Source organism: Ammospiza nelsoni, chromosome 2 (assembly GCF_027579445.1).
Source record: "Ammospiza nelsoni isolate bAmmNel1 chromosome 2, bAmmNel1.pri, whole genome shotgun sequence".
NCBI classification, from domain to species: Eukaryota; Metazoa; Chordata; class Aves; order Passeriformes; family Passerellidae; genus Ammospiza; species Ammospiza nelsoni.
The window spans coordinates 98,121,668-98,410,025 of record NC_080634.1 but is presented as its reverse complement, the minus strand read 5'-3'; the positions used below and the strand labels follow the sequence as shown (position 1 = coordinate 98,410,025).

General features: G+C 36.6%; 2 protein-coding genes and 1 long non-coding RNA gene across 9 annotated transcripts; 2 read left to right on the top strand and 1 right to left on the bottom strand.

Moving 5' to 3' along the window:
- Positions 1–8,526: 8,526 nt before the first annotated feature.
- LOC132070399 (uncharacterized) lies at positions 8,527–13,456 on the top strand. Its single transcript, XR_009417974.1, has 3 exons — positions 8,527–8,595; positions 9,513–9,636; positions 13,333–13,456. It is a non-coding gene; the product is annotated as an uncharacterized LOC132070399 (long non-coding RNA).
- Positions 13,457–82,466: 69,010 nt separating this feature from the next.
- On the bottom strand, positions 82,467–188,983 carry STS (steroid sulfatase). Of its 7 annotated transcripts, XM_059493571.1 has the most exons (13): positions 188,838–188,980; positions 188,308–188,552; positions 187,791–187,970; positions 177,376–177,643; positions 165,582–165,734; positions 163,732–163,853; positions 160,327–160,449; positions 154,288–154,711; positions 144,509–144,645; positions 122,750–122,887; positions 113,329–113,488; positions 110,622–110,743; positions 82,467–85,775 (listed from the first exon to the last, which is right to left on the bottom strand). In XM_059493571.1, the coding sequence occupies exons 5-13, from the start codon at positions 165,725–165,727 to the stop codon at positions 85,393–85,395; spliced, it is 1,755 nt and encodes a 584-aa protein (XP_059349554.1). In that variant the 5' UTR covers positions 165,728–165,734; positions 177,376–177,643; positions 187,791–187,970; positions 188,308–188,552; positions 188,838–188,980; the 3' UTR covers positions 82,467–85,392. The 7 variants fall into 7 exon arrangements, with proteins under 7 accessions (XP_059349554.1, XP_059349552.1, XP_059349555.1 ...); XM_059493569.1 differs by lacking the exon at positions 177,376–177,643; XM_059493572.1 differs by lacking the exon at positions 177,376–177,643 and having other exon boundaries at positions 187,835–187,970.
- PUDP (pseudouridine 5'-phosphatase) lies at positions 188,703–251,879 on the top strand. The gene is made up of 4 exons (XM_059493576.1): positions 188,703–188,868; positions 212,335–212,553; positions 226,563–226,792; positions 251,286–251,879. The coding sequence occupies exons 1-4, from the start codon at positions 188,793–188,795 to the stop codon at positions 251,460–251,462; spliced, it is 702 nt and encodes a 233-aa protein (XP_059349559.1). The 5' UTR covers positions 188,703–188,792; the 3' UTR covers positions 251,463–251,879.
- Positions 251,880–288,358: the final 36,479 nt, after the last annotated feature.

The window sequence follows — 288,358 nt, the reverse complement described above, 5'->3', positions numbered from 1 at the left end:
CCTGTTTTGCAGTTCAACTACTTGAGAAATGTGAAAGAAATGCTGTCATAGAAGACTTAAGCAAAATTTTTGAGTACCTCAGACCTCTCTTCATCCATCCTTCCCAGTTTGCTGGTCATGCTAACTGGTTGGAGTGCTGCTGGGTAAGATACAAACTTCGTTTGAACCAGCCACTTCCCAGCAAGTCCCAACTCAAATGAGAAAAATCTAATCTTACCTATTATTGTCAGCAAAATGTTGAACATCATCCTGTTATTGAAGTACCAAAGTATGTCAGTATAGCACCAGATTAATACCCTGAGGCTTCCATTCTGTTCTACCTTCATAAAACTGGCTTTATTTTCAATAGAAATAAATGTATTTCAGTTTGACTATTTTACCTCTTTATTAGCAAAAGGGAATTGTATTAAACATTTTCTTTAAACTATTCTATTTCAAAATATAGCTGCTGTATTGTATTTGATAACTGGAGTGAAAAAAAACCCAAAACCCAAACAAAAAAGCCCCACAAACCATTAAGCAGCCATATAAAACAGAAATTGGAAGCTGCTGTGAAATTGTATCTAATGGAACAACTCTCCATGATAGTCACAGAACTATTAGATTGGCACATTTTCTCTTTTGTCTTCTTAAAGGGCTGTGAGCACAGCAAGCAGTCTCAATGTTTGCTCTGAGACATAAATCACTGTGAAAACAACATCTTACTCTGATAAACTGGTTTAGCCACTGATCTTCCTTTGGTGCCTTGCATACTTCTTTGTTTAATTGTATTCTAGTTTCTTTTTTAGATAAATGATATTCAGGTAACGAGATAAAGAGATATTTGTCATTAATCTAGGGCACTGGTGATCTGTGGCAACTAAGTTATTCCTGGAGAAAGAAGGGAGAAAAGCTAGAGATATATGGTGGATCTGGACAGAACATCTAATTTCAAATTGCAGATTTTTGGAGGGGTTTTCTTTTTCCTGATTTTTATACAATCAATGGTAAAATTAATTTTAGAAGATTCCTTATTAGTGTATAACAAATTCTTAGAGGAAAAATTTCATGTGCTCAGCAAACTTGTATGATATTGATCAAAAAAGAAATTGCAACGTGCTTACTTGTTTACTTTTAGAAAACTGTAAGTGATTGGGAATACACATTATGAAGCATCTTCATGATTTATTTCTTCATGTGTTGTCATGTATCCTGCCTTCTGCAATGCTGTACATATCCTCAGGTGAATTCAACATATATAATCCTGGATAAAAAATGAGAGTTGCAGGCATATTACACTGGATGGACAATAAATCAGCTGTATCTGTGTTCATTTTTTAAGCCTGATTGTGATGTGGCTCAAATTCGGAGTTTAACACTTCCTTCCTCATGATAACAATTACATCTCTAGCTCATCATTTTCTGAAGTGACATACATGCCTGTCCTCATTTTCCCTCTGTTTAGAGTCATCTATTACTGTTTGTATTTAAGACAAAGAAGACAAGAACACAGTTCTTTATGACCTAAGAAGCTACAGGTTCTAAATATTTAGAAATGAAAGAAATACAAATAATTGTCTACTTTGATTAAATTATGGGAGATGTTGCACTTTCAATTACCATAGTAGTTAATCACTGGAATAGATTTCCTGGTACTGAAGAAAAATTTATTCTTGACAAAACAGTTAAATCATTGAAACCTTTTCCTTCTTTAACAAAAATTAAATTTATGAGTCTTTAAAAAAATATTTTTTAGTCTTCTAAATTCTTGCTTTACTAGATAGGGGCTTATCTTATATCACCCAATTACTGCTGTCATTCTGGAGGACTGATTATCTAATTTTTCTCTGGACATTTCAATTGTTATGCCTTGACTTATCTTGGATGTGACACAGCTTTCTCCTAATGGTCCTCATGATTAATACATTTGCTGATAAAAGAATGTTGTGAATGTCCTAAAAAAGATCTGCTGTCCATCCAGTTCAGCATCATTTCTGCAGAAAAGCTGTTTGTATTGATCAAAACTAAAGTGAATCATAGATGGTGAATTTGCAGTTCCCAATAAATATCAGATTAGGATTTCAGACACAAGATTTTGTTTGTTTTCAATATTTCTTCTGTTGTGGCTAATTTATAAATTGAGCACACAAGAAAACGTGTCCAAATAAAGGTTTGAGGGTTTTTTAAAATTTTATACATTTTTAACTAAGATGAAACTACACATCCTGTTTTGGCTCCAGCTACTCCATGGCAGAAGTTTATCAGCTCCAGGCCATCACTTGTTTGATTGCCCCTGAGAGTGAATGGTTGAGGATGACCATTGCCTCAGATTTGCCAGCTGATATAATTTGATTGCTCCCTGGCCTACTTCAGGGAAAATAGGCCAAGTTAGTTTAAACATGTGATTGAAAGTTTATGAAGCAGATCAACTAGCAGACTGGCAAGACACGGCATGGGATATGGCAGGATGATGGAAAGTCTGACTAATACCTCTTCAGGGGCACACCAGCACCTGAGGAACTCGTGTGTTTGTGTGGTTAGATGTATCAAGATTTTTTGTTATCTTCCTTGACAGGAAATTTTTATTTGGAGTCTATGTGAAAGAAGATCTCTGGGCTCTCCCTCCCTCTAGCTGCTGATTTCTATGCTTGCATTACAGAGTCTGAAATGGTGAATTACAGTACTCTATATTCACCTACTACTCCTCACAACAGGGAAGGGAAGTTCTCATTTTCCAGGTCCATGAGGGAACACTAGCATTGCCATTTCTTCAGTAATTTTTATATGCTAGGCAAAATGGGCAAATATATCAGTAGTCTTCAGCAGCAGGACCCAAATCTTTTTTCAGCTGGGTAACCATACCCATTTAATCACAGTTCTCTCTTTTAGTTGCTCAGCTGGTAGCAGACCTTTAATAGCAATTTACATTTAATCTCATCACTGATCGATCCCGTTCACCCGGTTAAGACCTCTGTCACAGAACAATGGAGGTATTCTCTAAAATATTGTTCTTGGCTCAATAAGATCAATTAAATATAAATGTCTGTTACTTTTCTGTGTTTCAATGTGCCTGACTGGCTGCTAGCTGTTGAGCTGCCTTAAATTTTATAATACACCATCAGATACTTTTTTTCCTTTTACCTTAAAGTGAAAAATTTGGAAATCAAATGAAGAAATTTTATTCTTTTAGTACTAACACTTGCTGTTATATGGCCTATGTTAATAAGGAACCATTTTGTGTTCTGGGGATTCATGATGGTGTTATTCAAATAGACCTTGATTTTAAACCAATAGAATTTTGAAAGAAGTTTCCTGTTCTTCTTATCTGTCAGAAATAAGTCAACCTGAACAGCAACCACTTTGTTTCCCGTTCTTCTCTAGGCTAGTTGAGAGCTACATATATATATATATATATATATATATATATATATATATGCTTGCATCCTGGAAAAATCAATGCAAAAGGATTAATCTGATTCTAGGGGGTTTTAGGAAATTTAAATGACAAAGTGTTAGCTACTCTTCTTAAGGCACCATTCAGTGCTAGAAACATTTATTTCAATGTAAGGCAACATAGTGTTTTAAGAAACCTGTGGCTATTGCTCTAATCTCTAGTCCATGTAAGACTGAGCTGATCTCAGTCTTCAGTTCTGGGGTTAGCATTTTAAAGCCAGAAGAAACCAAAATTTACCATGACCACACCTGGCTGCCAGTATGGAAAACAGCCCATCAGGTGAAGTGCGACCCCTTCCCATTTCAGTGCACATGGACAGACAGGAACTGTAGAATGACCTATGCAGAGGCCAAGCCTCAGGTTTCAAAGCGACTTTCATCAGAAGAGAAACAATTTTATGGAAAGATGTCTTCAGAATAGTGGATCACATCTGGTTTTTGGATCTTGATTTAAAATATAAGAATGGTTAAATTTACCTAAGTCATAGATTTTGCTTTTTATGTCCCTGCAACCTCACAGCAAAAGTCCACAACTTCTTTGCTTAAGCACTTCTTACCTCTGTAAAAGTATCTTCAGACATGTGAACCTTCATCAATGAGAGCACCCAGGGTTATTTTCAATGCTGTTTGGATGGTTTCTTTTAAAAAGGGCTGCACATAGAGAGCTAATGTGATCAAGAGTCCAGAGAGTCATTGTCTGTTCTCATCCACACTGCTTCTGTAGGACAGGCATCTGTGATCCCCCTCATAGTTGTGAGAAGATCACTGCCAGGCAGCACTTTGAACAAAGATTAGAGGAGATTTAGCTGACTTTTATATTCAGTAGCCCAGTATTCAGATGTAGGACACTGAAATCCAGTTCTATTCACTGCCAATGTGGAAAACCAATTAGCGAGCCAAAGATGAAGGATAAATTCTGGCTCATGTCTCTCCAAACATGCCTGAGCTAGTGTCTCTTCTCTTTCTTCACACTCTGCACATAAATTGTTTCTAATGTTTGCCATAATCACTTTTATTCATCTCACATTTATTGTAAAGAAAGTTTCAGAAAAAAGAAAGATCTCCTGTGTCTTTTTGAGCTGTGTTTTTGTTTACCTAAACATTTGGATCTGAGACAGGATAGCTTAACAATAACACTGACAGGTCTGCATACAGCTGAGTATTGAATTGAACAAATGCTCTTGTTCTTTCACTTTTAATCATTTTGATTCTCCACTTGGGTTTTCTGGTATGGCCACATCAAATACTGTTTCGTAAAACTTGTGAAACCTGGGGTTTGGTGGCTTTCTACAGGGAACACCTGTGATGTAATAATGCAGATGAGACACTCCTTAGAAGGCATCTTGAATAATATCTGAGACTTTTTTGAATGCCAACGCTTCCTACTAACACTAAATTATTTTGAAAATGTTTCATGTAGTGAAAGACATGAATTCTAGACATTTTGATCCTGCTTACAGTATTTTCATCACAAGACTATTTTGCAGAAACAAGAAAAGACCTAAACCTCAACTAGATGCTGCATTTTAGAGAAGCAATTGTTATATGGGAGTGTGGAAGGTTATTCTAGAGGCTGACATTTCGTGCAACTCAAACCTTGTGCTGCTTTTGGGGTTTTTGGCCTTTTGTTTTGTAGTGAGTTTTTTGATTGGTTTTCTTTGGTTGGTTTGGTTCCTTCCTTATTGGGCCACTAAGAGTTACTCTTACTCATTCTGAGCCATTTATTTGCTACTGTAAATATAAATGGACAATTTATGGTGTTAAAATCACATGTTTAAGTCTTCCTTATTCATGAATGTAGCTAAAAGTGCAGAGATGAGGCTCAATTGCTAAAACATATGTTACCTTAATTGTCTGAGCAATACTGGACATATTTGGGACACTGAGAAGGTCTTCCAGCTTGGCAGCCCAATAAATTTTTGAAATACTGATCAATTAGTATTGTACATAAACCCACAAATATGTGCATTTGGTATTGCTAGCTATAATATAGCTAAGCTTTATTCTATTTTAATTTTCAATGTTTTTCGGTATCTAAAATATATTGGTCTAGTAATAATGACAATAAGCATTATTTTATCTAATTTTTTCATCTAATTGTTCTATTTCACAATACTTTAATTTCAGAAAGTCAGAATAAAGACACAAACCAGGACTAACTATGAGCAATTTTCTATTTTAATATGACAGTTCTCTTAAGAATGTTAAATTATTTTACAGTACTGAAACAATACCAAAATGAAAAGTTAAGGGAAATCAGAAATACTCTTAACCATTTAGTATTTTCAGAATAATATACATTAGATACTGTGAGATCTCCTGGATTGGAAGATGCAGATATTTCATTTGTATTCTGCTTAGTGTTTGGCACACTGGGTCAAATGACCTAATGTGAGGTCTGTAAACAATGCTGGAAACCGATAATTCTACCAGACAACCATAACAAGGGAAAATTAATGACACATCTTCACAGGCAGTAAAGGATACATAATCCAGAAAATGTACAAGCCAGGAAACTTATTCTTCCAGGAAGTTTTGTTTTCACATACTTTTGGTGGAAGATAAATTCATGGGCCCTAATGGAATGCATCCATGAGCACTGAGGGAGATAGGAGAAATCATTTTAAGGCCATTGTTCATAACATTTGATCAATCAGGGAGATTTGGAGAAGCACCAGAAGACTTGACAAAAGCAAATGTCACTGCTGTCTTCAAGAAGGGCAAGAAGGAGGACCCAGGGAGCTACAGGCTGGTCACCCTGACTGAGCTCTACAAAGGTGTTGTAGCAGCTAATCTTGAAAATAATTTCCAGGCTCATTAAAGACAAGCAAACCATGAGGAGCACTCAGCATTGCTTCACTGATGGGAAGTCCTGTGTTAGCAACTCGGTAAACTCCTTTGATGAAGTGACTGTCTTGGTGGACATGGTGAAACAGAGGCTGTTGTCTACCTGAACTACAGTAGTGCCTGTGATACTCTCTCCTGTAACAGTTCCACGAAGGAGCTGCTGATGAATGAGCAAAGAGTGAAGTAGATTGAAGACTGGCTGAATTTGTTGTGTCAGATGGAGGAGATGAGCAATACAAGTCTGGTTGGATGCCAGTGACCAGCAGTGAATCTTAGGGGTCAATACTGCATCCTGACCTGTTCATAACAGTAAGGGTGACAGATCAGTGTACCCTCAGCAAATTTGCAGGTGACACCAAACTGGGAGCAGTAGCTGATATCATGGCCAGAGAGGCATGCTGCCATCCAGAGGAACCTGAGCAGTTGGAGAAAGGGGCTCAGAAAACTCAGGAAGTTCTGAGTCTGAGGAGGAACAATCCCAGGCACTGATAGATGCTGGGGGTAGCCCAGATGCAAAGCAGCTCAGGGGAAAATTACCTGGGGGTCCTGGTGGACACCAGGTTGGATATGAATCAGTAATGGACTATTGATGCAAAGAAGGCAAATGAGCCACAAGGATGATTAAGGTGCGGGAGTACTTCACATGTGAAGAAAGGTTGAGAGAGCTGGGGCTCTTCACCTGCAGACAAGAAGGATGAAGGGGGATCTTAACCATATGTATAAATACTTAAAGGGAGGGTACAAAGGAGATGGAGGCAGGCACTGACCGTGGACACAATCTTACCCACAGAAGGTTTCCTATGAACATCGGGATGCATTTTTTTTCTTACTGCAAGGCTGACTGAGAACAGCAGCAATTTACTCAGAGAGGTGGCTGAGTCTCCCTCAGAAATATTCAAAAGTTATGTGGACATGGTTGTGGGCAATGTGCTCCAAGTGGCCACGTTTAAACAATGGGATTGAACCAGATTACCCCCAAAAGTCTCCTCCAGCCTCACCCATTTGGCCATTTTCTGTGAGTCTGTGATTTTTTTTTTTTTGCTTTAGTCATTGATATGTTTGACTTAGTAAAAATGTCCATCCTCATAACTGGATGTGCATGTTAGGCTGAGTAATACGAAGCACTGACTGACAGTTTCACTCTGTGCCCCAATTGTTTATACAAGCTCTTACCTTTTTAAAGTAAACTGAGTAACAAGGATTATGTGTTTCAGACAGAAAATAAAAGTGTCCAAAAGTGAATTAAAATTCAATAACAGAATTTGATCAGGTAATTTTCTTTTAAACCCTCCCATCTGTACAACCAATAATTATACCAACTGGTATAATTATCCAATTGTTGTTCAGTAGATAGCAATCTTATTACTGTAAACAAAATACTGTGTTAACATTAATTGCTTTTTAATGATGCCTTTTGTGCAAAGGCTACAAAGCACCTATTCTAAAATTAACAACTTGGAAAATAATGTTCTGTATACATCAGTTTTACTCACTCTTTCCACCTGGCTGGTGGAGAAATGCAGAGCACATCTATGGCCTTCCAGTTCTCCTCAAACCATTCCAAACACCTTCATCTATTTGCAGATTGCCCCCCTCATATGAGCTAGAAATGTGACATCACATTACTCTGCAAATATGTCTAGTTTATATCTTCTGTATGATTGTAATTTCAGTCATATTTTTCCTGACATTTACTGTTCAAATATCAATAAATCTTACACAGTATTGTCTCTTTGTTGCATCTATAACCCTTGTAATGTTTTTGGTTTGGTTTGGTTTTTAGGGTTTTTTTGACTCATAGCAAAACTAGTTTATCTGTTAGCATGGGCACTGGATGTCCTTCCGAGACAAAAAAAAAATTCCAAACAATAAAAAAAAATATTCAAAACCATCACATAGCTTTCTGTTCTGTGAGTATTTTCTGCAGATTATTCTACTATCATACCATTCTTTGCTTGTACTTTATTTCTCTTTCTCACTTCCCTTAAGCTCCTTCAAATTACCAATGGCAATGATACTCTAAACAGGAAACAATACAGGTAAATAGGTCTAATCTTTTGCTAGCTGCTCATCCACATTGTGCTAACAGCTGCTAATGCCAGAACTCTGCTTCTGCAAAGTGCTTATTCAAGTTGGTAATTTAAAGGCACTTTGCTAGTTTATAGACCATGAATGTTTTGTACTTAAATAAAAATCTGGTTCACTGATCATGTTAGAGATGGTATTTTCTTCTAGAACAGAACACATGTCCCCAGCTCATACTAGCTGAAGATTGTGACAGAACACTTTAGAGAAATCCGTGGAAGGTGAATGCAAGTAAGTGCTTCACATGTCAACAATGCTTCTTTCATCTTATAATTTGCAAATTTTATGGGGATAACAGTTATTTTTAGGTATGCTTGACTGACATAAATTTTAAAACTAGAAATAGCTTTACAGTTGCTTTAAATACTATTCTAAGAAAAGGTTCTTTTTCCTGTTGGTTGCAGCATTTCCAGTTACTCATTTAACCCTTTACATATCCAGATACATGTATAAAAAATCACTGGCTTTCCTTAACTCTTTATTAAAGTCATGTTTTCTTAATCTATTAAATTATGTATTTCAACACAATTGCTCTGGTTTGAACTTCCCTCTCCATTTGTCCCAAATGACTTTAAATACTTAATTGTTTCATTTATACTCTGTCACATGAAAAGGGGAGATTACCTCAACGCTAAGTGTAGGGAGATTTCCTCTACCCTTAGTGTTTGATTTGTATGTCAGTGCCCCAGGAGAGCAGATATCCTGTGCCTGACCAGCCTCTCAGCATCCCATGATGGGGACCCTTCACTGAGCCGTCCTGCTGGTTCAGAGGGTGGCTCGATGGAGGAGAGTGATTTCACCACAGCTGCAGGCTCAGGAGCAGGAGATCTCCCCTGCCTGCCCTGGCTGACAGGTGCTGGGCCATTTCTCAGCTGCAAAGCACCATCGAGCTGCCCTCCCTGCAAGGATTTCAACAGGGCCTGGCCACGGTGTCTCCACTCTGCTCCCCTCTCTGCTCCATCTCCCTGGGCAGGTGAAATGGATGCAGATCACGGGTGTGAGGAATTATCATGGAATAGCCTTTGAGCATGCCAACTGCATGCCATCCAGGTAGCTGCAACTGTATTTTACCGTGTAATTTCTGTGCCATTACAAGTCCTTTTAGGATGCAAATATAACTTTTCAATTTCCTCTAATTTTACCCTCAGCCATCTTTTCAGACACACCTTAACCAGAAGTTCATGAAAACATTGCGCAGATGGAGGTACCTCCAGAAGACTCCTTCACTGAACTGTGAGAGTGTCAATTTAGGAAATTGGGAGTATCATGCAGGTAGGAGTGAATTTTCTGTCTGTGAAGTAGTTCATCAAAGTCTATTTCCAATTAGAGCAGTTTGTCCTCAGAGTGTGAAAATCAAACCCAACACACAGTTAGCACTATGATTATGGTAGTTACCAAGAGTGGGTGAGGGAATGAATATTTCTTTCTCTATAAAGGTATTAGTTGTTTGAATTTTAACATTCCCTAAAGATCAACTTTAACATTAAAAATTTCCCTGAACTTCTTTATTAAATTTAGACAACTGAACTCCTCTAAAGGGTGGGATGAAAAATCAGTCATAAAATACACATTTACCCCCAGGAGGTGTTCAGAGAAGTCATAGAGGGCTTTTACCCTAGTTTTGTGCCAGTACTTCTCCTAATCTCATTCTCTTGTTGACAATTGCAATTTTGACACTTCCAGTGAGCCTGTAAAGGTAATTTTGGCTTTGTTTTGACTTTTTTTTTAATGCTAAAATAAAATAGTAAAAATTCAACATAGTAAATAACATATTTATTTTCTTACTGATATGATTTAAAGAAATAAATCATGGATTAAAAAATGTTATCTATACATATTCATGGAGTGTTTCAATTCCTTCAGTTGCTGTACATCACTGAAAAGATATTTTCTAGAAATTTTCAACCAGTTTTAATTATTTCAATCAGTTTTACTGCTTGTGTTTTCATATATATGTAGATTTAAGGAATTCTGTCAAAGACAGGTGCTGGCAATGCCTTTGAAATTAGGTACTTCAGTATAACTCTACAGTCCACCTCCAAGGCATGGGGAATAAGATCACATGTTTAGTTTATTCATGGTTAGATCGTACCAGTAATGTTGACATTGTGCTGTGTAAAAGGAAAGAGAAATTTTTGAGCCAGACAGGTAACAATTACAGTTATCCCTGGCATGTGCTAAATATGAACTTTTGACCACAAATATGAATTTGAACATTGACTGTGGAGGAAATCATAGTATTGCTTCTAATTCTGAATTATAAGGGAGAATGATAATTAAATCAATAGACAAAACTTCACCTAATGCCTGGTTTGAAGTCAGTTTTATTTAAGAGGATTTAAAAGAAAAGTGCCATATCTTGAGTTTTCTGATTCAACTGCCATAAGATAGTTGGGTCTTTGAAGCATATATCACCACTACAAGGTACTGCTACAAAGAAAATTTTTAAAAATCCCATTTTCTGAAGTAACAGTAAGAAAAGGTAACCAAGACTCCTGGGTCGACCACCACTGCATTTCAATTTGTGAAATTTCACAACACAAGATATGCAGAACACAACCTGGCATTACTTCTCAACTACATATAGTGTATATTCTCTAATTTTAATTCTATGGAACATATTTTCACAGCTGAATACGTTCCTCTTGTATTTAGTTAGGCAAAGCTGTGCTGTGTTGATTCCAGAGAGATATAGCACATTACATTAGACAGCAGCACAATCATGGTAGCTTTTGTTGGCATTGCTTGTCTTTTTCAGTGCAAACAGTAGCCTGTGACTGTTCTATACAATCAGATAAATATTACATTAAACAACAGATTTTTCCTTTGATTATATATATTTTTAGTTTAGTCAATTCTGATCAAAAGAGCTAGGTTTTGTTGGGTTTTGATGTGATCAGCAAAACTGGGTTTTTCCTCACAGCACTCTGATTAAAGGAATTAGCACTATTCAAGATCAATGTAGCACCTAGTCAATAGATGACAAAGTGATAACTGGTGGATGAAAAATGTAATCACTAATAGGAAATCACAGAATGAACATAGAGCCTCAATCCAATGCAGCTCAATGTCTCCATCAGAGATGTGAAGAAAATATAAGCAATTTTCCATCAAGGTTTATAGACTACGAAGGACTGGTGAAGTGACAGATAAAAGCAGGGGGCATTTTTGAACTGAGGCAAACCATTTTTAAGACGTTCACAATCAAAGAGGAAAAATGGGCTCTGTCTGCTACCATTTTTCCTAGAGTCAGATGAAAAGACATAAATATGGAGGGACAAAAGACTATTGAATACCCTGGGAAGAACAATGACCTTGACAAAGATTTAATGTTTCACCATGCTGAAAAACCACCTGACCATGAATCTCCAAAACCATTAAAAAATTCAAGGGCTAAAATTGGAGGTAGACACATTCAAAAGGGAAGAAGGACATATTCTAGCAGTGATTAACCTTTTGAGAAACTTCCCTGGAGAAATGATGGAGGTACCTTCATAAAAGTTTTTGAGCTAAGACTATCTATGTAAAATCTGTACTTATTCATCCAAAAATTATTAGATTCAATGAAGGCATTGCAAGGTGAATTTTTATAGTCAATACTATATAGGTGCTTTAAATAAAAATGCATTAAAGCTCATTTTAACCTTAAGATTGGTGGAAGGAGGAAAAAAGGGACCTACAGTATTATCTGGATTCATAATTTTTGTTGAAGCTACTTTTCAGATAAAAAGCTTAAGACCATGCAGGGTTCCTCCCTTCTCCCCAAAAATACTGCCTCTGTTTTACACGCTACTTGGGAAAATAGTCCAAAAATCAAAATAAAAATGGATGTTATTTTACAGAGCCCTAGTATTTTTCATGTTACTCCTCTAAGAAAATATCTTGTTTTCACTATCATGAAACTCTAAGTGACTGTGCTCAAAAATACTCTAAATAAAGGCACCAGAGCACAGAGTGTACAGAATGAATATGCAGTGAAATTATCAGGTCAGAGAAACTGATACAAGAATGGGGATAATACACAGAAGAGAATGAACTTATAATCAAGGGCAATAATGACAGTAGACTTCGGTATCTGTGCCTCCTCTTATGTGTTTTTTCCCCCATCCTCAGTCAGTGAAGAAGAAACACAGCAAGACGCTCTGGTCTGCATTACAGGAAGCTTTGCTGTACAAATAAATGACTTTTTAAAGTGTAGTTTGTAAACATAGGTCAATGTATGGGGCAGAAAAATAAGGTATTTTATATATTAAAATCAAAAGTAATAGAGAGACATCAACAACCTCCTGTTCCCACTTTTCTAGATTCTTTTCCTGTTTTTTCCCCGTTCTTTTTGATGTAATATATTGCCTCAGTTTAGAAACAACCCATTACTTTACATCACTGCACATTACTTCGTTTTTCTACTTTTTCTCCTTCAACATGACTTTCAGATTTACAGAGAATCCACTTTAGAACCCTGCTTTAATTAGGTATTGGTTAATTAATCCCTAAAGCTCCTATGTAACTAATCCCTCATTAAAAAATCCCTATGAAAAATACGCACACTTTTGTTATGTATATTTTATGCTGGCTTCTCTTCTTTTCCTTGCCACATCTCATTCCACTAGCAAAAGGAAAAAAAGAAAAAGAACTAAGATATCCTGAGTTCAAAAAGCTAAATGATGAATTTTAAAGAAATAGTTCAGAACACTATCGGTGAAACCTTGGCCATGTTGAAACCATTATGTATTTGTTATATATTTACTGGAGCCAGACATTTAAACCAGAATTTCCAAAATATTTCTAGTGTTATCAAATTTGCCACAAACTTTTTACATTCATCTGAGCTATGAATTCTGAGTTATATTTAAATGATAAGATCATCAGATTCATAGTAGGGAAGGCAGCTTTAATATTTGGTATGTATCTCATGTCCTAATTCTCTAGTATTCTGTAAAGTAACTTGATTTATTTATTAATAAACAGGTGAAGAACAACGACAGAACAGATGACACTTCTAATACATGTACAGTGTGTGCATCGCCAGGAGAGGTGTGCATGGAATGTTCTTATATACAATAATGAAACTCACTCTTAATCAAATAATTGGTGTGTGAGGTTGCCTACAATATAAATGCAGCAAACCAAGAGATCTGTCTTGGTATAAAATCTCAGGTACCTAACTGGCTGTGTTTATTGCTGCACTGCAAAAGCAAACTCTGTGCTCCATGGCTGTGTCAGAGCAACAGCTTCAAGAGATCATCTTTCTAAATAAGTACAATATAAAAACATGCCAAGCACATTCTGTACTAGACAAATACATTGCATTTCTACTAAAATTTTGTATTGAGGTATATTTTTTGCATGGCTAAAATTAAAAAAAAAAAGAGACAAGAGCATGACAGCACAGTTTACAAGTTTTTTAGTGAATGACCATGTATGAGTCAGAAATAAAATAAAAGGCAATAAATAAATAAGATGCAAAAACTTTACAGCACGTTACAATTTTAATAGCCTTTTAATTTTAGTCAGTATAACTTCAGGTAGAAGATGAGGTAAGAACACAAGTAGGCAATAGAAAAAAATTCTAGAATGGGCAGCTAAAATTATTTAGTATCTAAACCATTACTTCATGTTTATATGTGATTACTTGCATGACACATACAGAATATTTGCATTATGATATTTCAATTCTGATATACTTAGGAACATCAATATTACATGCATAGCAAGGGACAAAAAGGCATTTCCTGTAGGATGATAGTTAAAATCAGAGCAAACAGAAATGTAATATAAATCCAAATATTCAGAACTTATTGACAATATCATTAATTTCAAACCTATTGCTATTTTTAAAAAGTTGATCCCCCTAAATCTGGAAGGAAAAAAAAGCTTTTAAAAAATCATAGTAAAAAAGGGAGTGGAAAATGAGTTGTCAGAAAGATCTGTAGAGAAATGTTGACAGCAAGAAGAGCTGCAGAAGTCTCAGTAGGGTTTTTCCAGTAAGTAATAAACCTTAGGGAAGAGTGAATAGATGTGTACACTCCAGATTTTTGCTCTTTGCATGCGTGCTTGGAGAGTTCAAAGTCCTTTGTTTTACATAAACTGTTATTTCCTGTAGGAGACCTCACTGTCAAGAGACCGGTTGCTCTTTCCCAGGGGGACAAGAATCACAGAGCTGGAGCTGAGGCAGACCATAGAGCTCTGGCTGCAGGCCCCATCACCAGAATTCCTCTGGCAGATGATGCTCAGGAAACCTGCACAGAAGCCTGAAGGACTAGAGCTTAACCTTCCCTCAGAGGTGGTGACTTGGAGCCTAAGATTGTGAAAGGATCACATTTGCAGCTCCTAAAGAAACATATTAAATACATCTTTCCAAGACAGCTTGCATATGTATGTCAAAATAATATGAGGAATGATACCTTCAGCTGTCCTCACTTAAGAAGTTGGGGTTTTTTAAGAAAAGTGAATAATCAAATGTTCTGAGATCTTTTCCAAGCATCTCATCTCCATGATTTTCCTGTATTCATTAAAGAGTTACAACCAGAATGGCAACTGCTAACTAGGGCTATTTGGTAATTTGAAAAAGTAACCTGAGTATCATCCTTTGAATAAGGACAATAGATTCTTTAGATAATTGCCTATGTAAGGTACATCTGTATTTTGTAAGCACTATTGATGCTGTGCAGTTATTGCACTCCTTTGCTTTGATTTAGTGCTCATCTTGAAACCAGCCAAGTCTATTTCAAGAGACAGTATCTTGTGAACAGTGATCAAAGTGTAAATTTATGCAAATTCAATGCTTCACCTTAATTACCTTGATGGTGCTTGTCAGCAGCCTTTTCCATGCTTTCACTGATTAGCAAGCTATCACAAATAATTATTATTTCATCTGCAATTACAATGATGCAGTTCACTGGCTCGTTGCCCAGCCTCAGTACTGCATCCCGCCCCCCGGGCTGCTCCTCTGGAGTTGTGCCACACTGCACGTCTCAGGAATTAGCATCCCTACTTTATTCAGTCAATCACCTCAACTCCTGAACTTTATGATCCCATAAGGCAGGTTCTCTGTAACATTTTACAAGTAGGATTACTACATAAAATTGCTAAATATAGCCTGGAAAATGTGAGGGCAAGGAAAGGCTGTTTCTCCATGATCATTTTGTACTAGCTCCACTTTCTCTTTAAAACACTCTTTCATTTATCCCATCCCATTTTTTTTTGTCAGCTGAGAAGAAAAAAGAACTTTATCCCAGCCAAAACCAAGACAGAATTTTACTTCAGTTGATCAACTAATGCTATTGCTGACAACTGAAATATGAAATTTAGAGGTTAACAAATTGTTTCCAGGCAGCCCAAGGTTACCACTGTAAAATGGACACTACAGCATGGAAATGTGTTTGGTTCCATCATGTTGGAAGCTTTGAGTCAATCTGAATAGGAGGTGCAAGCAAAGAACAACTCAGGAAGTAAATAAGTACCTGTTTGTTCCTTTTTCCAGCTGACTAATGGAGCAGAAAAACAAACATACCCAAGCCCTGTCCCCATTTCAAACAAACAGTTTATTTTTCATTACACTGGATATGCTTGCATGTATTAAAAAGGGCATGAAGAATGTGGGGAAGTGAATGGCTGGCTGGTTTTCTTTATGAATGCTTGTATATCACGTTAAATAACTAGCTATTGTTAACAAGCAAAAAGAATGCAAATATAAAAGTAAATAAAAGCAATTAAGTGGCAATATATGGTCAAATATGTAATCTCTAAAAGAAGGAATATAAAAGAAAAAGAGACAAAAAATATTTGAAGAGAAGCCTGAAGCAATGTTTCCACACTTAACTGAAAACAGTTTTTATTGACTCTTCAAGGTCAGAAGAAAAACACCGGAAAGATAAATAAACTCTAGCTGCACAAACTCAAACTAAGAGAAGAAATTAAAGGATGACACAGAAAAGTCAGAGTTAATAGAAGCCACCAGTTCTAAAATCATAAATGACAGGTAGCTGTAAAATATAAACCCTATATTCCATAAATGGAAAGATACATTTTTTTAAGCAGTCCACAGAACATGACACAGGAGCTCAAGCAATAACTTGGAATTACTAAAGTTATAATGATTAGACCAAAGGAAAATACTTTAATTAAACCTGTCATAAATTAAAGGAGAAAAATTCCAACTATAACCGGAAATATCTGCAAGGTATTAAAGCACATTGCTTACCACTACACATTTTGTTTATCCCAGAAAAACAAACTCAGATCAGTAGATAGAACCAGCATCAATTTAACATGGAAAATTTACACAGAACACAAAGATAGTAAAAACATGCAGATCTGTCTATTTGGGCTAATCAAGTAGGAACAGGTATTTGCAAGAGACATAGAAAACAGCATCTTGACTGGATTCAAACCAGAACCAGAAAAATAAGCCTGTTGACGGGTCATAATTCTGCTTAATATTTTGCAAAAAACAGCTACGAAACCCAACATCAAGTTAAGAGGTCAGTACATCTGACGAAAATTTCTTTTTTGAAAATATAAAGACAAGCAGGTGTTGCAAATCAGCTGTTCCAGTACAACATAAAGCAAAATAATTCTACTCTCTGGTAACATCTGTGCTCAACTGAGTCTTGTGAACTCAAGTGAGCTATGCAGTGAAATATAAGCATCTACAGGCTAGTGAGTTAAATAACTTTCTACAATACAATGACTGTATATGCCAGACCTGTGGTGGGTATGATGGGAACTTCTAGCTCACATATGGACATCTAGACTTGAATACAGGTGCAGTGCCAGCCAAGAAGTCTGTACTGTCTGGCAGATGCAGCACAAGACCTATGGGGACTAAGGCTTTCTGTTCTGGTATCTACATGCCATGTGGAATACTCTGCATGATCTTAGTAAAACACAGGCTATTTAGGCTTAATACCTATTGGATTAAGTCAAAACCTGTACCAAACCAAATTCTAATGAATATCTGCTGCTCCCACAGTCAAATTTGGTAAAACATCCAAAGCAGAGAAAGATTCTAAAATATTAATATAAACTCTAGGTATAAAAGATATAAGACCCAAACTCCCAGTGTATACAGTCCTCTGTAAGTAATCATTGTTAAAAAGAATTCAGAAAAGACTATAACAAAGGGAATCATCATACACTAACATTTAAAAATACTTTTTTATAGCACAGATATTCCTTCAAATTATTTGCTTGTAGGAGCCACCATTACACACATCTATTACTACAAACAAGAAAGGTAGTAAAACAATGTAACAAACTGTTGCCACATTATGAATTTAAACCAGTAATAAGCAAAAAGTACTATCTCAAATTTGTGTTATTGCCTCATCATTGGGAAACCATGTTCAATTATTATTTGAGAATGTTCCCCAGCACATTTGAAACTCCCTGCAATCATGACATAAAGAATATATGGGTATTTATGGAATTGCACATAGAAAAAATTAGCTGTCAATCCAAGTCTTTTGCCTACCACTGGGAAAAGTGGAAGGATTTCTCTTTCACTGATGGGGAAAAAACCTTCCTACTATTAAAATGATCGTGAATTAATGAGCTGAAATAGAATGCACTGCTACATGAGATATATTTTACATAATGAAAAATGCAGCAAGGCATGTTTGAAATAATTTACTAAAAGATCAGTAATTCTACCCAATGCCCTAAAGCTGAGGAAGTTTGAAATAGAAGAGAACTGTATAATCTAATTAGGTTCATTCCGAAGTTTTCTCGATCGTACATTAGCCAGGGCTTTGGTCAGCCTGCCTTTAAGTGCATTAATAAGGTTATTTTCTGGGTTGGAAAATATCCCACACGCTACCAGAACATAGGCAGGAAGCTGTTCCAGCTATTTGTGCTTCAGTCATGTCACCTCACCTGTTCCCTGTTCTGCCCTATCGACTGCCGTGAGGATAAACATGAGGGTGCTGAGTGTTGCTGTGGTGCAGTGAGCATGGGTATTGTACATTACTGAAGTTATTTCCATCACCCTTTGCAAATGGAAATGTTTACAGCTCAAGTGTTGCATGTGGGTAATCCTACACGCCACAGAATGAGAGGCACACTAATAAAGTGCTTTGCCCCACTAGGTTTGATTTGTAAGCCACTTCTACTGACTGATGTTCTTTGCAATCTCTAGCACTGTACCTGTGGAGAAGAATTTTTATTAGCCAGACAATGCAGATGAATACTTAGTGTAGGGTGTATTGATGATATAACAATTTGTACATAATAAAGGTGAGTGAGCATTTGCTAATTGAATTATTTATTTTACTGGTGGAAGAATGCTTCTGACTAAATCTATTTCATATAAATCTATTTACTGAATCTGCTTTAGACTGTCATTTGCTCATTGTCCAAGAGCAGAAACCCTGTCATTAAAAGCCTAGGAGTTCATGTATCCTCTCTGTTTATACTAAAGGGATTTTATCTGTGGTTCACTGGCAGCTTGACATTGTACTATATAAATCCATTTTGCATTCTGTTGGCTTCACCTTTACCTGAAAGCTACAGTACAAACACATGAGGATTTTTCTGTTGCATTTGTCTTTGACCTGCTGTCTTGATCTTACCTGATTATTTGAAAAACTTTTCTTACTAATTGCTTTCCATTTCCTTTTTTTATTTTGAAATAATCTCTAAAGTAAAATTCCACTTATTTCTAAGAGAAGAAAAGAAAATTTAATTGGGCAAACATAAATATCCTGTACCTGGAAACCTGGAGACAAAATGAAGAAGAATCCTTCCATCATGGCTCTAAAGTTCTGTTGATCTTTTGTTTGCTGTATCAGCCAGCCTACAGATTCCTCAATCAGAGGCATTCAATGACTTAAATTAACTCATCCCTCTACCTCATTGGCTAGTTTTAAAATCTATTATTAATACATTATTTGACCTGTTTGGCTGATGAAACCATTAATATTTCCCTCTTATGCCCTGCACAGGCTGCAAGGTTACGTCTCTTCTAACACACAATCTTGGAGCTGGCTGCACCACACTGTAGTGTGCTGAAGCCCCATCTAATGACCACCTGCACTGCATTTCTATCTCCAAACCTGGGCCAAGGCTGGAGGAGAGGAACAGGTAGCCTGGTAGTGAATTGGGTAGGGGAGCACTGTGGATGTGTTAGGGCTAAGATTCGTGCACAGCCAGTGATGTGCTGGCAGAGCCCGATGGAGCCTTCCTCCATGATCAAGCCTGAGTTTGAGCCAGAGTGGGTACAAAACACAGTGCAGACAAAGCCTCAGTCAGCTCTTTTTCATCATCCCTCAGTTTAAAGTTGTGTCTTCAGTTTCAGATGTTTCCAACAGTGGGTTCAGAGCAGCTTCAAAGCGCTCTAGCTCTGCCCAGTCTGTTGGAAGGTGAGGCTGTCTGGGAAGACCCTACGTTGTCCCCTGAAAAACTGTTTCAATAGAATCTCAGATGGAATTTATTCCTACAGCTCTGGAAAAAAGTGCACCAAAAACCCCGACCAAACCTCAGAATCATAACACAGATGTTCAGAAATAGCTATGTGTCACAAACAGCAACAGAAACAATATTGAACCTGAATTTCTGTTAGCATTTCCTTCTGCTGCACTATCAGAAGCATAGTGCCATGTGATGCTGGCCATATTCTTTCAGATAACCAAAACATTTGAAGTCAGCCTTAACAAAGGCCTTGGGTGCAGACAGCTGCTTTCTAATGAATATTACATTTCATCTGTGATTATCTCCATTAAATTTTATCAAGGCCAAATGTATTCTTCTCATAATGAGACATTCAAGACTCTCAAGGATCCCTTTCTAGAGGGTCTGTAGAAAGTAAATGGTATCCAGGAAAAGAACTGTCATTGAAACAGTTTGCTAGATTTCTTCTAAAAGCTCAACAAACCAAAATGCAGCCCAGGATGACTTTTTTGTATGATTCCCAACAGCATACCCTGACCACTCTGCAGATGTGTCTTTGCCATAGACAGCAATAGTGAAGTGTGGTGAGTCACCTTACAGGAAAATCAGAAAAGATGATAGATGGAAAGGAACTGAATCAGGCTGAAGTGCATTTCAACAGCAGGTGCCATGCTATGGGAGCAGAAGGGTAGCAAATGATTCAGTCTGCAGAGAAATGTTGATTTATATTTAGGCTCAATCAGATTCTGGACAGGTCATGGACCTGTTCATAGCTGATCTTTCTGATAAATATGTGCTGAGATGACCATCTCAGAAGCAAAATAAGTAATTTTCTGTAATAGTATATTAATATTACTGTAAATGGTCTCTTGTCTTATAAAATCTTTCTAAATAGGAACACTTGTGCTATGTAACTCATTAGGGTCCCAATCTCACTAAATTTTGCAATATTAATGCAAATACCTGTAAAAGCATATGGAAAGAGAGAGTACTTTTTTTTTCAATATAGTCTACTTAGTCAACAATTATACTAACTTATTCCTGTTTGTACCTCGTAGTAGAATTGTACTTGCCTTTCAAAAACTTGGAATAAATAGAACATCCATCTGATAAGAACAGTCAGTCCCAGTAGACTGTTCCAGAACCAATTCTAAGCTAGCATCTTTATCATTCATCAAATTGAAAACATTTCACTGAGACCATTCAAATTCAATAAGTTATAAAGATCTGTTCTCGTAGGTTTTTCAGCCTTTGAGAAACAAATGTCCTTGTCTCCCTTCCTTTATAATGAAAGACCTTGACAGTCTGAGGTTGGAAAACCCTATTTTGAAGAAAATGAAGAAAAAAACTACAACTCAAAAGCCTGGAGTGTGTGAGAATGCTGTCTTGCATTTTCATTCCATTATTAAATTACTTCTCCATTGGTTTTTTTAACAAAAAGCCTTAAACTTTGGATAAGAAAAAAAATAGAATTTTCAGGCAGCATGAAACATTGTACACTGCTATTTCCAGACTGTTTCATCTTTCCAGTTTCTTTGTACTGGAGAAGATAGTACTTTCTGAGGCCAGATATCCCATAGATAAACAGATAAGTCCAAGCAACTGGTTTATTAATTTAATTTTCTAGTTCCTAAACCCACCTGTCATCCTGACAGCTAAGTGCTGATTATGGAAAATTAAAATACTAAATTAGAACCAAGCAAAACCAGTTAATCAAATATTAAAGCAAAATAAATGGGTCTTGCTTCCTGTCCTGAAATCACCAAAATTAATCTTTGATTAGATTCTACCCCATTGCCACCTGCTTGGCAGTTAATAAGTAATCTTTAGTAATCTTAAATTTTCATGTTTCCATTCCTAGACATGAGGTACAATAGGCAGCAGAAAGCAATTTAGACAGCACCATTATCTACCTTCAGATTAATTTATTAGAGATACTTTCAAACATGTTGACTTATTTCTCTTTATCCAGTCTTCCCAGGAGAATGAGCTTTATTTGATTGGGAGAGATTGGCATTTTAGGGGAAGTGGGAGGAAATGGAAGCATCTTTGGGTAGGCCAACTGTTGAACCTGATAGTATCCAAATCCACTCAACTGAAGCTTCACAATTACACAGAGAAACAACCAGTAAAGGACAATCATACTGAGGGAAACAGTTCTCTGCTTGCTCTGTAAAGTGGGAGACTACAGTTGAAACTCTCATGGTGTTGAACAGCTTAGGGAACTCATATGGAGAAAAGATCTTACAGATATCCCAGCTACAGGAAAGCTTCAATTGAAGTTCATGATCCTATCAAAAAAATCTGTAGGAATTAATTCTTTCTATACTCATGACAGCACTTACCATTTTGGTATTTCACAGACACGGAGAATGGTGCAGGAGGTCAGGTACAATGTGGCTCCAAAGCTTTTTTCTCTGTGCAGTCTGTGGGGAAAACAGGGCTGAGATACACTGCACTTCTAGGCGCCTTATATGCCAGTCATTTAAAAAGTGCCATGGAGACAGCGGTGTTCTGCTTTTATGCATTTAAGATTTACTCCATGGTGAAGGACATGCTGAGGCAGCTTGATAAATATAATATAGGGAGAAATTGAACTGGAATTGAAAACCACTTGAAGTTTATTGTGAAAACTGTTTCATGTATGAAAAGCAGAAACAAGGAAGCTCTTGTTTATCAGGCTGCAATCTGTAAGTGGCCATTCCTATGGGGTCTGAGTCTTTTCACCAAAGTGTATTTGTGTGCTTATTAATTATATGCTAGGCAACCTGCATCAAACATAAATTCATGGCATGATACCTCATTAAAATGCCATTAAATTATAAGGTGTCTGTAGTACATTTTTGTCAACAGAGTAAGTAATAAAAAGTCTGTATCATACAGTTTAGCAGTTTTGAAGTATTAGTGAACAGCATGTTGTAAACTATTACATTCAGAGACTGTGGTAAAAAGTGCTTTTACATGAGTAAATTTCAGTGACTGGAAGAAGATTATAACACTTTTTTATACAAAAAGAAAGCAATACATAAAAATCTACAGATAAGGTAGATGTTAAATTTATGACTTTTAAAACAGAACTGTTAAAGATCAATGTAAATGTAGGAGATCTCAAATGTTATGATCATATCTATCATTAAAAAGATCTTTTGTACTCAGATGTAACTGCCAACTACATCTTCTTTTACCCTTAAAAAAGAAAATAACATTTTTATTTTTGCTATTGATTCCATGGATTTAGTATAGCTTTAACCTTCAGACTTTTTATCTTTGGATGTTACCATGCAATCATGAAAAGATTTGGTGGATAAATAAATAAAATGAATTAAATGTATTTAAACAGAAAAAAAACCCCTCAAGATTTCAGGCTGATAAGGACTATAATACACTCATAGAATGAAAAATATGTCCAGAAGACCCTATTTTATTAAATGTAGTGGTTCAAGCGAGAAGAAGAGAAAAATTTGAAGGTAGTGGTGTTCAACAGCTGCTCTATGACTTGAACAATGATCCTCTAATAACATTGTTGGATTTATGACTAATATAACTTTTTTTTTTTTACCAGGTAGGAGCTCAGTCTGGAAAAAAAACAATTACTTTGCATATCACTATTGCAGTTCTGTTTGTTTCTGTGTGTTTCTTTCTGCACTACCTTCACAGCAGCACACCTACACTCCTCAGGTGCTGCTGTGCAGAACTGCTCTGTGCAAACATGCCATTAAGCAGTGGCCATAAAGAAAGGTGCAGTTTGCAAGTCCAGACATTGCTAATACTTGCAAAATCTTTGCGCTGATACTTGCAAAATCTTTGTGCTGTTTTTGATACAACACCTAAGGCTCCTCTCCTGAATATATTCTAATGTCATATTTGACTGGAATTCCACTCCCTCTCCCCTCCACTTTTCTCTTAGATGCTCCTGTAAGGTGCAAGCAGGAAGAGGAGCTTAACATATTTTATGGTAGTTTGGGGTATGATCTTTAAGGCTGTTGTAGACTGTAATGCTTTCTACATGCTTATTATCTTAAAACCGCTACAATTTTCACCATTAAAGCAAAGCAAAAAGAGGCCTGAAAATCACAGTCACTCAATTTTTCTGTGGCTATTTAAGGGAAAGAGGGAAGAAGTTATCAATGCTGGATTTTTCACTTGCTGACTAGATATTCTTAACAGTGCCATATATTGTCTGGGTGGAAGTTCATGGTGTGTTATTCAAGGCCTAAACCTGGATTGCCTGAAAGGATTTCTATGCAGCCATAGCTACTACAGCATTGAAATTACCTGTCCAAATCCCACTGCTTGCACAATGGAGAGATTTGACTTGGTGAGTCACCATGAACAGGGTAGAGATGCAGCTCTAAGACACCTTGGAAAGTGGACTTGGCACATAGGAAGATGAAACAGGTTGAAAACAAGTGACTAAATGTGCAAGTTGCTCTGCACAAGTCCTGGTTGTTCTGTACAGCCAGGGAGCAAACTGATGATTAAGATGAGATTTTCCACAGCTGTGGTGTAGACAGATGAGTAAATGTCCCACAATCAGCCTAAAGACCACAGGAGCATAGCAGACAAATGCTGCTTGCTTGCAATGTGTTTCTCATTATAACAGGTGTTTCTTTCACTATGGTATTCAGCATTTATGTTGTAATGCATTAGATTTACATGGCAAGCTTGGTTTTTTGGGTTTTTTTTGGAGGAGGGGTGCAAGGGAAGGCTATGAATGGCTTCTGTGTGAAGCTGCCAGAAGCTTCCCCGTGTCCAACAGCCCCAATGCCAGCTGGCTCCAACACCAGATCCACCTCTGGCCAATGCAGAGCTCTGTGAAGATTTGACAACTTTGTGTAGGTTCTGTTGTGTTATGGGCTCAGAGAAACCAGTAGGTAGGAGAAAGTGCTCTGGCCTTCATTGATTTCCATTTTTATTGACTATTTTATCATCTTTTATTAGAAAGTGGTTTCACTGTTGACCTTTTATATCTGCTACCCTGAGGATAGCAAAATGAAAAACATTAAATGTTATCCATTTCCTTTAATAACAGAAACTGGATATTTTGTTTGTAAGAGGGAAACAATCTCAGTGCTGGAGTTCATTTCACAGTGCAAGAGAAAATATGTTTAGATATGTGATATGTTTTTCTATTGAAAGCACATCTACTTTTATTATTTTCCCATAAAATGATAAAACCTATGATTTGATCATGTATGAGGTTCTGGACAGGTGGCAGCCTTAATCTACACTTTAGGTTACCTAACTGATATTTCTAGTGCTTAGGAAGATTTAAAAAAAGAAACCTGTATTTAAATATGGACTGCATGTGGTTGGCTAGAAATTATTTGCATTCAGATCCTGAAGTGATTTACAATATAAGGTTGACATAATTCACTTTTTCCAGTAGCACTGGGTTTTAGTCATGTCTTCTTTTCTGATGACCAAACTACAAACTGTAAAACCCAGTGCAGAATTATTTACCAATGTGAATTACTTTCTTCTAAGTGGTATCAGCTCTAAGAAGACATGCAAGCCAATTTAACATATAGATAATAGCATATACATGTATTGGGCTTGCGTGACATTGGTAAAACAGACTCAATTTAAAGAAATTATTTTACTTTATTACAAATCAAATCAGAGTAAGATACTGAGAAATAAAACCAAACATTAAAAAAACCCTCGACTTTTCCTCTGCCTTCCTTTCTTCCTGGGCTTAACTTTACTCCCAGTTTTCTCTACCTCCTCCCCCCATAGGCTCAAGGGCCCCAGCATGGGTCCTTCACACAGACTGCAGTTCTGCACAAGCTGCCCCAACATGGGGTGCAGTCCTTCAGGAACAAATTGCTCCAGCATGGGTCCCCCACAGGGTCACAGGCCCTGTCAGCAAACCTGCTCCAGCATGGTCCCCTCTCTCCACGGGGCCCAGGTCCTGCCAGGAGCCTGTCCCAGAATGGTCTTCCCATGGTGACAACCTCCTTCAGGCATCCACATGCTCCATCTCCATCTGCAGGTGGATCTCTGCCCTGCCAGGGACCTAAACAGCTGCCTCACCAAGGTCCTCACCAAGGCTGGTGTCTGCTGGGCTGTTTCTCTCACAAATTCTCACTCTTCTCTTCTCTGGTTGCACTTGCTTCCCCACACAAGCTACTTTTCGCTTCTTAAATCTTTTTTCCCAAAGGCCAAAATGTGCCCTGGAAAGAAAATACCATCTGCCTCACAGTCAGGTCCTCAGCTGACTCTAGGAAATCTATCACTGCAAAAAAAGACAGATTTAAAAAAAAAAAATCAATCCTTGTAGGCTATGTCAGTCTAATCTGAAAGCAATGTTTGCTTTCTGCCTCCCATCTGGAATGGATAAACAATTTGCAACAGGCTATCTAGAACATAGATAGAGGTAGTTTTTAATAATAGATAGGGGTAGTGTTTAATAATATTCAATTAATTCTTATCTAATTTTTCAGTGAAGGACAAGAATAAAACTTACAAACTGGAGGAAAAAAATGTCCTTTCACTAGCTCTTTCTTTTAAGAAGTAAACTTTTACACTTTAAAATGTAACTCTTCTAAATGGTGGTCAGAGACACAGCACCAGTGTTCAAAGGCTGCCTCACCAATGGTTAGACTACTTCTCGGTAATCTTTATGTCTGGAAATTTTTTTATGTTTTAAATCAGAGATTGCATAACTGCTTCAGGGGGAGTAGTAAGACTTCTAAAAGTAGACATCAGTTTCCACTACTAAGCTCTAATTATTAAATACGAGATATTACTTTTGGAAGGTTGCTTCATGCTGCATATGAAATGCATTGATCTCAGTCTGCTTTCTAGTGGCCTAATTTCCCACATCAGAAAATGAGTAAAAAAAATAATAGAAAATACTTTAGCAGTTTGGATTTGTTAAAAATTTTGTTAGCTTTCTCGGTACAAAAGGAAAATAAGACAGAATGGGACTAAAGAACAATTTGCTTTCATCCATTCACCAGAAGGTCTCATCATCAGGGCAAATCATGGCAGTAGGTCACATGCAAGAATTTCCTTTCCTTGTATTACTCACCGTAATAAAATAAAAATGTCCACATGTTCCAATCTGTCTGCTTTAACAGAGAGTGAAACCTACTTCAAAAATATACAGTAAAAAGAAGAATTGATGAGAAATTTACAACTCCATAAAAATGGCACAGTGAGAGGTCTCAGAAAATTACCAAGGACAGTGGGAATGCTAATTTATCTGTGCCACAGAATTGTACAAGTTATTTACAGATTTTAGCTTCTAGTTTAACTTATGGCTGTATCTTAAAGAATTCCTGAATGAGACAATAAAGCAGTTGCATTATTTGTTACCAAGGAGATTTCCACTCCTATAGTAAAACCTTAAATAGCTAAGATATACATTACTTTGGCATGCCAAACATGTCAAAGAAGCAGAGAGGGGGGAAAACACTTTCACATGAGTCTTAAAGGACAGTTCATGAACTGTCAGAATTTAAATGATGTTGTCTGTGTGGATAGTACATCAAACGAAACACAAACCCATTTATTGACTTCTGTGAAAGCATTCAGAAAAATCTATTACACAAACAAGTGCCACAAATGAAGAGAAGGGACCTTCATTTTCACATACAATATGCACACATGTCCTTCTCCTCAGAACTTCTTCAGCCCCTGCATTAGTGCTCTGCGCTGACCCAGTACAAAGGTGCCTGAACCAGCATTTTCTTTTCTCTTCAAAGAAATGTGAGAGAAGTGTTGCTCATTGTTGCAAATACCAGATTGCAAATTTAATGAATTATTGATTTCCTTTCATTGGATCTGGGAAACCTTGATAATAATGTTGGTACATTGTACAAATATACTTGTATATAATATACAAGGAACACGTGGAATCTGGAGGATTGCTTCATGCATGATTGATTTTAACCAGTTTGATGGGGTGCCTTGTGACTGTTTTTTCTATTACTGTTCATAAAAGGCAACTTTTCCTTGGCAATGAAATACCATTGAAATATATTCTAAGAGCAATAATGACCATGTGTAGGCAGCTTTACTGCACAGAGATGGCCAACTTCTCAGCATCCCAAAGGTTATTTTAACAGAAAAGTATGATATAAGCTAACCTTTAGGTCTTATGAGGCTAAACTTTCACAGACACCCAGAAACTGCAATCTAAAAATCCTTTTGGAAATGACTGGCTCTGAATCTCTTTGCTCTTACAGCACTCTGTGGCAGACTGACCCTATAAATCTGAAAGAGATATGAAGCAAAATGGATGCTCCAAATTCTAAATCAGTCAACATTGGAAAGCATTTTTCAAAGTAATCTCATCAAGTTACTCTAATATTTTAATATTATCAGTGATTTACTATTTTATCTACAGTTCACAGAATCACAGAATCACAGAAATTCTAGGTTGGAAGAGACCTTTAAGATCATCGAGTCCAACCCATGTTCTAACACCTCAACTAGATCATGGCAGCAAGTGCCACATCCAGTCTTTTTTTAAACTCTTCGAGGGATGGTGACTCTACCACCTCCCTGGGTAGATGATTCCAGTATTTGACCACTCTTTCTGTAAAATACTTCCTCCTTAATTCTAGCTTGCATCTCCCTTGGCACAGCTTGAGACTGTGTCCTCTTGTTCTGTCTGTTGTTGCCCGGAGAAAGAGACCGACCCCAGCTCACCACAGCCACCCTTCAGGAAGTTGTAGAGAGTGATAAGGTCACCCCTGAGTCTCCTTTTCTCCAGGCTGAACAACCCCAGCTCCCTCAGTCGTTCTTCATATGGCTTGTGTTCCAAGCCCCTCACCAGCCTTGTTGCTCTCCTTTGGACACGCTCAAGCATCTCAACGTCCCTCCTAAAGTGAGGGGCCCAGAACTGGACGCAATACTCCAGGTGAGGCCTCACCAGTGCTGAGTACAGGGGAAGAATGACCTCCCTGCTCCTGCTGGCCACACTGTTCCTGACACTGGCCAGGATGGCATTGGTCCTCTTGGCCACCTGGGCACACTGCTGGCTCATGTTCAGCCGACTGTCAACCAGCACCCCCAGGTCCCTTTCCACCTGAGCACTGTCCAGCCACACCGTCCCCAGCTTGTATCATTGCAGAGGGTTATTGTGGCCAAAGTGCAGGACTCGGCACTTGGACTTATTGAACTTCATCCCATTGGATTCTGCCCATCCATCCAACCGTTCCAAGTCCCTCTGCAAAGCCCTCTGTCCCTCTAACAGATCAACACACGTTCCCAGCTTAGTCATCTGCAAATTTGCTAATAAAGGACTCTAAACCCTCATCCATGTCATCAATAAAAATAATAAACAGTTATGTAAATTGTAATATGATCAGCTATTTTATCTCATTGATTTTTTAACAAGATGTAGTTTGTGAATTTTTATGAAACCGAGAAACATTTCTTGATACAAATCAGACAATGCAGGAAAGGAGAAGACAGGTGGTATGGTAATTCAATGAATTGCTTAGACACTCATGTCTAAACTGAGAAATATTGATCACATTTCAATAATAACTTATTGAGGAATCCTTCTGTAGTCCTAGATGAACTTGAAACTGTATCTTAACCTGCATTCTTGTAAATACTTAAGATAATCAAATGAGTAATATGATGAAGCAGTCCACATATATTAGTGATGTTAGAAGATAGTAAGGAGTAGAGATCCTCATGAATAACTCTAAAGGTTTGTTTCCATTTTAACATTCCTCAAATTTAAGATTATGCAGATATTTTTTGAGAGTACATGCACTTCCTTTTATTTCTTCTTATAAGCAAATTTATGTCAGGTTATGCTGAAGAAAAAAATTCTTGGTACCCATAGTTGGATAATATATTTCTTGGGGTCCCTAAATTCATAAAAGAATGAGAAATTCATAAAAGAATGAGAAAAAAAATTATGAAAAAGGTAAGCCATATTGGCCACACTCTTGGCAGTTTTTCTTTCCTTGTTTGCTTTCTAAAAATATTCATAAAGTTAATGAACAAATGGATGCAGGTAAGTAAATCAGAGGCAGAACACGAAATACTAGCAATACAATCATATCTTCCCTGATGCTCTTCACTGGTGGACAAGAAAAACTTGCAGAAGTACCAAAGGAATTTTCATCTCGGTTTAAGCAGCAGTACCTTGAACAATGCCAGACTTGAACTAAAACTGATGATAAGGAATTATGGGAAGCTAGAAAGAAATGTTGAAAATACATAAATTATGGAAATAAGATCTTTGACACCCATTTTCTTAGATTATCTGAATGAAAAACCAGACCCTATAAATTATCAGAGCTTAATAATATTTTTCTCTTAAAGAATTCTTCATATCCCTTTCTTTATCTCTCCTTATCTAGAGAGAACAAAATGGTCACCCAAGATGGATTTCTCCAAAGACAGCTCTGCTCTTTTCCCCATTTTGTCCTGATGTATATGAATGAGTAACAAAGGTCTGAGGTCTGCTGGCAGGTGATATAGAGTATATTTCATTTATTGGGTTGGATGCACTTTGTTAGAGATGCCAGCTTCTTGAGGCTGATAGCCAAAAGGATTTGAAGTGAATGGAACTGTTCTTGATATTAGAGGCTTTTTCCAAGGGAGGCAGACTTGGTGAAAGCAGATTTTTAACCTGAATGCAAAGTAATAACAGACAGGTAGCCACTGGCAGCAAAGCAGATTCTGAGTTATCACAGCTTCTGAATGGTGTTACTCTGTCAAATGATTACAATTTGAGCTTTGGATTTGAGTGTCTGGCTGTCAAAAAAAATCTCTGTTTCTTCTACCTTGTTCTAGAAAAACTCTCTTCTATGAATCCTATTGAAGAGTTTGATTTTGTGTTAAGTATTTAATGGCAAAGTCAGAGTGGGTGACAAAGAGAATAGTTATTTTTCATGAGGGATTGCAAGTAACTATTTGTCCAAAGTTAACTGTGCCTGTATGGCTGCAGGCTGTTTTGTTTGCTCTGTTCTTATGCTTTGCTATTTTAAATTTTCTCAAAAAATAGGCTCCAATTAATAATATAATATAATATAATATAATATAATATAATATAATATAATATAATATAATATAATATAATATAATATAATATAATATAATATAATATAATATAATATAATATATATGTACATACATATATATAATATTAGGGGAGATATTCAGCCATGGGTGTTTCTGGATTTCATGATAATTATTCTGTTTTGCACGAAAATAATCTCAGCCAAAATAATTTTTCTTTTGCTAAGTAAATTAGTGTTTATTAGATGTGGATAGTGCCTAGTACTTGAGAAGGCAAAAGTATCTAATAATGGAATGAAGGGATGGAGGCCAGCTGCCAAAAAAGGTGGAATCACTGGCAGCTGTGATGGATAACCTAGTAACAAAGATGAAGAAGTCTTAGCAGGAGTGCATGTATAGAGAATAAAACATAGGGTAAAAGGGGAAGTGACAAATGGAAGAAAATGCATTTGTAGAAGAAAAAAGGCATTGTAAATGAGTAGATGAAAAGAAAGTCTCATTATTTTTTTATTTGCCAATAAAAAATTATGTAGGGAAATGACCAAGGTTATTTTAATATTGTTCTTTCCCTGAGAAAAAAAAATGAAGATAGCAATTAGGGAATTTAACTTAACAACTGAAAAAAATCCATTAATAAGAAATAAAATAAGTTCAGTTGACAAATCACAGACTGTGTCTGACAGGCACAATGTTCTTTTGAGAGTCATAAAAGGACAGATGGGCACCAATTATATTCAATTTAGTAAGATACTGCATCTAACTTTTACGTGACTCACAAAAAAACCCTGGATTCTACTCTTTTCTTGGAAGCAAAATAAAAAACCCAAACCACAGCATATTGTATCTATTAAAAGGTTGTACTTCCAAGGAGTGTCTGGATTAGAGCATTATCCTTAAGAAATAATTTCCATGTGTGAGAATTTTTCATGTATTTGCAAACAACATAGAGAATGGATTAAGTGGGAATGTTTTCAAATTAACACAGAATGAAAAGTATACAGTTGACCACTATGGAAAAACAAAATTAATGATTTGAATTAAAAAAAAAAAAAAAAAAAAAAAACCCACTCCAATCAAGCAAACAAACAAAACAAACAAAAAGCTCCAGTGATGTATACAACACAGTGATGTTAAGCAATACCCAGTATAATACAAAAAAGTGATGAAGTTGTGTCAGATGAGAATTTTTCCCTAGGTTTCACTCCCTTGGGAGGATGTTGCATTTACAGTACTAACTGAAAGGAGCCAAGGAATTTCAGCCTCTGTCTGATGCACCACGTTTGTACCACATCATGCTGCCTTGGCCATGTGGCTGCTCCTCCCTGGATGTGGGGATGGATTCCACCACTGAGACACCATCACACACGTTATTATCATGACCATCCATTTTCTCCTAAAGATTTGTTTAACATTAGTTTCTTGTCTGCTCCTTTCCATTACTTTTGGCATCCTAAAATATATATTCTTCAGAAGGATACTAAGAAAAATGTATAAAAGCTTATTAAATGATTAGAATTCCCTTTTTAGTATCTGAAACCTTCACAAACCCTCAACGTTCTTCCAACCTCGAGTTGCAGAATAAAATTATTTTCTCTATTTTCTAGAGGAACACAAACATGGTGAATTGACCAAGATCACTTGAAAAACCAGTGGTGTAGGAAAACATTGAAATCAATACCCATGAACCTTAGGTCACTGACTATACTGGTGTAGGTAATTCCCACCAGCAGATAAAGTATTAACAACACAAATAAATTTATGAGAAGATAAATGTGAGCTTTATATTCAAATCTGCAGTAACTGAGTCCCTGGGTTGTTCTACAAAATGCTTGCTTAGTCCAGACAGGTGCTTACACCATGCAGTTACCATGGCACCTGGTCCAGGGTAGTGCTGAATCCTGCTGACAGGACAATGAGTCTGTTCAGGCTTGGCTGTGTGGCAATGCATCCACACCACTGCCACTCTGCTCAAGATTTAACTAGGATGGGCTCCTTTTCACCTGCAAAAGCCTGTCTAAACATACATAAAGATAAATGATTGCAAGAAAATAAATATCTCCTTGCAATGCAAGATTTTTCCATGGGATATTTGCCATAGTTTGCCAAGATGTCATTATCTATCTTTCCTCTTACCCCCGAGAATCCTCACATTTCCTATCAGCCTTCTTCCCTTTTCCTTCTCTGGACTGTATTTTTGCCTGGTGAGACCCAGCTGTGAGACAGTGCTCATCATTTGGACAAGAGTGTGAGAGCTTTTGGCAAATAAGATTAGAGGTGTTCTGTGGGAGACAAGTATGTGCTAGAATGTCCTGTATTATTTAGATGTTTCATTTTTAGATATGTTCAGTCCCACCAGTTCTGTAACAGAAGAGTCTACTAATGCATCAGATTTTCAGAAATGAAAAGTATCAAAGGAGGTCCATGAATTTTCTTGTAATATGCACTAAGGAAGGTAAGGAAGTGAAAACAAGAAAGATATTAAGAAAATTATACAATTACCAGTATACTGAAGTTTACAATTTTGCCCAACAGCAGAAATAATAGCATAAATGAAAAAAATCATAAGACATATTCATTATAATGACTTTATAACAACACCATTGTCAAAATAAAGGATCAAATTTTTTTTTTATTTTTCTTCCTCTTCAAGGACTTAACAAAGGCATTTTATCTAGATTGCAATTTCTCCAGTATGACTAAAAAAAGAGACTATAGAAACCTGTGAAAGGTGACTCATATCTCCCAAGTTCTCTGCCTAAAAATGGGTATAATTTTGATCACATCTATGTTTTTCCAGCTTGCTTTTTAGGTATATTATGAAATTTTGTTTACTCATGCAAAGCATATCAGAGTAGAGATTTCAGCCATCATCCTGTTAAAATCTGTTAGGACATTATGATCTCCGAAGTATAACAGAATAGAGGTTTCCTTTACATGATCTCCCTGTATCCTATTGCCTTCTACTTTTTATTCTCTTTTTCCTTCATTTGATGTGCAGAGTAGACCTTCTGTGTCAAAAACTCAGCTTTTGTGGTAAAGGGAGCCATTGATTGCAGAATGCTTTCTTGTTGCTGAATTTAGAAAGAGCATACTGAGTGACTAATGTGATTGCAAGCAGAGAGAAAAGGTCTCATTAGTCAAAGCAAACAAATGATTCTGTGGAAAATTCCTATGTCAAGTCAGTTAATCTGCCTCTTCACAGATTATCACTATTATGTATTTCTTATTTTCTGAATGCTCAGCTTGATGATCTGGTGTCTAATTGATGGACCGGCTGCTCAGTAGCAGTAACAAACAGCAGTGAGTAAGAGCTAACTTTTGGACATAAGAATTGCTATTCAGTGATAAGTGTTCTGCCAATAACAGAAACCAGAGATGTCAAATTAGGGACCTGATCTTGCACAACATTTTCACACTTATCTTACCTGTTCTTCTCTTCCAGTCCACAGTGGAACTGCTTTGACAGAAGAGTTAGGATAATACGTTAAAAGAGGTTTACATTCCCAAATCCAGTAGTGATGAATGCTAAAGAAAAACCCAGAAGCAAACTTTGGTTAAGGAGCCATAAAATAAGGGATAGAAGCATATACTGGTTATAAAGGGTGGAAAATAAAGACATTCCGCTATAAATACAGCATATGATCTTATCATTACAACTTTTTTTTCACAGTGCACAAGCATCCTTACAAAGGCATTACTTAGCTTTGATTTTCTTAGCTCAGTGATTCTAAAATTTAGGCATGAAAGGCTGATTTCAGTACACAACTAATTTTGGAGTTCTAGAGACAATTTTCTAAAACTTACTTTACATGAAATGCTTATTAGATTGCTACATTTTTTAATGTGAGGAACCAGCTTATCTTGCTGGTTTGTGTTTAATGAACATTCCTTGAAAACCAAATCTTATACTTAAGAGCCTAAACATCAATTATGCATCTTAACTTCAAGATCCTATGATATGAAATCTTGACTATTGTACATTTTTGTGGTTTAAGGCCAGCTGGAAATTAGGCACCACACAGCCACTTGCTCATCCTGCCTCTCCCCCATCCAACACAGTGATAATGGGGAGGAGAATATCTCTTGTAGATTGAGATAAGAGCAGTTTAATAATCTAAAATAAAGTAAATATACAGAAATAATGCTATTAATAATAATAATAAGGGGAAAAGCAAGTGATGTACAATACAATTGTTTTTCACCTGCTGACTGATGACAGACCCACTTTCCCAAACCCAGATCAGCCTCCCTTCTAAGGAATGTCATGCTCACTTTATATACTGAGCATGACATTCCATGGTGTGGAATATCCCTTTGGTTAGTTTGGGTCATCTGTCCCAGCTAGGGTCCCCCCCAGTTTCTTTTGCTACCTCCTCACTGGCAGAGCATGAGACAAAAAAGTAGTTCTTGACTTTTTTTTAGCAAAAGACGAAAAAATCAGTGTTTTATCAACACTTCTCATTCTGAATTCCAAACACAGCATTATAACATCTACTGAGAAGAAATGAACTCTACCCTAGCTGAAACCAGGACATACATAAAGATGAAAAATCACAAAATGCAGACGTATGTACAAGCATTATAAAAATGTACAAAGCCATTTAATTTTAAATATGCATTTGAATGACAATGCTGACACATTTCTTTCAAAATGTCACATCTATGGCTGCATATCAATTTTGTGATAACTTTCTGCAAATATTTGAGTGAAAATTACATTTTGAACTTAAATATTCAAGTATAAGGTTTATTAATCTTGATTACATGGATTTCCCTCTCCATAACCAGGTTCCAAAGTCACTCAAAGTCTTAATCAGAAACAGAGGTTAAGAATAAGGAATTGGCTGGATGACCACATCAAAAAGTTTTGATCAATGGCTCAGTGTCCAAACAGATATCAGTAAGAAGCGGTGTCCCTCGAAGAGCAGTATTAGGATTTATGTGAATCAGTATCTTTATTAATGACATGAGAGTGGGATTGAGAGCACCCTCAGCATGTTAGCAGATGGCTGCATGGGTGCTGGCACACTTGGAGGATGAGATGCCAGCCAGAGATGCTTTGAAAGGCTTGAGGAGCAGGTCCATGTGAGCCTCATGAACTTCAAGACCAAGTTCAAAGATGGACACCTCAATGGAGCAATGCCCCATATTAATATGAGCTGGGAGGTAATGGATTGTGAGCAGCCCTACAGACAAGGACTTGGAGATATTGGTGGATGCAAACTGGGTCATGAGACAGCAATGTGGGATGCAGACCAGAAAGTCAGCTGTAGCCTGGGCTGCATCAAAAGCAGCATGGCCAGAAGGGTGACAGAGGGGATTCTGCACTTTGCTCTGGTGAGATTCTCCCTGGACTTCTGCATTCAGCTCCAAGTCCTCAGCATAGAAAAGATGTGGGCTTGTTAAAGGCCCATGAAGAAAGGCCGAGAGAAGTGGGTTTGTTTAGTCTGGAAAAAAAGGAGGCTCAGGGAGACCTAACTGACATGCTTGGTTTCTAAAAGACAGCTTATAAGGAAGACAGAGATAGTTTTTTTCAGGATCTCTAGTACAGGACAAGGGGCAAGGATTTTAATCTTAAAGATGGGATGTAAGAAAAGAACTTTTTATTGTAAAGGTGGTGAGATATTGGGCCATTTTGCCTAGAGAATTTGTGGATGCTTCCTCCATAGAAGTTCTTAAGGCCAGGTTAGATGTGGCCTTCAAACAATCTGATCCAGTGAAAAATGTCCCTGCTCATGTCAGGGGAGTTGAGATAGGTGATTTTTGAAGGTCCTTTCCAATACAAACCACTCTGTGAATCTGTGATTCTATTATTCTGATTTTATGAAATTGATTTAGTATGACATTTTAAATAGTAGGGGATTTAGGACCCTGATTTTAAGACTGGTGCCAATTATTGTATTGTTGAAACATAGAGTAGCAATCACACTGTGAAGTGTCTTAGCAAAACATAAAATATACATCATTAGGTATCTTCTGTCAGAATAAGGGAATAAAGAGGGAGGTAGACATTTAACCATAACCATTGCTACTGTTTATTCACAGATTCTTCCTAATAAGTCTTTTATGTCTCTCAGGTTTACTTATGCACAGTTCACATAACAGGTTTATAATTATGAGAATTATCCTCCCTGGTGTGGTTTCCCATTAGGCATTTTAGGTCCTGAAAATTATGCATATGTCTATTTTCACTTAAGGGCTGTCATCACCACAGATCTTTCACAGAGCTGGTCAGCAGGAGTTACATACACCCATTAAGCATTCTTCATTCTGGGTCTGCTGCCAACAAAGATCATTAACTGAACAATGTATTTAATCTCATAAACATTTTCTGTGCTCACAGTTTGCTGATGTTAACTTGCTAGGGACTGTAAAATTGCTGTACTTTCTCCTGGGTTAAGCACGTCCTGCTCTATTATCTCTAATTCTGAAAGACTGTATGGATGAATGATAAAAGTCTGAGACTATAAACCAGAACCTTTGAATTTTCCTTGGCAGATGAATGCCCTAATTGTTGGTCTAATCAGTCTTGCACATGCTCTTGATCTCTGGCAGGTTCAATGTCCTGTGCTTTCTTGGAGAGCAGAATGCCTTCAAAGGAGGGGTGGAGAATTTACAGCATCCTTGCACTCTGAATAGAGTCCAGCTTGTGATTTTCAGTTTCCCTTCAGGGAAGGGAAAACTAAGATCTGGCAAAAAGGAGTTTGACATGTTTTTCCCTGTATTCAAATCTAGTGCTTTATACTTAGAGGTGTAGAAGATTCCCAGGCTTCATCTGTCTCCATTTTCCAAAGAAAACTTCTGGGAAATTCCAGACTATAATCCCTAAGTGCAAAGGATGCTTTCTGTTGATCAATAACATGATGAGGTGCAAGGAAGGGGTGTTTACTTGACAACATTTTCATTTTTTTTTTACCTTAACACACTCTAGTTTACCTATTTGGGACAAATTTTCATGACAGCAACTGGAGATGTCTATGCCTCAAAACTAGAGAGTGGGCCTGAAATTGGACAGCACTGAGCAGTGACAGATTTTTATTACTTTTTAACTTGGGGTTGGATTTTTTCCTCACTGGAAGAAGTTCACTTAAATGTGATTATATGAGTTTGCCAGGTTTGTGTGTCAGTTGTGATTTTCAAAGTTGTCAGAACTGGTTTGGTGATTAGTCAAAAGCAAGCAGTTTGGGGGGGTCTAGGTTGCTTAAAAAAAATCTCACTTTACCTCAATGAAGTTTAGCCTGTGGAAATTTTGGTCATAATCCTGTCAAAAGGATGTGTGCTGTTGACTTCATTTAAGCCAGATCTTCCATCCAGACAATTTTTCCTTTAAGATAATCAACCATGACAATGAGCAGGGGAGAGCTTTCGAATAGTCTCCTAATTATATGTCAGATGTTTATTTTGCAATAAGTATGGTTCTGGCTGATATTTTAAAAAAGAATATAATGAGACTTGGAAACTGCAAAAATCTCATCTGTATTAATACTCCTAACAAATGGAGCCTTATGAAGGAAAAGTAGGGGATACGGTATCTTAAAATCATCCCAAGATGTACAGGAATGTAGTGCATATGATGGGAAGATGTATTTAAGGAGTTATATGCACACAGTGGAAGCTATTTAGACTTAAGAAGTATTTTAAAAGTGTAAGAGCCAAGATCTTTTTAATAAGTGATGTTTTAAGCGTTTTGAGTAGATGGTCATGTAGCCTTCTGACCCTAAAACTAGGATTATAACAAGACACAATTTACCAGTCTAACTGACAGCTGGAGATGTAAGTAGTTCCAAACACTAGTTTTTATTTTTACACCTGTTTTCAATGCAGTCGAAATTTGCAGTTCAAACCAAAAATTTGCATGATTCTTTACTGAGCCTTTCCAATAAAAAATTCTCAACAAAAAACTATCTGAAAATTAATTCTGAAGACATTTATAATCACATAAAATTTTACTAACCAAACTAACTCTTTCCAGTCTCAAGAACTTTATCTCGTTCTCAATATATTTTCCCGACTGTCAAGTTCTATTCAGCTAAACAGCACTTTGAGCAGGTGAAGCAATGCACTGGGTCACTCAGTTTTTTTCCTGTAATGTATTCTTAACTTTTTTTGTTAATTTGAGCTTTTCAATGATTGACTCATGTAATGACTGCAACAAAAGAAAATACTTTGACTTCTAAGTGAGAATCATCCTGAAACAAATGTTTGTTTTAGTCCAGTTACATCCAAGTCACTATAAAAGGCTAGATTCACCACACAAATTTATATTTGAGGGCTCAGTCATAACCAGATTTTGACTTCCTCATGCCTTTTCATCCTGCTCCCTTAATCCAAGAACAAAAAGAAAAGGTTTTTCCTTGCTTGAACAAAGCCACACAACCTACACTTCAAAAATTACTCCACATCATCCTCTCAGTGAGCAGTGGAGTATGAATTGTGCCCACCTGAGGGAGTTTCTCTGGAGCTGTATGTGGAAATCCTTCCTCCTTGGAACCATATGGACACCTTGATGAGGAGAAGGCTTCGTCTAACTGCTCTCTTCCCTTTGCAGAGTACAGATGTGTCAGAGGCACCACTTCCAGGCATTTTACTGCAGTAGAGGAAACTTTTGTCTTATATGTGTGCATGTACCTTGATGCTACACATTTTTGACCTTTATCAACTGATCTTAGATGTAGTCTTAGAGTTTTGGCCTTTTAACTTAATTAAAAGCATGTAAAATATATTTTTCTTCTGCAGGAAATGAAACTATTGCAGTAATTGAACAAGTTTTTTGAGCCAGGTTTCTTCCATCTTTTAGCAAGATCTCCAGGTAACTGGTCAAGCTGGCAAGTACCATAAAATTGGCTTATAAATGTGTGTGCATACTTACATAATAAAAAGTGATGTACCTGTTAAATATTCTTAAACATATTTTTTTTAATCTTCTGAAACTTCATACTATTTTATCTTTTATAAAAGTTTAGATAGTTTCTCCTTCAATCTCTCTTTTGAGTAATTTTTGAATATTATCTCATTAAAATAAATTTTTCTTATTTCATTCTTAAAAGACAACTGCAAAAAATAATTCTTTTATCTCTTTAATGACTATTTTGAATTATATATATAGGTAGAAAACATTTTTATATAAAAATCAAAGAACAGTTTCATTCTCTATTTTTGTCAGAGATTTATGTGGTTTACTTTGCCAGGATATATTTAGTCTCAGGTTAGGTTTTGATTTTTTTTAGGGCAAAAATTGAAATATAGACCTAGTGCAATGCAAGCAAATTGCTCTTTTTTCTCATTTTATTAGTAACCATTTAGGATAATGCTTATTTAATTTTCCCCAAATATTATTTACACTTTTTCTTGATAATAATAAGAGTTCCTAGTTTTGAAACTGTCTAAAAATGAATTAACAAAATATGTTTGTGGTCTCAACTGGAGAGTCATAAGTAAATACCATCAAAGAAGAGTATCTTGTGTAAGCTCATAGCTGTGATCTAATATGAGAACAAAACTTACAAGCTTCCTCTGTTCTCCTCATTAAGAATTCCAGAGACAATCCAAAAAAAGGTGGAGTGCTTTTTCTGACTAGAGAACAGAGGTGAGGGAAACAATTGATAATAAAAGTTTCTGTTTTATATATTTTGATTTCTAATATGATTAACACACAATGTTATTATTTTAAAAAATTAAAGAGAGCCTTATCATGATATGATGGAAAATTTCTAATTACAATTTCATGGAGAAATCCAGCCCATCAACAATTTCTAAATGTAAATGAAATAAGTGGGCATGTACCTTCAAGTAATAGTCTGTGGAACTAAGGTTCAGTGGTGATAATTTTGAAAGAAATCAAGAATCTTGTCTCGGTATGTGTTTCTTTTGATCTAAACCAGTATGTTAGACAAGGCAACAGACTGTATTTCGTATTCAGAAGAATTCCACATTTGGTCAGGTACAAAATAAAAATCTCTTTGTGTCTCTGCTGGGTTATCTCACGTGGTCAGCATGCAGGAGCAGAACAAGGAATGGCTAAAGGAACACCATGACTGAAGCATATGTAACAAACTATGGGCAGAAGTAACTCTTTCTGTAACAGCAGTTTGGCTCAAACTGGGCTTTGCTGCCCATCAAGAACTGACAATATTATACTTTGAGTGAAATTTTATAAATTCATAATTGCATGAGGAATTAGATAGCATTATCTTCTTTATCTTTTTGGATTTTTCTCCTGTTGATGAATATGCTAGCTTTTAAGCTAATTAAAGAATTTCTCAAAAAGGCAAAAAGCTGTTCATTGAATACTGGAAAATTCAGGTTAATTGTTCTGGATTTCTGATATCAGACTTGAGCTAGCCTGTTAGTAGTGTGACCCCTTTAAATGTGAAACTGGGTTTTATTGCTGTTTGTCATAACCTTGGGAAAATTTGCATACCTTGGTAAAGTGTTTCTGGGGCATATACCCAACTATTATAACACTAAATAATATTATTCCTATTTCTTCTGTATATTGCCCTGACAGACAACTCAACTACTCTGTCTTCTAAAATCAAATGTCAGTTACAGAATTCATATTCTTAGATAACTAATTGAAGTACCTATGCTTGAAACCCAGCCAAAGCTGGCTTCTCCTTGTATCCAAAGGAGGTATCTGGGCATCTCACAGACAACTGCATTTCATTGAGATGTGGTGATCACTGTCTGTCCAACAACCCTAAAAATAAATGATAAATGTGGTCTTCTATGAGGTGTGTGATTGCAACAGCAGATTGCAGTGGTTCCTACCAGAACCATGGAATAGAAATCTTCCAGTATTAAGAAATACCTAAAAAATTGGTGGAATCCATGAATTTAAGTGATTGAGTGAAGTACTCAGAGGAAAGCCCCTATATATTATTCCCCTGTTCTTATGCTATTCTCTAGTCATCAGCTTATGATCATTGTCAAAACTGTCATACTGGGCTGAAGGGACTGTTGATGCTAACACACACAGAGCCTTTAATCTCAGGAAGGATAAAGGCTTGCAACATTTGGGGCTTTTTGAAAAGGATCTGCACTGGAGATTTTTTGACAGAGTACCACCACATATGATGGTATCAGGTACAGATTCCTGTGTGAGAAGTTTTGCTTCCAGGATCAAAGCCTAGTTTTACAATTATGCTGATGAAGGTATGATTTATACTCCCCATGCTTCAAATTACCTTCCTTTACTGCTTTTACTTCCTTCAAGGCACTCAGAATTTAAATAGATCTTGTCAGCCTACCATCTGCTTCCAGTGGCAGCCAAGGGGCAGAAACATTTATATCAACAGCAGTGAGGCTCAGAAGTGACATATCTTCCAAAAGTACTCACCACTAATTAAGAAAAGAGGCCTAAATGACAAAAAGAAATATTTTTGTTCCAAAAAAGAGTAGCTACTCTCCTCCTCTGAGTTCATTGAGACAAAGAGAATAGGATATGCTTAATGTACCTTTGTGCAGTGAACAAATGGGTTGGTGAAAGAATTTTGGGAAGCTTTGAGGTCACTCAGTTCATGTTTTTATTTCTGTCTATATGTGTAAAAGGTTGATGTAAAATGTTATCCAGGATAAAATGTGAAGTTCACTTTAGAAGAGATAAATAAGCCTCTGGCCAAGGCAAGTTTAGCTTGAAATACAAGAGAACACCATGACAAAAAATGTATCTTGGAAATGGAATTTTAATTCTTCAACAGGATCTAAAATTCTGGAAAATAAATATTTCTTCCATATAGACATTTAAAATCAAGTGAATTCAGAAGAGACTTACACAGAAAGGAAGCAATTTTGAGAGTAAGATGTTCTGGGGGTCTGTGTCAAAGGCGTTTCAGAAGTCCAGATAAATGATATCTGTAGCCCTTCCCTAGTCCACTGATGCAGTCACCCCATCACAGAAGGCCACTAGATTTGTCAGACAGGACTTGTCCATGATGACACAGGGCTGGCTGTCAAGTCACCTCCCAGTCTCCTTGTGCCTCAAGGAAGCTCGCAGGAGGAGCAGCTGAGGGCACTCGGTCTGTTCAGCCTGGAGGAGAGGAGAGTGAGGGGAGGCCTCGCTGCAGTTACAGCTCCCCCATGAGGGGAAGAGGAGCGGCAGGCACTGACCTCTTCTCTGAGGGGATCAGCGACAGGGCCTGAGGGAATGGCCTGAAGCTGCGTCAGGGGGGTTCAGGTTGGACATAAGGGAAAAGATTTTTCACCCAGAGGGTGGTTGAGCACTGGAAAGGGCTCCCCAGGGAAGCCGTAACAGCACCAGAACTGACAGAGTTCAAGAAGAGTTTGAACAATGGTCTGGGGCACACGATGCAATTCCTGGGGATGGTCTTGTGCAGGGTCAGGAGTTGGACTCCAAGAGCCTTGAGGGTTTCTTCCAATTCAGCTTATTCTGTGATTATACAGAAATGCATTTCTGAATTTTCAGAATGAGATTATAAACTCATGGGTATTTTAATTAGAAGAGAAATAAATGGAAAGTGTTATCATGTAATGGTTAATAAGGAAAGAATTGAATGATAGGTAGGTAAGCATATTCATCCATAAATAAATTCATAGATGGGTTTCTCAGGCACAAGGTATTATTCAATGTGATCACATCTGCTATTAAAAAAGATATGGACACAGATATAAACAAAACATATAGCTTACTATTTGATATTTCACATTAGGTCTCTGGATTCTGTGAGGTTTGTAGAAGAAAAATACACTCTTGATTTTTGGACTGTATATTGTTCTGGCATTCGGGAATGTAATTCATTACTCAGAAAATGGCAACAAATTCTACATTATCATCTCACCATTGTTTTGTTCATTTATCATGTTACATTTGTTTTGCTAAAACAAGAGTGGATGGGAACATCAATAAATTAAACAAACAAATATTCAGTTACCTGGTTAATAAAACTCCAATCTCTGCTCATTATAAGTAACTATAAATATCTAAACCACTACAGCACTACTAAAATATTATACTTCTTTTTATCCTTAGAATTTAGGGCATTTAAAATTGATTGCAATTCCAGCACAACAACACATAGCATTGAAGATCTGCCTCAAGGTCACAAGACTCTTCAAAAAGCTGAATTGTACAAACTGTAGATCTTTCATGGGGTTTGAAGGCATTCAAATTATGAGATAAAACAAGTTTCCTAGGAAATCATGTCGTTTAAATGGAAGGTCTCCCTCTGTTGTTATAGTAAAGTACAGGGGATTGTGACTAGATATTTGGCATAGTAACTGCACAGCAGGACAAGAAAAAAAAAAGGTACAGCATTTCATTCAGTTTTCAAACTCAAAAGGAAGTGTTTATTTCAAGTGAAATTCAAAGTATAAGCCTTTACTACAGAAGGAAGAGATTTTAGCAACTCTCTGTCTGTGTGTCTAAACAGTTATCATAAATACTCTGTGCATGAAGAAGAGACCTCAACAAACAGATCATCAATTGTATCAGAACACTCAGTCCTAACAACTCTCTGGTCTGTGCTATGAATTGCTAAATGGCTGCTGCCATACAGTATTACTTCTGGGACTGCAATTCTGTGTCACCTACTGGTCAAAGAACATTTTGTAACACAGAGGGAAAAAAATATTTTATTTTGATCTGCAGAACCAAATGGACAGCTGGAGTCAAAAGCTTTAATGCAAATTTGCCATTTGGTCTGCCCTTGTGCCAATTTCAGCCACTCGTAAAACACATATGAAGGAATTCTTGTGCTAGTCCTGAAACGAATGAAATCCAGATACTTGTTCCATAACAGGCTCAAAAGCTAGATATCAAAGGAAAGGCAAGTATTGGATCTATGCAGTTTGCCATGTACAAAATGATTCCACAAATTATAATTTAACAAAAGAGAGTTCCTCAAGCTTCTCTATGGATATGAGCCTGGATAACCACAAAAATGACAGCCTTCTGCCAGTCTATGCTATAAAAAGCTCAGTGTACAGATTTATGATGGCTGTATAGGAATTAATTGCAATTAGTTGAAGAAAGCTGCTTTGAAGGGTCCTCTCTACCTTTATTTGTTCATGTCCATATTGGCATGCTGTGGGATAAACTATGTTAAAGAAACCAGAGGCACAACCTACAGTACAGGTTAACCAAGACCATAAATCAGCTGTGACACTATTTCAAAATCAATTCAGAAATGGACCAGCCAAGGCACAGAATATGTTCCACCACACTCATCAAGTGAATAGGCAAAGCTTTATATTGCTCATGTGCTACTTCAGTTGGCCTACTACATGAACATTGATGTGGTGGATAGATAGCTTTACCCTCTTGCCTTACAATCTCTATTTCTGTCATATTCTGTATTGCACAGATGGGCTTATGTGGATAAGAAAAACCATGTCATTTCATGTAAATTATTTTGTGTGTTATTTGCAGAAGACACTTTCATTTTAAGCCTTCAATTTTGCAGAAGGCAGAGCAAAGATGCCAGTTTATTTAAAGAGCATTATTCAAACCCAGGATAGTTTAGGTTCACTGGTACAATCTGATAGGCTTTTTTATAAGATTTGGTTGTTTTTCCCTGCTACTGTTTCTAACTCACATAAGTACATACCATAAAATGGCAATCTAACAGTTTAAAGACAGAGCAAATCTATTGAGATCAAAAAGAACAACTTAGATCCTGATGAGTCACACTGCTGGGAAAGTCCATAAATAAGATCTAAGACTCATCAACCCAGTGTTTATTTCTGAGCTGACTTAGGGGCATATCTCCTGCCAAAAAACACGTGGCACAGGAGGGGCTTATTCCTATTTTTGTTTTCCAAGGACTGTTAAGGCACTCAGCTTGTTACACTTGCTCAGATATACAATTTATTTAGACTGCTTCAAATCACAATGTTAAGTTTTTAGTACTCTCCTAAGATAGAGGTTTTCAGTCAGGTCATTCCTTGCTAGTCCCAACATGAAGTGTGATGCAACATGAAACCTCACCAAATAGTTTCAGTTAATAGATTAAAAGTAAATTGTTTCATATAAGGCCAGAAGCAGCTTTAGGCTACTGATTACTTGTGTAGAGACTGGAGTGTCTCAGTGTCATCCAGGGTCCCAACGTGGTGGTGCAGTTCTGCTAAGAATGGAACCCAAAAATCAGTGGAAAATGATGATAAGGAGTAGCAGAAGAGGCAATGTTACAGTCACATAGAGAGGTGGGAAGGCAACAGGAATAGTACAAAAACTTGCAGAAGAGCTGAAGAAATGGAAAAGGGATCCACAAAGATTTTGTGCAAGCCAGATGGTGGGAGGAAGGAAAAAAAATGACATCAGCAGTATATTGGGGGACTTTGACAAAGCAAACAAAGCAGACTCATAAGTCTTGAAATCTGCCCCCAGGTATGTCTGTGTGAACAGTCCCTGGAACAGTTTCCTCCCCAAGCCCAGGAATCTGGGTCCATTCTGGTTTCTGGAACACTGTCCACCAATGGTCTCCTAAACAATTTCCAGTCATGGTTCCTAGTGGGAATGGACCACAGCTCACTCGTATCTTGGTTGTGTCTACCCACTTTTAGGGAATACAGGAACTTACTAGCACAGATTTGGGCTATTTCATTGATCATTGGATCAGCTGTCAACAGTCTGAATGACTTGCAGTTTCCTAGACTATCTCTAGTCCACAGCTGTGAAAGACTTGCATCATTTCACCATACTGGGATTTTTTCCCTTTCATAACCATCTCAGAAAAAGAAAAAGCTCTCTCTATTTTGATACTGTTCCTATAATAGGATACAACCAAACAGAACTATAGCACAACAATCTTATTTTGTAGTTAAATGATGTAGACATAACCATACAGTTCACGAATGATTCTTCATAAGCAATCTTTGATAATCATAACTGGAGACAACTTTCTGGACTAAGAAATCTTCTTTTCCCTCTTCCTCTCTGATGCTCTGTTTACACCAGAGATGAGAACCAAACTGTAGATCTGTCCTGTGTAGTTACACTTACAATGAGTCCTCTTTCCTCAGAATGCAAATTTTTCTTTCAAGCTATGAAACCTAGCTTCTAACCCAAAATAATCCATGCTTTTCTCTCTTTTTTAGAGTCTGAACAGGATGCCAGGAGGATATTTTGTATGAGTGGACAAAATGCAGATGTGATCATATAGTAATTGCAAATATTATTTCTTCAATTTAGTTTTCTTTGGTTTCTCTGTAAGCAGGGATATTTCTATTTCATTTGTGGTAGTTTTCACTGCTCACAGTATACATTGATTCTGGATAGTCAGTCTGTCACTCCTGATCATTTTCTGTCATTTAGAGATGCCAAAAGATCTCTGAGTGTCTGAAGAGATGCTAAAATCAAGAACCCTGCCTCTTAAGTACCAGATGTTTTCTCTCCTTTGAGAAAAAATTTGTCTCAGCAAAAAGAATTATGACTTAGTGCCTCGTTATGTTCTAGTAATTGCTTAATTCACTTCTATGAATGTATATATTTCCTTTCTTGTTTCCATTATCTATTCCATTTCGTACAGTTAAAAGAATGAAATTTTTATGGCTCATCCAAGGAAGAATAAGTATACACAGAAACACACATACGTGTATTAAATTCCACATAAAATATGTACAATATCTAATTGTGTTTCAGTACTAAATACCTTGTGTCCTTGATATGTTAGTAATTCTTTTTGAAATTTTTTTCTTTTTTCATATTATTTTTACTTTTCTACTGATTTCTTTACATTTAAATTGTTAAATTTCTTTGCATTCTCAGAAAAAGGATATTTAGAGAGAGAAATACTACACAAATTTCAGTAAAATGCTTCCTGCAGGATAACCACTCATTTGATAAACCCATTATATTTGCCTTCCTTTAAAGCTGGTTATTTTTTGTATGTGTTTAAAAATATAGTGTTCTAATCTAGCATTATCCTTTATTTCAAGCACAAAGCAGCAAAAGCCAATTGCTTGCTATTCATGAGACAGACCTTTATATTCCTGGCCTCATATGGCTTTGGCTGACAAGATCTGTTACGTTTGGTGTGAGGTGTGAAGCATTCTCTTAAATTTTATATTGTCAGTATCTAAGACAAAAGAAAGTCCACCATTAGAGCTGTCCAAGAAAAAGTACATCAAAAGAGTTTTACATAATAGTTAGTTTAAACACCCTTACACTGAAACTTCTTCTTACTCTCTCTGTTGAAACTATTTTTTGTCAGTCATTCAAGTTCCAGAGTTCATTTTATTCTCTTCCTGATATTCATCAGTCTGGAGTGTGAGTTCTGGTGTTGACCTACTTTAATACATCGATGTATACTAGTGCTAAAGCAAAGAGACATGCATTTCCATTTTTCTTCAACTGTCACTCTCAGGATGACTAATAGTATGAAATGGTGCTTGGCTACTGTCAAAAAGCTAACAAAAAGTAATCTGGTGTTCTCTGCATTCCCCTTTTACTTTCTTAGAAGATTATGTGATTCCTACAATAAGAGTGGGAGGTCCATTTAGAAAACTGACTTTTACATGCCAGTAACATGTGTGGGTCTCCTTCACAGCAGACTAACTGGGCATGTGAGGTTAGGATGCAGTTATCTGATCAAATGTACATTCAGATTTACTGTGGAATGAATAAATCTCTGGAGGCCACAGATGCCATTGAATAACTCTCAACTGAATAAATTAAAGGTCTAGATATCCTTGAATAAACCTATACTGAAGACACCTTAGGATGAGGTGATGCCACTCTGAATGTGACAAAATTTCAATGCCAAAAGATTTCACAACTTTGTGGGTGTGCTACTTCAATGGGTCAGCAGCTTATATCTTTATTCATTAGTAGCATGTATTTAACTATTCATTCTGACATTTTCTGTATAATATGATGCCATAATATTTAGTGAAATAAATTATTTATAATTTTGTTTTGCACCAGATAAAGATGTATTTTTCAGGCATGCAAAGGATTCAAATTACTTATTTGCTATTTTTTCATTATTAAAAAAAAAAATAAAAATTGAAGGTAACCTATTTACCAGTGATGGAATAAAGCTAATCCTTTTGCATGATACTGTCAGAAAACATATCACATCTTCACTTGTTCAATCAACAGAGTTAATGAGACAAAGAGAAACTGCTTCAATCCATTAGAAGGAGAATTCTTGCCAATTCTTGTTTGCTGGCATTCATTCAACTTTTTTATGTTAATAGGACTAATAATTACATTACCCTTTACAGAATTTATAGTAGTACAAAAAATCCCAAAAATGCATAATTCCAATTCTTCATATTATTAAAAGAATTTTTCTTTTTCTTCAGGGTGCTGATGAAGTCTATGGGTAAAAGTTGAACTGATTTATTCATTCATATATACACAGAGTTAAAATTGAAAAATAGCTAATGATTTTAGGAGAGGGCTTTTCACAAGGACATGCAGTGATAGAGCAGGAGAGAATGGTCTTAAGCTGAAGGGGAGCAGACTTAGATTAGATATAGGGAAGAAATGCTTTAGTTAGGGAGTGAGGCACTGGAGCAAGTGGCCCAGAGAGGTGATGGATATCCCATCCCTGGAGATGCTCAAGACCAGGCAAGTTGTGGCTCTGAGCAACCTGGTCTTAGTGGTTCCCTCCCAGCTGCAGCTGAATTGAAATGAAAAGATCTTTAAGGTCCCTTCCAGCCCTACTAATTCTATGGTTTGGTGATTTCACAGAATAAAGAATTCAATCCATGCGTTTAGAAGGAATTACACATGTTCATGAATATGTGACTATATAATTCTCAAGAGAACCTATGGTAAAGTAAAATGCTTACTCCTTTTCTTTGTATCACTTGAATATGAGTACACATTAGAGTAATGACAAATTTTAATTGTTTTTAACTTGTACAATGTCAACAACATAAATAACCACTGTCCAACTACTTTAGTATGTATATTAGGCTACACATTACCTTATACCCCTATCCATTCCACAATCTAAAAATCGTAAACGCTACACATGATTGCAGTTTATGGTCTAGGGGGTGGACACTTTTCCTGCAAAGTTTATCATGAAATGAACCAAGATGCTTATGTAATGTATTACATTTGTGCTGTTCCAATCTTGCCATAAATGCATATTGTTAATTTTATAGCAAAGAATGTCGAATGACAACTCATTCTTTTTATTCATTTTCACACATCCTCCTGTACTGACCTTGCTTTGAAAGAAGAAACTTTTAAGCAACATAATAATTAGCTGTCAGAGGTATTTGTCAAAGACTTTGCTCCCTAACATTTATTTAATCACAGCTGACTTCCAAGAACCAGATTTCTGTTCTTCTCTGATTAAATTTTTCCAATTTTCAGTTTAATACAAAATTTTATTGTCAGATTATGTTAAAGCAATGGAAAAGTGTTGCTTCCTAATTCTAAGAAGTTTTTAGAGACATTCTGCATTAAATCTATTTCACTGACATATAACTTTAAATTTTATTATACAAGAGCCATGTGTTTTTCATGGAGTTTCTTCAGAGAAAGAATGCTGTTGCCACCTCTAGGTGATCTTTTGGTTAGTGCTACACTGTAATCTCAATAAACCAGGATCTAAATCACTTCCAATCTGCTGAGAGCACCACTCCACAGACAGAAAAGTCAGAACACGGAAATTTACTCTATGGCTCTTTTTTTTCCCTAGATTATGAAGTTTTTCTTGGGGGACACAGAAACAGATCTTACTGACAGAAGGGTCATCAGCCCTCTGTGTGCACAGCAGCAGAGATTGCAGGTTTTGGAGTTTCCACACCACCACAGAGTGGGACACTGCCTTCTGAGCTCCAGGGAGGGTCATCTTCTTGCATTCTCTCTATTTCCACAGCAGGTTCACACATACAGTGATGTAAAATGAAAGAACAGAACATCTTTCACATGTGGTACAAAGTCAGTTCACCCCAGTGAAGCAGAGAAAAAACAAAATGGTCTCTAGCATGCTTTAATTAATTTAATCCCACCTTTCAGCATGGTTTACCATGTTTCTGGTGTTAAACAATTCCCTGCAAATTTCTGTTAATGAGATTTTGGTTACAAGTTGTAATGTCTGTATTTTTGTTTATAATATTTCTGTAGATTGCCAGATCATCTAGGTTTTCAATTAAGTGATTTTTAAAGTGTGTTCTCTGTTCATACCATGATATAGAAATGATTAAATGTATTCTGCTGTAATAGCATCACTCTTTGAATTTCTAGTTGCAACACACTGAAAACAGCTTTGATGTGCTAGCTTCTTGATCCTGATGTCTGTTCCTATGTCCTGATCAGAAAAACAAAGAAATCCAGGCAGGGATATGGACCTTGGTAATAAAAAGAAATAATCTTGTTTGGTTTTTTTGTTTTTGTTTTTGTTTTGGGGGGTTTTTTTTGGTGTGGTTTTTTTTTTTTTTATAAATGCTCTTTCAGCTCATGTTGTAAATTTTGCCAAAAATCAGACTTAAAAAATTCAGTTGTGGTGTTTGGGATTTTTTTCTGAGTGCAGGCAGAAAGACAATAACTTTGTCAATCATATGTCATAAGGATCTTTGTTGCCTTTGGGGATGACAATATCCCAGTGATGACAAAAAGAAAATTAAAACATATTTTTTACTTGACATATTTCCACAAGCTTTTATTTTCTTTTCTTTCTTTTTTTTCCCTTATTTTTCTTTTTATTTAGGAAGTCTCAACCCTGCTATGATTGATAGCAAATCCGTGGAGGCACTAGGGTTTCATCTGCAATTTAATTTATCTTTAACTCTCATCAATTTTATTGGTGTCAGTAAGAAAACGCTCAGTTATTAGTTAAAGTACCATAACTAGGTTGAGACTAGTTAAAGGAGAATGAACCTTGTCAATCTCCTGAAAAGAGGAGAATTGCACTTGTCATGGCAGTGATGTAACCAGAGGAGATGCAGTTTAGTGGAACTGCACTGGCTTCCAAAGGAGAGATTATCAGGATCAGACTGGATGATTTCTGAAGATAGTTGGCACAAATATTCAGTACACATCATCCAGTAAACCAAGCATATATAAAGGATGTGGAAGACCCATGCCAAAGGCCTTTTTCCCATCCAAATTTAAAAGAAGGAGAATCTTACTCCTGATAGAACAATACCCAAGTGGTCACATATTGCCTGAAAAATACCAGATCAGAAAAGCAAACTGGAATCATGAAAATGCATGTCCACCACACTTATGTATCTCAAAAAAAAACCCAGCTTAATCTTGATTAAATTCTCCATTGCCCATTCTCATGACTGGTTCTCATCCCTCATTCTCACTGGCAGCTCCTTATAGGATAACTGCATGTTTGCAGGCCAGTAAAGTCACTGCACTGGCAACAGCATTCAGCACCTATGCTATCTCTCTGTACACTTTTGTAGCATCATTTTTAAATGCCTGTCATTTTTATTTTTTGCATCACAGAAGTTCAGGGTTTTCAAGCCAGGACTTGAGAGAACTTGCTCATTATTCATAGGCGCTTTTATTTTAAAAGTTGTGCATGATGGTAATGTAATGCGCAGATCTCTCCCAGCTTTATTTCTGTAGCAACAAGTATTTGTATAAGCAAACAATTTTCACCTTTCTGAGGCTGGGTTAGCTGTAACGTGGTGGGAGGTGCTGCAGTTTTTAATAGCCCATACTGACTGCATTATCCTGGTCCTTATTTTTCTAGTCTCTGTGCACCTGCAAGGTAAATTCTTGATACATTTGGTAAAGTAGAACTTCAGCTGACAGGGCTGGGCAATCACCAACCACACTAAGTATGTTTTTTATCTGCAATGTTGCAGAAAATTATAAAAATATTCAGAAGTAAACATAAATACATTCACCTTCAGATTCTGTGGTTTTGCTTGACAAAAATATTTCTTTTGATTAAAAGTTAATTTTTGAAATATGCGTTATTATTAGTAACTCCTCACCACACTTATCTGCCATAATCTTGAACCCTAGAAGAAGCTAACTATTTTTCTTTTTTCTATTCCCAAAGAACTTCACCAGGTCCAACCTCCAGCACTATTTCCTAAATACAGAGATGTCATCTCACACTTTTCCCTCAAAGCAGGTTGAAATACCTCCTGGAAAACGTCCCCAGGAAGGGTGGCACATGTCTGATTTTCCTTTTTATTTGTTGTTCTTACAGACAGTCTACCAGCAGCAGCAAACACACATTTGTGGTAGCTTGCATTGTGCATCCTGCAGAGTGCAGCAGCAGCCACCAGGGAATGGCAGGAGCAGAAGTAATAGATTATATTTAAGGCTGAGCCTGAGACTTGTATCCATGACTGCCATTACTCACAGAGGTGGATTTTATGATGTTGCCATTTCATAATTTTCTGGTTTGAGAACTCGATACTGTAGATGTTGTTTCCCCTTTTAGTAGCCTCTGGAGTGTTCCAGATATTACTTTATGTTATTGATAGCAGATGTGGCCATGGTCTCTGTGGTATATGAACATTTCTGGTGAAACTGCTATCATTTACTGTTAAATCTAATTTGAGAAAAGAAATAAACTGTTACACACTGTGTATGTATTAGAAAAATAAAGAAACCAAACACTAATAACTCAAAATAATGGAAGTAGTGGGTTTCCTTCTGTGGATTCCCAGACAGCTCAAATGCAAGCCCTCTAAATTGTGCCCAAGCTCTCCAGACACCAGGGGTGTTCTAAAGGTCCCAGTGTGAATTTTTCTACTGTGAAACACAATGAAGTAATGTTCTAAAAAACAATGAAACCAATCTATTTCAAAAATTGTAACACAGTAATAAAAACATATTTTATTTCCTTTATGGTTGAAGCATAGCTGTCACTGCCATATAGAGACTCATTTGGACAGTCCATAACCAGTCTTATGCTCTCCTGGAGAAGTTTCTGCACTAAATCTTATGAATTATCAGCAATAGGTGCATGCAAACTTTTTGACTTTGAATTCTTATCTTCCCTTAATTGTAGTCCTTCAAAGCCTATTAAAAGGCTTAACAAGTATTTGAATCAAATCAATTTACTTCTAGTTTCACTTCCCAATAATCTTGAGAAAAAGTAGCAGAGTTTTAATTATTGTCTTTTCCCAAGAGAACACAGTCTTCTAGATGATGAAAATTAGATATGAACTAGTCCAAATCTAAGTGTCCCCCAACACCACTAGAGTTTCATCTGTGATTAGACCTGAAATTAGACCAAGCCTTTAATGAAGGTATGAAATATTCAAATAACATTTTATTTTTATGTATGCAAATTTGCCTTATGGGTTCCAGATGGAACTGGAAATGATGAAAGACCAACAGGATTTGTAGCAGCATTTCAGAACCAAAACCAGAACAGCTCTAAATTTCCAAGAAAATATTTTCTTGTAAGATCTCCAGATAGATATCTTCTAATGCTCAAACTATTCAAAGACTTCAACCCAACTCTGTCTAATCATTTAGGTGAATGGAATTAAAAAAGGAACAGATAGAAATTTACCTATTTTAATGAAAGCCCATGTGCTTTCAGTGGAAACCAGGATGAAAAGAGAAAAGACTTGGAAAGATTTGCATTGGGGGAGCAGTGAATATGCTAAATATTAATTTTATTGATAAAGCTCTGGTAGGTTTAGGAAGGAAAAATGTTCTGTGCATTGTGATGGTTCAAGTACAAATCAAAATTATTAAGATTTTTTGTGACTTTTTTAGGTGCTGGATCATTATTAGGGAACAGAAAGAAATAAAAAGAAGTATTGAAAAACACTGCTATCTACCTTCTCATCAATCAACTATTACTGAACAAAAATGTTTAAGATTCAAAACCACAGCAATGCAATCATTTTCCAGAACCAGACTATCAATCTGGCTCTTTAAATTCTCATCCTAAGTGCTAGCAGTTGCAGAAAGAACTTTAGCTTGAAAATCCCATTAATGATGTACCTTATTTCATGACCTGAGAACAAAGAACTTTTTCAAAGCATGTGAATAATTTTCTACTTTCTTTAGTCAAGGAACTCGAAAAAAATCCCAAAATATTAAATGCAATGGCAAAACTTTGTTGCCTTTGTAGGGTACATCAACCTACTTATCCAAAAGTGAGGAGGTATGTGGGAACATAAATGAACCAAAGTTAATTTGGTGCATGCGACCTTGTAAACCATTTGAAAAAATGTGATAAAGCATTGTACCCTGGGGACTGAATCAAAAAATAACTTAAACATTTTAAAAAATAGGAATGCTACATTCCCAAGAAAATTTTAATAGTGCATGGCTGTGTAATTTGCTCTTTATAACTCTTAATTCTCTTCCTGCTTTGTCTGGAAACTGGACTACCTCCCATTTGCTCTTTGAAAGTTGGAATAATTAAAAATCCATTATACTTCCCTCTCTCCAATGACAGTACATAAATTAAGCTTCAGCAGCGTTGAAACACACACAAGAATTGATATGACCCTTTCAAAGTGTCACTTATCTGCAATGCAAATTTCTTCTGGGTGATCACAAATTCAGCAAATTTTTTTTTTTCATTTAGAACTCAATCTTTTACAGCTAAGTAGTGTTCATTTGTTGATTCACAGTTCAGAAGTTACTGAGGTGTTTATTTTTGTTAATCAAATGCACACTTCTCTAGTTATTTTTGTATTCCAGAACTCCCAGTAGTCAGCCTCAAGGATGCCTCAGTGCCTCTCAGCAAAGTGAGCTGCAAAAATATGCAAGCCAGGCTTTTACTTTAAAAAGTCCCTACTTTTAGTAACTCTATAAGAAATAATAAGCAGCAAGTTCTGCTAAAGTGTATCTAGTATTTACCTTCTGTACTGTTGTCTTTACATATTTTTAATTCAGATAAAAATTATCCTAGCCCAGAGCTCCCCAGATGTCTTTCACTCAAATCTTGTATCCACAAAAAGGAAAAAGTAGTTATAGAGTTAGCCTGGGTCAGATGTATGCATGTAATGTTTTGCAAGAATTTGACTATTTAACTTGATCAGGGCTTTTCATTTTAAATTTTATACTGTGGAAAAATATGTTCTTCTAATATTTTCTGAAGATGCTTGAATAGGCTTTCCACTTATTCTCAAACCTTGTTACAAGGTGCGTATTGAAAATGGTTACGAAAATATTGGCTGGAAGCAGGCTCTAGCCTCTTCCTTGTAGAGTGGAACCTTTTGTTCAAAGCATAACAGAAAAACATTGAAAATTTGCTAATTTTCTTTGCATAATTTGTCTCTTTTGTATTGAATAAGGTAGGCTTGTGAGAAAAAGGGAGATTTGAAACAAAAAGGTATAAACTCCATGAATTTTTGCATTAAAAAAAGAAAAAGAAAAGCTCTGGATGCTTAACTTAATGACTGACAACTATGACTGTTTTTAAATTTTTTTTGTGTTTTTGCAAAACTGTGAGCAAATTTATCTCAGCATGAAGGGGAAACTTACAAGCAAGTGTCTTCCTTTTCCTTATTTTTTTCAGCCATTGGCTTGAATGTCCCCCAAGGGGTTTTTTGATTGAGGTCTTTACATTACTTTCTGATGGCTTGAACTGCTTGTGCCACTGTTGCACAGTAAGATGAGTAGAGACAAAGGGCAAATCCAAGGGTGCAGACAATCACTTTAGAGGCACTCACATCTCTACTGCATCTCTAAAAACATTAATGTTTGGAAAGTTTACTCCACAATTATTTTTACAGCTATAAGTCCATTTATTTAGTTTAATTCAGTTTTTACTTAAATTCTAGGTTCTTCAAAAGCAGATCATTATTTCATTTATTATATGAATCAGGAGAATTTTCTTTTTCCCATTTTCATGCATCTGCTCTCCAGTCTCATCATAGTAATTGTCCAGAAATATTCTTTTACTAAAAACCTTGGGCATCTTTAATTTATGTCCATTTATTTTTTACTCCTGTTCATTGGGGTTTTTTTTAATACTTGAACTGACTGTGAGACACCAGATTAATCTTGTATGTTTGAGCAGCTATGGTGATGCTATGGGCTGATTCTGGATACCATAGGTAAGAATTGGTTTTAATTCAGAAATTAGGAAGTATTAAATAGTAACATTGCTCTTTGTGTTCTCTTCTAGGTAGAACTTGCCAGAGTAAATGTAAAGATCTAGCTCTATGTCTTAATTTACATGAGGTCCCTCTCTAGCTAAGCAAGTGAAGTAGGAAATTCCAGGTTGTGATTAATCTTACTCATTAGCTAAAATAGGCCAAAAGAATGTAAATCTAGAAATGTCTCATTTTCTCCATTGAGTGTAGAAAGAGCCAATGAGAGTCAGCACAACTTTGATTTTTTTTTTTATGGACATCTAAATGTAGGTTAGAAGAATCTTGCCAGAGATGAGCAAGGTAAAAATTACTTGGAAGCAATGAAGTCTGTGTGGGTGCTTTCTTTAATTTTAAAATTCTCTTTGGAATTAGAGGGAAATTATTTGAGTTAAGACAATTTAGTGAAGCACCAGAAAAGAGTACTTAGGCAGGTTACAACAACCCAGTTACTGATGGATTTTATGACAGAATAGAAAATATTTGTTCAGAATAAATTGAGGGACAGAGAAAGAAAAAACCTCTTTTAATTCAGATAAGATATGTAAGGGAAAGATGAGAAAAAGTATGTGGGCATGTGTGGGCACTCTTGCAGGGATATAAGGGGCAAGATGCACATACATCTGCTATTCTTGCCTTGTAACATGAGAGTAAAAAGACTGGGAAAATGATGATCATCTCTTTGTACATTGGATACAATGAAATACTTTCTTATACTGGGTATGAGGAACACCACATTATTTTCTACATTCCTTTCTAATACACTTAAAATTCCTCAGGGAGCCAATATGTTGAACAAATAAAAATACCTCGGAAAAGGCATCAACACGAATCTTACAATCTACTCTCCATCCTATACTTCTGGGATGAAGAAAATACTAAATTTTATCCCTCAAGAAAGTAGGACATCCTGAAACTTGTTTCTATTATGATCTCAAAGCTGCAGCAAGGATGTGGTGAAAGGAGGAAATGAATTGGGATTTAGATCACTATCAGAAACAGGCAGGTTAGACAGTCCAGTGGGTGCCCAATGAAAAACTGGACTGTAGTGCACTTTCTACCTGATCACTCAGTCAAAATACTTATAAGCACCTATAGCACAGAAAATCTACAGAAACTAATGGAGACAGAGGGAGGGATAGTTTGTAAAGAGGTTATAAATTGGTTTCTGTTTGCCAGTTTAAGGTCTTCACTTTGGGATTACATAGAGCAAATTATTTTTCTCAGCCCTAGCTTAGCAATTTTTGAAGTGGTGACAGGGTGGCAGGAAGGGGATAAGGCAAACTTTGTGAGATAATAAGTGCAACAAGGACTTTGGGAAGAAAGGACATAAAAGAACTTTTAAATGTGAACATTCTAGTGAGTACCAGAAAAAGACATAAAAGATACTACCCCCCAGTCTTTCCAGCTGAAGGCTTGAAAAGAGAGCAAAATATTTTCTTAGCACTATTTCTTGGTTGTATCTGTGAGTTTATAGGAACTTGTCATACTCCCCAATATATAATGCCATGATTCACAGAAATTTCATGTGCTTTATAAAGTAGTTGTCTTCTGTAGAGAATAATCCAATTTTTCAGTTTCAGAGCTACTTTGCTAAAATTTGCTTCCAGCTGAAACCAGGTATCTCCTGAGAAATTATTTTAAGCAAACAATGGCAACGGACAAAATATCAACACAAATAGAATCAGTAAAAGCAGACCCTGCATGCTCCACGAAATATGTGTCCTTTAAGGTAATAAAAGAACCCCAGCCAGAAATTCCTCTGGTTCCAATTCCTTTCTAAGTTTCCTTTTGCTTTTGTATGCCTTTTTTCCTTCCCCTGTGATTGTTCCCTACATGTAGCTGTTAAAGGTATTTTAAGTACAGACAGAGATTGCCTGTAGCACTGACTAAATGAGACTGTCACATAGGAAGGTTGTAAATGCACACAAATAATAAAGAAAAGTCTAGGACTTTGGCTACCAGCACGTGCTCATAATAAGCTCTCATGGCCTCTGGCAAAGCAAGAAACTGAAGATGAAACAATACTTTCAATTGCATAAGGGGGTTGTTTTTCCTGGGTGGCACTATGCAAAAGGTGTGTCGCTGGAGTCATTGTGGGGGTGGGTGGAGAAAAGACTCCATGGGAATTCTGGTCACTGTGAAATCTCCTTGATAAAATTCAAAGAAGGCTGTGAAGAACTCTCCAAAAAAAGTGCAAGCATTTTCTCCATTTAAAACAGAATGGTGCAGTTTCCTGATCCAGTGCTGGAAGGAACAACAGGGCACTTGCAGCAGCGTGGACAGAGACAGAATGACTTTGCTCTTTCATCTGTGGGTGCAGTTCTGACCTCTTGGTGTAAGGATGGGCTGTTTGCTCATGAGCAAAGGAATGGCTGGGGGAGTATCAAAACATTTAACAAAAAAACAGAGAACATATGTAAATTGTTATTATCACTAATCAGTCCTTACAGTCTCCCTTCTTCTACCATGTGAGGTTTGCCCTGCCCCACTGGCCACTATCTCATCTCCGAGACATTTCAGCAGCTCTGCCCTACTTATGTCATACCAGGTGCAGATGTTTTGCATTGGCCACAAGCTCTCTGGTCCAGAGTTTACATCTAGCACTCTCTTCTTATGGAAACACATTAATTTAATGCTTGACCAGCTTGATATTTCTTTTGTCAGTCAGATTTCTGAATGTGAGGATGCTTACTGTGGTAAACAAACCTATACATTAGCATTGTGATCAAACAGCACAAAGCTGGACCTCCTTGGTCAGCAGTCCAGTGTAAGAATCAAACCCATTCCTCTTTACAAAAGATTGCCATCTTCCAACATGCATTTTCTAACTAGAGAACTAAGCTTTTTTCTATGGTGGCTACGTGCATACACAACAGTCATTAGTAGCACTCTATTCAGAACATATTATATGTCTTTTGATGGCACATTTGAACTTTTTCCTCCATAATGCATCATAGGAGTCTTGTGTAGAGATTTTCTAGTCCTTAGATGATCTTAATTTAAGAGTCACACTTTTAAAGTATTTTTCAGATATTAGCACTTTGATTTAGCACAATCATTAAATGAGGGCAACAGGACATTATTATTCTTCAAAGACTACCCTTATCAGAAATTTTTGGATGAGGACAGCAGCAGTATCTGAAACATGCTTATAAGCCCTATTTTGGCTGTTCAGACTTGACTTGTCCTAGGTTGAAATACCTGACACTGATACCAGAAAACTGTGCCTCATGAAACTTCCTACCTGGCAGGGCTTTCCCCAAAAGAAGTGTAGCTATGTCAAAAACTGCAAGGGTGGGCTCCAGCTCCCCAGCCATCTGAGGGGTGCCCCAGCTGAACAGCAAACAGCTCCAGATCTGTGTCCTCTCAGGGGCACCACATGTCTATGACCAAACTCAAGTGGGAAACAACTTGGTTGAGAGTGTCTGAAACCTGGTCTCATAACAACAGAGGCATGTCCTGCCAGATGCCTTGCAGAGTCCTGCTGGGCTCTGGAATAGTGGGGAAAGGGAAAAAAAGGTAAATAAATTCACTCCCCAAAGCTATAAATCCGTGGTATAAAAAGGAGCTGTCAGTCACAGCTGATGGAGCACCTCTTCAGAGAACAAACTCTCTCACTTTCCTGACATGCTTTGATGAACAGTGAAATAGTTAACAGTCTTGACATTTATAGATTCTCTAGAAGAAGTGCACTCACTAGACCACACTGCTTCATGGGGACCAGGTCACTCCTTCACTCTCAGCTTCTGCTTACAAGGCTGTAAAGCGTTGGCATGGGAAGATTTTATGAAATTAAAGAGGAGAATTGATATAATTTTAAGTGCCTATGGCAGAAACATTTTATACATGTAAATGCATATGCAGTGGCTTTCTGCTATAAAAGGAGAGGTAATGCTTTTCCTTTTGTTTTTTTTATCTTTGCCAAAGATGAACTCTCCTCAATCAGAACCTTTCTGTAATCACATGAAAATATGAGAGTAAAAAATGAGGCTATGAAAAATAAGAATAAAAAAGACCAGTTTCTCATGTTTCATAATCTTAAATATCTGCTGGGAAAACAGCAAAACAAACAGCAACATGAAACAGAAATAATTTCTACTTAAATTGAAAAAGTGTGTATGTGCATGTGACCAAGAGAGACGGAAGCCTTTAATGAACACACAGCTGTTCACTCCTAGCCCAACAGTTAATTCTGCCCCTAAGTCTCTCAATCAATATTGCTCTTTTCTGAGCGAACCCAGTAACTCTGTTTCTCTCTTAACTGTTTCTCATGTAGCATCTGGGATTCCTTAACATCCTTCCCAAAGCTGAAATGCTGCTCTGTGTCTCATTTCTCACTCTGTCTTTTTAGTCTCTCCATCTGAGGACTTATTAGGGGTCTGGGTTGTTAATGATCTCTCCTATTGCTGTCAGACAGACAGATGATAGAGGAGCAAGTCTTATAATCCTACTTCCTCCTGTATTGTTCCCTTTTGCCTGTCAATGGAAGATGGGAAGTGAGTTCATTTACTCTTTGTAATGTCTCAGATGGGTTGTTCTTCCCCAGAGATGTATTAAAAAAATTTTTCAAACCCAAGAGAAAGTGGCTTCTTTGGATGACACAAGTTGTATGCATAATCTCCAAAAAGAACGATTATAGTGTGAGGATTGAATTCCTTTGTCTATGCTTCTTAAGTACTGAAAATTATCAGCACACTCCTGTGTAGGTACAGGCAGTTCTCCATTAACTTAAACCTCTGTTTTCAGAACTCTAATATCAGAGCCTTTGTAAAACATGCTAATTTTCAGGTATGGGCATTTAGGAAGCTATTGTTGGCTTGCTGTTTTTTATTTTAATAATATGGGATGGTAATTTAATCCTTTTAACTGCATGTTGTGGTGATCCTTACCTTTAACATCTGGAGAAATGGACACCTGATAATGCTGTTCCGCACAGCTATTTGTGAAAGACAAGGTGGGTAACAGTGCTCGCCCGACCAGACACTCTGATTAAACCTGATGATTAAGCAAATGTATATTCTCTAGTGTCCTCCTAAAACCTGCATGAGATCTCAATGTCTTCTTTTTCAAATGGAATTTTAGAGTACAACCAATATAATTTAGAAACAGAAGAAATAATTCATAGTCTTAGTTTATCTTGTGCCCACTACAAACAAGCTGATGCTCTCATTATCTCATTTAATACAGGTTCAGTACAAAATGGAAAGTTTTATTTAAATGACCGTGTAGCCATATTACAATCAAATGTACATATAAACCTTCAAACATTTCACAAAAGCTCTCTTAACTGATTATTTTTGTAAGTGTTCACTGAAATCTGTGCAAGTTTAGTCCCCAGTTAAAAAACCCCTTGTCCTTGATCATTCAATATACTCAGTGACACAGCACTGCAGATGGATAAACCAGGTCCCAGTAGGTTTGGATGCTTTTAAACTATATTGCAAAATCTGTCTATTAATTGTTATGTCATCACAGAATTATGTGGAAAGCCTCTACTCATAAATGAAACTGTCCAGTGGTCATTCAGATTTATTTTGAAAAGTCACAAGGATTTTCAGCTGAGCTCTAAAAGTAAAATATGAACTGCATTTTGAAGCTTGTGTTTTGAAAGCCCATTGTGTATTAATATTTAATTTCTAATATAACATTTCTACAACCTGTATTTATATAAAGCAGTAAGAAGTTACAGTATAATAAAGAACTATGATATGTTTTTAATAAAGACTATTTTTACACATGAAGTTTTGAGGACACTTAAGGGATCACAATGCTCATAGATTTTCATGCCTTCAAAAGATAGACAGTGTTTTGTTTAAAAGGATCTATTTTTTATCATTGACTGAAGGATCATTGACTGAATTCCTGAGAATGTGTTCATATGTTTCTGAGCTTATATTTCACCACAATAATTTGCACCAAAAAGTAAAGAGAAAAAAGACAGGTTTTGTTATCAGGGAAGTAAAAGTCAATAAACAGAATAAAGGGTAACTCAATGGACAACTAAAATTGTTTTCTAATATTAATTTAATTATCGTGCCACTGAATGTTTCAATTGCCTCAGGCAGAATTTTCCCCATGCTTTCAATATTCCTTATATTTACTAATGAAATATGGGGTATAACAATTACAGGAGCTAAATTATTTATCAAATTCCATTTATTACATAAATATTTGTCTTTGTTAATTTTAATGTTAATTTCCTTAACCAAGTAACTTCTATGATATCAAAGCATTTAAAGAATCAGGAGTGAATTTTTTGTTTGAATATAATTTATTAAGAGTCCCACAGACTGTCTTTTCAAATAACATAATGCATTTTGTGCAGCTAAAATCCTAGTTTGCACAATTTTTGCAAGTTATGTATTGCAACCACTCAAAAAATATTAAAAATTCATCTAAAATTTACCTTTTAATTTTATGAAACTCACAGTGCTTGACATGCCCTTTAGACTCCCTCTCAACAACAACAAGTTTTCCAAAGCTATGTGGCAGAGTACAAAAGGATATACCAATATGTATTTTATTTTCTGAAAGAGCTGACCTGCTAGTAGGCGTTGAGATTACTGACACCTACAATTAGGTGTCTGCATAGGGATATTTCCTTTCTTTTTTTGTTTTGTTTTGATTGCTTTTGGTTTGGTTTTTGGGTTTTTATTAATCTAAAAGATGTCTACATATTGAAATAAACATGTTTGGTGGGCAAGTATAGGTTTCGATAATTTTTTTCTCTTTAAAAATTTGTCAAAGGAAATCTCTAGATAATTTACAGGTAGCAGAGAGAGTTGATGAGCTTCTGAGCTCTTTTCAGGGTCTGTGTTCATACACATCTAGAAAAGCTGCATTTTTTTCCCCACAGTGTCAGCCAAAGAAAATGTCACGGTAAATTAAAGTGACTGAACTACGACTGACATGTGAGAAGATTCCAGGTCTAGCTAAAATCTGACCTGTCTCTTCCATCCATAGCAAAAGTAAGAGGTTGGATGATTAAATTTTATTCTCTCTTCTTCACCTGCAGTGAAGATGAGATCATCTGTAGTGGATCATTCACCTCCCAGCTTCAAAAACTCTGAATCTTGAGAGCCTCTTTTTATATAGCCGAGTGATCTGATCAGGAAATCACCTATCTAGAGGTCATCCTGACACCATTCTGTAGTGAACCCCACTCTGGGGGGCCACGAAGAAGAGGACACTGGCTGACCTTCTTTTTTGTCAGCTGAAATTTGGGCACGTTGATCTTGCTGAACTACAGAGAGCACCTTGCCCTTCTGGGTCAGTGTCATCATCGTGAATCTCAAGCATGATGTAGGCTGGGGCTGGAACACATGCCAAGGGTCATTCTAATACCCTGAAACTGGAAAAAAAACCCAGACTCTAGTTAATATTACATTTTTGTAACAAATAAAAGTAATTTCACAGGCTATAGTATTCTCTGTGTGTTTCTAAGCTGTCATTATATATCTACAAAGAATTCCTTGAAAATTAACTCTACAAGAAGAAGAGCGTATGAAATTTCAATGTGTCGGTTTTTTTGTTCGTGGGGTATGGTTTGCTGGATTTGTGTTGGCTTTTCTAGCAGAGATTTTAGGAATTATTCAGAGATTACAAATCAACATAAAGACCAGCTTTGAAAGATAGGATATACTGCTCACTATGATTTGTATGAACTAATCTCTAATGGCTCTTTGGGAAAAAAAATCAACTGAAACTTATATTCCATTGCATATACTAGCAATGACTACTTATTAATCTTATAACCTTTTCTAATTAACAGAGTAAATTCTAAAATGAATACAAATTGAATGTATCCAAGGGTAAAATATATTCAGCTATGGAATGTGCCCTTATATTTGCTGAAATATCTATGAAGTAAGTGGTGTGTCACAGAAATAATCTGTTCAATCCCTTTTTCTTTCACTTTTAGGCAAGAAGGAAAGAAGTGCCAGCAGCTGGCACTTTGCAAGTAGCAATCTTATATATCATCACAGGCATGGACAGGAAAATTGCATTGTTGCTGCTGCTGTTGCTATTGCAGCTGCTGCTGTTTACTATGTGCTGCAGTCCTTTCTTCCAACATGTGACTGATGAAAAGCAGAGGAGAAATCTGAAGGACAATTTTAAATCTGACATCCTAAAGTTGTCAGGTGCAATGCACAAACTGATCCAGAGGATGAACAACACTTATAAAAAACCTGCTACATGAAACAAAAACAATTTGTTCCATCAAATCCAGCATGGACAAAAGTGCATGCAGGAACCATCATCATAAAAAGAGGTACAAATGCCTGTAGAGATTAGGACATGGTAAAGGAAGAAAAAATACCTATAGGTATTTCCTAGCAAGAATCAAACTGGTATAGCTACATGAACAAGCAAAAACTATCAAGAGATTGAATCTAATTGTAGCAAAAATTTAACAGATATGGTATTCAAGGAAGGGAAACTTTATGTGCAGTCCTTTAGAAGCATCTGACTCTCTCTCATTCCACTGTCTGCAGGAATTAAAAAGCTGCATTAAACATCCAGCTTTACACTTTCTTATCCAGGAACCAAACAGAAGTCCTAGAGTACAAGTGATACCTTACTTCAGCTGGAACCTATCTTGGCACTCTCAGCTCTGGAATAGAAGGATATATATGTTTTATTTGTGGGGAAAACAGCTCAAATTCGAGGAAGCATCTGCAGAACCAGAATTACTGTTTCACTGCAGTAATTACTTAGAGAAAACAGGAAATATTAAATATAAAAGAATAATAATAAAAAAGAATAAAAATAAAAATAAATAAACTATTTTTTATTTATACTGCCCATAACAAAAACTTCAAAAATATCCATTTATGACAATTGTATCAATTCCATGATGCACCAAACAAGATAGGCAGGATAAATCTGGGATTGATAATTATGGGTATATATTTGTCTTTTAAATGTACATTTCTGGGTATAAGAATATAAGTGTAAGGCATACAGGCTTCCTTCAGTGATACCCAGTGACAGAAATCATGTCAGCAGGCACAAAGTGGAACCAGGAGGTTCCCTCTGAGGATCAGGAAACACTTTTTTTTCCTGTGGGTGTGACTGAGCATTGGCACAGATTGCCTGGGGATATTGTGGACTCCATCCTTGGAGATATTCAAATACCACAGTACCTGGCTCTTAGCAACTGGCTCTGCACGGCTTGGCTTGATCAGGGGGTTGGATCAGATGAACTCTGGAGGTTCCTTCCCATCTCAGCTGTTCTGTGATAGCATCATTAAATCATATATGATAAAAAAAATCTATGACCTAATGAAGTTGTCTGTTTAATTAAGAAAAGTAACTTCTAAAGTAATGCCATAAAGCAAAATTATGACTCCTTTGCAGCTGAGTAAGTTTAGCCCAGAGACATTTTATAGGTGTTAATCTGTGTGGCTGAACATAGTTATTTAATATGTTGAGTCTTTTTCACTCACATCCCCAAAGCCATTTAGATGTTAAAGTTCCACAGACTGAAATTTATGAAATTATGATTAAATTGAAATTAACTGACTTCTAAGTGCCTAAAATTCTCCAAGGTATTTGGTCCTCTCTCTTCAACAGAAAAACATTTCAAACAGGAGACTTCCACCACTACGTAGTTTCTTTGGTACTGCTCTTCTTGAGCTGTATGACTGACATTGTGCTCTGTAAAATTACCAAATTGAAAACTGATTTTTAATGGAGTTTTCTGTTCTTATTACCATTTCAAAATGTATACAAATATTACCAAAAGAATAACTCAAAATTGAGGTGCTACAGTCAATGTATATACAGTTTTACATTCATATTTTCCTTCTCCTTCAAATAAGGTAACTCCATTATAACTTTCTATGAGTGCTGTAAACACAAAGCCAGAGATGCTATACCAGATAATGCATTATGTTAGCACAAAAACCAAGGAAGATTATTGAGAGGTGAGAGATAAAAATGTAAAACAACAAACTATTGGTTTTTTACTGCATCTGCCTCCAAAAGGCCACAAGATTCTGGGGCTCTTCTGGTGTCTTGTAAAGATTATATGGTATGGGCTATTGTGCTACCATGGTTAGATGAGCAATTCCATAAAGACCAATATTATCAACTATTGAAAAATTGATAAAACATATTAAATGAGTGTTTTTAAAGTCATCCACACACATTTGCAGTCTATATCCATTTATCAGAAGCTTTCCTTGATTTTTATTGCAAGTTAGCATACTGCATCTTATTACCTAGTTTGGAACACTGGATATAGAGGACTTTTTTCACATCAAGGTTATTTGAGTTATGCATACCTTTTATAGGATTCAGTATTAATTTGCTGTGTGAAGTAAGCAAGGAGATAGAGGTTTGGATGGCATGGAAAAACCATAGACATCTCATAATCTAAGTCTTGTAATTTGCAATTCAAGCACAAGTCAAAAATCATATTCATTGCAGATGAGTGTCCCATTGACTGAAAAAAAACCCAGCAGCAATGAGAAAGAAACAATCTCCCCCAATACACATACCCCCAAGAAAACCCACATTTTGCACATTCAGGATAGAACATAGAATATCTTCGGGAGGGAAATTGAAACACGTTAAGTTCTATTTTGAGCAACACCAACCCCAGATTTTTATCCCTTTTTTAGTAACATGGTGATGACTGACAGACATAAAGCCACCACAGTGTGCATACAACCATTGATTATAGCCATCACTGACATCTGATGTCTGCCCACTTCCTCCTCAGCTAAAACTATGTCAACCAACATCCCACAGCCCCAGTTTTCTTTTTTACTCATTCCAACACATCTTCACCATTAGAAAATTCCATTTTCTTATTTGGAGATCCTTAGAAGGGTCTCTTGCAAAAAAAAAAAAAAACCAACTGATTTTGTAGTGAGAAGGAAACATGGCAATGCAGGAAAATCATGTCTTTGCAGTGATTTTTCTGGTCAGCTCCAGAGGCCATAGGATCCATTGGAAATCTGAGCTGTAACATCACAGGCAATTCCTACTGTTCATCAAAGAGATGACACAGGTACTCAAATTGGACAAAAGTATTGGAAGCCCTACCAACATTCAAGCATTCTGTTTCAGCACACTCTCCCATCTGCATTGTGCCATCCATTTCTAGGCTACCATTCAAGAATCTGAGTTTTAAAGTGTTCTCATTTTGCTCTGGTTTTGTATGAAAATTACCTCCTTGAGCATACACATATCTCAGTAGCTGTTGTACACTCAGTTGTCTAGTCAGGGCACTTCCAAGGACAAACCAAGTTTAACCAAAAGTTAAAGCTCCATGCCTCCATCTATTTGAAAGTTTCTTAATATTCTGTATATGTTTAATCCTCTTTACTTGATGCTTCCTCAATTTGTCATACAAATGCATCCTTCCTACTGAGATCAAAGTTAAAATAAAATTTGCATTCCATGGGTAATGGCCTCCTCTCAGACACCTGGGAAATCATCCTTCTGCGTCTTGCATCTTTTATCAGAAAATCCAGTTTCCCTCTATGTTAGGGTTAGCACCAGGGCAATTATGGCTGTCACAACACAGTCGTCCCAGAGTAGTAGGCTCAGTGCACCCCACTAAAATAAGAAACAAAAAGTAATTAAAGTTCCCATTCACACAGATTTCATTCCATCCTGTCTTTTTGAGGAAAAGGGAGTTAAACACGAGCCAGAACTGCTGTATAGGGGTTATGACCCACCAGTGCCTGGGTTGCCTCCCTTACTGTCTGAATTAATTTTCTTCTTTTGGGAGGAAACTAAAGCTGGCATTTTAAACTCTTACCTTTCAGAAAGCATTTTGGGATGTCTTCCTTAGCAAGTAGTTTTTTCTTTATTCCCTCCTGGTTATATTTAAACCAATTCCTATTCCTCACATCCTCACTTTTCAGGTTTCTTTCATACTTTGATTAACTTGATTGATATTCCTTCAAACCTACTATCAAAGTTTAATAAAGCAATGCAAACATCCCCTGGCATATATGCCAGGTCAGTTTAGCATGACATGGATCTTAAAAGTTGCCAAATATCGGGGTGTGACTTGAAGAAACAACACCATTTGGCTATCTCCTTCTGACCTGCTTGCCCCTTATGATGGGAAAACACCAACCCCCTCTACTTTAACTCTGCCAGTGAGAAACATTTTGGTCTCTCTCCAGTCTGTAGGCGACACATAGTCAATGAAAGGTCTCTGGCAAAGTATTCCTCCTCCACTGAGGAGGTGTCAGACAGGCATGGACATGGGTCAGGGTTAGAGGTATCAGCTGAACCTTTTACAAACAGTTGGTGGGGATAACCCCAAAAATCCCATCACCCTAAAGCTACCTTCTCCTTTCACTTCCTCCCTTCCATCCCTCTGCTCTGTCACATGGAGTGTCTCTTGAAACATGCGAGGCATGGGTGAAACAGAGAACACTGAAACTTCTGGAAGGGGAAGAGCAAAGAGATTCCTGGAGCTGCCTGCTTCAGTATAATGGTGGCAGAGAGCCTCCAGCCCTTGCCCCTAAATACTGCTCTGCTGGGGAATGTGTCCAAAAGTGGCCTGCTCCTAGGAAGTAAAGAAAAGAAGCACACAGGGGAAGGCTGTGATGGTTTGAAGGACTAGAAATCACAAGACTGAAGATTGACTTTTGGGCTGAAAAAGCAGCCTTGCCTCCAGTTACTGATTACCAAAGAGACAGAGCTGGTAATTCTGGTTGTCCCAGGTAGAACAGGGCTGGCACATTATTCTATTTAAAAAAAAAAAAAAAAAACAAGACAAACAAACTAACCAAAAAAAGCCAAAAAAAAAAAAAAAAAAACCAATCAAAAAAACCCCACAGCAACCAAGCCCTAATCTATAACTTTGTCTTACTTATCTGTTTTGTTAAGGCTTTATGGCTGTGTTGAAAAAGGACCTCTCCTTTTGGGGAAACCCTGGTGCTGGGGTTGACAGTTCCAGAGTTCCTGCTGCTGAATTTATAAGGAGATTCTGTGCATCATGTTTGAATTAAAAGAAAAAAAAATGGCATTTCATGACAACTTGATTGATGGCAAACAAGCTTCTAGTGAGGAGGCAGGAGAATCAGAGCTCTTGCAACACACCACAGATTACTGCTAAGTATATTAGTATTGATGTGGGCAGTAGATTACACTTAATAAACTTTTTTAAACAGTATCAACAGCCAAAAAAATGTGGATGTAAGGAACTCACACAGTCTGATCGACAATGGAATTTCAGATGTTCTTTAAAAGATCACATGTGTTATAGTAACGCAGAAAAGTTGGATTTTAATTTGGAAATTCATCTTCATTGTTTCAGTGTTACTCAGTATTATTTCAGTACTATCTTGCTTTTCAAGGATAAAACCACCAGAAACACAGGGAAACACTTCCACCAGAGTCCCTTCTTTCTCATCATTAGGAATCAGTACTATATCTGATGGACTCCTCCAGCATGAAGAATATGGTTGCTCCCTGTCTTGGACCTTTTATGTGAGAGGCCTTTGCACACCCTATAAATTCAAAGATATGAATGTGGTAAAAGTACTACATATGATAGAGACTAATTTCTCAGCCATATGGTTTTTCTCTGTTTCTGTAATCTGGTTCAAGAATCTGTGTTATCTAACACAGAGCTGAATGGGAGCTATCTGTGCTCTGGCAGTAACAGAGCACCCTACTGAAACATTCACTGGAACAATAACGTGTCTCGAACACTGCAATAATGCATGCTCCAAAACCTTTATAAAAAACCAGACTTCACAGTGGCAGAGGGCAGGGAATACTCACAGAGCATTAATAAATATCACAAAGGAAGGTCACCCTTTAGTTTAGACAAAACTTTGTGCTCCTGGGAAAATAAAAATCTAAACTGGCTGAAAAATGCCTTCTTAAAGCAGTGTTGAACTACAGCAGAATGCTATATTTTATGGCAGAACATAAGGTACCTAACTCTCAGAGTTAAGTCACAGATAGCTGGGAGTACTTGGTAATTGAAAAATGGTCCCCTTCTAGTTATGAGTTGATATATGGATTCATATCCCTGATTGTAGGCATCAGACATACATTCCTTTTACCCTGCAATAATGTTTTCAGGACATACACAAGACCATTAACCCATAGCAAACAGATGAATGACAACACTGACTTAGCAGTAAAATTGTTCTTATATCTTCCACTTAAGAAAGATAGTGAGATTTTTGTCAAAATTTAAGGTTTTCATTAAAACACATTCATGTTTTTATAAAAAAAAAAGTGAAAAAGTCCAAATTTTCATAATCTTAAAAAAATTCTAAATAAAAAGAGGAAGAACACAAATGAAGAAAGAAAAAGGAATTGATCAAGAAAAAATATTTTTCTCAAAATAGTTAATATTTGAAATAAAATCCAATTAAATTTATATCGTCTGGTTTTCCTCTCTAATTATGCAACTCAAAGTTTCATAATAAAAAAACCAAAATGCCCCATTTCAGATGAATATTTTGCTTCATTTCAGATAGTTCTTTGAAAATATTGTGATTGCTGAGAACTGTTTGCCACCATGACTGCATATCACACAGTTTCAATCTAAACTAATGTGGCAAACATTTGAAAAATAATTTAAAATGTATATTCTGTAGCTAACAATCATGACTTTTCAAGTACTTCATCACAAAGCTTTCCATCACCTCCTGCAGCTCCAGCCTTTCATAGAGAAATGTTTTGCTGCTACTCTTTAAATTACCTTGCTTTTCTGTGCAGAAAAGCTGCTTACATTAGGAATACATTTATGCACCTAGATTCCTAACATATGACATGTATTGTTATTTGATGTTGTATTTTGTTTATGATATTCCAAAGTGCACTTCATGTGGTGTGACAATGGTATGCCCTTGACCAATTCTTATATCTTGCAGAAAGATAGGAGCAATATTTTCTTAGGGGATCATAATTATTGGTGAAGATTTATTAGAATCACTTTTACCCATTGAAGATGTGGCAAAATGAAGAAAATAGTGCCAATGTCACCTCTTCTGGCATATTTCAGGAAGCATTTTAACAGCTACTGTGGAAGATATAATCATAAAGGTTAACAGTTTGGAGACCATAACAATTATCTTAATGGAGTTTTAGAAATTCCAGTTACATCCTTTTCTATTTTTTTTTCCAAAGAATATTCTGAAGGTTTATAAAGGAGACTTAATGATGTGCATGCTTGTGCATTATGAGATTTTGTGGATCAGTATTCCAGACCTGAAACCACAACCAGGAAGACCTCTTTGCAAATATGTAAGCTGTTGGTGTGCCTTTAGGGCAAAATAGTTAGTTATTTAATCTGGGAGCCATGGCAACACAGAGGTGCAAGATCAAGTACAGATTGAGTTCAAAGGATCAGGTTGTCAAGCAACATCTTGAATGAACTCAGGTCTGGCATGGATCTCCAGATATATCTATGCAAGTTGAATCAAGGCTTTTTAACTGTCAATGTTACTTAATCTTATTCATACAAGGACACAGAGAAAAAGCTGAGGACAGACAATGTAGTTAAACATGTAGCAACACACAGTGGCTTCAGTACCTGCCTTCAAAGGCCTCCTATCAATTCATTAGTTTAAATAAATTAGATAATTCTCTTTGCATGGAAGGCTCTAGAATCTTTCCTATAAAATGTTTAGTGTTTAATGACTACCATTGAATGCATTAATCATGAACCATTTATATTTTGATCATGAGGGATAAGAAGCGTAGGTAGGCAGGGAAACCATGTAGTCCATTTACAAAAACTGACCTTCAGAGGACCAATCAAAGTTTTCAGTTTACTTTTTAGGGCTGAGATACTTCTCTCTTCTCTACTTTGATGAAAGGAGTACCTTTGTTAATACTACATTGTTTCTCTGGTGCATTTCTCATTTTTTTCTGGTGTTTTGATCATACCTCCAACTCTTCCTTTGCCTCACCATCAACATTTCTGCTGGTAGGTCTTGTCCTCATGCAGCTTGTGGGTACCTCTCCAGCCATGCCCATACCATCCCTTCCTCTGCACGTGTGTCCTTTCCTGCCTCCACCTCAGCTGTCCCTGCTGCCAATACTAGGGCAGTGAAAGTCTTAAAAATCATCAGTATCACTACACAGCTGTAAGTTTAGCAGGACTTCCCCTAATTAAAGAATTGTTGAATAAAAGGGCATGTTGAGGTGAGTAGAGGAGCCTTACAAGAAATTATATTATTTAAGGGTGTTATATTAGAGGCATCCACCAGTTAAGGAAACTTAGCTGCAGATTCACTTATTTGCATTGGTCTTCTGAAGTAGTGATTAAACCTTTTTCCTAAACCTCATTCCCTCACTTTATTGAATTTTCACCCTGAATATCTTGTGTTAATCACTTCTTAAAGTTAGCAACAGTGTTCATCTCTTCTTTAGAAAATGCTGCTTCTCTTTGATGATGAAAATGAGGAAAATTGCAATGGAATAAAGAGTACATAAATTTGATAGACAGAAATATAACAAAACTACAGAAAACATTTCTGTGAAACTGAAATTTAACTTTCTGCTGAAATCAGGTTACTGACTCCTTAAGTATTTGATGCATATTTATTCTAATTCATTTCAATTATGCAAAAGTAAATGCAAATTAATATTGAAACATAGATAAAGAAACCATGCCCTTCTATCATCACTAGGCTTGATTTTCATCTAAGGTGATTAGTAAAAGTTGTAGACGGTCCACTAAAAATTGCATATCATCTCCTAAATGATCAGTTACATTAGGTAGACTTCCTAATATGATACTCCTTAAACAGATTCATATCCTTTTAATTTTCTAATTAATGTTGACAAGTAAATGCTGTTTTTGTTAAGGCAATTAATAATGCATACGATTGGAGAGTCTTCTGCTTCAAATCTGAACTTTTTTTTCACTATTTTTTTTTCCAGAAAGATTGACACACTAAAATCTTCAGAAATATCTCTTTCCTTCCTTGTTTTTTTGGAGGGTTCATTGCTGAATTCTCTATTGTGTTCTTCTATGAATTATGAATTGCTAGAAACAGAAACGAGCAATCAGGACCCCAGCCCATTTAGACAGTTATCTGCCCAGAGGAAATTCTACCCTTTGGTTAAAATTTTTTTTGGACAGATTGTATCTGGTTGCATTATCTGAGGAAGCCAGTGCCAATAATTATTAAGAAGTGCAAGGAAATGTATGCTCATAGTATTCATGCAGAACGGTAAGAGAAGTGTGTGAGTCTGAGGCTGATATTTTGCTAATATCAAATTACTTCAGTTTTAAATATGGCTGTACTTAATATTTTGGTGCAGCTAATGTAGATAGAATGAGACTTTTTTAATGAGCTTATCCAGCTGCTGCTTTGCAGTTTAACCTTGTAAGCACAAAACTGAACAAGGATTAATTTATGATTCTAAGTGATGTTATTCCTTTGGAAGCTAAATTTTAATAGGCTTTAGAGTTTTATTTAGTAGTAGCAGCAATTTGGCATTATATTTGACATGTTATTTGACACTACTTAGGATCATGATGTTACCTTGTAATGGAAGTAGGTAAAGAGCAGAGTTACAATGAGAAGAGAAATGAGAACACACAATTATTCTCTTAGTGATTCATACCAAAAACAAACTTACATGTCCCTAAGCACAAATGTTATTTGAACAGAATTAGAAACATGTATAACATATATTTTCAGTCTAGGATCATAGCATCTATTCCAACAAACCTGAATTAGTTTCTATTAATGTCTTTCATTTAAAAAAAGGCACAAATAAAACTTGGATGCTTGTCCAAACATATTTAAAAGTAGGTTAAGTAATGAATAATTTCTTCATCGCTAGAGGCACTCATGTTTCTTAAATTAATATGTCTTATCTGGCTCAACATTTACTTTGTCAAAGTATTTGGTAACATTATATTATTGTAACGTTGACCAAAATAGTCTGGTGAAATCACACTTAAGTATTTATTTAATTTTATTCAGGGAATAAGAATAGACTAACCATAAAAGCTGCTGGCAATGCTGTCCCAGATCAACAACTTCAAAACCAGTGCTTCTGGATTGCTTCTTCCTCTACAATTAGCTTTGAGAATTTCTCTTTCAGCAAAATTGCAGGGGGAAACCTATGTCTTTAATTTTATTGTTTACAATTAACATAAATAAATACCTCTGTCAAACATCAAAGTAATTTTTGCATTAAATTTATGTACAAAAAAAGTAGGCACTTAGAGGGAATTCCTCCACCAATTACAGGGCTTCATAGCTGTCCAAGTCAAACAGATCTTTTTATAGGATGACAGAAGCTTTTGGCTTGGAGGGGACCTTACATACATCTAGTTCCAAGCTTCTTGCCATAGGCAGGGACACCTTCCCCTTGACCAGGTTGCTCAAAGCCCCATTCAACCTGGCCTTGAACACTTGCAGGGCTGAGGTATCAACAACTTCTCTGAGCAACCTGTTCCAGTGTCTCAGCATCTTCACTGTAAAGAATTTTAATATCTCATCTAAACCTGCTCTCTTTTTGTTTAAAGCCACTACCTCTTTCCCATCACTACATGCCCTGGTAAAATGTCCTTCTCCAGCTTTAATCCCCTCTAGGGACTGGAAGGCTGCTCAAAGGTGTGCATAGAGCATTCTCCAGGATCAACAGCATCAAATCTCACTCCCTGTCTTCACAGGAGAGCTGTTCCAGCCCTCTTATCATCTTTGTGACCTTTCTCTGGACCCACCCCAACATGTCCATATCCTACTTATGCTGGGGGCCCCAGGACTCAGTACTACAGGTGGGGTGTCATCAGAGAAGAGCAGTGGGGAAGATTCCAGTACCTTCCCTGCAGCCCACACTGCTTTGGATGCAGCCCAGGACACTCTTGGCTCTCTGGGCTGCAAGCACACATTGATCAGTCATGTTGAACTTCTTGTCAACCAACACCACCAAGTCTCTCTTAAGCTGCTTTCAATCCATTTTCCACCTGTATTTGTGCTTGAGATTGCCCCAACCCACAGGCAGGACCTAGCACTTGGCCTTGTTGAACTTCATAAGATTTTCTCCTCTCAAGCCTCTCCAGGTCCCTCTGGATGGCACCTCTTCTCTCCAGCATGTTGACCCCACCTGACAGCTTGCTCTTTTTTGGCAGACCTGCTGAGAGTGCACTCAATCCCAGGCCTGCACTCAAGCCCATGATGCCAACAAAGGCAATAAACAGAGCTGGTCTGAACACCAGGCCCTGGGGAACAACCCTTGTCACTGGTCTCCACCTGGACATTGAGTCACTGACCACAACCATTTGAAAGCAACCATCCAGCCAGTCCCTTGTCTGCCAAGTGATCCATCTATCAAATCCACATCTCTCCAGTATGAAGACCAGGATGTTGTGTGGGACAGTGCCAAATGTTTTGCACAAGTCCAGGCAGATGAGATCAGTCACTACTCCCTCAACCACCAATGATGTAACCCTGTCCCAGACAAGCACCAAACTTGTCAGACAGGATTTGCCCTTAGTGAAGGTACCAGCTGTCACCAATCATCTCTTTATTTTCCATGTGCTTTAGCATAGTTTCCAGGAGGATCTGCTCCATAAACTTGCTAGGCACAAAGGTGAGACTGGGTGACCTGTAGCTCTCTGTGTATTCCTTCTTACCCTTTTTAAAAATGGGGGTTATGTTCCCTCTTTTCCAATCAGTGGAAACTTCACAAGACTGCCACAACTTCTCAAACACAATTCCAAATATATATCAATATACAATATACATCCCAGTACAGCAGAGCTGGTGTACATTTTTTTTATACCTTTCTGTGGTTACTTGAAAAATTCATATATTTTATACTTGAATCCATTTTCCCTGGATGTTAGTTTATTTGATATCCTTTCAACAGCATTTTATCTGTGGAGTCATAAGGCAATGTAAGAGTTGCTAGTGCTGGGCTTAGCTCATTTCTATCTCCATGTGTAAAATGCTTCTTTCACCTCTTATTAAAATAGTTTTGTCCTCTGTTTTAACAATGGAATCTAACAGATTTAGAGTTGCTTCTTGTGACCCATGTAGAAAGGTACATATCATAGCTGGATAGTAGCTGATCATCAATTCCTTTGGATTTATTCTCCCAGAAAGCTTTTCATTGTTCTGTTAGTTTTTTATTCCTTTTTATCTAGTACATTCTACATCATGATCTTTATGGTAAACAGTATCCTAGTAACAGAAGTAATTGGCTGTAGAGCTCAGAAAAAAATATTAACTTGCATTGCATTTTCCAAAAAAAAGCAAGGCTGGAGGCAAGCTTACAAATATCTGATGGACATTGCCTAAAATTATGGAATTGGAAAGGTTGGAAACACCTGGCAATTAAAACAGGCAAAATGTTTTTGGTTTAGAGTAAATTAAATATATTGATAGTATAAGCAAAATGTTATACATTGCTTAATCTTCTCTTCAATGGTCTCAATCAGCAAAATTCCTGGATGCAGTGGAAATTGCAAACTTTGTTTAAATGTCCTGCTGTACTAGGATGTTTCTCCTTGTGTTCTTACAAGTCATGTGATAATACAGAATATTCTGAAATAAAAACCATTAAAGTGCTGCAACTAGTTTTATACCTAATATAAAGCAGCGTAAACATAAACTTAAGATACAAACTGCAAAAAAATGCCTGGCAGATGGAGCCCTAAAATATTTTTTCATGCATAATTCAGTGCAGTTTATATGTTTGCTTGGCTGCAAAGTATTTCTGAAGATACAAGAAGATAGAAAAAGTGTCATATGCATATGACAATGTAAATTTTTTAACACTTAAACACCCACCATAGTAGAGGTTGAAAGCTGCATTTTAAATTTCATGGCATTTTTTCCATAAGTTCAGCAGTATTCTTCAATTCAAGTCCTTTCAAAACAATCATAACTAATGTTAAAAGAAAACGTAAATTGGAAAATATCTTAAGTTACTGTCAGCAAAACTCTATTATAACTGAAATATTTCACCACAGTAAAATAATTAAAGCAGCATAAAAATGACTAGTATGATCTTAAAAACAAACTGTCTGACCTCTGTAATGATGACACTTCTTTTAAGTACTTCCAATGAGATTTTTCTTTTCTTACTTGCAGATCATGGTAGAGACAAAAAGAATGGAAGATCCATGCCAATAAACCCCAAGGAAACAAACGAGTAAACAAAGACATGTATCCTTTTAAAAAAGTGCTTTCAGTGAAAAATAGGCTTTTGGTCACAAAATTCTGACTATGATGATCCATTTTAAATTTCATAAATACTTTCCTACTTAAAAAATATTTCAAATATTGCAGAAGAAAGAAGTTGGATTCTACTCCCTAAAAACAGGTGTTGTGGAATTTTATTAAAAGTTTAAACAGTTTAATGTTTAAATGTTTATGCTGTTTAAACTGTATCCCATGTCTTTTTTTTTTTTTTTTGCCTAAGAAAAAAGGAAAGCCCATTATTAGACATGACTAGTAAAATCTCCACAAAGCCACACAAGCTAGGATTTACCCATCTTGGTTTTGTCTGTCCTGGGTAGAAATTGAGACAAACTCAGGTATCTCCATCATCTAACTTAAATAAATCTCAGACCTAGAACTCTATTTCTACCTACAGTGGTTTCTAAATTCTTCTGCAGGCAGGGAATACAGTCTCCCTATGTCATCTAAGCACTTTGATCCTACTTTCAGAGCACTACTGGCAGTGTGAGAATGAGGTTCTTTCTGCACAAGCACAGTATTTCTAAGCCTGGGATCAAAGAAGACAGATAATACTTTCAAGCCTCCTCTTCTTGACATTTTTCTAGATGGGACGTGCAGTTAAACCAAAGCATTCCTAAGCATCTGCCTGGGTGTGAGAAGAGGATGGGCAAGGAGAAGTACACTGTACTTTCTGCCTTTTTCGTAAGAGCTTTGCTGCTCTGAAGCAGAGACTGCTATTCTCACCAGGTCAGGTGGTGAGTAATGGAGACAGAAAGTGACTTCATAGCCATAAGGTATATCCCTCTCTGCTCCAGAGGCAATGTGTGTACCTCATGGGATTAGAAACACTTAATCAGTCTTGAAGTTTCATAGTAAAGCTGTCACCACAGCCCAGGTGAGTGTCCTTACCGCTAGAGAATTTTGCCCTCTTCTTAGTTTGCTGGATTTAAAATTTTTGACCATGCAGTGGCACAGTCAGAGGATGAAGAGCTATTTTTTTTCATTGACAGCCTGTACACTTTTCTACATTGTGATTTCTACATTCCCCAAAAACGGATCTGGGGAGCAAAAGGAAAAACACAGGAGATAGCTGAACCATAGGTTTCATATGTGAAGATGGAGACTCTCTACATAGCCTGGAATGAAGTGCATAAAAACTGAGTGTGGGCAGCATTCCTTTAGTACACATTGCTGCAGCTGCTGGAGCTCTAGCATTCATTTTTGCCATTAATCCAGAAAGGGCAGAGCGCTTATCTGCTGGGGTTGGTCTTTTGTGGCTGAATTTTCTTGAAAGATAATCAAAGAGGGTTGTGATTTGGTAGCATAAAGCTTAGTATCAGAGAGGATTTCCATGTTTTTTTTGGTAAATTTCATAGAGGAGAAGGATGGGGTATGAGGCAGCTAATTTTGCAGAATATTATGCTTTTTGAAAGCTTGGTCTGTGATGACACATCTCTGAATTACTCTGTTTCTCATGGGTATCAGACAGGGAAATGTTAGGATCTAAAACTCTGATTCTAACAATCACCCTGAAGTTTAAACAGTCTTCAGAGGAGTGGCATTAATCAGTTACTTCCCAATGCATTGCATATGACAATGCATGGTTGACACTTACAAACCAATCAGCACATTCTCCTATATCTGAGTATAAATATACATCTGTCTGCTTGGCAGGAGGAGCTATAACATAAAAGATAAAAATAAGGGGAAAAAAAAAATTCTTGAACATAGCACAAATTTCAAGTATTCTTTTTATCATTAACAGTACAGGAAAACTATTCTTAAAGTTTGAGGATTTTTCTTTATTACTTTGTTTTTAATTTGTGAGCAAGAAAGACCATATTAAGCCAAAGTTACTCTCTCACAGCCCAAGTTGAGTCCATAAGGCTTTTGAGATGCTTTGTATCTAATCCTTTGTAATAAGTATTGCTACCCTGAGCAACTTTGTATCAAATTATCTTAAAATAAGTGTCACAATGAAGAGCTCTGCCTTATAATTTAAACTATTTCACAGTATTTTTCACATAAATCAGGTAAAATGAAGTATTATCTGCATAAAAAGGCTTTATAATTGGATAAAGGTAGAATAAAAAGCGTTGGAGGGTTTTTATAACTGAGCTGACCCCCACATGCCAAATTTGTTATCTTCTAATATAGCTTTATTTTCCAAGGAAAGTACCTGCAACACCATTTTCTAATAGATAAGACTAACATTAATCTACATAGGGAACCTAACATTATTTATATTAAAGGAATGTTTTTTAGGCATTCAGGAGATGCTGCATAAACATGGCAAAACCTATAATTCACATCTCCCAAGCTCAGAAATGTTTCATAACCTTGACAGTGCAATTAGAGATGCACAGATAATCAAACCAGTCGTTATCTCACTAACCAGTATGGCACAAACTCCAGTGGGAGTCTGAAATTCAGCATCTTCCACATATATAAGAAATCTTCAGTTGCTGTGCCTTGCATTGGCACAATCCCATTGTTCTCAGTACCAAACGCACAGAATAAAATTAAGGAGGGGTGGATCTTAAGAAAAATTTGCACAATCCTTTGTTTTCTGTACGTGTGGAATTCTAAGCAGATTCTTATTAGTTTTGATGTAAATAAAAGCTACGAAGAAGAGCATGGAAAAGCCATATCTGTCAGCCTTATCTGCCAGGGTGTTTCCAGGACTCTCTGTTTATTTGCAGTTTTAGCAGCCTGTAAACTGGGAATCCCTAGAGCCTGGCTCAGGTCTTCTGGTCCTCCAGCAAAAAACCGTGAGAGATTGTTGCTGCCTTAGAGTGTCAGACTAAGATCTGTCACCTCATGTACGATGATTCAGGAGCAGTCTGCTTGGTACAATTATTCATAGGTCCTGCCTCCTGTGGGTTCCCAACTAATTTCCACCTGACATCCTGACACAGGAGGACCCTGTTGCAGAACACATGACAGTCCAGCTGGCCACATATGGGACCTCATTCCTCCTGGTCACCTGCAGTCTCTGACAGACCCAGAGGAACCAGCAATTTCACAGAATCACAGAATATTCTTAGTTGGAAGGGACCCAGAAGGATTATCAAGTCCAGCCCTTCAGTGAATGGCCCCCATGGGGATCCAACCCTGAACTCTGGTGTTATTAGCTCTGCTCTCTAACCAGCTTAACCAGTTTAACCAGATGACCTAATCTCAGGGTCAATTTCCAGATCTCTGTCTTCAGATTGGAGGTAAGCCCCAGACACTGTTTGCTTCCTGGTGGTTCCAGTGCAGAGTTTTGCCCAAGCCTTTCCTCCTGCCCACATGTCTGACCACACTGCTTGTAGTGTATATGGGCAGGGTGGCTGCCTCTTGCTCCTTACTGCATATTTTGGATGCTGCACAGGCAGTGCCAGAGGAAAGGGAAATGAGAGAGAAGAAGAAAAGATATGTCTTAAGCACAGAACTATTATGTTCTAATGTAAGTAAAAATTATTGTAGTAATGGATGTCAAAAACATAAATTAAAACAATTTTTAATAAACATACTTCAATAGAACATATTATTTTGTAGCTATGCTTGCACTCTTCTTCTTTCTTTTTCCCTTTTTTCCTGTATCAAGTGATATTTTAAGTAAAATTTTTTACATTGTCCACATATCTGAATATCCAGATTTCCCATTACTACAGTGTGAAATAAATGATTGCTGGCAAGTGATGATTCTCACTGACCTGTGAAGTATATGGAACAGATTCTCTTAGTTCTCTGCAAACTTTCAGTTGGATTTAAGCAAGCTGACACCTCTCTCCAAAGCTCCTATTTCCCTTTTTTTTCTAACTTTTGATTTTTCTGACCATAATTGGAGGCAAGTCGGGACATCTCTATTTTTAAGAGCTGAGAACCTGTGACATCCAGTCCCTGAGGGAAAAACATTATTTATTATCCCACATAGTTTCCTGACTGCTAAAAAAGAGAGTAAATATAATTATAAAAATGGGACTTCAATCTTTCTCTGAATCCTAAGTGTGTACCTTTTTTAGCCATCTATTCTTTCTCCTCCAGATCACAATCCCACTAAATAACACACAGAACCCACCTGCAAACTTCAAGTTAAGGCTATCACCTACAACCTCATATAGGGGGATATTCTAATTCCTATTTTTCCAGCTTTTAAATTGCGTGTTCTTTAGAGAAGGCACTAGAAAGTTCACCTTTACCAGATTACTGCTTTCAGCATTTTCTGTTCTTTCAGTATTCCCAGCAGTTAGAGAAATACTGTTTTCCTCTCCTGAGTGCAGCAGAGGAGCTGAGAAATGAGTTAAATGACTTGCTCTGGGCTGTACAGGGACTCTGTCACAAATTAGGACATGATACTGTTAAACAATACTGTAGAGGAATACACTACCCTCTGAAGCTGAACTCCCTGTTTAAAATGACATATTCTATAAACAGGCACCATGTTACAAGAACAGTGCTCATTAAATGATAGATTGAAAGTCAGTTTCCAAGTATCAGAGCAGCACACTCTCCTTGAGCCTTCCTTGTTAGTAATTTGTGAAATAGGTATATGCCATCAATAACCTGCTGTTAAAAACAAAACTTTTCCTTGTTAGATCAAGCAGTGCCATTACACAAAAGTTATATTGTCCTTCACATTTTATTTTGCAGATAAACAAGAGTACTTTAATTACCCTGATCTGACACACCATCTCCAGAACAGAAGGTATAGTACTGAAAGATATAATACATTTGCAATACAAGGAAGGTTTATTTTAGGTATTAAATGAAATGGTATTAACAAAGAATATGAAAAATACTGCCCTGTTATTCACAGAATCTTTCTTGAGGGAACAATTTTAAGAATGGATTTCAGATTTCACTGCTTATGTCAAAGTATGAAACATTGTACTAAATTATATTTTGTAAAATATTAATTTTGTGCCACAAAAAAGAAATATTTTATATTATTTACATTAAACAACATCTCAGGTATGTTTTAATTCCTTATATTTCATAATGCAAAGGTAATTCCTGTTGGATCTTAAATAAGCAGGAGGTTAGCAGAGTCACGGAGCCTTACAAGTCAAACTTTGTGACAAAGACTACTTTGCATTTTCTGATTGATTAAGGCAAAATAGCCATTACAATCAATATGACAAGCAAACAGAAGGACTGAGTGGCAAAGTGGCAAAGAAATAGATGGAAAAATATTTCAGGGGCGTGGATGTTTTAAGAAAGGAGATTAGAAAGATGGCATCAAAAGCCAAGGGGGGTATGAAAGAAACATCATATTCAGGCAAGAAGAAATCAGAGCAATAGAAAAACCATCATTTTTGATATTTGATCAAGCAGCACAGAACAGCTGTTGTGCCTAGCAGAACAAAGAATTCTTGCACCTGCAAAAAGAAAGAAAAAGAAATAATAGCAACACAGCGTCTCCCTGATTAAAAAACAGTCAATGTGGGTGTCCTTGAGAATACACATTTAGTACTGTGCAAAGGTCACAGACCAGAAACTGTGGAAACAAAGTAGAACTAATGACACCAAACCCCTTGTCTGAGTTAGCACTGTATACTGAACACATCACTTTTTTTCTTTTTTTCCCCATTTTCTTAGGGAGTACTTGTCTGAAAAGCTTTTGTGTAAGCTGAGGCAGAGCTGTGGGAGTTGGAAGGAGCATCCCTCCACACCGTGGTGTTTCTGCACTCTGGCCACAGCTGGGCCTGAGTGCTGCCCTTTGGCTGCAACGAGGGACACGCTGGCACCAGTGCCATGCCCCAAGGGGTTCTAGGGCCACATGGTGAGGACCAAAAATTTGGGATGCACAGATTCTGCCATGACATTGAAAGGCAGCTTCTCTCATGGAAGAATATTTGTATTCAAATGAGAGGCATTTTTCTTCCTAAGGTTATGTAGTACATTCAGTGATAAATATTGGTCACGGGGCTTTGCGTCCTACAGAGAGTTTGTTGAGGGCATAATTAAGATCATGAACACAAGGTGAAACATCAAAAATAGGACTTCAAGGAATAAGTACATTTCCCAGGAGAGGCTTCTGGGTATTGTGGAGAATGAAATTTTGAATGAAACTGCAATGGAAAAATCAAATAAAGCCTAGGTTTTACAGACAGAGAAATATACCATTTATCACAATATATTTTTTAAAGGAAAGGCTTCAATAGCTTACAAGAACTGGGTCACAACCTTAATGCTGGCTGACTGAAGCTACTGCATTACTATCATCACAGATCACTTTTGCCCCAAACAGCTTTTGATACATTGTAATGTGGGAATTAACTGCTGCTTTCTGATAAGGAGCAAGTCACCTTCTATTATCAGGCATCAAATCATTTTAGTATTTTGCTGATATCTTCTTTTCATCTGCAATCTGCCAAAGAAAATAGTTTGTCTGCCTGTAGAGGGGAAAGAAAATGTGCCTGAATAAGACAGAGATAAAAATGGATACAAAAATTAGCCCTTGAGGACAGTAGATTTCCCAAGACCTTGCTGAGAACTCAGAGACAGTTATATTTGGCTTTAAGTACTCAAGCCCAAGCTTATTTTCAGAAGATGATAGATCCTATTCAGAGAGCTTAAAAGATGGCAAAGATATTTAAAGGAAGACCAAATTTTATTTATTTGTGATTACTTTCATCAGTGGAAGAATAGCTATGACAAATAAGTGAAAGACAAATTTGTAGTATCATGTGAATTTGGAACTCGTATATCAAGTACGGACCAAATCTTTTCTTTTATCAGTTGGAATATAATCATAAGGGTGTGCCTATATCAGGGATTGAAGGATTTATGCATATATATATATATATATATATATATATATATATATATATATGGAGACTTGTGGTACACACTCAAGCACACAGCTGGTGCAATTCAAAGGTTGCTGCCATGCAATAGGACAGCAGGGATGTTGGGGAGCATCATTTTAATACAGACACAAGGTCTTCTACTACCATAGCTCTGTGCATTTTTATGGCACATTCAAAGTTAGACTGTTGGCAAGCTGTCAGTTTTTTCATATTTGTCATGGTTGTTAACAGAGATCTGTTGCAAGTCTGCTCTTAACCTATTTATCAGTTACAAATTGACTGTCACAGGAGGACCCCTCCACTATTATCTCTCTGTTTTCAATTACTCAGTGCTATGTCCTACTAATGGATAACACTTAGTAAAAAGGACAGAAAAGTGTGCATTTAGTAGTTGTGATTGACAGAACTGACCGGTCAATTCTTTGCTGTGTAAGACAAAAGCCCAGGCTGAAGGTCTAGAAAATTATCACCCACAGAAAATGCCTACAATTCTACCCATGTGTATATGAGGATGGCAATGTGTCCTTCATGCTGTGTGATAAGGACAGAGGAGGTGTGTCGTGTCTTCCCTCTCCTGGCACATTTTCTTGACTGAAATTCTCTTCTACTGCAATATGTATTTGAAGACTGGTCCTCCACCGACACAACAAAACCTTCTGAAGGCTTGTACCCCAAGTTCAAGTCAGACACTCACACTCAGCTGGTCCAGTTTTTGAAAGGGAATTACAGCATATTTATCCCAATTGCACCTGCAGCGAACCCCCTCCTGATTCATAGTCACAGTAACAAGACTGGAAGAGAGATGAGCAGCAGAGCTGGAGCCATGGCTTCCAGAGAAGGTTGTCCCATGACAGCTGGTTAGGAACAGCATGCAGGGATCTGGTGTGGTTGTCTACTGCTTGTTGTATGACCCTGATGACTTCGTAGAAACGGCTCTCAGTTTCTGGAGTCAGTGGCACTTTCTCCTCAGGGTCTCTGGACAGATCGAAGAGCAGCGGAGGATCGTGTCGTGTAATGAATCCTCCATGGCAGAAGCAAACGTGAGAATCATAGCAACCATTGGAGCCCTCAGGACTGAAGTTGGGAGTGAAGAAGAAGACCTTCCAGACAGATTCACCTGCAATTTACAGCCACAAAAACAGCTGGTGATAAAGCGATAAAATAACAAAATGGAAGTTCCCTGGTCTTAGGAAATTCCACCAACATGGGAAGTCAGTCTTTTGGTAAAAAGTACAGACACTCTGTAACAAAAACTGCAGCATACTGAAAGACTAAAACAAGATTGAGCAAAGCAAAAATAAGCAAAACATCATGATTTTCATGCTACACATATTTATGAAGCAACTATGATAATTTCATTCCCTTGGAAGAATTCTGATTAACCAAATTATAGAATACTTTAAATAACATTGAGTTTTATATAAACAGCGCTAAGAAGATTTGCAGAAATATATACTAAGTCTTCTTAATGGCTTATTAAAATGTATTTTTGCCCCTTGACTATATTTACCTACTGCTGGGCCCTGTCTGCTTCTCATTTTGCTTATCTAAATAATTTCATTGTTACCTTTTCCCTTTCTTCCTCTCTTTGTTGTATTAACCCATTGTCTTCTGCCCCATGTTCTCATTGCAAACACCTGGATACTCATTTTATTAAATGGGATGACACGAAAAGGCATAATGGATGTTAAATTCCTGTCTTATGCTTCTAAATGATTTTTCCAAATATAAATTATAAATAACAGTTACAGTAGCACAACTCTTAGGTGATGTTCTGCTTCGCAAAATGAGGACCAAAGTTCTTCATTTATAGACTGGTCATTCTTAGTTTAATTTTCTATGTACAGAAAATGGAACTGCCCATTCCTATGTAACTGCAGTTGGTGCTTTCACTGCTTGAAAATCCTAGTTATTTCTTGGAATAAGAATAGGCAAATATCAGCTGGTTCTTTCAAGAAGCACCCTCAAAGAGGTTAGTGGAGGATCAGAAAACAACAAGAAAGCTGTGAACAAAAAAGTTGTTTCTACTTTCCTCAAGTATCACAGAACAAATAGGAAAGGCAGAAACAGAACAGAACTTCCAGGGAAGCACACCACCCTCCTACAGCCAATGAAGCATATAGTTCTTCAGAAATGGAACAAAAAATAATTAATTAGAGTAAGAAAAATCTGTATCTCATTCTTAATAAAAGAAGATTACTAAACAACTGAGATCTATATGTCATATTAACTGCCCTTGAGACTATAAAAACATTGGAAAACTGTAGTCATCAGTAATTTACATTCTCAGCACCCTATTGTGATTTTTTTATCATCTCAAGTTTTTAAATACTGAGTGAAAAATCTCTTTTTGGTATTTTGTTGAATTTTGTTAAGGCCCCAGAAAGCCTGTTAACCTAGTAAATGACTTTCAAAGATTTATGTGTGCTACAGTAGTTAATATTTATTAATCAATTCAATGGTACAACAGAGTGGAAGGCACTAGAAAATGTGGGATGGGTAGAGCAGAGATAAACTGGTATATGCCATGTAACTACATCTCACTCAGCTTTTAAAGAATCAAAACAGATTTAAAGAGAAATGTTTCAGCAGACTAAAGGGTCACAGGCTGCAGAGCTAGACTATAGCATGGATTTAAAGGACCATGGATTTAGGTGACCTCAAGATTCTTTACAACTTCTTCTATTCCACAGCATTTTTCACATTAGAAGATTTTTCCTTTAGGAACCAATTCAATGACAGAGCCTGGGGACTACCAGTTCACTTGGTCTCCACTTAAATCAGGGTCAGATAGGTGATGGCTATTATACACATTAGACTGGGAGAAGACTCTAAATGCTTCTTGGAAGCCAGCAAAGGGGAAGGACTTTTAAAGGCTGAGTGACTTGCTGGCACAGACAATGGGACACGGCAGGTTTTAAAAGGCTCTGGCTGTGACAGCTGCAATGGCACAGTCTTACTGGGAAAAAACAAAAGGAAATTTTAAGGAAGGCAAAGCAAGATAAGGTCAGATAGCATAATATGGCATTCCTTCATCTACCTCCAGTAACATTTTGAAAGGTTGGTCTAGCATTAAGTCTCTTGTTTTCTTAGAATTAAAATAAACAAAATCAAGTTCTGCCACTTAAATTTCTTTGAACTTGTGTGCAAAACACTTCCAAGAAATGTATCTCTTGTTTGCTGAGATTTAGAATTTTTATTCTGAGAAGACATGTAATTCTGTACTAAGCATTGGTTCAGGCTCCTCAGACATGCTTAATTGGCAAGATGGATTATAAAAAACATAAAAAAGTCAAAGGTCTTGATTATTCAGTGCACTGTGTGCCATCATAGACCATGCAACACTTGCCAGCCTGAAAATTTGATTCACAACACTATAACAACTTGACAGAAGTTGTCAGCAGAAAAAAAATTATATGGCTACTAAACTGTCAGTTACAAGAAATTCCAATAAGGCCACGCACATGAGAACTTTGTGGTCAAGCTGTCTTCCCACACATTGGTCTTTCATGGTATATTTGTGCTGAATGACATTGAAAAGAAAATTTTCAGCCACTTTTTTTAGTGTTGGGCATTGTAGCACTAGGTCTGCTGAAGGGCTTACAGACAGCAACACAAAATTGGGAATTCTGAATTAATGGAAGCCAGTACAAGCAGCCCATATAGGTAAGAACTGGCGAAAGAAAGAAATAAGAAAGTTGCACCATGATTTTTTTTTCCCCGACACAAAATAAAGACTTGTTTAGGTTTTGTTACATGCTGAGCATACAGCATGTTCCAAAATCATGTGTGGGTTTGGGGACAAGGCATATGTGACATCATCTCGTGTCTGTGTGACACTGCTAGTGCTCTGAAGAGCTGATGGTACTTTATCAGGTAAGCAGCTACAGAATGCCACAAAACACTGAGCTCTGGGAGTGCAAAGCCTGTTCCTGTGCAATGTTTATCTGTTGTACTGCAGCAGTGTTTCTGGAACTGCATGCTGTGCTGGAGAAGCAGCAGCAGACTTTAAACACCTCTTTTCCAAGCATGATAAAAACTAAAGCAAATCTGTCAGTGGCTGTGGCTGAGGAGCAGCCAGTGCAGTATACCAGGAGACATTAGAACTGTCAGACTTCTAATCAGAAAAGCTGATGAACTGTATAAGGCGTGATATTAAAAAGAGAGCTCTCTTCCAGTCTCTCAGCTGACATAAAATCTCATTTTGTCAGAAGGTTAACTACAAGGATCAAATTAATCTCCCAGTAATTAACAGTACCTGTGTTCTCCAAAGCATCTGGATAGTAAACCCTTGTTACATAAAGATAACTGTATGTCTCTTCCACAGTGAAGTTAGTAGTAAAATTGTCAGGGCTTCCCCAAAGCCAAGTATATCAAGCCCCTTCTGAAACAGCAGGAAGGCTCTAAGCCTGCAGCACCCTTAAAGGTCCTGCCCCAGTGCTTCACAAATAATTTCAGTTCTATTTTACTGCAATTTTCCAATTCTCTGAGCTGTCCAGTAAGTTTGCTCTCAGAATACCTCTTTCCTTTACATGTTAAGAAAACAAAAATTAAAGAAGTTGTACTTCTAAATAATTTCAAATTAAAAGGAGTTGTCATTATTCCAAGCAAATCTGCTATGAACATAGTTGTTCAGTGTTCAATCTCCCTAGAAGACTCCTTTTATTATCCTTTACCCAGCTATTTATCCTCTCACACAAACAATAGTTGCTCCAACACACTGGTGGATGCCTTGAGATTAAATAAAAGTCTCCCAGTAAGATATATTAATATATTCAAGATGAAGTGACACACTGGATAGGGATGCCATTTCTGTTATAAAAACACCCTTCTTAATCATTGATGGCAAATGGGGGTTTTCTGATAAGCTGTTGTTGACGTGCATAGAAGCTATTGTTGTCTTACTGCCTGGAGTTCATTTTCACTGCATTTAATCTATGACAGTAGCTTTATAGGTTTGCAGCAACTGTCATTTCCTTGGCTCATATTATTGTGTTGCTTCTTTCTGTAGAAGAACAAGTTAAACAGGGCTGTTCTCCACTGTACATTGGGGACCTGGTCCCTGCTTGAACTCAGGGGAGCCATTTGGGTGTAGCAGAGAAACATAAACCGAGACAGACTTTTCTGTGTCTCAGGTGTGCTCTGTAGCCATTGTCAACTCCCACACTCCAACTCATGCTTTTCATCATTTCTAAACAGTAGCAGATGAAAACTGAAACTTACTTGAAAATTACTTTCTTCAGATAACTCTTGTTATTAGATTGAATCCTTCCTGCTTTCTCTAAGTTCACTCAGAATTTTTAGGTTCTCTGCTAATCTTATTCATAGCAGATAACACATATATTCAGCTCTTTGATCATTTAACAATGCAGAAAAGGCTTCAGTTGTGAAATTCTTGTAGAACTATATATAGCTCTAAATAGCAAAGACAATGCTATTTGGTTACTGTAATGAAATGACACATATTATTTTTATGACTATGTGCATTTCTCCAACAGCTAATAAAAATACTCAATTAGAATTTAAAAATTTGTAACTTTATTGCTCTTATAATGAAAATTACTTTTTAAAAATATTTTTTTAGATAGCTGTTTTAAGTGTCTGGGTATCTTCTAGTGTTATTTTGTTGCACCAGTCAAAAGACAGCACATGATGTCCCAGGGTAGGTGGAGAACAACTGAGCGATATACAACGATACAATGTTGGTTTACAACAATCAATTGTTGCTAGAAGAGACTTGCATAAAGAACTGCGTAGAACTTACAGTATTTGAGTGAACCCCATAAAAAAAAAACAACAGTAGCAGTGATTTAAAAATATTTAGAAAAAATCCTACAGTGTTAAGTATCCAGTAAACCTGAAAGGATTGCACATTCTTGAATATCTAATAACCTTAATGAGCAACTGCTGCAGGAAAAATACAAGACACACTGAAACCATGCTCAGACTGCTGAAGACAGAAATCTCATGACTGAGCTCATTATCTAGAGTAAGTGCTGTGGTATGAGAAACTTCCACTGAATTCTGTTTAAAAGTCAAGATAATCTGTTGAATTGTAGTAGATCAAAAAGAATTACTTTCCTGAATTCTTCATCATCACCTTCAAAAAGAATTGATTGATCATTTGCAGTGGTTTCTTGTTGAAGGAATTCCTAAAAGGGAAGAATCTGTGGGTAGAGAAATTATGCTGCTAAAGTAGGAAGTGCTATAATGCAATGTTATGCCTCATATTGAGATGTCTTAGGTGATAGTAACATGGAAGAATACATATTGCTCTGGAAGAAAAATTCCATCTGTAGCAATTTCATGGAAATAATCCAGACACCTGCTAAAGATTTGTTTGAAGAATATTTATTTGCTGAACGGTCCATGTAATTTTCAGTTCATCTGAGCAGCAGCTGATGGCATGCTGAAGACAGAAGATAATGTTGGCACACACACACACAAAAAAGAAACCTAAACTAAACCAAACCAGAAAAAAACCACCCCAAAAAAACCTGCTCATTTTCAATCTATATAAGAAGTCCTTTAAAACAGAAAAGCCTTAGTTTTTGCTTATGAAAAAAAATAGTCTTGATTTTCAGGTAGTCATTTTCTATGGGAGTCAGTAAGAGATTAAGAACATCATTTCAGTAATCAATTTATCAGTTAAGAACACCCTTAGAAACAAAGCAGAAACACTTTGCCAAAGATGGAAAAACCCAAGGAGAAACCTATTCAGAACTGTGTTTTTTGTATTTGGATTATTTTTCCTGTCCTTCAGGAATGCATTTTACTAACAGAAAATAAATTTGGTACAATCATTTCCCTCTTTCATAAGGTAGATGCAATTTTTCTGAGTGAAAAGAACAGATCTGTAAGATTCAGACAGCATTTTTTCTGATACTAATCAAACATATGGGAGAAAGATGCCATTGAATTCCTAAGCAATTTCTGCAAATATTTTTAGATAAGTTGGTATCAGCCAAAACTAAACCCATCCCCAAGATTTTTTTTAATAAATTATTATCTTCAGAAAGTATTCAAAATTTGGATGTCAAAAAATAAGCTGTTGACACAGCTTTTTTTTAATCATTATTATGAATGATAATGAAGTATTCAAAATAATTAATATGAAAATTACTATCATGCCTAACATTTAAGTTACCAGATATACATCTAAAACCAGAGAAATGATTGTTCAAAGTTACTTTAAAAATGAAAAATAGAAATTTTGTAACTGCAGTTGCCTCAATTTTTTTGCTGTGCCAAAGAACACTGAATAATAATTTTCTTTACTTTAAAAAGTCAAAGAAAACGGTGAATTACTCTTCCTTACAAGTCTTAGCTAGTTGAATGATTTCATTTTATTTTTATAAAGTTACTAGGTCGCTTAGGCAAAATTTTGAAAAAAAAATTTGAAAATTTATTAAGTTAAGCATAGATGACAACTGAGCAAAGGAGTTTCTTTTATGAAACTAAAAAAAATTGAGTTGAAGAAAGCGAACATTTGCAAGTAATTTGGTGCAAAAAATATCAGTATCAGGCAGTCCTAAATATTTTTTTAAAACCCCCACAATAGCTGAAATTTGGTTTTATTGTAAAGATGTATGTCCAGTTTAGCATCTGAAATATGAGACAGCAGTTTTTATCCCTGTGTTAGAAAATGCATGTATTTTCCAGAATATTAAACTAGTAAAAGATTACAAACAATGTTAAACCATAAATTTGCAATTTTCCTGATATTGAGCAAACAATGCAAAAACCCTTCAAAATCCTGAATTAAAAACCCTAGCATGAAAAGGACATAGCACAGGAGGTTCTCTTATAGATGATCAGCAGGGACTCTGGTAGGAATTACAAATTTGTTGCTAAGAACATTTCTAGAAGTGTATTTTCTCTTTCACATTGACATGTTTGAGGTAATGGTATTCCTCTGAGAATCAAGAACAGAGAAAGATGTCCTGTGGATGCAGATGAGAAAAAACAGGTTTTAACTGTTCCTTATAGAGGACTTAGATGTAAATACCAGCATCATTTTCACAAAAGGTTACTTAGGTTTGTCATTCAATTAATACAAAATAATTTTGGAATTTTCAGGGTTTGTTTGTTGGGTCTTTTTGGGGGTTTACTGGGGCTTTTTGGTATTTGTTTTTTGGTTTTTTGGGGGGGGGCTTGTTTTTTTGTTTTTTTGGTTTATGTTTTTGTGTTTTGGGTTTTACAGGAAGTCTGGCTTGTGCCTTCCATACTGCAGCCATATTCCTGCCCCTTAGCTTGCAATGTAAAACATGACAAAGGGATGTGAAAATAAGACAAGAAGCAGAAAGGGAAAAAAAAAGTCTCCATTTCAGCTTAAATAACTATGATAATAAGTTTGTTTCATGCTCTTGCTATGATCAGGAGTAGCGTCAGTATTTTTTAAAGGATGGTATATAATTTCTTTTCATTCTCTTTATTCACATCTCTCTCAGTCTCTCTCTTACTCCCAGAATAAGTAGGGGAATGCTGGTAGGGAATGGAGCACTGCAAATCTCAGGGTATAAATAGCTCTGCCTGAGCCTAACAATAACTCTGCTGCCACCAACACAGAGCAGAGCAAAGGCAAGAAAATACTTTAACAGTATTTGTCATGCCTGTCAGGGGGAACACTTTCCTACCTAAAATTTGTGAGCAGAAATTTGTATCAGGTGATTAGGTCAATTTTCTTGAGCTTGATACAAACTGTTTCCTGGTGTCTCTTCATGCTAGAAATGCTCTTCTCTCTTTTGACAGTCATGTTATTTCACACTTATCAAATAATATGTCCATAACTGTGTCACCCAAATTCAACTGCAGCTGCTCTGATACGAGGTTCAAGATAGCATATTAAAATTCTTAATGAGATAGTTTAGGTAAATGACATTTGATGCTTGTTTTGCTTCCTCCAGGGCTGTGGTTGAAACACAGAACATGAAGAAGGGATTTGGGAGATGATTTTGAGATTTTTGGAAGCTTTCCTTGATTGTGGTGCCTCCATGACATGGGGAAGATCAGGCAGAGAGAGGGGGAAAAAAACAAAGGGGGCAAACATGGAGTGAAGTTGATGCTCATAAAGCAAGTTAGGAAGCAGGGAAACAAAATATCTTCAGTAATCAAGTATATCAAAAGGTTGCAATGAACTACAGCAAGAAACAGTAGTAAGTGATTAGATGTTTCATGCAGAGCAAAAAGATATTTATTTTTATATAATCAAAAATAAAATGAGTAAAGAAAGAAACCATAAAGATCTTTGAGAAATCATCATCAACAACAAAAAAACCCAACTCCAAACCCACTTCTAAAATAGGAGGATTCTCTAGAGAGAACACTGGAAGTCAAGGAACTTGTAAGATAGAAAAACAAAAGGCAAATGGCAGAAAAACCCTCATGAGGGTCAGAGTTCATTACAGCTTCTGCAGTGTCAGAAGGGAGAGTCACACAAGGGTTGGATCAATTAAGAGGATCAAAAGAGGATTCACTGTCAGTGAGATGAGAAATAAAGAGAGCAAGATGAATAAACAGACAGGAAAAAGATGAAAAACACTGTAAAAGGACACAGTTCAGAGGGGAGAAAGGGGCTGCTCTCTGTCCAACAAAAATGTGCTGCAAGTAATGTGAAGACTCCTGAGTTATTACTGAAGGAAAAGTGAATTTTTCCCATGTGCTACATATTATGAATCAGATACTTGATGCTATTTAAGTCCTTCAGTGGAGAACAAACACTAATCCATATCACACTGACACTTCAATGTTTTTCATGAATGGCAGCACTCAAATCAAGAAAAGTGGCCCGCAGCATTTGTCTTCTACTCTTGAGGAAACCTCAAGAAACAACTTTGCTGTAAACTATAATATGCAAATGTCTAATATCAGTGAAAGATATTTCTATGTATCTATGGAAGCTTGTTACTTTTTTGCTACAAGATTTTGTGCAATTTCTTTGATAGATTACTTTGCCTCTGTGTGTTGCTATTAAGACAAAGTCTGGTGACAAGGAATGAGATTTAAATGAGACTGTGAAGTTTTTTAAAGTGATTTTGTGAAGGGACACCTATGCTTCCACAACAAGAGCTGCCCCATCACCAACATCACCTGTGTGGTGGAAAAAGTAAAAAGATTCCCAGAGAGCTGATAGCTGACAGGCAATGTAAATGACAATTTCAGTCTTGTGTTGAAAGGAAAATTGAACAAGAATAGTGAGTGGCGCTTTCTTAATTAGATTTTAAAGATATTTATCACACTGCCACTCAAGTAAGGATTTGCATTTTAATATTTTTCTGACCATTCCAGTCAGTTCTTTCATGACACTAATGAATGAATACAATGCTGCTTTGTGTTCCAAAACCAGTTAACTCTTTGCATTTTATTGCACATTTTAATTACTATCTTATTTATCTATATATGTAGACAGGCCCTTTTTTGACTCTCTGGTGATTTAAAAGAAAAAATTACACTAAATAAATTACCTGAGTCTAAAATTCCTAGTCAACTTCAAAAGCCTCCTATAGTATTCTTCCTGTCACTTAGCACAATAATACTATTTTTCAGAATGTGAAAAAGCTAGCAAGGCATCTCCACTTTTAAATTCATGTTACTAAAATAGGATTTATTGCTCATCACTTTGCTGCTACTTAGCATTCAATCTGACAATCTGGTCACCTCACCTAATTTTGGATCACTGCAACCAACGTGCTGGTCTTTATGTAAGTGAGTTACCAGCCTATACTTATCTGCTTCTTAACTTTGTTAGAGGTGTTTAGGATGAGAAGAGCTATGCTTGTTCCTCTTTTGATGAGAGCGACTCGCTGAGGTCAGCTCAGCTGGAGGCATCTACACAGTATAGCATACATGTACATCTTGTCATCACCATCTTCAGAGTTTGCTAAAAAACCAAGGTGTTAGGAGTCCTGATGGCACCAAAAAGCCTCACTGGCCCTGCCCAGCCCTCAGGTAGATCCTCATCTGTGCACCCTGCCCACGGACCAGGATTCCCATTTCAGCTCAGCCCAAGGCCACCAGTCCCTGCCTGAGGGGTGCAGCAGTGCCAGTTCCCAGCCCTGTCTCTGGATGTCTCCAGGCTACAGCCTTCCTTCTAGCTCAGTCTGCGCTCTCATCTCCTCCTGCTCCTTACTGCACTCCCTGGGTAGATCCTGAACTTGACTCACCACTTTGCCAGGACTGGGGCTACTGTGGAGTCTGTTACCAGCACCCAGCTCTGCTCTTTCTGCTCAGGTGCTGGAAGACATTGCTCTGTCAGTAAAGTCCCTGTCAGTGCAGGGATCACTCACAGTTCTGTTGGACTGACCTTCAGGATTCAGTGTCACCCACTTAGAAAGCTGAACTTGTCTCTCCAGTGTTTTCTCGTCTACCCTCAATTTTGTTTTTAAGATATCTGTCTACAAGGCATTGTTGCTCATGAAAATCACTGTGTTCATCCGTAGGGTGCTAAAAATTTCCTCCTCTCAAGCACATGTAAAACCCATAAATATCACTGACGTGGCCATGGCCAGAAAATAGAGAGGTTTGCCTTCCTTGCTGATATATATGTTACTTCTGCATACTTTTTTAAAATGAGCCTTACTTATCCTTAATGGTCATTCAATGACCTTTGAAATGCAGTCACTAACTACAGCACATCTACATCAACACTGCTTATGAGATGCTGCATCTTGCTCATATAAATGTACAGTTGCTTATGTTCCAGTTGTACAAAATAGGGACAAAATCTCATTTCTGGTATTTCTAGTGAATTTTCTTTTTGTAATCTAATTCATCCCCTGCCACTGCACAATTGTTCTCCACAATGTATTTTCTAAGAGCTCTCCTGATGTATGGTGTCTTCTGCTGTAACTTTTGTGCTACTATCATTCATTTCCTTTATTGCAGAAGACAAAGACATTTTATTGGCATACTCCTTTCACTTGGTGTTTTATCTACTAACTTTCTCAAATACAAATCCTTCACAAACTTTTTCTGGAGTTTAAATAAGGATTTTGGGACAGATGACTGTCTCACAGTTCATTTGGCCTGCCCCATCCCTCAATTACCTTTTGCATTGTCTATTCTAAATTCCATTTCCACACCTTTTGTAGAGTTGTGGTGCACTGAAGTGAATGTTAAAATCCCTGTGAATTTGCTGATTATTTAATCTTGTTTGCCTTCAGTTCAACAAAGTAGTCCTACATTAGCTTAAAATAATAACTCCATGCTTAAATTTAGCAAAGTACAATGTATTCTATGACTGAAGATGCTGTGTGCTTAACTAATTGCTTAAGCAAGGATCTGCATATGCTGCTCAACTTCCATCAAATCTCCTACTTCAAACAATTTATGAAAAATAATGAGTAAATTATTTTTTGGCCACCTGTGCTATTGCTTAATAAAACAGTTAATAAAAACTGTTTTATTTCTTTGCAACACTGATATATATTATTGGATATACTGTGAGGAATTAATTTAATGTTGTCTCAAGGCCTATAGGAAGAAGCTACCTGAATCAAGTTTCACCAACTCTAACTGTCCTGTTCACTGGACAACTAACTCTGCCTTGTAGAAAAATCAGTATTCAGCTTACCTCCCTGAAGATTAAACCCATGTCTGCTGAGCAACAGCCTCTCCCTCCGAACATCCTCAGTTACTCAGCATCTCAGTGGTAACATCTTGTTGCCTTTTCTTCTAATGGCTTGTACATGTATATGTGGAATACTACTTAATATAGCCAGGTAAATCCAGGTGCTTTTGACCTGTGTGATGCAGGGACCTGGGTGCAGCATTTGAACAAAACCTTCCCAGCTCTTGGGTCTTCTGGAGAGATTCATCAGCATAGGATAATCCTACACAATGCCCACTATGCTGAGCTGGTATGTAATCAGCTATGGAGTGAGTTCATCTCAAATTGGAAGAATGCAGCAATGAACCTATGGAACTCCAGCCACTGTTCTTCATTCTCTGAGCTATATTTTCTTACAGATTGTTGTGTAAGAAATACAAGAGTGCTAGAACTTCAGTCAGTGTCACAAAGGGCCAAGGGTCTTGATGATACCTGAGTGGCAAAAGGAATAGTGGTGGAGTTTTTTTCTCTCCGGTTTCTGTAGCACAGTAGGTAGACCACTGCTGTGAATGAGGGGGTAGAAAATGTGTTTGTTGCCTTTGGCTTGATCTTTTATTTTTTACTAACAATACAATTCAATTTAATAATTCTAACAAGCCTCAAAGTATCTTTGAAGAGGGCACTTACCTCATAAACTCAATCTAACACCTATTATTACTTCTTGCAGCACAATGAGGTTCAAGATATGTTAAGACAATTACAAAGACAAGTTAAAAAAAGAAACCTTTATCCTTGAGCATAAAATACACCTTTTACTGGTGTAAGAGTATGTTTCCATACATTATGGTTTCCTTTAAGGACTCTAACCTCTTATTTTAAGAAGTGATATAAATAAATAGAATATAAAACTGTTTGCAGTCTGAAGTCATTCAGTTACACATTGTACCTTCTCAGACCAACTCAAAGTGCTTTTGGCACTACATGACAGATATAAATTTTATATATGCCCTTCCTCCTCACTGCAGTTAAGAGTAATGACATGATATTGTGAAACAGAAACATCTGCATACTGGTAGTTTTTTCTGGACTGTTGAATCTTACATTAAATTTTTAATTCATAGTTCTGCAAACTCAGCCTCCATCTCTCAATTTTAGCTGGTTTCTTTGTCAAAATACTCCCTATAAAATCTGTGACAATAGTAATGGCAACAGGAAAGACTAGGAAATGTCTTTCTATTTTATTCACTACCCTGGCCCCTTCTAAGCATTTTTATGTTGTTCTTCACAAAGCAAATAATCTTACACATATTCCTCATCCATTGCAATGGAAAAGAAAATGGATTACATTAATTATTTTCAGCTGTAAACCAGGTTTAGTTTAGCATTCAGCACTAATCCTTCCTTCATACTATAGTGCACTGCACACTGACAGACATTTACCTCTATTTCATCTTGTGATTAATTAAAACACACTTTCTATAACATTTCCAAAGAAGTCTCTAACTAGCTGTCATTTACCCTGAACATGTCCAAGATTTAAGTCTCTCTTAAACTTTTTATTGATACCCAGAGGGAATTCTTAACTGGGGTCTTGGCAATTAGACTCTGAAGACAAAAAAAGGAACCTGAAATTCAATTAGGAATTCAGTTAGGAAGTCTACCAACCAAAATGCACTCAAGTGATAGTCAGACCAGGCAGATGAACCTGCCAAACAATTTACCTGTCATCCAGATCTTCACCCTCGCTTTGAAAGCTTTGCCTGTCCTGCTGAATCTCATAGATCTGTCTAGTTTTAACTTCAGAACTTTGGATCACTAGTCACCTATCAAATATAAAAAGACCAAAACTTTAAGCATAAAAAAGGTCCTCTGCTTCCACAGCTAGCTCTGCAAGAGCAGATCAAAATTTACAGGAGGAGTAAGATACCCATATACGGACATATTACACTGCTGTACAGATGTCCAAGAATGCAGATAGTTTAAGCCTTCCTAAAGCTTCTCCTCTCCATCCCTGAGACACAATGTGTCCTCACAAAGCTTTTTCAAGTATGTAGAAACTGAAATGCAAAATCTAACAATACAGCACGGCAAAAAAAACCCCAAAAAACTGAGGTCAATTTGGTCTGCAAAGAGAACAAATTGCTTGAAATTAGTTAGAAACTACCAAATATCATAGGAACTGTTCTTGTGAGTCCAGGCAGAGATTGCATTGGCAGGCTCAGCCAAGCTCTTAAGTTTCACATGTTAATGGAGTAGAAATCTGTTTCTGAGTTCTCTATGCCATGGTAATAACACAGACTTATCAAGATTGAGATGTAGACATTGTCCTTGTAATCACTTGCACCCATCTTCGTTTCAAAAATACCCACTAATGGAATAATACTTTAAAACATTCTAATAATTTATACTTAATTTTCTTGATTAAGAGATAAAAATTTGTAACTTGTTCACATTTAAGCTGTGTTAAGAGAGTAATGTTGATTTTTTCATATTTTCTATCTTCGAAATACAAACACTTCCCATGGATTAAATGCTTTGAAAGATATGTATTAAAAATTATTTTCTGAAGTACAAGTGGAACGTTTACTCTTTTTAGTTCCACCTGCTGTGTGCTAAACATTCAACTATACTTCTCTGATCTTAGTTCAGGGTTACTGTTTTGGTTTGGCTTGGCTTGGCTAATTCTTTTCAAAAATTGGTATGTCATCACCATTTAAAGCCATTGGTAGATATGAAACACTTTCAATATGAAGACCACAAATATTTTGGCAATATAAAAGGGGGGGGGCGTGGAGGGGAATGAGGCCTTTGATTATTATCAGGAGGCTTTGTATCATCAATTTAGTACCATGTTCCCAAACCCAGTTAAAGCATTTCTCAGCAGCTTTTTCTTGATTATTATGGCCTCTTTCTAAATAGCAGTATGGTTTTCTAAGCCAGCCTTCTGTTGTCACAACACAGCTCTGGTATTTGGTGTTACTCAGCATTCTTGAAATCACCAGAACCTTTAAATGACCCAACAGCTCCACTAGAGCAGAGCTGAATGAACTGAAGCATATGAGGAAACAACCTGTACTCTTGTACAATTTTTTGCAATTCCCAGTTGCTCTTCTACCCACAGACTGATTATGTTTCCATTGACCGCGAAACTGAACTGGGACATTTGTGTTCAGTTCTTACTCTTGTGCTAAGATAAGCTCATTAATGAACTTTGCAATACTTCCTGGAAAAAAACTGAAAACTGTCAAAGTATAATATCTAATAGAATTTAGTTGCAAAAGAATTGGTAATTTTTGCTAATTTTGAAAAATTCAAATGCCATAATACAAATATTTCAAGTATCATAATTCATGCTTTAAACAGATTTAATTTTATTATAAACCCTATTTAAAGTCACATAATGTATTTTCTGCCACTAAAGAATGCATCAGATTATTAATATTTTCCTTACTCAAAACATAAAATTAGAGAATGAAAAATAAAATAAAATGTATGAAGTTCTAAAGTTTTCCTTCAAAGTTTAATACTGACCATTGCAAACAAGACTCAAAAAAAAAATTACATGTCTCTGTATTTGTTTTGAAAAAAAGTCAGTTATATAAAACCTCAGTTTCATCGTGACATAATAGCTGCATTTCTCTCTCTCTTATTTTCCTGATTGTACCTTTGGTCTTCTTATTCTGATCAGCTCTGTTAGGATAAAAGCTTCCATATGATATAAAGGTCTTTTAGGAAATTTCCAACTTTAATGCAAAACTTCCCTCTCACAGCATAACTCCACTTCTGTGAAACCTGTATTTGTCCTCATACTTTCACATAAGCTCATGCCTTCACAGCATACATACAAATAGTCCTCACTGAAGAAACTGATTTTGTCTAGAAAAAATGATAAGTTTTATTTAATTTCTGGAGTTCTTGTAAGTTGCTTTTTGAAATGTGACCTGAATGTTCAAGAGCTCCAGTTGTTTCTGAATCATAAAGGTATGTGGTCTTAGGGCCTCTGGCTACAGCTGAAAATTGGTTTTAGTAACAATTACATTGTTTTTCGGAGTCAAAAAACCATTGTCAACTAAAAATACTACAAGCAATCCACCATTCAGTATTATAGAGCTATCAGTGTCATCCTCTACGGGTGTAAGTCAAAAATCTTAAAATTTTATATAATATTTATGAATCATAATTATTTTTGAGTGTTAGGCTTTGAGAAATCAGATACTAAAACTATGATCTCATATAGAGCACCTGATGCATATATATACTAATAAAGGAATTGTTTTAGCTTGTAATTTAGATATGTTGCATAAAACAGAGAGCGATATCCTACCGCACAGCAAATTCCATTTTTTATCAGTAGATAAGAATTGAATTTTTCCATAAAACAACAATGTCTGAGACAGAAAGGTAACAGATGATAAAAGCAAACAGCAATGTAGTTGCAACAAAATCCCATTTGCTAGACTGGGACAATTTGAGAGATGAAGAAGTAGAGAAAGTTCATGAAAGTGCCTCCATGACCAGCTGTGGGATAAAGTGGACTTAGACCCTGATGGAACTAAAAGATTTGCAGTTCTAAGGCACCATGGTCATGAAGAACTAATGAATCCTAATTTCAGTGTTTCCCAGAGCATCCTAGAATGCTCTAAAAGTGCATTCAAAAGAAATTCCAGAGTTTTGAGAAAACATTTTCAGAGAATAAGTAATTTTTTCACTCAGGTAGATTTATTTACTCATACTTTCTTGTCTAATATTTCAGTCTTGTATTTTCATACTGCTAAAGTCAAAATCTTCATTAAATCATTTATACTTTGTTATTACCTCTCACTAATTAGCTTTATGTTTATGTATCATAGTACTGTTTTAGCAGCTTCACCAAGTGATTAATTAACAATGTTGGCTTTTGGAAGATAATAAAGTATTTGAAGCTTGGCATTGGATAGGAATGGGAGGGGAACTTTGATAAAAAACCCACCAAACAACCAACCCACAACAACAACAACAAAACAAAAACAAGCAAACAAAAAACCAAGTTCATGTGAATCAACTAAAACCTTTCAAAATTTCAATTCTGCAAAGAGCTAGAGTAGAAAATTCAAAGTGCAATTATCAACAACACAGTAACCAAGGTATTGCTTTTGAGTCTACACTATAAAGCTTTGTGGCTAAGTAGTTTTTCTGTCAAGGATATGAACTAATGCTAAGGTAACTATAAGCTTTTAAGACTGAGATTCAGTCTCTATTTGTCACCAAACAGGACCATACAGAAAGATAACACTTTCAGACTGATTAACTGCCTTTAAATATCCTATGGCATTGAAGAGAGTCCAGATAATATAATTAAATTAATCTTGAAGACTCTATGGAGTCTTGAAGACTCTACTCACTGAGCAAGTGAGATGATTGAGTATCTTGCTTCTGTGATATAATACCATTTAAAAGTTAATGTTCAACAGACAGATAACAGGCTGTACATGAAAAATTAGCACACACTTGGTAATGACAAAATTATCTTAAGGATGACTAATATTTCTTAATACTAAAAGGGTCACCCTTTCTTTATTGCATTAGTGCTAATTCAAAGAACTAAATTTTCATTATCTTTATTGAGGTTTTATAGTCTTGTTGACTTTTAATGTTGTGAGTGAGCCATGATTTCTAACTTCCTCCTTGTACTGTGAATGCTAGAAACCTACTTTGCTTTAAAATGTCAGTCTTGAAGAGGACTGAGTAATTGAGTCTCAGAAATGTTCACCTTACAGACCTACAACCATGAGGCCATAAAATTCTCCTGAATACGAGTGAACTGCATCTGAAGAATTATTTTCAATAAATTTGGGGTTAAAACTTTGAATAAATGTGAAAAATGTCACAATGTGCAGGAACCTATTTTATACTATTTCACCTAATTTGCTTTTCTACTAGGAGGTAATTGAAAGAACTATGATAAAAAACTACAAGTGAAATGTAGTCTCCTTCAGTTTCAAAAAGCTTTCATACAAATCCACTACAAAATTTCTCTACTAAGGATGACACAACAAGTAACAAGTTATAGAAATCTGTTTGGTGTTTTGCTGTGTTTTTTTTTTTCCCTTACTTTTAGTTTTAAGAAACTGTAAATGCCTTAAGAAAAGATACTTGAAAAATTCAATGTGTAACATACCCTCTGATATTTTGAGACCACATAAAATGGTCTGAAAGGAACAAAAAGACCACTCTTTGTATGAGATGTGAGCTTTTCTCAGGTTGATAACAGTTTCACTGATTACTGAGTAATTCTGCTTGTGTTTTCTGTCCAAAGTACTGAGCAGAACTTAAATTTAGAAGCAATTACATGAGTACAGAGTGCACATCATCCACAGATTGCACACTGGCCTCCACCATAGTATTGCCCAAGTGCACCGAGCCTGCAAATATTCACTGCTTTCTTCTACATTTATTTCTTCTGCCTTTCATGTCATACTGAGAAGTCACCTCACTATTGACAGTCAAGTTTCCAGGGAATTTCTCTAATAAACATATGGTTTGTTTTATTTTCTAGGAGTAATAATATGAGGTTAGAGGATGCTCCAGAATACTCCACGTGGGTTGTGCATGCATTAACTACTTCCCTTGAAGAACATTGCCTAAGACAACATATGCCATTTGAATCCGACTTTAAAATTAGGATGAATCAGCGCTATGTTCTGAATGTAACATGCAAAATGCTGCAGGCTCAAATCCAACATTGAGCTAAAGATATTTTTGGAAGTGTATTGCTCCAGATATTGTTAAACACTCACTTTTAATGTAACTTGGAATGCTGAAATTAGTTTTTCAAAGTTGCAGAGCATTTTTACCTAGTCTTTTATGTGGTTGTTGTTTTCACTACTGATAAATTTATAAATAAATAAAAATATATCAGACAGTTGCTCTAACTCAGATACCTTTTTGTATTTAAGTGTTAGCTGTGGGGTATACAGAAAAAATCCATTAAAATTTAACTTTTGTACACATCACAAATGCACGACAAAATATTTGACAGCAAACCATTAAAGCTGAGGTTTAAATAGCACTGAATTATCTACTTTAAATGCTTTTGCCATTATAGGATCATTGAAACCTGTCTACCTCTTTTAGTGTTCACTAAAAACATTACTAATTTAGGTCAAGATATTTTGAACTCAATAGACCAGTATGTTACATTTTCTACTTTTATATGAAGAAAAAGCATTCTGATATGATCACTGAAAGTCTGTGTGTATAATGCCACTGTCAAGGGACATTTACCATGGTCCTTCACTGGGGGAACAGCCCTCTAAGACAAAAATGTCTCTGAATCAATTTTACTACAATTAAAGAAAAAGTCTATTCTTTCTAGCTGGGAATCTAGAATTTTTTGCAACAACAGGAAAGTTTTACTCCTTTAAATGTTTATTTCTATTTTATCCTTTCTCATCTGTTATCTTCTGAGATAAGATACAAGGTTGGTGTGATAAAAGATTGGATTAAAAAAAAGATGCTTCTTTGTAAGGAAACAAAATGTTTCCTTGACAGCAGTGGAAGCCACATGGTAGTATCTCTCCTTGAAGATGTTTTGCAAAACAAGAAATTTCTGGATCAAGCTTCTATTACGTATTCCTTCATTTGTACTGTTAAGCAATGAAAGCAACTGTAACTGTTGGCATTCTCAGGGTCAATGTGAGCTTTACTAATCTGTAACATCTTCCAAGTCCTTCATTCCCCACAGAGAAGGCAAATAAACCAAAAATGGAAAAGCTCCTCAGAGAAGCAAGTAATAAGAATAGGAAGAAGTTAGGCAAGGGTATGGGTTCTGCCAATGGGTCTTCTGTGTATGACAAGCACTTCCCACATCTTACAAATGAAGATGCTGTAGCATTTTTCAACACTATGGTAAAGAACACACTGAAAATTTTCCTCTGTTATTACTAAGAAAGTAATAAAAAAGAAGCTTATGAGGCTTTAAAGAATGCATGATTTGAAATTTCTTGTTTATATTCAGAAAGTGGAAGCAATATTAAGACAGATCTTTAAAATATCAAGTACTTAGGAAAAACTCTAATACTTTCCAATTCAGAGCAAAGAGAAGTGTTCATTTACTTAGTGAATGTCTGCATAATTATATTTCTTAGCTGCACTAAGAGGACCAAACAAGGAAGGACAGGCATTTTCAAGTGTTTTTTCACCACATAACACTCTCAAATTTCCCTTATATACACATTAATGCTAGACTGTGTATATACACATTATATACACACTGTTTGCTAGAGACAACCACTAGATTCACCTATCCTCACAATGAGAACCAGACTGCAAAAAAACACATTTCAAGCTGGTTCCAGAACTTTTTAGAAGTTTTCCAGTTTCTGTTACTTGTCTAAACTCCAACTCCTGTGTTTTTTGTCAGAGTATAATATTGTGCTCACAAGACAGTGCTTTCATCATATGAATTCATTTTACAGTTTTAAACTATTAACACTGAATGTGAAGTTACAAAAAAATTAAGCTAAGAATGGCACTATAAATAATGTAAGCCCCCTTAATTTATAAGGTAACCCTTACTACCCTTTAAGGCATGAATAACATTGGGCTTTTGAGAGGTAAGGAAAAGTGGAAGGTATTCCTCATGTCTAATTCCTTCAAAACCAGGTCCATTTTAACTCAATTTCACAAGAAAGGTTGTGCTTTTCCAAACCAGAAATTGTTACAAAATGACGCTTCTGAGAAGATTTTTTTATGTTTTGTCCTCTCTTTATTATGACTCCAATGTGTTTAGTCAAACTAAATCTGGAGGAACCTCGTAAAAAACCCAAAACACTATTCTGGTAAATTTATTCTATATATTCAGCCTGAAAACTGCAAACCAAAATATTTCTCTATCATTTACTTTTTATTTGTTTGTCACCTTCAATTTTTACAGCTGAAAATGTAGAAAAATGACTAGGAAGCGCATATAATCCCTAGCCATAAAACAAAATATGTCTCATTAAATACTGTTGGATGCTGGAGAATATAGCAACAGCCAGGAATCAGAATAGCTTTGAATTCATTGATACTACAGAGAAAATCCCTCACTGGTGAATTTGGCTGAAATAATTTCAGAAATTGAGGTAGTTCACAACATTAAAGAAGATCAATATAAACAATAATTGAAATGTATCTTATTTGTTAATTGAAGCAAAGTGGGAAACTTCTATATAAAGCTTCTCAGTGAATTTCTACTGTCATTAAAAGTCTTTATATTTGCACAATTAGGTAGTTTGGCATTGCAGTGTAGTCTGCTTCAATGGAACTTCCCATAGAAAATCTCCTTGTCTTTTGTTTACTGAATGACATACTACACTGAAGAACTAAATCCATTTTGAAATAGGAAAAGTGAAGTGCTGCTAGTAAAGTCACTCTAGCATTCATCAGAAACATTATTATATTTTTATCAGTAGTAGGAAAATACTGTGAAGATCATTATTTCTTTATACTGCAGACTGCATTGCATTATATTTCTCAATATTTATTACACAGCATTACAATATATTTTCTCCTTATCAAATCAAAATTTTGCACATAAGCAGTGCAACTTGAAAGATGAAGTTCACTCAACTATAGATTTGCTGTGTATCTGATTAATCCTCTCCTTATAATTAAGTTGTCATAGCAATGCATTTTTAGTAGTACTGATTCATATGCCAGTAATATTCTGGAGACAGTGCTCTTGGTAGCTTTTTAGCACTCAGTTATGTTAAATTATAAAGTTATCAAATACAAAAGTACTGGTCAACTTGCTCAAGTAGAAGAACATGTGATCAGACTTGAAACAGGCCAAAGTATCATCTGGCATACATCACAGAAAGCAACACAAAATTTTGGGTGGCTCAGCTCAAGAAAGTAAAGGCAGATCCTACATCTGTTTTATTTTCAATATAAATGCTTAATGATTAAAAGAAAATACTCAATACTTTAAAAAAACAAGGTGATTACACCCTACTAGGAAGAAAGAGAATGTAGTGGTTTTTTTTCTAAAGGTGTTGCTTTCCTATATTGGTACTTCTGTGGTATACCAGGCAGCTGTGCAGAAAACGTATTGATAATGGGAAATCACTTTACTTTTTTACATGTCTTTCCCTCTGTATTTTTGACAGATACATTACATTACAAACATTTATAAGCTTTCAAAACAACAGAAAATCATCCTTCAAGGACTAGGACTGTATATCTTGGCTGCTTCCAAGGCAATTACAGCAAGTTGGACTCAATGATCCTTCCATTGATTGGAAGGATGTGGTTCCTTTCCAACTAAGCTTATTCTGTAACTCTGTGATTCTGTGAAGTATCAGCATGCACAAGTCTGTGAAAGCAAAAAAAAATTTGCCTGATATTTCATTCATTTTTTAAAATTCAGAATGTGAAGGATTATGTGCATTATTTTCTAGCATGAGGTAAAATGTGAGTCAAAGTGACATGAAGAAAAAATGGTGTTAGCTTATTTCTGTGGCAGAGAAAGAAAAAGAAAAGAGAAAAAAATCCAAGGGATTATTTTCCTCACGACTCTCTAGAAAACACAAGTTTTTAATTCTGCAGACTTTTTTGAGAAGATCATTGCATAGCACACATCCTCTAAAAGCTCCTTCAAAGGACTGATCAAGGGGAAAGTACATTGTGAATGCAATAACTGGCCTAACTAATATAACTTAATGAAGATGTGTATTGATTTGGTTATGAGGAATTCTTAGCCTCTAAATGTATAAATGCAAAATGGTAATTGTTCACTCTGAAGTTTCTGACCTTCCCTGAATGATGTGAGAAACCTGCCTGCTTAACTCAGACTAGAATCTTGCAAGTAAAGGAAAGATGTGCAACTACCAAAAATTTAACATACACTACATTTTCCTTTTCATATATATATATAAGAGTCAAAAATTAAACCAAAAAAAGGGGATCTGGACTGAAGCATGGTGAAAATCTAATGGAGTTGAGAATCTAATGGACAAAGATGAAGTTACTAAGGGAAGTATGGGGTGATGGAGTTAAAAAGGGACCAAATAGGCAGAATTTGGCTGAGGATTTTCTGAGGATCAAAGCTAATACTACACTTTGAGCATCTAGAAAAAATAGTGGAATAAGCAAGCTGTCACTGATATGCAAATTGAGACTTCCCAGAAAATAAATATAGTAAGAAATCTCATGACAGATGCAATAGTAAGTGCATACACACAGTATATGTACCATTACCTTGTACCTTAATCAATAAACACATACGTCACATTTTCCTTAACTGTTGTAAGCTTTCTCTTCTAAGCTGTTGTTGCTTTATTCTTCAAAAATTGCATCTTTGAAATTAACATAAATGACATGTTTAATGAAGGAATGAGCAGTCTAGTTGGACATTTGGGTTAGGGCCCATTATCAGAGAAGTGCAGAAGGTGCTGAAGTGTGTGAAGCCCTCACAGAGGACTGGTACATAAGACAATAGAGAGGAATACCTGGCTCTTATCTACTCTCACTACAATGTAAGCTAACAAGGCAGAATATCAAAAGACCTTTGTGCTTGTTTTGTGTGAAATAGAGCCAATTTACTTCACAGCAGCTAATATGGGGCTGTGTTTTGCATTTGTGCTGAAAACAGTGTTGTTAACATGGATGTTTTATTTATTACTGAGCAGACAAGGCTCTTCTGCCTCTTGCCCCACCCCACCAGTGAGTAGGCTGGGGATGCACAAGGAGCACTTGGTGGGAGCACTGCTGGGACAGCTGACCCCAACTGACCCAAGGCATATCCAAGAACAAATGACAGCATGTTCAGCATGGAAAGCTGCAGAAATAAGAAGAAAGGAAGGATATTCAGGGATGACACGTGTTTTCCCAAGTCACCACTATGTGTGATGGAGCCCAGCTTTCCTGGAGATGGTTGAACACCTGCCTGGTAATGGGAAATGATAAATTAATTCCTTATTTTGCTTAGCTGACAAGTGTGGCTTTTGTTTTATCTGTTAAAATGTCTTTATCTCAGCTAATGAGTCTTCTCACTTCTACCCTTCCAGTTCTCTTCCCCATCACAGAAAGAGACACAGAATGGCTCTGTCAGTCTTAGTTGCTGTCTGGAATTGAACCACAACAACCTTCTGTACAAAAGCCAGCCCATGGTTATGAAAATGTCATCACCAGGTTCTGAGTGGGCTTTATCATTTGAATGCCTTGGAGAAAGGATGAATCACACTCTACATTGCTGTTACTCATCAAGTTAATGCAGTAGACTAGTCCCCCACTGTTGCTCATATTCATTTCCCATCACATTCCCCTTCAGTGAATAATAAAGATGATCCTTTCCTCAGACAAGGGTTATATCATCTTGCAAAGGTATATGTTTGAGAAAAAACAGCTTCTTTGCCCACTTCTCTCATGATGCAGAATAACTTCATCCAACAGCAGATACAAAATGGTTCTAGATCTGATTGTTTGGTTCTTCCCTATGATTATTTATCAAATGCAAGACATAGAGGCACAGTAATGGTAAATAAATATTATATGTAATATTTCCTTTCTCCTAGTTTAAAGTCCGAGACAGGTAGAGAGTCAGCCTACAGATGACCAAGAAGACAGAGTTTCCAAGTACTTTAAGTTTGCATATTAACTATTAAACAAGTCCTTTCCCCCAACACTTAAATAAAAAAAAAAAACTTAAAAATTCTACACCAACGCTTGTTTTGGATCATTATTTTGAAGCTGTAACACAAGTCATCACTTTCAATGTCAACTGAGGTGGGACAAAATGTGCGTTTAATTTCATTCAGCACAGAGATTTTTATAGAAAGGGATATATGCCTTGGTTAATGTGGAAGGTGCTACTAGAAACAGTGAGCTGTTAGTTTAAAAAGAGCATATCAGTGAGAAATGCTTTTTTCCTTGGCCTACAAAGTAGAATTATGTCATTCATAAAAAGCATGAAAAGGGACTCTATAATACTATATTCATTTATTGGATAATTATGACTTTGACTCAGGGATTCCTCTACGTGTTGTTATCTGACTAACAAAAATGGCCAGGCTGACATCATACTTTTGCTGTTATTCAGCAAACCATCCTATTACCTGTGCATTTTTAGGACAATGTAAGTGTCAACCTTGACTACTTCATTCTGTTACACAGACTCTCTCTCATGAAGGTTTTTAAAAAAGGACATTTTCAGATACCATAGATCTCAGTATTGCATTCATATTCAACATTAATACATAACAAAAAAATAATGACAAACAGTAAAATGGTGAATAGGAATGTAACAGCAAAGACAAAAGTGAAAGAGATGGAAAAAGGCTAGATATTTTAAACAACTTTTTTGTTACTATAGCCTAAGGCTTCCTCCTGGTTCTTTTCAAGCTGCAATAAAAATTATATTAAATATTTAAAATGTGAACAGGCAAGTTTACTTACTGTTTCCTGGATGCCAGCGTACTGCATTTAAATATGCATTGCAGTAGTGAAAGAGAAATTCATGCTTAGATTGAGTAATTTCTCCTTGAACTAAAGGTAGCAGATCATGTCCATCAATAATCCTGAGTAAGAAAGAATTTAAAAATCAATAAAATAACTCAAATCTCACTTTTCTATAAGATATGATAATTCTGCTCATCTGCTGCTTAAAAAAACCCAAGTCTGAATGGCCACCTCCAATTGGTCAATTGGAGAAAAACCTTCAGGCGCTCTTCCCTTTGATGTTTACATTACCTAAGGAAACAATTTTACATTTTGCCATTATGAATAGTTCTCTGAAGTCTTTTTTTTCACTTCTGAGAAAGTAAACAGACATAAGTGAATAAACTGCTACAACACAGTCCTTCACATTCAAGTTTTTGGGAGTAGTCTGGCTGAAGTAACCCTAAAACTAGAGAAAATATGTTGTTCTGTGCTAGCATCCCCAGTAGTAGTGGTAATTTCTCTGTTCAGTATATTCTGTATGCCAGAATTTAAGACAGAAGTGGTAATTTCAAATTTGAAAATTTACTGTTTAAATATGCATTTATCAAATACACACACACACACACACACACACACACACACACACACACACACATATATACGCATAAATATATATAAATTCTCTAAATGCTGCTGGACAATTTGATCATGCTTTGAAGGAGTCAGTCAATTTACATAAAAACTGACTTATAAAACAAGCAAGACTTTTAGCTGCTTCCCTATATTAAACCTTTGAATTGCTGACATCAGCTGGGGAGAAATCATAGTCTGCATTTTTGACCTTGTATGAATTACAAATTTTTCAGTAAGTCTTATCAGAAATTACTTTTTGCTGATATAAAAATCAGCATGTAATTCTTTCTCAAGCATTTTGAGCTACAAACCATAAAATTGTTTTGAAACTTATAAAAAGTTCTAAAAGGTCTATGTTGATTTTCATTACCTTTACATACATGATCATTTCATTACCATTACATAAAATATAGGGTAACTACTGTGGTGTAACTACTACAAGACAGGTACTAAGTTTACTTTTTTAAGTTGCATGTGATGATTGAATTCTTGCCAGCAATTGTATGCAACAAAGCCATTCAGAATAGGACTTTTCTCAAATGATGGGGAGGAAAACTTCCTGGATTTTGAAAGCTATCTTGTCTGATAACTGCCATCTGGGTGAATTCCTGTCTGTGGGGGTCTGTTAAAATAGAATCTTTCCCACTTTCAGTTTTTCATGTTCCCTTTCCTGAGTAACAGGCTGATCTTGCAAGCTGGCTCATTAACAGATGCATGTCTATTGAACACCTTCTGTTGATGGGGAAAAAGGTATCTCCAGAAAAAAAGTCTCCAGTACTCTAACATTGCTTCAGCTGCTGGATTCAGAGGAATTCATGAGACTTTGCTTTCCAATTACTAATTTATTTTCTTTAACTAGGAGCATCTCTTCCATTCCTTTTCAACTTGCTTTCTCACAGTGACAGAGTATTAATTATATTACCTTCTCTTATTTCTCAGGAAGAATTCAGTGGAGCTAAAAGAACCCAGCAGCTGGAACAAAAGTACTTCAAGCTATTCTATGACCTAAGATGAAACAGTACTTATGGCATCAGTCTAGCACAGAAGAATCACAGCGGAGCAACCTACAAGTGGAAGTTACACAACTATATTTGAATTTCTACAAAGGGGATCAAAGAAAACATCAGTACTTAGTATTCACTCAAGCAATATGAAAACAAAATGCGATAGATCTGCCACATAAAGAACAATCAGAACTTCTGAGGTTCGACAGAATTACTACTTGTAGAGCATCTCTCAGGTCCAACCTGACTAATTTTTAATGTCTTAGACTTGTCCTGCCCTGCCATTTCCTTCAAACACTCAATGAATAATCATTAGCAGAGTGACTCTGCTCACCAGTGGGCTTCCCCATGTGGACTCTTTATGCTTTATGCTCAAAAGCTGTTTGTGAGTCATCAATGTGTTCAAAGCACATGCATATCAACAGGTTTCTCCACTCACTGGATTTGGAGAGACACCATTTAGGCAGAGGCACCCTGCCACTGAAATCTCACAAACAAGATAAAGCCTGGGGATGTAGCAGTGTCAAGAAGGCATCTTATGAATTGTGGAAGTCCAGTGGCTTTTCTTATCAGGCTGCAAAACCCTGTAAGGGATTATTTTGACTACTAGGTACAGAGAAAAAAATCCAAACAAACAAAACAAAAAACTCCAAAAAAACTGTGAGAAAAACATAGATGGCATTTTGATGTGTTTTGGATATTAAGCAGTTCACAGCTAAGCTCATGAAGTTTAAAGTAATTTACAGTTAAAGTTTCTTTTCCCACCAAATTCACTTATGCAGAACAGGACCTTTTTTGTTACATTCATTTTTGCTTTTAGTAAGTAATTCCAAGTTTGATTTGACAGTACATTGATCTGATGGTATTCTGTTGTCTTTTTGGTGTTTGTTTTGTGAGTTAAGTGTATTTACATACAACATTTCTGTAAAATATTATCAGTCTGTCAATATGGAGAGACAACATGATATTGCAAGTAGAAAACCTAGTTTCTTATTTACATTCTCACTCTATCTTAATAGATATCACCAGAATGAATAAAACACTCATGGCACTTGCTCTAAAACAGAGATGACTACAGAACATACCTGTCAGAGGGTAGCTGTGCATTTGCAAGTTTAACTATGGTAGGAAATATATCCATGTTACTGGTTGGCTCATCAATATGGGCGCCAGCCTGTACCACGCCAGGCCAACGGAGAAGACCTGGCACACGAATGCCTCCTTCCCAGTTCGTTGATTTTCCACCTGAAAAATTTAGTTTTGTTTGCTGAGAAATCAGTTTCTCCTTTGATAATTCCACCCCATTAGATTCAATTTCCAAATATTAAACATTCTGTCTAGCTAGAATCTTTCCATTAGACAAATCTGTCCTATTCTTAATTTTCTACCTTCTGTAGTACTTTCTTTCTGTAAATTTACTAATATGTATTAGACAGAGCTTATAAATTGCATTTAAATTGCACCAAAAAAGTAGTTGTGGAGATTAAAGAGCATTTCACTGGAATCTTCATGTAGGCCTAGACTGTGTAGCCTATAGATATGTGAACCTATAACCCAAACAAACAGGAATCCAAAAATAAAAAAAGAGCTATACTTAGATGTCTGAAGTATGAATCCAGAGAAGGTACATGACTTTTTATTAAAAATGGTGCTTAATGACTTTATATAGAAGAAAGTACTAATTTAAGTATGTAAATGAATTCTTCAATTCAATGCATTATAAAGAAATTCACTTCAGCGATGATAACTTGCAGGATGCTGTAAAGAACTTTTTATGTTCTAAACTAACACAGTTGCATCAAATGCAACTGTGTTAGTTTAGAACTGTCACTGATTGCCTTCAACAGTGACTTGCAGTCATTTTCTGTTTCTACAAGATCCATCACTGCTGAGTCCTCCCAACACCTTTTGCAGAAGGGCAACGGGTTTATTCTCTGACAGCATGTTCCCCATTACTGAATAAAAAATTGACCTGGCTCTGTAAGAAGAGGAATCACAAATACTATTACCAATGTCCTGCACAGTTGTGACTATGCAGAACACTTCAAAGTGACCTTTGAAATTAATATAGTGCTTGAAAAAGAAACCTCTGCTTAGCAGATGAGTTTTGAATATGGTTAAACACAGTCAGGGCCATTTGGACATAAATTGAAATTTTATACCATTAAAATGTCTGGAAAAACAAAAATGTATTGGTTGGACTTCTGCCATTAAATAGCAATTCATGGTTCAGGCCAAACTACTACAGGACTATCTTCTTCCTGTATCTCCCTTTTTCAAGTTAAAAAAAAAAAAAAAAAAAACAACCAAAAAATAAAAAATAAACCCAAACCAACCAAACAATAACAACAAAAATTATTACAACAAAGTATTTCAAAAGTTCTGCTTCCTCAGCATCTTAAACACCCAAAACACCTCATAGATGTCAATACCTTTGGTATTGACCCCAGGCCTTGTTATACATGCTGTCTGTTTTATTGACTTCTCAATGATCTTTAACATTTCAGCAAAAGGGGTTCAGAATCTACCTGGTTTTCTATAGGATTTTCACTGTTTGTAAAGGTAAGTAGTAACTTCAAGAAAGACAACTCTTTTTTGTATAAATTTACCTTTTTCTTTTCTTGTAACTGAAGGACCATTAGTTCATGATTCCTTGTTATATCAGATTTTTGCTTAATTTTTTTCACAGGCTTTATCAGAACTCATAGTATTGAATAGTCAGGGACACATCTAGTCTGACATCAGAAAAGTTACAACTTTTTCATATTCAGCCTTATGTCAAGCAATAATATTTGCTTAAGTTTTTTTTGAAAATGATGTCAAGATCAGATCTCTACCGGATTGTCTGTCTTCTAGAATTCTGGAACAGTCTTAAAAGTTTATTGTGCTTGCTGAGTTAAATGTAATTCCATTCTCATGATGAAGTGTGTGGCTACCTACTCAAGAATGAGATGCATGTCCAATTTTTGTGTACATTCTATTAAAATATTATTTTCAAAACACAGCTCTAAAGAAAATGAAAATTTAAGTTCAAAAAGTGTTATTTGGTGGGACATAGAACACCTGTCACCCAAAGAAAGTGTTCACCCAAAAGTATGCTGATCAGTTGTTCTTGTTGGGTCAAGACCAGTGTAGTTGTCAAGATCTTATGTCTATCTTCTGTAGAAAAGATGACTCAATCCCTGCACAACAGCCATTTATGCTTTTCAAAGTTTGTTGGGAATTAGGTGTTACACAGCAGGAAAGTTTAATAACCTGACTGAGCTATGGTGCATAGAAAATCCTGCTGAGTGGGAGTTGGTTAATCCAAGCAAAACAAGCATAAGGCCTTAAAATTACAGATATCCTCAAATGAACATACTTTTAGTGAACAGATACACCAGGGATATGATTTAGTTCATGAGACAGATCCTAATTCTGTGTATACATGACAGCAACTTTACGGATGAAGGGTACCAACAGACAGACAACACTAAGAGTTGATCTATAACTTTGGTAGCTTTAGCTATGATGTTCCCCTTATTTCTGTATGTCTGCCTAGTATTTCTGTATACTCTGTCTAGTAAGAGACTAGATGGATGTACTGGACTCCATGTTTAAATAAAGTCTTGTTACACTATTTTCTCCTGTATACTCTGAAGACAGAGAAATTTCAAAGTGGTAAATCTGATTCTCACACATGTTGCAATTCTTAAAACTTAGATATTGGTTCACTTTCACAGCTCTTAGGTTCACAGTACAATTTTCTTGAATCAGCAGAAAAGAACAGAAAAATTGCACATTACTCAAGTACAAAGGAACAGTACACAAACTCTGATGCCCTGCCGTAAGGTAGAAAAAGCAAAATGGATTCCACAGCAGGGCTTTCTCCTTACCTACCTCTATGAAGAAGTGACTGCTGTTTTCCTTTCAAAAGGCTAATTGGAGCCTAATTTTTTTTTACATCTCTGGAGACTGGGAATAACAGGGAATCAGGGCAGGAATTACAGGTCATTGCAGAAGACTGTCTTCTATTATCTCTGCTTACAAGGTGTTAATTTTTACTAGAATTGTGCTTAGTGACTGCAGGTGCTTAATGCCATTACACGATTACAAATCCCTGGACATTTATCGTCTTTAAAACTCTAGCTGTTAAACTCTGTTCAAGATATCTGCATTCTTTTTCCCTTAAAAAAATAATCAAGGTCTTACTACTGATGCTTGAAACACAGAAATATCTAATTGGCTAATATAATAAAATTTTAAAAAATGCAAAAAATATAATTATTTTGAAACAAAATCTCTTGATATTTAAGGACATGGCTTATTAGTTTTGAGTTTTGCTCAGACTTGAAAACATTGAAACAGAGAAAAGACTGAAACCTAGTAGCCTGTATGCCTTGCAAAATCTAGACAACTTACCTTTTTGTTATTTTTGTTCTCTTGAGGTCTTTAAAAAATGTTTTTAAAGCAGCACAAAACACACGAGACTGTATTTTCCTGCTTCACCATTTATGCTTTCTGAGTAGTTGTCCCTTTAGTGTTACATTGAACAATAGCCTACATTCACCTTTCCTGAAAAATCTGCAGGAGCAGGCAAAATACAGACATAACTCTTTGCAGTCATCCACAACATGATGTCAAATTTCCACTTTAACCTCATTTCAAATCTTAGCTAAAAAAATATATCTTTTTTTTTCCCCCCTCTGGTTTAAATTGACTGCTATTACCTAACTCTGGCAATAGAGCTTTTACAAAGGATGATGTATAAAGGGGAACGCTGCAGTAAATCACCATTAACATTATGAATGATGAATGATGAAAACTACTTGAAACAACTTTCTTAAATCACCTGGATTATAACCATACTACACTTTCCTTCATATATTCTTCTAAAAACAAAGCTTTCAGACCCAATTTATTCTCTTGAATTATAGACACAACATTCATTATTCCACCCATCTCTACTGGACTTAATGTCACAAATATCAACAATCAAGACTGGTTACTATTGCTTACTTTATAAAATAGTTGAACAAAAATTTATTTTCAATGACAAGTTTACTCTTACTGATTTTTAACTTGTTTCTTGTACTGTTTTTGTTAATTTTATTTATATTATTCTGAGCTATTCTTGTACAGGTGAATGGAATAGACATGGCTCATTTGGATGTTTTTCATCTAACATTTCCTTCAATCAAAGAAAATGATCTGTGAGGATATTTTTCTTTCAGTCAAAATTAAAAGATGGGTTGATTATTTCAAAATCTGGATCACTTCAGAGAGACTATAAAAATACAGTACATTTGAAAAAAGTCAACTACTGCTTTCTTTCAAGTGAAAAGTAAACTCAAACAAATATCACCAGATATGCCATAGCATGATTCCTGGGGTCAAAGTAATGGCCAGCTTGATTTCTCTGTGGCTTAGAGGAATGAAAAGATTTACTAACAGCTTCAAGAAACCCTGCTGAACTAACTTATCACTCTAGTATATAATTTTTTTTTACAGTAATACATTTTAAAATAAAATAGGTATTAATTTCTTGTTTTGATCTCACAGATCTGTAGCAGATTTTAAAAAACAAATCAGGGCCTAAGTCCTTATAAGACATTATTATTTTTTATGGATATTAAAAAATAACTATGATAATACCTATTTCTAAGGCACGAAACACTTGAAATGAATGTTGTTCACACAGTTTGACTTTATCAGTGTTTGGCTCCACTTCCATTATCAACAGACCCACTCTGCACTGACTTCTGACCCACTCTGGCAGCATGACAGTAGCCAAGTGTCTGTATTGTCCTAAGTGCTTCATAAGTACAAAGAAAAACTATTTCTGATGCAGATCTGAGGTAAAGGAAAAGTGTACACATCCAAAAGACAGCAAGACGTAAGGAGATTGAACAGAAAATCCAGTATGTGACAAAGTGGGATAGATGTCAACAAGTGATAGCGAGGGAGGACTTGTACTGTCTGCATATGTGCCAGTGAAATACTATGGTGAGTAAAAGTGTAGAGAAAATTTTTAATTGCCTTCATTGTTTATTGATACAAATTATGTATTTACATATATGATAGCACACTAAGGCTAATTCAAGAAATTACTAAGAAACTAAACAGAAATTACTGTCACCGACATCTTTTCATAAAAATCTTTTCTTTAGGGTTTTCCCTCTTCTGGGAAGCTGAGGCCACAGAAGAAGAATGTAAACAATGGTTATCTGCTGCTGTGAAATGCAACAGGTGCAACTGTGATTGGCCCAGGTCCCATGTTTACAATTAAGGGCCAATCAGGAACCAAGTTCTCTGGGACAGATTCACAGAGAGCTCCCTTGTTTTTTGGGGATTCCTATTCTATTCTTAGCTTAGCAGCTTCTGAACTTTTCTCTTTATTCCTTTTAGTATAGTCATAATGTATTATATATCATAAAATAATAAACCCAGCCTTCTGATCATGAAGCCAAGATTCTCGTCTATCTCTCTCACCCTGAAGACCCTTGCAAAGCCATGTAACAAATTACAACAAAATATTTTGGTTCAAAATCTCAGAGTACCAAAGAAGAATATAATGGCTTCCTTTAAATCAGTCACCTTGCACATCTTGTTAATATAAAGGAAATTCTCTTCATTTATTTATTCTGCTCATCTTATTTGAAAGTACAAATCCAAAGTATTTGGAAAAACTTAACCTTATTTCTGCTCCTAAATGAAAGCTATGGTGACTACATAAATGGACATGCTCCAGTGAGGCAGCTAGTGAAAAACACCTAAGGAGAAGTCAGTGCAGGTATTCTGGAAATCATATATACAAGCAATACCTTAATGTTCCAGCATCTGACTTTCAACAGACAAATATTACAGAACTGGAAAAAAAAAAGCTGGAAAAACTACATAGAAAATTTTAATAAGATACTTCAGTTACACCTATTACTTTCCATATTTCAATATAAAATTGTTAATATTAATGTATTAATTAAATTGTTATTATTTTTAATTTAATTAAAATATTAATAGTGTCTTGTACAAATCCCAGGAGTACTTCACGAGTTCAGGTATGAAGTCCTTCAATTGCGAGGAAATTCTTACTAAAATAGCCACTATTTTTTGTTTTAGAATCTGTATCTAGATTTAAATCTTAGAAAGATCTTTGACAAAGACCTTCAGGAAAAGTTACTGCAATATTAATCATGGCTTAGGAGACAAAGAATTTTCATGAATCAAATTCTGACTAGAAAACAAAAAGATGAAACAAAAAGAGAGAATAAACAGTCTGTGTGACCCTTTGCAAAAGTACTCAAAAAACAAACGTAAGGTATCTTAAAGCTACAATGTGTTAAGCCCCTTACTGTTTTAGTATATTTACTTCAGTTCTGAAAGTGAAGTAATTCACACAGGAAAATAATAAGAAATTAGGGATGAGTAAAAACTCAACAATTAAAAATCGTAAGAGAGATGGAAAAGCCAATTATTTTCTGAATTTCGCCAAGACCCATAGTAAAAGTATACAAAACAAAGATAAGTTATGAAAAATTTTAAATTTCCCCTCCTTTATGCTATATTAGTGAGAACATATTATTAAACTTCAAGATATTCCATGAAATTTGCAACTGTCCCATTTCATAATAGTAAATGAAAGCACTGTTCTCTCATTGATAAGTGATAGAGGCTATGCAGAGATTTTAGAAAGACTCAAAGTGGGAATTCATCTTTATATGATAAAAATTTATATAATTAATGTTAAGAATCTTTGTAGAATCTAAATTTTCAGAATTCACATCTTAAACCAAGGTGATACTGTCTAGGATTAGGATCTCCTTAGGGATTCTATTTACTACACAGATCCTCATAACCAACCATCAGAAGAAGGCCACTGGAAGGAGATTTTGATCCATCACTTCGGTATTACTATATAATGTCTTCTAAAAAGGAATACTGCAGAAATAAACCAGACTGTGTATGACAGCAATTGGTTAGCTCTGGTTTCTAACTATCCAGATTTATGGTGGACTGTTCTGTAGTTAGGATCCAGAGTAATAAAACCTTCAAACAGCAATTTCCCCTTTTTGCATTGCATTTTGCAGCACTAGCTTAACTATCCAAACCCCTCTTAAATTTTATTATTGTGCTTATTTGGCTAGGTATCAAGAGAAATTAGTGAGTTAGAATTGCGGAGTTTGCTTAAGAGCTTTGATTTCAGGGCAGAACCAATTATTGCTGAGTATATTGCTCCAGCTCTGACGAGAGGGTTAAGTGCCTTGATTCATGTTTGCATTCATGCAGCACTCAGAGACAAAAAGATAAGTAGTGGAGATTGACTAGCTGAGACAGGGAGGGAGAAAGGATGTGTGTGTTTCACAGGTTTTTAAACTACACACCAAAGAAAGGAAATTCTTGGTGTGTTGACACACAAGCACAAGCAGTATCAAGATTGTCCTGCTTTTTTAGGCACATTGCTAGTCTTGGGGCTTCACAGGTCTGTTTCTCATTAACTCTGACAAATATGTACAGATGCTTTTCACCACACGACTTTTAATATGAACAAATTCCTATGTATGAAAATTGCTAGTTATGCAATTAACTGATAATTTTTACCTCAGTCCTTTTGAAAATGATGCATAATATACATGTTAAATTAAGGACTGATTTTGAGATGGAGTAAGTGGAATGTAAAGCAGAATTAATTGTATTTTAAAATATTAGAAGTACATTCAACTAATTGCATGGGTCTTTTAATTTCTTTTTATTTTATTAAGAATGTTTCTCATCAAATAAGAATTTTTTCTTACATTGTGATTATTTTCTAACCCATTTGTCAGCACAGCAGAGGTGTTAATTGCAAACTACAAAACTTTTTCCTTTTTTTTTATAAGCCCCATTACTACTCAACTAAACCTATCAATCAGACTTTTTTCTTAATACAGGTAAGATATATTTCAAGTTTTTCTCTGCACTGTAAATATGAATACAAAATTGTGCAAGGCTTGAGAGAAAGACTCCATTTAATCAAAGTTCTTCAAGAAGACATATTCCCAAGTGTATTTTTTCCTTCCTTATAATTTATCCTGTACCTTATGTCTGGCACTCTAGAAGGCAAATATTTTTTAGAGCTTCTAAAACACCTCAGGCTGAGCCTACGGCTACAGATATGTAACCATATGGTTCCTTAATTACTTAAATCACTATGCAAGGTCTATCTGCTAACATTCAAGATACATTTCACTCTGGTGTTAGCCCACGGGGACCCATCTGATAGACATCATCCCTTTGGCATTCCTTGTTTTTCTTGTGTACCATTTTCTTTGAAGCTCTCTTAAAATGTAAGGGTCATTTCTCAGATAGATACCTACTGACTAAAAACTGTGGGGTCCTCCTGCTTGAAAACCTTCCTTTATATGCCTGAATTTTTTCCTTTTTGAAGTTTTGCAGTTGATATAAATCCGGCAAGAGTGGAAGATTGTGTTACCTTTCAAAGGGACTTTGATAGGGTTGGAGAAATGGGCCAAAAGGAACCCCATTAAGTTCAGCAAATGAAATACCAAGTCCTGAATCTTCACAGCAGCAACCTCTAGCAAAGCAAAGGCTGGGGAGTAACTGGCTGGAAAGCAGCTCTGCAGAGAGGGACTGGAGGGTTCTAAGGAGCAACCAGCTGAACATGAGACAGCATGTGCCCTTCTGGCAATGAAGGACAACATCACTCTGTGCTGCACCAGGAAGAACTCTTCCAGCCAGTCCTGCTCTCTGCTCAGCACTGGTGAGACGTACCTGGAGCACTGGGTCCGGGTGCAGAACTCCCCAGTACAAGGTACATGGGCATACTGGAACGAGTTTGAATGAAGGTGATGAATGATTAAGCAACTGGAGTATTCAATATATGAGGAGAGGCTGAGAGAGATGTTCATCCTGGAGAAGAAAATGCTTACCAGGATCTTATCCATTGGTAGATTACATGGATTTATATGAGTAAAGAGGACAGAGGTAGACTCTTTTTAGTGGGGAGCCAATGACAGGACAAGAGGCAATGGACACAAACTAAACCACAGAAAACTCCATTTAAACATAAGAAAAAGGTTTTTTTATGGTGAGTGTGATCAAATACTAGAGAAAGATGCCCAAGGAGGCTATGAAGTTCCATCATTTTCATAACTTGACTGGATACAATCCTGAGCAATGTGCTACAGCTGACCCTGCTCTGCAGGGGCTGGGACTGCAGACCTTGGGAGATACCTCCCAGGCTCAACTACTATGAGATTGCTGGATTTCTTTGATCTTGACCCCTGAAATATGAGTGGAAAACAAATTACACAGCCTCTACCTAGTGAAAGAATGAAAAGAAATTAATCTCTCATAAAGAAACAAGAAGACTAATTGTAATTTCATTAAAAAGAATAAAAAAAACATTCTTACTTTATTTCAAATAGATCAAAGATTTTGACCTTGGCCACATAGTACATTACAGTTTTGGTGCAAACCCAAGGAGATGCTTTTTCTTGCATTTTTCAAGAACAATCAGAGAATATTCACCTTTATATATGCCATTGTATCCTCCATGGACTTCTCCAGCACTGGAGATTTCTTCAACATGAGCCCCTTGGTCAGATGTAAAGTATACAAGAGTTTTGTCCTTCAGATTATGCTTCTCCAGCACATCCAGAACTTGCCCTAGGTGAAAAAAAAAACAAAAAAAAACAAACCCAAAAAAATAAAGAACAGCTTTAAGAACCACAGAATGAACTAGGTTGGAAGAGACCTTTGAAATCATCAAGTCCAACCTATGACCTAACCTAACACTTCCTAATAAACTAAACCATGGCACTGAGTACCATGCCCAGTCTGTTTATAAAACACGTCCAAGGATGGTGATTTCACCATCTCCCTGGCCAGACAATTCCAGTGCCCAATCATTCTTTCAGTGAAAAATTTTTTTCTGACTTCTAACCTAAACCTGCTCTGGCACAGCTTAAGACTGTGTCCTCTCGTTCCGTCAGCTGTTCCCAGGAGAAAGAGACCAACCCTCACCTGAATAAAACCACCTTTCAGGGAGTTGTAGAGAGTGATGAGGTCACTCCTCTGTCTCCTGTTTTCCAGGCTAAACATCCCCATCTCCCTCAGCAGTTCTTCACAGGGCTTGTGTTCCAAGCCCTTCATCAGCCTTGTTGCCTTCCTCTGGATGCTGGAGAATAAATGACTTTTTCATTAGCCTTGGCACATATAAATATTTGTGTCCCTTTGCCTTTTTGAGACCACTTTTCACATAAACTCTCTTATACTCAGCAATAGGCACATGCAGCATACTAGGGCACAACCACAGAGGGCTTGTAGCAATCAGGACCATGACTCAGTTGCTGCAGGGTTTCTTGAAGAACAGTATGAGAGGATTTTTGCACATCAGAGAAAAGGGCTAATCCACAGAGAGCAAGTGACTTTTGGAAGCAGTTGCTCTCAATCAAGGAAATCCCTCAGCAAGAAGATTCAAGCCACTGAGGATATTTAGTAACACTGAGGAAAGAGTCTCAGCACGCAGAGTAGATCTCGCAGTTTGGGGGTAAAGCCTTGCTGCCTAGCAACCCATAGAGGCAGCATGGCAAAAATCTCAGTGCAAGTGTTAGAGTAAGACAAAAAAAAAAAAAAAAAGTAAGAGAATGCATGCAGCAACTTTAAAGTATTTGTGGTTTCACTATCAAACCTAATAACTAGCCCCTTAATATCTCAACATATGGAAAAACATCAACTAAACTCAAAATATGCAAGGTAATAAACACACTTAGGTGTACACATTTAAAAGAAGCACCAACAGGCATATGTCTTGTACCTCTTAGGCACCACAGGCTCATGTTTCATTTTCACAAAGGGCTCCTCACACTACTTTGGCAATGTGGAGGGCCTTGCATTTATATAAATTGCACTGAAACCTATTTAGACTGAATTCTTTAAAGTGTGTTTCTGTATGAATGAGAGTGAAGCTTCTCTTTGTAACTTGCTCCAGTGGACTTTATACTGATTAGGAATGTAAAATTATTGGTCCTGGAAAACGACCAAAGCTTAAGAATATAATTCTTCACATCAGCCTGACAATGAACCTGTCCTTTAGGGATCTCAGAACATATAAAGATAATTCTGTCTTCACAAGTATTTTATCTTTATTCTTTTACTTAAGCATCCAAGAATGGTCCAATTTGAATGTTAATTTTGATTTGCTAACTTGACCACTAAGAATTAATTCATCATCTGATGCCTAATTATTGTGTCAAAGAGGATGAGATAAGAACTCTGAAATACAGAACCTTCTAAATGGTTTTCAGATCACTGTTTCTGCTGCTATGCTCTTTTTCTGGATTAGGAGTAATTACCTTACTTTATTGCTACTATTTCTAGTTGCCTCTTAATGCTATATCATTTTAAAACTGTCTCTTTAAAATGGTTGACTGTCATAATTTTTCAAATGACTAGGTCAAGAATAAAGGAACATCAGCTGCTAAATTTAAGTAGGTACCTGTTGGTCTTGTTTGTAAAGTAGGAGCAAAGAAGAAATGTAAGAGTAGGAGAATTTGTTTATGTAAATTTTGAAGCCTCGTGGGAGTTGAAATTTCCCAACAGAGCTGAGAAAATCTGTTACAAAGGCTGACATTTTAAAGCTGGTGGGTTGAGGGAAAATCACGCAGATCCTTCTGACAAGCCATGCGCTTGCTGCATGAGGTGGATGGACTTAGTGCCAGAAAAGAACGAGGCAATTTCCCATTGGCTCCGGAAATGTTTGGAGAATGTACTTGTTAAGTGATTGCAATATCACTTGGAAATGCTCCAATAATGATAAAAATGTAGAGTACAAAGATAAATTAGTAAATTATATGTAGGTATTCAGCCACGTGACCTTTAGAGTTCCCTTCCAACCTACATCAAGCTATGATTTTATGATACAATGACAATAAATAGTATTGTGCAAAGAAATATCTGTGCAGTGATGTGCACAACAATATTTTTTTTACATACCTCATGTTCATGATGAAATTGAACTTTCAAATTAATCTTGTATATAAACCAAAATGAAAATAAAGAGAGAATGGCACCCAGTATATAACATAAACTCTGGTGATCAAAGACACTGGCAATCATTCAATAATGTCCACTTTGATTTCCCAAATAATTTGGGAAGACATGAGAAGCAATGAAAATTGTCTCACTATCACAAATAATTAAAGTTAAAAATTTATAATAAAATTAAATGTAAGATATTATAATGATTTTTTTAATGAGGTAGAGTAACTAATCTTTCTCTGAAAAAAATATTAAATACTGACACTCAAACATGTCCCACTTTAGAAAAAACCCAGCCATATAAAATGCATAGAAAATCTCATCCATTGTTAAATTCAATGGTAAAACTTCCATTTCCTTCAAAAGAATTTCAAAACACAGAGGATTGCATACATAAGGTTTAACTAACAAATACTAAAATGACAATTTATCTTAGCAGCAACATTTTTCAGTACAGATGGACTAACAGTGGTAATTCAGAAAAGAGTATTGCCAGAATACGGCAGTCAAAACACACTCATAAGCAAACCTTCCATTTGTATTTTGATCCTGAACACTAGCACCTACTAGAATGAAAATTGGAAATAAACAGCAAAGTGTGTGTTACCAGGATATAAGACAAATTTAAGTGTATTTGAATGATTTAACTCTCGTTAACACAAGAAAGAGTTTAAATTAAAATACCTTGCTCGAAAGTCACATTCTGAAAAATTAACTGCTGTACTGATCTGTGTGGATGGTACTAGTTATTTTTTTCTGATTTTAACAAAACATATTTGGAAAGACAACATTTCTGAATATCCAAATCAATCTAGCTGATGGAGCTCCATAATTTCTGCTGCTATTTAGCAACTAGAATTTCAGATCAAGCTACTCCTACCACTGCCATTATAGGAATGTATTCTGCAATGTAGGTGACTAACAAAGGTGTTATATCATTGGACATTTTGCTTCCATTTATATATTTTTAAGATACAAAACAGATTGAGGGCTGTGTTAAGATGTTACTTGTTTTAATTAGTACATCAGTGTTCCAAAATTTAAATGAAACCTTGTGAAATATACTGAGGAGTGCTCTCTGTATTCTACTCTCCATTCTTGCTTCAAGCTGTGCAAAATTATAAAGAATTGTTCCATTCTGAAGGTGAAAATGCCTATTTCAGTGGAGTGATAGCCATGGGAAAGAGAGAAGAGCAATTGACTCTGTTCTTAGGAAGGAAACACAGCGCCATGCCGCTTTTCAAGTTCTCCAGCACAGCCTGAATGGCAGCTGAACCAGCCTTGCTAATGATGACCGTAATTACTGAGTTTTTACTCATGTAAAGCTCCTATGTATGCATCTACAAGAAGAGATAGGGTTTCTAAAAAATGACTATTCATTTGTAAACAAGGTACAAACACTGAAAAACAATAATGTGCTTACAAATGTGTCATTGATTTGTTAAAGTTTTTAGTCAAGCAAGCATATGGACAAATGCATTTTATTCAAAAATTAGTTTACTGACATTTCAAGTCAATGGGAAATAAATATTATTTGTATTAATTCAAAATAATTTAGACTATTGCTGAAATTTTGAATAAGAAGCTAGAGGAAATAGAATACCTCTGTGTAATCTAGGTATTAGAAAAAAATAGCTTCTACTTGTGATTAAAGCTTTAAAGCAGTCTGCCAAATTCAAAGAAAAAACATGTTTCAGAAGGAGGGTTAAGGATCTGTCTCAGGAAGAGATAACTGACAGTAAAGGAAATTCCTAATAATCTAACACTATTTTCCAACTCCAGTAAACTTTCACATGCCTCTCTTGTATCCAGAAATTTACAGCAACACTGAGACAATTATTGAACAAAGATTTCCAACAGATCAGCCTGGGAAAATAAGCCATCACATCACTGCCAAGAAGAGGCAGTTTGATTGTGTTGGGGTTTTATTGTTTTTATTTGCTGTTTAGAATTTGCTACTGCTGCTCATGTTTGGTTTTGAATAGCATCATTAGCCGGAATCACAACTTGTAGTCAGCTCCAGGCATTCACCTCTGTGAATGCAAGCCGTTGAATAAATGCATAAAATCCTAAAAATTATTGCTACATGCATAAGTATTTGGAAACCCACATTTCTCCCAGAAAATATATTGATGCCTTTCAAGTATATACCCATAGGTTTACCACATAGTAAACCTCTTGGGAACCCCTTTCTGCTATAGCAGTTTAAGGTTTTGCCACAGTTAATCATCTCTTCAGGGCTCAAAGGCTAAGATTTTCACCTTATGAAAACTTAATGTTGAGCTTCAGCATACCATCATTCACCAGCTAACAATGATTTTAATCTCTATGTTGATTTTCTGTGATGAAGAAAAGTTACTTCATTTTAATTGATCTGATTACAAAATCCACTGACTAAAACCTTTGTATTAAAACAAACTTATAACTAAGATCAAGACACCCCTATTTTAATTTTAGCTTTTGTACATTTCAAGTTATAAATATGCAAATGTTCCCATAGTATGCTCAGAGCCATCCAGTTTCCTTTGATAAATATGTAAATCAGCTTGTCTCTGCAGTGGGGAAGTAATTATCACTTTCAGGCCTAGTCATAGAGTACAACACTTGAGGTAAAGATGAAAAATAATAAAACTATTGACGGCAACACAAGAAGTGGCTGCACATATGATGAACAGTACATAAACTCTGCACACAACTTGTTTAACATTCAGAGCTACAACACAACCACGACAGAGTGGAAATTGCAGAACAAAGCATTAGAATGTACTATGGCACATTATCTAGCCAGTCAACAGAACATATCTGCCTTCGAAAACAAGTGATTTCCATAAGGAGGACATCAGCATATGAACCTCAAAGGTGAGAGTGAACACTAGGAAGAACAAGTCTGACTAGACCAACTAATAGATGCATAACTAATTGCAAAAGGTATAAGGTTCTTCCTGCAGAAAGAAAGTAGAGTGCACATTCAGTACAAAGCCTTGAATCAGTACTACCACACTACTATTTCCAAAGTTACACAATGGAAACAATCCATACAACAAAATCTTCTCCAAAAGTACATAGTCTCAAATGTGCTTAGCTCCTGCTATGATAGGTTAGTGGGATCTTCAATGTCAACAGGAAATTCTGCCAAAAAGTAGCATCTGGTTCTGAAAAAATACATCTATATTAGTGTTTTAATTTGTATCAGGAATGCATATTTACAGTAAATCCAATCATGGACAGTTAACATATTTATGTTTCCATAGCAAAGCCCTCTTGGATTTTGTGACTTGGATTTCTTTCAAAGTCTAATTTCAAGGACAAATCCTGGGAATTCAACTAAGGCACTCACACTTCTAATGGGCATTCAGTCAGGAATCAAAGTAGAGCTGAAGTGGGTTTCTTGTCTCTTCTGGTGTGCTGACAGTCTTTTTTCAGCTCAGAAGACAGTTCAGACCTGCCACTGTTGGCAATTTTAAACATTTTAGGACTGATGAATCCTCCAATGGAAGTCTAGAGCAGGCCAAATCAAGCTCCAGCTGTGTATGCTGTAGATACACTGAGAGTGGGATTTACATACAGCGTACACAAAGGATGGATTTTCATATGCAGCTCACCTATCCTAAGAATTTGGCCTCAAAAATTATCAATTATTTTCAAAATGAAGTGAGGCAATTGCCCCAGATGTAACTACCTCCCACTAGAAATCAGATAAGAAGTTCTTAGGCCCAGATAGTCTGAAGAGCAACAGTTCTTTGTTACATTCCTCTAGACTCAGAGTGGGACAAGTAAATAGGCAGAAGTGCTCAGAACAGGGCAGTCTTTTAATCAGAAAACAAGGCAACTTCGGTGTGGACAGCTAAGCTATCAGTGTGAACTTGCTTTTTGTTTGGATTTGGATTGCCATGTAGCTGCAAACTTGCAAATCAGTTGTGACTGTTTATACAGTTTTATAAGTATAATGTGTCTTTCAGACCCTCAGGATAAATTTTCAGCACAGCGCAGAGCAGATTAGGTACACACACTTCTTAGCAACTTTGAATAAATCAAATAAATTTTGACTTATGCATAAGGTTTTTCCTAGAAATGAGTACCACATCTCTTATTTTTCTTATGCATACAGGTTCAAATATTTTTTTAAATATGAAATTTGGAATGATATTTTAGATATGTATAAATACATGAGCATAATGAAGTACAGAGTTAAGTGTCTGAAAACCTGTAAGTATAGCAGCAATAGAGACAAATGCAGGATGGAAAAGCTTCCTGTACTGCAGCACTAATGATGGATTATTACAGGTCAAAAAGTATAACTAATCAGTAGCTATTTCTTTATTAGTATTTAAATTAGCTAATAAATGCATTGCTTGAAATTCACTTTTAGACCTTACAGCTGTTGAACATAAGTCAATGTATTTCTAAAGTAAATCTTGATTTTTAGCCTGCTTAAAATGCTAAAATATGATAAATGGTCACACAATTTTAGGAGGGTCCATTATATTTGCATTTTGCATGACAACTGTGATAACTTTTTGGGTAAATTTGCATCTTCATTGTGCACATATCTAAGATGCCATTTCACACATACAACTAAGATGAATAATGAAAAATACATTGTCTCATTTCCCACTTTGAGGTCTCCCATGTTTTCTTCCAAATTATGAAAGGGATTTCTTTAGGTGTGACCTTGGCAAACTGTAGTGACAGCTGAGGGGTACTATTCAATTTTGAATTAGACTGTCAGGTGAATTTAAGGTTTCGGGTATTTGACCATTCCAATATATGCTGGTTGTGATTGATTGCATAAATGGGGAATGATAAAAGAAACTCTTTCCTATGTCTTCAAAGGTTTAAACATTTACAAATATCAGACTAAGTTTTAAACTTAATATGTATCTGGTCCTACAAGCAAATGCATAATGACAACATTTTGCCAGATTAACGTATGAAGAATTATGAAGAATGTAAAGCAGGGAAAAAAAATTTAACCCCCCATTTAAATCCTCTGCACTTTTCTAAAAACTTCAAAGCCTTTGCCAGTTGTTTATTTCATTTTTATTAAGTAAAATTCAAACTGTAAAAAACTGGCTGACATTAGAGCATAAACATTTATCATCTTTCAGCAGCCAAATTTTTTTAATCTTTGCTGAATTTGGAAGCAGGTTTTAAAGACTTGCTATAAATTACATGCCATACAGTTAAGAGGAGTTTTATCAAGAGTAAATTATATTCATCATGAAATCTCAATAGATTTGATTTCCTGGTTTTCTGATTTTAATTGTGCAAATCTAATCTAACATGAAAGTAGGTGTGCATTAACTCACTACCAATACACATTTTTTTTCCTCCTTGACACAAGGATCACCATGCACACTTGTTAATTCACCTATTTCTCTAAATTCTGTGCCTAAGTGCTACTAGACACTCAAAGCCTACTGTGAAATCACCATCTCCAAAACAAGTTACTTGATAATGAATCTCTGTATAGACACTGTTACTACCAATAAGAAAGCAAACCTGACTATGAAAATTGTCTCAAGGGACTTTTCCACTAATGATGTAGACTCCACTCTGTCTTCTCTAGATGACATTCAGAATTTAGGAAAAAAAAACCCCAAAAAACAAATAAATACACTGAGAGCCATAAATTATGATTTGGTGCCTTTTCCCCCTGGTATATGTATGTGTGTTAAACATGACATATATATGCTGACTTCCATTCCAGAGGATCCTGTTTGAAGGGAAGGCAAATAATTTTTCAGGTCATCCTCACTGATGATAGATTACTAGCTCAAAAAGATTACTCACAATCTCATCAAATGGCACTTTGATTCCTTAATTCATCTAAGTGCTCTTGAAAAATATTCACAGCCTATTCAAAAAGAATTTTTGTTGAAGTTTCAGAGTAGTATTAAGTAGCACAGCAGATGCCTATAAGGAAGAAAATCTGCCTTTTTCTGGTCTGAGGCCTGGAAAGAAAAATATGCCATTTTTGTTTTAAATTAGTTTGGAAGTACTTAAGGACTCTGCTTAGACCAACATGTGTTTGATGCCCCTAAGACATGGTGGAGTCATGAGATCAGAGAGGGCCCTGAGACCATTAGGCTCCTTTCTTTGCCTTTTCTCTGATTTTCACTTATATAATAATAAAACAAAAATGAGTATGTTACATGTTAAATTGATAATTAATCTGAGTTTGCCAAGGTTTAACACTATGAATGCTATGTGTATCTTGTTTGTAATGAGAAGTTACAAAAATGGACCAATATATTTTTTCTGTGTGAAGGCAAGGTAGAATTCTGAAAGGGCTCTGCCTTGCATGTATGGATCACAGTGAGATGTGTTTTTTAGGATAAATCTGAAGGCTAAATGTGAAGTGAGGAAGGATCATTGACAAAAGCACCACAGATCAGCTGAAATATTTACATAAATACCTGGAAAAAATTAGTCTAACCGTAATTAGACTATTTGGGGAAGAGAGGAGTTATTGCCAAGGTAAAGTCTCCAAAGAACAGATAGCAAATAACCACATGAAGGCCCTAGGCAGCACATTTGTTACTTATGGAATAGCACTATTCCTATGGATAGACAGGCAGGTAGAGGGTTAGTTCCTCCCTATTAATGCATTTTTTTAAATGAACTAATAATTTCTGAACCTATAAAATCAAATTTAAGAATTTGTATATAAACAGATGTCTTTGAACAGGAAATGTTTGGAATCTTCACATTTCACATGAATAGCTCTGTAACACACTGGTGTTTCAGTACCACATGCAGAGAGAAGTACAATCCAGCAAATAGATTTCTGCTTTAGAAGGCACTGGAAAAGTATGGCTGGCTACATACAGGAACTGACTCTATTGTTACCAAGATTCAATAAGTAAATATGGTAACAGTAGGATAGAGTATTTGCATACATTTCCCAATGATAGATTTAATATACCAGTTCCTCCTATTTAAAACAGCTATTTTCAACTATTTTACCATGAATTACTAAAGTTAATACATAACCAGGGAAGTAATTAAAGGTCTCATCAAAAATCAGTTTACATTCTGAGAGGTAAATGTGATATTATTGTCTAGTATTTTTTGCCAAGAAAGTCCTCAAAGCTCTCTTTAACTAGGCCATCTATTTTTTTATGAGCAGCACCTGGGGGTTATTGCACAAGAAGACTGGCAAACAGCAGCAGTATCACACAAAAGTTGGACTGAGAAATTGAGGATATGGAGCTTGACTACTTCAGCACTAAATAGGCAAGAACATTTAGGATATGTCCTGTAGAAAGGTTTTAGGCTTTTTTTTTTTTTTTAAGGACAACTTCCAATTTTGTGCCTCTTAAAAAAATGCTGATAAAAAAGCCATCATAGCAGCACTTAGCTCATAACACCCTGCTAAGGTGTTCAAACATTGTTCTGTAGGATGTGCTGTTTACATTGTGTCTCACTCTGTCCTGATGTTGGTTTGGAACCGGCCTTCAAAGATCATCTAGTCCAACCTGCCTGCCTTAGGAAGGGACATCTGTCACTAGATCAGGTTACTTAAAATCTGGCTTTGAACACTTCCAATGATGCAGCATTCACAACTTTTCTGGGCAACCCGTACCAGTGTCTTACTACCCTCATTGTCCAATATTTCTTTCCAATGTCCAATCTAAATCTACCATTTTGCTGTTTAAAATTTTTGTCCCTTGCCCTATCACTACAAGTACTGGTATCCAGTCTTTCTTATAATTTATTTTCCTTTAAATATTCTCCCTAGAGCTTTCTCTTCTCCAGGCTCTCTCTCAGCCCAGCTCTCTCAGTCTATCTTCACTGGAGAGCTCCTCCAGCCCTCTGCTTATCTTCACCAACCTCCCCTAGGCCATTCCTGAGAGGCTCCCACCTTTCCTGTGCTGAAGACCCCAGAGCTGGATGCAGCACTCCAGGTGGGATCTAGCAAGCGCAGAGCAGTGGGGCAGACTCACCACCCTCATCCTGCTGGCCACACTGCTTTAGATGCAGCCCAGGACATGGTTGGCTTTCTGGGCTGCAAATTCACACTGTTGGCTCAGTGTCCAATTTTTAATCTGCCAAATGGAAAGGATAAATTATGTATTTGAATTATAAGTAAATTTTAAAAAAAGTATTAATTTATTACTTGCTTAATGTATACTCTGTGATTTTGTGATGTCAAAATCAACTGAACTCTGGATTAGAAGCACTTTGCTATTGTTTACACAGCGATATACTATACATTGAAATAATCTATATTTGCTATACTTTTCCCATTAGTACAACTAGGATCTTCCTGGACTTTACTATAAATAATGTGGCATCGTGAACTATTAACTTCTTTCAAACATCTGGCATAAGTTAGCTTAGGATTCACAGGAAGACAAAGTTTGTACTGCTTTTTTTGGCCTAGGCCACTCTTTTCTTTAGGATTTAAATGAGGTTACATTTGTATTATTTCTTGTTTCCTGCTTTGTTTTTCAATGCAAGTCTGACTAAGAAATGAAAGTTTGATTTCTAACCCACAACTATCTCAACCACTGAGATACAAGAGCCTAAAAACCCAAAATCCTTTACCTTCACAACAGTAAAATGGCAACAGTATTGTAAAACCATGTAAACTGAAGGACCTAAGTTAGTTACATTTAATTGTAGGTAATGTAATAGTGACATTACAGACGAGTCCATCCAGTAGTTTTCTAAAAGGACACTTGTTGAAAAAGGAAGATTCCTCTCTTCTTCTCCTCTTTCTCCTTCTTTCTATTTTCTCTGGAAGCTGGTTGGGAAAAAAGGAGGTAAGGGAGAGAAGAATGCTCTGCCTCCCCTCTCGTGGAATCATAAGGCTGCAAGATCCACGAAAGCTGTAGAATATAACTTCATGCTGGTCTAAGGCAAGAATTTTATTATCATGGAGTCTTTTTTTGCTCATCCCAAGTAAGCAACTGAGCCCTTAGGGGTCAGGTGTTCCTTTGGATATTGAGCTTACTACTGTAATACAAAATCAGTTCAGTGTTCTCAGGGCTACTGAAATATGCTCTTCATAAGGAAATGTTATAAAGAAAGTTTCATGGGTAGGGAGAGAGAATGATTTAAAAATAGAAGTGTGTATACAGAGTCAAAAGAAAGCAAAAACAAAAAGAAAACATTCAAAATAGTAAAAAATAACCTGAGTACACTATGAAACACACAACCCTCACCCCACAAACATCAGTATTAAAAAAGAATGATAGAAAAGAATAAATAAAGGTTTAGTTTCAGTTTTTATTAAACAGCATCCTAAATTGAAATAAAAATGCCTTTTTGCAATCAAGAGGCGAGGGGAAAAGCTCCAGAGCGAAATTACCATTTTACCAGACTGCCTTTCACTAGTCACTGCATCACTACTCTACTGCTTTTCCTAGCCCTAAAAAATTCATTATTTATCTCATTATTATATTTTGTTATTATATAGAAAGCAATGAAAAGCTTTCTTTAATGCAATATAAGCAACTATTTTTATAAAAATAATGATCTTTAGCAGTATTACCACCCAGCCTATTATATAGTGTGGTTGTTTTAGCAGTCAAATGTACCATTGAAAGATTATCAGCCAGAGTCAATAAAAGGCCAGTTCTATAAACCTCATCAATAAGAGCTTATTACCACCTGGAATTTGAGCCTTGTTATTCAATAGTATGAAATTCTGCAGGAAAATTCACTAATTGGAACCAATCTGTTGATGAAGAATACAGAATGAATATTATCATAAGCTTTATTGTATGATTACTGCTTTCACTCAGAATTAGATCACCTTTTTTTAAGCAGAACAGTGTCAAAAAAAATTAAAATACATTTCCAAAGAAGCATGAAAATGTTTCATATCTGTCTCCAAAAGAACTTTGTGGATTATTTTAAAAGAATCTCTAGTTTTCTCAGTATCATCACTGAAACTGAAATGCACATGATCAGTTTTAGGGTTTTTTCTACAGCTAATTGATATGCAGCCAGCTATGAAAAAATAGTAAAAGGCTGGAAGACATTCCCTGAGTCATCACAGAAACTGTTCATATTATTATAGTTCATATATAGAAAAAGATATTTAATTATCTTTAAAAAGCACTATTTAGTCCCCAGGACCAGAAGAAGACATGAGTTCCTGAGTCCAGGTGCACATTCTAACCATTTCCAGCATCCAACATGGATCAAGACCGTCAAAACAATGACTTTTCCCCTTCCCAAATCACATGCCAGCTGAATTAAAGTCCTAATGCTTTACTAAAGATCAGATCTGGATTAGTGGGTAACTAGCAACAAAGTTATATCTCAGGAGTTAAAACTGAACATCATCTCTGTGTCTCAGTTTTTCTTCTGGGAAACAGATTAATGAGATTCCCCTGTCTTACAAAGGCTTTGTGAAAATGCTTATTTGCAAATCTGTTATACACTGTAGCAAAGTACTGACACAGAAGAGATGAGACATGTCAAAGTATCTGTCTTCAAAACAGAACTTCAATAGCACGTGTTAAATAAAACATGAGAACTCATATTTAACAATGAGGAATATACCTACTGTTGAGAAACTGCTCATTAAGAAGGCACTCTGATAAGGAGATAGGAGTCCAATGGGAAAAGAAATGACATGTAAACATATGTTAGAAAACTGTACCATAAGACAAGCATAGGAAGAATGATCTTTTTCTGTCTTTGAGTACTTGATTTCATAGTCTTACATTTGTGCCTTCTGCATGTTTGTATGCATTTATGGGCTGTATCATCTATGGTAAGGCACTGGGTAATCCACTACAAAACTATCTGAAGGTACAAGGAAGAGGTGTGGATTAGACGGTTTTAACACACAGATTAAAAAAAAATCCTTGACATTTTCAGTCTCTTTGTTCCTTAGTTTCATGTCAAGGCTTCTTTCACAGACATGCAACTACCACCAGCAACATCCTTCTTCTCTAGCACAGTCACATTCTTTATAAAACCATGATTAAAAGCTCCATAAATACCTACACAGATATGCTTCATCTACTGAAGAAAAACATGGCAAAAGTCACGTTCCTGAGCGCTGAAGATTAAGGCTGACAACAGTAACACTTCCACCAAAGTGAGTAAAGTCTGTCATCCTGATCCCTTGCTCTGGATGACTGTTTTACTAAATTCCTGTGGAGTTTTTCTAGCACAGTGCAAATGTAATTTTTTTAAAGCTTCACAGTATCTGTGTCAAAAAAGGTTGCTATGCAAAGGCCCTCGATGAGCAAAACCTTCAACAGCTTCCTTAAAACTGTTTTTCCAGTCTGTATTTTGGAGATAATCTACAATTTGAATAAAGTTAGACCCATTTTGTTTCCTTATTGCAACCTTTATCTGAATATTCATACTCAGACCTTTGTCCATATTGACTTGAAGTCCTGCAGGTCAATTTTGGTTTAAATCTGTGTTCTTAATTGTTCTGAATTGTTCTTAATCTTGCTGTGCTCCTAATCTCACTGATAATGGTTTTGCCTACCCACCTTAAGATAGGAGCAAAATCCAACCATACCATTTATTTGTAAAATTAAACTTCAGAGGCAAAGGTGAAACAAAAGGTTGGTTGCACATTTCATTAGAGAACTTCCTATCCTCCTTAGGATTTATCACTGCTTGGAGTCATCAGGATTCTTATTTCTACTTTATCTAAAACAGGCTTTGAGCTTTCTCTTACTAATGGAAATTAGCTTGTCTAAGAGTAATGCTTATTTTCTTTCACCGATTACACCATTTTGATATAACACAATGTTAGATGTCAAGTCACTGTTTTTGCAATAAACTGAATTTTAAGAGCTTCATAATTAACAGAAAGCCTTTACATTTTTGAAAATTACATGATTACATTTTTGTAAAGAAAAATGCTCAGTGCCCTAGCACACGTAGTTCTGACAATTTAACTTCTGCAGTATCAGATGCAAATGAAACCTCTTAAGCAGCTGGCAGCAAATTTTGAACCACACAGCACTATTACCACAAACTACATTACCCTGAATTTTTCCATCATGGAGTACTAAGACATTATTTGAACATGACTGATTAAAAAGTGCTACTTTTGGCGACTTAGGATGTGCCTTGTAATCTTGTAAATAACGTGCAGAGAAGGAGCTTTGCTGTATACAAAGATGTGATATACAAAAAGAAACTATACTTAAAGAGGATTAGGTAGATCAGAAGGCTTATCATAGTGGAAACAGGAGTCCTTCATCACCTAGTCACCTCCTAAATTTGGTCCCATTCAGTAGTGACTGAAAGTCATTGCTGCTTAGTGACATATGAAATGGGTTTGGGTTTTAGAGCAGATTGTAACTGGAATGCATCCATATCATAAAAGGCAGAACCACAACTGTTTTTAATCTGCACCCACACTGACAATTTTCCCAGATGTGACCTAAAGAGTGAATGTGCTTCAAGAGCTTAACTACTGTCTTAGCTGAAAAAACAGTCTCTTAATGCTTGGATAAGAGCAGAATGGCAAGACAGGGTAGGAAAATTCTATCCTAGTCACAGAATACCTGTATTGGCTGGATACCTTCTTCCTCAGGGTGCTGGCTCAACATCTTTTATGATAAGAAATCCAGCCTAATATTAAACCTTAGAGATTTGAGATATACACCAGTATACATGCAGAAAAGCAAGGTCAAGGAATGCACTATGAGCATCAGGCATCCGTCTCCAGATTTTTAATTCTATTTTTTGGTTTTGAGGCTCAGCCAACATTATGTCACATTCACAGTAGCTGGATAAGATAGGTGCTTATCTGCTGCTTCTGATCATGTGGCATCATTCTCCTTTGCTTACCTTTTTAATCAATGTTGCTCTGTTACAAATGACTACATGAGGTGAAAAGCCATGATAAATTAGGCTTATCTTGGTGTGCAGGATTTTTTCTTGGAAAAAAAAAGGATAGCTTAGTCATTTTTTTTCTTAAAGCAGTAGGAATTTGTCCCTTTTTTTCTTCTCATTTTATTAATAATGTTTATTTTGATTTTTAATACAATTCAGAATTCTCAGAAGATTTGTGATACATTTTCAGGTTGTCCCTTATAGAATAGGTTTTTAAATAAAGGTTCAAAGTATACAAACACTGCAAAGTGATTCAAAGACATGAAAATTCAAAATAACAACCACTAACAATTTTGTGTAAAAGAAGAAATATTGATTTTCTGATAAAATTTAATAATACTATGCTGTTACCAGAAGGAAGACAGTTACTGTACAGTATTTGGAAGAACATTAAAAACGCCCACAAAACCCCCACAAAACCCTAAACATCCAACCCCTAATAATGTAAGTTTAAGCCAGAATAGCTTGAAAAAAATATTAAAATTAAATTTTAATTACTTTGTAATTAAAAATAATAAGTCAACTTTAGGAGCTTAAAGGATTGTGAGTTTAAAACAATGACTTTTAAAAGTGAAAAAAAGAATTCCCTTTTTTCTCTTTGCTTTGTGAATGCATTGGACTATGTTACTTTCATCAGAGCAAGAATTCCCATGAGTCTTTTGGGCATAGTTCAGTTTTCTGTCTCCTAAATATATTACATTTTCCAAAGTAACTTTTGTTTTGCATCTGAAACCATTATTTTCATTTACTTGGTGTTACATCTATTACTAAAAAGAGAGAAAGATGCCATAAGGGTCATTAAAAATAGTTTATAATAAATTGGAATGGTTTTCACTTAGACCTTTCATATACACCATTCCAGAGCAGAAAAAAGATTAAAGGAAAGGATGTGATCAAGTTCACATACTTAGCATATTAACTATTTAATCATGCACAAATTCATCAGATAAAACTGTGTAAGAATTTAGTTTTCATCATCTCACAATTGGGTGGTATAGACATTAGGAACCACAGCTTAATCCTGCACATATTATATTACTGATATAATCTCTTTTATAACACTAGGAAATCTCATTAGGGAATAAGTAAATTAGATGCTTTTCACAAAAGTGTGGTGTTGGCTTGGTGGAGTTTCTGCCCTTCTCTTTGTCTTTGAAAGCGCTTTGTGAAGTATGTATTTATAGAAAATTCTTAATAATGATAACAGTGGAATAAAAAAAAAAAAATGAAAAGTGGTCTGACTTTCAGATAGTCCTCCTAGATTGTACCCCAGCTGTCCTTTCTCAGTGAAGAAGGCATGCTTTGCATCTGTCTTGCTGCATTTCAGTGCAGGCTATATGTCACCCCAGAGAGTTGTGTTGCAGAGCATTGCAAATGCTTCAACAAGTCATAAATGTTCCTCATGTGAGGTTCAATTTCTTCAGATACCTAAGGTTTAATTCCATAGTTACTTTTACTTAAAAAAATATATGGGATATTACTTCCTTGTAAGGAAAATCTACTCAAGATGTCATCAGCATCCTCAAAATTTGTCAATCACTCTAGTAATGGAGAATCAAAAAATGGCTTGTATTGGAAGGGACCTTCAAAGATCATACAGTCCAATCTCCCTGCCACATTACTCCAAGTCCTGTACAACCTGAACCTGAATACTGCCAGTGATGGGAGACCCACAGCTTCTTTGGGTCACTTGGTCCAGTGTCTCACTGCCCTCATCACAAACAATTACTTCTAATAGCTAACCTGAACCTGTTCTCTTTCAGTTTAAAACTGCCCCTTCTCTTGTCTACACAGTCATTGGCAACAAGTCCCTCTCCACCTTTTTTATAGGCCCCCTTTATCTACTGAAAGGCAGCAGTAACCCTGGAACCTTTCCCTCCCCAGGCTAAACAATCTCAGCTCCCCTGGTTAAAGAACCTTAGCTCTTCCAGCCTTTCTTCAGAGAAGAATTGTTTCCAGACCTCTGACCATTTCTGTGGCTTTCCTCTGGGCCTGGGTGCACTGCTCCAGGTGAGGTCACACTAGAGAAGAGCAGGGGAGGAGAGTATCATGACAGTATCTTGCTTCTCTTTGCTTCAGAGTTCCTTTGTTTCTCTACACTGACTTTCAAAGGTTGTATTTGATTTTGTTTCAAATATGATTTGATTTTAGTGAACAGATTGTTTTTTGTTTTTTTTTGTTTTCTCCAGCATCTCACAGAATCACAGAATGATTGATGTTGGAAGGGACCTCTGGAGGCTACCTTGCCCAAGCTTGCTCCTTAAACAGGGCCACTTGGAGCCCTGGACCATCTCCAGAATTCACCACCCCTATGGCAACCTCGGTTAGCATGTGATCATCCTCAGAGTAAAAAAGTTTTCCCTGATGTTCAGAGGAAACCTCACATGTTTCAATTTGTGCCCATTTCTTCACACCACTGGGCAGAAATGAGAAGAGCCTGAGCCCATTCTCTTTACACCCTTCCTTCAGGTCAATACGATACTCTCTTCTCCAGGTTGAATAGGGCTTCAGCCACAGCTCTCCCAGATTTTTCTACTAAAAATTGCTCTAGTCTTTCTTACAAACCTTTTCAGGACACTGTTCAGTGGTACTGGGAACATATTCCTATAAAAAACACACTTCCCATAAAATTCTATACAACCTTTTAAGGTATTTAAAATAAAAGTTAAATTTAAGATGGTTTGGGATCTTTCCCTTTCCCTTTCCCTCCCACTTTTCCCTTTTCCTTTCCTTCTAAATAAATAATGTCAGATGACTTATAATATTTTCTTGTAATATTAACTTGATCCTAAGACAGGTCAAAAGACCATGGGAGAGAGGCAGTTAAGGTTTTTCAGCTTTCAGGACATTCATATAACAAAGACATCCAGACAAGGCCCTCACTTTACAGTTACCTAGTATGTGACAGACCACAATTTCTGAGACTTTTTTACATTTAAACCTTTCAGCTGGGATTGACCTACAAAGGAAGAAGACCTGAGACGTAGTTCTGCTGCTGCTAACATAATAATAACCAGCCATTTGCAAAAGTGGTGTTGGATTAGTGTCTTCACACAGCTTGCAAGTCTACAGGGGGCTCCAAAACTCTTTGCAGGGATCTGTTTTGGATTAAATTAGTGTAATGCAATTTACATCAAAAACAATTTCTGAGCATACCCATTTTTCTTCCTATACTCAATCAGGAATGAAGGAATGAAAGAAGGGAATACAGGAAGGAAGAACAGGATGATAGTGCATTCATTGATTCATTCATCATTTCTTTTTCCATTTTTAGACTGTAAGATTATTTCATCTGCTCTCATATGAATTATAATTAATAGAATTAATAAGGTGCTTAGCCTACATTGAAAGAAAATTAATGTTATTAGCCAGAGAATAATTCTCTAAGGCATGTCACATGCAGTGACATTATAACAGTGAATGCTTTAAACATTGAATTCTGCTATACATACATCAGTATGAAAAAGCAATAGACATACATGTCCCAAAGCTTATCAAGAGGCTTTGTATTTTGGATTTTTGACGTGGATTGCAATCATAATCTTCAGCGTTAGTTTAACAAGTCACAAACATGAAATATTCAAAAAAGTATTTTATTCATGTGTCTTTTGGGCTTTTCTCCTCCTAGCATGATGATTGCCTTACGATTGAATAATTGTCCTATTTGGTACTGATTTTCAATAAATAAACAAATGAAAATGGAACTGTTTTGTATTTAGAATTTTGAGTCTGGAGTGGACTTTTCCATCTTACAAGAAAAGCTTTTGCTTTCTCTCTTGGAAATGGCACCTAAATCTTTCCGATTCCATCTGACTTCTCAAGTAAGGAAAAATATTTCAGTTGCATTCCATTGTTCAATCTTTATGTCTTTATGGCATCACTGGTACCTGGTAGTACTTCTACTTGCAACTTCTACTCCTTTTCTACTCCTTTTTTTTTATTCATCCTCAAGGGTCTTCCACAACATGACTTAGTCAGCAGAAAACACTGTAAATTTCTTTTAGAACTCAGTGAAAGTTCATGTATTTTTCCTACCAAAGGTCAAAGATTTCTGATGTTGTTCTATAATGTAGTTTTCCATACACTCATGTTTTCTTCATATGCTGTATTTTCTTTACTTAGGAAGTCTTGCAGCATAGTGTTATATCTGGGCTATGTTGTTCTTACTGCTCTTGCAAGTTACATTCATCCATGCATAAATACTAATTTTTATCAAATGAATGATAAAATCTCCATTTCTGAAAAGCTCACAGTATCCACCTTTTCATCTTTTCTAGACAATTTCTTAAGAACATTTTCTACTGCAGACTCTTCAGAGGCATTTTCAAGAACACAGTGGTTACTGACATCAGCCGTAGAGTGAATCAATCTACTTTCTCTGACATGGCTGATGCATTAAAACTGGACTTTTCAGTGGAGGTTAATGGAAATAAGTACTCCCTTCAACTGGAAAAAAAAAAAGTATATTATTCTTCCAGATTCATTTGGAAATGACAGCCCTGACTTTTCTTTTTTTCATCAGGCTAATAATGGAGGAGAAAGTAGCAGAGGAACTAAACATATTTTCTACACGCTGGAACAAATATGCCATCTCTCATCAAGAAGACCTTACAAGACACAACCAAAACTGAGACCAACTGAAAAAAAAAAAATTGTTACTTTTATACTAGCAAATGACAGTTGTGGATCTGTGGATCTGTTTCCTGATTAAGCTAGCTCTGCTGTCCCTGATGCTCGTGTAATGACCAGAAAAGGACAATACCTGAGGAATCTTGTGTATCTTCTCTAAATTTGTTCTAATTTCCTATATTATCACCATTAAACTTGAATCCCTGATTTAGCCCAAGCTTTTTAAATAGCATGCTTCTGTCCTACAGTTGGTTTATTTGACACATCTCCTAAGAACTTGTGGTCATTCTGGAAAAGAGCAGTGGTTTTCAACCTGTTACCACCTCTGCATCACTAAATAGCCTGAAACAGTAACATGTCAGCTACCCAGCTTTCCAACTTGCTGTTTAAACCCTAGAGACTCTCTCTGGAGACTTTCCTTCCTTTGCAGCAAGGAAACAGCAAAATGTAATGGCAGCAGCAAAAAAAAAAAAAAAAAAAAAAATTAGGCTGGAATAAAGTAAGTATTGCACAACAGGAAAAAAAAACCCAGGAAATCAAACACAGACAGTAAAACGAGCTGATGTCCAGTGGATTGCTACAATGTGGATGCAAACAGAAATTATAACACATGCATTCTTTAATCTAATGCAAGTACCCAATTGACCAAATGCTGGTGGCCACTGATAGACATGGTAAAGATTCAGGGTTGATAGAACTGGAATAAAACAAAACTTGCTCTCTTTTTACAAAACATGATTTACAAAAGAGTATTGTTCTGTTATCTCCTATATTGAAAACCCTTCCTAAGCATATTACAGCTTCCCACAACAGTTCTCCCTATTCCTATAAATACTGCAATAAGTACATTACAAATCACTAAGTATGCTGTGCTGCCTTTTGCCCACTCTTTCTTCAACTAGACTTCCTGATGCAAAATATGCAAAGAATACATGTTTAACTGCTCATGCTGGCATAATTTATGCATGTTTATAGCAATTTAGTCAGAAAGCTTTCTTGAAGAAAGACAATTTGCATTGACTTGTACTGAGAAGAGAACCAACTTGGGTTTTACAGGAAGGAGGACCGTAGAGTCATCTTTAGTGCCTACAGTACTGCTTTTCTACCATATGATTATCTACAAATATGAACTGTTACTTGTTTTCACAGGTGATTATCTGTGAAATCAGAGAAACACTTCTATACATCCAGATATACAGGAAGCCTGCTGAAAGATTTAAGGACCAATTCCTCTCCAGTCTCAGAGAATGGAAGGCTCTAAAAGGCAAGCTCATTTTTTTGGACTATTCTTCATAAACAGAAGTGGATCTCAGTGATTTCAGTGATTCAGAGAACTCACTGAAGTAATTAGCAAACTAGTTTTTCCAACAGTGCATATTATATACTTAATTTGAAAATATTTTGATTCTGATATCATATGGTCACTTTTTAAAATAATAGATTGTTTTATAAGGATCATTTGAATATGCAAGATGCACTCAGAAGCTCAGAGGGTTGGATTTAACTACTCAGCTTCAGAAGTCCACATCTCTGCTAAGTCCATGCTGCATAGACCACCTTCACAAAGAAGGGAATTGCTTTTGTAGGACACAATAAATTTGGCAATAAAGTAGATATTGCAAAAGCTGAGATTATTGTGCTTTCTAAATGACTGTTTCTTTTCCCTAAGTATAAAGGACAAGTATGACAGATATTCAATAGCCACAAATTGCTGGTCTCAATTTGGTGAACATGAACACAAGCCATCATGAATTCCTTCCACTGCTTTTAGAAGCACATGTAACATACCTACACTCCAGTCCATTTCCTCCACTGCATCACCATATAAACCATGCTTGCTCTTTCCTTTGAAATTTTCTGAAGCATATAGAGCAGTATGGACATGAAGATAAGACAGGAAAAGAAGAAATGGCGTATCAGTGTTCCTGGAAAACAAAGCAAAACAAAATCACAAACTCTTAGAGTATTTTATAATCTTTCAAATAAATCTTTCTTCAATAGAATTTTTTTAAAAAGGCTCCCTGTACCTCTCAAAAAAACAGACACCAAAGCAAAAAATAAAGCTGAAAAGGAATAATGTAATTGATTACAGGATAATTTTGAATAAACACACACCCAGGAAAAATGCCACTCTTTTGTGCAAAAATAAATGACAACATCTATCTTAATACTATTTGTGATATATATTGGAAAAGGACTTGTTGTTCAAAGGCAGGAATCTAGCAGTTTCTATATACAAACATCTCTCCACATTTTACAAGGATATTTTTAAAAACCTGAATACAATTTCTGTTCAAAAACATACCCTCAGCACTATATATCCATGTGAAACACAATTCCCTTCCTCACAAAGTCACATGGAAGCTGATCAGCTAAACTGTTATGGGGACCTGTGTCTTTATTCTAGACTAAGGTATATGACCAAGCCTCTTTTCTTTTAAAGCTCTGTATGTGTATGAATGTGACTCTCCATAACCTCAGTCATACCAATATAAAAGTTTTTGTTCTCAGAGTAATGAACAGTCTCCATTGTCTTCTGTCTATTTCCTAAACAGATACAAAAGAAAGAGTGCAATAAATAGACTCTGTAAATTTTGCTGTTCATATGATCTGTCAACAGGATATTTATGATCAATTCCAGCAGGCTGTGAAAGCACAGCTCAAACAAGTACTTCTGCTTATGCATTATTTATACTACTTTATTTAAAATTGTGCCATCCTAGCCAAATTTACTGCTATATGCTCTAACAGCACTTGCAGTACATTATGCATATTGTAAATATCAGCTGAACCACAAAAGCACTACCCACAAAACTTCTCTGGATCTCACCTTAAAGCACACAGCTAATTGCAGACTACTTTTAATTTTATTTATCATATTTTCCCCCACCAAACTGTGGTGGGTAATACCTGTGATTCACATCAACATCAAATGGAGACCATGTATTTCCTCAAGCAATTGGTTCATCCACCCTTTAAAGAGGGGAGCCCCAATACAGGCATGCTCATAAAAACCACTCCTTCAAAATTAACAAAAAAATCCTAACATTTAGAACTTCAAAACAAAGTTTTTTAGTACAAAATATTAATCTGATATCAATACTTTTCTCTTAAAGAAAAATAATTAAGTTTAATTTACTATATTTATGATCCACTTTCCTCTCTCCTTGGTTGGATCTGTTTTTTTCACAAGTTGTATGATTAAAGCTTTTTTTTCTACTGGCATATACAGATAAACACAGAATAAGTTTTTATCCATGTTAATCATTTGATAAGTGTGTTTCTGATGGGGATTTTTTCTTCATAAAAAAGTTCTCATTTTTTAGGAAACCCAGAGGAAAAAAAAAAGTTCTTCATGTGGAAGATTAATAAAAAATATTTTAATTATCTCACAAACATTTGTGCATAAATCCTGTATACGTTTATTAATATAAAGTACTGATTCAAAACATTTAAGACATGTTTTTCATAAAAGATACACTTCCCATGAAGTTGTTTGTTGCTATTTGAAAGGTCATATATGTGAGAACTTTTCACAATTTTAGCAACAAATAACAAGAGATCCCTGAGTCAATGAAAAAGGTTGAAAATATCACCAATTGAGGTAAAAAAAGATATATACTTAAAAGTTACTTATTTAATATACACATAAATCTAATACTGACCTTTCACTAGAGAACTTTACTTCAAGGCAGATGATTTTTGTTTTACAACTTGCATTTTTTAATTCCTAGGATTATTGTTGACTTTTTCCTTAAACACAGTTCACTGAATTGAGATTAATATACAAATTCTAGGGTAAAACACCACAAAAAATTATTTTGTACCTTAACACTGCTGGCTATATTTAGTTTTCATGCAAACTACCTTGTTCTAATGCCATAGAGACACTGCATTCTCATAACTGTCTTCTTGCTTTGCTAAAAGTATCAACAGCTTCCATTACAAATGTTATTTTTCAAGACATAATATTCAAGTTTGTTTTGTTTGTTGAATTCACAGAAAAGATCTAACTTTCATGAAGAGTCATCAAATCAATAATTGATATGGAAGGGCACTACATCATTCTCTTTTTTCCAACTAAAATTGGCAGCTTTTGATTGACAGCTTGCTGTCAGGTGGAGAAGTGTCTCACCCATTAATATCCTCTAAAAGATCAGAGGCAGCTATTTATCTCCTGCCAAAACACTTTGAGGAGAATCATGACTAAATACCTTTATTCTGACCTTGAAAATGGAATGACAATACCAGCTAGTAGGCAGGAGAGAAATTTGACAATAACAGCTTAACTCCTGAACCACTTCAAAAAACAGCTCTTTCAAAAATGTATTTCCACTATCTTTTACACAGCCCAAACACAGAGAATCTCCTTTTCAAAAAATTTGAGATTTTTCATCCTCACATGAGTCACAGTTTTTTCAATTTATCAAGTAGCTAGAGAGATTACACACATCTGACATAAGATATTCTTCAGGGTGCTTTTAATGCATCTTGAAAACATCTTAAAGCATCACATTGCTGGTGACTCGTCTGCATTGCAAAGTACCGGGTTTTTCTTTTGTATAGTGAGGTGTCTTTAAGTTACTCAAGGATTCAGCTCAGGCTTGAGCTATAAAAAACAGCTTTAAAGTGTGTGAGAGAGCAATTAAAGCTAATCTGACTTTGTGCTTCAAACCCAAGTCTTTTAACTTTTCCCCTGCAAATCTGCTTTAAATGCTTGCTGCTCTGAAAATTCCTTGGGCAATTGTGGGCTTTTCTGTGCACTTAAGTGGCACAGTTGACACATTGCAGGGAAGGAACATCACTCAGAGGTGCCTGGATAGGTTCGAGATTTCAGTCCAAGAAAATTTAATTACGTCAACAAAGCCAAGTGCAAAGGCATGCACCACAGTTATGTCAATCCCAAGCACAAATGCTGGCTGGATGAAGAATGGAATGGGAGCATTTTGGGGAAGGACTTGGGGGTGTTGGTTGACAAGAAGCTCCATATTAGCTGGCAAAATATACGCTTGCAGCCCACAAAGCCAACTGTATCCCAGGCCTCAACAAAACCAGCATGACCAGCAGGTAATCCTTGAACAATTCCAGGGATGGGGCATCTGCAACTGCTCTACCAGTTCCAGCGCTTCACCACTCTCAGAGTAATGAATTTCTTCATAATATCTCATCTAAACCTGCCTCCTTTCAGTTTAAAACTATCACCTGCCACTATCTGTCCTTATAAAAATTCCCTCTCCCTCCTTTTATAAGCCCCCTCAAGGTACTGGAAGGCCACCATGAGGTCTCTCTTGAGCCTTCTCCATGCTGAACAACTTCAGCTTTTACAGCCTGTCCTCATAGGAAAGGAGTTTCATCCCATTGATCATCTTCTTGATCCTCCTCTGGACCCACTGTAAGAGGTCCACATCTTTCTTGTGCCACACCTTGACACAGTACTCTACGTGAATCACCACTGTGTCAACACAAGCAGATAGAAACATAACATTTCCTTTCCCGTCCTTTTCCTTCTATTAAAAAATTCTTCTTATCCAGTATACCCCCAGTGGATAAATTAATTAGTGCTATTCCCCACAGATGCCTCCTCTACTTCCAGATTAGATCACCAGTAAGACAGTGCTCTTTGTGATAGCAGTGGATGAATACACTTCATTAATCTTGTTCCTGCAGGAGGAAAAGCCAAATTTTGGCTCAGTTGTACGAAAGCAGGACTGTTCTATATGCTGGATTTTGTTTTGTTCAGACTGCTAACATTGCTAAAATTCTTGTTAGTCTGAATGAATTTATGAATGGATGTTTCTGTCCTGCTGTTTTAAAATACACACCTTCAAACACAGATGTCATATTTTCAATTTTTTTCAAAATCAGAAAAAGAACTCCAGACTTCTGGGGGATAACTTATACGAACCACAAAAGGTGTTGAAAATGTAACAGAGAGAGAAGGAAAAATGTAAATATATAGAAAATCTGACTCTTTCTAGTAGATATTATAAGTAGAATTTTTTTACCACTATATCTGCATTTTTTAAATAATTTTTCTATGCCAATAGATAAGATGCTTCTACTTTTCCAATTTCATGTCTTCATTGCTTCCTTTAAATACTTAAGGTAAACAATTCACATATGTTTTTATTTCCCTTCTATACAACCTTTTCTCCCCCTCTGAAAGAAAATTTTGTAAGCATGGAGAAAAAAAAAAAAATTATCTAGTACAAACTAAACTCATAACTAAACCCTCTCATCCACAAAGCTTTGGAGTCCAGCATACAGATCCACCTCTGTTTTAGAAGTGTTCCATTGACCATTCAGTCTGTCAATCACTGCAGAACTAGTGAGGACCCCAATAATTCTTAAATTATCCAAAGATTTGGTAAAGTCCTATATGAACCCACTCCTTATTCCTATTACCTTCTTGTTCAAAAGGCATAATCAGAGGTCTGGGAGAAAACGCACAAAGATCTAGTAGAGTTGTTAGAGCTTACGAGTTACAACATTTTCTAATATATGTGCACATATACATTATATGCATACAGAGACACACAAATTCTTCACTATAATTTTTATTTAGCTGTAACTATAAGGAATTTTCTTGTAGGATTCATAAAAACACTGGATTTGAGACCTGTAACTTCAGTGCAACATGACACATGGAAAAACTCTAATGATACATGGAAAAACCCTAAACCACAGTCTGCTACAGTAGCTAACAAAGAATTAGAACAGGTGTTGCAACAGTGTTTCAAGAACTAAAATAGAATTGATAAGGAGAAAATTTACAATTTATTAACTGTTATAATATGTTGAACATTATGCATATGCAATCTATGACTGGTAAAACTAGTCAAGAGGATTCAAATTCACCTTCATCACAGTTTTTAAATATAATCATATTAGTATTTAAATACTGTTTTCAAGAAACCAGATTTCATTAGACTTTTAAAAAATATTATTATTTGTTGTGATCAGGTGTAGAAATTTCTCAGAGAGGTATTCTGTATCACAGAGTGGTATTTTTGTGTTGTTAATTTCTGATGCACCAGAAAACAGACCCTGGCATTTTGAAAAATTTGATTTTCTGTGCAGCTGGTCATTGAAAGGCATGCTGAAGATGTACGAGTGACAACCACATTGAATTTAACATGAAATAAGTAGCACCCATTTGACTTTCAAATACATTGTAATACCAAGAGAGCATTCTGTTAGGTTTACGACATGTAAACACTTCCTCTCAGGAAAAAGCAATTAGAATTAACATACACAGAGCTGACCTGCCCACTTACAATTAGGGTAAGCAACTAAACTACTACCTGTTTTCACACACCAGATCTGACACATGTAATTGCATACATTCTTCTCCAGTGCCATTTTTGGGCATTGAATTTTGTATTTGCTCTCTTTCAGTCCATTAAAGAACAAACAAAAATTGTAATATGCGCATACTAGATTAAGGAAGATAAAATACAATACCACCTTTCTAAAGATCAGACCAAAGTAAGCAAAATAGCACATAGCTGTACACTATGAAGATACTATAAGACTTTAAAAATACAAATTCTAATGATTATATAGAATCACAGGCCAAAATTGGCCATCCAGCAGTCTGAGGTAGTAGTTATGGAAGACCTCTCCTTATTTTGCTGGGAATCACAAACTCTCATTTTGTGGTCTCTGTGCCCAAACAGTCTCCTGCCACTACAGCACCCACCAGTCTTTCCCTGTGCACAGAGAACAGGTCCAGCACCTCCTCAGGTTGGCTCACTCACCAGCTATATCAGGAACTTGTCTTCCATACACTCCAAGAACCACTCACACAGTTTCCTGTCCACTGCAATGCATTTCTAGCTCTGGTAAGCTGAAGTTCCCCACATGAACAAAGGCCAGGAATTGTGAGACTTCTCCCAGCTGCTTAAAGAATATCTTGTCTTCCTCTTCATCCTGTCTGGGTGGTCCATGACATACTCCCACCTTGGTGTCTACCTTGTTGGCCTATCCCCTGATTCTTACCTTAAGCACTCAAACCCATCACTACCATCATTAAGCTCTGGATAATCAAAATATTTCTTAACATAAAGGTCTACCCCACTTCCTCTCCTTCTTTGCCTATTCCTTCTGAAGAATCTGATGCTTATACAAGTCACAAAACCGAAAATTACAGAGAAACAACTAGAAAAGAGAATGTGTGGAAGTCCATCACCTGAACTCCGAAGAAATTCTAGAGGTAATAAAGGCAATGGGCAAACAAACTTACATAGATAAAACATTGGAAAATTAATATATGTTCATATACATTGCATATAAAAGTAGCATAAAAAAAGCTTGACAGGAAATATCAGTGCTGGTGAAGATTGGAGGTTCATCGTATATTTATTGTAAAGTTATTTAACCAACTAAAAGACAGATGATATCTGATAATTTTAATTTGATGATAAAATGTGTATTCAGAAGCAGGTAAGGTGAAAGCTTGAATTTTTTAACTTCAGGATTGTTTGCTCTCAGGTACAATTGTACACAAGGATTAACAGCGTACATGACTGAGTTTGCTACTTAATGTGTCAGCTAAAGAAAAGGAGACTGTGTGACAAGTTCAGTGTTCAAACATGTGGCTAAAGGGTGAAAGAACTGGAATGACAAGAATGCTGCTAAGCACCATGACTTTCAAAATACTTGTGGCCCTTCACTTCTGCAACCTGGTTACCTCTTATTGGCCATTCACCTACAAATGGCCAAAGTCAGTGGATTAATCATAAAAGCAATGGTCTACTGGTGCTCTGGATTTAACAGGTATGAACTCTATCATGTCAGAACTAGTGTGTCAAAGCAAATATTGGTTTTGTTGCTCACACTAACACAAGGGGCAGATCAGTGAATATTAATCCAATTACTCATATCCCCAAGAGTAAGGTTTATGGTCATATACTTTGCATATATTCATTAAAGGGCACAGTTAAGATTGCTCAAATGCCCTAATTGCTTCTCAATACTTTAATATGTTTGGATATTCTCTAATATAACACTGACTATGAAGAGTCTGGGTTATAATTCTCACTGTAATTGCAGCACTCCTGTAACAAAGTTTGTTGTAAATTATGAATATGTGCTATTAACCTTGACTTCAATTTAACATCAGTGTTGTCTGAAAACTACACTGACATTTGAGGCCAAGTGCCTAAATGATGTAAAATCACTTACCTCTAGCTGGGTCAACAAAGCTATGATGACTTAGATTACACATTATTTTGCCAGCTCCAAACACTGGGGTCAAACAGCAGCACTAATCTACAGGGTAACCACTGTGCACATTACACATATTAATACAGTTAAAAGAGTTACTAGCTTTCTACCATCGATTTCCATCTTGAACTCACCTATTTTGAGGCAACCATTTTATTGTCATGGCATTGAAATTAGCGAAACATTAATAGATACCCATAACAGTATCACTACAGACACTTTATATACTTGCAAATAGTGGAAGAATATACCAACAAATAGTTCATGTACTTGAGAGTCTTTTGAAATCACCAGACGCTTGGTCACTAAGCAAGTTATCTTTTAGCAATTTTCAAATGTGTTTGTTCATGTGTTTGTAATAACAAAGTACTTCACTGTTAAATTATCTACAATGTATCTGAAAAGGCATCTTTATATCTATCCCCATCACCAAGAGGAAATAAGGATGGTTGAGTTAATTTATAAATACTTATGGAAATGTTGATTGTTGGGAACACTTACTTATTTAAGGAAATTTGTTATAAAAACCATTTTTTCAGTATAATATGTAAAAACAGCCACATCAAATATTCATAAGGATGGGAATGATAAAAAATTGCCGTATGAGATCAAGATTTTAGATAAACATTTTTTCTTGCTAACAGCTAGAAGCAGCTGCTCTGTAAGTCATTAAGTCTACAAAATTTAGCTGCAGATTCCTGGTATGTGTTTTCATCCAGCAACAACACCATTTGCATGTATTCACAGAAACTAATGCTACATACTTTAAAGAATAGTAATTCATGGGTGTTGAATAGAAATTCAGGATAATAGTAATTCTATATGTTAGAATATGATTTTATCTTGATTTAGTATTTTTAAAAATGCTACAATTTGTGTCAAAAGTGGTGGAGAAAAATACATACACATATTTTTTCCAGAAGTTAAATTGAATAAATATTTTTTTCTGTAAATATATTGATTTCTATTTTAGAATATACAAATGTATACTTTTTTGACTTAATCCCATTAAGAGCCCTTTGGTAACAATTACAAAGTAACTGACCTAGCAAAAATGAACCATGATTTAGGATGGTTTTGTAACCCAATGTTTAGGTGGCCCAATAAGATGGCTATTAAAAACACTGTTTTCAAAACACCCTTTTGTTTCACAGAATCACAGAATGGGTAAAGTTGGAAGGGACAACAGTGGGATCATCTGGCCCAACCTCCCTCAGGGTCATCCCAGAGAACATGGCCCAGGATTATGTCCAGACAGTTCTTAAATATCTCCAGTGAGGGAGACTACAAAATCCCTCTGGTTAACTGTTCCAGGGCACTGTCACCTGCACAAGAAAGAAGTTCTTCCTCATGTTCACCTGGAACTCCCTGTGCATCAGCTTTTGCACATTGCCTCTTGTCCTATTGCTTGGCACCACCAAGCAGAGCCTGGGTCTGTCCTCTTGACACCTTCCTGCAGATACTTATGTACAGTGATGAGGTTCTCTCTAAGATGTCTCCTCTTGAGGCTGAACAGGCCCAGATACCTCAGACTTTCTCATAAGAGAGATGCTCTAATCCCTTAATCAACTTTATTGCCCTCTGCTGGACCTCCTCCAGGAGCTCTGCGTCTCTCTTGTCCTCAGGATCCCAGAGCTGGATACAACTTTTCAGATGTGGCCTCAGCAGGGCTGAGCAGAGGGCAGGATCACCTCCCTGCTGGCAATGCTCTCCCTGATGCCCCCCAGGATCCCACTGGCCTCCCTGGCCCCCAGGACCCACTGCTGGCTCATGGACAGATGGCTGTCCACCAGCACCCCCAGCTCCTGCTCCACAGAGCTGTCACTCCCAGCCTGTCCGGGTGCCTGGGGTTATTCTGTCCCAGATGCAGAAGCTAGCACTCTAATTTTGGAAAATCAAATATTTTCAAAATTACGGTTATAAAAGTCATCTAAAATGCCAGTATCTTAAAAAATTAGCCATATGAATGCCTTTTAATGGATGCATCAACTCAATGATGAACATCTCCCCATTCTAGAAAAGCCGTTAATTATGACCCTGCATTGTGCTTTCACAGAATTAAGTCACACCACAAAATATTTTTCACATTTCAATTTACATGAAATTCTTAAGAATAAAACATTTCCCTTTCTATAGAGAAACTAGCTACATACCTGACAGGAGGAAACCAAACAGTCATTCCTACCAACAAGATTAATGTCATCTTTTAAAGGAAAAAACTTACAATCACATATATTACAACATATTCCCTGTGCCCACCAGCTCACTTTTTTTCCTAATTTTCAGGAGCACTGTCATCATGAGATGCCAATATTAACTTACAACACTTAGAAACCTACCTTTCAATAAACTTCATGGCTTCTTTTGTCAGTCTCTGAGTAAGGTTCTCATAGGACAGTGGCTGCTGGATAATCTGATGGTCTCTCATTAAAAAGCAGTTTAGTTGTCGAAAATGATAGAAGAAAAAAATCAAAACCACAAGTGAAATTGTGATTATTAACAAGAAGTAACCCAGTGCTTGAAAGGGTACTTTGAGAAGGCCAATGTACTGCACTACTGCCAAAGACACAAGGGCGATCCCAGCGATTTGGACTGGGATGACAAGGTCTCTCTGAACACCTTTTAAAAATACACTGCCTTGGCCAGGTTTGCAGTCTCTAAAATTGGTCACGGGAAGGCCATAAAAGTAATCAAATCCATGACTGAGAGGGTGGTGACAGAAGTCATTACTGCTTTCACAGTTCATCCCAAGATGCCACTTTCCTACAAAGAGAGAAGGGCAGGGAGTGTTTTTGTAGTTAAATCATCAAACTTACTTTTAATGTGCATTATTTAAAACATAAAGCAGTCACTATCTGGCTGATATCCCACTGCTCCCAGCTTTTACTGTGTGGATCACTATTTTCTATTGAAAGTTTCTTTGTGCCTCCATCAAAGATTTATTTTTCTTGTCTCCCTCTTCATCTCAGTTAGAAATAGATTAACATGGCTGCTGATGATGAACATTAAATTCTGAGTGGGCTAGCAGATCATTGAAGAGCAACAGAGCCCTAACAGACAGTTACCTTTGGAAATTAGGCTTAGTTGTGATAAGATAATACTGTTTTGTAGCAGCTACTGATTGAAGAGGAAGAACAAATATAGAAGTACAAAATATATTTTCTGAAGTTTTTCTGGCAAATAATTTGAATAGTTAAAAAAAAGCCAAAAGAATAATAAGAAAACAGTAACAAATAGAAAATAAATCAAGAATAGGAAAATTATTAAAGCATTTATTATTTAAATGATTGTGAAATATCTGAAATTGCCAACATCACTCAAAATACACACATATATACAAGGCTGATTATTTTGTATTTATATTTCATATATATAAATAAAAACAACAGTAACAAGTAAATTGCTGTCAAATATTCTCTCTCATAGCATTTTGTACCACTAGGAAATCACTCTAATTCTGCAATAATGTTGGACCCTGTCTGACCACTGAGCCTGATTTGCATTATACTAATACAATCTATATTCATGTTGATTATGGTAAGTATCTAGATAATTCATTCTATGACTCAGGTACAACCTCTTACCACATGCTTATGCATTGCTTAGCACAACAGACCTAACTGGTAGCTGCTATTTGAATAAAATGCATAATTATAAAAAAAATTCAAATTCAGTTAAGCTTATTGAGCTAGCTTATGGATAGAGCTAGCTATTTTTGCTCTCAGCAAGAAAACATGCTGAATATTTTAAAAAAGCATGCTGGCCTTGACAAAACAGATCACATTATATACTGCTGGGCCAAACTTTATTTATTTTTCTGAATCAAACACCTAAACATGACCAGCATAATTCAGGGATTGTGATTGCAAAAGAAATAAACAAGTACAAATCCAGTAAGTCTTCATTCCCATAACTTGCCCCAAAGAAATCTGAAATACTTATTTCAGAGAATTCAAAATATTCATGGCAGTAAATGTAAAACAGAAAAAAAAAATAGCATATACAGAATTTGTCCCCTTTTTCAAACCAAGCCAGTTTTTACACAACTGTAAGAGAGTCCTGATGCAAACAGTTCTGAACATCTCCTTCTGGGTCTCCAGAACAATGTATTCATCCTGCACTTTTTCCTTTGGCTGTAACAAATGCAGGTACTGCAGCATCAAAGATGGTGAACATGGGGATCAGTTCTGCTTTTTTAAAATTTAGCAAATTATGTGGATGTTCTTATTTCTCTTCTACTAATAACAGAACTGAGTTATAGGATGAGAATGTCATATGACTAAGTTTGTCTGTCAGCAAAGGTGGAGAAAAAGCAAAAATCTTGAATCTGAGTGCATAGTTGAGTGCAATTGTCCTCATACATATCTCGATGGTCTTAAGTTAAAAGTAATTTCTGTATATCATCAAAGCAGGTATAAAACATTTTCAGGTCTGCTTATGTGCCAGTGAAATTAAGGCCTCTACAGATTTCTCATTCCATCAGAACTTTTCCCTGTCAGATAGCCCCTCACCTGAAGTGGTATTCTGCTGGTGGTATTCTGCACTGAATGGTTCTGGTCACTACTTTGGACATGGTCCAGTAAAAATTACTGTGGTCAGTTAAAAAAACAAGCAGTACACACCATTTTACTGAAATGTAAGAAGTTATAATGGTCCTATAAAGGGCTAGGTAAGGCTGGAACTCTGATTTTCATTCCCAGCACCCAAAGATGCAGATTTTTGAAAAGAAATGCTTTAATTTTTCTCTTGTATTTGAATGAGTCTCTTAATGGAATAATTATAAATCAGATGTGTAACACAGTGAGCATGAAAGAACTGTCATCAAGTTGGATAAGTGATTTAAAGGTAGAGGCTTATAATCATGAACATAAATGCTCTTCTGGCTTAATATTTTTTTTCTTTGCTATTATATGTTAATCTCAAAGTAACTAAAGTAACTATAATTCAGCAAGAAAATATGAAAATGAAACAAAAACAAATTAAGTATACCTTCAAGGTGACTTTTTATGATATGTAGTGGATTTTTTAACTGGATCTCAACTACAATCCAGGATAGAAAAACCTAGCAATAACAAATTAGGGCAGGAGGAAATATAAGTCCTATTTTTATCTAAAGGGCTTCTTTAGCAAGTACAACGAATTGTTCAATGTCAAGACAAACTTGGGCCGCAGAAAAAGATTTGTTGAGAAGCAACTTAAGCCAAGCAAAGCAGAGATCAGGTTAGCAAGAAAAGCAGCAAAAGCCCCTGCTCAAATGATATCAGGAGCTGTGACAGAATGACACAAGTGCCATTCTCAAATGGCTGGGCAGGCAGGTTTTGATAGACCCTGCATTACTCTGAACAGGCAAGTGATGGCTGGCTGCACAATACATGTTTTGCTTCACTCCTTGTGACAATAACCCCTGCCTTGAGCTAGTGCTTGAACAGATTACTGTAATGTGATTTAGATTCTGGGGCCCTTCTGAATCTGAGAGCAATGCAAAATGCTCTCATCTCTTTGCCAAGTGATGCTTCATAGAATGGACACTTCACATAAACATCATAAGCATTTCAACAGATTCTACCAAGCTTTTGAGTGAAATTTATGCTGTTAATTGTAAATTATGAGTACTGTAATAATTTGAGACCTAGGCTCTTTTCCCTCTCCATCAGCCACAATTAAAACTTCTGCAGAACGAAAACAATGCAATGAAAGGCAAGTGGAAGTGAGAAGCAAGTCCTATTCAGCCAAGAAATTTCACTTAAAACTCCATTTTTCAAAATGCAGAATCCTAAGGACACTACAGAAATCCATGTTTCCCCTGTATTTTTCCCTCAGATAGCAGAAAAAGGAAAAATACTGTAGTGGTTTTGGTACAAAGACTGATTTTTATGTAATGATATATTTCTTTTGGAATGATTCTGCGCTTTTCAGATAAATGGCAAGATACAAGATGTGGAGCAAGATGCAAACAGAAATATTTTATGTTCTTTGGAAATATATTTATTTGAAGTACACAGCAAAATTTATAAATCTGTATGTACATATGGTATTCACACGGACAGATTTTAGGCTGTTTTATGAATAACTGTTGTACTAACTCCACTCCATACACTCAGTCAATCTTGGACACCTTACTACTGTGATTTGTCCAAACATTAAAATACTTCATTCTGAAAGAAATAAGTACCAGTTATCAATTAGTATTTTAGCACTGGAGATAAGCTACATAGGTGGATTTTAAACTTCTCTGGATGCTGGACAACGCACTGGATAGCACCAGTGAGAAAATGAACCTTTACTGTAATTGAGTATAGCAGTAGTTAAAACACTATCTATCAAATGTAAGGGGAATTTTTGCATTGTGAATAGCAATTTCCAAAAATCATCAGCATTTCTTCCAACTGGTGAAATAATATGTATTCTATGCATCTGCTTTTTTTGATAGAACTTCGTTTTGTTGCAGATCTGATTGTATGCCTTCCTGACAGATCTATTGGTTGTCACCTTCTTTATGTCACAGGGGAAAACAATGAGGTAGAAAAGTGTATACATAAAGTAGATTTAGAGATAAAATATATTTTGGGACATATCAAACAAAAGAAAGCACATATTCAGAGGAGAAAAAAACATTTAAAAAGAAACAAAAATGCACCTAGGGAAGAAAAATACTATCATCAGAGAGGAGATTCACCAAAAAAGTAGAAATGACACTACAGGCTTGAGGATCAGAAAGGCTTCAAATTGACCTTATGCCAATCCATCACTGGTGCAGGATTTGACAATTAGTTCTTTGGGAATTGCTGAATTAGATTGAACCAAGCAAAGACTCCCTGACCTAGACCAATATGATGTGATAAGAACACCAGCAAAGGCAGAAAATATGTTGGTTGTGAATCAGACTGTCTATCTAGTCTTCAAATCTACATAATTTTTCTTTCTATCATTTACATATGCTTTGTCCCTAATTTTAATGCACTTCTTGATTTTTGGAAACCTTCATTATACTCTAAGGATATGGTAATATTACATTTTATGGTCTCATAGCTATCACTCAGGCCACTTGGAAGAATTGTTCATTAAGCATCATGGAGAGAACTTCTGGAGATCTAAGTGGCAAGCTGTCATGCTGCTGTAAAAGTAGTTAAAAAAAGAACATTAACTGGGTCAGCCCCAGAAAATGAGTTGTATTACTGTGCTTGTTACAAACAGAAAAATCCTAGTCTTTAATTGAATACAGAGAAATAGAAATCAAGTCCACAAGGAATATGACAAATTATGAACAGCTTTTTTGTTCAAACTATGAACTATTTGAACTATGGTTGAAATACACGTACATTAAATACATTTCTGATAAGAATTTCTGGTTTTCTATTTTCATTCTTTCAGGAGATCATGGTATTTTATGCTTTATAAGACTGAGATATAGCTAAGTAGGATTTTTAGTTAGAACGCTGACACTGGTTTATCTACACAATACAGACATTTTCTGAACACTGGCATGAATTGTTAGCCTTGCTAAACATCCTGGGTTTTTAAACAAAAATTACTCTCAAAATTGCAAGTTTCTGTTTCATTTAAAAAACAAATTGCATGCATCCTTCATCTAAATCAATTTAGTAATATTTCAGTGTGATGTTCTCTGCACAACTATTCCCTGGCAATTTCAGTACAGAAACATATTATGTAATACAAATTGAACTTCTCAAGAATCTTCTAAAATATAAGCAGTGTGCAATAAGTCAGTGGCCAAATTAAGAAAAAAAAATTCAAAAGTCTTTAATGTTATACTTTTATGACATTAATTCCAATTCTATTTAATATTAACCTAGTATGATTCCTTTTGCCCATCACTGGATATTTATGCTGTGATCAGTTGTCTGAACTATCTTTATAATAAGAGAGGAATACATTTTTATATTAAATATCTACCAAATTATATGAAAAATTTCCTAGAAAAATCCATTTTTGTCTGATGACTTAGATGGTAACCCAGGTACAGCGTTATTTACTGTATGGGAATTTAAACACTGGTGAAAAACAAGCATAGTGCTGACTTGTACCCCTGTGATCAACCCCTCATTGTCTCTCTGATGTAACCAAAGTCCTATTTATACTGAAAACTTTTCAAGAGCTTGAATAATTTTCAGTTTGTTCATCATGTTTCCTCAGTACTGTGCAAAATGAGACTATAACTACACAAGTGAATTAGACATACTTACCTGACTAGTGTTTCACACAGAATGGGAATGTCCTCAGCTTTGTTCCAGAAAAATAAATTCATTATGCTGTGGGGCAGAAAAGCTTAATGCAGGCCCTCAAAAGCCTATACAGGAAGTTAATGTTCTTTTCATTGAAATGAAAGGAAACAGAGCTGCTCATGTCTGCAATTTTACCTATTAGAGCTGTTGCATAACCTTTCTGCTTCAGGAGTTTGGGAAAAGTTATTTCTTCAGAAGGAAGTCCCCCAGAAGAGGCAGAAAATAAGAAGACACCGACTCGTGAGAAGGCAGCCATTCCTAAATACAATAAAAATGAATGAGACCAAGATAATACAAAGAAAGAATTTCTATTCATTAATTCTGCATGCACTTTTTGCCTTAGGTGGTATCACTTAAATGACATATTACAATCAGATGCTAAGTGCTGCAAGTAGAAGATATAATCATCCATTTAGATGAGTGAGGTATTTCCTGTATTGACACCAAAAACAGACATGGAGAAAAAAAATCTGAGCTTATAACCATGGGGCCAGCCATCACATAAAGAGCTGCAGCCCCTTCTGTAGATTTTCTAAGGTATAGCAAAATTTTAAGAAGTTGAGCTTGTATAATTTATTTTTCCTATACCCAGGGAGGGAAGGAAGATGAGGACTAAGTGAGATCATTCCCAAGTTCTAGTTTGAGAATTTCCCCTGTCCTCATATGTGGTTTTCTACAAGCCTTTAAGGTTTTTTGAGAGAAGTCATACTGAAATAGGGCAGTCTTACTTCTGGGCATGTAAATATCATGAGGTCAGAAAGAGCAAGAGAGAATCTGATCCTGTAAATAGAGTGGTTTGAGCTGTCAGCATTGATGGGTGCTCCGGTGGCATGAAGACACATCATCCAATGCACACTGAAGGAGTGCACTAAAGGAGCATCAGGTACCAGCTAACAAGACAACATCTAAATAAGGCACAGTAATTTCTATATGCTAAGAGTCTGAGAAACACAAATGAGCTTACAAAGTGCACTCAGGATGAGGAACCTGAGAGCTCAGGTTCATGAAAATTAGATTACTAGGATTCCAGATGAGAGCTGGCACTGAAAATAGACAGTAAGAACAGAGAATATCTATGCAAATCTGTGCAGATGTATCTTCAGGAAGTCTAAATTATGCAACTGTGCCCAAGTTACATGACTGATATAGACAACCAGAATCCTCCCTCAGGTATCCCTTGTGGTTACATGAGAAAATGACTCGTTAGACTGGTTTATTAAAGACAGCTCAACCTACCCTTCAAATGCTGACTTCAGTTTTTCACCCCAGATAGTTTTGCTGATCAATGCTTCAGATAGCTTCAGTCATATATTTATCTATATTTTTCTTATTTATATTTTTTACATATTTCAAGCTCTTGTAACTGAAATCAGTGTAATTTCATTAAGTTATCAGAATGAAAGTACAGAAGCATTCTATTTATTTTCATCATTACCTTTCTCTGAGCTTGTGTCTCATCCAATACAACATTTTGGAATCGTTTTCTTTAGCTCTATTATCAGGAGATTTATATTTCTAACATTTTTTCCACATCATGATTCTAGTGTCTTCTATAGTAAACCTTTACTAGTTCTTCACTGATATTCAGAAGCAGTCCGTATTTAGAAATTTTGTATGTTAAGTAAGACAAAGTTCAATTTTTGTACCTACATGGAAATGATTAAGTGTGTCTGAGAGCTGATCAGTGAAAAAAAAAATTAGTTCAAGCCTTAATTTTTCAGAAATAAGAACAAGTCACATAATGGAAAGTGACCTGTGACTTTACCTACAGTAAATGATAATAGCAACATATCTGTAACAGGATATAACATTTTCCTTTGCAGATGAATTTAATGGAAAATTTAGCAAGTTATATTAGCTGGCACTTTTGCAGAAGCTTGTTACTTGATTTGAGTGAACACGAACGTATCAAGTAGGCTCCAGAGTCTTGCTTTGCTTTCATTCCCAGAAGCAAGGACAGGATGTTTTATCACTAATGAACAAGTGATCTGATTAATGTATAATGATCCTTGCTAAAAATGATGTTAAGGGAATGTTAAAGTTGCATGGCTAAGCACTGAGAGGCTCAGTCCCAGCACACTAAAATAAACAAACTAGATCTTCATGGATTCAAATAGGCTTTGGATCAGGTACTTTGAAAGTAAGAAAAATTAAATGCATGTATTCACAGGATACTTAGTGCTGTGTATGGGTAGATATGGAACAAAAATAACACTTCAAACAGATGAGATATTTTTTACTCTCTTCTTCCCAGTTTTCAGGGCAACTTGAGTACTTTAATGAACTGTCCTGCCCCTACCTCCCCATTACAAAAAACACAAACTCAATAATTTGTCTTGATGCCTTGTGAAGGCTGACCTAGAACAGAGACTAGATGGAGCTAAAGTAAAGTAGGTATTTTAAAAGGCCTCAGATAGATCCACTTTGGGCAGCACAACCCATAATGGCCACAAAATGGGTAACATGGGGTCTCACATTTTTATAAGTTTTGGTCCATTAGCATATTGGAGCTAATTTACCAATTACATATTTAGCCCATGAAGTCCCATCCTTCTTGTTTTCTCTCTTTTTTCTCTCTTCAGTCCACTGTTGTTTATGCTCTTGGGCCTGAGATCTGGATTGGTTATCCTTGGGTCCCCAGCTAGAGAAGGAATTGTTTTGTCTACTATTCTGTGGAGAGAGCTTACTATCCCCTAATATGAAGTCTAGAGTTACACACTAAAGCAGAATAGAATCTGAAAAATAGAAAAGCTAAAACCTGAGGCATCAGTCTAAACAGAAAGGCTTAGCAGAAATAAAAATGTCTGAGAAGAAGTATTTACATTGGGTTCTTCCACTGAGTCTCTCTAGATGCATCTCTGTGGTGTTCAATACTTGGGCTGCCTGCCAACACAGAGGGAGTAGCCTGAATGCAACTGTGGAGGCAGGCAAAGAGCCTGGGGTCATTGCATAGTGGAGGAATTTCACAGAATCACAGAGAATCACTAGAGATGCTTAGTTGGAAGGGACCTACAGGGATCTATGAATTCAACATCCAGCCCTTCACAGGACATCCCCAGGAGCCACACTATGTGCCCCAGAGTATTGTCCAAACACTTCTTGAACTCTGTCAGATTTGGTGCACACAGCACTTGAGGTGAGGTCACCCTAGCACAGAGCAGCTCACGTGCCCTCAACAATCCCCTCCCTTGCCTGGCTGGTGATGTTGTGCCTGATACAGTCCAGGACACTGGATTAAATATTGGCATTAAATAACCACAGTCAGATTGTTTTGTTGCTATTAAAAAAAAAAAAAATTACTCACTAAATAAACTTTATTTTTGGGTCAACTCTTCTGAAATGTGAAAATTCCCCATATGAAATATTTCTAATGAAGACCAACTCTGCTGAGCTTGATCAGTCAATGAAAAGACTGATCATTTACTATTACTTAAACTCATAATAATAAACAAATCAAGGAAGGCCAGACAAAATACCTGCATACAGTTTACAGTAAATAAAATAAACTACTTATATATAAATAAAGTGATGGGATTTTACCTGATCTTATAGGATATCTTCCAGTCAAGAAAGCTGCCCTGCTTGGAGTACAAAGTGGGGCTGCTGCTATATGCTGAGTAAGTGTCACTCCTTCCTCTGCTAGCCTGTCAATATTAGGGGTTCTGGAAAAACACAAGCAGGTGAAAAAAAAAAACCCAAAGATGGTTATTTGGATACAGACATGGTAAGAACAAGGCATCTGAGGCAAGAACTATCAGGAAAATCCAGTTAAAATTTACTGTATGTAAATTATCAAATGCATGATGGGGTTGCAATTGCAAATACTATCATGTCAAATATTTTTACATGAGGCGTCTGAACATTGCAGCAAAAATCTTTTCCTCCACTTTCTTATATTCCTCCATATATTATGGCCAGTGTTAAACTGCAACATCTGGACATATAGTATTGCAACCCTTTTTAATCTGTTCCTTGACCAGAACTGTAATTTTTACAACATTTTTGCTTCAGTAATGAGGGTAAGAGAGACTAGAGAAAGGTTGTGTTTCCTTGCTCCCGACTTGGTGCCTCTTCAGTCTCTCTTCAGCAAAAGCTTTTTGGGGTAGGGATAATGTTGTGTAGTGCTATAAGCTATTAGATCAGATTCAAATGATTATGACTCCGTGTTATGTTCTATATTAACAATATCTACATGTCTGACATTATTATGTCTGCTATATTAGACCCAGAGGCACAACCTAGCTTCCATATCTGTATGGGAAACTTGTCTGTGAAGTGGCTCATCATGCAGATTAAAATTGGGTCCTGCAGGAAGAAATCCTGTGTCCTTGGTTCTACAGATAAAAATTACTAATGCAGACTGGCCAGCAGCTGCAGCATGCTCTAATAGCTCTCTGACCCTGGAGATTAATGACCATGACCTCAAGGCACACTAGTGCTCCCATCATCTAAGTCCGAATAGTCAGAAACATTAATTTTCCAATGTTTTCCAATTATTTTCTACCTGTAAAGTCACCTACTGATAACAATCGCTAAGATGAAAATTCATCATATTCCAAAAATCAAATTCCGAATTCTCTCAGTAGAACATATATATCTTTAGGTTGTTCTGGTGCCTGTGAGGGGAGTGATCCAAGCATTGATGTTCTATATATTTTTCCTTGTTTAAAACCAGAAGCCGTAACTTGATTTGTATTTTTTTTTTTTTTTGAGTTATGAGAAGATTTTACTTCTAACTAACATCAGCAGGAAAAAGAGCATTTAACATTTGACAGACAGGGCTTTTAGTCTGAATGTTTTATTTAACTTTGCACCACTGAAACACAATGTCTAGATATCACTTGCTCTGTTTACACAACCATCACATCTAAGCTGGTAGCAAGAAACATCCCAGGGCACACTGATGGATTATTCAAGTATATTAACATTTGCTTTAATTAATACATTGACTACTGTATGAAGACAAATTAAGGGCAAATATCAGCTCTTTATTTCCAGTTAGTTAACAACAAGCTTGTCCCAAATCAAGACTGCTTCAAAACACGTTTAATTCATAGTACTTGTGTCATGTCTATTCTAGAAGAAAATTGTTGATTATACTTTAGCTCTCTAGAGCTAAAGTATAATCCTTATACCAACCAACCCTTATTTGGTTGGTTGCTCAATCCTCTGTTTATAATGCAACTTTTCAGCAGGATAACTGCATTAGCTAAGTCTTTGGTCAAAAAAAGAAAATAAGGATTGAATATTTAAATCCCTGGAAAAGTTATTAACTTTAGTTACTCATAAAAAAGCCTAAATAAAACCTCTGAATGTTCTGAGATTTTTAATTTTAAAAATCCATTGAAAACTAAATATAAAGCTATGACTCCACCAAATTATCATCCTACCTTAAGGTTTTGTTCCCATAACATCCCAGGTCTCCAATACCAAGATCATCAGCCATCAGTAAAATTATATTGGGCTTTGAAACACTGTGTGTTTTGATACTGTTTATGGCACATTGGCAAATTATTAGAAGTAAAAGGAGCCCCATCTTCCTCCTGGTGTGTAAGAACAGATGGAAAATATAATAAACAGATTGTTAATCTAATTTATTCTTATCATTACACTTTGCATAGTAAAAGAGAAAACAAAAGATTGAATGCTTTTAGATGGTGCTTTTTTTCTTGGAAGTTTTTTAAAGCATTTGTTCTCTCACACTTCTTAAAAATAAAAATGCGTATTTTAGTATATGGGTAATTTTTCTTTCCACTCCTTTACACAGATGAAGCCTTTAAATAAAGACAAATAAAGAACTAGGTACAACCTCAGTGGCAATTTTGCATATACACATGCACTACTATAAAGCAATAAATCATAAGAGCTAACAAAGCTTGGGGATTTTTTATCTTTTGTGTGTATGTTTGCCTTTTTTTTTTTTTTTTTTTTTTTGGTTGGCTTGTTTTTCTTCCCAGCTACAAATGTTATTTGAATAACACAGAATCTGAAATAATTTAGGACCTAAACCTCCAAGGTTCACTGCAAAAAAAAAGTTAATCAATTCCACTAACGAAGCAAATTACTGAATTTCTCTTCAACAATGGGGAAAAAAACCCAGCTGAAGTTTCTGGAAAGTTATAAATATTATGGAAAAGAAAGTGAAGAGATGCGCTATGAAATTATTGAAAGGAGTGTTTAAGAAAAGGCTATTCACAAACATTATAAATACCAGGGTCTATAGTAAAAGCAATTAAAAATATTTTATATAATATCACAATGTTCTATAAACAATTCCCATGCCACATCCAACCTAAAACAGGAAGAAGGATGTATTGTGCACAACACAATATACCATTATACGCTTTTATAGTAAAAGCAGAGCATTTGCAGATGTGCATGATATGAATGCTGTTTTACCTTAATCAGAACTTGTTGAATCTCTGTGTTAAACTGCACTGACCATGTCCTGGCTGAAACTGAGTGCCTTCAGGCTGGAATGGACTGTGCCAGGCACACACATCAAAAAGAACAGAGACTCTGTTCCGTCTCTTAGTAAGATTCCCATCTTTTCTGGATGCAGACAGCCTTTTTAAAAGGCAGGCAAGGCCTGAGTCACACCTGAACTCTGCATTATTCTCGGACAAGAAGTGGAAGAAACCAGAACTAAGGTACAAATTTGTAAGTGAGAGAGTAGAAAAAGGAGAGACAATAATTTCCAGAGAGAATGCAGATAGCTGGTCAAGAAAGAAAAATCTTATAAATCAATGAATTATGGTACATAATGTAACTGGAGAGAAGATAAAGAAGTCAAAACTGAAAGACCTGGTACAAAGAGACTAGACATTAAGGGAGACAGATTCACAAAGAAATGAGACGGGTAAAATTATTTATAGAGGAGACAAAATAGGCAGAACTAGAAGAGCTTACTCTGACATTAATAGCAAGAATGGGAGTTGATACCCAGCTGGAATGAGAACTGCAGGCAGAAATGAGGAGAAATGGCACAGTAATAAAGAAACTGGAAGGGATGACAGTGAACAGGAAAACAAAACTGAGGAACAGAGGTGAGAGAGAACAGGAAATGTCTGGGAGGAAAGAGCTGAGGAGTTATGATTATGGTCAACAAAGAGGACTGATTGGAAAGAATCTGGGAAGATAAGATTTGGGACTAACATAAGTGAGAAGAGAACAAAATAGTAGGGATCAACCAAAACAGACTGGGACTTCTGGTTGCCAAATTCATTATTGCTGTTCTGTAAGGAAGTATAGGTACAAAGAGGGCTTTAACTTCTTTAGTATATTAACTTTGTTTTACTGCTTAAGTTACATTTTATAAACACTTTGGTGATCATAGTTCTGGCTTAGACTTCAGTCAGAAGCCTCTAAAGATCCCAGCCTTATCACTGCAGGTTATTGTTCTCTTGTTTATCCCATGAAAAGCAATATACTTCATTTCAGACATGGAAAATAAATACACAAGCTGTAAATTTAAAAGAGCAAATGGATTGCTGCATAGGATACATCCACTTCATCCTTCATCAAATAACCATACTGACGAAGTTGTGTAGCCTCTGCTATGGTGCACACTTGCCTTTCTTCCCTGAAAGGATAAATAAAAGTGATTTGCTTCCCATGCATTCCAAGAGAACAACTAACTCCCAAACTGACCCAAGAGGACAGGAACAAACTGCAGCCAGATCTTATGTTCCTACACTTATGTTCAGACTACAAAGGTCTCAAAGGACAATGGCAATGTGCATGTTGAAAAAGGGAGCATTATATGTTGATGACATTATGTAGAGTTGCATGGATGCTTGCAAAACCCACAGAAGATAGCCTCATTTAAAACCTGCATTTGTCATTTCGTAAATCAGCCAAAAGGTTTTTGAATGTTGTCTCTGATACATTACTGCTGGATACTTTACTCTGAAGGAATATCTGTAGATATTCACACATTGAGCTATTTGCCTTCACCTGACACAATGTCCCTGAAGTGAAATCAACAAGGAAACAGGGAAAAAAATAATCCAAACAACGATCTCTCTGGTGTACTCCTTCTGCAGCAGATTTTCATATGTCTTGAAAGGATGTGCATAGAAAGCAAGAAGAATCAGATGGATGAAATTGAGTGGAACAGACAACAGCAAAGAAATTCAAAGGAGCTAAAAGGGAAGGACGTGAGAAGAATGAAGCTCTGAGAATGCTGAGGGCTCTCTGTATTACACCAGGGTTTCTCCTGGTGAAAACACAGGCATGTAGACCTAACAGAAAAATGATAACACAAAATCAGATGAAGCTTCCAGCTAACTAATGTTTCCTCTCTGTCTGGAGCCAATTCAAATGCTTAAGAAAAGATTTTTAAAAAAGCCAGGCAAAAATTCTTTTACTTGCACAGCCTTTTAGCTTTTGGCAGTCAGCATTAAAGGCATTTTGGAGAGGAGAACATTGTAATGAATATCTCTCCATGGATCTTTTACCCTTCATGGATTTGGTACTGTTTATTTTTAATTTATTAACTTGTGGTTTGGTTTCTTGCATTGAAATAATTTGATTTTAGGTTTTTTACTTCTGTAACACTCTTTAGATGCTCTTTCAGTAGGCATCAGCTTTGAAGGCTTGTGTTTCACATTCATCTGGCAACTTTTTTCCTTCTTTTTTGCATGTGGGGCACATAAGTGCAAGTTTTAACCGCTGCTTCACTTTCTCCATTATATAATAGAAAAGTAGCTTCTTCATTTCTAAGGTGGCTGATAAGTTGAATAGATTCAAGAGGTGCTTAATCTCCTACAACAATAGCCACATAAGAATTTGTATTTCACATATCCTACACATATTCCAACCTACAATACTTAAATCACTGTATAGGAATCTATAGACACGAACACATATACACACAGATGTGTCCATAGGCACATATGCACATATACACGTGTATATGGGGGCATATACACATGTCCTACTTTTACTACATATCTCCAAATTGTATTTTTGGGATTCTAATACATATTTTCTACTAGCATTAAAAAACCCCAAAGTATAAATATGTAAGAATAAATGAACGAAAGAAAAGCCCCAAACAGATCCACAATCCAATATTTCACCAAACACTTCTAAGTTTTTATTTTCTTCATTAAAAAATGCTGGTTAAAGAGGTTTGCGGGATTTTTGGGCTTTTTTTTGTTTGTTTGGGTTTTCTGTTTGATTGGTTTTTAGGTTTGTTTTTGGTTTTTTTTTTTTTTCCATCAGAATAACCGACTCAAGATATGGCTGTCATAGAATTATAGAATAACCTAAGTTGGGGACCTACAAGGATCATCGAAGTCCAACTTCTGGCCCCGCACAGGACATCCCCAAGAGTCACACCATTTGCCCATGAGTATTATCCAAAAACTTCCTGAATTCTGTCAGGCTTGATGATGTGACCACTTCCTTAGGGAGCCTGTTCCAGTGTCCAACCACCCTCTTTGTGAAGAACCTCATAATATCCAATATAAACCTTCCCTGGCACAGCTTCAGGCCATTATCTTGAGTCTTGTCACTGATCACCAGAGACATCAGTGCCGCTCCTCCTCTTACTCATGAGGAAGTTGTAACTGCAAAGAGGTTTGCCCTCGGATTCCCGTCTCCAGGATGAACAAACCAAGTGATCTCAATCACTCCTCATACAGCTTCTCCTCAAAGCCCTTCACCACCTTTGTTGCCCTCCTCTGGATTCTCTCTAATAATTTAATGTGTTCCTTATATTGCAGCACCCAAAACTGCCCCCAGCACTCGAGGTGAGGCTGCCCCAGCTCAGAGCAGAGCAGGACAATCCCCTCCCTTGCCCAGCTGGTCATGCTGTGCCTGATGCCCCCAGGACAGGGCTGTCCCTCCTGGCTGCCAGGACAGTGCTGACCCATGTTCAACTTGCCACTGACCAGGACCACCAGGTCCCTTTCCTGGCACTGCTTTCCAGCCTCTCCTTCTCCAGTCTGTCTCTACACCCAGGATTGCTCCATCCCAGGTTCAGAATCTGGCACCTGCCCTTATTGAACTTCATATAGCTGGTGATTGCCCTGTCCTCTCATTTGTTGAGGTCTCTGCAGGGTTTCTCTGCCTTCAAAGAAGTGAACAGTTCCTCCCAGTTTAGCATCATTGGCAAATTTAGTTAGTATACTTTCCAGTCCTGCATTGTTTATGAAGATGTTGAAGACTACTGGGCCTACAATGGAGCCCTGTGGAACCCCACTAGGGACAGGTCACCAATCACTCCGTTCCCTGAAACCCCTTGCACCTGACCCCTGAGCCAGCTGCTCACCTGTCACATGATGTGTTTATCCGGCTGTGTGCTGGATAATCATCTGACTACTACAGACACATGCATTTTTACAGGAACAATTAAAAGAAAGTCTTTGAAACATCTCTTCCCTATTGAATCATCTCAGCATTTTTATTAACTTTGATTAAGCAATTTATCTGCAAACTACTCTTTTAATGTTACAGAACCCTTTGAGAAAATGCTTAATATACTTTATCCTTGAAGGTACAGTATTTTCTGATGAAATAAGCAACACTTAAAGATATTGACCTGATTAAAAATGCTGTGTTATCCTTAAGCAGTATACAAAAAAAAAAAAAAAAATTACCTTGCTTAATTGAATGCTAAACTCCAAAAATTCAAAGTTATATTATGTATAATTATTATACAGTATCAGTTTAAAATTTGCTAAATTCAATTAATTCTTTTACAAGTCGGTAATATCTGTTGAATCTTTGATGCAATATAACTGTTTTTCTGAAACTTTTCATTATATTTCAGTATGCATCAACTATATACATATATGAAAATCTGTATTTAATTGACTAAAAGTTTTCTCATTGCAAGAAAGAAATTTCACTTTATAAGCTGGAAAAAGCATTAAAATGAATAATTGTGTTTCTTAAGTGCAAATAATTATTGAATCTGAATTAAACAGAGATAAAGCCACAGAGCCCCTACCAGATCTAAGTTTAGTTTAGGTATCTTTTTAAAATGGTCTCTCCAGAATTTTCTACTTTTGTCTCAACTAAATTATGGAACTTAAAAGCAGCATTAGTAAATAATAAACATTCTTTCTGGTAGCCTGAATGGAGTAAAATATAATTTTTTGTGATATAATGTCATTATTTTATTTGTAATAAAGAACCTATATAATTAGATGCACATATTAGAGCACATACATTTTTACCCTTCTACTGTTTCACAAAAATCTCCGTTCGCCAAATGCTCTTTAAAAAGTTGATTTTGGTTATAGGCTCTGATCAGAAACATAAGAAAATCTTCGAGATAAAATTTGCCAGTTATGCACCATCTTCAGAATGAAAAATCTTTTAAAACAAAAAAAAAGCCAATCATGAACAACTAATTACTAGCGACTATGTCATGTCACTCACTGCAGACTAGATATAAGTATCCAAACCAATTAAAAGAATTTTTTCTTACATACTTTGAGGGCTTAGCTAAACTCAGCCATTATATTTAGCTTACTTTACAGTTTTGAAAGATGTTGAGTCAGGGTTTTTTTAATACAGATGTTGAGTGAAATGACTATTTTTGACAACACCCTCTTCAAGAGTGTCAAATGGACATGCAGAAGAACTTAGGTGCCTCAAATTTTGCACTTTAGAGTTATGCAAGCAGATACGGACTGTAAAGTTCTGCAAGACTGTGACCCTTACACATCAAATTCACAAAATAAGCTTGGTTACATCCATTTGAACTGGACAACATAGAAAGCACAGCTTCATCTCACAGACTGGTTACAAACTCTTCGCCTTTGCCCAACTGCAGCCAAACTAGTCTCCTTTGAGTTTCCATTCATATTAATTGAAATGTTTAAAGAAAATTCAAATAGAAGTTCTAATTACAAGTAGTATTGGATTAAAACACTCAACTTCACCAACACATGCCTTCATAGGTACATGCACAGGTTGGAATCTGTGATCTGGAATTTAAGTCCTGCTGTAAGTCACTGAAGAGACAGTAACACACCCAACCACTTAGCACTGAATTTTATTTTCCTTTAATCTGAAAGCAGATTCTAAACCCTTTTCACTGAAATGGTAGCCTTTTTGTGTCTATCAGAGGAAAAAACACCCAAAAAACCAACAACCCAAACAATCCCAACGAAACCCACCTCCCTCCCCTGAATTACTTAATGGAATCCTCTGGAATCTGTCACGATCAAAGCTTTGGATTTTATAACACCATATTCCTCTACCTACAATCACTTTACTAGATAGAGTGATTTACCAGAGAAAATTTCAGGGAAATGGTCAGTTAATTCTCTTTGCTACATATGGTTAGCAAGTAGCACATCAACAAAATTACCCAATATGTTATGCTACTTCCAAAATAATGTTTCATTTAAAGAAAAAAGGCATTTGAATTAGTTTGTTCTCAAGGAGTTATTATTTTTATATGAGTTCTATTGTTATTTATACTTTCATTACGATAACCCTTAAGGACTCTCAATATTGCTGACTGTACCAGATAGAAAAATTAAGACAAAGCTAAATTCAATCAATAGTGATTTTGCCCATGTAGAATTTAAGTACCTATATGGCCCACAGCAAACAGACACTCATGGTACAAACCATGAGTGAAAATCCATGTGAATTTATTAATCTTCAAGTAAGGTATTTAGTCTGAGCTAATTACCTAAGCTTTCTTTTTAATCAGTAGGAAGATACAGGCACCTTAAGTTTTTTCTTAAGACTGGTATAAAGAACTTTTGGAAGGAATACTCATGACTTCGTTCCACAGACTAGAAAGCCTTAAAACCTAGTTTAGACTACATTTATACAAAAGTAATAGTTACATGAAATGAATTCCACCCAGTTGGTTGTCTGTATGCCCTCAGCATGAAATATGGAAAAAATACCTTTTTGTAATAAACAAACATGAAGATTTCAATTAGTATGATGTACTGTCCAAATCTTACTGGTGTAATGATTTCTTATTCTGTGAGTAGTAATTCCTACTAGAAATCTAAGAATTAGGGACAATTCCTCGGGAGTATCAGTAGCAAGATTTTCCTCCAAGGGATTCATTTAGGTATTTTTCCTTTCCAGACTGTATAGCAATATGATGAATATTCCATCTTAAATATTTTATTCTTTCATTACTCTAAAACAAAAGAGACAAGAGTGATCAATCCAAGAGCAATGATTATTTTATATGAATATTGGTAATTCTCTAATTGAACTCAGCTACAGCCAACATGTGTTTAGGTTGCAGTCACATATCTGATTGGAAAAATAAACTTTATTTTGACATAGTTCTAAAAGAACAGAATTTATTCAAGCAGGATATCAAGAAGTTCTTGTCAGAGGTGACCAGACAAGAAACTATGAGCTCAGCTCATCTACTCCCTGCCCACTTTCCTACAAGCAACACACACAAAGCAACAAAACAGCCTGGGACTTGCAGGTGATCACTAGATCCTGCTACTTTCCTTCATGAGGTCCTTGTCACAGAAGAAAAAACACTTCAGTTCCTGATACATGGTAAGAAAAAGTCTGTTGCTGTCCATGGGCACTGTTCAGCAAGTCACATGGACAGTGAACACTATGGTCACGACATCACTCATGTACAAAGATCTTCCATGTTCTCCTGACTCCCACCACACCATGGGAAATTCATCCATTCCAATCATGGAACAGGGATGCAAATGTTTGTTCTGTCAGATAAGAGGTAGGAGAAGAGGAGGTAGGTTGTTTTGACAGCAGAGGGGCACTCCAGGGGATGCCTCTGAGGACAGACCAGGAGCTGCTCTGTGCTGAACATCATCAGTTCTGGCCAGCTCTGCAATGGACCCACTGCTGATCACAGACGAGCCCATAGGGAAACAAATTTAAGAAAGGACAAAAATACTGGAGGGGGGGAGGAACAGAGAGAGAAGGCTGTGAGGAGCAGTGGGAGAGGAAGAAGAAGAAAGAACAAAAAGGCCAGAGCAGTAGGAAGTGTCTCACACTGGTCAGGAACATGCCCAAAGGCACTGTAGAGCAACAACAAGTAGCGTAAGGAGACTGCCAAGCACAGCCTGGTGTGCCACCCAGTGCCTCCCTGAAGAGACTGTGCACAACCTGCAGCAGTAACACAGGAGGACATGTCTGGAGTGAAGGTGTGGAGAGTAGGAAAGTGAAAGAGAGGAATCTGAAGCTGAAGCTGGGAGAGTGGGAAGAAAAATGTTTTTCCTGTAAAATTAAATGTTTGTCCTTTTTTTGATTGCTTTGTCTCCCAATACTCCAACTAATTAAATATTTATGCTACCTATCAATAAATTAACTTGTATTCCCCGAGTGGTTTTGCCTATTACAGGGATTTTCCTGTCATTTCACCACCAGTTTTTTCATTTGCATCCCTACTAATTTTTCCCCATATCCCTGGGGAATGAAGGCAGGGAGTGAGCAGCTGTGTGAGTTTTTGGCTGTTAGCCAGGACCAACCCACCACATTTAAAATGAAAAGGAATAAATGGATCCAATGGCAAATTACTTTTATTGATTACCAGGAGCCAAAAATTTCTTTGCTGTTACTGAATCTATCTAGATCTAAAAGTGAACTTTTACCAGGGAGAGAAATGGCAAAGCTTATAAAGCAAAAAAAATTCCCTTGAGACCAACTGACTTATGATGTTGCTGCTATAAGCAGGAGGCTCACAGGACACAAACAAACATCTTCTCCTTCCTCTTAATTTGCATGGGTAAGAGACATTAAAAATAGACAAGCAGTGCCTTATTAAAGACCAAGCTCCTTCCCTGCAGTTTCTAAAACCGGAAAATCTGGTTTATGTTACTTTTGTGCTACAACTAATATCCATGGAATGTTGTCCTCATTCTGCAAATAGTTATGAATGAAATGGTTTGGAATTTTTTTTGACAAAAGTCATTCTAGCAGGAAAAAAAATGGGTTTAAACAAAAAAAAAAAAAAAGTATTTTCTTTTTAAATGAGGCAATTTAAAAAAGAAATTACTCTCACTTACTTTTAAACACGAAAAATTGCCTGTTTAGCACTTTCAAGGAGAAAGCAAACCACAAACCATTTTTTTTTGTACTTTTAGGCTGGGAGATATTTTTACTGCATTATTTTGACTTGAGTTAAAAGATTAACTCTCAAATTACCCAATTTTCAGCACCTAATACAAAATTAAAACAAACATAATAGCTTTATCCATTCACCATTTCCATTTTCCCCTCAAATAACATAATGAAAAAAGAGCTTTAGAAAAGGGGAGGGGGGGAAGAAGATGGTAAGTAATTTTATAACCACCTTTAATGATGAGATACTCCACTAGCATTATTCACTAAAAAAATAAAAGTACAAAACAGCTTAAAAATAAAATACAATCACTGCAAAACAAAATTGAAAACAACATGTAAGGATCATGAAATTAGGAGGTCTTACAAACCAGGAAAATGTTTACCCTAGAAAGAACATTTATACAATTGAGAAAAGAAAGATGAGCCGCATAGTGGCTTCATAGCAGTCTGCTTGCAAAATACATAGATCAAGAATCTGCTAAAAAATGTAGCAGACAAAAGGCAAAGACATTTACAAAACAAGACATATACATATTACCCAAATGTGTAACCCAATTCCAATTATTTGATAATTTACTAATGTCAGGAATTCTACAAAAGAATAACTGACTTTCCCATCAAAAATTTAAAAAAAAAAAGTGTCTATACTTAGCTTGGAAAATATTTGAGGGATAGATTTTAAACATCATAGGATTAATTAAAAAATAAAATTAATGTCTTAAAATGAATGATACCGAAACAGCAAATAATTCTAAGATAAAAAATATAAGTCTACAATACAGGAAGAGGCTAAGTGTATTCTTAGAGACAGACAGAAAATAAAAATACCTGAATAAACAGTAGAAATGCAAATATTGTATTACAGCAATAAGGAAAAACATCAATTTAAGCCAGAGGTATCTGGGTTTGTTCTGCCCTGTGTAAATAGGAAACTCTTGTTCCTTCCCTTCCTTCCTCCCTTTCTTTTACTCTGGTTATTTACTCCTTGCTTACATAGGAACCCTATGAAACTTGTAAATTCTTGCTGTTAAAACAGAACAACATTTTTTTTTCTGCTGAGGAAAAATTCCAACATGACAAAATGAAAGTTATCAGTAGCTCAAAATTATAGGAATTTATTTCGTTTTCACCTTATTTTGTACGACATTATAAGATCATAAATAAACTAAAAAGGTATTCAAAAAAGGCATTTTTCTATTATTTTATAGCACACCTTTTCTTGTGGTACACCAGCATTAGCTTTTCCATTAACATTTGAAAGTTTCTCAGTAATAGCTCCAGGGGTCTCATTATCTTTTGGCTTGGTCTAGAGCATGCTGCCAGTATTTCTGAAGCAAAGAACGTGCTTTTCCAACTGTATGAGAATGTTTTTAAATAAGTTTTTAAAAAATATTTTTTTATTTGCTTTGTGCCTTTACATACAACACAACCTTATGTTTTTAAAGGATGGATTCTGTTAAACAATGAGAAAGAATGTATCAATTCCTCTGTCCAAAATGCCTTTTTCAGGACAATACTGCTGTTATTAGACAACTGGTATAGTAGAGAACACACCCAGTTATTTATTACAATAATAGAGGACCTGGATGCTAAGAGTTACTCTTGTGACTAACCCATGTCAATAGCTTCTAGTTTTCTTCATCATAATAGTCAGTTCTGTCAGTAGTGCAGAATATAAACAATAACAGAGAAAAATAGATCTGTTTGAGATCTGTACCCTAAGATTTCCTTATGAGTATGGCTAGTCATCTGATTCTTTAGCATGGTAGACAAAAAGGCCATTTTTGCACCAAATTTGAAATTTTGGTCCATGATGCAAAAAAATCAAAAATCAGTGCATACCTGAAACTCTTCAAACTTGTGTGTTCAAAGTCTAGAGTGCCGTAGTCACAATTCTTGTTAAGCACATATTAAAAAGCCATCTCAGTTGTCCTGTAGTCCTGCTCTCAATTTCTCACCGGAACTACTTATATTTCATTCATCCTCATCCCCAAACTTCCGCTCATACAATCAAGCAGCCGCCCCACAAATTCTTCTGCAATCGTTATCTTTCTAAACCCTGCTCTACCCTATTTGAAATCCCTTGTTACTCAAGAACCCTATATCAGTGTGCCATCGATGTAAACTGAGGCTAAATACCTTTCAGATGCAGTGGCTCGACTCCTCCGATTCTGCTTGCCCAGGTGCTGCTACTGTCCCTGCCTCTCTAGCAGCAGTCCCTGCTCTCGGTGCTGCTGTGCCTCGCTGCCTGCCTCCTCCATGACTGCCCTCAACATGGGCTCTTCCAGGGCCAGCAGCACACAGTGCTCCCTGCTGGGGACTGGGGCTCTCCTCTGTCAGCGCAGCCTCAGCTGTTGGACTGACGGGGCTTTAACACATATTTACTAAAATCCACCTACACAGCATCCTGGGGGCAAAAGCAAAATACATGTTTGTGAGAAAACAGGATGAATGGAATACATATTATTAATGAATCATTACAAAACTGCATAGCAAGCAATAGGTATGGTCAGATCTGTTCCAACACTTGTTTTGGTTATATAGGCTTCTCTTTCATCTTCCTTCTTGTCTCAGTATGGTTGCTCAAATGCAATTGTTTTGTTTAAGCCCGGCAGATACATCCTATCAAGAAGTGATGAATTTTTCTTACATTTTCCCTTTTTCTGTTACTCTTTGCCATTCTCCTCTATCTCAGAGATTCCTCTTACAGATACTTTCCCCTCAGTAGCTATGCTTACTCCCAGTTTGCAAGGTGAATGTATATGAGGTTTCAAAGGAAAAGATTAGATTTAATATCCCTTTAAAAGTTACTTCCACCTTTGAACTGAGTGGATTTTTTCAGATTACACACACTGTACCATGAACCAGTCACTTCAAAACTACAAGCTTATTTCAGAACCTATCTCCCTCCAAAACTATTTAACAATTCATTTCCATTTGATCCTTGAATCAGACTCCATAATCAAAATTACATACACTTTCAACATTACATTTTAAACAACCAGAACTTAAGTTCTAAGAAAAAACTGCTGTGGCACAGCTGGAAAGTCTTCTAGTTCATAAAGACCCTGCTTTCTATTTTCTTCAAAATGCTTTCACAATTAAAGTAATGCTTATACTCATTATAATCTGTTCAAAGCAGGGAATGTTCTACTCCATTGCAATACCTGATAGCAAAGTGCATTCTGTTACAAAATAATTTGCCACTATACTTGATAGTATCTTACAGACATGAGTGTAGGGTTTCAGCAATCTCTTCTTCATTGTAAAAAAGACACTGTATTAAGTTAATGCAGAAAAGACAACATTGAATATGTTATTATTTCTCATAATTGCCTACTTCCTGACATGAAGAATTTCTTTGAGCTGTGAAAGAATATGATCTCTAACTACACATTACCCCAATGTTCACAATATAAATAATATATATAAGGAACAGACTTTGGGGCAGAAAGGGTGTTTTACCTTGCAGCATGGAATTGTTTCAGTTTTTGCCTCTCCTATGCAAACAAAATGGCTGTACACGTATCAGTACATGGGTACAAAGTCCAGTCATGTGAAGTGAAACACAAGAGTGGGGGGAAGAAGGACAACACTGAAAAAGATAATTTATACAAGACTGACAGGATTTCTTGATAAGACCCTGCTTCACTAGTACAAAACAATTTCAGCATGTTCTCATAATGGATATATAGGTATGCCTAATCAAGATGCTTATTTTAGTTTGTTACTGAAGATCTTCTGTTAAGACTTTTTCATGAATTTGCACTGTGTTTTTTGAAAACAAGGGCTATGCCAGAATCTCAAGTACATTTCTGCCTTCTGTATATATGGGAAGCATTCCTACAGAATATCTACAAAGCAATTTTACACAAACTACACTGAAACACCTCTTAAAGTATAATTTCAGATCAGCGTTTTTCAAACTTCTTCATGGGAGGCACAGGACATTTTGAGATTCTCTTTTATAAATACCATACACTATAGCCCATCCTGGTTTCTTTAATATGAATTGACTTATAAACTATAGGTGCTCCCAGAAAATGACTGCTTCCAGAAAGCCCAAGGACCCTAACATGAAAAATCATTCATTAAACTTCAAAAAGTTCTGGCTAGTTGACCTATTACCTTCCTTCTTAGCTATTGGCCTCCTCACTCCAATTTATGTATTTGTCACAAGGAAATTTGATCAGGAAGAGAAAGATGGATGTCCAAAGATTTGTGACAACCACTGCTGATGAAATTTAACAGAATCCAAGCCTTACAACCTAAGTATGAAATTTTACTTTTCTTCCAGGCAAAACCTAAGAGCTCACAATGACTGTGAGAAATCAAATTGAACCAAGATTTTTGAAGAGCTGCCTAAATGCAAAGCTTAAATTACATTTTTCTGTGGTTCAGGAAATCAGTACAGCTTGTCCTAAGCTTTCTTCTGCATTTTTCCTCTATTTTGAAATAACATTCCACTTTAACAACTTTGAAAGAATTTTAAATTACCAACCTTTTCTCTATCTCAAATGCTGATAGGAAATGCTAGCCCTTATCTTAAGCCTTTGAAAAACTGCACTATTGTCTTGCATTTATTCAAAGCTTTAGTAAGTGAATATAAAAACCATTTTTAACAGATCTTGTCAATCTCTCTAAAATAAATAGCCAACTACTTTTTGATCCCTTTGACTAATTATATTTTAGATTAATAATATTTTAGAATGTATTAAAAAAGCAATGTATATGGACAAAAGAAGTACTAGAGATACAACAGATGAGAAGCAACATCCACTGACAAAATACATTTCTTGTGTACATACACTGCAGCTCTTAAATGCATAATAACTACTTACAGTAAATTTTATTAAAACAAATTATTATTGACATTCATTCAAAACCTTATGATTATGTAAATTAGAAGAAGGTAATGATAAAAACAAGGACATGTATGACAAAATATAGATAAAATTAATGAAAAGCAGACTTGTCTGTGCAAATTAGCATGACAATTTAGGGCATTTGATATGGAAAACCAAAATGCAGTGTATAGAGATCTATTCATTCCAACTATAACAGTATGCAAAAAATTACAATGAGGTAATTAGTGTAAAAATAAACATCCTTTCATATCTGAGTACTGAATGAAGACTGAATAGAGGGGGTTTGTTTGTTTTGGTTTCTTTTCCATGTTTGATTAAACATCAGTAAAGGGTGGTAAAGTGACAATTACTTGCTGAGTTCAAAGCTTAAGCAGGAGTAAAAACTGAAATGCCAACAGGGAGGCTGCATTTAAGCATGGCCAACAGAGTACTACGCCACCCAGCAATGTATTCTCCAATGATCCATGTTACTTAATGGATTCTTAATAATACTTAATAATATTCTCCATTTTGGCCGACAGGTGCTTTGGCTTTCTTTTTCCACACGGAAACGCCGAGTCAGATATAAACACACAGTCCATTTCTTTTCTTTCGTGTTAGAAACATTATTTTTTAAGGTACTTTAGACTTTTGCTCACAAATTGGGAGTCAGTACCTACCGATTTACTTACGAATGTTCATATGTATAAAAGAGCTCAATTCATTGAACTAATGGTTTTAATTAGTATTTGGGATAAAAAGGAGGAAGAAGGATGCATGACTCAATTTTCTCTGGATTTTAGTGGTAAGGGAGAGCTGCAGCAAATCAGACCCTTTGTTTCAGTTCATCAAAACATCTCTGCCAAAGTTTCAGAAGTTTAGGATCCAACTCTACCATACAACTAAATGTTCATCTACCATATATGGTACAGAGTCTTGATAAAAACAAAACACTGCTATCTTAGCCGGCCTGGATGTTGGTGCACATGTAAATGCTTCTGCTTCCACATAAATCCGCTAATACAAACTTGTATTTTACTTAGATTCAAATGAAACATAGCAGCAACAGAGCTAAGATGAAACAAAGGGTATTTGTTAACTTCTCTTAGCATAGTGAAACCCAAGGAATATATCTAATTTCAAAGGATATTTTTGAAAGACATTTACACAGAATTTAAAGATAAAAGTTTTGCTGTTCTAGGAACTATGTACAAATTGGGCTATTGGATTCTAGAGAATATTAAAAAAAAACCTTCAGTGAAAAAAGATGCTTATTCTTCAGCTTAGTCCAAAAAAACATTGGCAAGTTTCCCTCTGAAAACTGTGTAGTCGTGTACGTATCTTGATAGAAAGTCCTTATATGAACTTGTAAAATCTGTGGATTGCAGAGGACTTTATACAGGTCTGAGGAAGTCCCAAAAGCTATTGTACATAGAACTCTATAACACTGTCTAAAGGTTTCGGTCTAAAGGTTTTTTTAATGATTGTGATTAATTTTTTCTTAAGACTTACACATGGGAGTTCAACTGGAAGAATGCGTTGGCTATGCCATGCAAGAAAAAAGATTCAGGTTTTGTAGTTGCTACAACCATAGTTTCTGACTATCAAATAATATTGTTCTAAGCTACTTCAAGTCATAAACAGAACAGTATTTTTAAACAAAGATGGACTTGAACAGGTAGGAAAAATATTTTTCATTTCATCTACAAGATCATTTATTTTATTTCCTGGATGTGATGAAGTCAGAAAAAGCATCAGAAAAAGCAAATGGATATTCATGTCCCCAAGATTGTCAGGTCCTCCAAGAATCAACAATCACCCAAATACTGAAAAATTGAAATCAGGCAGGGTTTTACTTTATTTCCACCAACTTCAGAAAGTTCACCTAGTGGATGCTTGATGACAAGAATGCCACATCCTGAGTGAAGCTCTATGCCCTCTGAAGCCTGTAGGCTTTCCTCCATGATCTGCAACTCCAAAATATACCCTAACCATGCCCCATTTCATGCCCACAACAAAAGCTCAGTTTTGGTATGGCACATTAGTATATATAGCCATCTTAATATTAAAAGTCTTGTTAATAGCTTTTGGAAAATTGTATTAGTCTAATTTTTCCAGATGAGAGCATAACTATTAGCATAAAAAGGAAAAGTCAGTGAAAAACAGATTACGAAGCCAGGCTGTCAAACACAGTCATTAATATAAAACTTATTCCCTTCTGCTTGTAGCAGTCACTGGTCTAAATGACACATACAACATTTCTGAAACAAGGATACAACAATTCATTCTGCAGCACAGATTCTTGCAGATATCTGCCTCATTAGGCTTGCAAGACAGTAGTTTTTCATACTTAAAAATGCGTAAAGAGATTTTGAACTGTATGAGGAGGCAATAAGCTCCTAATGGGCTACAGATACTGCCCCTGATCTCTTTCACTGAAGCATGGTACTGACTCCTCTTAATTAGTGAAACTACATATAGAAGTGAACCATAAAGAAAATTTTAAATGGGACAAATAGCAACAAAAGTTTTGAGCTTGTTCCCCATGTTGTGACATGGGGAACAACGTGACTAATCAGCAGTAAAAACCAAACTATAGCAAAGACAGTAATTCAGCTCTTATGTTAATTCAAAGGTGTTGATCTATCTGGGTCTAAGAAGGCAAAAAATTACTTTCTATTTGTCTTTTATAAACTCCACAGCTACAGTAAATGTATTTGTGTGGTGGACTTCTCTAAGGATACAGAAAACCTAAAATGCTGAAAAGCAATTAAAATATGAAAAGGTTCAGAAAGCATAACTTACAACAGTAGATGAAAGAAATTCAATTTGTAAAAGTGAAAAAAAAAAGAAGAGTAGAGGAAAAACACAGAATATCCTTGCAAAGTAAAAGTTTCTGAAAGATTCAGAAAATTTTAAGCATAATGTTTGGACACTTATTTTAAGCCTGTACAATTCTATTGCAGAGAATTCATTTAGATCTGGAACATCTCTTGTGGTCTCACCTATACGTAAATACAGGAAATGGAAATAGAGGACTCTTTCAAACCTGCAGTGTCACTGCAAGCAATCATTCACCTCACAGAACTCAAGGGGAAATGTTTGAGATTTCCTGATTAAGTGGAGCTAGCTGTCTTAGGGGAAAAAGTCAGGGCCTGACTGGCTTGACAACACTTGAACTTCATTACATTCTTCTAGGTAACTCTAGTATCTAACCATCTAACTGTATTAGATTTACAAGTGGTGTTCCTTGTTTTATAAGTTTTATGAAAACAAGTGTCTGTTGCTGGTCTTCTACAAAGAACATTTCAATTGAAATATCTAAAATAAGAAATAAAGCAACATCACTCCCTTATCTACTTTGTTACAATACATAGAAACTAATTGCTTAAAATAGGTAAATATAAGCTGAACTTAAATTAAGTGGACAGGTTAGTGAGGGAACTATTTCCTCACCCAAAGATTATTCAGTGCCTTACATGGTCACAAAGCCTATCTGCCATTGCCTGTGCACAAGAGCATGTTCTGAGGTACCAGTATGTCTGTGTCTGTACATGGGAGAACAGGGCAGTAACTTCTGGGGCAAGAGAATTCAAAAACTTGAATTATGACTTGGTTGGGAGGCACACTAACTCCAGCAGCCAAGGAAAAGTGCCAACTCCCACAGTAAGGAACAGCCTGGATGTCCAATACAACTCTGCTGCAATGGGGATCCATGAAGCTGGCTAGCTCTGTTTGGCATTGCCCCTTCTCCTCTCTGCACCGTTTCTGCTTCCCAATCAGAGTTGCTATTTTTCATACATATCAGTACAGTACTATTGCTTTTCTGCCTAGATAATTCTAGAAGCTGAGAATCACTGCAAAGAAAGGAAGGTCACAGTGCTGTATGATAGCTGGCCTCCAGCTGACTCCCTGCACTTCCCAGGCTGTCAGTATGTTCCTCCTGACCATGCAGCCATTCTGGGCTGAGTGTCAGCCAGTTCATTTATTTCTATTCAACTCTTCTGGATAGATACAAACTTTTAAGGGCACACAGCCACAGAGTAGGCAGAATGTCTGAGCTCTGGAGATTCAACTCCCCAGCTTGTTGCATCCCAAGCAGGGAACATGCATATAAAACCTAAACATGAAGTAGCATTACAGATCAGTGGCTCAGAGACCTTGTGACCCTGAGAATCACAATTCCTTCTCTCTCTTCTCCATCTGAAGATCTAATTACCACAGCCTTTGAAAAGTTTGAGCTTTGGAACTCACCACTGGAAGGGTGACTGCATTCAGTTTCACCTTTACTTCCAGCAACCAAGTTACAGATGACTTGCTCAGAAAGGTTCACAAAATGTGCATTCCACATGACAGTAGAAATACAAAACTTTTTGATTAATCTGTAACAATCAAACTGTAGTAAAATTAACAAAAAAAGCAATTAAATCCACATGCAGACAAGACATAAAACCAAGTTAATAACAAATGTTTTAGATTCTAGTAACAATGGGAACTTCGATAAATAAATGAAAGTTATACCATAACAAAAAAAAGTTACAGCAAACCCATATCACAGGGAAAATAAAGCAGGATACAATACTTCATATAATTTCTGGGGATGCAATCCCTTCTGTTCTAATCTTCCTGACAGTTTAAGGCTAAGCAGGACCCAGCCATTAGGCACTTCAGGATTTTCATTACAATGACACTGCTAATTACCTGAACAGTTTGCCTGCGTGCAGCCAATATTTTATTAGAAGACCAAAAAGTATGTCAACAAGCTAAGTCACAATCCATAAAGGAGAATAAATGGTTCTCAGTGACTTTAACGAAAGCAATAATGGCCCTAAAGCATGATATTAAGGCTTCCTTTCCCATCTTCAGAAACTTTGTTGTTGTATAATTCCACCAATAAATACAGCAATTGACATCTAAAAATGAATCTTTCTAGAGTGCCTCATCTAAATTTACTGAGATGAACACATGTGAGTAACACATATCTTCACTTCATTCTCCTGCAGCGTAACACATCATCTTCCATGCCTTTTTAACTATCTCACTTGTAACTGCTTGTCAATACCAAAATCTAGAAAACACATGGCTCTCCTATCCCTGCTTGCTTGGCTGAGAGAAGACACATGTGGTTGATTAAAAGAGCATATACATCTTTTTAACCTATGTAATCAATAAAACATGACCTAGATCAGGAGTTCCATGGTACTGTTTAATTGCTTTAAGACATATGGCAATCTTCCATTTTGTACCTATAAAAACATGAACTGAAACAATACAATTCACCTAATTCATAATCTTAAGGTGAAAAGCTCATGTTTGGTGATATCCAGCACTGAGAGGGGCTTCATTTTCTGAAAGCTTATAGGCTTAACTATAGCAACTGCTGAGAATCTCAGCTGATACATGAATTTACATTTAATTCTAAATCATTCCAAGTAATTTGTTACTAATAGTGGGTTTAACAGCTGTTTATGTAAATAATTTAAATTACTGGATTTATTCTAGTCTTTTGATTCTTTTTTAATATTCAAACCAAAACGGATTATAATCTGTTTATCCTCTTTGTCAAGGTGCCTGCAGAAAAAGAAAAATAAAGTCAGTCATTTCTGTGTGAAACACATAGTGCATGATGCTCCTATGAATGGCATAAAAAACAGGTAAGTGAATCAGTGCTTCCAGCACAATATGAAATAGTGAAATAGGAAACTGCAATTATTGAATCAAATAATTGATTTGATAATCACAAGTACTACCTATGAAAACAGTTAAGCATATTCTGAAGCTTTTACTCTCCAAGAAAGAACTCAGTCACATAAATTTCAGTGAAGTACAAAACTTCCAGCCTCAAAGTAAAGAAAACTCAAACAATATAGAAGTTAAAAAAAGGTTAAGAGGACCTAGTACACAAAACATTGTGTTGCATACTTAATGACCCCACAGCACCTGAGTATTTTCCCTTTATCTCACAGTCAAGAACAATAAAACCAATTAAATTTTAACACATTATTACAAAACCATTCAAATAAGTAATAAAAAATAGCAGCAAATAAAAAAATCAATTCCACAGTTCTTAGTATCAAATTCTCAAAATCAAATTTTCACTCCGTTTCAAGAAAAAAATAACCCAACAACAAAACCAACTACTAGTGGTGAGTCATTAGATAGAGATATTTAAGAGAGCTCAAACAAAACTTAGATCAGCACAATTTCTTACTTATGTATCTAGAAAATTATGCTCTACCATGTTGCTTGGACTTTTACTTAATTTCATTCTGTCAGTAAAAAGACTTAATCACACAGAATAAACCTAAACAGTTTTCTATCTTGGGAAGATTTTCCTGTGTTTGAACACAGCTTTGAAGAATCAAGTAAGCTAACATCACACTGATTATCACTGATGAGCCAGAGCAAAGCAAAGCAAATTGAGGTCACCAGCCTGTCAGCAACGTGACAGTCTTGAAACGTGTACCATAGGATTTGTAACCCAGACCATTTAACCCTAAAAATGTTCAGCTTCTGTATTACACTTTAATTTTGAGGGCTATTTTCACAGAGATTGCCAATGACTTATTTACACTTTAAATACTCACAAGTTTTGTAAAACCCTTGTCTTCTCAGACAATTAGAGAATTTAAATGCTAAAAATAGTGAGTTTTCCCCTTTTTAGGAGCTAGAACCAATGGAAGTTATGATCAAATACTTTTTTCTAATTAGAACAATAAATCAAGGTAACATGAAAAAGCTACATCTGTTGAGTAACAAATAAAGGTTTTACTCCCTCACCATACATACAATTAAAAACCAGATTTTTATAAGATTTGCTAATTAGAAAGTTAGTAAATCTAGCTCAGATAACACTGTCGTACTACATCATTACCCATCCTCTTTAAATATTTGTCTCTTACAGCAGAATCATACTCTTTCTTAGGACAGCACAACACTACCATTATAACTACTGAAATTACTATTTTTTCAATTCCCTTTAAGAGGTTAACACCTTTTTTAACCTACTGTATTTTTGATTTTACCCCTACTGATTCTAGCTATGCTCCCAACTAAGTGTGCTACAAAAGAAACTATAAATGTTTGCTGGAAACAAAACTGGAATATTGACTTGTTGCACAGTGTTTATTGCAGAAACAAAACAGCCGTGGGCATTTTTAATACTCATATATTGTAAGGTTACAAAAAGACCCCTCAAAGCTCAGGAGCCATTTTCTTAAATCTACACAGGAATCAATTTCACAACTACGCACAGAATTTTTAAAAAACATTGAAGGTACTGCACACAATCGTTTTCCTAGCCTACACAAACAGGGCCTAAGCAGCATTATCATTACAGAATGAGACAAGATAAAAAAGAGAAAACCAACCCAAAACTCAAAAACTGTTGTTTGAAAGTCAAGTTTTATTATTCAAAATGTACAAGTAAAGGCCAAGGATGTTTTATTTGTCTTATTTCACAAATAGGAGTAGGTGTCAGGAGAATTCTGTGTCTACATTTCACATAAATGTAGGGTGAATGTACTTGCAAGGGATAGGCTTTGGGGCTAGGTAAGATGATTAACAAGCCTAAATTAAAATTGAAATATAGCTATGTGATACCTACAGCTAAGGATTTAAAAGCCCCCACTGACTTGCTAAAATGGTGAAACATTGCCAATTCAAATGAGGGCGCTGTTAGGAAAAAGGAATTGCTGCAAGGCCTACCTACAAATGAGACAGGACTCCCCCTAGGTGAAGCTGCAACTAACCAGTGTCCTCACACAGAATGGCACAGCAGTACACATCTTCCAGCCAGCATGTCACCTTGGGAGCCTGACACAGCTCTTTTCAGGTCTGCCTCTGCAACTGGTGCCTCAGTGATCCCAATGCCCAGTGGAGAGTTACCTGCATGAAAAAATACAAAAGAGAAAAAACTGATTAGGTTGGTGCCTCTTTCCCGCCCAGCTGCCCAGTAAAAATCAGATGTGTCCATGCAAGAAGACTTTGTTTCAACTTAAGAACAGTCTTGTTTCTTGAACTTCAGAACTTCTTGCATGTTTCAGAAAAAAACATACAACACCCAAACCAGCTTTCAATTAACCAGTCTTGCACTCAGCAACCTGTAAAAGATAGATTTACTCCTTCCTCACAGATTTTTTTCTCTCCATTACTTTACTCATCCCTCACAGTTTCATACAGATTTACACCTTTTTGTTTCAACTATAGTCTAGTGAAATAGTACCTCTGCACAAGCATGCAGAAGAGACACTGGCTAACATGTCAACTTGATGTCATGTTCTGTATTTCCCACCAGCAGCACCAAACAGGATTTAGGAATCACAAAATAAGTCTGGTTGCAAGGGACCACCATGGATCGCCTGGGCCAACGTCCCTGCAGGGTCATCCCAGAGCACACTGAACAGAACCGCATCCAGATGGCTTCTAGAGAGGGAGACTCCATAACCTCTCTGGACACGAAGTGCTATTCTGCAAGATAAGAGGCCCCAATAAGAGAAATAGACTTTGGTTAAGAAGTAGAACAAGCCAGAACAAAGGTCCGGCAGGCCCAGGCAGGCCCGGCCCGGCCCGGCCCGGCCCGCCCCGTGTGCCGCTATAAACCGCCGCCCTACCCCGGCCTCCCCGTTAGGTTTCCGGCGTGGCCAGCCTCGCACCGCGCGGGCTCCATCTGCCTCTGCTCCTGCCGTACTCCGGCTGCTCTGCCTCGCCATGGCCGCTTCCTCCTCGGCGGCCGCGCTGCGCCCGGTCACTCACCTGATCTTTGACATGGACGGGCTGCTGCTGGGTGCGTAGCCTGAACCCCTCTCCCCTCCACGGCCAGGTCCCCGCTCCGCTCCGCCCCGCGGCGGTGGGTCCCACCGCGCCGCCGGGCCCGACCCGCCCCGACTGCGAGGGGCCGTAGCCGGCGGCGAGCAGCCACTTTCCCTTCCCTCCTTCTCCCCTCCCCTCCGCCTCCCGCAGTCGGAGCAGCCCAGGCTGTGGCTGCTGGTTCACGGCCTCGCTCCGGGCGAGCAGCCAGAACGCCCCGGGCAGCGCTGCTAAAACCGGAGTGAAGGGATTAAAGTAACAGGAAACGAGTTAATTCCTTCTCCTGCTTCCGCTACTTGCTGCCTTTCGGGGGCAGATTTCGCCTTAATTAAAGTAACAGAGCAGGGTACTCGTACTTAAAGTAAGAGAGCGGGGTACTCGCTCTGGCTGGCGGAGGGCTGAGCGAGGCCGGAGAGGCTGTGGGGAGAGCGGTGCGGGGCAGGCTGGGGCTGGCAGCCGGGAAAGGTGGGCAGGGAGCGGGACGGGCAGGCAGCCTGGGCTCAGGGACCCCGGGCCGGGCACTGCCGGAGGCCGGGAGCAGCGGGTCGCGGAGGGCTGGACAGCGCTCGGCAGCGTTTGGAGCTACCTTCTCCAGCTGATGAGCCTGGACAGCACTCTGATAGTTTTCACTTAGCTTTGGCATCAGTAGACTTTCTGCTTTGCAGGGTTACTCTATAACTTGATGCTTCCCGTGCTGCAACTCGGTTAGATCTTGATGTTTGAATAGTCGCTATAATTAGGACAGTTTTTAAGTCTGCTCTTAACTCTTCGCTGAATCAGGACCCTCTGGTGAGGCATAATGGGATGTTTTGACATGTGACTTAGTTATTGAAATAGTTATTGTGAGTTATCACACAGGAAGAGATCTGGAGATAGGTGAATTCCTAAAAGGTGTGAACTGGAGGTGTGTGCCTTCTTTCTGCAAAACCTGAGTTGTTGTAGTTTCTGAGAAGACTGCTCTGAAGTCTGATGAATTACACTGTTTCCAAGAAATGTGCACTTTTCCCTCCCTCAGGGCTGTAAGAAGTGAATGTGATCCACATTTACCTTCTAAAACAAAAATGGCTATGCTATGCAAAACAGTGATTGAGTTGCATTTAGATTTTAATTGTATTTTCAACTTCATCATTGGACTCTCAAATAGCATGGGGATGCACACACACATACACACACATATATGCGTGTGTGTGTGTGATCCTATTATGTAGAACCAATTATTTTGATTCATTCTTAGAAGTTTCAGGAAAGCTTTTTTTAGTTACTACAGCTCTTTGTCAGAAGCTGGAAATCTTCACACAGTCAATAGTCACCTGAACAGGACAGCATTGGTAATGATACATGTATGTGATTTCTTCTATTTTAAAAAGTTACACATAAAGTATATATTGTATTTCAGAAATCTTTCAGCTGCAAGGAAATAGACTGAAAATACTCTTCAAGTATCTTCCAGTACAGAGTAGTAAAAGTGACACTACCTTGGTGATTTTCACTATGTGCACTTCATTTCAGAGGACTTCAGTATGTTTCAACCTCTGAATACTATGAAATGTTTAACATTCTTGGTGAGCCTGTTTGTTTCATGATAAGCAGTGACCCTTGGGAGGCAAAAATGCAGTCAAGAGACTGCTTGGACTTTCCCAAGGTTTCTAAATGTTTCAAGAAATTTGGAATCATTTAGGGGAAAGAGTGAAAAAAGGCACACAAAATTAGATTCCCTCTGCCCAACCTGCCTACTGTAAATCTTCTGAATGAGACGAATGTTCATATTGATGTTAACCTAACATAAGAACCCCATAATTTTCTTATGAAATTTTTAATGTGCCACATAATGTTCATTGGAGGTAATAAAATGAATAACATACGTATTTCAAGAAGCTACAGAAATGGCCCAAGTGTACTTCCTTTCAAAGAGCACAAATAAAAGTTTTTGTATTGAATATCTATTATTGCTAACTTTTTTAAGTGGTTGGGTGATTGCATAGTTTAGAATAAAATTTAGAAATTTTATTGCAATTTTTAGAATCTGAAGCTTCAGGTTTTGCAAAACTTTTTCTGAATTAAGTAGTGTCTGCAAATGTACATGACTATTTCTAGATGTTTTCACCTAAACCCTACTGATTTTATAGAACAAATATAAATTGATCTATAAATGATGAGAAAAATTGAGCATTAAATTCATCAGATGTAACGTGCCATGAACTTGCTTTCTGTAATTGACATACTTCTAATTAAGGAAGGTAGGATATCTTCTGATAGAAAGATTTCCAAAATCTTTGTGAGTATGAAGTCCTTAAATGAGGTCGGAGATGTTCACAAGGTTCTTGACTTTGGAAACAATCCAAGTGTTACCCTATAAAACCTGCAGCCTATACTTTACTGGCTAATCCTTGGCTGTGTGGAAGTGTTGCTGAGTCTGATCAACTGATATTTTACCTCCTCCCTCCCTCTAACATAATTGAGGCTGATTAAGTTGTCCTTGAGTTGCACCTTGATATATCAGCTTACTTTCAACACAGAAGTTACTGCCTCTGAGCTGCCTGTGGAAGTCCTTCAACCCTTTCATTCAGAGTCCTTCTGTATATTGTTTCAAAGGTTATCTAACACCAGGGGTTTTTTTGCATTTCTAATCAATGCAATCTACTCTTCCTTTTTTTTTTTTTTTTTTTATTACCTAATGTTTCCCTTTGAGCTCTTGGATGAAATCTTAGGGGTGATCACGCACTGTTCACCCGTCTGTCAGCCTCCTTCTTCTGCATTTCTAATCAATGCAATCTGCCCTTCCTTTTTTTTATTACCTCATCTTTCCCTTTGAGCTCCTGGATGGAGTCTTAGGGGTGATCACGCGCTGTTCACCCGTCTGTCAGCCTCCAGCAGCTCCTCTCCATAGGGGTCTGTCGCGCCTCCTCCCAAGGTCAGGCCAGCTCTGTGCTGCCATGTGCTGCTGCAGGTGCGTGCCACAGCCTGCAGCTCAACTCCATCCCACCTCTTCCCCAAGCGTAAGGATCATTGAGTCCAGCTCCTTGCAGGACTTCTGAAAAGTAGAACAGAGGACTAAGAGCCTTGTCCAAATGCTCCTTGAACTCTGACAGCCTTGGTGCCATGATGACTGCTTGGGAGAGCCAGTTCCAGTGACTGATCATCCTCTCATGCAGCTTCATTAATTATCATAGTTGATTAGTGGTGCACTGTGTAGTAGAAACCAGAGGAAAAGGAATAACTACATCTTAATTTTTGTTGTACTGCTGTACTTTCTCAAAAAAACCCACCCAAAACAACAACAAAAAAAAACCCCACAAAAAACCTCCCAGCACTTCAATTAAGGCATTACATTTCTTAAGTTAAATTTCTACTTGATTTCCTACAAGAAATTACATTAAATGCTCAGAATAGTAGATTGCTTTTTCTTGAAATGTGGTGGTCTGTTCCTACAGAAGACTACTGTTCTAACTGCTAGTGTGTGGTCTAGTTAAAAATGTTAAACAATTTAAAATATCAATTAATTAATTAAACATACTAATAAATTAACTTAATATAATTAATTAAATATTTAATAATATTGAAAATATGAAACCTACTTAGGCACTTACCCAACACATAGTACGGGGTTAAGAGATAATAAGAATAACAACAACAACAGAAACTTGAGATATTTGATTCCTAAAAAAATCCTGTTGTTACAGTTGTACAGTTTGGATCTTGACATTTTAGCATATTGTAAAAACATACAAAATCAATGCTAAAGATAGAGAAGGAAAAATCTATTTAACTTGTGCAGAATATAAAACTAGAGTAATGCCCCCCAGGATCTATCATATAAACTTACTGCGTAGGTTTCTTTTTAAACTATGACAAGTAGTTTTGTTATATAATTGTAGCCAATAGCTACCCTACTACCAAAACACAAATAGGATTGAATGTTGCCTTTGATGATCTGTGCTTAAACTTATAGGGGACTGAAAACATTTAAAATTCTCTACAAGCTACATGTGTAATGTGAAAAACACTTTCACTCTCTTGTGAGAATTAACAAAGTTTATTAAAGGATGATAGGAGATAAGGACCATAAAGCAAAGGTTATTATGGCCGGGTGCACCTTGGCACTCATCTAAGACCACACCATCACCTTCAGGGATACCCCTTAAACACCTTTTCCCTTACATCAGTTTGTTGCATGTTCATAGACCCCTATGCATATCCATAAACTAGTTGACATTTTCCAAGAAATATTTTACATGGCTCCTCCTTGGGTCTGCCTTTTTAGAACATGCATGTTTCTTGGCTGTGGTTCTGGCTCCTTCTCTTTATCACTTCTAGTCTGGGCCTTGCTCCATACTTTCTTGAAATGGTGAGTGCTGATAGTTGGCATATCTGTAGCAGGTGTCCTTATCCTGTGTTCATTGGATGTTATCCCATCCAAGCAGGCATTTTAATACAAGCATAGCTATTTCACTACTATGTCTAGCTTAATTAACAACAGAAAAACAAACTATATCTTTATAGAAAAGTTGCTTTAACACCATATATATAAAACCTATTTTAATATTTGTAAAAAGCCGATATTATTATATGTATCAATAACGTAATAGTAACCTTTCTCAAATGAACTTAGGAAAATGGCTGCAAAGATAAAATATTTCTTAGCATTGTGCTTAAAGCTGAACTAGAGCTAAATTAACATGCAAAGAGCATGACACTTTAGTATAGGAAGTTTAGTCATATATTTATTTTTGTTTAAATTTCTCCTAGGAGTAGGGATTGTTTTATGTAAATTATTATCCTTGTCAGTGCTCCTCAGTGTCAGAAAAGAGTATCTTAATGTGAGATAAATCAATGTGTTCAAATATGAGAGATGGTTTCTAAAGCAGCTTAGTTTTGCAAGATAACTTCACCATAACTCAAAGTCATGTTGGACTGCTCAGGCACAGGTATGCCAGCTGGTGACCATTTCCAGAGGGATGGAATGTAGTTAAAGCAACTGGGATCAGAAGTTGCTGCTTTTATAGCCACTGTCTCCTTTGTGTGAAGACCTCTGTGTTTTGTGCCACTTCTAAGACACTTCTGCATGACTGGCCAGACAGGTCATCTCTGGTCTATAACATAGAAGAAATTAGCTTGCAGATAAATTCGTTGTAGTGTTGTGAGATTCACAAGAATTTCAGTATGTTTTCTTTCTCCCCATTGTTACGTACTCATTGTCACAAGGTCAGAAGTCAAAAATGTACTCTTACTTTCATTTTATTGCATGTTGCCTAGGAGATGGCTGTTACAAGAAAACTGATGAGAGTTCCGTGCTGGACTTTGCTTATGTGCATGCTGTCTTATATTTAAAACAGCTTCCTATTTCTTCTGCATCCAAGCAAATAACACCAATTCCATTAAACATCAGTCCTCTCTAGATTGGTCTATGTTATGCCTTAAGTGCAGGAATTAATCTTCTTAGGCTATAACCTGGCAATCTTTGTAAGCCTATTTTCTGCTTCTGTGTAGTGGAAACTTACTTTCTTGTCATTCTCACTTCTTTCCATCTGATTTTGGGAACAAAGAGGGAAGGGAAAATACTCTCTTGCCCCTGTGTTCAGTATTTGAAATTTGTTGCAAAACTAAAGAGATTAAGGATATTATTGGATTAGAATACCCTATAGATGCTTCATGAGCAAATCTTGGACATAAGTAAAATAGCTCCTCATTGAGAATTAACTAACCATAAATACAGTAAATAAGATTTGTCATATGCTTGAAAGCTAACATTTTAATTTAACAGCAAGAAAAATTTTGGCAAGAACATAACAAACATACTAACCCAGAGTCTGACTTCTGTTATTCCCTTGACTGATTTGTGAATTGCCTATCCACATGGTTGCTTCTTGTTTGTGGTTAGAATAATCCAGAATCAGAGTAATTTCAGCATTCAACAGGGGTTTTTTTTGTGAGTTTTGGTTTTGATTTCTGTAGTGGCTACCACATTTCAAAATGCCATGGGCAGCATTAACAATGATTTTTTTTTTCTTGAGAAATTAACCAAGGAATGTTCCCAAGCTGAAGGATCCATGATTTGATTTTAATGTTGTACAGGAATTACACACAAATGCAGTGTAGTTTTGGTGCTTATTTATGATTTGCCCCAGACCCAAAACATTTGGTTATAGAGAAAAGAAAAAAAAAAAAAACCAGAGAAGTCACATGCCAAACAGTTAATCCATAGAGTTTTCCAATTTCCCATGTGGCTTTTGTTTTCTGACTGTTACACACTTGAAATTGCATAGAGAGCCTGTAGTAAGTGGAGAGGTATGTTTTGAAAATGCTGGGAATGTAGAAGTTCTGTTTAGTGATTTTAGAGGTGCATACAGCAGTAAGACCATTTATAAAAACTAGTCTCTTCCTATGCCTAAAAGCAGATTTTCAAATCTGTTTGTAGATGATAAGGATTTGTTGTATACGTAAACTGGCATGTGTATAAAGTTCCAATTATTTTGCTTTGAATGTAAATAATAAGGTGTCATAAATGGAATAGAATTTCACACAAAGAAAAGGTGCATAGAATTTTCCATTATAATAACACAATTTCTAGCTGCTGTATTCCAATTTTCTTCTCACTTAAGAAGAAAAACAGCAGTAACAACCCTGGTTCTATTATTCTACATACTGGGAATAGTTACACTCTGTACCATCTTGGACCCAGTTCTGCAGCTCTTGTTCTGAGTAGCTGTAATTCATTCATGTAGCCTTGTTGTGAGTTGCCTAATTGAGCTCTTGAGAGTGGAATTTTTCAGAACATCTTAATTTGGGCAGGGCAGTTTCTGGTCTCTGAATTCTGCTGGTATATTATCTCTGAGACACAATCCCGTTCTTGAATACTGACATTTACACTTCTAATGGAGGAAGAGATGATTGTGGTTGCTCTTATTTTTAACTTTTTTTCTTTTTTATTGGCAACAGACCTTAATGGAGATTATAATTTTCACACTATGACCATTGCTCTTTTTAAGACCAGGAACTATGTTAACTAAAAATACAGAAGCAATTAAGCCAAATACCTCCTCTCAAACTTTATTGCATTCATTATGGACATCTCTGGCATGAAGCAGACATTGCTAATGATTGTTGCTGCTCCTATTATGTGTTTATGTACATCTTTGTATCGATACTAATTTCTTTCACAAGACTACTGAGAATTATATAACCAAAAATTTTTTTGTGGCTTACAATGGTTCTCTCCTGACCTTGACTTATCCCCTTTTGCCCCCTTTGATAATAATAATAGGAAAATCATTGTTCTGACTTAAGGTTTGTTGAGGTAGTGTTAACCTTCATCAAGATTTTTTTTAGTACTTAGGGGAAAACCATCCTCTCTTTTTAATCACTGTTTTTTGCTTCCTTTGCTTCAATAACTAGTGAAGAATGCATCTTTTGTGGCTCTTTTTTTTTTTTTTTTTGATGGCTGAAAACCTTTTTGAACTTTCTTTTTTAAGCAATATTTTGTTTCTTGAAGGGTTGAATACCTGTTGACAGTGTAAACTTTTGCTGTCTTTGTGTATGTTTTCTGTTCTTGTGCAGCTTTTAATAATATTTTTATTTTTCTTATAATGAATACCATATTCAGTAGTAGTTTGGTAGTATATATGATGCTGCATTTTGGAAAAACTTCCATCTAAGCATACATTGCTCTTTCTCATGTACTTTTCCAAGCTATTATTATATATAATAGCTGTTTTCTTGTTAAAATGTATTCTTACTTTACTTCCTCTCTCTCTTTAGAGAAAGAGGAAGAAAATATGACATATGACATGTGACATATTTTTGTAAAAGTCATCAAATAAGTTCTAATATACTGTGTCTCGTGAAGCAAGTTTATTTCTGGCTCTTGAGTGATTTCATTTGGGCACTGTGGGAAGAGATTGGATAGAACTGAGTTACCGGCTGTTGCACGTGCGTGCGGAATGCTGTGGTGGCACAGAGGAGCACAGGGGGGCACAGAGGAGCACAGGGTGGCACACAGAGGCTGTCTCCACCTGACCTCGGGGGAGGAGGTGCCATGCACCAGAGCCCTACAGAGAGGAGCCTGGCAGAAGCTGACAGACAGGTGAACAGCACAATGGTCACTCTATAGAAGGACATTTAGAACATTTGCTGATGTGGCAACATGGGATAGGCCATGTAGTGAGAATTCTCATGTAAGGAGATGCTGTGCCTTGGAAATGTGTATAAAACCAGCTTGAATTGTTGAATAAAGGATTCAGATTCCCTCCCAATCTGAGTCCATGCTTCAGTCATTACAGGGCACCACTTATGGGTTAGCACTCCAAACATTGCTTTTTTCTCTGCTGCTTGTTTTTGGATTGCCTCTGCCTGTGTGTGGTTCTTTTGGATAAGTTTCACATGCAGTTTGTCTCAGGGTAATGCAAGGCATTTAAGAGGAAAGCCCACCTTACTTACTATTTGTCAGTCCAGTCTTTCTGTCTAACATCTGCGTGAATGTGCTCATGACCTTTGTCATTATATAATATGGGCAGTGTTAGAGTGTCTCATTGTTGCAGCTCATTAATGTGTGCTCTGTGACCTGCTGTAACAGGGCCCCGTGTCACCTTTGCTCTCCACAGGATGGGCTCGTGCTCGCCCTTTGCAGCAGCCCCTGCTCGCACGTGCTGCACTCGCTGGCTTTGCTGCCAGGCTGCTCAGCCCTGGGCAGGGATTGTCAGCTGAGCATAAATATGAGTTCATTCAGGTTCTTTTATCACAGTGTCACTGTGTACATAAAATAGCCTGTTTATGTCAGGGCATCTTTTGGAACATTGTGTCTTCAAAATTATCTTCTGTTTTAATTGCTCCATTTGTGCGCAATGTAAGCTTAAACAGACTATCTATTAAAACTAATAGAATATACCTTTATTTGATTACTGACCAGTAATAAGTGGGATTATATTTTTTGGATTGGAATGTTTTATGAGTTTGATACTGGTACTGGTCATTTGGGAACATTTCTAAGCAGGAGGAAAAAAAATGTACTAGTACTGGAAGAATGAAGTAAAAGATGATGTGTATTTAATGAAAAAAAATAGGATTATAGTGTATCAGAAGGTTTGAAGTACAAGAAATTAATGGTTTAAGGTGGAGCATGAGTATACTGAGACATATTTCATTTGAATAAATTGTTCTATGGTAAAGATATTTTTCTTTGCTTGTTTTGTAATTGATATATAGGAACCTCCTTTGACCTGTCTCTCCAGGGCACAAGAGTATACTCATGCATGCCTGTAAAGTGACATAACTGTGGATAAAGTCAGCATTCTGCTACAAGATCATTATTACAAAAAATTTCACCATACGAAATGGTGGATCTTTTCATGCTAGGACTGAGTCTTCTCTATAGCATTATATTATTATTGCTGGACTAACAAAGTGTTCTTTGCTTTATGGCTCAGGGGAGATGGAGCCATAAAGAGCTTATCACAATGTAATAAATTTCTAGTCTTTAAAAATTAAAAACAGTGTTTCATGGGGAACATGTCTCAGGAAAATGAAAGTATTTGTGCCACTAAGGTATTGTAGTCTATCTAATTGCTATTCTGCTGCCTAATAACTTTCACTGTTATTATTGTTGTAGATCATATTTTTATTATATTTACCCTTTTTACCATTTTTAATTTAAATGTTTTCATTTTTCATGTATGAAGGTATCTAGGAGCAAAGAGCAAGAAGTAGTGTTGCTGTTCTGGTTTTGTGTGTTCTAAAATGTCAAATGTTGTATGTGTCAGTTGATTGCAAATTCCAGAGTATTGCAAAATTTAATTTCTTGGAATGTTTGATTCAGAGTTCATTTTGCATAGTTTACTGTTTATCATGGCTTTGTGTTTTCCAAAATAGAAATTAATTATTCCCCTTTATTTTGCAACTTGTTTTAAAGAGTAGGTAGTGAGTATATGGATATTCTAAGTTGTTAGGTTACAAAAAAACCCTGAGATTTGATCTGATTTTCTTATTCTCACTACCATCTTGAAATTGTCATTTTATCTGAGTCATTTTGACTTGGTAGCTGATTTGATAGTGCATATAAATAACTTTTGATTTGATAGTGCATATAAATAACTTTTCCAGAACCCCATGTTCTTTATGCCATTCTTCTTCTTAGAGGAGAGCATCATATAAGTACATAATTCAGAAAGATTGTATTATGACTGGTTGCAAAGTGCCCAATACCTAGGTGATGTAGGATATCAAATGTATAATATGGAGTATCTTACAGGTACTGGATTTTCCATGGGTAAAACTAAAGGAATTGGTTACAATATGCTGTAGTTTTGTTTATATAACAGTAGCTACTCCCTTCCTTCAATCCATAAAAAAGTGGCATTGATAATGTAAGCCCAGAAGCGTAAATCATATATTCAAAAAATAATTTACAATTATCTATGATTACAGCTATTGTATAACTGTACTTAATGGCAGTCTAATTATGGAAAATGTATTACCCACTTTAATTGTCTATAGTGGGGCCTTGGAAACAATTGCAGACTACCAAAGAAATTATTTTTTCACAGAATAATGATGATGATGATGATGCAATTTAATTGCTTTAGTACTGACAGTGTAAATGCTTCCTATTTCCAGTTCAAGAGCTACTTAAGCTCCTCTGTGAGTCCAGTGTAGGGAGTTAAAATCTCAAGAGACATGCTAGGTTTTCTGTAATTAATAATTAGGATAGAGAGTACTGAGAAGAAGAAATCCCTCTCCTAAAGAAAACAGCTTTTTTTTTGTGTGTGTGTAATTTCAATTTTATTTGTTAGTGGAAAAAATTTTAAGTTGTATAGAATACGAGTTCATAACAGAAATTATGAGAGCCTGACAGCCCTGTAGCAATACCACCATGGTCTGTGTAAACCTAACACAAGGCAAAATTTCCAATCTCTTTGCTTATGACAAGGTCAATGACTAAAGCAACCCTTTGTATTAGAAAGTGTAGACAGTAGCTGTAGTCAGCAGAGTGTAGTTCTCTTTTCTCTGATTGCAATGTTCTATACAATTGGATTCTCTTATTAATAGTTAGATTTGCTTTTCAGAAAATAGAAGAAAAAAAGGTATTCCTGCTTTTTGATTATCAGGTTTGCATTTTTGTGCAAAGTTTTTAATCTCTTTGAAAACTACTTCCCAGAGGTTGTTAGAAAGATGTGGCCTAGAGTGTGTGCAGCTCTTGCAGAAAAGAAAGCTCTTTGGGTGACCAGCTGTGAACTTGTACACCTCATAGTTGTTCTCTCCTTACATTTAGGAAACATGTAAGTTACCCTGTTTAACTGGTTACGCAGTTCTAACTATATGCTAGGATGTATTCTAACAGTTTAAAAACATAATGGGTCAAAAAGTATAGGACTTTTAATCTAAAAGTCATTCAGTTCAGTGGCTCAGTTGAATGTATTCAGCAAGTAAATCAGACACTTCTCCTTTTGCTGATTGTGGGAGAAAGGATACTGGATTTTTTTCCTTCTTTGTTTTTTAGATAGAGTGAAGGAAGCTTAGGCTATTTTTGTAAGTAAAGTAAACAAATCTCTTCTATCTGCTTATTGAGCATATAAATTCCCAGCCTGTCTTTTGCAAGCAATGTTACAGTAAAACTAAGAACACCCCAGTGTAGTAACTCCTGTGTCAGGCTTATTAAATTTCAGCCACTGGAGAGTGAAGCTGTTTGTGTCTCAAGATGTAAACTTTGACCTCCGCTTGCAGAACTGAGGCAGCAGGAAAGAAAGACTGAGGGAAAGTGGAATGATTTCTAGTTCAATTCTCAGTATCTCTCTTTATTTTTATCACATTACTCATATGGAAGAATGAAGTGATGGACTGAAATTTCTTGCACTCTTTGAGTCTCTGAACACATTTTTTTTTCATTTAGTAGGATACACAGCAGTGTTTCTTTTAACTCTAAGCTGTCACACTCAAAAGAGAGTCATAAGGTAATATTTCCATTATGCCCAGAACCACCCTCAAGGAAAAGAAGATTCAGCCTCTCCTCTTTGAGATACCTAAAAATATAACCCTAATAGCTACTGTCAGAGAGTCTCCTTCCAGGTTTCCATTTCTCCTGTAGTCCTCATGTGAATTGGGTTCACTGACATGTTAGTGAGATTCTCTCTCTGAACCTTTTTGTAATTACAGTGTTCTTTCAGGATTGTACTGTATATAAGTTTTATGTCTTCTTATAAAACATCTCTGATACTGTTTTATTATTTTTCCCATTTTAAACAAGAGATGGTAGTATTTAGGTTAAATGCATTTTGATGTTCAAAGACCTTATACTTCTTTAAAGTTTTCATTATGTGCTAAAATAATACAATGTCAGTTTGACTCAAGCATGGGAGTTAAGATTGCTTGATCATCTCCTCTTTGCCAAAAGAAAGGGACACTCTCAGAAAAGCTTTAAAAGCTGAAATATTTTACTTGAAAGTGAGCGCTGGATCCAGTGCTTCAGCTTTTAGGTACCTGACGTGTGCCAAACTTTTAAATGTTGTGTGTGTCACTTCTACTACAATAAAGTAATTGTGTGCAGTTGTTAAGATCTCATTATTGAGAGATGCCTCTATCCAAATTAAGGTACAAGCAGGATCATACACCCAAATCAATAGTATGGATTTTGTTTAACAGTAAAATGTAAGGTAGAAAAATTAAAAAAAAAGAGGAGGGAGAGACAGAGAGACCGGCAGACAGACCGACAGACAGATCAAGCAGAATATAGTCACCACCCATGGATCCAGCAGCATCCCATTGGTCCTTCTTCACCCTGGGCTTCTTGGTGGGGAAGGTCCCGAAGTTGTTGAAAAATTTTCACTATTTATACATTTTAGCAAACAAAGGAATTGGTGTCCATTGGCTACATAATTCTCTTACTCTATTGGTTAAATAACTCCCTCACTTCTAATGCTAATTAATCCCGTGCCCAGTCTTTCTGAGTTTTATGTCAGGGGGTTTTTTGAGTCAGTGGGTTCTGATCTCCCCCTGCCGGATTTAGTCTGAGCTGATTTTAGCAGTGTTGCTCAGTTGGTTTTTCTTGTCCATAATCAGTGATATATTCTTGTCCACCAGCTTTTTTTACCTCTCTCTAGTTTGAGATAACATTTAGACGACAGTACCACCTTTATCTTTTCTCAAGTTCCTGTCAGGTGGCTTAATTTACAGTCCAAGTTCCAGGAATCAATGCAGGTATATTTCAGGGAGACACCTTCAGTGGTTGCAGATGAGCGTTTTCTTCTTTACAGTTTGCCACAATGGGCAAAGTCCTTCAGTGGTAACAGTGTTTTAGGCAGGCAACTGTAATTTTTAAATCCTTACAGCAGCATAGAAGTTGATGAAGGTTTTTGCAGATGAATGTCCCTAGGGTGGTTTCAAACTGAGGTGATTTGAAATCCTTTCACAGGTATTTTGCATCAGATATTTAATTTTGAAGTGTTTCTTCCATGTCTTACTTGAACTGTAGTTGATGCTATTTGCTATTGTTTTTCAGGCTTCCTAATCAATCTGCATCTGCCATATTAAGTAGAGATTTTATATGATCGGAGATAGAAATTTTGGGCAATAATTTTCATGACAGAAGGCTAACTTAAAATATTATGGTAAGATTTTCCAGTTAATGAAAGTTAACTCAGTCTATTTTTAGTCATATAATAACTAAATTAGTTGTAGTTCTATCTACAGAACTGTAGTTAGAATAATTATTAATAAATAACTAGTGTAGGTTCTATGCTAGTATTACTATGTAGTCTAAAACACGTAAACAGAGAGGCTAAAGCTTTTTAGCAAAATTTCAGATACATACGGGGAGGAAAACTATGCAGCTCTTCAAGATCAAGATAGAGATTTGGTGTGTAATTACTCATGAAGAAAATGAATGCTGTTAAAAATCTCTTATTGTGTACTAAACTCTGTAAGTGGCAGTTTGTTGGGGAATATTGTTGCAAAGACCTAGTACTGATGAGTATGACTGCACTTGAGTGACTGGCCTAATTTCCTGTGAATAGACATTCTTTTTGCCATATGAGGTGTTCTCAGTGCACAGCGTCTGCCAGCCTGTGGTTCAAGTTCTGGAGTACAAATGGTATTTTAGCTCAGAAGCACAAAAGTGTTGTATGTTGGGTGGGGCTGTAAGCAACCTGTCCCTGCCTCTGTCTGGGGGATTGGAATAGGTTGTCTTTGAAGGGTCCTTTTCAATCCAATCCATTCTATGGTTTATGGACCTATCTCTCACTGGGTTCAATAGAGCTTAGTTAAAAGTTTCTATGGCCAAGTTTCATCCTGACAATCTTAAGCAAGCTGATTATATTCTAAAGCAAATTCCAGTATTTCTGTACTTTTACCAATGGGGTTGGGAAACAAAAAAACCATGATTTGTGACAGTTGTAACTTTGGGTAGTCTTTCTCTGGGCTACAGGCTGTATTTGATCTAAGACTCAGAACTTGCCTCTGGTTTACTGCCAAGTCTGGAGGCAGGACAACTGTTGCTGTTGTGTGAGGCCTTTGAGTACTCTGTGAGACTGGCCTTCTGTTCTAATCCTCAGTCCCTCATGGGAGGTGAGGGCTCTCGTCACACATCTTCAGAGAAGCCTATGGCTCCCCTCTGTGGAAGTTCCCAGTTGTGTTGGAAGTTCCTTTTATTGGTATCTATATAATGGGTTTGAATTTTCTTCTACAGTTTTCCAACAAACAGTCATTGCAGCTCATAAAACATAATTTTCAGTTTGTTGTATCATACTTGCCTCATGAATCTCAAAGGTCTGATTCTTTTTTTGTGTATTTTAGTTAGTTTAGTTTCTATAGTTAGTATAAGAAGTGCCTGGTATACAACTACTAAAGAATTATTGTGACCAGGTCTTCTGCAGTATTTCTGTCACTTTGCTCTTGTATGTAGATAGTCTGTGGAGACCCTGGGGGTGCATTTCCTGGTCTAGGGAGACACAGGAAGCTTTGCTCAAAAAGCTGTTAGACCCCATTGGCCCTTCTCCTGTTCCTATGTCCCCAAGCAACTCCCCTCCATTCCCTGATTGGCCTTTGTCTTTGTACTTGAGAAAGCTGGATCCCCCTTGTGTGCTGTCTGGGGCTTGAACATCTCACCTGTGGCTGAATAAACATCTGTGGATATTATGCAAAAGTCCTTTTTGCTTCTTTACCCTGGACTATGCTAGCAGCAATTCAGCTTGCTACAATAGTCAGCCATGATGAAATGTCCTTGCTTTTGGAAAACCAAGCCATTTGATGATGTTTGGTTTTCTGCTCTTGGTGTTATCACTGCAGAGAAATCACTCCATCAACAGATTTACCTCAAAAATTTTAGGCACTCTTGAGTGGATAGAAGAGATTGTCTTTATTAATCTGTAGTTCTCTACACTTTCTCTGTGGTAGTAATGTTTGACACATTGCCACCATTAAATTTAGAACATTGTCCAAGGCCACATTAGAAATATTATGTGTTTTTTTTTTTTTTCCTATTGAAGCTACTCTGTTTTTTAAAATGTTTCCAGTATTGAGGAAACAGACATTTTGGCAGTATTACAGAAAGTAATTTAGAAACATGTAGCACTGAAAGTCAAACATCTTGAATTTGCAGCTTGATCAAGTCTTTATATACATATCTATGTATGTATATATAATCTTTTTGAGAATATATGCATATATTCTTAGAAAGATGAAAGTGTTTTGAGAGTAAGGGAATTAGTATTAGGAGAGACCTGTGACATGCTGAAGAGAATTTTCCCTATGGCCTCATGTTGTGTTTCTTTTTGAGGAAGGAATAAGGTTTCCTGACCCTTTTCCCTTTCACAACTTTTTTTTTTTCCATTTCTGCTCTTTTAGGTTGTGAGTTAAACAGAACAGCTCTGGGGTATCTGTTTAAGGAAGGTTATGTTTCCCAGAGAAAGTATGTATTTGTATTTGGCTTTGTGTGCAAGGTTTTGGTAGCAGAGGAGTTGTGTGGAAGGGCGGGCTACAGGGGTGGCTTCTGTGAGAAGATGCCAGAAGCTTCCCTAATGTCCAACACAGCCAATGCCACCCAGATCCAAGAAAGACCTACCTCTGGCCAAGGCTGAGCTCATTAGTGACAGTGAAAGCACTTCTGGGATAACCGATTTAATAAGGTGAGGAACACCTGCTGAAAAACAGCAGCCAGGGCAGAAGAGCTAGAATATCTGAGAGAAACAGGCCTGCAGGCATCGAGGTTGGTGAAGAAGGAGGAGGAGGACGTGCTCCAGGTGCTGGAGGGGTTCTACTCCTGCAGAGGAAGTGCAGCGAGGTGTATCTGGCTTTCAAGGTCAGAGTCGGCTAGCTGAGGTTAAGGCCGACACCCAGCTGCATGGTCTGCCAGCACCCCTCGGCGTCGTAAGGCCTCGGGCTGTGCTGGCTGCGGACTGGATCTCTGCTAAACGACGAGAAGGAAGGAGCTGGACACTCGCTGGAGGCCAAACGATGCCAACCATGCAGTGACCCCGAAATGGAGTCGGGAGTAGGGTTTTCAAGGGAAGGGGCAGATAAGGGAGGGGTTTACAAAAGACCAATAGAGGGAGGAGAGGGGATGAACTTAACATAAATGACATAGTAGAGAACCCAATAGATACGAGGTATGGGAGGGGCCCCGGGACCACAGCCAACCATAACCCCCAAAGAGGAGAAGCTTCTGGAACACTAGGTGGAGTGGGGGGGTGATTGACTGGACCCAGGGAGGAGAAAAAGTATACATATAAGGGAAAAAGGGGGAGGAGGAATTATATAACCTAAAAGATTGACAATACATGTAGCAAGGGTTGCTAAGGGAACAACATAACTGGCAGGGCGTGGTGGGAAAACTGGGGAGGGCAGAACCATTTTACACAAAATAGGGGGAGCAATACCTCGAATGGGGGAGCAATTAAACAAAATAACCGAACGCACTACAACAAGGAAGGAGCAGCAGAGATGTGTGATGAACTGACCACAGCTCTTCTTCTTTCACCTGTGCTGCTGCAGGAGAGGAGGTAGAGAATTTAGGACTAAAGCTAAGCCCAGGAGGATGGGATGGGTGTAAAGGAAGGTTTTTTAAAATTTGGTGTTATTTCTTATTCCCCTTTTCAGATATAATTTCTCCAAATTGTGTGTGTTTTGCCTGTGATGGTAACTGGTGGGTCATCACTCCCTACCCTCATCTCAACCCGTGAATCTTTTGTTATATTTTCATTCCATTGTCCAACTGAGGAGGAGGAGAATGACAGAGTAGCTTGGGACCTGGCTGAGTACCTGGCCCAACCAGGCCAACCCACTAGATTCTTAATTAAGAAGATACAATTAGCTATTATTCTGCTGACTTTGATAACACAGTGACCCTTCTGGTTTCATCTACCTTGTGGGGGAGTGGTTTTATACAAGTTCCTTGGAGCATCTAATTTCAAAACAACTTTTTAAACCTTGTTTTGCATTCTTTGGGCCAGTGGACTGCTGCTCTGTGTTTTCAGCAACATCTCAAGAAGAGGAGGTAGCCCCTTGGTGAAAGGCTAACTTCCTTGGGAATATGCTGTAAGCTGATAGGGTGTTAGAGCTGGTAATTGCTCCTCTGGTTGAGAACATGGCTTGTATAAATTTCCATGGTATAGTAGCTCATATAGTAATGATAGTAAAACTGTTGCCTGACTTGAGTCTCCCCATACACATTTTAAGAAGCTGTGTCTCTGTAAAGTGTAGATTTCCACCCAACAGACAGGGCTTTGCAGGCATCATATCAACTGATGTTTGCATAGTTCTGTCTTTAATGGTTAAGAGCCTAAGAAAGCATATCAGGCAGTTTCTGTGAATCAATAACTTTTCTATTTTTAAACTAATGAGATGCTGTCACATATATGATGCTTAATAAGTACATTTTTAGAATGTTTTGTATTAAGTCATGTATATTGCCCTCGTATTTCAAAGTTTGAATCCCTCGTGCTCTGGAATTGAAATACAGATTTCTTTACGTTTTCATGTGTTGTTTTGCATTGGTGCCAGAGTATTGTTTACAGCTCCCCATCGAAAAAGTTTGCATGCTTTATTTGTGAACTATTTCTTTCACTTCACTGTGGCATTAAAAAAGAAGGATAAGGTGTATATATGAATACAAGACAGCATTAAGATATGTCTGCTGTATTAATGAAAACTAAAAGCCTTCTGAATTTGTTCAGAAGTTTCTTCCTCTCCCCATAGAAGTACCATGTTTCTCTGCATATAAAATGAGAAATTGGCTTCCTCTGTCGCTGCCATTGAAAAATTCTGCTAATATAAGCCCACAGGGGGAAATACTCATTTGGGAACAGTTTCATACAGCTGCTGTTGTTTGAGAATCAAATTTACTTCCTTTTTAAACCTGTTAGCAGTAACTTGAATTCATGGTAGGATCTCTCAGAGAAGGACAAACAGACTGACAGCACTGAATTAGCCAGTAGCAACATGTTTCTCTGGACCTAATAAAGTAATCACAATGCAACATCTTTGTCTACCTTGGAGTGTACTTGTATTAACATTCAGGTACAAGAGAAAATAAGAAGTAGGTTTGCAAAAATTAAAGCTCCAGAATAGTCTTATACCTGCTCCTTACTAAAATGAATAATGGATATTTTCAGTGAGTTTTTCTAAGTGCTAATCAAAAATGTAATGGTTTACAAATCATTACTCAGTTAAATTGGAAGCAGTAATTTTAATTTTCAGCATTTACTTTTTTTTCCTGTATCTTTATAAGTTATGGTTTATCAATCATGTAAAATGGTTTACTAAATAACTTGTTCTTTGTAAGTAGCTTATGATTTTGAAGTAGCCATTATTTGGTGCTTGATGTTTATTTTAATAGATACTTCACCTTCCTTTAACTTCCAGGGAGAAGTAAGATGAATTTAAATGGTACTGGTTATGAGAGAGGAAAGGTACAAGACATGAATATGTCAGCAGCATTTCCCTTGGTTTGGTGGTCCAGACTGCCTTTGGGTTCACTTTGCCTGGTTGGGTACATCAGCCTTGACATTTAGGCATGGCCCAAATGTTTCATTTGAGCATGTGTGAAACCAGAGCTTATTTCCTGCTGTGGCAGTGAAGTGGGTATGTCTAAGATGATAAATTTAGATTTCATTTTTATTCCTAAACAAGTTCATGGGAGGAATGGGGAAATACTTCAGTAAAGAATGGAACATTCCTTTTCCTTGTGTACTTTCAAAGCTAAGCATTTTGAACCACATTCCTTTAACGAGCCCTTTAGTCAAGAGGCTCCACGTTGATTTGTATTCATTGGCTAGTACTCATCCTGAGTTCCATTCTTTAAAGGACACTTTTGCCTGTAAAACACAGTTCTATACATACATCATATAGAAGTAAATATATGAAATAAAGGCCTGTATGCTTTTAGCTTTTATATATATGTGTGTGTGTGGGTGTGTATATATGTACAAGCATATAAATGGTTTATCTGTATACAAGTGTATATATGCACATAACATAATAGCATAAAAAATGTCAGGGTATGTTAGAAAAACAGCCTTAGGCCCTTAGGATGGATTGAAGGACTGAGTTTTGTTTTCTGAGCTAGTGCTCTATCAGTTAGGCTATTATGCAAAAAGTAATTTCTGTTGCCTGCTTTCCTCATCCCTACTTTTGCTAGGCTGCTGTAAGTGATTTTGATGTCAGTTGTGAAATTGCTGGGTTTTTTTTTCCTTTTAGCCATCATGGGTGACCATAGTCATGCATTTTTAAACTAGCTTTCATAGTAATGAAAGTGTGAATGGAAAAATATTGAGGGGGAAGTGCAAAACTGACCCTTTGACACAAATTGCAAGACAGTTGTCTGCTATAGATGGTTTATTTAGAAAGATGGGTTATTCAAACAAAGAACTCATAACTAGTGATTAAAATGAGCTATGGCTTAAAGGAGGTTTCATGCCTACTAATCTCATCTACTTGCTAAACTAGAGATTATTTTAGAAGAACAATAACATAACATTCAATTAGAAGATATATAACCTTCTAAAAAAATTAAGTTCTGTATTCATGAAGTTACAATTTTCTGTCTTAAACTGTCTTTATGTCTAAGTGATACACATAAGGCTTACATACTGTTTTGATGTTTGCTGTACCCCCAGCCTAGGTAGATCTGCACATCTAATTGAGACCCTGCAGTGATTCGAGCAGATCATGCACTCCACTGTGGTGTGTTTCCAAGTGACTTGCGGGACTTCCTGAGTACATGTCAGCATATTTTTGTGCCAGATTACAAATTGAGTAATCCAGTGCCTCTGTCATTTTGGTCACTTTATTTGTATTTATTGTGGCTGGCTTTTACACACTCTAAACAACACCAGTGGAGCTGACTGTGCTTTTATATTGAAGAAGGGTCACTATAAAAATGACTAGAAGATATGTGACTAGGGAATGAATATTACTCACTCCCAGTGAAATGTAGCAAGCAGATGGACAGTACATTGTGCTGATAATGTCCACATAAAAGATATTTCAAGAGATGATAGCTAAAGATAAAAAGAGTATTTTGAAAACTTACGCATTTAATCAAAACTGCAGGAGCTAAGAATTCTTGCTTCTCCTTTCCACTATTAGAACAGGCCACTGCTACATATGCCCAGTTGTGTTCTCAGTTTATTCCTGATGGAGGCTAGAAGCTGGGGCTGGATTCACTTGCTGAAATATGTGAGTGTGAAACACTTGGGATTCTGTAGGGCATCATGTGACTGCTTATGCCATTAAGTGTGAGTTGTGCTCAAATTACCTTTTGAACATTAGATGTGTGTGGATGTCCTGGACATACCAGAGTAATTACCAGTAGGTGCTTGCAATTAGGCACTTGAGTTGAGCTTCTAATTCTTCTTGCTTGTGTCATTTCACCAATGGATTTTATTCATGTGTGGGAGCTAGATATAATTTGTTTTGTATAGTAGATTTATAGCAGTATGAAATTCGATGATATGATATATATCATATGATATATTTAAATTTATCATATGATATATTTAAACTCTGCTCAATCCTTTGAACTGTATGTGGTTTCTTTCTTGTTACAATGGTGAAAAGGCTAGCCTGCCTTTTTTTTTCTTGAAATTGCTCCTTTCCAATAGGAATAAGAAATCTTGAAGTTATATCATTATTTAGTATTTGTGTAATGCTCGTTAATTACTAGGGAAACATATAGATCTTCCTTTGTCTTCAATCAAAAGAAACGTGTCCTTTTATGTTATACATGCATATAGAAATGAAGCTTTATCAGCAGTGATCTTCTCAGATTCCAGCTGGATTATGTACACTGCATGTGTACATAATATTTTTCCTCAGATTTCAGGTTTGATTTGTGTGCTGTAGTGAAACATGCCTATTTCAGCAAGTAAAATGCCAACATCCATGCTTTTGTCATCTACTCATGAAAATTAAAATAATGTTGATTTTTTTAAGGAAAATAAATAAAATTTCATTCACAAGTCAGCTGTGTAATATTGAAAATGCAGGACACTATTAAAGTAGTATATTAAGCAATAAAGTTGAACCTTTCAGTTCATATAGATTAACATGTAATTATTGTAGAGACCCATCGGAAAATTTTCATATTCTAGTATTTTTTGTATACTTGCTTTGTTTTAATTCTGCTTAGTTTGTACTATTTAATAGGATGAGGATTGATTTTCACTTTCAAATTTAAACTTAGGTTAAGAATTTTATGCCCTTCACCTGGTGAGTCTGAGATACAGGAGAAAAAACTAGTTTATTAAAAAAAAAAAAAGGAACATGAGAGCTGTGAATTTAAAAAATTGTATTCTTAATTTACATTTCTAGCTTGCAGAGAGTACCAGCTGGCATTTTCAAGCAAAACTGAGAAATTTTTGTTATTGTTCTCTTTTCTTCTCTCCTTTCTTGTGTCAGCCAGCTTAGCACTTTTCAGAGCCCATTTGCCTGTGTTTATGTTGTGGTACCTTTCCTGTGTGTTTTAGGGATCTCCAGGATTCCTTGTATTTTTTTTCCTTTATGTGTAGGTGTTTGAGGAGCATTTACAAAGAGTAGTACAGGGTTTTTTGCCTCTATTTTTAAGGACAGAGGTTTTTGTGAACCCCTTGGTGCTCTGTTAAACATTCCAGACAAGTATGTTGGGTCTTCATCTGGTCTTTTGGCCCAACATCCCCTGTAGTTGCTGCGAGGAGACATGGACTAGAGCACTCTGACAGGTGGCAGAGAATCTATTCTGCATCCTGTGGGTTCACATGATGGTGAAATGGCCCCTGTGTTTCTTATTTGCTTTCAGATGAGACTCGTCTGCTGATCTCAGGCCGACATTACTGTGGTGAAGTAGGGAGTGTTTGTCAGACTGCAGGGAAGGTCTTGGCATCTGTTGTAGTCGTGGGCTCTGTGCTTCTTTCTTCAGCCTGTGTTCTTCATAGTATCTTTGTTAAAGCTTAACATTTAATCACTCCTGCATAATTCCTATGTACTCAGAAAGTGACACAATATCCACATTAATAGTTTCACTATTTTATTATCTCCATTAAAAATATTTTACATGACAAAGGATATGTTGATAAGTCCCTAGTTTCTCTAAATAAATCTCGTAAGAGCAACTTCTTTCTTTCCTTGCTTTTGCCTTTTATTTCTATAGTGGTGATAATAGACATATCTTTAGAGATACAGAAGGCAGTGTTTGAGATCTTTGCTGAAATGAAGACAAGAGCTGGAAGGACATGTAATCCCCATATTAGTGTTAAATTCAATGTTAAAGACCTTTTTCAAAAATTTGTAGGGGGAGGAGGGAAGGAAAAGATTAATTGTTTGTTTGTATTTAAAAAAAATAGCTTTAAACCTAAAACCACCTTTGAGATATAAGCTGATAGTATCACTGCCAAAATTCAATCTGAAGTTTGATCTGTCTGAAACCCACTGGAAATACAAGTGAGTATGTTTTGCTTGAGTAATCTCTTGTAAATACAGTGGTGCCAGCAGCTCTGTTATAATGACCATAATGTCTTTGAAGGCACTTAGAAGCTTCCTCTCATAGACACTCCTAAATAATTAAATCTTTTTTCTTTTTTCAATTTACATGGCATATATAATGGCATCCCCCCACAGTACCAGATTTCCTTCCTTCTTTTCTTTTCTTTCTCATGAAAAGCATACATAGAGTATTTAAATTAAGACACTGCTTGCCAACTTGGATAGTGAAGAAAGATGATGAAAGACAAGATCCAGATAGTTATTTGTTGACACCCTAAGATACATTTTCTTAATGCAGAAACTACTGCTTGAAAAACCTGGATAGCTTTGAGGTGATGGGAGAAGCCTTGGTTCCCTCCTGCAAATAAAGAGGCATTTTATCCACTCTGCTCCATGCCCTCTGGCTCCTGGCAGTTCATGCTCTGACCTTTTATGTGGTCTCTTAGCAAGACCAGCTGCCCACTTGTTTGTACATAGGTTTAAATTTCTTTTTTTCTTTTTATTTCAGATACTGAGATTCTCTATACAAAAGTGTATGATGAGATCTGTAGGCGTTATGGAAAGAGCTACACCTGGGATGTGAAATCCTTGGTTCTAGGTAGACAAGCCCCAGAAGCAGCAGGGATTATTCGAGAACATCTAGATCTTCCAATAACCAAAGAAGAGTTATTCAAGGAAAGTCAATCGATGCTGGAGAAGATATTCCATACTTCTGGGTTGATGCCAGGTATGTTTCTTTGCAGCATTTATAAGCTCGTTATGGAATTATTTAAATGCTAATCAAGGTAGAAGTCTATAATCTGCCTTCTAAAAAGCAGTCATTCTTACAAATAATGTTTCATTGCTCTTGTTTTAGAAAATTTACTAAATTTACCGTTTACTTACCTGTTTAAAAAAGAATATTTTACCTATTAAAGTTGACAGATTTTTTTTTGCCCTGCTTACTTGGAGAAAAGCTTTTTTTCATGTTTTAAAAGAACAGTAAAGACTAGATACATGTGCATGAATTCTGTTTAGTAAACTAGACATTTTTTGTAACTTTTTTTGGCAGCTGTGTTTTACATGTCTATGAGCACAGTCTTTGTTTAGCACAGATGCATTTGCCTGCACATATAAAAGTATGTGTGCCCATGGGTTCTTTATGTTGGAATTATTCTCACCTAACCCAAAAATTATAATTCAAATACTGTGTTTGGATGTGTCAGTGGAGAAGGCAGGTTTTTTAGGTTATCCTAAAACAGGAATTTCCTTACCTTCTGAAGATATGTCATTTACCAGTGATTATGTAGGATGCTCAAGTGAGTAGCTTCAAGGAGGTAACTCAAGATAAGCAAGAGGACCAATCTTACCTGTAATGTGAATGCATTCTTCTGTATTGAATTACATTTTGATTTGAAAAGCTTAGAGAGAAATCATCAGCTATGCAACACTATCAGTATCTAAAGCTAGGATTGCTGCTAATTTTATATACAATGTTAAACTTTATGGAGCAAGTATCAATAATTTATGATGGTAAAAAAAAACAAAAACAGAAGGACTATAAACAAGGTATTAGAAGTGAACTGCATGTCACTGTACATGTTTAACAAGTTATTAAGTTATTTTAAGTTATTTAACAAGTTTTAAGTTATTTTTTCTCTTTGAATGTGTACTCATTTGTTCTGACAATTTCTACAACACATTAATATTTTAATTTTTAGAGCAACTGTTTTATACCTAGTTTTATAATGCATTAAGAAGATGAAAGTTAAAAATATGTGATATGTTAGGAGTAAGTAACAAGTAGCAAAAATAAAAAGTGCAATTTTTTTCAGCAGCTTAAAAAGCTTCAGTATATTTTGTGTCTAACTTAGTTCTCACTTAGTTATCTCTCTAATGTCTTTTATAGGCAAGATTTTTCAAATTGCATCTCTCTCACTTATACATCCACCTGACACTGTAAGCCTAGTTAAACTTTCCAGAAACCAAGAAAGTTGGATTGATGTGGTTGTTTTTGGTTTTCATCTCAAGCTTCTGGGACTGATTTTTTCAAATATATATTTTTCAAGCCAAACAAAAAAAACCTGGTATGGGTTTAGAAAATACCAGATGAACAAACTAGGTAAAATGTTGGGTAGCACAGAGGAGATATTCCATGACTGCTGAAGACTGTCAGATAATGTGGCTGACCTGGCTTGAACAGAGTTAGAAAGGTGATGGAACAGATTAACCAAAGGAAACATGAAGTTTTCTACTGTTCCTGCCTTCAAGAAGTGAATTTTGTCCTCACTGAAGCTGGACTATTATGGATGAAACAAGCCAAATTTGTACTAGGAGAAGCAAGTAAACATTTTCATCATTACCAAAATTGTTCAACTGATTATTTTTCAGTTTAACAAAATACACATGATAACTTTTTTCAGTCCGTATTCTAAAGTAGAATTTATGTGAACTAGGATGCAAGCTGAATTGCCATGAATTTTGGGAAACCAGGATGATGACAGCTGATAAGCTAAGGGGAAAATGTCTCCAGCTGCTTACTATTCAGTTTCTTTAAAAACTGTTCTCCAGTTAACCAGATTTTTTAATCCAATTCTGTCTTTTTGTGTCTTCTGAGGATGTTTATTAATGGATTGTGGATTTATTCTACAGTCACTCAATGCTGTTGAATTAAGAATGGGCTTCTTGAATGTTGTGCAAGATGTAAGATTGTGGTAATGTTTGAGTTTACCATTGTTCCCTGACTGAACTGATCTTTTAGATGGTTACAGGTAAATACAGGAAAGTGAAAGTTAATTGTCATATTCATGATGTAAGAGTACTCTAAAGTGCTGTGTCTCTGGTCATCTTTTGACAGTTAATAAACAGATGACATTTTATTTTTCAAACTGTTTCTAAAAGTTGTGAAAAAAAAATTGGATTGAAATTTGATTTGGTGGAAAGCACTGCTAAGCAGTGGCCAATGATGTTTGAAAAAGTGGCTCAAACAAAGTGGCACTTGTTTCTGGATGAGCTATGCACATGATCTTGCCAAAGATGGTAGTGCTGTAAATTCCTAAGTCAAGTAAAGGTATGTCAGAGATGGCTAAGGATAGTGTGGAAGTTGAATGAAAATTTAATTGGCAAAGCAGTTCTTCATCTGACAAGTTACGAACTTGTCCTGGTTCTGACTGAGAGTTTATTTCCTTCTTAGTACCAGGTGCAGTGCTGTGTTTTGGATTTAGTACAAGAATAAAGTTGATAACACACTGATGTTTAAGTAGTGCTTGCCCCAAATCAAGGATTTTTCATTTTCTCATGCTCTGCCAGTGAATAGGTGCACAATAAGCCAGGAGGGAGCATGGCCAAGACAGTTTATCTGAACTGGCCAAAGGGATATTCCATACCATAGCACATCATGCCCGTGTATAAACTGGAGTTGGTACCCAGGAGAGGGACCAGCTGTGGCTTGAGGATGGTCTGGGCATCAGTCAACTGGTGGTGAGCAATTGTATCATGCATCGCTCTTCTTAGATTTTATCTGTCTCTCCTCCTCTCCCTTTCATTTTACAACTGGTAGTATTAATATTATCATTATTACTTTGTTTTTATTATTAATCTGTTCTTATCTCAACCCACAAGTTGTTTTTTTTCCTGATTCTTTTCCTGACCCTCCAGGTAGGAATGTGCACAAAGTGAGAAACTGTGTGATATTAGTATCCTGATGGGGTTAAACCATGGCACAGGCTGTATGACAGGTATACCACTTAGTGTACAGCACCTCTGAGATCTGAGTGGCTGAAGACAGAATTTGGGCTATTTCAGTATGGCCAAACTGACAGACAAGCTTCAATACATCAGACTGTGGTCAAAATACAAATTTTGTTTAAGAGGCACCATCCATTTCTAATATGGAATTTTCTGGTAACTATTTGGGAGTTTTTCACAGTTAGATTTATTTTTAGTTCTGAAAGTATGTTAAGGAATGGTAATTTTGATTCAATATAGAAATAAATTAATCCAAGATTACACTTAAAAAATGGCAGACCTGCCACTGTGCTGCTTTTCTAAATATTTGTGTCAGAGTACAGACATTGTTATCTACAAGAGTAATGCAGTAGGCTTTCTGTTTCTGCAAATGCATTTTGAGTGGTCTATGTTGCAGGGAAGTGCTTAGTCAGAAGATGAGGGAATAACAAGCAGAACAGAAGAAAACCATGCATATGTATATTTACCTATACGTATATATGTGTGCTTTTGCATAAACCTAGCATATATAGAGTGAGAAAAACTGAACTCCAAATGATACAACTACCAATAGTTGCTGTAATCGTGTCAGGATTATGAAACTACTGTTATTCTTTCACTGGGTTTCATCTCATCATCATTATCACAAAGCACAGATCTTTAAGGGTTGTGTGACTGTGTATGCCTTTCAGACATTTTCCATTCCTGGACTGTTTTCATGATAACTGGGATTTAGTTGTTGCATGTCCTCTTCAGCCAGTGCAGAATGTGATGTGCAAACTATTTTCCAGTTCAAGTGCAACTGACTGTCCTTTGCAGCCATGAGAAGATAATTTCATACCTCAATTTTACTACCAAATAAAGCCAGTCAGAAAGCACAAAAGGAGAAGAAAGGATGACAGTTTAAATGTCAATGGCAACTCACTCCAAATTTCTTTTTTCTTGAACAGTTCAATTCAACCAGAAGTCTAGTTTGCTTAACCATTGCTTCCTTGATTCATGTTGCGCCCTTGACAGTTAAACAGACTTCCTACCATGATCTTTTCTTATCCTTGCTGTTTTTGTTTCAATGGTAGGAAGCTCTAGTGAGTCCGTGCTGGGCTCGGTGGGCCTGTAACCCCTAGAGATTAGCCAATTAGCTGCAAACTTGGAATGATGCTTCCTGTTAGGCTGATATCAAACACTAAACCTTTACATCAAGTCCTACAGGACTGCATCCCAAACATGTTTTTGTCAGGAAATCAGCAACACAGTTGATGGAGGTTTTAAATTATGTGAAATTTAATATTTATGTTCCTTCTATGGTCATGCATGTGTCAGTATGTCCAGATTCAAATGAGAGTAATGATTTGATGAATAAGAAGTCTCTCCAACCAGAAGGGTCTCTGATACTTTTTAGGGAGAAATAAGATGAGAAGACAAAATTCCTTCTTAATAGTCATGACCTTCCAAAATGAGGGGGTAGGCTGGTAGTTTCTACCTCCACTTTTGAAGGTTAAGAAAGGATGCCATACCATTGCAACAAGCATTTTTAAACAGTATGTCATAACAAAGAAAGAAGCAGGTTGATCTGAGAGTTGTGTTTCCATACTTTGATGAGATTCAGAAATTAGGTTAAGATAGGATAAGATAGGATAGAATAGAATAGAATAGAACTTTTTCAATTGGAAGGGACCAACAAATGCCATCTAGTCCAACTGCCTGTTCAGGGCTGACCAGTTTAAAGCATTCTTGGCAATTAAACCAAGCCAGGGATAACCCCATCTCTGTCACACTGTCACCTTCACAGCAGCAATCCTGACTTCACCTGAGGATTGAGAGCAAGCGTATAAAATTAATAGCATCGGTGAAGGGCTTGCCATTGTTGTAGCACACCAGACTTCATAAAAATATTTTAAAATAATTTTATTACTGAAGTTAACAAATAATATCTTCTTTTTCTAAGTGAGGTTGTTTTGTTTTGCTGAGTGCTCTTAGTGTTCAGAGGCTGCTGAGGTTTCTTGCCATAGATTTGTTTTTGTGAACTTAAGGATTTCCTTATCATTGAATTGGTTAGAAATCTAATCAATGTGACAAAGCTGAGTGCAAATGTTAACTTTTCTTTGATTAAAGAAAGTGATGAAATCTTGAAAAGCTCTACCACATATCACATTCAGTGTGGGAACTGTAAATGATTTTGGGAAAAAGGGGTGGTCTTTTTAATACACAAGCTATATTTATCCTTGAGATTTCTGTTTGTGTACAAGTGGACATAAATTATCAAGACATACATAATGTGTGCACAGTTAATTTAAACACTGCATGGACCACTTTGGTTTCCTTTAGTCTTTTTGTCAGCAGTAAATCTTTTCTTCCAGATATACACCAAACACTCTTGAACAGCTTGTTTTGTGCAACATTACAGTAAAATTAAGTGGACTTGAATATCTGTGTCTAAAGAGCCTTGATTTAGGCACAGAGGTCAGGTGTCCTCTGTTCTTGGGCTGCTTAGTGTGAGTAGAAAAGTAACCGTATCTACACAGTGGTGAATGAAGAGCAATGCTGTGATAGATGTAGGTGTAGGAGTACTGAATGTGAGACAAGCGCAAAGCTGTATTTGACCATTGCCATTTAACTTTTTTTTTGGCAACATGGACAGTGGGATTGATTGCACCCTTAGCATATTTGCTGATGATTTTTGTCCCAGTAAGCATGCTGAAGGGAAGGAGTGCCATCCAGAGGGACTTGGACAGGCTTGAGAGGTGTGTCGAGGAAAAGCTCATGAAGGTCAATAAGGGCAAGTGCAAGGTCCTGTGCCTGAATTGAAGTAATCCCAAGCACCAATACAGACAGGGAAGAGAATGGATTGAAAGCAGCCCTAACAAGAGAGGCTTGGGGGTATTGATTGACAAGAAGTTCAACATAAGCTGGCAACATGTGCTCGCATCCCAGAAAGTCAACTGTGAACTGGGCTGCATCCAAAGGAGCATGGCCAGTGGGTCAAGGGAGGTGGTTCTGCCCTTCTACTCTGTTGTTTTTGAGACCCCACCTGGAGTGCTGCATCCAGCTGTGGGGCACCCAGCATGAGAAAGATGTGCACATGTTGGAATGAGTTCAGAGGAGAACAAGTGATCATCTGATCAGAAGAATGAAGCATCTCTTCTTGAAGGCTGACTGAGAGAATAGGGGTTGTTCAGCCTGGAGAAGAGAAGACTTCAGGGAGACCTGATAGCACCTTTCAGTATCTCATGAGAAATCTGGGCAAGGACTTTTTACAAGAGCTTGTAGTGACAGGACAAGGGGGAATGGCTTCAAACTGAAAGGAAGTAGGTTTAGGTTAGATATTAGGAAGAAATTATTTTCTGTGAGAGTGGTGGGGCACCGGAAAAGACTGCCTGATGAAGCTGTGAATGTTCCAAAGTTTTCAAGGACAGTCTGGATGGGGCTTGGAGCAAACTGGACCTAACAAAAGTTGGCCCACACATGGCAGGGGATTGGAACTAGATGATCTTCAAAGTCCTTTCCAATGCAAAACGTTGTATGAATTTGTGCACAGACTACATGAGGAAAGGATATGGTGACTGGTACAGTTCTTCCAACAAATACTTCAGTGCACAGGTCTGAAAATCTGTTGATTAATATTGTATTCTTTTAAAAAGTCTGTAGCCCATGTTGTTTCTTTCAGAATATGCTGCATCTCAGCTACAAGTCTTAGCAAGTGTAGTTGTATTAGCATAAGCTACATGGAGTAAACAAGCTCCAAAAGTATAGTAAGGAAAGAGAAACAAACCATACATCTACATCAGCAAAGGAAAAGAGAAACAGAATAAAAGAGGTAGCAGATTAACAGATTAGTCAAACATGATATGAAAATAAAAATAAAAACAATTGTGTCTTTGAATGCGAGTAAGAAGTCAGATTAAATAAATAAATAACTTACACCTCTCCCAACTACCCCTCCCAAGAAAGCATAAGCATGTATACATGAAATATGCATAAGGAAAGATCTGGTTACCCACGAAATAGAGTTTTTGTTCTCTGTTAAAAACAACTTTGTAATGTATTTCCATACTCTGTTTTTTCAAACCACCACATTGCTTAGCAAAAAGTTTGGAAATAAAACCTTTCCTTTGACATTAAAATAAATATGACTAATAGTACTCGTTAGTACCTAGTACAAAGAAAAGTGGTCTTCAAAACTTATTTAAGTAAGGAGAATGAGTATCTTTTCAACAATGAAAATTGACTGGCAATGAAATGATTGTGATTATGAAATACAGACAAACATAGCACAAGATTGTAACTGGATCACTTACCACATAACTAGTAACTACCTCGGAAGAGGGATAAGACAATCTGTAAAATTTTCTAAATGCCTCACTTTTTCTGAAGTATTTTTGTAGTCTCCAAAACTATGTCAAAGTTTATACCTAGCAGCAATGGGTAGCCTGAAAGTTGTTACTTTAATCATAACTATTGAGGCCTGCATGTGTAAGCTTGTTGGACTTGATCCTTGTGGAACTCTTCCAAGTCAGCTTATTCTGTGAAATGAGAAGTAGTATTTTTATTAAGCTGATTAAAGTGTGGAGAAGCTTTTGAACATAGTAAGTCATCTTCATATCACTTTTAAAATACACATTTTCTATTTTGCGTTTTCCGAGTTCGCATGTTTGCTTTCTAAAAAAAAACAACTATGAAGATAAAGACACAGAATAATCAACCTAAGCCTAGCTAATTTTTTTTTATTATTTCCATACATGTAGCCTTTTGCTTTCTGTAATAATTTAATATGAACTTCCACTTGCATCTGAAGGAAACACAGAATCTATGGAAATTTCACAATATAACCTGATTTCATTGGCCACTTGGTGGTTGGGGCAGATCTGAAAGCCCTGTGAGCTGTTTGGATTTTGTTTGAGGGTGGGAAAATGTGGATATGTCTGGTATATGTCCTTCCTAGCAGAGAATGCCAGCTTTCAGATAAATTAGGAGCAACAACACACACACGCACACACACACACACATTTGATATTTCTCTATTTCCTATTGATTTCTTGGTTTTCTTTCTGGGATTGCATTGTGGATAAAATACTATTTATCAGAAATAAGATGTAATTGGTACCTAGGTGCCAGTCAGGGAAGAACTAAGCACTGGCAAGAGGGGTATAGTACACTGTGGTGTTTGTGATAGGCCACTGAAAATGACACTGCTTGTTTATTTGAGGCCTTCTCAGCCATGTAGGAGACCCTGTAATGTAATTTTGAAGCTTAGGTTTCATAGAATCTACCTTATAAATTCTAGATGTTTAACTTATTATGGTCCTACTTGCAATGTATACTTTCTTGAGTAAAGGTCTTGTGAAGTTCATTTTTAAGGACATTTTCCTTACATAGCTTACGTTCATCTCTTTAGGATTCAGACATTAGAGAAGACAGGGGAGCTGTCTGTGTAGGTCTGAGTATTTATGTGCTCCTGCACTCTGTGCTGACAGTACACTAACCAGATGTTTTCCTGGAGCTGGAAGACTGTAGGACTTCAACTCTGTGTATAAGACATCAAACAGTGGATTTTCAGGCTAAGGTACTGTCAGAGCTTGCTGTGTGATTGTCTGTATGATGGTGTTATGCCTTCAAATAAATCAACTGCAAGCAGAAATATAAACACCAATGTAGGTGAGTGAGGGTCCTTAGTGACATAGAGTCCCCAGGCAGGTGCAAAGGAGAGCTGCTTTATTGCAAAAACCAGGCATTTTGAGCAGTTAGTCCAGTTAGCAGTTATCAGCTACCACCATACACCACAATGTGAACATTTCATGGTTGCATAACTTGTTTTTCTACCCCTAACTCAGCTGAGTCACTTTCACACAGTCCTTTTCTAGTTAACCAAAGTAACAGGCTTGAGCCATGATTTTGTAGGGCCTTCCTTTTGTAAGATTTTGCTGATATGCAATACAAGAGATGTTCTGCTGGGGAACAAAGGAAACTGAAATTAGGGTTCCTTCCAGAAGTGGTGTGTATAATTCTCTTGCTCATTTCACATGTTTTCCCAGTTTATCATGGACATCACTTTCTTGTTTATCTTGAAAAACATTCTCATTATACTCCTGTAACATTTCCGTAGGTGAAAATTTGGTTGGAGATAAATATTTGAAAAAACCAGAAGAGCTTTATAGTCTCTCCTTCTTTATCTGAAAGCATTTTAAAAGAAATAGATCTGAATCTGTATATACAGAAGTGATACAAGTTAAGAACAGTGTTTTGTTTACAGATAGACAAATACAAGAAAAGGCATGGTACAAAAATTTGAAATTATATAAAATAAAATGTAGCAAAAATGTAGCAAAAACTTCTAAACTATTGTGCAAGACACAGAGATTATGTTTGTATAAAGCTAAAAGGAAAATAAAATTTTCCTTTGCTTTCAATCAATTTGAGTTAGCTTTCAGGAGTTTCATCTTGTTAATTTTCACTTCATGATCAATAATGTCATTTGATTAGAAAAAGTGATAGCTTAAAAGGAATAATGTAGAAAACAGTGTTGTAATAGCATGTAAATAATTAGATAGGGGTTCTCATTAGATCATTTTAGTATAACATTATTTGGTTTCCTGAACTCTTGGTGAACATCTAGTATTAGTCAATTAGAAGGAAAATGTGACGGTTAGCTCAAGGGTTTTGTTGTTCAGTATAAGTCTTATCTTTAGTTTGTCAGTTGATCCAATGTATTAGTCACCATGATATCAGCTGAATCTAAGGCAAACAACACCACATCTGGAGTCTAATGGAGGGATAAAAGTTCATTTTTCAAAAAAATAAAATAATGTACATACTTTTGTGCAAGTTTCAGAACAAAAGAAACGATCTCTTTCTTTTAAATGTGTCTGTGGTCTCAGAAGAAATAGGTCCTTTCTGTTTGTTTAATTTGTTTTCTTTTTTCCCTCAAAGTTGATAACTTCATTGACATTTGTGATTAATTGGGTCTTAAAGATGCTGACATTTAAAGTTGATCCTCCTCCTTTGCAGCTTCTGTAACAAAACTCTGCTTACAATTCTTTTCTGTGCAATAGTCCCTAATACTTAACTGTTGTAGTTAGTATATATTAAGGTTCAATCTAAAACTTCTTATTTAAAGAGATAGTGTAAAGATACAGTATTTACCTCTTTTACTATTTAAAAACAAGTGTACATTTGGAAATAAATCATAGCAATGAGGATATTTTTTCCTCATTTTTTATAACTACTTGAAGAATTTATGTTGTTCTGCATAAGACATTTATTGCCTGTGGCCGTATTTATTGCCTGTGTGCCACATTTGGAGTGTATTCTTATGCTGGAAAAACAGAGATCCTCATTTCTTTTGACATTTCTTGAATTTTTATTCTTGTTCTCTATTACTAAGCTTTCAGTAGGAGAGGTGGAGGGTAGTCCCAAGAAGTCTAGCAGATGATCCCTCTGGGATGGGTGGTCCATGATCCCTTACATGGTGCCATAAATAAATTAGAAGTTAGGGAGATCATGGGAATTTTCAGTATGCTTCTTCATAACCATTGAGTTTTCATTTGGTTGGTTTTGATTGTCAGTACATTGAAAAATCTTTGTAGCTAAGGAAGATATAATGACACAGTATTTGCCAGGGGAAGTTTCTTACAGATCTTTAAAGCAGTTCCTCAATTCCCCTTCTGTTGATAATTTCTTAGAAAAAAATAGATACTAAGGAAGATATTATATTCTTAATGAAGAATTATATGCCGAATTAGTAAAATAATTCTGTCAGTAATTTGATGTGGTGGCAAAGTGTCTAGAACTAAGCTGGTGGCAATTGATGCAAACAAAAATGGATTTTCCTGATCTATAGCTTTTACAAAGAGGGAAGCAAACCTGAAATTAAAATATTTTTCAGCTGCTATTGTTCTGAGCTTGTCAAGTTATACTAGCTATTCTTCCAAATGCAGTTTAATTTTTTTTGCGGGCAGCTGATTTGCCCTTTGCATTTTTTTTTTCTATCTTGCTCTATTTACATGTGTGCAAATAATAATTTTTTAAGGGGCATGTTCTCTGAACGTTGTAGTGCGTTTTTAAGTTTCTCTTGTGTTCCCCCATTTTATGTACCATTCCCCTTTTGTCCTTGTAAAATGGTTCTTCCCTCCCCAGTTTTCCCGCCACAGCTCTCCTTACAGTTATGTTACTATGGTTACCCCTGCCCCCTTCAGTTGTCAATTGCTCAAGTTATGTAACTTCCCCTCCCTTATTTTACCATATAAGTAAGCTTTTCCTCCTCCCTGGGCTCAGTCAATCACCCCCCACTCCTCCCAGCTTTCGAGAACCTTCTTCTCTTTGGGGGATGTAATTGGCTGGGGTCCCGGGGCTCCTCTCTAACCTTGTGTTTATTGGATATGTTTGCATGTCATTTATGTTGTGCATCTCCCTGTATGTTTTCCTATTTGCTAGCGGGGTTTCCCTCCTTTCTCCACCCCTTGCCTTTAAAACCTCGCCTCTCCCTTGCCCGAGGCCATTTTGCTGGTCGATGCCCTCCCTCCGTTGGTACCTGCCATCCTTCAATAAACCGACATTAACCCCCAGCAAGTGGTCACTCCCTTTCCTCGTCTCGTCCAGCGCATATAATCCAGTCCGCGATTCGGCCCAGCCCGAGGCCACGACGCCAAGGGGGGCTGATCTCAGATGCAGCGGAGGCGTCGGCCGTTTCCCCTCTAGCTAGCCGGACTTTGAGCCGCATACGCGTTCGCGCATCTGAATAATGTAAATATTTTCTCTCTGGAGATATTAGCTAAAACTGCATTTTAGCTCCCTTATTGTGAGGGAAGTCAAAAAGAGAAATCAAATACACATGCAGACGCATTTACACACTGGAATCATGATGTGCTCGAGGAATACAAGGGAGAGCCCTGGAGAAATAACCTTTCTGCAACAGTGCTTCTCTCTGGCTGGCTACCTCCAATAGAAACAGAATAAGCATACCCAGTGAGAGATGAACTGAAGCTGTGATGCAGTGGGAATGAAGAAAATTAGCTATTTGAAAAGAGCACAACTTGAGAGAAAACTAACCATATCATAGAAAAAGCGTAGGAGATAAGAAGAGTCTTCTGCTTGTGTAATCTTTGGACTACTTTATGTTACAGCACTTATGTATGCTAGCCTTGCTAAACGTTCCAGTTTATTAAATTCTTTAGAATGAATGCATTTTATTTTAGGGAAGAGACATTTATACTCCTGCTTTACATTAAGGAATCAGTGCTTCCATTAATTTAATATAGACTTACTTGGCATGATTCAGAATGAAGATATAAACTATCTGGCATAAGAAGCTGGCTTGTATTTAACATCATATTTTAGTGAGAGGACATAGTTGCATCATTTGGGAAAAAGTGCACTTGCTTAGTATAACCACTTAGTGGAGCATAAGAAGGCTTTTAAATAGCTGATCTATTGACCTTAGAGGAAGAGTAGTGCTTGTTATATCTATCCATCTCAAAATCTAACATTAGAGAAGTGCATGTATTCAAAGTTTGAAGGCCATCTTCAAATACAAGCATGGAGCTGGAAATGTCAGTTATTAATTGTTTGATTCGATTCTGGAGAAAAAATGAGAAATCTGCAGAGAGTCATACCTACAAGTCCTATTTCCCGATAGATAAGTTGCTGCACCTATTCACTAATCTACACACTTTGTTATCAGTAGTACTTACAGCTTTTCAAAGTTGGGCATATGACTATACCTGGGAAAAATGTATGGCAGATAACATGGTTGTTTATAGAATTGAATGGCTGGATCACAAGGGAAGTACAAATCAAAGGTGCTGAGGTGGCAAAGGAGGAGTAGGAATGGTTTAATGGTTTAAGGGAGTGAAATGGTTTAAGAGAGTAGGAATGGTTTAAGGGAGTGAAGACCAGACATAATGATGATAGTGAATCAGGCGGAAAGGAATAAGATTATTTTTGTATAACGAGGCATGAAAAATAGGATAAGAATTAATGTAGTTGGAAAATGAAAGTAGAATTGTGCTCAAGTTGTTTCAAGGAGCCAAAAGTCCACTGGACTCTACTTGAACCTAAAGTACCTGAAACTAATACCCTGTGTCCAGTACAGTTGGGATTAATGCCAAAAAGCACAGCTGAAATGATTTTACATGTATGGAGGATTTTTCACGTGGGAATTGATAAAGACCAGACATCCACACTTGTTTTTTATTAGATAATGCTAATTGTTTTGTCTGGGAATGGTATCCAGCATTTAGAATACTTCAGCAAAGGAGTATTAAAAACCCTTCAGAGAAAGCTCAAAACTTGCACTGAATAACAAAGTATGTTTCCCTTTTACACAGACTGGTTGTGTTTTCACTGTTTGCTACATTAACCTTCCCTAGAAGACTGGATCAGATTGAAATTTCTACCCATTAGGCTTGAGGTGTTCATTACTCTGGGTTCACAGCATCAATAGATAAAGCTCTGGTATTAACAACTGTGACTGACAGCTGCTCTCCTCTGCCCAGTGTTACTTGCTTTAGTAATTGCAAAAGAGAGAAACTATGCTCTCTTATGGGCTGGTTTGAGCCAGCTGGATACCTGCTTCAGGAATTAAAACTCTGCAATCCACTGAGAGGAGTATACTTCTTTGATTTATTTTTTTCTAGGAACATAACTGTATATGACAGAAAATGTTCTCTCAAACTCTTAGAGTTTTAACTAATAAACTTACATGATGTGGGGACATTGCTTAATGAGTTTCTAGTGGGTCTCATTATGTAGTGTTATTAATCACATTTTTGACAGATTTTGAGAAAAGCATTGTTTGATAGCAGAAAAAGTATGTATATAGCTTACAGAATGTTTCATGATTTTTGAGTGTAGAAGGAACATTTCAGATATAGCAAGAATTTTCTTTTACACTGACTATTTGAAATAGGCTTATCACATTCAGTAAGACAGCATTGTTGAAGTATTGCTAAATGCTTTGTAATTGGGTGTAGACATTACTATGTATACCAATTTAAATGCATATTTATAAAAACTAAAATGTGTATATTTGTCTTGCAGGAGTCAGTAAGCTGGTCCATCATTTACACAAACACAAGATACCCATAGCTGTTGCTACCAGCTCGGGTGTAGCATCATTTGAGCTAAAAACAAGCAGACACAAAGACTTCTTTAGTCTTTTTCATCACATTGTGTTGGGAGAGGATCCTGAGTTGAAGCGTGGCAAGCCGCATCCTGATCCATTTTTGCTTTGTGCAAAGAGATTTGAACCTCCTGCACCACCAGAGAAGGTAAGAGGGGGAGCGCACAAATTAAATTTAGGAATTTTCCGTTAATTAATTAATTTAGGGCATAAATTACATTTAGGAATTTTCTGTTTGGGTTATATTTGGAAATGTTTTTTTTAATGTGATACTTAGATTTATATAAACATTATTAAAATTAGCAACCCCCATTTTCAAAGATGTTTGTGCTGTCCAAGAGAGGGATTTAGAGTTTGTCATGCAGATTGCTCTGATTTGCTACATGGTAGCATGCAGTAATAGGAAAGCGTAATGATTTTCTTCTGTATATATAAGTCTACAAGCTTAACTTCACTATTCAGAGTTTGGAAACATTCATGGCTGATTTACCTCTTAAGTGTCAAAACATTAAATATAGTTCTTTGTGATGAGGACATATATTTTTCTGAAGCTATATCTTTCCACTAGCAGTCTAAATCTCTGAGATCATAGTCCTTGTTTCCAATTTAAAACTATCAGTTTGAGCACTCTTTCTCAAATAGTGGATGTGTTAATTTTTCCTGTCTTATATATAACTTTACAAACTATTCTGAATTAGAAATCTGTGGGAAGAAAATTTCACTGAGAGTTAGTTAAAACAATGTCTTCATTTTTATTTTAAATCAAATTGCCTTTATCCTTAGAATATTTTTCTCACTTCTTCTCTGCCATAAGTTGAATGTAAGTTTTGGAGTTATTTTCATTACTGCAGAAATATGTGTTGCATGATAATTTTAGGGAAAAAAATTAGGTAGATTAGACTGTGATTACTGTTCTCTCAGTAAAATTATTGGGAAAAAAAAGGCTACACAAATACATATGGAATGATTAGGTAAGATTCCTCACCTTTCATACTTCAAGTTCTCACCCACAGTCTAAATGGTATTTTCATTGCTTGGGAATACAAAGTGAATTAAGTTTGGTGCAGTGTGATTTACTTTTGAACAGAGTTAACCAAACTGGGTTTGGGGTTTGGTTTGATTTTTTTTCTGTTGCAATTTGTCTTGATGTGTGAATCTACTTCCTTTATAAACTTGCACGTTCAGAAATGGTACACCAAATGTACATAAGCAAGGAAATTGAATGTCAGCTGTGTTAATGGCAAATTAAACTATAATTTCATGGAAGGAGCAGGACAGCTTTTCCAAAACCCTTAGTTTTTGTGGTTCTATTTCAGAAAACCCACAAGATAGTAATACTTAAAACAATCAAAAAGTTTGAAAACAAACCAAAAGACAGCAACAAAACCAGTGAACCAGTGACAGTGTGTAGATACTTGTATTCTTTAGTTATGTTAGCATTGAAAAAAAGACATGAAGAAATACTAGCATCTGTATTACACTAAATATTTTTAAACTTTAAAGGTATGTTAGACAATCAGTGTCACATATCATTAACAGTAGTTGTGTATTTTCAATTTTGTTCACTTTCCTTTGAAGAAGGGCATAGATGTTTGAATCCATCTTTTTCCTTTGTAAGAAGTTTATAGCATCAGATTCCCTTAGTGCAGATAATTCAGCTGAATTTTTTTTTTTGTTCCATCTAAAAATGCCACAAATGTTGAAGTGTGGGAAATTTACAAATGCACGGAATTCCAAAGAGGAAGGAAGTGAAAACAGTGCATGTGAAACTATCCAAAGCATTTGTGACCAGTTGCAGTGTAATAGTGTCATCTGCAGTGTTTTGTCCCAAGCAGTGAGCTAATAGAGCTACAGGTTTGGATTTCATGCCAGCAATCATTAACATGCAAGGCTGCAGCCAGGTATCAGGAGGTAAAGCTAATGTGTGCATAAGCAAATAATTGGATTTAAGCAAAACAGACTGTTAGAGCATCATAGGCAGTGCTTGGGCTCAGAGGTCTATGCTATATATTATTTGAATGTTTTCAGTTGGATTGGATTTACTGTGATCCCAGGCTGAGATAAGGTTCTTTGGAGCTTTATGTACTCTTAAACCTTGGAGCTTGCTTGATGAGTGCCTGCAGAGAACTTTCACTGGAGATGCTGGCTAGAGCAACCTAGTACATACCAAAATACCCAGTGAAACCAGCTATCAGGGAGAAAGTGAGAACTTTCAAGTTTGCTTCCAAACTTTATTCCTGCTGTTAGCAAAAAATACAATGTAGGCATAGGGAAAACCAAAGCCAGAATTTAGCTGTAGTGTCATATCACCCAGTGGCAATTGCTGTGCAGGAATACTTCTGCAAGTAGACCAGTATTTAGGTGGTTTATAAATGGATATGATATCTGCTATACTGTCATTAAAGGATGTCATAGATATCCATCTTGAAATTTCTTAGATGTTGATCTTTTGATTTGCAGTCTCTGCTTAACTAGGAACTTAATAAGCATAATGATAAAATGATAGCACAGGAATTTAAAAAAAAATACAGCCTGCAAATTCAGCCTAGGTCTCCTATCTTGTGCTACATGAAGCATCATATGAACATCCAATGCTAGTAACAATGCCCAGTCATATAAGCAATCATGTAAGTAAATTAGCCAGATAATCAAAATATGATCTAAAAATTAAATACAAGAAATTTTGTATTTTAATAAAATTTATTTTTAAACATATTCCAAATTCTGCTCTTAAATGCACAGATGCAACTTGTATGAAAACTATATGTGTAGAAATGATGTGTTCTTGAATATTATAGAACTTTCAGGCCACAATGTTCAAAACACTGTGTTCTTTTTCATATATTTTATTTAGATGATTAAAAAACACTTTTCATAGTGTTATTTCTATTTGGATTCTGGTTGGGGAATGCTTAAACAAACTGAACATTAATAAATCCAGGGATCCTAATGGAATGCACTCTCAAGTGCTGAGAGATCTGGAAGATGTTATTGAAAGACCATTTTCCATAATTTTTGATCTATATGGCCACTGGGAGAAGTGCTCAAAGGCTGGAGACAGCAAATGTCACTCCTGTGTTGAAGCCAGGCAAGAAGGATGACCCATGGAGCTGCAGGCTTCTCAGCCTCATCCCAATCCCTGGAAAAAGATGATGGAACAACTTATCCTGAAAATCATTTCCAGGCACAGTAAGGATAAGCAAACCATCAGGAGTAGTCATTATGGCTACACCAAGGGAAAGTCATGCTTGACAGCCTGATTAACTACTTTGATGAAGTGACTGTCCTGGTGGACATGGTGAGAGCAGTGGCTGTTTTCTGCCTGAGCTACAGTGGTGCCTGTGACACTCTCACCCACATGATGTGGATGAGCAGACAGTGAGGTGGAGCAAAAGTGGCTCAGTGGCCAGGCCCAGAGGGTTGTGATCAGTGGCACAAGTGCCAGTGACTAGTGACTAGTGTGCTCTGAGGGTGAATCCTGGCTGCAGCCCTGTTTAACATCTTTAGTGGTGTGGATGAATTGAGAGAATGCTCAATAGGATCTTATTAATGCATATGAGTACCTGAAGAAAGACTGTAATGAAGAAGGAGGCAGACTTTTTTCAGCAATGCCCAGTGATGGAACCTGAGGCAAGGGACACAGACACACACAGGAGACTGAGTGCAAGGAAACACTTTTTTTTTTTACTGTGAGGATGGCCAAGCACTTGCAAAGGTTGTTCAGGAGGTTGTGAGATACACAAAGTGTGTCTGGACACAGTCTTGTGCAATGGAGGAGGTTGGACCAGATGATCTCTGGAGGGCCCTTCCAATCTCACTCATCCTGTGATTCAGTGATTAACTTCACAGATTTGATCTGGGAAGAAAAAAATAAGGGGAAAAAAAAAGTTTTTGCTGAACAATATTTTTCTGTTCCTCTATAATTTACAGAGCTCACATTATTTAAAATAATACTTTTGGGATTTGAAATACCAGAATATTAAATTTTGATTTAAAAGAGTTATAGTAACCAAGCCATTTGTGTGTATTTTTATAGTTTATACATATATATATTTATATATCAAATACAACTTCTCAATGCTATCTTGAAGAAGTTTTGTTTCATAATAACAAAAATGGGATGCAAATAAATTTATTTTAAGTATGGCTCTGAATCAGAGGTTTCTGACATCCACATGCCAGCATTTATACATATTTCCAATATGTTTCTGTCATCAAAACCACACAGATTAATTAACATCCTTTTCAGGGCATTGAAGGCTAAGGCATTTCTTTCCAGTATTTTGGTAGATTTGCTTATAGCTTTTCTGTAAAATAAAGGACCTTAGTAGTAGTTTAAAAGCAAATAAATCCATTTATATAAACTTTTTAAACAGAGGGATAGACTGTAGTAACACAAATGGTCATAACTCTCTTATGAAGAATCAATCTGTTCTATTTAAAAAGTTCCAAGTGATGTAAATCATTCCCTTAATTTAAAACACTATTTCTTTGCAGTTTCTTCCATTTCTAATTAATTAATTGATCCCATAGTTACAAATAATCTCTGTACCAAATCTAGAGAGAGCTCATTAAAATTTTTTCAGACTGATTAAATGGCATTAGGATTTATGAGTCTCAGTGGGCATTTTGTCATAGAATGGAGAAGTTCAAAGAGAAATTTTCTGTGACTTTTTTGCTCTAGAAGATATAAGGGAAGAACAATAGATTCAGAACATTATGACATTCAAATATTTTGTAATTTTATTCTATATTGTACAACTAAAACTGGATAAAGAAGGTTAATTTAGCGCTTAATGTGACCACTGTTGTTGTGAGCTTTTGTAAAAAAGAATGCTAAAACTGTTTTTTTTGTATTATCTGCTTCATTTTTAAACCTTTTCTAGTTTTTTTCCCCCACTCAAGTCCTCCATTTTGACTGAATGCATGTAGTGCATATATTTTACTCACTATGGTTTTCAGATAAGCAGGTATTTAATTAGTGATGTTGCTTTTGTTCCTTGTGTATACCTGGAAGTTGAATGTATTAGAAGTACTTTATTTGAAGTACAGAAATTACAGACATGAACAACCATTCTAAGTGGTGCACTGAACTGTAAATTGGAATCCCTGCTGTTCAAATCAAATGTTTTAGTCACCATAAATCTGTTCCTTTCAATTTTATTGACTTATACTCTTTTCTGAATGTTTATGATTCACAAATTTTTTATTTTGGAAATAAAGGCATTAAATGTAAAACCACTGACATTTTTCAGCTTAGTTCAAATATACATCAGTGCTTTTTTTCTTCAAGCTTGGCTCTGGTTTTTCTTTGCCTAGGCCTAGATTACTGATTTTTTTCTCATCTGAAACAACCTTCTAAATAGCTGTTCATGGTATGAGCCATTCTGATTTACCCAAGCCCTGCTCTCTTATTTCCTTGGACTCACAGTTCTTACCAGCTGTTTTGGCATATTGTTAGATATTGGATTTTTTCCAGTGGATATAACTTGTGATGGTAATGGTCAGAGTATGAAGTTTAAAGTGCTAGGCTGCATTCAGGGAGAGAGATGACAAAGAGTTTGTAGATGATCACTGTTCTCAGACAGTGTAGTCTGACAGAGGCAGATACAGCACAGGCCAGTGGCTGCTTATTATGAAAAGACATCAATGTTGCTCCACAACTCTTTCTGGCTGAAGGTGCATTTTGAGATAGAAAGAAGAATTTAATCTTTCTTTTCAGAAAGTTGGCTCAGGACAGCACTGCCCCACCTCCATGGGACCCTCTCCTTTGATCATCTTTCCTGTAGCAATACTCTGAATATTTGAGACAAAACAGGCTTAGGTCTGGTCCTCTACACTACTATACACAGGCATCTTTTCCCTAAATTCATAATAAGCCACTGTTTTATACTTAAAAGATAATTAAAGGAAGGGTAATTTTGTTTGTTCATTTTCAGTTTTTTTTCAATTATCATGCTCTCAGTTCCTATGGTTGATTTACTCCTCCCTTTTCTTCTAAAGCATGTGTACTTGTGTGTTCACACGTGCCCTCACCCACTCTCCCAACCTACCCCTCCCCATACTGGCAGTCTCTATTATATATTTGTGGAAGAAAAATGAGATGTTGTATGGCTTGCAAGTAATTTAACTTTTAAGTGTTCCAGACATTGCCCTTGTTACTGCAGTGCATGTTTATTTATGTGGATGTATTTGTCTTACGGAGATGAAAAAAGTCATTGAAATTCCATGCAAAAAGTAACCTGGTCAAGGTTTGCTTTCACTGAAGGTATCTTAGTGATCGGAAGGGGAAAGAAGGATTATAATTAGTTCTTAGTCTTTGGGGTACTCTACTTGGGAGGGTGGAGAGGTAGGAATACTTTTTTTTTTCCTTGCATTTGTCTTGATAATTTATCAAGTAGCTGCTAAGGGACTTGATGAAATGTGATGCAGAATAATAAATTATGCTCTGCAGCCTTCTTTGCTTCTACGTGAGGTGAGTGTGTAAGCACAAAGAGACTGGTGCACCTCCAAATTCAAAAGGCATTATATTCAGATTAGCAGGTCGCTGGAGATGTGTTGCTAATTGTTTTAGGGAACTCATTATGAGTATTATCACATATTAATTATGCATGGCAACTAGGAAAAAAGAGGGGGGAAATCCTTGTTTTATGATAACTTGCTCACTGATTTATCTTTTCTTTCTTTCAAGACCTTGAGCGTTTTCTTAGAGATGCCAAACAGCAATCATTGAATAATTAGATTTTAATTAACAAGAATTTTCACAAAAAATGTTTTTAATGTCTTTTGAGTTAGAGCAAGCATGAATAAATCCTCTTTCAATAAGATCTAGTGCACTGATTCTCTCTGTATCTGGAGTTACCTTTGTAATCACCCAGAGCTTGTTGTAACAGTGGCTTTCAACAATTTCTTAGTTTGTTTAAATTACTTGTTCTTTGTGGAGATGTGGTTTTAGGCAATTTTCAGAGAGCTGATATTACATGGTAGGGTTCTTCTGCTGTGTGATAAAGAATTTGTAAGAGTCTGTATTTTTGGCATGATTGCAGAAAACCTACATATGGAGCCATCAATTAACACGGGTAAATTATTTATAGTCTAAACAGGGCAAAGCTTTTTGCACAGACTGATTGCTGCATCACGAAATAATTGCACTTAGAAGGTGATTACAAAGTGTACTCCATAAAGGAGTACTGGAGATCTTTTTTTTCGTTATTATTGTGATAGGTGTTATAAATATAAAAGACCTTGTAGTATACAAAAGAACTGAAGATATGAAGACTTGTCTGCTAAAAAAGGATGCTTAGCATTTCCATTTCAGCACCTTTTTTCTTAGAATAATAGCATAATTCAAAGCCAAGATGAAAATGGTTCAAGTTTAACTTCAGTAAGACTGGAGTGATTCTGATTTAAATTAGAATACAATTCCAAGCAGTGGTAGAAATTCTACCCTTCTGTTCCATAAAAACAAACAAACAAACAAACCAACAAAAAAAAAAACCAAAAAACTTTTCATTTTTGTCTAAATGGTGCTAAATACAGGAATTGCTGTTCATGCTCAGATTCAGTGTCCAGCTTATTTGATACCATCTCTGGTGACAGCTAATAATCACAGCTTAATAATCACCTTTTAGCTAGAGGGGGTTAATTTATCCGCTTAAATTCTATTGCTCCCATATCAAGTTGCTTTTAACAAAAACAGACAAAAAATAGGCTTTAGTAACTCTTCCACAGGATCTGTGGGTTTTCTTTCTACTGATGTGTGCCTGGGACAATGAATTCTGTATATGTTGTATATGTTGCATATGTTCCAGTGTCAGTTTTTATGTTATGAGTGAGAAAGATAAGAAGTAATTGATCTGCCACTCAGTATTGTAAATGCTGCTTGTCACATCCCTTTTTAATTTTTGCTCCGTAAATTAAGCTCTTTAGAGTCTGTTCAAAACCTCACCATCTCAAAGGATTGTGTTTGGGATTTTTTGTGGGAGTGAGGATAGTGATATGGTTGTTTGGTTTTTTTTCTCTTCGTAAGCATTCTGATTGCATTTTTTCTTACTCTTCCTATCAAAAACATTTTAACATAGAATAATGTCTGTGGAGCATAGTACATGGAGCATTCCAGATGAGACCATTTTATATATGTCTGTGAATATAAATAATATCACCCAAGCTCTAAGTTTTCACTGAGCTGGTCTCCCAAGTCCTGAGTTTTCTCTGAGCTGTTTACAATGATGCCCAGTATTTAAACCAAATATTAGAAAATGTATATGTCATTTATTTTCTTCCAGCTAATGTTTACTGCCACATTTCTTGACCATTTTATTTAATTTGACACTTGACTGCCCAGTAGACTACTTTGTCACTCCAAAGTTCTTACAGATGTTATCCCAGATGACCTACAAAACTTTCTGCTATCAGCAGATTTTACTAAATATAGAGGTAAGGATTACTAGTCAATACTTCCCTGAATAGCACCAGAATTATTTTAAAATACAACTGCAACTATTTTCCAATATAATGGCATGGTAATGGAAATGTCTTTTGATGTTATAACTCCTTCATAGGTTAGTTGCTTCAAAGCCTCAAGGTTTTGTTGAGTAGCAAAGAGCAGTTGATGAGATTTCATCCATTGCTGAAAATATCCTCTGTTACAGAACATGTTTTCCTCCATTAGGAAATTGTCTTCTTTCTCCTGAACAGACACCTGGTCACAGTGATCTATTCAATTTGTCTCCAGAACATATTATTGCATCCTGTAGCTCAGTCTGGAGACATTAGAGATTGCCTATTGTCCTGAACTTCAGAACTATTAAGGACTCAAAATACTACTGATTCAAAAGTGCCATGAGCATAACAGTATGTAACCTTACTGCTTTTCACTTTCAATAATGCAGTTATCCCAAGCAAGCGAAACCAGAACCTTTCATTTTAGAAAGAATGATCATGTATCTGAGGTAGAAGGCATTTGCAAGCTTTAGATTAGCTACAATATATAATTTGAAGACTGATATTAGATGTGATTTTTTAAATTTTCAGGCCAAAAACTTTCATTGAGAGGATTTTTTTTATTTCAGCAAAAAATGTTTGCAGATTTTTTAAGATGTTCCTCAGAAGATAGTATTTTTCAGTTGTAGTGATAACTAGTACAATGGTCATATGATAATTCTGTGAAGAGTTATATTGTGTACAGTAGGTGTTTGAAGTTTGGAAAGGTGGAATTCCTGTAGTCAGGTGTTCTAAAAGTCAGGAATGATGCTATTACTCTACCATACCATGACTAATACTGCATCTAGGAATGTTTCCCTGTTTTCCTGACATTTGTGTGCTGCTCAGTGTGGTCATCCTGTTTATATTTAAGTACACATTAAACTATGATGGGATAAAAAGCATCATATTCATGTACGCTGGATCACAGGCATGGAGTCTGCTCTGGGCAATTTTTCGAGCACTATGAAATACATGTAAACATCTAAGACTCTAAGTACAGATGTAGCTTGTACAAACGAAGCACTATAAGCACACACTTCAATCTATTTAATGAACATTGTGGCTTTTTTAGTGAACAAGATTCCAATTTCGTGTTTTAGATGGCAAGCAAGTCCCTCAGTTCTCCTCAGAGTTAGAGTTAACAGAGGTCATTCTAATAAAAATAAGAAGTAAATCAGACAAATCTGCTTTCAGCTGTGTTCTCTGCTGCCCTGGTCCAACAAGTAGCAAAAGCAATTTAAGCAAGACAAATTTTAGTTAATAACCCAGCAATAAGAAAGGGAGGACGAAGAGCATGTACCAATGATTCCAGAAAGACTGTATTCTTAAATATACTGCTGGAGAAGAATGAAGAATGTAGGCATGAAGATTGTACAAGGCACAGAGGTCAGCATGATATAAGACATACAGCTGGAAGTGGGAGAAAGAGATAAAGAATGCAATTAAGTGAAAGAATAGAAGATGTCTAGGGAGTAGAAGGAAATAAAAGCAAGACATAAGTAATTGTGGGTAAGATAATATAGGGCCTTGAAGGTGAAAATGAAAACTTTAATTTGTAGCTGCACTAAGTAATCTATATACCTTCATTATAAATAATAACGAGTTAATAGTGTGCAGTAGCCCATTTGTCCTTATGGCTTTCTCAAGCATTTTTTAGGGAGTGTAGATGAAATGTGAGGAAATGGTCTATAAGTTAATGATGTATATACTGAAATAGTAAAGGCATTCACTTCTTTGAGGCTAAGCATTCTGTCTCATGAGGATTGGTAGATGATGTGACAGACCTAACATTACAGGAAAAACTCTTCAAATATTTAGGATGCTACATGTCTAAATTTAAAACCTCATGAAGATAGTGGAAAGAGGAATCAGCTACAAATTTGCACTTTGGCATTTCTCTCAAAGTAAAGAAGTTTTTTTAGGAACACTGATGACAGAGTTTCATCTTCTATCCTAGTATTGCATTAACTAGTAATTCTAAAGTGTTTGAACAATTTATTTCTGTCCCTTTCTCCTTTCAATTGATTTTTTCCCCTGTCATCTTAGCAATCTTAGTTGAAGAGCAAGTATGCTTGAAGGATGATTGTTGACTTTGAGTAGGCTGGTAGAAGACTGTTTCAGTGCTATCTTCATATTTACAGGTCCTCTTTACAGCTGATATTAGTAAATTACAGCCTTAATTTTCTTAAAGATGATTAATATTTAGTGCAGTAACTTTCTTGTTTCTCTGATTTTGTTTAAATAATACAGTGCTAATGAATGGTGAATAAAATGTTCTGTTAGTAGAATACTTAGAAAAGGCCTTCAGTGTAGTTTTTCTCAGAAATTTTAAAATGTGTCTATTATTTTCTAGAACAATTCAGTCTCGCCAGCTTTCACACCATTTTTAAAAATCTGCCAATTGAGTCCTTAGCTTCTCTGTCTGAGCTGAGTATGTCTGAGTGATCTGGCTTTGTGTAAAGTGATTACTAGTAAGAGCTTCAGGCTCAATGTCAGTCCAAGGATGAAGAAATCCATCACAGAATGCTGTATTTTAATAAAAGGATTTCGGTTACTTGGCAATATAAAGACATAATAATGCATGTGACATGCTGTGGTGTATTGCTTTAGGATCAAACTGAACACTGGAATAATAGCACCATTGAGAAGAAAGGAAAAATAGGATGTCTGATTTGAGCATCATTTTTTCTTCTATTGATTTCTGTATTTAGCATAGTGTATGGCATGTCAGGCCCTGGTTATAAAGACCTGTAAAAGAAAGTACTTGGATTCCTGGTCTTGCATGTTAGGAATCAAGCAGCATGTGATGCATAAACTTGCACAGAGTTGGATGGATTCTAAGAAGATCCTTTACCAGATGTTGGGGTTTGTGTTAAAAGCTTCTTTGTAGAGCCACAAAAGAGCTGAGAGATGTGACAGCAGGTGGGGGATCCCAAGTCACACCTTCCCAACAGTTCCCACATCAGTCGCAGAAGTCATCATCCATCAGGTGCCCATCTCCATATGGTCAGGGCAGCACAGAGTCCCAGAGGTAGACAGAAGCTCAGATTAGGAGCTCAAAGGGAGGGACAGCCTGTTCAGGCCCTCCCAGGGCTATCCCTGAAGTGCTATCAAGGTAAATCAATGCTGGACCAATCCTTTTAGACTGAGGAAAGATGCAGTCTAGAGCATCGTGTGACAGTGTTCACAGGGGTTCTTGGATTGGGGAAGAGACAAAGATCTGACTCCATGTTTCAGAAGGTTTGATTTATTATTTTATGATATATATTACATTAAAACTATACTAAAAGAATAGAAGGGAAGGTTCTCATCAGAAGGCTAACTAATAATAGCATAGGAAAAAATGATAACAAAAGCTTCTGTCTCAGACAGTCTAAGCCAGCTGACTGTGATTGGCCACTAATTAGAAACAACTCTATGAGACCAATTACAGATCCACTTGTTGCATTCGACAGCAGTAGATAACCATTGTTTACATTTTGTACTTGAGGCCTCTCAGCTTCTCAGGAGGAAAAATCCTAAGGAAAGGATTTTTTATAAAAGATGTCTGTGACAGTGTCACTCTCAGTATGGGATGCAGAGGAAGATAATTTGGGGTTTTATCAGGATTTATTATAGGGAAATAGAGAGATAAGAGGATAAAAAACATTGGATGTGTAAATAGGTGACACATTCATTTGTCTGGCCATGCACAGCTCCTTACCAGTGTAGTGTGTCCTGTGTTTACAAATTCCACTTCTAACTCTTCCTGGCTGAAGGGCCTCTGTGTGTGTGGCCAGCAACCAGACCCAGGCAGAGGCCCAGTGTGTTCATGGTACCAGCATCTGGAGTGAGCACGGATCTGGGTGCTGGCAACTGGGCAAAATGAGGTGCCAGCCCACAGCCTGGGACTGCAGGTCACAGGGGCCCAGCCCAGGCATCTGCAGAGCCAGTGGCCAGGCTGAAATGCAATCCTGTGAGCACTAGAGAAGAGGCAGCTGAATGAACCTGTGGGTCCTTGGGAGTGCTGAGTATCACTGCATTGATCTGTGTGTCTAGCCTTATGTAAATTTATTTATTTATTTATTTATTTATTTATTTATTTATTTATTTATTTATTTATGTGTCTTGTGGTGCCTGCTGGGAGATATGTGCTCAGCCTTACTACCGTTTGAGCTGGGAGCAGGGAGCTGTGGCTGCCTCCCCTTTGTCAGGCAATTAGAGGAGGCTCTATGCCCAAACAGCAGCAACCCCTTCCCTAGCATCACATGTTTCTCTCTAAAAAGGGAGATTGGATAACCTGATCATGTTTCAGGTAGGTGTCATAATCCTTCTGTTTCAATCTCCTAATGAACTGCCTCCTTTCTAGACATCTCTCACAGCCATTTGAGCGGCACTGCACAGCAGAAAATATGCAAAGTATACATGGAACTGTGTGCCTATTCAGTTTGCCCTTCCCCTCCCCATACTATCCAAATGTGGGGGATATTTTCTCAGTTGAGGTAGTCACCATAAAAGTCTATTTTAATTTCTAACTTTATGCTCTTTATGTATTTGTGAAAATAAATTTGTAAATACTTCTTTATTTTTCACTTAGAATTTCTCTTATTACTGTGTATTCCTTCTTGCTTCAAGAGGAAGAAAAGGAATAGATTGTTTAAGCAGAATCTGGATTTTCTGTTTACAGAGCAATAAATGTTCTGAAATGAACTGCAGTTGTGTATGTTGTAAAATTGCTTTTGTTTGACGGGTTAATAAATCTTAGTCAAAGGTCTGAATGACTAGAGGTACTAAAAGCTTGTGTTGTCTGACAAAACCAAGCCAACCATCTTTTTGCATTTCTTTATAAATACAGCAAAGGGATCAGTATTATTTAGAATGACCATGGCTCTCATTTTATTTGCAAAGTCTTTGTCTGTGGGTGTTCCACATTTTTTATGGCTTGGAAGGAGAGATTCTTATTAATTAAGATCAGCATACCTAAACTGTGTTCCTTTTCTTCAAGGAAGGTAGTCAGGAAGGCAGCCAAGGCAGAGAGAAAACTTTTTTAGTTGATAGGGAAAGTAGAAAAACATGAAGAGAACCTAGACTGGAAGCCTGCAGCACTACCACTGCAAAGCACAAGAACATCTGGCTTACAAAAACATTTTGAGTATCATGAGAACATCTTTGCTTTTCATCAATGTGTAAGATACTGGGTATCTATGTGAACTAGCTCAAAAGTGTAATTGTCACTTGATTTTGTAAGATTTTCTTGTTGTTACTTTCTGTAACAAAGTTAAATATGACCTAGTAGAGCATAGAATAACAGTGTTTCTAGACAGAGTAATTGTTTCTTTCCAGTTTTAATCCATCATCTTGATATCCAGTAGAACCACCTGTTAAATTCCTAGTTTTGTTGTCGATGAGGAGGCTCTTCTCTATGGCTTTAAAAGTATTGAAGTGGTTTTTTTCTGCAGATGCAGGGTCAATGGAGAAAAAAGAATTTTTAGTGTCTTTTCTCACACTGTTCTGCTTGCAAAGACTAGAACTTAGAAACCTTTGAAGACTATAAAACAGTTCTTTTTAGCCACACCTTCAAGATCTGCCTGCCCAGAACATAGATCCCAGAGTCAGTCTTTATGTGTGGATGAGATTTTCAGTCCTCAATCTTTAGACATATTTGCTATTTGATTTATCAATTTTTTCCATTCAATGATGAATCTTACCTATAAGCTCGCTAGAGACAGCTGGAGTCAATTTGCAAAGACTTGAAATAAAATAGAAATAGAATATAATAGATCACTACAACTTCTTAAAAAAAAAAAAAAAAACAAAAGTAGAAAAAAAATCACCTGCACCATTTTCTGTGTGCTGAATCACAAAGTTTAAGATTCACTTTTGCTTGTTCATCTGATAGTCAGCCTGTCCTATTTCATTTTTTTTTAGTCACAGCATATTTTACCTGGTAGCCAGAACATATAATTCAGTGGACTGTATGGCAGTGATACTTTTTCACCTTGACACACCTGCTGCAGTCTGGTTTTGCTAGGGAATCTTTATATAATGTCTGGATGCTGAAGCTTCCAAGTTCCAAGCTTCCAGTAAAATGCTACTTGTAGCACTCAGTTGCTTGTCAATTTATCCAGATTCTTGGCAATATCTCGGCATCTCTTTCTGAACTGATTGTATTACTGTATCTGAGGTACTTTCTTTCAGGTCATGTGTTGTCATGGTTAGAGCAATGTAAAATCACTCTTTCCAGTATGCCATGGTAGTTTAACTAATATATAAATACACATAATTTGTTTTTAAGTAGAAGAAAAGCAGAATGGACTGTGTTTACACAGAGAAGACTCAGATTTTTTTTTCCAAACAAGTGTGTCTTATAAGCACATTAACTCTCATTAAGGTGATTCTCTGTAATTTGACTGCAGGCATTTGCATAGAAGGCAATTTGTCTTGGATTTAACTATGAAGAAATGTGTTTATATCAGTATTGGGGTGACTGAGACACTTCCTAATGGAGTGCTTTATATTCTCATCATAAGTTTTCTAATGGTCACTTAGCATTAAGTTTTGCCTGTATTTTTTGCACATTTTTCATTCAGACCTTTAAATTTACAAGTTCCATTACAGTGCCATCTGTCTCTGCAATGAATCTAGCTGCACACTTTTGAACAGGAAAGAAAACCCAATTGATTTATTTCCTGTGGTCAGAAAAAAAGGTAATTACAATGTGTGGTGGACACTGAGTTGGCCATGAGCCAGCAATGTACCATTGCAGCACAGGTGGCTGATGAGGAGGAGTCTTGCCAGCAGATTGAGGGAATTGATCCTGCCCCTCTACTCAACACTGGTAAGACCACACCAGGAAAATACTGGGAGCAGTTCTGCACTTCCCAGTACAAGAGACATTGAGCTGCTGGAGTGAGTCCTGCAAAGGGACACCAAGATAATTAAGGGATTTCAGCATATCACATTTGAGGAAAGGCAAAGTGAGCTTGGAGAATAGAAGGCTCAGGGAAACATTAATGCAAGTAAATACCTGAAGGGAGAATGGAAAGAGCCAGGCACTCTTTAGTGGTCAGAGGCAATGGACACAAACTGAAAGACAGGAGGTTCCCTCTGAGCATCAGGAAACACCTTTTCCCCATAAGATTGACTGAGCACTGTTGCAAGTTACCCAGAGAGGTGGCAGAATCTTGTTCCTTGGAGATACTCAAACACTGTCTAGATCTTGTCCTGGGCTGTGGGTGTCCTTGCTTGAGCAGGAGGTTGGCCCAGGTGGCCTTCAGAGGTTGCTTCCAATCTCAGTCAAGGAATCACAGAATCACAGATAATCTGAGGTGGAAGGGATCCACGAGGAGCATGAGTCTACCTCCTGAGTGAATGGCCCATACAGGGATCAAGCCCACAACCTTGGCATTATAACACCACGCTATAACCTGCCATTCTGGAATCATGTGACTCTGAGTCCATACAATACTTGTGTATCATTTGCACATTTTCTGTGTATATATGTATATTATGTGGGGTCCATTAAAAAGCAATAATTAGTTATTAATGGCATAGCAAAATAATGTGGCAACAAGCTTTAGAGTAACAATTCAAAAAGTTTCAGAAACGTGGACACAGCTTAAATGGGAAATTAGCCACCCTCATCCCTTTTCTATAGACTCCCTCAAACTATTGAAGGTCAGCAAATGCAGGATACTTCAGATCAGCGGATTCATTAAGTGATTCTTACTTTTAATATAAATTTATTATTGTGTTGGATGAGCAAGTAGTTTTCATTTAAGCATATGGCCTGATGAAGTGTTTTGAGGACTTTGCCCATGAGAGGTTGTTTTACAGGCAAATATATGGTAGTTTTTCTTTTGAATTAGTCTGCCATCTGTCAGCTTTATACCCTGTTGAATCTGAACTTTATTTGTGGTTGAAATATACGGAATGGGAGGAGTTTTTAGAAAAAAAAATTACATTAAGTAAAGCTAATGAGAACCCAGATACTGATAAACTTGTTTATTTGAAGAACTGAGTACCCAAAAGTTGCTGATACCATGGCAATATTCCAAAAATAATGTTCTGTTAAGCCAGTGTCATGGCTCTGTTAGTTACTGATCTCTTAAACTCAATAAGCCTTATACCACAGAGAGGGAGACTGTATGGAGACCATATACACCATGTCTTTATCCACATGCATACATACACAGAGTTAAATAAACATGCTTTTCTGGTTTTGTTCATTGTTTACTCTTATACATTCATTTATATGCGCGCCTTATTCCTTTCATGGAAAATGACCTGATACTCTTTCTGTAAGCATAACTTAGTGAAAAAAAAGAGCTGAGAGCCCTTGGTTGAAGTGACTGTTAGCATCCTCTTATCTGGTAAAGCAGGTCTAATAGAAAAATAGGAACAGCTTGATAACTGTGTGTCATCAATGCCTTTTAAAAAGTGTTTCTATGTGATATATAAAATAGCTAGATCATATTAAGGGAATTTCAACAAAAGCATGTTGAAATATTTTGAGTTTAAGACTTAAATAGCTTTCTACATGTGAATTAATTTTCTAAACAGTATATTAATTTTCTTATTTACATAAATATTTGGGCTTGGAGTTTACAGTAGAAAGAAATTTTCTAGAGGAGTGGTCTGTTGTAATGGTTGATTCACATAAAACTGTTTGATATTCACTGACTTTTCTTCTCTGCATTTTTTATAAATCAAAAAAGCTAGGTAACTATTGCTTCCCTAAAATAAACAAAGGAAGCTGATAAAAACAAGCTAGGGATTAATGTGAAAAACACAACTTCTCTACTGGAATCTAAAAAAAATAATTATGACCTTTTTTTTAACTTTCTTTTTAATACATAGTTCTTTTTAAAAATTTTGATTTTACCAATAATAATTGTATTGATCTAGTAGAACTTGAGTGCACTTACAGTTAATCCCTCATTCAGGGTTAGGAGAATGAGTCCACTGAATTAATTATTTCTCATAATAAATAGTTCCAAAAGGAAATATATTGTACATAGTGCATGAAGAAATAGGGTTTCATAATGAATTCTTTTACTTTTGGTGGTAGATTTCACATTTTTTAGAAATATTGTATTTAGCACACAGAAATAATTTCTCAGGTAAAGAGATTTAGGAAAGAAATTTTGAGTTTGGAATTTCATTTTCTTGCAGAGTCAAAGCAGCTTTGTAAACTAAGAGGCTGAGAAATCATCTTTTGAAATCACAGGACAGTTACTTAAGTAGTTCTGGTTACTGATGTAATGAGGCTTTTAATTTCAGATGTGAGATTTTTAGATTGCTGTTGCAAAAATAAATTATGGAATTATGACATTCCTTACCATAACCCAATGACCACAGGTGGGCTACTGTTGAAGGAGCACATTGATAAACACTTGTGCAGCTGTTTTGTGGGTTTACATGTACAATCACCTTCAGGCATGCCAGGTATAAGATGGGTTGAAGGGATGAGCCTGTATGATTTAGACACTGCCCAACAGGAACATTTGTATTCTTCTTAACTTTAGGAGTTAATATTTTTTCAAACTTAGTTTTGTACATTCTTCTCCACTTTCCTCTGAAAATCTATATTGACAAGAGAGAATTGCCATTTTTAATGTGGTTTGGGGTTTTTTTCCTGTGGTTGAAATACAAGAAAATACTTACTGGAATTTTGTTAGTCTTTGTTTGTTTTATTTAAAGGTGGTAGTTTCTGGCTTTGTGCTTGGAGCTTTATGCTAATAATCTTAAATATTTTCTAGAATAATTTTCACCTTTAAATTTTGAAAGAAAGGCTCTTTTCTTCCTGATCAGGAAGAGTTGAAGTGTAATGCAGCTATATCTCACCAAGTCACTCCAGACTGGTGACACTCTTTTGTACAGTTCAGTGAGAAGCTTGTACTGAATAGAAAAAAAGGACCTTTTCCATGATGTTTTTGCACTCTCAATGAAAACCTGTTTAAAGGTTAATGCCTTTTCTGACCCTTTCTCTCTTTATTTAAGAAATTAAGAAATGACCTTATGTCTGAAGCATATGTAGGCTGTTATTAACACTTCCATCAAAGATTATACAATCATTGAATAATGTTTAGATCAAATTCATGTAAATTTCACTATGCAAGCTGATCTTTCTGTGTGGGAAAATAACACTGATCAAGGAGGCACTATAGAACAAAAACAAACTATTGCCAAAATAGATTTTAGAAAAATTAGCTTGCTCCGTGAGAATTGCCTTCTGCAGCCCCTGCTGAGGCAGTTGTAGGCAAGTGATGGGGTCCAGTTACCCAAAACAAGCAGGAAGGGTACCTGCTCTGGCAGCCTGCACCTGTGGGTTTGTCCACATTCCCTGTGGCAAAAAGTTAACTGCTTTTATTCAGGAAATACTTTTGGTCCCTACTTCCAGTTTCAGTTCAAGACTTGGAATCTGGATGCATCAAAACTTCCTCCTTTGGGTGTACCTGGCTTGTATCTCTGATGTGTTTGCTCACAAAATGGGCCCAGCCTCTTGTCCAAGATGCAGAGTGATCGTGCAGTAGGCAACAGGCAGAAGGGGGAACACAAGAAACTCCTAGATTCTTGGAAAACCGTTTCCACCAAAGGGCTGGTTCCACCATATGGTTTCATGTATGAGAATAGGTGACCAGGACCTATGTGGAATCTGCATACTTGAAAATGCTCAAAGCTCACCTGGCCAAGGACCTGAGCAGCCTGCTTTGGCTGGACATGTGTTGAATAGGGTGTTTCCAAAGGGCCTTCAGGCACTCACTCAGTGCTTTTTGTCCTACAGTTCTGAGCTCTGCATGCAAGGTGCATTCCTTGAATGTGTTGTGTATTACATGTCAAGGAAGTCAGTGGGTGAGATAAAGATAGTTCTCTGTGGAAAGGAAGGCAACTCAAATTAACTATTTCATTGTACAGGATTACTTTTTAGGCCAGTTTTAGAGATAAGTGACATAAAACTCCAGCATGTTATGGAATACGAGAATCCTCAGTAGAGAACATCTTGAGTATTTGCCTTGTGTTCTTCATAAAGGAACAATACCCTTCTATGGCTAATCCAAGCTGCAGTTGATTGAGTTAGATTTCTGCTGCTGGGATAATTGGACACTGTTTCAGAAATGCCTGAGAATTTCTTGAGGCCTTTAACACAAGTTACCATACAAAGTTCCCAGTGTGCGGTCCTCTAAACACGCAGTGCTCTGTGAAAAGAGTGCTCCAGCCATCTGGAATGATCAGAGTAACCCTGCATGTAAATGTGACCTTCTCCCTGCCTCACAGAGCCGCTGTCTCTGGGTCTGACTGTCACTCACAGAAACACTGTCTTTCATTTGATTGAGTCTTGAAAACAAGCAAGAAATATGAAATTTCTCTTCCTTCTTCTCCATTCAAACCATTTTATTCCTTCTGGCCTTCCTTGAGATAATGTCCCATGAACTGGTTTGTGAGAGAAGAACTGCTGGTGTGGTCTGAAATGTAAAGTGGAATTTATGTGAGAGCTAAAAATTAGAGTGGTCTAATTATGTGCAGATGTAACACTTTTTTATTTCTTTTTTCCTTTTTGAAATTATGCTAATGATTTTTTATTTTGTATGTTTTATGGTGAATAATTTGATTCTTATAATGGTCTGCAACATACTCTTAGTAGTGAGTTAATAAAAATCTGAATTAAAAATCATATGTGCATGTAAATTCCAAATAGTTCTTAATATGAATCATTGACTCATAAAGAATGGTGGTTGTAGTTAGTATTCTGAATATTCTGGTGCTTAATTACGTTGATTTTTAGTTTCCAGTTTATTCATTTGTTATAGCATTTAAAAACATCTTGGCTTAGTCCTCATTTTCTTTAATGGAACTAAGTTGTGGGGCTGTAAGCTGCATTACTTTCTAACAGCATATTTATTATGATTCTGTTATCCCTGGCTGGTCAAATTGGCACATCCTTAATATAAAATGAAATGTAATTTATTATTGTATTCACTATTGGAATTTTTCCCAACTATTTCTGGAAGGAGTGTAAGTCCAAATATTAGGAGAGAAACATTAAGTACATTATTTCATTATTGTTTTTTCTTAATTCATCAGAGAATTAACACAGTAGGAGACCAAAACTGCAAATAATGCAGCTGCTTAAAATGGATTAAGTCAATAATGTTTAAGTAACCCTGATGGTAAATGGGTCACCCAGAAATATATTTGCCTCTTGTTCCCAGGTATCTGGACAGTGAAAACATAAGAAAAAAGAAAATATAAGTTGAGTGAAAAAATTGTCCACCATCTGTGTTATCATGTTAAAATTGTTGTTTCCTCTCTCTTTTTGTGAGTTTCCATCATCTTCCATAAATGACAAACAGCCCCTTCTAAGCATCTCAATATTTTGTATGGGATATGGATGGATCTGTGTTGTATTCTGAATTATATATTATGGTTCTTAAAAATTTCTGGGTCACTCACAGGACTAACACAGTTGATTAGTACTGGAATTATTTTGAAAATCTAAAAAAAAATTGAGCAAGGAAAAGTTACAAAAGTTGTTGAACAAATCACAAACCGTGATTGCAGTAGTAATACCTTTCAGACGAAGTTACTTCTTAGATGCTATTTAGTTTTGAATTTTAACCATGTAGTATGGGCTAGTTTTTCACAAAGAAAATAGTAAAAACACTTCTGGCAATGAACAGTCAGCAAGTTGTCTTTAGAAATGGAAGGCCTGAGCACCTCTTGCTTTACAGAAATCAACTGTCATTCTGATATCCATGTGATCTGGCTGTACTTGGTGAATTTCTTCCTGCAGCCTGTTTTGGGGCTTTTTTTAGAGATAGAATGAAATTTAAATTAGGCCTTAAACATTTATAGAAGACTTTATTGTGCATATATACATTAATTAATATATATGGGTACCACATACTTCTACAGTGCAAATTTTCCAAATCACCCATCATGCTTTTGACCAGTTGATTGTATTAGGAAGGAGAAAAACATCAATTAAAAATGAAGAAGTTACAGAGTAGGAGATGTAATCCATAAGAAGCCCAAAACATAATATGTCACATTCTGATACCAAATGCTTCTGTGTCATTTGTGGACAGGTGATGAAAGCTTTATTTTCATTCTTTCCTTATAGAAAAATAGATGGTAGTGTTAAACTTGCAGATGAATTCTCTATGTATAAATCATTGCATCTTTAGTCTCATCCTTCGGTCTGTTTTAGGGCTGATACAGTAGTGTCATATGTGGTCAAGGATATTTATTAGATAAGCAATCCCTATGCAAATGTATTTTATTCACAGGTCTTTCTAAATCCTTATTTTAAAACTGATTTTAATATTTTATGCTTCCAGCCTTCTTGGTTATCTGCAGTAACACTTATGGATATCCCTGTTAGTCACATAATTAATCCATCCAGGCTTTTGCACTATATGGGGTAGAGAGGGCCTGCTGTACAAACCAAGAGCCTAACTAATACTCTTTTCTTATATTCTTGCATTTAATGTAGGAGGATGAGGTAATGAGGTGCTGCAGTAATATTACTTCTTCCTCTGGTTATGTGATTAATTTTTTTTTCTAGATTCATAGAGTGAAATATAAATAATTATACTTTGCTATACATTTTTAAGCATTTAGTTCATTCCAAAGTGAGAACTGTCCTATATTAGTATGACCTTTTGAGAGATCTCATAGGAGTAGTATTGATCAATGACACAAGTTTTAAAAATAATGCACAGAAGCAGCCAGAATCTCAGCTGAAGTCTGTATAAATCTCATCTGTCTCTCAGTTGGAGTGATGCTGATGTTGCAATACTTATGCAAAATGGAAAAGAACTTGGCTGCTTTCATATCTCTAAATTTAGTTGTGTGGGTGGTCCAGGACAGTGAAGCGTTTATAACATCTCTATGTATTAATAAATCCATTTTGTGTGTGAACCTCTGTAAACCTTTTGTCATCCATTAAAATTGTGACTGTGCTGTTGACACTAAGTTTCAGTAAAAAGAAAGACTTAAGGAAGACCTAGTACACTTATTTCCTGTAATGCGCAAGACACTGTAATTATGGGTCATTTGCCTGGTTTCTTTGGTAATTAAGAGTTTTAATTGTGTCCAGCTCCATGGAATTAGTTAAGCTTTTCATTATGCATATTGCCTTCCATAATCATTGGTTCCTCTCATACAGTAAGCTTAGTGACATCATGGAAGCCAGTTAGGTCTTTACAGGCAGAGCAGTGAAGTGCATTCTTTTGTATGAGCTGGATCAGAAAAGGTTTCTGAAAGGCCTTGATAATGCTCTTCTGTGCAACATTTAAGCTTATTCTTCAAAAAGCAAAGCCTGTCAGAGTTTCATTTATTGTCCTCAGAGTGCTTAAGTTCATGAACTAAGTTATTGTTAAGAACAAAACCTATAGGCATAGCCATGCTTCCATTCTAATAGCGATTGTACGAAGCTTGCCAGGATCAGCTGGTTACATATTTGTAGTTACTAATAGTGATAATGATCAACTTTTGAAAGTATCAATTGTTCAAACAGGAATGCAGTGACTTTATGAAGGAAATGAGCAGAAAAAACATTGGTGTGATTAATTTGGCTCACTAAAAATTATTAATTAGGTTTTACTTTATTACATGCAAGGTAGAAAGCACCTTTTCACTTCACAAACTCCAAGTTGCTGCTGATATGTTGAAAGGCAAGAATCAATATTTTAAAAAGAAAGGAAATCAGGAGAAGGTTCTTTCATTTTTCTCCTTCCTCAGTCCATATATACCTTCCACCATCCCATATATACCATAGATAGGTGTATATAGGGCAGACATTTGATAAATCTTGCAAAATTTTTTTCTTTGAATGTAATAAAGCTTTTGTAAGTTGCAACTTGATTTCCTTAGAGCAAAGCCAGAACAAACGCTGTGCATCCTTTATGTTCTGCAGTGAAATAGTTGTGTGTTTCAGAATCTAAAAGGTGCAGTATGATGTTGTATGCTCATAGAATCATAGAATATTCTGAGTTTGAAAGGACTCGCAAGGATCATCAAAGTTCAGCTCCTGGCCCTGCACAGGACAGGCTCAGGAATCACACCATGTGCCTGAGAACGTTGATTACTAGATGTGAGGAAAATTGTCCTAACCATCCCAACATCTGTTTTCAATTACTAAAATTACTTGTCACAGTGACTTTGGCATTAGTAATAGTAGCAGTGCTAATATTGATAAGAAATGCAGTATGAATTGGAGAAGTGTTAGAAACCATGTGTTGTATAGGTCAGAATTTTTCAGGTCCTTGGATGCCAAAAGTTGCTTTGGGTTATCCATGACCAAAAATCCAAACTGAATTTGCAAGTCATGGACAGAAAGAGGCAGGAAGAGATGCTTCATTATATAAATTCTGAAATAATCTCCAGAAACATTATCTTTTATTATATAAAATTTCAGACCATATGATTTTTATATGTTTATCTTATTTATTATTCAATATTCCAACATTATATTACAAAATCCACGTAAATAATTTGTGATTGTTTTAAAAAATCTTAGCTTTGCTTCCAAACTGCAATCTGAAATGACTGTGACTATTGTAAGGCATGAAGTTCTAACTGACGAAACTCTTTCTTCTCTAAATGTAACTTTCCAATATAATTGCTTGTTTTCTTTCTCATCATTGAATTGGAAGAATTAAGTAAATAGAGTATGACTTTGACAGCATTCTTCTGATAAGTAGTATCTATCTCCACTCATCTGAAGTTCTACTGTTGACCTAGGTAGTTTAGTGCTCCCCAAACCTTGTGTGTGTAGGAAATGCTATACTTGTGTGTGAAAGCCCTGCTTTTGCCATTTTGCAGGTTTTAAAGTTGGTTTGGGAAAGTTAAAGTTCTTGCTTATTTAGGCATTTGCTTAATTTTCCTTTAAGCTTGTGATTAAACACGTCCCTATTAAAGCACTTAGGAACATCTGGATAACCACTTTCTGGGATTTAAGTAAGTGTATTGATGTTTTTTGAATTGAAATTAATTACCATGCAGATGTTCAAACTGAGAGGCTTGCTCTTCTAATTGGGGGTGTCTAAGACAAGAAGGAAATTTACTTTTCCTACTAAGTTTCATTCAGGATCATTCTCTCTTTTAAAACAAGCTATTAGAAGTTCATAGTAACATTATAATTATTTTTTTCTCCTCACCTTCTTGTTTTTCAGTGTCTTGTGTTTGAAGATTCACCACAGGGAATCAAAGGAGCCCGGACAGCAGGAATGCAAGCGATCATGATTCCAGATGAAAATTTAGGTGAAGAGTTTAGAAAGGAGGCAACACTGGTGCTGAAGTCCATGGAAGATTTCAAACCAGAACTGTTTGGTTTACCAGCATATGATTGATGCCTAATGCCTATGAACATGTTCTTGGCTGGAGATAAATTTAAAGCGAAATGGCGTTTTATTTCAGTTTTATGATTTTTTTTCATCTTCTACTTTCTTCCTCAAAACTAGAGCACAAAAAATCCTGTTAACATTCAGTCTTTTACACATTACCTTTGATAAATTGTGTGGAATGTTTATGATTTATCCTTTTGATAAACACAATATTAAAGCAGCATCTTTCTGTTAAGTGAATCCAGCCTTGTTCTATTCACATCATAATGTTTTCTGAGAATATTATGGAACTATTTAGACAATTTATTGTAACTGCATTGGAAGCTTCTTTTTCTGTTTCCACTTGAATTACTTACTGTTTACATCTTAATCAGAAACCTGTTCTGGATTGCCTTTTATCCCATTAAAACGTTTTTGACACCATTATTGCTATCAATATGTTTATTCTTTTCCTCATCCCATTGATGCCTTGGAGTGGCTACCTAGAACAGCGGCTAGACAAATTTAAGAGAATTAAGTGGGTATTTATTAAAGGCCTTCAATAGATAAACCTTGGACAGTCAAAAGCCTGACAGAGGCTACACTCAAGATGCACAAATGCACAATGGTCACAGGTTTTTCAGACAGATATGTTTGGTCTATTTGCATATCAGAGGTTAATTGTCCAATTCCAGCCTCAGGTAATGAAGTCATATTCCCCCATTATTCCTTAATGAAGTCAACTCTCTCCCTCCCCACCCATTTTCCTTTTGTTTATACTTTTCTCCCTCTGCCTGTATGGTGTCATTGGGTTCCAGGCCCAGAGGAATTTTTTTCTGACCACACTGTGAAGATAGTAGTTAACACTTTATATGAAGTTTAGAGTTATGCACTAATGCAGCAAAGGATTTGAAAAATATAAAGGCTAAAATCTTAAAGCATCACCATGCTTGCTCATCTATTCCACTTGTATTGTGTTGTCTTTTTTCTTTTTTTTCTCCCACTTTTTTTACACAGGGGTTCTGTTGTACATTCTGTGTTTCTTAGTTTTCTTCTTAGAGATTGAATGAGATTACTTCCAGACATCCCTCAAAACTTCCATTATTCTGTAATTCTGTCATTATCTTTTCTTGTATTTTGATCACCTGCAAGGAAATAAACAAGTTTACATGATCTTAGAATTGAGCCAAAATGCTTTGCATCGTTTCTTTCATTTCCTTACATCCTTCTTATAGTCCATGTGTCATGTAGCCTTCTCTTTCATTCTTGTGAAATAAATGTATCTCTGTGCTTCAATTCTGATGAAGTTATGGCCCTAACTCCTTTATGCTAATAGCTTTCAGTAGGCTATCCTTAGTTTCCATTCTTTCCTTGTCCTTAAGTCCTTGTTTTTCACCAATTTCCCTCCAGAGTTTTACTATATATTTTTAAAATGCAGGAATTGCAGATTGCAAAAATGTTTTTTCTGGCTACCATAATTTCCATTAAATTTTTATGTTGTCAGCTGTCCTTCTTACTTCTGTCTCTTTCTGGTATCTTGTTAATACAAGGGTAAGGGCCTCTTTATAAAATGCTAGATACATAAACAAATTTTGGTGGAGTCCACAATTTCATGTATGACATGATGGAAGAAATGTCTTTTACCTTGTCTAAAGAAAGCTGTAGTATTCATGTATCTTTATGACAGTTTTATAAAATTAATTATTGCATTCAGCACTTAAATCCCTCATTTCTGATGAGTATCCATGACATACTTCCCAGTCTTGGGAAAATACCAAACTCCATAAAGACAAGATGCCTGAAATATGTCAAGTCTGATAATTTCCATGTATTACGAGAAGGCTGCTCTGATCTTGGGGTTTTTTAATATTATATGTTTATATATGGTCTTCCTCCCAAAAATATTTTCTAGGCATTCCTGATGTTTAACTGTTTTAGCTTGAAGGGTGTTTTGTCAGGAACAGAAATTAATGAGTTATGGACTCTTCAGTATTCAGGGTGATTTTTTTTCCTTCTGTGTTTATAAAAACTCACAATTTTACATCTTTTATGTAGACTGTTATTATTTTCTTTTATAGTTGTCTGTTTATACCTCAGGAAATTAAGGACAATTTATTCTATATGGTCAATCAGATATGACCTAGATTATACCAGAATGTTTTTATACATACAGTATAATTCTTTGCAGTAAATGCTTTCCATTCTAAGGATCTGGAGGCATTTTTTCAAAAAAGAGTATATTTTAATTTAGTGTAAGTATTGTCCATATTATGTTGTTCCTTTTGTCCGTGGATATTGCTGTCATAACTGTTTGTGTAGTGACAACAACGTGTCCCATCCAACCTGAACTCCATTTCTGATCTTCCCAGACAAGATAACAGAACTATTGCTGTACAGTTCCTCCTTTGACTTATGTTACACAGCACAATGTTTTACTGTAGAGCAATAATTCTGAGCTTTCAAGTGTAAAACAGGTGCCTGTTGGGATCTCCTTCATTCATAATTACTGAATTTCAACAAGGAAGTTACTATGTAGAAAAATCTTTAATAAGCTGTAATTAGTAACTTTTTCAAAGTTTTGCATATATTTAATTTAACTGGTGAGTTTTGCAAAAAAATAAAGTGAGTCGTCTCATTTATACTTTGCTTTGAAGGAATTGTCTTCCAAGTAATGAATTTTGGTTTTAAAGATGTAGATGCAATAAATCACTGACAAAATCAGAATTACTTCATCAAAACCACCATGGCAAGATCAGCATAGTTCTAATGTGATAGCCTTATCTTTATGAAAATTACTAATCAGAAAAATACTGCTCCTTAACTCATCAGTAAATCCCATTGTATACAATTATTTTTTCATTTATTTAGTATCCCACCTGACAGTTGTCAGTGAAATTATGACCCCAAATTGAAGTCTGTGAACCTGAGCCATATGCCATAACCTTCCCATCATTCTGGTAAAATTTCTTCCACATAATTTTCAGCTTGTTGTTTACCAACTTCCTGGTCCTGTGCTGAGCCATTTTACTGTTACTAAAGTAATTTTGACTGTTGTTGTTAGCTTTTCTCTTGACTGAATGAAAAATCAAAACAGCACACGAAATTAAATCCTTCTACAGTAGCCCTAAAAATCCTGTCCTCTCCATTATATGGGAGGGAGATATTCATGTCAGCAGTAGATGACTGTAGCCTGCCTGATTAACCATGTACCAAGTATCAACATATGTTTGTATATATTTCTTTACCCAGTTTTTGGTTGGATTTGTGGCTCTGTAGCTCGATCATCTCAACAACATCTGTTCAGAAAATAAAAAAAGGAAAAAAGGATTAAAAACTTGGATCCCCTCCCTTCCTTCCATCTGCTGCTTTCCAGATGAAGTCCTGTTCTGACTGAGCTGAAAAAAATCCATACCAGATCCTGGCTACAGATCATGAGAACATGTGAGCAATCAGGACATTTGAATGCTCCATCTGTGTTTTTATGAAGAGGACTGTTAAAAACTAATCCAAAAAGTCTATCCTCTAACTCAGCAAGCAGACTTCAATCCCAGTAAATAATTAACACATGCTTAATTAATTTTTATTAAGCAAAGAATAAGCACCAGCTTAATTTTAAGGATACATTTTATTTTATTTGGCTTAATATAGAACATGTGCTTCAGGCATATCCTGAGAAGGATTCCAGCCTCCAGAAAATAAATGCAAAAATTCGTGACCAAGTTTTTGCCACTGGAAATAGGATCAGTGCAGCAAGATGGAGCTAAATTCAGTCATGAAAATAAATAAAAAAAAAAAACACAAAAAAGACAATTTTGTGATGTACAAACTGTTGTACTGAAACTTAAACTCCTTTCTACCTCATAAGTGAATTAGGATTTACATTTTACTGGAACTTCAACAGGATTAATTTTGGTAGAATTTCCAGGTTGAAAAGATATACATAAATGGGGTTTCATTGAATATATTCAAATAAAAATTCATTGCCTTGGAACAGGATTAATTTTAAAATGCAGTCTGACTTCTATGAAGCTTGGCATTTGTCTTCTACAAATAAAGATCAGAAAAAGCTCAGATATCCATTTCTCATTTGGATTCGATATCTTTCTAAACAATTTTATACTTAAACCAGAGAAAACTCCGCCCAGAATGCTCATGTTGCATATATTCCAAAAAATGTCTTCAGTAGAATCCAAATTAGAAAAAAAAAATTTGTAAGAAAACTCATATGAAGAAAAAATACAATTATTTTCTATTACTTTAAAATTCAGATTTGTCTTTAACAAATAGAGAATGAAGCTAGAAATTTGCTGCTTTCTTGCTACCTCTAGATACTGGTTATCCATACAAAAATCTTATTTTTTTTAAATCTAGATAAATTTAGACACCAAAAACACTAGCTAGGCAGTAAATTCCACAATTCCACGGCCATATCAAAAATTTGGTACTTTTTTTTAATATTAGGATAAACAACAAAAATATAGCAACTCCTTTTTTCCCAATTAATTTGTTTCCATACATTTGTTCTAGTTTAACCAATTTATATCTTCACCGAATTTACTAGCACTGAGAAGGTACGACTGATTTTTTTGTAAAACTAATGGAAATAAATGGAAATAGTGGAATGGAGGAAAATAAGTTCTCTGAGAACACTTCTCTGTCCCAAGGGAAACATGACTCTCATCAACACTTTATGTTAATCTTCCCTTTGGCCAATAAGTCTAAGTTGTGGGGCTAATTCCCATATTTCAACGAAGGACAGAAGAAGGGCAAGGATCAAACTGAACCTCTTCCAGAACTTCAAGAGCCAAGGAAGCCAATTCCAGCAGGAGGGCTCACTCACTGCACGTGCCAGTGGCTGTGTTTACACCAGGTAGCTCAGTGTGAAAAAAAAAAGTGTATACTAGAGGGCAGGGGGCAGCATAAGAAAGTCTGTTGGTCTCTTCTGCTCCTCAGCCCTTTGATTTATGGGCTCTAACATTCAAAATGTTAGGCGCTGGCTCACTCTGGTGATTAAAACAAGCTTCCACAGAAAGAGAGAGCACTCCAGCTCTTGCTTCTCTCTTTATGGCTCTTTCCCCAGAATATCTCCAATATGAAACTGGAATATGAAATAAAACATTAACAGGATCATTGTTAATATCCAAAGTTCCTGTGATTCAAAAAGTAGCAGAGGGGGCATTATTTAGTGGTGTAAAACAGAATGGTAGAAGAAGAGAGCTGGAGACCAGGATTTGACCCATGATATAAACCATCTAGGACCTAGCACTCCAATGAAATGGAAGAAGAGAAACAGTAAAGCCTTGTCCTTAGCAAAACTGTAAAAAGCAGTAATTATGACAGGAAAATGTTTTGCATTAACGGAAGCAAAACTCAAAAACAAATGCAAAGGCACTCAGTTATGAAAATCAGGTCTCTACAGATGAGAGTCAGCCCCTGTGGCAACTAGAACAATTTGCCTATAGAAGGGGACATTGATTTGGACTGCTTTTCACCCATGCTATCGTGGTTACTCGAGTAAAGTGTATGATGGTGGTCTTACTGACTACTCTTTGACAGACAACTATTCCTCATTTAGAGAACTTCGGAAGCTGGATAACCAAGGTTAATGAAGTTTCCTGTAAATTTGACAATGCAGTTCCCACTGTATCATCTTGATGTCTTGCAAGTTATTTAATTAACTACTTCTACCTGCATACCTAGAGTGTGGGCAATGTGTCTAATAGTAACAGTATCCAATCCAAATCCCTGTATGGCTGCAGGTTTAACTGCTATCTTGCACTCCAATGTGATAAAATAAAAAACATTAGGAATTTCAAACGAGAGGTTCTTTGCCCAGATACCCAGAAAAGGAAGTGTTTGGTAGGAGATCACATAGACCTACAACTGATAGAAAAATATGCTGGCCACCAGCTCCTCACAAAATAATGCAGCTTGCTTGGGGAAGAATGCAAATATGGTATTTCTACAAAATAGTTTTATTTCCAATGACTTTATCCAAAGGTAGTGTAGGTAGAAATATGTAGGGAAAGAGGAAGACACACACAGATCAATCATTCTGAGTCTCTGATTCTCTGCCTGAGACCATGAAATGAGAGTCATTCTAGCTGTTAACTAAAGAAATTCAGAAATGCACAGGTTTTAACTCTGTTCTCAGTTTTACCTATTGTACATGAACTTTAGAGGTAAACAAAAACATGTGAAATGCAGTTAGGCTTAACTAGCAGAAAAATCTCTGCACACTTCACCAGAAGTACAGAGAAGTGATTTTGTGACATACCAGAACATCTGCTGTTCTCAGTGGTTATCTCAGCTGCTGCTTCTCATGCTCCTGAGTTAATCAGCTGAGACGTGGTCAAGCACTGGACCGTGGGAGTTGTGCTGAAGAAAGAGAAGATAAGTGCTACACTAGGGAATGCTTTTCCTTTTCAGAAAATGCTGAAAGGCATTCATTCAATAGTGCTGCACCTTGGGAAGTGTCATTTTGCTGTAGCAAAATGTAATTTCATCAAACACTAGTTCTGTAACATAGAAATATTTCTTGTATTTAACTCTCTGCATAATATCTCCAGAGACAAGGATATCATAAGCTGTTTTTAAGTAGGGAGATAAGAGTTTTCATTACAGTACCCAAAAACTGGGGAGAAATGGGGAACATGAGGGAAAACAAGTGTTAATGCTTGCTAAGATGCCATCTTGATTTAAAATTGTGAAGACTATGCAAAATGTATTGAATCTTTTTTATTACTGTGTCCTCATTCTTGGATATGATCCAGAACTGCTACATTTTACCTGAAAAATTGGAAAGCTGATTAAGTCAAAATGGATTTCCTGGAGGCCTATGACTGCAGCCTTGTAAACTGAACCATTATAGCCCTCAACATTGTTCTTATTTCAGATGGCTGCATCTCAAACATTGCAAAAAATTTTGTGTTTTTCAGACCAAACATATTAGGCAACTGATTTTATGTCTTTTTGTGCAATATGAGAAGAAATACATGGTGGATTTTTCCTCTCTTTAAAGCAAATCTTACTGCAAGGACATGTAATTTCATCCTGTCATATATCCTAAACCTATGTTATATAACTCTTAGTAATGATTTTATCAATGTTATGGAGCACATATTTGACTGAAATCCATTTGAAATTATTTTGTCTGGAGTGTCATAAACACATTCCATGTGTCCTAAACACATTCCATTAATCAAATAATTGTTATTTTTGTTGGTTGAAGGAACTTATTTTGTGAAATTGTCTAAAGGGCACAAGTCCTTTCAGTGCTGACTTTCTAGTGAAGACTCAATCATATCAGGAACAGAGGTTGCAAACCTTTTCTGGTACGAAGGAACTTTTTGACATCTACATAAGGGGAGCTGGTGCACAGCTGTCATCTGTGCTCTTCTTAAAGCCAATTCTGTATCTGATTAGAAATTAATACCCCTGTTAACCTCAGCAGAAAATGCTTATCCTTAGTGAAGTTCACACCTCTGTGAAATTTTGTGAAGAGGAAGGAAGGAAGTGGCAGAAGGAAGGAAGTGGCAGAAGGAAGTGGCAGAAGGAAGTGGCAGAAGGAAGGAAGTGGCGGAAGGAAGGAAGTGGCAGAAGGAAGGAAGTGGTGGAAGGAAGTGGCGGAAGGAAGTGGCGGAAGGAAGGAAGGAAGTGGCGGAAGGAAGGAAGTGGCGGAAGGAAGGAAGTGGCGGAAGGAAGGAAGGAAGTGGCGGAAGGAAGGAAGTGGCGGAAGGAAGTGGCGGAAGGAAGTGGCGGAAGGAAGTGGCGGAAGGAAGGAAGGAAGTGGCGGAAGGAAGGAAGTGGCGGAAGGAAGGAAGTGGCGGAAGGAAGTGGCGGAAGGAAGTGGTGGAAGGAAGTGGCGGAAGGAAGGAAGGAAGTGGCGGAAGGAAGGAAGTGGCGGAAGGAAGGAAGTGGCGGAAGGAAGGAAGTGGCGGAAGGAAGTGGCGGAAGGAAGGAAGTGGCGGAAGGAAGGAAGTGGCGGAAGGAAGGAAGTGGCGGAAGGAAGGAAGTGGCGGAAGGAAGGAAGGAAGGAAGGAAGGAAGGAAGGAAGGAAGGAAGGAAGGAAGGAAGGAAGGAAGGAAGGAAGGAAGGAAGGAAGGAAGGAAGGAAGGAAGGAAGGAAGGAAGGAAGGAAGGAAGGAAGGAAGGAAGGAAGGAAGGAAGGAAGTGGCGGAAGGAAGTGGCGGAAGGAAGTGGCGGAAGGAAGTGGCGGAAGGAAGGAAGGAAGGAAGGAAGGAAGGAAGGAAGGAAGGAAGGAAGGAAGGAAGGAAGGAAGGAAGGAAGGAAGGAAGGAAGTGGCGGAAGGAAGTGGCGGAAGGAAGGAAGTGGCGGAAGGAAGTGGCGGAAGGAAGTGGCGGAAGGAAGGAAGGAAGTGGCGGAAGGAAGGAAGGAAGTGGCGGAAGGAAGGAAGGAAGTGGCGGAAGGAAGTGGCGGAAGGAAGTGGCGGAAGGAAGTGGCGGAAGGAAGTGGCGGAAGGAAGTGGCGGAAGGAAGTGGCGGAAGGAAGTGGCGGAAGGAAGTGGCGGAAGGAAGGAAGGAAGGAAGGAAGGAAGGAAGGAAGGAAGGAAGGAAGGAAGGAAGGAAGGAAGGAAGGAAGGAAGGAAGGAAGGAAGGAAGGAAGGAAGGAAGGAAGGAAGGAGTGGAAGGAAGTGGCGGAAGGAAGGAAGGGAGGGAGGGAGGGAGGGAGGGACCCTAAGGCTAGCTTGTTCACTGCATTGATATGGAAGACATTTCGGATAATAAGATCTGTTTGGCTCTTCTCCATCCAAGCTTTAAAAAATCTGGATATTTCTCAGTGATATTTACTTTTACTATTCAGCATTGTGGCCACAATAACCCCCTGCAATATTTTAGGCTGGGGATGCTGTGGCTGGACAATGCCCAGGCAGAAAGAGACCTGGGGGCACTGGTTGACAGGTGACTGAACATGGGCCAGCAGAGTGCCCTGGGGGCCAAGGAGGACAAGGGCATTCCTGGATCAGGAGCAGTGTGGCCAGCAGGAGCAGGGAGGTCATTCTCCCCATGTACTGGGCACTGGTGAGGCCACACCTTGAGTGCTGTGTCCAGTCCTGGCCCCTCAGTTTGGGAAGGATGTTGGGATGCTCGAGGGCATCCAGAGGAGGCAACAAGGCTGGAGAGGGGCTTGGAACACAAACCCTGTGAGGAACAGCTGAGGGAGCTGGAGTTGTTTAGCCTGGAGAAAAGGAGACTCAGGGGTGACCTTATCACTCCCTACAGCTCCCTGAAAGGTGGCTGCAGTCAGGTGGGGTTGGTCTCTTTCTCCAGGCAGCGACTGACAGAACCAGAGGACACAATCTCAAGCTGTGCCAAGGGAAATATAGGTTGGATATTAGGAAAAAGTTTTTTTTTTTAAAAAAGTGATAAAGTACTGGAATTTTCTGCTTGAGCAGATGGTGGAATCACCATTCCTGGATGTGTATTAAAAAAGGCTGGATGTGACACTCAGTGCCATGCTTTAGTTGAGGTCTTGGGGCACCAGTTGGACTTGATGATCTGGAAGGTCTCTACCAGCCTTGTGATTCTGTGATTCTGTGATACTTCCCCAGAAAATGGAATTATCACAATAAACTGCTTTAAAGAGACACTGCTTGAAAGACTAAACACTTAGTATTAATACCCCATGGGGAGGTTTACATTTCCTTTTCCAGTGATAGTGTAGGTGACACTTCCAGATGTAGACTACCTGGACTGATGTTTAGCAAGTAACAGCTAAACATGAAGCATCCTTTGCAGAACAAGCTGACTGCATTAACATTTACCTCAGTCATAGACTAAGATTTACAGGTACCTCTACCTCTAATCTGCTGTGGTACTATCAGTACCCAATATAACTATTCTGTAAATAATCTGTAATTCTATTGTATCTCCTTCTAATTGATCTATTTAACATACCAAAAATTGAATTGCATATTTAGGAGTGCCTATATGGGAGGGATCGCATGCTGGGTATCTGAGGTGTGTTCTTACAAAGGTGACTGAAACCATCCTTTGGGATCTCTCACAGTTATTGATTCTAGTCTGCCTGTTATTTTTACACAATACCCTGCATTCTTAATTCATTAATTTATGAACATTTTTGCTTATACTTTTCCTTCCCTTAAACCTGGTTGTCATTAAAATGTCTTTTTTATAGGAGTATTAGTTGGTTTGTTTGGTTTTGTGGGGGGTTTGGTTTTGCTTGTTTTTGGTTTTTGTTGCTGTTGTATGGTTCATTTTTGGCATTTGGTTGTCAGAGTTAAGTAGCTGCCAAACACAATAATCACTTCAGAGATGTGCAAGTGGTCATGGTTTAGGAATGGTATTCTCCAGTTTAGTGCTCCAAACAAACTCATGCTGCTACTCACTCCACCCAATTTTTTCCCTCCCTTTCTCCTTCAGATGTTGGGAGCTGAGAAATAGAGACACAAAAAGTAAAGATCATGTGTTGAGATAAGAACAATTTCCTAGCAACAGCAATGAGACAAGAAAACAAATAGGAACAGCAACAATATGAATAACAAATGGTATAAGAAAAGGAATTATTCACACAGAAAATCTCCCTGATAATAGACTTACTGGATGTCTCCCTCTGCCACATTTTCTGACTGGAATAAAACGCCTTGTCCCTTGAAGAGAGAATTCCTTCCTCCTGCCCCCAGCAATAACAGAAGGCGGATCTCAGCCGTGCCCCCTCCTGGCTACTGCAAAAATTAACCCTGTCTTATTTAGAATCAGGAGATAATAAAATTATTTGCCAGATGTGCTGTTTCTACGACCTTGATAAGGACAAATTATCATTGGAGATGAGAAAAAATCTGGGTTTGGGAGGGTTGTGATTTGCTGGAAGACTTCCATTAGTTCTGTGCAGTGAATTTGTTATATAGCTGAATAGCCAATCCACTTTGTGCCGTCAGGCTAGGCAAAGTTCATCAGCAATTAATTGAACAATTCTATAGAAAATTCTTAAAAATACTGCAGACTATAATGATTTATAACAAATTATGATAGCATCATCCTACCTGTTTTGGTGGCAGTGATAAGACTAAAAGTGTGCCACACACATTTTTTCTTTGAGTAGGATGGCTAGAATGAAGGGAAAAATATCTCTCATGAGACGCATGGGTAATTGAAGCTCATAAAATCCTCTGTTAAATGGGCTATACATTACACAAGTATAGGCAGGCAATCTCCTTTTAGCCCATCTCTCTCTCCCCTGTTACCTTCCTCTTCCCATCCCCCTGCCAGGTATAAACATTTGGTCTTAGAATGTGTTTCAAGTTAAATGCAAGGATTAATATATGTTTAAATTCCTAACAATAGATCAATACATTTGGCAAGATTGGACACTATGCTTCATATGACTTCATCTTTGAAGATAAGAGTTCATCAACACGTATATGACTTTAATACTGGTGATTAAATAACATCTTCCTTGCTGGGTTTCATGGCTGAGGAGTCATTGTTGGAATGGTATTTTTAAGTTCTGTTAGGTTTACATAAAAAGAAATAAGTTAATTGCTGTCTTTAAATGTATGGCTATACACTGAATTCATGTCGTTTGCCTTGATAACCAAAACATTTCAACTGTTCTTGCCAAATTAATTGTTTTTATAGGTGGAGTTTATACTCATAGAAAAAGCAAAAATTTGTTTTTCTTATCTGTTTTGCTCAGTAACTTTTCTTCTTAAAATATCTGAAGAAACATTTGATAAAATTTTATATAATCCATTCAAAACCAAAAAGTTCAAGAACTCCAAGTTCCCATGGTTGTTTGGACTTATTAATTAGGCAGAATCCTCATCTTTGATAACAGACTCTGGCCTAAAACATACCCAGGGAAAACACAAGCTACTTCAAATGTGAAGAGGGAAAATATACATTCTACTAATTAAATTAAAAACAACTTGAGATTTATTTCTCAAAAGGTAAAATGTATCACCTCATCAAGGAATTTGATGGGGAAACACCACCTAGATCTTTGTTTTACAGTGAATCTTATCCTCATATTTCTCAGTTTACAGTCCAGCTTGCTGGCAGCTATCACTAGTGATTTGAACAAAAATCCCTTTTGATGTTAAAGATTAAAGCTAATTCACTGGGATTCCTGAAATGCAAAGCCAACCCATTGCATGGACCATGTTTACCTTGTTTACCTTACATTCAGAATTAAAAACTATAGTGTTGCAAGCTAGGAGATCATCTATGACATAAAGTAGCTGACATTAATCATGTTATCCCAAGGGAAAGATAGGAAAAATGTATCAATGGCCATGGGCAAAATGTGCATATGAACAGTTGCAGGGTGGCCAGATGTCAGTTCAGAGCTCCCTGAATCCCCTTTGGTGTCAGGAGCCCCCTTCAGTGCCCAGAGCACCTTGCCCAGCAATGCAGAACTGTCCGTGTATGCAAAGTTCTTCATCACCACTGCAAAGCCTTACCCCTTTCTAGAGTCCAACACAGAGCTGAGAAGTCTTCAATTATCGTTCACTGACGATAGGATGGTACTCCCCCTGCCCCATACCTGCTGGGGATTTTGGAAATGCGTGCCAACTAGTTGAGTTATTCAACTCCTTTAGATGTCTGATTGCACAGCTGATTACAGACATAAACAATCAGCAGACCTGAGCTTTGCAGATGGAATTAATCACAAAACACAAACAAAAAGTATAATTGTGAAAAGTTAAAAACTTACAAGCCAGAGTGCAAAAAGCATTTGAAATATTGGAAACGTATCAGTGATGCATTTCAATTTTTTTAAGGAAATGTTCTTTAATATTATATTGTATTTTAAGTAAACAGTTTGTAATTATTTTTATAAGACCACTAGTGTCAGGAATATTATACCTGTAGTTCCACAGCTTAATGACCATTGAAAAGAAGATGTCACATCTACCAAAATGCAGTATTTTGCCTATTTAATTCTACAATTATGGCTGTAAATTTTGCAAATAAAAAATTCTGTTTAAGATCTAAAATCAAGACAAAATAAAGTAAAACAAACCTGTAATGGCAAATAAAAAAGTGGATCCTTAGTAGAATACACATAAAACCCCAGCTGTCCATTCTAGCTACAAAGAGAAGAGACCATGCTTTTATCCCTTTTTTTCTCTCGTTCGCTTTTGTCCCTTCAAATATGGAGCTTAATAACTCAGGATTACTAAGTGTACTCCCTCTGATCAACACAGTAAGAAGTTAGCATCTCAGAATTATAAAAAAGTATTACACACTGTGGAAAAAAAAATTAATTTTCCCTTCCTTAAGCCAGGGAAAGTGGCAGCAGTATTTTTTAGCTATCTTTCCACACTGCAGATGGGAGCAATAACTACATCAGATCTAAGCTGTATGGAGTAGGGTTAAGATATCCATCAAGTAAATTTTGTTTGGATTGTTGATTCCTCTTCTTTTTCGCTTTTATTCTAGTGTAAATGTGACCAATTGCCATGTAAAAGGACATAGTAAAATGTAAAATGTAATTGCAACCCTTCAGCTACTTAATGAAATTAATATCTCTGTGCCTTTTCCTGGTATGTGTTTTCTTGGGTTAATGTGACTGTAGAGCATCAGGAGGCCTCCTGGGAATTCTTCCATCCATGCCCATTATGGCAAAGCTGTATCAACACATTGACCTAAGTTACAGACCCAAAGCTTCCAAGGTAGCAAATAAGCAAGGAAGATATGGGGTTAGTTTTTCTGTTTGAAGCATGGCTTCTTTGAGTTTAAACATGGAATAAAATAAAATATAATGAATCCACAATGATTATCAGTGGACAAAGTAAAAGGTTTCCTTCAGTATCTCTGTTCTCTTTTGGGAAACATTCAGATAATATAGTCCCTTCATAGTTCACAATAAAGAAATTTCCATTACTAAAGTTACTCTGAAGGATGTTAAACTCTCTCTCTCCCTCTCACTTGAAGTACCATCAGCATGTCTGTGTAATTTGCATCAAAGAATTATAACAGAAGTGTCAGAGGAGTTCTCTACACTGTCAAGGTTGATTTTCAAAAGTATTGAAATGTTGAGGATATTCAGGAAACATCTGGAACAAAAATTAATGTTGTTCCAATATATAAAAAAGATGAAATAGAATAACCTCTTTAGTATACTCTTGTCATAATAAAATCAAACTTAGGAAAAAAAAATTAAATTAGTAGTGTGGGACTGGGGATAAAATTAGAGGAAACTGAGAAGTTATATTTGCATCTTAACAAAGGTTATAACTGTACAGGGATTATAGGGTAAAATACAGTCACTTGTCCCTGAGTAGAATGCAGTTGGCATGCTCAAAGGCTATTCCATGATAATTCCTCACAGCCACGATCTGCATCCATTTCACCTGCCCAGGGAGATGGAGCAGAGAGGGGAGCAGAGTGGAGACACCGTGGCCAGGCCCTGTTGAAATCCTCACAGGGAGGGCAGCTCGATGGTGCTTTGCAGCTGAGAAATGGCCCAGCACCTGTCAGCCAGGGCAGGCAGGGGAGATCTCCTGCTCGCGGTGAAATCACTCTCCTCCAATGAGCTTGGTTCATTGTAACCTAATTGTAATATCAAGGCACACCTCCATCCAAAAGTTACCCCCATCCAAGGTATGACCACCCCTCCCTGCACATGCACTTTATATTTTATTGACTGTATCTTAGAGAGAAAGGTCAGAGAATTTTGCACCAATCAGTCACAACAGTAACGACAGCCATTTAAGCACCACCTAAAAATAAGGAGTCCTTTCACACAAAATGAACTGTCCTGGTAAGCCACAACCTTGAAAACACTTGTATTCATACAGGATGGGTCACAGAACATGAGTTTCCAGTGCAGAAGAAAACAATATTTGTTTGGAATTGGCAAATGATGCAGACAGGAGGCATGTCCCCTACTCCAGCCAGCAGTGAGCGTCCCTGCAGACCTCACATGCACAGCACATTGTCCAGCACATTATTGCTCAGTAAACTGCCACTTTCACAGGTAATGCAGACAGACACAAAGAGGCCTCACACAAACACAGGCAGTGCCAGGGGACTCATCCTGCCTGTCCTACTCTGCCCCAGCAGGGTGAGGGCTGGCTAATGAGAATATAAAAATACATGTCAGCATTGAGGCTCTTTCCCACAGCTGTGCTTAGACAGCAAGGTTGAGCACAAGAGCTTTTATCACACACCCAGACAATATCCTCAGTCTGGACATGTTAATTTTAGACATGTTACTTTCTGAGCCAGAACTAGGAACCTTGCCATTGTAGTAGTCTACAGCTTCCTCAAGAGGGGAAGCAGAGGAGCAGTACTGATCTCTTCTCTCTGGTGATCAGGGGCTGGTTTTGTGTTGGTGTTTTTTTGTATGGTGGTTGTTGCTGTTTTTAATTAATGCCTAATTCATATGAGACCTTATTCAGGGAAGTATTTTGTTGTCTGTCAAAAAGTAGTTTGGATGTGAAGAGCATAGTAATTTTGTGAAGACAAGCTTTAGGAGCTGTTAGGTCCTAGCTGAAAATTGCTTCCAATTTTTCATGCCATTGAAACATTGAGTTGCAATATCCTTTTACATCGTGTCCAGGTCTGCTAAGTGAAGGGTTTTCTTCTAACAAAAAACAGCCAGACATAACATTTCATTCATTTTCAGTACCAGATGTATAAATCTCAAAAGCAATTCATCATTTTTAGAAACCATAAGATAGTTATCAGGACAACCATCATTCTTTAAGGACTTTAGGGACACATGGCCCTGTTGTGAAATTTTCACTGTAAAATACAACCTCACTTTTCCAAATTTGAATCAGTTTTAAATCTCCTAAGGTAGAAAGGTATGATATGTCATACATATTCTCTTGGGAAATGCCTTGCAAATGAATTTTCATAGTTTTGGGTTTTGTGGGGTTTCTTTGTCTAAACAGGAATTTCAGACACACCCCCTTCTCATTAGAATACTGAGAACTGTGGTGGCAATGTAACCACCAAACTTTGCCTTCCTAGAGAAAAACAAACCATTATTTTCTCAGTTCAGAGAAAGAAACAAAAAGGTAAACGAAAGGGTTGCCCCCATAGTGATCTCATGCAAGCAGTAACATAATGCACTATGAAAATATTAATCCTTTTGCTGTTGCTTTTAATAGTATATTAACAAAATCTGAAAAGTGTGACCAGAGGGAGGGAAGGCAAAGACTCCAGGGATAATTTTCTTATTTTGCTTAAAAGCAAAATTCTCCCAAACCCCTTATTTATTTCTATTACAGTAGATATAATTTAAAAATGCATTAGAAGGTCATAAAAGGGTTGTTGAGAAAAGGAAAATATTTTCTCTAGCACATCTATAATGATATTTAAAATCTTGATGAATGTGGACTCCTGTTTCTCAATTATCAAATTCAATATTGTATTCAAATTAGTCAGGTTAATATAACATTAAATAATAATTAGATTAAATAATAATTAATTACAGCATAAATAATATCTATGTACTTAGGGGAAAAATGGGATTTTATGATCTTTAGGAGAAGGGACACTTGAAAGGACTACAAGGATATTGAGAGGTTATACGGGGGGTAAATTAAAAGGCCCCAAGCTTAACTACAACTTAATCTCACTATTGGCATAAAAGGCCAAAAAATAAAAAAAACTTCTATAATGCATCAGAAAAAAAAAAGGAGGGCTAAGGAAAATCTCCCTCTTTTATTAATGTGGGGGAAAACATAGTGACAAAGAATGAGGAAAAGGCTTGATTTAATTAATGCCTTCTTTACCTCGATCTTTAACAGCAAGAGCAATTGTTCTTAGGTTATCCTACCCCTGAGCTGGAAGGAGATGGATGGGGGTCAGCATGAAACCCCCATAATAGAAGAAATCTATGGGTGTGGTGGTTTGACCAGGAAGAAGTGGGAATTCTGGGATGTTGTGGTCAAACCAATGGGTGCTTGGATTTTGATCTTGGCACCTGGTGTAGCCAGTGGGATTTTGGACACACCTCTGAGAACCCACAGGGGTTAAAAGCCGAGCTTCGGCGCTGGGAGGCTCTCTTGGGACTTCGAGGGACCGAGGTCGGATCTCCCTTCCCCCGTCCAGCCGCTGCTGCTGGGCTGAGAGGGGCAGCCATGCGGTAGGCCTGGGCCTGGACAGAGATGGGGGTGAGGAGGCCTTGGAGGATGGAAGGGTGGAGGAGCCCCAAGAGACATCGGGCAGCCATTCCCCCCCCCCCCCCCTTGGAGACAGACAGAGAGAGAGAGAGCGCAGCCTGTGTCGTTATCTTGAAACTCAGTAAACATGTGCTGGCAGCAGGCAGCCCGGCTGAGGAGATGGGGGGGGTGCAGCCAGGAGTCCAGCCGCCTGGAGGAGTTTTTAACCCTTTTTGGACAATGAAAACCTTACAGAACATTAACCCTTCCGAGACAAGTGATAAGAGTGGAGGAGGACGAAGGAAATGAACGAGTGATGGGGGTCTGGACCAGAGAGAGAGAGAGAGTGAGAGATGTTGAAAGAAGGGAGAAGATGGAGTGGCATTTTATGCTGGACTCTTTCGTGTAGCCATGGACAGAGCCATGTTTCCGTGTGATACAGAGACTGAGTCCAGGGGGAGAAATGTCCCAGTGCCAAAGAAGATTCAGTGTGGGTGCCCCTCGGCCCCAGGGGGTATATAAAATATGGGGGGGACAGATGTCCCAAAGGTGAGAAGGTGAGATACTGTGCTTTTCTGGAACTGGACAAAGCATCCTTAAAAAGACAACCCTGGAAGCAGTCCTGATCCCTGTTCGGTGGTGAGAGCACCGGAACAAGGACGGAAAAGGCGACCACAACATGGAAGGACTCCCTCTCCTCTTGAGGAACTGAAAGTTTGAGCAATCTAGAGGGTGGTGTTGGACCCAGAACTGGTGATTTTGGAGGATGTATTGTATTGGGAATTTAGGGGGGAGGAGGGGGAGAGTGTTTTTTGTGAGGTTTTCATTTTCCTTGTGTTTTCTTTTTTTTTTCTTTTGTGTGTAGTTTAGTAATTGTTTGTGTGTAGTTTAGTTAATAAACTTTATGTTTAAGCTGGAGCCTGCTTTGCTTATTCCTGGTCACATCTCACAGCAGACACCGGGGAGAAGGTGTACTCATGAGGGCTCTGGCTTTGCCAGGCCAAAACCATAACAATGGGGCTGGATGGGATCCACTCACCCTGAGGTACTGAGGAAGCTGGTCTAAGTGCCACTGAGCCATTTTCCATTCTTTACCAGGATTCCTGTTTGACCAGGGAGATCTCTCTTGAGTGGACATTAAAAACCGTGACACCAGCCTCCAATAAGGGTTGAAAGGAGGATTTTCCAGCATGGTGCTGGAAAAGCTGGCGGCCCACGGCTTAGACAGGCCTTTTGCAGGATAAAAAACTGGCTGGATGCTCAGGCCCAGGAGTGGTGTTGAATGTTCTCCAGGGCTCACTGTTGGGGCCAGTTCTGTCTAACATCATCAATGATCTGGATGAGAGGGGTGAGTGAACCCTCTGCCAGTTTGAAGATGACACAAAGCTGGGCAAGATGTTTGTTGTTCTGCTGAAGGGAAGGAAGGCTCTGTAGAGGGATCTGGGCTGGATGAGTCAATGGGCTGAGGCCAGCTGCATGGGCTTCAACAAGGCCAAGAGCCAGGTCCTTCCACCAAGTCACAACAACCCCGTGCAGCTCTACAGGCTGGGCAAGAGTGGCTGGAAGGGTGCTCAGTGGAAAAGGAGCTTGGGGGTACTGTTTGACAGTGGCTGAACATGACCCAGATGTGCCCAGATGGAGCAGAGGGCCAAAGGCAGCCTGGCCTGTGTCAGAAATAGTGTTGTTGGCAGGACCAGGCTGTCCTCTTGTACTCAGTACTGCTGAAGCCACACCTTCAGTACTGTGTTCAGGTTTGGGTCCCTCACTACAAGAAGGACACTGAGGCTCTGGACCATGTGCAGAAAAGTGCAGTGGAAGTGGAGAAGAGTCTGGAGCACAGATCTTAAGACGAGCAGCTGAGGAAGCTGGGTCTCTTTTAGGCTAGAGAAAAGAAGGCTCGGGGGAGACCTTATTGCTCCCTGCAACCACATAAAAGGAGGACATATTCAAGTGGAGGGTCAGTCTCTTGTCCCAAGCAATAAATGATAACACAAGAGAAACAAACTCCATTAGAGCCAGAAGAGCTCTAGATTGTATATTGGGAAAAATTTCTTCACTGAAAGGGTTGTAAAGCCCTGGAACAGGCTGCCCAGGGCAGTGGTAGAGTTGCCACCCCTGGAGGTGTTTCAAAGACATGTGGGGCTTAGGGACATGACTTAGGGTGAACTTGCATTTTTGGACTTATTCAATGATTTCAAGGGTCTTTTCCAACTCAGTGATTCAATGTATATATTCATGCATTATATACATGCATGTTTTCAGAATATACCCATTTTTGTAAATAGACATGCAAATATATGTGTATATATATCTCCATATTTATTAAAGAGGAAAAAGCAATTATTTGACATTCAAAAGTAAACATTTCATTCCAGATGGTTTTGAGTGCTAAAGACATAGACTTGAAAGAATGGAACAAACACAGAGAGGAAAACAGATTGTCTAGCTGAATAGCTTTAGACTGCTAGATCAAAATGACCTTTTGATATAAAAGTTGCCTCCCTCTCCACCTCCCCCAGATTGAAAGATTTTAAGACAATAACCTCTGGTAACCTCTTTGTGCTACAGTGACATTTCTCTTTTATTCCATCATGCATATATTATGTCCTTCAGTACGTACCTGCCTCATGTATTTTAATCTAATAGTGTAGCACAGATTTCCATAGAAAATGTCATCTTCCTCCAAAGGGCTATGGACTCAAAAACATTCAGCTGAGAGATGTTTCTCCACATTTTGATAAAATATAAATTATTGGTTTTACTCTCAGCAGTTCAAATATAAATATAACTTTCTCTAGTGGATCATCTGAGATCTACAGTTTTTGAGGTGCTTAAACTGGCAGCTTGAATATTCATAGGTCCAAAACCAGTTACAGGATCCTCATTGCTGGCAGCTTGCTAAACTGAGAGATTTGAGATCTGAATCTGTGCTTTGGGAATCATGTGAGTTAGTTTTCATAGGTGTGAAGACCCAGGCTGCACCTTTGCTCTGTAGGAGATTTATCACCTCACTGCTCTGGGATTCTTTTATTCACTGTGTTATACAAAAAAAATGACCACAGACTACTGTCAAATATCTCTCTTTAGAGGGCTGTAATCACAGTGTTTGCTTGGCATCATGAAACCTCTGTACGTTTGCCCCTTGTTTGTTATTCCTTTTGCCTACAAGCATTACTTTGCTTATTCTTTTAGAGCATTCTAGAGGCACCACCACTAGACTTGCCCCTCCTGGTGACAGATAACTCAGATTTGACCAAAGCTTCAGCTAAAAATCTACTAGCCAGACAATGCTTCAGCAATTAAAATAATTATATCTGCTCCCATTATCACAGTTCCTAAGTAAACACACCCTCATTAAATGCAATGCTGTTTAATTTTTAAAAGTGAAGAAAGAGAAAAAAGGTCAGTGTTATTGCTGATTTATATAACTGAAATAATGCAGATTCACAATCAAATATATTTTATTTGAATTATATGAACTTGAGTTTATAGTACCATGCCCATGAAGCATTTAATTATTCAGTGTTTCCTTAGAAAAGAGGCTATATTGCCAAATTTGGTTGAAGATGTAGACACTGGAAAACAGGATAAAACAACCCTCTATGAAATCATTTTAATAATGCAAAAAAGATAACCAAGGTTTGAAATTTTCTTAGGATAAGAAATTATTTATAGAATTTACAGCAAAAAAAATAGGTATGAAAGCTTTAAAAAGTAATTTGGCTGGAAAGCTAAAATAAATTGGGGTTTGGTATGCCCAAGTTTAGGGAAATTAAATCTAAAAGTAATGATAATAGTATGTTTCAGTTGGAAAAAAACTGGGAAAGTACATTCTTCAATGCATAAAAGGGATAGCTTCTGTTGGTCGTTCTTGCTGACACAATATCTCCTTAGTAAAACAGATGGGGCTCTGTGCTTTATTAAATACACTAGTTATCTTCAGTGATAGCCCACAGTTTTCATGGTCCTTTTTTCCTTCATCACAGGTCTGGACCTAAAGTCAGGCATTTGATAAATGCACAAATTTATAGACTTGCCTAAAATACTGTGTATGCTTACCTTAGTGCATTTTATGCATTTGTGAAGACAGTAGCTAATGATTCAGCTTGAGAAGACAAGAATCCTTCTCAATACATGAGTTACGTCTTTCTGATCTTAAAATCAACGTAACTGATTAATTTACTATCATATCTGTTAAAGCCTTTGTACCTGTAAGTTTCCAAGCACTACTTAAACATTTTTTGTTGCATGAGGAGTTTAAAATTCACTTTGAGTTTAGAACATGCCATTTATAAAGAAGGTGCTCTAAAGCTAAGTTTTTGGAAGTATCACTCCTCCATAAAGACAGATGTTCATCCTGTCACTTCTTAGGGTAAGCAAATCATCTTTATATTTCTCCTTACTTTGCAGAACAATTAGTGAAGGCAGTGGAGGTCTAAATTATCATACATCCACTGATGTAGTTCTTTTTAACTCATCTACTCTGTCTTGGCCTACATTAGCTGTGTGTGACATCTGCAACCTATTCATCAAGTGTTTAGCAGTAGCATTGTAACTTAGCTGATAAAATTCCCATATGTATTAGATTTTTAAGCAATTAGAAGAATTGGAGGAAATGAGCCAACACACTTTCAAAGTGCATAGCCACATTGTCTTTGTGTATCTTATTATTTGGGCTCATTTTACTCTGCAAAACGTGAACAAAACTCATGTTCCATTACTAGGAATGAGACAAAGCACTCTGAGGTGTTGATACAATCTGAGAATGCCATACAAGATGTACAAACAGTGCACACTGAGGGAGCCAGGATGCGCTTATAAATTAGGCTTATAAAGTATTCATCAGATTCCTTTTGTGTATTGAACTGCTGCATATGCATTATACATTTGCTTTGCCTTCTACATCTCTCTCTTGATCCTTCTGTATGCAATTCATGCAAACTTAGTCTCAAGTTCAGTTAGAATCACTGGACAAATCTGTATATTTGAGAAGTCTACAAGCTGTATTTCCCTACATGCCTGGTATTTCAGTGTATGTCTGTGACTCTAAGGTCCAAAAATATAATTGTTTACAAACTTCATACACCCACTGTGGAACAGTTACAATTTACACAGGCTGAGAATAATGTTCTCAAGAGTCTATTTCACAAAGATCTGTGCAGACAAAGTAAAAAGACTACAAGATTACAATTATTCTGATTTAAAATAATTATTGTTTTGGATATTTGACCATAAAGTTAAAAAAATATAAAATATAAACAGAAGTACATGCACAGTTTCTGGCATGTTTTTTCATTTTCCTCCTAATCTCCTCCTCTTCTTTTCAGTTCCTCCCTGGAAAGTGATTGGCAGATTTTACAACAAAGGAAAAACAATCCTGAAGATTGTTCCTTCTTTGTGTTTCAGAGACCTTCTTTCTTTGACAGAGAATTTAAGGAATCAAGGTAATTGCTTCTACTCAAGAGATTCTAATCCAATTTAAGAAGAAAAATTGAGTGAAGTGTGGGAGTTGAAAGAGGAACAGAAAAGATTATCTTACATGTTGTGGCCATGACTGAAATTCAAAAAAAGAGTAAGTTATGCTTACAGTGGTTATGCTGATGTAATTATCCAAAGAAACGTACTTTCTAATTCTTCTTAATAGCCCCAGTTTTAATGGAAGGTTTTATCCATAAATATATCTCTTAAAAAGGCAATGTTTCTGATTAAAATAGCTCCATTTACTTATAAAATATATCCAATATATTCCAATAAATTTCTTTTGGAATTGCCACTTCCATGTATGTATGATGCACGTATGCATCACATGTGTGAGTGTGTGTCAAGGAAGCAAAAGGATCACTATCCTAATTGCCACAGGTAATGTAATTACCGTATCTGATGGCCATCATGAACACACCTCAGTTCAAAGCAATTACAAAGATGTAACTCAATTTAATGCTGCTTGCCTACAAAGGAAATGCACAGTGATACCAAAAACTTCACTGTTATAATAAAAATGAAAAATAAGTTCTCAATGGAGACATAAAACACACTGTCTAAAAAATAATGTATAGCCATGCACTGAATGTTGACATCACAATATGAGAAACAGGGAAAAACTATATAAGAATAAATAAGAATGTGTTTTACTGAACAGTAAGGAACCCAACAGTTTTGTATTGGTCGGCAGGTCATAAGTGGGAATATAGAGATTATCTCCATTGGGATTTAAAAGAAATCTCTAAACTCATCTGTAAACAAATCAAAAGGAGCTGTTGTTCACTGCACACCTGTGATAAAGCTCTACTATATGAAATAAATTCCGTGCTACCAAGAGACACTCTTCCTGCTCTGAAGACATAAGGGACATTTCAGTTCCGCCTGTGTGCTTGTATGGATGAGAGAAGGAGGTAGGGCATGACTCATTCTAACAGACAAAACCTATTCCCAGAATAAATGCTCAGACCCTAAAAATAACAAGACAAACAAAATGTGCAAAAGAGTAAAAGGAGAAAACATCTTACATAAATAAAGGAGTGAAAGAAGAGATAGCCATCTGAGATATCAGTTAAGTATAAAATAATGCATTGGTATGCAAGCAAGGAAAAGTAATCATTCAGAGCTTAATGTCTTATGCCATTAATATCATGCATTCATAAGTTGTCTCCTACAATATTGCTTCTAAAAATATCACATTTTTGTCTTCCACAATTTGCAAAAAGAAGTGCACTTCACAACCATTAGGCACATCTCATTTCTGTGATAGATTCTCAGTTAATGTCAACTACTGTGACTTCATCCGTGGCCGTGGAGCTTTATTATATTAATTAAAGATTTTAATATTTTCCTTAGATATTCTACAGAATGTAGAATTTCGTGCAAGTAAGAAAGCTATGAAGAAGAAAAAATGTTCTTAGTATTCAAATCCAAATAAAATCAATACCAAATAAGCTCCCACAATTAGAATATTAAAAAGAAAAAATTATGGTTTTATCAGTACCCATGGAAAAGGTGTTCTCTAATTTCATTCTCTGGTATAACCCCCTTCAGGCAACATATTGCAATATCTATTTGTCATCCAACAGCAGTACTCAGTTCCTAGACTGGCCAGAAGACCATTAGTGGGGAGAAAAATTCATCTATCACAGACATAATATACTATTTATTTATCTATCATAAATATTTGATTCATTTAGAAGACCCCAAATCCTCTAGGGACTGTAGCAAATCTAAAAGCTGTTCCTAAATGATAAAGTAAATGTTTGAGCTTCTGAGCTGCCTAGCCACTAGGTAATAAAAACCTACAAAAATACTGACAACAGTTTGTTATATGGGATGTATACTTGCCTACTCAACATCAGAGCTGGCATGCACCCCAAATTTTGCCAAGTGTAATGCATTAGATGTCGTTGCAAATTGGCACAAAGCTGCCAAATCAGCACACACAAAGTCTGGTTGGTTACTGCTAGAGGGTTTTGTGTGAGGACTAATCTCTTGAAGTCACTGAAAAATAATGATATTTTTGTTTTAGCATAAGATTACTCAGCATCTTTATCTGTTGTTTGTTCTTCAGCAGTGCTTCAAGGCATTTGAAAATGGCTATGACAGTAAAAAAGAATGGAAAATGCAGATAGGTAGAGACAATAAAATGCAGATAGGTAGAGACAATATACTCACAGATCAAAGCTTATACTTTTTCTTGCATTGATAGTGATTCTGATCTCTAGTTTTTGGAGGAACTAGCATTTAGCAGTCCATTGGAGGATGGCCAGGCAATATTTCAGTTTGATTTATTGTTTTAGATGCAATGCCTTGGAAGAGAAATCTGATTTGGCTCTCAGATTAAGAAAGCAGTACTGAGTGAAAATGTTAATTAGGCTCCTAGTGGCCACTTTACATAGCAGCCTTCTGTTTCAAAGAGCAGTTCTTTCTGTGCCACAAGGAGCTGCACCAGTGCACCTTTCCCTGGAGATTTCCAGCAGCAAAATCGCATTAAAAGATGGCAAAAATTGTGTCACTTTAATAATATTAATTTTCCATGTAAGTAGTTGTTTCATTTGCCACAGGAATGCTATATAATTGTATTTTGATGGTGGTGTGTCTTATGGTGTGTATTATTGAGTAGAAAGAAGTCAACATTATAAAGAATTCAGAGGGGCTATGGCAGACTTAAAGGACTTTTTCAAGTGTAAAATGGAATTCCTTGGAACAGATTCCATTGGTAATGTAATTCTTACACATAATATATGTAATGCACAATCTCCTTATCCAAATGCATAATTTTCTTTTCTCCTGAAAAACAAATAAGCATCTCCCCATGCTTGCATCCAGTTTACAGCCAGGGAGCAATGTTATGTTCATGTTATGGTGACTCCACTGTGCCTTTTTGGCATGTAATTCATGCATTGAATTGGCCTGCATTGTTTGTAACATGTTGTGAATGTGGAAACATGACTGATTTGACTTATTTCAGAATGCACTAAGGGATTTGGGATAAGAATGCAACTTTGCCTTTGTAATAAAATGCCATGAAGACAGAATCAAGCAGTAAACACTTTTTAGGTAACGCAAAGGACAGTCCTGAGATTCAGTTATTGGAACTGAATTAAAAAAAAAATGACCCAGCTTTAGGTTCTTCTGTAAGCCTCCTTTTCTTCTGGTCTAAGTATTGAAAATTTGTGGCTGCTGAATTCTGTGATGTCAGAAATATGTGTTGGTAGAGGGACAAGGACGTATCCCTGTTTCTTCAACAGTAAATATGGAAATCTGATCCAAAAGCAAGAAGTGATCAATCCCAGATCATTGAAGATGGGAAAAGTTGATGGAAAATTAGATTTTTGGCTCATTTCCTAAGTGACTATAACTGTACTAATGTAAAAAAACTATTGAAGTGAAGGGAGATGACCATCCGATTGATGAGCTTCGACTCCGATTTATTGATCAAATCAGCCACTTTTTATAACAGTGTTAATTAACTTCATGCATATTGCAAAATTCGAGCTCACGATAGGTTACAGAGAAAACTCTAACCCCTCCTTTTGTTTTACAATATCTGCGGTTTGTTTATTGAAAACAGGACCAGCGTTCTCACTGTGATATGAAAAGTTCTCAAAACCTTCATATCTGTTCCCAAAGCAGCTATCTGTTCCCAGAGAGCCCAAGGACAGAATGTTTTGCCTGTTATGGGAAGACTGTCTGAGAATCTTATTGTTTATAAAGTGGTGCTCGAGAGCCTAATTATTTACAGAATCAAGCCTGGGAAATGCTGCTTTACAGCTACCTTTTACTTTTCCCTCAGCCGTATACCTTCATGGCCTCTTTCTTTAAGCCATGCTTGAACCAGGCTCTCCACAGAAAACCTTTCAGATCAGTTCTGTGACCCTGGCACAGCAGAGTTTGTCTGTGTGACTAAACCCTCGTGTTTCCTTGGGTTTCACTGTTTGCACACAGGCAAGCATCTCTGGCTTGTGTTATCTTTTGAACAGGAGCCAGGCAGAGGTTATTTGGCACGAGCTGCAGTCATGCCTGAAAGCAAGCTGACCTCTGCATGAAAATGCTTTCATGCCTGTACTTCAGACCATGCTTCTGCCAGATTTAATTTCCTAGGATAGATGTAACTAACAATGAACTGCAGTGACAGTAAGGTTCACCAATATGATGAGGGACTGTACTTCTCCAGAAAGAACAAAATGTAGGAACAGCAGGAAGGATTTTTTTTTTTTTTAGGCTTTTATGTCTCAGCTTTTCACATCAGAGCAGATGTTGACAGGCTGGGCTGATGCAGCTCAGTGCTGCTACACTAGCTCCACCTGTTGCATCCTCTCAATGGACCCTGCCTTTGGGCCAGGAATGGACTAGTTGACATCCAGATATCTTTATTAACGTGTTTTCTATAAATCTAGATTACTGCTCCTGCCTAGACTAGCTTGAGTGGATCTTGAGATATGTCTTAATTCTCTGCATAATTGTATATGGTGTAGCAGGACACAGAAACCCAATTGTAACAAGGATCTCATTCTTTTGAGCATCCTCACATGCAGTTTTCCTCTGCCACTACTTTTTAGTCCAGCATATTGAATCCACCACACACCCAGACTAAAAGGAGATTACATGGATGAGCTGAATGAAAACTTACTTTCAGGTTCAACTGTTCAGGAACTGGCTTTCTGATCAAAGTCCTATCCTCCCTCACATTCCCTGAGGAAATTTGGATGAAAAGTTATTGAGAGATGATCAGTATGCTGCCATTTTCTCAGCTGGGCTTTTCTGATTGAAACAACCAATTTTGATTGCAAACAGAATTGCAATGCCAGAGTTTGCGTTGCTTGTGTCGCCAGCTTAATAAACAGAGCAAAGAAACTCTAGCACAATGCACAGCACAGAGCTGGAGCAAAGTCACTGCTAGCTACTGTCTCCAGTGAGGAGAAATACATGGAAGATTTCCAGGTCTGTGGATTTTTCTGCTGGCTTTATTCCAGATAATGGAATACCAAGGATGATGTATGCAAAATCGCAATGGCTTTGTGAAAAAATGTTGTGGATTTTTGTGATATCACCTTCCAGTGGATATACTCTGTCTGACAGCTTCTTATGGGTGATGGTTGTTTCAGATGGTTTCTGTTGTGTCTTTTTATCAATGCCTAGCATTTATTTTGAGCTGATTCTTTTTTTAAATTTTCCATATAGAATAAGTGCTGCATTCCAAGAAAGTCAATGTGGAAATAATGAAAGTAAAATCAAGTTCAAAATATGAAAGTATCAATTTTTAATACTCCAGACAGTAAGACTGATGGTCACTGGAAGTCCTAAATATGTCTCTTGAGTCTTCCTAAAATAGTGCCCATATCCTCATAGCACATATATATAGATATACTTTTAAATGATCAAATCTGAAGATTCCAGAGAAAAAAAAATCTATTTTATCCAACAAACAACAACAACACCTCCACAAGGCAGTTAAATTGCACAGTGCTTTGAAAATATGAGCAATGAAAGTCTTCAGTGTTTCACCTGATTTACGACTGACACATTTTTATGTCCACTTTCAGGTAAGAAAATGATTTGGAGCTTTGCCATACCACCAGCATCTATAAGCAAGTGAGACTGCTATATATGATGTAAACAAAGAATGTTATGTTTTCTAAATATATACATTCACTTGTTTCTTTTGCCACCTTCCAAGCTCTACATTTCACTGTTGACAAAGTGACTGAAGTATTGAAAACAAGTATTTTTACGTGCATGCAAAATATGACTTAGCTACAATAGTAGGAGGACTCAGAGCAGCATACCAGTATATTTTATGGGCAGAAAACTGAAACTTACAAAACTAAGATTTTAGAAATTTATAATTAGTTTTTCAATATGCCAAAATAAAATATATTCACAAATTATTCACAATTTCAATTACTTACATGGAAAAAATACTTGCAAATTGACATTTTTGTGGTTGCTTTTATTAAGATTCTACTTCTGCATTCAAATATGATTTAATATTTGCTGCCTGAAATAAGAAAAGTATCCCTACTGGAATTCCTTTTTTTCCCCATTTAATTAGTCAAGTCAAAATGTGTAAGGTTTGTGCAATAAAGTAAACTTAAAAGCTGAATATTAAATTCTAAATCCATTGTCATTTTATTCCATGTAATCTCATATTTTTTCTAGGGGGGAGATGATTTTTTTGTTGTCCTGGGAAAAACATACAATTAACAGTGGGAAAAAAATTACCACAGCTATTTTCATACTCTGTAGACTTATTGTAAAACACAGAGACATTAATCCAAAATTCAGTTATTTGAAATGCATGGTGATATTGATCAACACCGTTTATTAATGATATCTGCTTTTCATTTTTTGTTTGTGTAATATCATAGATGTATATTATGGCTTTACAGAGAACTCTCTGTGTTTACTTTTGCTTTGGTTTTCAAAATATTTGTGTTAGGAAGCCCTTATATGACAGATTATGAAATACTTATGGAACAAAGATGTATCAGTGCAACTGGCGTCAAATTCATCCTTTTGCTAACAAAGATATGAAGAAGGCTGTAATGGACTCTTGAAAAAAAGAATAGTTTCTTGCTATGGAAGAAGCTTTCTGACTAATCTGTTAAGAAGAAATGTGCATAATTAATACATACAGTATTAGTTAATACATACAGTATTAGTTAATGCATACAGTGTTAGCCCCTTGAATTAGTTTGCAGTGTTCAAGGATATCCTTGAATCTGCAGGTAGATCAACATCAAATGATTATTTGTTTAAGTCCTCATCTATGTTTTTAAATCATGTGTGGTGATATGATTTTCCACATGGCTGCAGTCTTCTCTTAATCAACTCTGAATTTTGCTAGGATAATCTGTCTTTCCTCATGTGCCTAAAAACTTCAGAAGCCAGATGTGAATTACATTTTTAAGCAGTATCCCATAAGATTTCAAACCTCAAAGAGGTAATGGGAGAAAAGTCACTTCCTGCTGGACGAGGCTTTCATGCCATTGAAAAATTTAACAGCACTTTCCACATGTGGCCACATGAGGGACGTAAGTCTGACATACAGAAATGCCTATTTTTATTTAATGAAAACACCTGTTCTGGAGAAAATTAGTTTTGAACACTCATCATATCTTGGCTTTGGTTGTTTGCTTCAAAGTTTTTAAATACAGCATCTTTGGTATAATCTTAAACAACTGTATAACTTTCACTTTATATATACATGAGAAAAAATAATTCTTATTTCCCATCCTTCTAGCAGGAGATACTTCAATTTTCCTCACTTGTCAATTACTAGTGGAATGAAAAATAACAGACAAAATAAAATTTTCTCCATGCAAATGAACAGATGTTGTTCTTCAAAGTATTGCAAAGTTTTGCGTTTCTCATTGAAAAAGAAAATTGTTGGGAAAATTGATTAAAACAAAAAGGAAATGTTGCTACAGACTTCTAAAACAGAAAAAACCAGTGTAAAATCACATTAAAATTCCAGGAAGAGAATGCCTAGGAGAAGAGACCAATTCCAAGAAATGTTTGAGAAATCATTCTTCACCCTGCAGGGCATCTGAGGAAGGCACAGTGCTCAACTTGAATGATTTACAAGCTCACAGTGGGGAACAAACAGGGTTATAATCAAAGATTACTTAGTAATAACACTTAATTGAGGTGCAGACGGTTACTATTTTATCTGAATACAGGCAACAAGCTAAAGGAGAATGAATGAAGATTCAACATTTAAAAGATTTTTCCCCTTTCACAGTGACAATCTGAAAAAGAAAAAACAGCAAAACTTTGTAGTCAGCTCTTTCCTTAAGATTTGCTTATTTTGTTTGGCTTTTTTTCTTGTTACCTTCAAGTACTTTGAAACAGGATTATCCCTTCGTGTTCCATTTGCACTCCTGAGATGTTTCCTAAAGATAGTTTTCTTTTCTACTTTCATGCTAATTAATACATGGCAGGGTACTATCTTGTGCAGTGTCCATTGGTGCCTCTAACTTCTTGCTTTTTCTCTCAGTAATTAGCATGAGATGATGAAAGAAGACATTTTTCACTAATGACTGCTCATACAGCAGTTTGAACATGTAAGGCCCTATAGAAGGATGAAGCTCAAAATTTCCAGTTCTTTCCCTCAAGGTCTAAGTCCATCTTTGATTGGCTTCATCTTTTCTCCTGTGGCTAAAACCTTTCATTTACATATTGAATTTCAGTGATGTTAAACAATAAACTTAAAAGATTGTGAATGGAGGAGGATTCCAGTTTGTAATAATAGGAAAAACTTGTGTGAAAAAACAATGAGATCAATTTGCATATATAATTATTGTAATGCTAACTTCCATAGGCCTCATATTTAGCAATATCACCTGAGTATTATTTCTTTCTTTCATTACATTTGACTGCATTTCTGAATACTCATTCCTGAAGGAACCTAGCTAGAAATATAAGTCACATATAGTCAGTATGGCATTCTCCTGAGACCTCTTTACTACTTAAATTTTGCAATTTTTAAAAATTTTTCCCCTGAATTAAAAATCATTTCTTTCAGCTTTTGCCTTCTCACAGTCATTCCAACTATCTTCTCATTCATCGGCCTATTTTTATGCAATTAATATTATCAACATGAGTTGTAGTATAGGTCCTTGGGAATAAGTTAGCCTTATATACATCAGAAGAGTAGATTGCAAGCTTTTTTATTACCCTCACATTACAATTATACTGGAATCTGGCTAAAACAACATTGTGATATCAATAGGAAATATAAGTATTAGTAAGGTATCTAATCTTTTTTCCTTTTTGATTCATAGAAACTTAAAAAAGAGGCAGCACCAGTATTTTCTTGGAAAAAACAGTAATAGATCATCTTAGCTAGTAAGATCAGCTGAGTTATTATATGACTAAGCTGATACAGCCAGTTTTATTGGTCAGCTCCTATTCAACTGAAGATTTACAGGTGGATATGACATGCTCTTTTCCTGTAATCACCATGATCTGCTCCAATACTTCATCTCAGGCAATCTTTCTAAGCCATTGTCTCTGGCCCCAACCCTTCACTGTGGGTTTTTTTTCAGAAGCTGAATTGTTTTCTTCCTTTCATTATGGAAGACTCATAGTTTCTTTGTCTGCATTTTCTTCGTCCAAGAGATTTACCATGACCCATGGTTTAAATAAGAGTTGTATGTAGTTCTAAAGCTTGCTTATTTCCTTCTTGAATGTCCTTCAGATTTTGTCAATAACCATCTGGCAACATGATATTCAGGCTATATAATTCCTCCTCAGGTATTGTTTCAAAGGCTGATGTCATTTATGCTTTAGTTTTTATGGGGTCTCAAAATATTTTTTAAAGATTTTTCACATAGTTCTACATCACCTTTTCTCTAAGGTCCTTATTAATGAGTTTAATATACTAGTAATGTAATTTCTTGTCCCATTTCTACAATTTACAATCTGTAAGATTTATTTTCATAATTTTTTTTTAAATTGTTCTAAGTGTTAGTGATTGCATGTAGCTGATCTAGCAGAAACCTGGTTTACCATATTGGCTTCATTATTACTGCTGTGTCAAGAGCAGTTAAGCAATACAGTGGGAATTTTCTATAAGCCTAATAGTTCCCAGATTGTTTGATAAACTGGATGTGATGTTTTGAACATGAAAAATTTTTATGGGCTTGTGGAATACACAATGTTAGGCAGAAAAGGAAACTTTATCTTATAAGAACAAAATTTTATAAACAAATACTATAGAAAAGGAGTGGGGGGGGGGGGGGGAATTCAAAACAAAAACAAAGAGCCTCCCCTTGAAAGACCTCCAGTTTCTTGTTTTGAGGCAATTTGAGTATACCCAGCCTGTCCATGTCAGAAACTTGTGTGACTTCCTTTAAATCTTGAAATTATACTGTTTCTATGTAGCCTATTAAACAGACCATTCCAGCAAGTCTTATATTAAGAAGCACATTTCCCTGATCTATCCAAAATTTCTTTGCTGTAAATTAAGCTGGATACTTAATGTACTGCATTCATAGGACATGATGAACAATTGACCATGCTCATTAACAGCAACTTCTTATACTGGAAAATTCAGTCTTTTCTAGTCAGAGGCAAATTCCTTTAACCTGTCATGACATGCAAATTTTCAAAGTGTTTTTGGTTTAATTTTGATGATGTAATTTTCAGTCTAAACTTTTCATGAATGCCTTGTGAAAATAATGTCTTATACGGATCAAAGGATTTTCTATTGCTAGTAGTGCTTCCTATCAACCTCTACTAGAAATCCTGTTTCCCTTTTCTTGCCTACCTAGTAAGTACTGTCTGTTTGGTGGTGTCATTAGCATCGAGACAACTGATGATTATGGTGCAAAGGACTATTCTGAACTCTCAAGCTGTCTTCCAAAGAGCCTGAGTTCCCTTTCTGACCAATGTGATTTTAACATTTTCTCATAATTTTCTCCCTTATCCAGGTTTCTAATGAAAATATTGAGCACTACCAGACTTACAAAGAAAATTATATATCCATAGTCCTGCAATGGCTAGATCCTACTCTGTCACTTGGCTGCCAATATTTATCACTTTTATTAGATGCTGTACTTGATCTTAGCCAATTTTATCTATTTTCCCCCTTGCTGCTGCTGCTGCTACTACTACTAGTAAACATATCTTGAATCTTTACTGCTTCTTTCCCTCCCCTTATCACAGAAATGCACTGAGTTGCTACACATCTCTTAGAAAATGACCCTTTAACAGGAAATCAATGGGCATCATCCTCGAAGCACCTTCTGCAGGCATCTGAGACATTACCAGCTCTGCAGAAATTCTCAAAGACAAGCTTTAACATTCAGTGCTTGCTTTAAGATTTTTTTGGGCCACATTTCATCACACAATATCCTCACTGCTATGTTAGATGAAAGCCAGTTGCCTTGGTCTTGGATGAGATAGTTTCTTCCCGGTAGCTGACACAGTTATGTGTTTCAGATTCAGAATGAGAATAATGTTGATAACACAGTGACCTTTCGGGTTTTGCTGATTTGTGTTTATCCTAAGTCAAGGATGTTTTTATGTGTGTGTGTCTCATGCTGCTCCAGTGAGAAGATACACAAAAGAAACTGAGAGGAAGTGCAGCTGGGACAAGTGATCTGAACTGGCCAAAGGGATGCTCCACATCACAAAATGTCATACCTATTAGATAAACTGGGCTGAGCTACCCAGAACTGGGGACTGATCTGAGTTCGGGAAAAGGGGCCTGGCATCGGTCAGGGGATGGTGAGGGATTGTATGCCACACCACTTGTTTGTTTGTGTCTACTATTATTATTATTATTATTATTATTATTATTATTATTATTATTATTATTATTATTATTATTATTATTTACTTTTTAAAAAATTATTAAGCTATTCTAATCTGAACCTGTAAGTTTTACTTTTGATTCCCTTACTCATTCCACTGGGATAGGGGAAGAGAGGAGGGTTGAAGGAGGGTCCACATGGTGCCTAATTTCTGGCTGAGCTTAAATCACACCACCAGTAAAAGATTCCGTCTGTATTTATTTTCATTCTTCTGTAATACTTAAAATGGAGGAAAACCTTTAACATTTGAGCAGTAATAAGCACACATAGAAGCAAACATGCTTGGAAATTATTAATGTTATTACTATATTAGGTTTTTAGTAACTTGTACAGTGAGTATAATGAAAAGAATATTTGGAGGGAAATCATATTTTAGTCTGCTTACTAAAATGAAGTGCTATTGAATGGAGAGATGTTGTTCCCATCTTCCCTTCTGATCTTTCTGAGTAGCACTATCTGTATAATATACCTCTACAACTAGCTCAATGACTTCCCTGTACCCTGCTGGTATGTAAGCAGAAGCTGAAAACCACTTAGGTTCTTTAGGACCTTCCCAAATGTTAACCAGTGAAAGAAAACCAAATCTACACATACCAAGGAATTCCACAATTATTTCTACCAGACTTCTGGAAGATTCATAAAAAATTTATGAGTGGCCACTGTCTGTAGGAATATGACACGTCAATAAAAGGACTTCTGAAGTAATTTTTCAGGTGGCTATCTTTCCTATAGTACGAGTATTAGTATTAGTATTAAGTTCTCACTCCATTAAGCAGCTAGGAATAAAGTCAGATCACCAGGGACCCCAACATCCTTCTGAATAGTTTTGGTCTTTTTTATTAAAAGTTTGTCTCATCATCATGTTCTTGGATGAAATGCTAATTTTTTTGTGGAAATCTCCAGCCTAGGCAGTGTCATGTATCACAGTTTCTGACATAGCGAACAACAACAGGAAAGCAGAATAGAGGCTGGCTTTCAAAATATAGTACATAAAACTTGTTTTAATATCAAGTCATGGCTGGAAGTAACATAAAGATATCCCTTTTGTCAGTCAGCTCGAGACAGCTTTCAAATGCATTCTAAAATGTACCTTGTTCTGGATAAACATTTTTTATGGCTGCATTTAAATTAGTCATCTGGTTCAAACCCTTTTATAATAATAAAGACATATAGTTGGATCTTTACCTGTAATAAGTGATTTACATCTTGTCTTGGGGATATGCTTATTTAGATGTTACTTAGAAAACCTAAAGAAAGGTAGAAAGTGAAACAATGTAGACCATAAAAACATATAAACCAAATATCTAGAGATCCATTCACTGTGACAGAAAAAAGGAATGCAAAATATGATCACATTAGAGAAAGTATCTTTTGCAGACACTGTGTGGGACCATAAATAACCATACAAAAATGCAAAGTAATACTGAATCATCATACCCGTGGTTAAAAAAAACAACATGGAAGAAAGGCTAGGATATAATGGACTCTGATAAATAATTCAGATTGTATTCAAAAATATTTTTTGTCACAATTTATGAAGACTGTTGACTGGTCTGGTGCCTTGCTGAGCTCAGCACATAGCTGACGAGGAGTTAATTGAAACTAAATCCAAGGAAAAAAGAGGTTATGCCTGCAGGCAGAAGAAACCCCCTAGGGAGCTTTCCATCATATTTGCTTCTTCATTTGAAGACATGTCGCACAAATCATCAAAGCAGCCTTTGGTTTCTAGACTCCCCTCTGAACTTGGACTTATAAATAGCACGAGCACCAGGGCTAAGAGACAGCTTCTCACTTTTTGTTTGGTGATGAAATGACCTTAATCATGTATACCTTCTTTATCTCATGAATTAATTATCATGATGAAGCTTACTGAAGCCTGAACGTGATAAATACCTACACCCACGGTTGTGCTTTTGGCAACAGCTCCTTATAGGAAGAACACTGAGTCACATTTAATGTTTCATCTAGTGTCTTCCAGTTGTTGACTGAGCAGGGTCATAGTTACTCTGACCTTTGGAATTTAACCACCCATCTTCATGAGAAAGCAGGTAAGTCATTACATATTTGGAGACTAAAGTAAAAGAATGGAATTCATTGATTGGAGACACAGAAAAAGACCATAATATTCATCACTTTCTAATCCAAATGTGAAGCACAGTACTTAGAGGCTTCTTATAAAAAAAGTTGAAACTATATAAATATTCAAGAAAAATTGACCTTAAAAGACCAGATTTTATGAATGTCAATTTAATATAGAAAAATAAAGGACTTTTTCCCCTTCTGAAAAATGAGAATGATGACTACTAGCAATATAAGTTAGGTTTGTGTAAAAAATATTCAGGAAGATCTGAAAAGAATTAAAGAAACAAAGAAGTTCCACTTCACTCTAAATTTTTTTTCTTGATCATTAAATCATTTAAAATCTAATGGTCTATGACACTTTTTTTTTCTTATTTCTGGGCATATCTAGCAAAAGCAAATGTTTAGGTCTATATAATTAAGTTTTAATGCCATAGACTTTATGCCACACCGGAAATATGAAGCTGATCTCTCCTGTTGTAGTGTGTTGTTGTAGTGTGTTTTTAAGTTTCTCAGTTTGTTCCCCCATTTTATGTATGTTCCCCCTATTGTTCTTTGTAAATGGTTCCCTCCTCTCCAGTTTTCCCGCCTCAGAGCTTTTTACAGTTATGTTGCCTTGGTTACCCCTTCTCCCTCAGTTGCCAATCTCCTAAATTATGTAACTTCCCCTCCCCTATCCTTCCTTATAAGTAAGTTTTTCCTCCTCCCTGGGCCCAGTCAATCACCCCCCACTCCTCCCAGGCTTCTGGAACCTTCGGTTAGCTGGGGGTTGTGGTTGGCTGTGGTCCCGGGGCCCCTCCTATTGTTTGTATTCACTGGTTATTTCTGTATGTCAGTTATGTTCGGTACTTCCCCTAATGATTTCTTATTGGATAGCTGGGCTTTCCTCCCTTCTCCACCCCTCTGCTTTAAAACACTGTGTCTCCCTCTATTCTG

Excerpts from the sequence above, each read along its gene's own strand:
- STS (XM_059493573.1), bottom strand. The coding sequence starts at position 165,727 with ATGGGGCTCCTTTTACTTCTAATAATTTGCCAATGTGCCATAAACAGT. Across the intron at positions 122,888-144,508 it reads GGAAATGGACTGGAGTGTAG|GGCAAGTTCTGGATGTGCTG; the intron begins GTATGTTACATG and ends TTTTTCACCTAG. Across the intron at positions 85,776-110,621 it reads ACGCTGGCATCCAGGAAACA|GTGAATCTGTCTGGAAGGTC; the intron begins GTAAGTAAACTT and ends TGTAAATTGCAG.
- PUDP (XM_059493576.1), top strand. The coding sequence starts at position 188,793 with ATGGCCGCTTCCTCCTCGGCGGCCGCGCTGCGCCCGGTCACTCACCTG. Across the intron at positions 212,554-226,562 it reads TACTTCTGGGTTGATGCCAG|GAGTCAGTAAGCTGGTCCAT; the intron begins GTATGTTTCTTT and ends TTTGTCTTGCAG. Across the intron at positions 226,793-251,285 it reads CTCCTGCACCACCAGAGAAG|TGTCTTGTGTTTGAAGATTC; the intron begins GTAAGAGGGGGA and ends CTTGTTTTTCAG.